This window comes from Podarcis raffonei, chromosome 13 (genome assembly GCF_027172205.1).
Source record: "Podarcis raffonei isolate rPodRaf1 chromosome 13, rPodRaf1.pri, whole genome shotgun sequence".
NCBI classification, from domain to species: Eukaryota; Metazoa; Chordata; class Lepidosauria; order Squamata; family Lacertidae; genus Podarcis; species Podarcis raffonei.
Genome location: NC_070614.1, coordinates 40053158 through 40328149, shown reverse-complemented (window position 1 = coordinate 40328149; position 274992 = coordinate 40053158). Strand labels below are relative to the sequence as shown.

The 274992-nt window shown below is 47.0% G+C and overlaps 20 protein-coding genes and 3 long non-coding RNA genes across 68 annotated transcripts in view; 13 read left to right on the top strand and 10 right to left on the bottom strand.

The window, feature by feature from the left end:
* SLC5A2 (solute carrier family 5 member 2) overlaps positions 1-11726 on the top strand; it is a 15979-nt gene extending 4253 nt beyond the window's left edge. The window contains exons 4-15 of the mRNA XM_053363519.1: positions 1-53; positions 1047-1151; positions 1406-1511; positions 3870-3950; positions 4788-5017; positions 6014-6149; positions 7267-7374; positions 7572-7722; positions 8235-8403; positions 9054-9269; positions 9881-10052; positions 10558-11726. The exon at positions 1-53 is cut by the window's left edge and continues 7 nt beyond it. Coding sequence (XP_053219494.1) covers positions 1-53; positions 1047-1151; positions 1406-1511; positions 3870-3950; positions 4788-5017; positions 6014-6149; positions 7267-7374; positions 7572-7722; positions 8235-8403; positions 9054-9269; positions 9881-10052; positions 10558-10784 — 1754 coding nt within the window. The 3' untranslated portion in view covers positions 10785-11726. The remainder of the gene's footprint in view (positions 54-1046; positions 1152-1405; positions 1512-3869; positions 3951-4787; positions 5018-6013; positions 6150-7266; positions 7375-7571; positions 7723-8234; positions 8404-9053; positions 9270-9880; positions 10053-10557) is intronic.
* A 236-nt stretch (positions 11727-11962) lies between these two features.
* Positions 11963-25610, bottom strand: RUSF1 (RUS family member 1). 7 transcript variants are annotated; one of them, XM_053363557.1, is made up of 15 exons: positions 24550-24653; positions 23132-23300; positions 22116-22193; positions 19713-19827; positions 18730-18775; positions 18160-18192; positions 17449-17554; positions 16739-16840; positions 16549-16619; positions 16184-16368; positions 15719-15776; positions 15021-15091; positions 13757-13915; positions 12816-12893; positions 11963-12264 (listed from the first exon to the last, which is right to left on the bottom strand). In XM_053363557.1, exons 2-15 carry the CDS (start codon positions 23279-23281, stop codon positions 12170-12172), a joined length of 1347 nt encoding a protein of 448 aa, XP_053219532.1. In that variant the 5' UTR covers positions 23282-23300; positions 24550-24653; the 3' UTR covers positions 11963-12169. The 7 variants fall into 7 exon arrangements, with proteins under 7 accessions (XP_053219532.1, XP_053219531.1, XP_053219535.1 ...); XM_053363556.1 differs by lacking the exon at positions 24550-24653 and adding an exon at positions 24376-24543; XM_053363560.1 differs by lacking the exon at positions 23132-23300 and having other exon boundaries at positions 16184-16311; positions 24550-25610.
* Positions 25611-27212: 1602 nt separating this feature from the next.
* On the bottom strand, positions 27213-41334 carry RNF40 (ring finger protein 40). Of its 3 annotated transcripts, none has more exons than XM_053363483.1 (20): positions 41240-41334; positions 39786-39982; positions 38071-38238; positions 37597-37732; positions 37265-37501; positions 36130-36251; positions 35867-36013; positions 35682-35756; positions 35437-35556; positions 34027-34206; positions 33346-33481; positions 32917-33038; positions 31974-32482; positions 31259-31376; positions 29940-30089; positions 29213-29425; positions 28964-29089; positions 28312-28452; positions 28007-28108; positions 27213-27902 (listed from the first exon to the last, which is right to left on the bottom strand). In XM_053363483.1, exons 2-20 carry the CDS (start codon positions 39915-39917, stop codon positions 27726-27728), a joined length of 3111 nt encoding a protein of 1036 aa, XP_053219458.1. In that variant the 5' UTR covers positions 39918-39982; positions 41240-41334; the 3' UTR covers positions 27213-27725. The 3 variants fall into 3 exon arrangements, with proteins under 3 accessions (XP_053219458.1, XP_053219457.1, XP_053219459.1); XM_053363482.1 differs by lacking the exon at positions 41240-41334 and adding an exon at positions 41023-41128; XM_053363484.1 differs by lacking the exon at positions 41240-41334 and adding an exon at positions 40347-40365.
* Positions 41335-41578: 244 nt separating this feature from the next.
* CFAP119 (cilia and flagella associated protein 119) lies at positions 41579-46943 on the top strand. Of its 2 annotated transcripts, XM_053363613.1 has the most exons (9): positions 41579-41740; positions 42844-42875; positions 43080-43145; positions 43620-43789; positions 44109-44179; positions 44329-44445; positions 44923-44983; positions 45797-45874; positions 46554-46943. In XM_053363613.1, the coding sequence occupies exons 1-9, from the start codon at positions 41717-41719 to the stop codon at positions 46724-46726; spliced, it is 792 nt and encodes a 263-aa protein (XP_053219588.1). In that variant the 5' UTR covers positions 41579-41716; the 3' UTR covers positions 46727-46943. The 2 variants fall into 2 exon arrangements, with proteins under 2 accessions (XP_053219588.1, XP_053219589.1); XM_053363614.1 differs by lacking the exon at positions 43080-43145.
* Positions 46944-47751: 808 nt separating this feature from the next.
* PHKG2 (phosphorylase kinase catalytic subunit gamma 2) lies at positions 47752-58379 on the bottom strand. 3 transcript variants are annotated; one of them, XM_053363565.1, is made up of 10 exons: positions 58276-58379; positions 56048-56176; positions 55580-55755; positions 54465-54519; positions 53646-53711; positions 53359-53522; positions 52955-53045; positions 52215-52368; positions 49964-50089; positions 47752-48691 (listed from the first exon to the last, which is right to left on the bottom strand). In XM_053363565.1, exons 2-10 carry the CDS (start codon positions 56140-56142, stop codon positions 48407-48409), a joined length of 1212 nt encoding a protein of 403 aa, XP_053219540.1. In that variant the 5' UTR covers positions 56143-56176; positions 58276-58379; the 3' UTR covers positions 47752-48406. The 3 variants fall into 3 exon arrangements, with proteins under 3 accessions (XP_053219540.1, XP_053219541.1, XP_053219542.1); XM_053363566.1 differs by lacking the exon at positions 58276-58379 and adding an exon at positions 58174-58241; XM_053363567.1 differs by lacking the exon at positions 58276-58379 and adding an exon at positions 57997-58116.
* On the top strand, positions 50206-52503 carry LOC128400938 (uncharacterized). The gene is made up of 2 exons (XR_008327397.1): positions 50206-51589; positions 52218-52503. It is a non-coding gene; the product is annotated as an uncharacterized LOC128400938 (long non-coding RNA).
* Positions 58380-61064: 2685 nt separating the features above from the next.
* Positions 61065-64449, bottom strand: TMEM265 (transmembrane protein 265). The gene is made up of 2 exons (XM_053363659.1): positions 63110-64449; positions 61065-61821 (listed from the first exon to the last, which is right to left on the bottom strand). Exons 1-2 carry the CDS (start codon positions 63314-63316, stop codon positions 61660-61662), a joined length of 369 nt encoding a protein of 122 aa, XP_053219634.1. The 5' UTR covers positions 63317-64449; the 3' UTR covers positions 61065-61659.
* Positions 64450-70696: 6247 nt separating this feature from the next.
* SRCAP (Snf2 related CREBBP activator protein) lies at positions 70697-105587 on the bottom strand. 7 transcript variants are annotated; one of them, XM_053363449.1, is made up of 35 exons: positions 100194-100413; positions 99647-99720; positions 98334-98578; positions 97814-98056; positions 97465-97650; positions 97016-97156; positions 96057-96273; positions 95517-95803; positions 95123-95210; positions 94922-95011; positions 94169-94324; positions 93371-93624; positions 93119-93296; positions 92664-92800; positions 89976-90145; positions 89683-89875; positions 89463-89599; positions 89018-89204; positions 88669-88838; positions 87818-88167; positions 87190-87343; positions 86813-87147; positions 86563-86730; positions 85661-85891; positions 84946-85272; positions 84486-84727; positions 83987-84351; positions 80914-81116; positions 80598-80767; positions 79680-79876; positions 77574-77688; positions 77138-77266; positions 76863-77045; positions 76338-76421; positions 70697-75939 (listed from the first exon to the last, which is right to left on the bottom strand). In XM_053363449.1, the coding sequence occupies exons 1-35, from the start codon at positions 100232-100234 to the stop codon at positions 71938-71940; spliced, it is 10449 nt and encodes a 3482-aa protein (XP_053219424.1). In that variant the 5' UTR covers positions 100235-100413; the 3' UTR covers positions 70697-71937. The 7 variants fall into 7 exon arrangements, with proteins under 7 accessions (XP_053219424.1, XP_053219425.1, XP_053219426.1 ...); XM_053363450.1 differs by lacking the exon at positions 100194-100413 and adding an exon at positions 105458-105587 and having other exon boundaries at positions 86813-87343; XM_053363451.1 differs by lacking the exon at positions 100194-100413 and adding an exon at positions 105035-105236 and having other exon boundaries at positions 86813-87343.
* Positions 105588-107485: 1898 nt separating this feature from the next.
* Positions 107486-109452, top strand: LOC128400937 (uncharacterized). Its single transcript, XR_008327396.1, has 2 exons — positions 107486-107545; positions 108170-109452. It is a non-coding gene; the product is annotated as an uncharacterized LOC128400937 (long non-coding RNA).
* Positions 109453-111294: 1842 nt separating this feature from the next.
* FBRS (fibrosin) lies at positions 111295-130766 on the bottom strand. Of its 12 annotated transcripts, none has more exons than XM_053363474.1 (18): positions 128304-130755; positions 124684-124857; positions 122992-123027; positions 122391-122420; positions 121421-121469; positions 120377-120785; positions 119164-119402; positions 118358-118557; positions 118138-118182; positions 117866-117961; positions 117171-117239; positions 117059-117088; positions 116631-116867; positions 116330-116462; positions 115044-115130; positions 114867-114950; positions 113494-113713; positions 111295-112855 (listed from the first exon to the last, which is right to left on the bottom strand). In XM_053363474.1, exons 1-18 carry the CDS (start codon positions 128694-128696, stop codon positions 112111-112113), a joined length of 3276 nt encoding a protein of 1091 aa, XP_053219449.1. In that variant the 5' UTR covers positions 128697-130755; the 3' UTR covers positions 111295-112110. The 12 variants fall into 12 exon arrangements, with proteins under 12 accessions (XP_053219449.1, XP_053219455.1, XP_053219456.1 ...); XM_053363480.1 differs by having other exon boundaries at positions 116796-116867; positions 128304-130751; XM_053363481.1 differs by having other exon boundaries at positions 116796-116867; positions 120377-120782; positions 128304-130748.
* On the top strand, positions 130298-132204 carry LOC128400935 (uncharacterized). Its single transcript, XR_008327393.1, has 2 exons — positions 130298-130395; positions 130891-132204. It is a non-coding gene; the product is annotated as an uncharacterized LOC128400935 (long non-coding RNA).
* Positions 132205-133860: 1656 nt separating this feature from the next.
* On the bottom strand, positions 133861-177169 carry PRR14 (proline rich 14). Of its 6 annotated transcripts, XM_053363517.1 has the most exons (13): positions 176700-177169; positions 161091-161154; positions 142909-143099; positions 142534-142801; positions 141880-142004; positions 141518-141779; positions 141342-141391; positions 140976-141064; positions 139602-140325; positions 138743-138857; positions 138487-138593; positions 137777-137848; positions 133861-135885 (listed from the first exon to the last, which is right to left on the bottom strand). In XM_053363517.1, exons 3-13 carry the CDS (start codon positions 143004-143006, stop codon positions 135630-135632), a joined length of 2166 nt encoding a protein of 721 aa, XP_053219492.1. In that variant the 5' UTR covers positions 143007-143099; positions 161091-161154; positions 176700-177169; the 3' UTR covers positions 133861-135629. The 6 variants fall into 6 exon arrangements, with proteins under 6 accessions (XP_053219492.1, XP_053219491.1, XP_053219489.1 ...); XM_053363516.1 differs by lacking the exons at positions 161091-161154; positions 176700-177169 and adding an exon at positions 146001-146078; XM_053363514.1 differs by lacking the exons at positions 161091-161154; positions 176700-177169 and adding an exon at positions 146001-146077 and having other exon boundaries at positions 142909-143102.
* LOC128400895 (zinc finger protein with KRAB and SCAN domains 7-like) lies at positions 148211-151258 on the top strand. Its single transcript, XM_053363582.1, has 2 exons — positions 148211-148388; positions 149237-151258. The coding sequence occupies exons 1-2, from the start codon at positions 148262-148264 to the stop codon at positions 150130-150132; spliced, it is 1023 nt and encodes a 340-aa protein (XP_053219557.1). The 5' UTR covers positions 148211-148261; the 3' UTR covers positions 150133-151258.
* On the top strand, positions 152689-160742 carry ZNF771 (zinc finger protein 771). 2 transcript variants are annotated; one of them, XM_053363533.1, is made up of 7 exons: positions 152870-153469; positions 153970-154086; positions 154341-154463; positions 155297-155428; positions 157568-157690; positions 157989-158087; positions 159440-160742. In XM_053363533.1, the coding sequence occupies exons 2-7, from the start codon at positions 153994-153996 to the stop codon at positions 160457-160459; spliced, it is 1590 nt and encodes a 529-aa protein (XP_053219508.1). In that variant the 5' UTR covers positions 152870-153469; positions 153970-153993; the 3' UTR covers positions 160460-160742. The 2 variants fall into 2 exon arrangements, with proteins under 2 accessions (XP_053219509.1, XP_053219508.1); XM_053363534.1 differs by lacking the exon at positions 153970-154086 and having other exon boundaries at positions 152689-153469.
* Positions 160844-169595, top strand: LOC128400872 (zinc finger protein OZF-like). Of its 4 annotated transcripts, none has more exons than XM_053363530.1 (4): positions 160844-161296; positions 164924-165033; positions 165442-165571; positions 167295-169595. In XM_053363530.1, exon 4 carries the CDS (start codon positions 167306-167308, stop codon positions 168950-168952), a length of 1647 nt encoding a protein of 548 aa, XP_053219505.1. In that variant the 5' UTR covers positions 160844-161296; positions 164924-165033; positions 165442-165571; positions 167295-167305; the 3' UTR covers positions 168953-169595. The 4 variants fall into 4 exon arrangements, with proteins under 4 accessions (XP_053219505.1, XP_053219506.1, XP_053219507.1 ...); XM_053363531.1 differs by lacking the exon at positions 160844-161296 and adding an exon at positions 164163-164384 and having other exon boundaries at positions 165442-165648; XM_053363528.1 differs by lacking the exon at positions 160844-161296 and adding an exon at positions 164166-164384.
* Positions 170015-173489, top strand: LOC128400917 (BLOC-1-related complex subunit 6-like). The gene has a single exon (XM_053363628.1). The coding sequence runs from the start codon at positions 172642-172644 to the stop codon at positions 173344-173346; it is 705 nt and encodes a 234-aa protein (XP_053219603.1). The 5' UTR covers positions 170015-172641; the 3' UTR covers positions 173347-173489.
* On the top strand, positions 174267-185355 carry LOC128400863 (zinc finger protein ZFP2-like). Of its 4 annotated transcripts, none has more exons than XM_053363507.1 (3): positions 174267-174442; positions 180733-180834; positions 182486-185355. In XM_053363507.1, the coding sequence occupies exons 1-3, from the start codon at positions 174370-174372 to the stop codon at positions 184513-184515; spliced, it is 2205 nt and encodes a 734-aa protein (XP_053219482.1). In that variant the 5' UTR covers positions 174267-174369; the 3' UTR covers positions 184516-185355. The 4 variants fall into 4 exon arrangements, with proteins under 4 accessions (XP_053219482.1, XP_053219480.1, XP_053219483.1 ...); XM_053363505.1 differs by having other exon boundaries at positions 182483-185355; XM_053363508.1 differs by lacking the exon at positions 174267-174442 and adding an exon at positions 179836-180159 and having other exon boundaries at positions 182483-185355.
* A 3626-nt stretch (positions 185356-188981) lies between these two features.
* On the bottom strand, positions 188982-231834 carry ITGAL (integrin subunit alpha L). 2 transcript variants are annotated; one of them, XM_053363459.1, is made up of 30 exons: positions 231461-231831; positions 219165-219282; positions 217482-217576; positions 216830-216894; positions 216019-216133; positions 214957-215087; positions 214355-214500; positions 212973-213117; positions 212370-212520; positions 211214-211281; positions 208439-208571; positions 206979-207127; positions 205651-205788; positions 205338-205541; positions 204360-204490; positions 203669-203829; positions 202106-202257; positions 201771-201899; positions 200349-200422; positions 199279-199414; positions 198253-198357; positions 197289-197368; positions 196857-196940; positions 195857-195932; positions 194741-194851; positions 194435-194503; positions 193892-193996; positions 192873-192968; positions 191766-191873; positions 188983-189339 (listed from the first exon to the last, which is right to left on the bottom strand). In XM_053363459.1, exons 1-30 carry the CDS (start codon positions 231519-231521, stop codon positions 189148-189150), a joined length of 3528 nt encoding a protein of 1175 aa, XP_053219434.1. In that variant the 5' UTR covers positions 231522-231831; the 3' UTR covers positions 188983-189147. The 2 variants fall into 2 exon arrangements, with proteins under 2 accessions (XP_053219435.1, XP_053219434.1); XM_053363460.1 differs by lacking the exon at positions 196857-196940 and having other exon boundaries at positions 188982-189339; positions 231461-231834.
* Positions 231835-236279: 4445 nt separating this feature from the next.
* SEPTIN1 (septin 1) lies at positions 236280-243484 on the top strand. 2 transcript variants are annotated; one of them, XM_053363576.1, is made up of 11 exons: positions 236280-236435; positions 236573-236663; positions 238545-238631; positions 238737-238860; positions 239866-240000; positions 240666-240783; positions 241249-241350; positions 241446-241545; positions 241638-241803; positions 242831-242915; positions 243092-243484. In XM_053363576.1, the coding sequence occupies exons 1-11, from the start codon at positions 236430-236432 to the stop codon at positions 243167-243169; spliced, it is 1092 nt and encodes a 363-aa protein (XP_053219551.1). In that variant the 5' UTR covers positions 236280-236429; the 3' UTR covers positions 243170-243484. The 2 variants fall into 2 exon arrangements, with proteins under 2 accessions (XP_053219551.1, XP_053219552.1); XM_053363577.1 differs by lacking the exon at positions 236280-236435 and having other exon boundaries at positions 242849-242915.
* A 101-nt stretch (positions 243485-243585) lies between these two features.
* DCTPP1 (dCTP pyrophosphatase 1) lies at positions 243586-248875 on the bottom strand. 2 transcript variants are annotated; one of them, XM_053363590.1, is made up of 5 exons: positions 248778-248875; positions 247552-247851; positions 246996-247123; positions 246555-246665; positions 243586-245018 (listed from the first exon to the last, which is right to left on the bottom strand). In XM_053363590.1, exons 2-5 carry the CDS (start codon positions 247837-247839, stop codon positions 244628-244630), a joined length of 918 nt encoding a protein of 305 aa, XP_053219565.1. In that variant the 5' UTR covers positions 247840-247851; positions 248778-248875; the 3' UTR covers positions 243586-244627. The 2 variants fall into 2 exon arrangements, with proteins under 2 accessions (XP_053219565.1, XP_053219567.1); XM_053363592.1 differs by having other exon boundaries at positions 246996-247093.
* Positions 248876-250290: 1415 nt separating this feature from the next.
* Positions 250291-255952, top strand: QPRT (quinolinate phosphoribosyltransferase). Of its 3 annotated transcripts, none has more exons than XM_053363593.1 (5): positions 250319-250388; positions 252513-252551; positions 253069-253625; positions 254599-254730; positions 255628-255952. In XM_053363593.1, the coding sequence occupies exons 3-5, from the start codon at positions 253074-253076 to the stop codon at positions 255847-255849; spliced, it is 906 nt and encodes a 301-aa protein (XP_053219568.1). In that variant the 5' UTR covers positions 250319-250388; positions 252513-252551; positions 253069-253073; the 3' UTR covers positions 255850-255952. The 3 variants fall into 3 exon arrangements, with proteins under 3 accessions (XP_053219570.1, XP_053219568.1, XP_053219569.1); XM_053363594.1 differs by lacking the exon at positions 250319-250388 and adding an exon at positions 251840-251975; XM_053363595.1 differs by lacking the exon at positions 252513-252551 and having other exon boundaries at positions 250291-250388.
* Positions 255953-257789: 1837 nt separating this feature from the next.
* On the bottom strand, positions 257790-266995 carry MYL11 (myosin light chain 11). Its single transcript, XM_053363645.1, has 7 exons — positions 266871-266995; positions 264447-264542; positions 260245-260320; positions 260022-260126; positions 259863-259941; positions 258919-258967; positions 257790-258165 (listed from the first exon to the last, which is right to left on the bottom strand). Exons 1-7 carry the CDS (start codon positions 266871-266873, stop codon positions 258061-258063), a joined length of 513 nt encoding a protein of 170 aa, XP_053219620.1. The 5' UTR covers positions 266874-266995; the 3' UTR covers positions 257790-258060.
* A 5244-nt stretch (positions 266996-272239) lies between these two features.
* The window catches only part of TBC1D10B (TBC1 domain family member 10B), an 18165-nt gene continuing 15412 nt past the window's right edge, over positions 272240-274992 (top strand). The window contains exon 1 of the mRNA XM_053363504.1: positions 272240-273259. Within this exon, the coding sequence (XP_053219479.1) occupies positions 272388-273259 (872 nt within the window). The 5' untranslated portion in view covers positions 272240-272387. The remainder of the gene's footprint in view (positions 273260-274992) is intronic.

Sequence of the window (274992 nt, the reverse complement as noted above, 5' to 3'; positions counted from 1 at the left end):
TCCTTGTCCTCCTCCTAGGATGGCTCTTCGTCCCGGTCTACCTCACAGCTGGGGTAATAAGAACACACATTGCTTGCTTCTTTGTGACATTTTAAATCTCTTCAAGGAACCCAGGGTAACCCCATGGTTCTCCCTGACTCCAATTTTATCCTCATAACTGTACTGGGTGAGGAGGTGGGTTGGGCTGAGAGATGGGGACTGATCTGCAGTCACCCAGCAAGCACAAGCATCATGGCTGTGCAGAAGTTTGAACTCAGGTCTCCCATGTCTAAATCCAGCATTCTTAACTCCTTGGCTATGTCGAACAGCGACTGGTGTGTGAAAACTGAGGGCATGAGAAGAGGAAGATGCTGAGTGGGTCTGGGCGGCAAGAGAAAAGAGGATGGAAAACCAGGATGCTGTGGGACTAGTAGGTTGGGAATGGAAGAGCAGAGCCAAAATATTGGATTCATCCCAGGGAGCATGCTAAGAAGCTCACCCTTGGAACAAGAAGCTCCCCTTTTTCCATATACAGCTCTGTGCCATTAATACCTATTTATTAGACCAGGTGTGGAGAACCTGGGACCTTCCAGATGTTGCTGAACTTCAAGCCATTCAGCCCTGGCAAGCATGGCCATTGGCCAGGGATCATGGGAGTTGTAGTTCAGCAACAATCTGGAGGGCCAAAGGTTCCCCGCACCTCTACTACACCAATAAGCTTCAAATTTAAGCAGAGTATTCATTTTAAATGTGCAATCAAATGTTAACAACAAGTTGAATTTAAATTTATCATCATAATGTGAGCTTTGAAAAAAAATCAACAATCACACACACAAATTACATGTCTAGAAAGGCTTGCCAAAGAAGAATGGCATTTTTAGCAGGCATCTAAAACAGTAGTGCAAAGTTGCCTGTCTAATGTCAATGGGCAGGGAGTTCCAGAGCTTAGGTGTTGCCCCTCTGAAAGATTAATTCCTTGCTAGTGCAGAGCGACCATTATGTGGCTCTTGCTTTAGCACTATAAAAGACAGCAGTGACATCTCCCCTGCTGCTTCCTCCCCCTGCAGGTCATCACGATGCCACAGTACCTGAAGAAGCGCTTTGGAGGCAAACGTATCCGACTCTACCTCTCCATCCTCTCCCTTTTCATGTATATCTTCACCAAGATCTCAGTAGGTCATTTCTCTCGGCATGAAGAACTGAGAGGGTGGGCAAGTGGGTGCAGGATTTCCAACAAGGGTTTGGCTGGTCCACTTCCACCTGAGGAGAGAAGGCCACTTTAATGGTGGACGAAAGCTGCCACACAAAGCCTGTCCCCTCACCCAGCCACCTCTTGGAGAGGGAAGAACCCCTTTCCCATTCTGATCTCTTTGGGGACCATTAGCCATGATCTATGGACTTGGGCTTTCTCCTTCTCACCTGGCAGGTGGACATGTTCTCCGGAGCCGTCTTCATCCAGCAAGCTTTGGGCTGGAATATTTATGTGGCCGTCATAGCCCTCCTGATCATAACCACCATTTACACAGTGACAGGTAACTGGAACATTGAAATGGTTATCGGAACAGGCTGGTGGCAGGGAATACAATAGAGAACCAGGTTGCCAACCGGCCATGAGAGAGAGGCAGTCTGACCTGTTCATGCCCCTTTAACCACAGCAGAAATCAGCTTTTCAGACCGTCAACCTGTTAACTGCTGCAAGTTAACGTGCCTGACAGCTACAGGGGCAAATGACACCTCATCCCCAGAGTCAAGCTATATTATACTAATAGCTTTCTTCTTCTTCTTCTTCTTCTTCTTCTTCTTCTTCTTCTTCTTCTTCTTCAATCACTTGTAGCCAAGTAAGATTGTCTTCGATGAACACGGTTTTAACAGTGAGTCCATGACTGTGGAGACCAATTCTGGATCCACACGTCCTTCCACAGTGGGGACATTGGTTTCCGGGCAGAGTTGATCTCTGTGTGGATTTGCCAAGCGTGCCTTCCTCATAGCACATTTTTCCTTTTTGTCCTAAGTTTGAGCATCTTCAAAGCCCATGATACTAATAGCACCCAGGACTAGTCAAGGGTTTGTTTGTTTGTTTGTTTGTTTGTTTGTTTGTTTGCTTGCTTGCTTGCTTGCTTGCTTGTTTGCTTGCTTGCATCTGAGGCAGAAAATCCCACATGCGCCTCTCCCCATCCCAGGCAGCAAAGAGAAAATAAGAATGAATTAAATAATAAAATATTTGCTGCCATTTTGTGAAACTGCTGGCCTAACGGAAGGACAGGCAGTCATTTCTAGTTCATAAGATGGAAACCTCAGAGAAGTAGATAGGCAGGTCTGTGCGCATATGTGGAAGAGAGAGAGAATGGGAGAGGGAGAAAAGGGAAGCAGTGTGTGAATGTATGTGAGAGGAGAAGAGTGTGTATGTATTACAGTGAGTGACAGACAATATGAGAGTGAGAGAGATTGAGAGGCAAGCTCTCTCTCTCTCTCTCTCTCTCTCTCTCTCTCTCTCTCTCTTATGTGTGTGTGTGACAGAGAAGAAATGCTGTGCCAAGCATGGCCGTTACTCCTTGCATTAACCAAGTTAATTGCATACGATTTCCCAACAAAACATAGGCTAAGGGACCACCCACCAACCCACCCCCTGCTTAGAAATGGACTTTGCACTCTTTGTGTGTTTGAATCACAAAGGAGGGAGCCTCTTCTCACTGCATTATCTCCCCTTCCCTCCATCCCGGCGCGTAGGCAATCTTACCCCTGGGAACATTACGCACATTTTCTGCCCTCAGATCTTCAAGCGCAGCCTTTTCTGAGTAAACTCCAGTTCCCCACCCCCAGCTTCTATTTGCCCCAAGAAGAAGAACTAAGCTCTATTTGGCTCCAAAAACTGCTTCCTGGGCTAATAGGAGCAGCTGAGGAGGAGGAAAGGGTTCAACCCCTTCCTCAAACTGGGGGACCCCACTTCTATGAGTCACTTTTAAAAAATAAGACACAGCAGCAAGGGCTAAGGGCCTAACTCTGACTGAAAATATGCAAAGAAATGTACCTCAGACCGTGGGCAGAATGCCTCAGTAATGCATAACCGCTGCTTACACACCCCACTGAGGTTTGGTGCTCTGGGCATTCAGGTGTTGTTTCCTTGAAGAGTTGAAGAATTCCCTATTTTTCGAAAAATTGGTAACAAACAGGCTAGGCTACCTGAAAATGGCAAACATCAATGGCACGTATAATAAAGCTACTGCTGATCCACAGATTAGGCACCCATTTTTCAAAGCACTGTCATGCTTCCACCTCATGGATGAAGTTGCCGATGTTTCTAGTTTTCTGTCCTGAAATCATTGGCTGCGATTGTTGTTAGAACGCGTTTTGTCATCTATATGTTAACTACTCCTTTGGGAGGGAGGGCAGGATATAAACTGAATGCAAGTACAACTGAAGGGAAAGGCTCCTGGGCCTTTAAATACCTATGCAGCAGGCAGAGCTTCAACAGGCAAAGCTTTGCCTCATCCTGAGGGAGAGTTCACCTGTTGAATTTCTGGCTGACATTAAGGATCCCTGCCAGAAAAAAAGATAAGCAGCCTGACTAATGATGAGCAGGAAGAACAGGTCTGGTTATTCCTTTAATGCCCTTGAGAAACCCCAATCTGTTGCTGGTCTGTGTTATAGTGGTAGCATTTCGACAGAGCCTCTTGTGCACATACGGCTTTACAGAGTTTAAGAGGACAGGTCTTTGCCCTGAGGAGCTTACAGTCTAAAGTGCAGCTGGTGCCAAGTGAAATGGATCCACCAAATGACAAGATGATCCCCAGGATCCCTGTTCCAACTCTGCAGTTCTATGATTCTATGATTTAGTGCAGTAATACGGTTCCCTATGACCTGCGCATGGCCTTCTCCTGTTTTTCCTCCAGGTGGGTTGGCGGCGCTGATGTTCACAGACACAATCCAGTCATTTGTCATGATTGGTGGATCCTGTGTCCTGATGGGGTTTGGTGAGTAGGTCACTTCCCGTGGCAGATATCACACTGAGGCATGGGCACCATATTGGTAACAGAGGCAGTGGGGTGCAATTGTTAGAGTTTTGGACGAGGACCTGGAAGACCAGGGTCCAAGTCCTCACTGGGTGACCTCGGGGCAGTCACTGACTCTTAGCCAAACCTACCTCACAGGATTGTTGTGAAGATAAAATGGGGAGGAGATAGAATCCACCCCTTATGCCACCTTGAGGTCCTTGAAGGTGGGACATTAAACAAATCAACAAACAAGCTTTTAATCAGTGCTAAAATGCTTTCCCCACTGTTTTTCAAAGAAATATATTAGATATTAATGAAATATTTTCTGAACTTAAAACATTGGAAAAAGTGGTGCTTAAATTAAAGTGATAAAGAGAGCTATAAAGCTAAAATGCTTTTTTAAAAAATAAAACTCTGGTCATCACCATTTTAGCAATTTCCTCCATGTTTCCAGTCTACATTTCTGATCCAAAACACTTCTTTTTTTTACCACCACCACTCCACAAAAAACCCATATCCTGAGTTGCGCTGGTGCTAAATAAATATTTTTACTTATTTTTTAACTAGGATTATTATTTTTGATGAGATAACTCAGCTGTGCTTCTTCCACATTTCATCTCGGTATCCCTTGTACGACTCTGGTTTGAAAGTCTTGTTCTAAAAACAATCTTTATTTGTGAATTATTTGTGGTGGAGAATGCCTGGGTTCTTTTGGGGTTGGAAGGAAAAGTCTGGGCAACAGTAGCAGGTGTTTGGGGTGACATTATGAATGGGTGTGCCATTTCCTGTCTTTAAATTGCCTCTATTCCGCTGCAGCCTTCAATGCAGTGGGAGGTTACCAGGCGATGTTCGACAAGTACATGCAGGCCCTTCCCAGGCAGACCCTTTCCCCGAACCCCGCTCTCTACAACATCTCAGCCTCCTGCTACCTGCCCCGCGAAGACTCCTTTCAGATGATGAGAGATGCTGTCGTCAGCGACATGCCCTGGCCGGCTGTTATCCTTGGCCTCTCCATCAATTCTCTCTGGTACTGGTGCACTGACCAGGTAAGGCAAGGGCGAGAGTATCTCTCTCTCTGCCTGGCTGTATCGCAATCTCCTAATGGCTTCTTGCACAAGGTCATACCCTTTTCCTCTGGATTTCAACACCCAGTTTCTGACTCGCCGCCTTTCTAATGTTGTAACTTTTCTGCAACCAGGACTTGATCGTTCTGGTTGCAGTTTCCTGCACCTTTTCCAGCTCTGTGCTATTTGAGTTGCAATGGCCAGAACTGGATATACAGCAGTGGTTCCCAACTGGGGGTCCGCTTAACCCACCCAGGGGGTCCCCATGGCACCATTCACGTAACAAAAACTACCATAGAGATATCACAACTTTCAAAAGCAGGGGATCCGTGGCTTGGCGTTTGAAAAAGAGGGGGTCTGCAGTACTTAGCCAATTGGAAAACACTGGTATTCAGTTTTTCCAAGTGCAGTTGCACCATAGATTTGCACAAAGTGGGCGGGGAACCTCCTGCTAGTCAATTAAAAAAAGAAAAGGCCACTTGTCAATTAGCTGATGTCATCCTGATGGGCAGGGGATGTCAGATGACATGCTGCGGGGTTTGAGTTTGCTCACTTTGACTGTGTGGCACTGTTCCCTGCCCATAAGTGGGGACGTGGAGGTGTTAAATCCTGCAGGGACCTACTGTGCATAGTCAATCCTTGCAAAAATCAGAATTTATGAGCAGCGATTTACATCCTGCTCCACCCCTGTCCGCCAGCTTTGATAGATGAGAGGGGTATAAACATCATCATCATCATTATTATTATTATTATTATTATTATTATTATTATTATTATTATGGTTTTTGCTATAGAAAGGTGGGTGGTTTCACCTGTCTGCCAAGCACCTGACATCATGATGACATTTGTTGAATGACAGGTGAGGGATTCTCAGGGTTGACGGAGTAAGCCACCCCACCCCACCCCTGATGTAAAGGCATTAGCTAAATCATGGAAAAGATGACTGGCAGCAAAAGTTCCTGTTTTCATCCCGCACAGGTGATCGTGCAGAGGTGCCTGGCTGGGAAGAACCTCACCCATGTCAAAGCCGGCTGCATCCTTTGTGGCTACCTCAAGCTGCTGCCCATGTTTCTGATGGTTATGCCCGGCATGATCAGCCGGATCCTGTATCCAGGTAAACAGCTGGGGAGAGCTGGGGAGGCAGGTCGGAACTGGGGGGAGGAGGTCATGTCCTGGTATTCCATGAAGGCAGAAAAAGTTTGGATTGCTTTCCTGATCTCAGGGCATGCCGCTGGTGCTAGACTGCCGACGTACAACGCAACCACAACCTTCAGTCCTGTCACCAGTGGCCTGAATAGAGCTGACGGGCTTTTATTCTCAATATATGCGTTGCCCTCACTAACTACTGCTGTTGCGACTGGGCAGCTGTGCTTATTCTGCATGCATTTAAGATTTAATCAGATAATCTTAGGCCATGGTACATCTGTTAGCCTGCAACCGCCACAAAGCTCTCTCCTGCTTTTGTTGAAAAACACTAACACAGTTACCCTTCTAGAAGCTGAAAAGTGACTTTGGTTCCTCTCAGCAGGTAGAAACTTCCAGCTCTCCAGCTTTTTTCTCCACTTTCGTTGTGCTCTTGGAGACCTCAAGAGATTGCTGGTGGTTTAAGAATTTAGGTTGCATGCACACCATACATTTAAAACAGATTTTCCTGCCAAAGATTCCTGGGAACTCTAGTTTAAGGGTGCAGGGGATTGTGGCTCTGTGGGGGGTAAATTAAAGTTCCATGGTTCTTTGAGGGTGGGACGTAAGCACCTATTTAGACATTGGCTACCTACAACGTAAAAGCCAACGGCTCTGGCCCAGCACCCAGTAAGCGGTGCACACACAAAACATCAGTCCAGAATTGATGGCACCCCTGCAGTCTTCCCATGACACCTGCAGCTACCCCAACAACTCACCGGTCCTTGGGCATGAGGTACCTGTCTTTCCCTTCCTTGAAAAATACGCAGAGCTGAAACAAGGAAGTTGGAAGAGTGCCACGCCTTCCCCTTTCTGCTCTGCGGGCTTTTCCAGGCTCAGAATAAGTCTGCAGAATCAGACTTCCATCCAAATCCTTTGGAAGAGAGAAGTGGGTGTGCACACGATTTCTCACTTCCTGTCTCTCTGCAAGTGGGGAGAAGGGGCGGCCCCCATGACCCTCGTTCAAAGATCCAAATGTACTGACAGGCCGGTGACACCTGCAGTTATTTTAATCCGGGTGTTACATTACGTCCCCTCTGCTTTCTCAGACGAAGTGGCTTGCGTCATCCCAGAGGAATGCAAACGGATCTGTGGCACGGAAGTTGGGTGCTCCAACATTGCGTACCCCAAACTGGTGGTGTCTCTCATGCCGAGTGGTAAGGAACGGTGGTGTTAAGGGGATGGCGGGTTTTGCCTGACTTTCTTGCACGTGAAATCCTGAGTCCTTTGGAACCCACTGCGCTCGCCTTATTATGGATTCTGACCAGCTCCATCTGTGTCACCTGAGAGATGCTGAGCTCCAAGGAAGATGGATGTGCTTCCCTTCCCACTTCATTGTGTCTCCCCTCTGCAGGCCTCCGGGGTCTCATGCTGGCTGTGATGCTGGCGGCATTAATGAGCTCGCTGGCTTCCATCTTCAACAGCAGCGGTACCCTCTTCACCATGGACATCTACAACCGCCTGAGGCCGCAAGCCAGCGACAAGGAGCTCTTGATCGTGGGCAGGTGAGGAAGAGCGCTGGGTTGTGCCACCATAGCTGTAGACGTTTCCCTTTTTTTAAGGGAAATTCCCTTATTCCGAATAGGATTCCTTGCAAGAAAAGGGGAATGTTGACAGCTATGTGCCCCACGCCCATTGAGTACAACTTCATTCGCTAAGATAACTTAATGGAGCCCGGCAGCGGAAATGGGGAGCTCAGGACGGGTTCAGTTTGCCTCCATTCTGCTGTAGGGACATATTCGAAAACCCTAGAAACTGTAACGGAACAAATATACTTTTTACATTAAAAAAACTAGCAACAACCACAGACCAGATACGTTGACTGCCAAGATGGCTTTTGTAAAAATTCTTTTGGAAAACCAAACCAGTTGATGCCACAGCACAAGGCAAGGACTTGCAGAAATCCCTCCCCAACTGCAACCAAGCACTGCTGGCTAAATGCCTTTGGTGGTGCCTCAATTCTCCTGCTCTCCCCAAGGGGGGTGCTGCGTTCTCACCTTGCTGTTGCTCCCCACAGAGTGTGGATCCTGCTCCTTGTGGGAGTGAGCATTGCGTGGATCCCAGTGGTGCAGGCAGCCCAGGGGGGCCAGCTCTTCGACTATATCCAGTCCGTCAGCAGCTACTTGGCCCCGCCAATCGCGGCCATTTTTCTCCTTGGGCTCTTTGTCAAAAGGGTTAATGAGCAGGTGAGTGACATTCGGGAAGGGGCCAGCATGGGAAAGGGACACTCAGCCAGTGGTGAGGAAAGCCAGGTGCCTAAGATAAAGGGAATTTAAGCAATAGGCAGTAGCCATTTTGGGATATGGAATTCAGGTGCTCGGGGGATGGGGAAATACTGGAATAGAAGATACAGTGGTACCTCAGGTTACATACGCTTCAGGTTACATACACTTCAGGTTACAGACTCCGCTAACCCAGAAATAGTGCTTCAGGTTAAGAACTTTGCTTCAGGATAAGAACAGAAATTGTGCTCCGGCGGCGCAGCAGCAGCAGGAGGCCCCATTAGCTAAAGTGGTGCTTCAGGTTAAGAACAGTTTCAGGTTAAGTACGGACCTCCGGAACAAGTACTTAACCTGAGGTACCACTGTACAGAGAAGTCACTGCAAAGAAGCCTAACTCTCCATAAAGCATGTCACAGGTTTATTTTAGGATCCATCCTTGTTCAGGTTCTGCTGCGGACCCTCAATTTTAGGGTGCAGCACAGGAGACCAAAAAGAACAGGACAAGCAAATATTTGGGTTAGAAAGGATGCAAAGCAGCCAGACCTAGCCCAGCGCCTTGGCTCTGTTGTTGTTCATCCTTCTCTTTCACCCTGTTTTTCTCTCTCCCTCTTTAGGGTGCGTTCTGGGGACTGGTGGGTGGGCTAGCCATAGGCATGGCCCGGATGATCCCGGAATTTTTTTACGGGACAGGAAGTTGCCTCTTCCCCAGCACCTGCCCCCGCCTGATCTGTGGAGTCCACTATCTCTACTTTGCTTTCATCCTCTTCTGCCTCACGGCCACCGTTGCGATGGGTGTCTCTCTCTGCACCTCACCTATCCCTGAGAAACACGTAAGTATAGAGGCCGGGTGGGCAGAGGAATCCACGTGAACTTGGCACACAAACCTAAACTGGGGGCTACAGGGTGACAGTGCCTCACTGCCAAGACAATTGAAGGTTGCCACCTCCAAATCTGCAGCCTCGAAAAGCCCAACTCTAGTTTACAGTCTTTAAATGCATGGTGGGGGTGTAGCTCATTTTGGGGAAGGCTGGCCTAGTGGTATGAAAGACGAGCCACAGAAAAGTATATTTAGAGCACACACAAGAATCCTGGGAACTGTTGTTTTCCCCATCACAAAACTATAGTTCTCATCGCATTTAACAAACTACGGTCTAACTACCAACCAGTTGACGGAGTGCCCCCCCCCCTTTGCTCTCTGGCACAGAGCCACTTCCTTTGGTCCCTTATGGCCCATTACCCAGGCTATCGCCTCACTAGGAAGCTAGCCTGGCTACTCCAAGACTTAGAAGGGGGCCCAGGCATACAACCTACCCGTCTGCCAACGCATAACAATACTATATTTGCCCATCCGTTGTCAAGGGAAGGAGAGGAGGGCTTGGGCAGGTGAGCAATGCAACCATGCACCTTGTGTCTAACCAAACCACTCGTCTTGCCACCCTAGCTGCATCGCCTGGTGTTCAGCCTCAGACACAGTAAAGAGGAGCGAGTTGATCTGGACACGGAGGAAGAGGAGGAAGCCAAACAAAGGGAGGCTGCCCGGCAGCGGCGCCGGGAACATGCAGAGATGGAAGCCGCCAGGAACGGGAGGCTGGAGCAGGCGCTGGAGGTGGAGGGTGAGGCAGAGAGGAGGCTTTGTATTGCAAGGGTGGGAAGCCTTTCACACCCCAAGGGCCATATTCCCTCCTGGACAGCTTTCCGAGGGCCACACACAGGGTCAGGTGCAAAAGTGGGAGGAGCAGCAAATGCAAATTTTACTTTTGTAAAGTAGGGCAGATACACACACCCACACACCCGTCTCGATCCCCCATTCAGAGACATGAGTTTGAGGACACATTCCAGCCAGGCAAAAACAACTGAGTTTTGAGGCAAAGCCAGTGAGAGGCAAAGTCCTGGGGAAAGTTCCAAGGGCCAGTGAGAGCGGGTCATGGGGCCACATTCAGCCCTGAACCAGTATCAGGAGATGAGAGGCAGGCCATCCCACTTTTCCCCTCTTAACTATCCCTGCAGGAGGCCCCAAACCACTTATTACTCGGTGGCATCATTTTCCTTCTGAGGTGGCCTCAGCCACGCAGCCTTGTAGGCCCTGACCACCCTCTGTTTCTTCCCCTCTCCGCGCAGATCCCAAAGCAGCGGCCTCCTCTGGCAGGCTGCGCCGGTGCCTCGGCTGGTTCTGTGGGATGGCGGCAGACAGCCAGGAGCAGCCGGAGCCGAGCCCAGAAGAGAAGGCTGAGGAGCTGCGGCGCCTGACAGACATCACTGAGCATCCAACATGGAGGCGCGTCGTCAACATCAACGCCGTCGTTATGATGGCCCTAGCGATATTTTTGTGGGGCTACTATGCCTGAGCGCCACCCAAGACAGCTCTCCATAAACCTCTTGACAGCCTTCCATACACCAACCCCTTCTGGGCATAACTTCAGCCTCTGAGGGACAGTGGCATCAACGAGTTGACAGGGAACGAGCAGTCATCAACCCGCCAGCCAGGATCACCCAAGCCCACCAAAGACCAACCCTTGTAATCCAAGTCAGAGAGGGCATTGTAATGCGACACACGGAAGGAGAAGCTGAGACCTTTCAGGTGTTGTTGGACTCCAGTTCCCATCAGCCCCAACCAGCATGACCAGGGATGATGTGCTTTGTAGTCTAACATCAGGGAAGGGTACTGGCTCCCCATGCGTGTTGTAGCAAGATGCCCCATTTTGAAGGCCCTTCTTAGTTCCTCTGTGCAATGCCACATATACTGCCTCTCTCCAACAGCCCTCACCTCAAAGGTATGAAGCCTATGAGGAAAGACAAACCGCCCAATGTTAGTGGCGTTACAAAAAAATAAAAGAGTGGCACGTTCTTCTTGGGGGCCCCACCGATTTAGCACCTGGTGTCCTCACCCCTTCGAGTCCCTAGAGCAAGACATTCTAGCTTCTTGTCCATGCGTCCACTTTTCTTAGGTCTGGTCATCCAAACCACACACTTTCTCCCAATGCTTTTCACCTTCATCACATTTGTGCGGCCCCTGGAATCCAAGTACCTCTCATGCCGTCATCACCATTTTCACCAAGGTCAGTGTAGCAGAGGTTGTTTAGTTCCTCCAGAGCCACATGGAGGTCATGAGAGTCAGGCACAAGGGTACCTCCCTTATTACTTGGTTTGAGGTAGGCAATGCTGGCCTGCCCATTCCCCCCCCCCCCAGTAGGCCGCACATCTGACAGCATCAGCAGCATCCAGACCCAGCCTGTTTTGGAAAACAAAGAGGCCAAAGAACGGGGGAATAAATGTGACTGTGAAAATGACCAATGTGCTTTTGTATGTTCTAGGCTGGAGGCAAATGGGGAACCTGAAGGAAGGCAAGTTCCCACTGCAACTTATTCTGTCAGGAATGGAGATGTGTCTGCCTGAATGTTTAATTTGACAAATACAGGCCTCAAAAATGCACAAGGAAGTTATCGGTCCTGCAAAACTACTACATGCACATATATAAAATTTTCATACATACAATGCAAAAGAAGAAACACTTTTAAACTTCACATTTATAAAAAAGGTTTATTTTTGTGTTTTCCTCTCACCCTCAAAAAATCAGGGAGGGAGCAGGTACCCTGCGCTCCCCTCCATTTTGGCATTAAAAACTCTGACAACCCCATGTGAGGCAGAGACAGCACCTCTGGCATCACTATGGCAACTGAGAACCACTCTTTCCAAGGCTTTAGCAAGTCACCATGTTAAATGTCTCTTGGAGTTAAAGGGTTTTCTTTTCAGGGATGGTCCAATCCATGCGCCACTCATCAGGGCCCAGAAGGTTCCGGTCTGTTACCCATCCTGCTGCTGTCAATCCTTGGAAGACACGGGTGGGCCCAAAGTGAAAGGAAGGGAGTCTTGTTTAGCTATAGCTATACATTCAATTAATTCTCAACCTACACTTTCCTACTCTCTGATACAGGACAATGCAGAAGGGTGAAATATAAGCAGGACTGAATGGTTTTTTGGGGGTAGGAGTGAGGATTCTTGCAAGGAGAAACAGCATGAGAAATCATAAAAACTTCTGCAGTCTTTTTAAAGGACAGCAAGTTTCCACTCCTTAGGATTAAGTTGAAAATCTGTGATGGGCAAAGCCTGATAAAAGTTCTGAAATCAGAGCAGGGGTTCTAACAGGGGTGAGGTGATTCCCTTTCCCCAGATCTAATTAATATGCTATTATAATAATCTTATTATTATGTACAGCTAAACAAGCAGCTAGATGCAAATCTATTAAATTTTCATAGCTTACCTAATTTTCATAACTTACACAGGTCATGGAAATGTAGATTTGCTCGGTGCTGCATTCAGAATATTTATTTTTTATTTTTTAAGTAAAGGTCAGCATCTATATCACGACCCCACTGTACCTGCCAGGAATCTGGGAAATATTTTGTCCAACAGCTGATGTGTTTCAGAAATCGCAGTGCTGTCCTTATTCTCAGGTTCTGAATGATCCAAAAAAGAAAAAAAGGAAGGAAGTCAGAGCATCCTCCCTGGGCAGGGCTACACCAAGAAAAGAGCACAGCATATTAAAATGGGTACATTGTTCGCACTTGAGCTCTAAGTATACGGTGGGCTATAAATGCAAATAAAATAAACTATCAAGGAGCAGCCCAATAGGAAGGGGGAAATCTCTCTCTAAAAAAAACACCACACAACGGAAAATAAGGACGGAAGCGGCTGTCTTTATGCTGCCTGACAACCCAGCGTCATCCATTTTGACTGGTGGTACAACGTCAGAGAGAAAGATCACCTTCCCAACCCTTTAAGTCATATCCTTTAAGCCTCGGGTGGACAGCTGTTTTAATTTCATTTTATTAATATATTTCTATCTCTCCCCCCCCCCCTTTCTTCCAAGAAGCATGTGGTCGTGTACAAAGTTCTCCTCCTCCTCAGTTCATCCTCATCCACAACCCTCCGAGAGAAGAACTGACCCACAGTAGCCCAGTCAGCTTCCTTGCTGAGTGAGGACTTGAACCCTGCTCCCCCAGGTCCAGCACTCTAACCACTACACTACACCACCATGTACCCCTCTGCCTGATTTCACACAGTCCTCAACCTGATTTCATGCAGGTGGCCCAAAAGGCAGAAATGGGGAGGGGGAGGGGGAGGAAGTGGGCCGTGGAAAAAGAGACACAAGAAGGATGTCCTGCCCACTTTTGGCTCTGGGCCCACCTGCCACTCTCCACAGGAGCGGAGGGTAAGATTCTTCACCCGTGGAGATGCCAGAAATTGAAGGGGAAATCTGTGTGCCCCACCCCACTGAGCTGTCCTTGCTCCCCACTCCCCTTCCTTCCTGGTTCATCACCTTCACGAAGCCTACGCTGCAGATTCAGGAGAGACTCTTCCTCCAAGGCAGACGTTGTCACATCTTGGTACAGCAGGACTTCCAGGAGGAAGGCGTGAGTGCAGGCCTTAATTACATCCACGCTGCCTGCCAGTCGGTGTAGGAGAATGGAGACAGTCCCTGGGGATGGAGGGAGAGAGATGGGGCAAGGTCATCGTCATCATTTTGTTTGTATGCCGCCTTTCCATAGTTAAAACCAGTGCTTTTTGGGGGGGGGCACAGGGGTACGCATACCCCTAAACGTTTTGTGAATCTTTGTACTTCTGTCCATTTACTGTATTTATTTTTCCTTATTTGAACTATCAAATGGTGATTTTCTTGAGTCAAAATGAGAGTACCCCTAAACGTTTTTTTAGGGGGGGAAAGCACTGGTTAAAACTGTGCTCAAGGTGGCTTACAACGTGACGCGATTTACATCATTGCAAACCTAACAAAAGTAATAAACAATAAATAAAACACATTAAAAAGTACACAACCAAATAGAAACAATTTCTACATAAATAATAAGATCGAAAAATAAAGATGCAGAAATCAATACCATTAACTTACCAAAAAAAAACCCCCAACTTAAACAATACCACAGCCTAGGAGTGTGTTCAGCAGTTTTTGTAGCTGGAGTCAGTCCTGTAAGGCCTGTAAGGCAAGCAGCAGGTTTTCCAGGACTCACAGCGAAGATGGTGCTCAGTATCTCACATGCTGACACATCTTTCTACTAGGACCCCAAATCTGCCGCCAGAGGTTGCATCCAGACCAGCCTTTACTCTGGCAGAGAGTGAAGCCATCAACTGGGATTGGGAATTCAGGACCAATTTAAAAAACAGGCAACTTTAGTTCATGGTCCAAACTTTGCTGCCCCTTGAAATATCCATCTCTATTGTTACTGCTTCTGCTACTCCAGTTTACACCCCACCTTTCTACATTAATATATGCTTTGCAGCAGACTGTAATAAAAATACAACAATCTAATAATTAGGAGGGGGGGAATACAAAATAAAAAATGTGATGAAAAAAGGATATATGTATGAGATTAAAAAACAACAACCCAAACTCATTTGCAACCTCTCTCTTTTTCATGCCACATTGCTAGGAAACTTCACACATGCCTCAGGCTGCAATCCTAACCCCATTTACTTGGGAGTAAGCCCGACTGAATTCAATCTACAAGATTAGTATTGCGCTCTTAATAGCCAGACACTTCATATATGCAACTTTCTCACCGACCCACCTGCTGCTCGGCTGACGAAGATTAAGTGATTTGTGGCATTCCCTTCAAGGGCTTTCTGGAAATCTGCAACTCTGGTTGGAGTTGGAAGAGAAATTCATGAATGCCAAAAAGTGATGCAGGTGTACCGTGGCCAGGATGGGAAATTCAATCTGAAAGACAAACCTCTGGGACTCCTCTGCACCCAGGAAGAATAAGTTTAGGCCCTGGGACCAAAGGCTGCATCTAGAAGCCTGCCTTTCAGTAAAATAAATGCATGGGGTTTTTTTTACTTTTGAAATACATTACTTTTAAAATTCCTATAGACACCTTTTCCAGGTTATATTTACACATTGTCACTTGGCAACAATGCGGAAGTGATCGCCTCCCACCCTCTGGAATGCCCTCCCCTCAAGAAATTTGTGACACTTTCAAAAGTCCACTTATCCAAGCCTGTCCTGGACTCTTACATGTTTAATTCTCTGTTCTGTACACTGCTCAGTTTTATTCCTGATATGTACTTTTTTGTTTTTAAACCAGTTTTCTAGGAAATCTTATTCGATTGTTATTGCTATTGCTTTCATCATTTTTAAGTCATGCACTTGGACATTTTTAGTTATAATAAGTGGGCTGAAAAACTTCACGAAGAAACGGCAAGCTTAGGAACAAATTATCTTCCAGAGAATGGAGGGTTAAAGGGGCACCTGATAGTTCTTACTCACCTGGAGGCCACAGTGTGGAGTGGTGTCCCAAGGTTCACCCTGAGCTGCTGCTGAAACCCTAGACATGGGGGTGAAAAACCTCTGGGTTTTTAAGGATGCAATCCTGAGGGCCTTTTGCTGAAGTCCCACCATGTTGGCGAAACCAAGGTAGGTCACCACTGTGACAGACACGATGGCAAAACCTCCCCTGACCTTGTGCCCTTCAGATGTTTTAGACTATGGCTCTTATCTACAACCGGAGATGTCACTGAGGAGAGCTGAGTGAGCCATACAGAGAGACCTGGAGGGCTGCGTTTGGCTCCCCATCTCTGACCTGGGGCATAATGTGACTGTCAGTTCTATGGTCTCCCTCTCCCACCAAAGGATGGGGTAGGGGAGAAGAAGAAGAGACGGATGGCATGAGCATGGCCAAAGCTCTCAGGCGGCACCACTCCTCCTTCCCCCTACACACAAGCCCTTTGTTACCTGGCACCAGAGGCTCCTGAGGGTTGGCGAGAGCAGGTCCCAGCACTTTACCCCGTTGCAAAAAATGCCGCAAGACCAGGCGGAGCCGGGCACGGTTGAGGGTCTCCATGCAGATGGATCGTACCGCCCTATAATTGGCGTAGAGGTGCAAGGCAGTGAAGAGGCCGTAGAGGGAATAAGTGAGGCTGAACGGAAAGGAAGCAGACAAATCAGAGAAAAGACTCACCTAAGAAAGGACTTTCTTCTGTCCTCAGTGGCCCCTGCCAAACACTTCCATGCCTTCTATCCTTGTAAAACCTGGCTCTTCCACAGCCCACCTCCCTATCTACCACACGGAGAGATAGAGGCAGCATCCTTCCACTCACCGGAGATTGTCTGCTACAAGAGGAATGAGGAGAAGACTGAAGAAGAGGCCAGCTAGGTTCACCAGGGTCTCCTGGGTAAGCAAGAGAGGAGGTCACCAGAAGGCAAATGGTAGGCCTCAGGCCTTGCACAGCCCTAACAAGAGTTGGCCAACGCATGCCTCATCCCATCCACACCCCCTAGCACTCTCACCTGGCTTCCATCTTTGGCCGAAACATCGGCCATGTTGTCCCGCCGGGCCTGGTGCATGGTGAGGGCTGCCCGAGTGGCCCCTCCAGCAACTCCCACAATGCACTGAATCAGAGAGAAAATGGAGGTGGAGGGAGAACAGAAAGCTTTGTGGGTCACACACAGACACAACTACATACTCCTCCCAAACAAACGACAGAACATGACACCATGACCTCCTCAGCCCCCCAGGGTATCCACAACCCATCAGGAAAATCAGGATGAAAACGGACACCAAGCTTTGTCCCAATACTGGCTCACAGAAGCCTTAGGCCACATTTGCACCATACATTTAAAGCACTATAATACCAGGTGAAACAGTGGCTTCCCCCAAGGAGTTCTAGGAGCTGTAGCTTGTTAAGGGTTTGGAGAGTTCTTTAAACACCCCTGATTTTCCTCCCAGAGTAGAATTCCCAGGGTGGTTTAACAGCCAATCCCCAGTGAACTCTGGGAATTGTAGTTCTGTGAGGGTAAACTACAGGTCCCAGAATCCTTTGGAGGAAGCCACAATTGTTTAAAGTGGCACCATAGTCCTTTTAACATATTGTGTGAACGTGACCTTACAATAAATGTCTCACCCATTATACCCGCCAAGTTCCACTCCAGTTGCGCATCTCAATTATCCCAGCATCTCACCAAGCCAACTCCCATCCCTCCTCATTATTTATTTTTACCTTGAAGAAGCCACTGATGCACACAATGAGAGTGAAGCATGCTGGGAATGCTGGGGCCAGAATCTCCATTAAGATGGCCATGTCATTCAGGACATCAGCAAAGAGCCTAAGAGGTGTGGGTTTTTTTGGGGGGAGGGGATATTAAATGTCAATCAAAGAGAAAACACTGACCCATCAAGTGTCTGTCTAAGCACAAACCCACAAGAAGGTAATTAACAACAACCTGTGGGACTGGTGTCATAAAATCATTTTATATCACAAGTATAAACAATTACAAACATGGCCTAAAATCACTCAACTCAGTAAAATAAACTCAAACACATTTCGCCCTTATTGTATTCCCCAGTAGTCAATAATATTAATACATACATATGTACACACAGAGAAAGAGAGGCATATATTTCAATATATTTCAAACAGTTGGAGCCATCAGTGAAATTAATAAGTAAAGGCACACCAAATAAGGCTCCTACTGGTCTTGTTTTTTATCATACTACAGATGGCCACATGTATGTGCCTGTAAACCAAAACTAGCACTCAAGCAAAGCCATAAACAGTCCTTCCAACTGGAACATATGTCTAAAAGTGTCCTAGCTAATGAACCAACAGAAAGTACAGTTGGTGATGAAGTACTGGATTTGTACCTAATTTTAGACATGCAGTTAGAGAGGAGGACACCTATGAAGTTGGGGTCAAAACACCCCTCTTTACCTCCATTGCTTCGCATCACAGTCCAGTTTGCTCCTGGAAGATAAAAAGGAAATGGGATAATGTGGGAAGGAGGAGGACAGGGCCCCACAGAGATCAAACTCGGAAAACAGCTGGTGGTCAGAATGTCAGATTAGGATTGGGCAGAAGACCAAGGTTCAGACCCCCACTCAGCCACGAAGGCCCCGCCTTGCAGCCTAGCCTACCTCATAAGATTGTTGCAGGGATAAAACTGGGGCAGGGGGTGTAAAATCATGCATGCCACCTTGAAGGAAAGGTGGGATAGCAATGGCTTCTAGCCATGATAGTTCTTTTCCATGTCTCTGTGTACCAGTTCATGGGGGGTAGAAAATCTCAAGTGGGGAAAACCCTTTGTTGCCCTCAGGTCCTCCTTTTGGGCTCCCTATAGGAATCTGGTTGGGCACTGCATGAGAAGGGGGTGGGACTAGATGGGGCTTAGGCCTGATCCAGCAATGCACTGGAATAAATAAAACATGAACAGTCCCACCCTTGCACATTTCCTCCTCCCCATCCCCCACTAGCATCAACAACATAGGGCGGAAGAGGACTCACCCCTTACTCCAGGCAAAGACAATTCGGCCCAGCATCCCAGTCCCATCTGAGGAAGAAGGGATAGAGAGCACACATCAGTGGTTGCCACAAAGGGGCAACTGGTCCACGTGAGATTGGAGGTTACAGGAAGCTGGCTCGCAACACAGTTTGAATCTGCAAGTTACAGGAGCTTCTTTTTGGAGTGGGGTAGAGACTATATTGCTGGCAAGATGAGGAATGAACTGGAAAAGGGAGAACAGTGCTGAGGGGGCCCACCTTAACCTGAGTAGTTCTGGGTTCAAATCAAGATGAACAGAGTTGGGGAAAGGCTCTGAGGGAGCAGTTTTACATGGCACATCCCGCCCCCCCCCGCTTGCCGGAACTTAGGCCACATTCAGCCATGGGCTCTATTGCATTAGTTGTACTGTTTATACTGTTATCCCTTCTGTTTCTGATGTTCCTAAATGTTGTGGGGCAGTAAAGAGGGTTTGATTTTGTGGGCACCAGTAAATTAAGTGTTGTTTAAACGCTTAAAGGTAAAGGTAAAGGGACCCCTGACTATTAGGTCCAGTCGTGACCGACTCTGGGGTTGTGGCGCTCATCTTGCTTTATTGGCCGAGGGAGCCGGCGTACAGCTTCCAGGTCATGTGGCCAGCATGACTAAGCCGCTTCTGGCGAACCAGAGCAGCGCACGGAAACGCTGTTTACCTTCCTGCCGGTATCTTCCCTATTTATCTACTTGCACTTTGACGTGCTTTTGAACTGCTAGGTTGGCAGGAGCAGGGACTGAGCAATGGGAGCTCACCCCGTCGCAGGGATTCGAACCACCGACCTTCTGATCAGCAAGCCCTAGGCTCTGTGGTTTAACCCACAGCGCCACCCACGTCCCAAGCTTACTAAGCATTTATTTAAAGTTCCAAGCAAGCACCTTGAGCTACTTTTAACCGTGGGAAAGGATCAGAAGAGGAAAAGTCACAGAGGATTAACAGAAGGGCAAGTCCCACCTTTCAGGATCCAGGTGACAGTAGCAGCCGTGACGGTTGAAGCCTCATCCCCGACTCCCACCCCTTTCAGCACAGCCTGGGTGGCCAGAGTCCCTGTGATGCTACTGGCAAAGGCCTGGGTTGGGGCAGGGAAAAGAGAGGGGGGCAGTTAGGGCAGAACAGAGGAGGGTTTTTGCCCCACTTAACCACCAGTCTGAGACCTTCCCTTGGGCCTTCGATATCCTATCCTGCCTCAAACCACACACAGCTTCATCCGAGCCAAAATACTTCCTTTAAAAAATACCCTCCACAGACCTGATGCCCTCACTTTTTCCAGCCTCTGATAATGAAGAGGATGAGCAGGATGTTGGAAACCAATCACCCCACCGAAAAGCAGACCACGCCCGCAGATGATTTGGTACTTACGTTACAAGAGCCAGAATCTAGTACCAAAAGGGTTTTAGAACTAATTCAAGAGTTTGGCCAAGTAGCAGGATTTAAACTGAACAAATCTAAAACTAAGGTATTGGAGAAAAATTTAACACCTATGGAAAAGGAGAGGTTTCAGAATGAGACAGGTTTAACTGTGGTTAAGAAAGTGAAATACTTGGGGATTAATATGACAGCTAAAATTGTGAATTTATTTAAAGATAATTATGAAAAATGCTGGACAGAAGTAAAAAAAGATTTAGAAATTTGGTCAAACTTGAAGCTTTCCTTGTTGGGTCGAATTGCAGCTATAAAGATGAATGTTTTGCCTAGAATGTTGTTTTTGTTTCAAACATTGCAGATTGTGGACAAGATGGATCGTTTCAAGAAGTGGCAGAAAGATATTTCTAGATTTGTCTGGCAGGGCAAGAAGCCCAGAATAAAATTTAAGATATTAACTGAGGCAAAGGAAAGAGGCGGATTTGCCCTGCCAGACTTTAAACTTTACTATGAATCAGCAGCATTCTGCTGGTTGAAAGATTGGCTGCTTCTTGAGAACACAGATATTTTGGACCTAGAAGGGTTTAATAATACTTTTGGGTGGCATGCATACTTGTGGTACGACAAGGTTAAAGCTCATAAAGCTTTTAAAAACCATATTGTCAGGAAAGCATTGTATAATGTCTGGATCAGGTATAAAGATTTGCTGGAAAATAAAACTCCTAGGTGGTTGTCACCAATGGAGGCAAAGGCTGTGAAAAAAATTAATATGGAGTCCAAATGGCCGAAATATTGGGAAATTTTGGAACAAGAAGGGGATATATTGAAATTGCAGAGTTATGAGAAATTGAAAGATAAAGTGCGAGACTGGCTTCATTATTATCAAATAATGGAGGTTTTTAAGTTAGACAGGAAAATTGGTTTCCAGGTGGAAAAATCAAAACTGGACACAGAATTGTTAGAATCCAAAACTAAGAACTTGTCAAAAATGTATAACTTGCTGTTGAAATGGAATACACAGGATGAAACAGTTAAATCAGCTATGATCAAGTGGGCACAAGATATTGGTCATAACATTATGTTTGAGGACTGGGAACGGTTGTGGACCACTGGTATAAAATTTACGGCATGTAATGCCTTAAAAGAAAATATTATGAAAATGACTTATAGGTGGTACATGACCCCAGTCAAGCTCGCAAAAATTTACCACTTGCCTGATAATAAGTGTTGGAAATGTAAAGAGACTGAAGGTACATTCTTTCACCTTTGGTGGACATGCCCAAGGATTAAGGCTTTCTGGGAAGTGATTTATAATGAAATGAAAAAGGTATTTAAATATACCTTCCTGAAGAAACCAGAGGCCTTTCTCCTGGGTATGGTCGGCCAATTGGTGTCAAAGAAGGACAGAACATTTTTTATGTATGCTACAACAGCAGCAAGAATACTCATCGCAAAGTATTGGAAGACACAAGATCTACCCACCGTGGAAGAATGGCAGATGAAGGTAATAGATTATATGGGACTGGCAGAAATGACCGGCAGAATCCGAGACCAGGGAAAAGAGACGGCGGAAGAAGATTGGAAGAAATTTAAGGACTATCTTAAGAAACATTGTAAAATTATTGAATGTTAGAACGATGTTGATTTTGAAATTAAGGGATTTTTAGCTGTAATGATTATGTAATTAAGAAAAGAAAGGTCAAAAACTATATAGAAATTAGGGGAAGGATTTGCTGAATTGAACTAATTAGAGATTGGAATACAGAGAGGGGAGGTATGAGGAGGTCGGGAAAGTAAGTTTTATGAATATAGGGGATTGAAATTATATTTGTTGTTGTATGTGTTTTGTATGTATTTTTGTTGTTTCTGTTTGTTCTTTTGTTTTTTCTATTTTATATAAATCTTTAAAACTTTAATAAATATCTTATAATAAAAAAAAAAGAAAAGCAGACCACGCCCCCCCTGCCCCACCAGGATGGAGAATAGAGCCTTCACCTGCACCGTGTCCCAAATCTGGTAGGCCAGGTAGTCTGAACTCACACTTTCCGGATAACCCTGGGGTAGGAAGACCAACTGCAGGAAGGAGAATAGAGGTTGTTGTCATTGTTTTTAAATTCACGACCACTGAGACACATCTGTTTTGACTGTTGGAGTACTTTGGACTTGTTGCCACATGTTTCCCCTCTCATCCCCATCCCAAGAGAAAAGGGTGCCTGTAGGCTCAGCAGTCCCTCTTCGATTTTTTTTTAAGAGCATTGTTTTTGCATCCCAGAGATACGTTGCCTTTCATGCCCACACCTAAGGCCACACGATATGTTTCAAGCGGTATGATACCCCTTTAACTGTCATGGCTTCCCCCAAGAATCCTATCCTGGGAACTGTAGTTTATTAGTGGTGCTGAGAGCTGCTACAAGACGCCTATTCCCCTCCCAGAGCTACAATAACCAGAGGTCGCTGGGAAGAGGGTTTGTTTGCTGAGCATTTTGAAAACATCTTTTAAGGGTCAGGGATGCTTTTCCTCTTCACCCTCCTTCTTGCCAAGACACAACCTGGCATAATACGCAGCACTGGCTCCCATTGACAGATAACACATCACACCCAAGTTCTGTCCTACATCTGTTCCCAACCAATTTCCCTTCTTCAAAAACACAAATCATGCAGCATGCATGATGCATCTGGTATCACTTATCCCTTTCTGCTCCCACACCTGACACACACACACACACACACACAAACCAATACACACCAAGGCTTCCTTCTTCCCATCACTATCTTCTTCCTAAACCACTATCATCAAACAGTCCTTCCATCCACTCTGCTAAATCTGTCCTGCAAAAACACAAATGGACAATGGACGTTTGTGTGTGTGTCCATATACAAACACACACTCTCTCTCATATACACACACACACACACAGAGAGAGAGAGAAATTTAATAAATAATAATAATTCGCATATACAACATTCAGGAGCCCTTTGGAAACACAAACCAACAGAAGCTGTTTTCTCACCATGAAGATCTCCCGTAGTGAACGGAATCCTTGATTTTGAGGTCCGTCTGGAATGCAGGCTAGCCTCCCATCAGGCAAGGCCCGGTAGTGCTGAGCACTGCGAGAGCCATAACTTTCCATACAAAGTGGCTGAACCCCCAAATTGGTCATATCTCAAGCAGCTCCTAAGCTGTTAAGGACACACAGTATTATTAATCAATTGTTAATTTTGCATTTGAGAAACAGAGTATGTGAACAGGAATGCATAGGTTAGGTCATGAGAACCTCAGGTCCAAGGACTAGATGTGGCCCTCTAAGCCTTTCTACCTGGCCCTTGGGATTCTCCTCAGGGCAGCCATGTCTTCTCCTGACCGGGATGTGTTCTTAAACTCTGATAAGGGCTTCCCCTGCACTGTACATTTAAAGTAGCAGCATACCACGTTGAACAGTCATGGCTTCCCCAAAGGAATCCTAGTAACTGTAGTTTGCTAAGCATCCTGAGAGTAGTTAGGAGACCCCTTTTCCCCTCACAGAGTTGCAATTCCCAGAATTTCCTGGAAATTCCCAGTATTCTCTTTTGGCCTCTGCTTAAAACATTTTCGTTTAGGCAAGCCTACCAGACAACATGCAGACATTGATGTGCTCTAATCTTTTCCTGCTGATTTTAATTATATTATAAATCTTACAGTTACAGTGGTACCTCAGGTTAAGTACTTAATTCGTTCCGGAGGTCTGTTCTTAACCTGAAGCACCACTTTAGCTAATGGGGCCTCCTGCTGCCACTGCACCGCCAGAGCACGATTTCTGTTCTTATCCTGAAGCAAAGTTCTTAACCTGAGGTACTATTTCTGGGTTAGCGGAGTCTGTATCCTGAAGCGTATGTAACCTGAAGCGTATGTAACCCGAGGTACCACTGTATTTGCTTTCTTGCTGGCCTTATTGATAATGTTAATATTTCTTGTAAACCGCTTAAAGGTCGTATCACAATCAAGCGGCATATAAATTTTGCTAAATAAAACCAATAAATTACACTCCTTTCACAAAGTACTCTAGACAGCTTGCCACTTTACCGACACAACTGATCTATCCCAAAAGCCCCAGCTAAGTCATTTTCAGATGCTGCCTGCTTTAAAAACAAAACAAAACAAAAACCTTCCACATTTAAAGGCGTGTGCATCCTAGAACATTATAAACAGAGGGAATCCCCAAGTATTCAGCACAGGCAACCCAACCCCCTTTTGCACCTAGCTCCTGGGCATACATACAGATATTGTCACTTAAGCTCTAAGAATGTACGGGGGACGCATCCGAAAACCAGCTTTTCCCAGCAGTGATTGTTGACTGGCAGCTCTCACAGAAGCGCGCACGCCAATGCCTGCTGGCTCCCGGATCTCTCTCCGGGGGTTGGCATGGCACCGCCACCCCGAGCCCAGCCTAACCTTTGCAAGCCGCCGTCCGGGCGCCACCCGCTCAGCGCCCAGATCTATTTCGCCAAGTGGCAGGTCTCGGTTGCTCCAATCTGGGGAGGTTAGGACTGCGGAGGATGCCGGGGGATAGTTGCAAGGGACTATGGGGGCTGTAGTTTTGGGTGGCATTGAGGCCTCTTCCTCTCCCTAACCTGTGCCTTCCTTCATTATTAAGATACAGTAGAGTGTTTGCTTCTTAGGGAAGAAAAAGAAATCCGGAGGGGTGGCCATATTAATCTGTTGCACCAGCAACAGCGGCGCAGGATCTTGCAGGTTGTGGAAACTCTTTTATCAAATGTATTACGGCGTAAGGTTTTGTGGACTAGGCTTACGATGCCAGCTGGCAAATTATATAGATTAAAAGTTATACCGTAATTAATGCGCTCAGTAGCACAAGACTACTGTTAAATAAATAATAAAAGCCTTTTTTGGGGGGGTAAATGCATATTTACACGCACTCCGAATACCCTATCTCCAGGTTCTTAAGTGAAGTCTTATCCGCGAAGGTATCGCTGCTTAAAACGCTTGCAGAGTTACACAGATTTGGCAGCAGCTTTTCCCAGCGTGGACTTGGAGAAAGCTCTGCAGGTGGAATTGCTGCCTGGCATGCAGCCGCCGAAGGCACAGGGGCTTTATGGGGGAGAGAGAGAAAGGGGGCGCCTTCCGTTCTGTTGCGGGGCTGGAGCTGCTTCGTTCCCAGCTGACGCCGCAGTTCTTTACTGCGCGGGATTTAGCTGGAGAGAAACGGGGCGCAAAGGGGTGAAAACTCCACGCGAAAGGGAACCATTTCCCCCTTTACGAAATAGGCAGCCACGTCCTCCGGGAAACACCTCCAGCAATCCATAAACGCCGAGGATCCAGGAGGAACGACGGGAGGAGTTGCAACCCCGGTTCCAAGGAGCTCTGGGAAATGTGGTCCTCCATCGTTGCAGTTGCTGTCATGACTGTCCATAAGAATTTCTGCTTCTCTCCGAGTTTATTGAATCCCTTTTAAAGCCATCTAAGTCCACAGCCATCACCACCCCATGCCGTGGCAATAAATTCCACAATTATTAATTTTTTTAAAAAGTGGAGAACGTTTATGCATACAATCTGCTGATCTCCATCTGAATTAGCAAGGTGCAATGGGGGATAACCGTTGGACAGTGTTCTTGAAGCTACTAACATGAGTTTGACCAATTTGCAGGAAACAGTGGAAGACAGGAGTGCCTGGCATGCTCTAGTCCATGGGGTCACGAAGAGTCAGACAAGACTAAACGACTAAACAACGAGCTACTTGATTTGTACCTGCCTTGCACATCACATCACATCAAGAAGTCTTTCTTACCAAAATGGAGCCAGAGAATAATATTGAGAGGGGGAGCTGTATTTTCAATAGATGCAACTTGCTCTTGTCACTGAAGGTTGTATTATCTCTGGCAAGCAGGGTTGGGATAGGTAAAGGCACAGGGGAAACCAATATCCTAAAGTGATCCAGCTCTACACTTGAAACCAAGAAAAGTGACAGCTGGGAACTACTTTCATTTTTGCATTATCTGAGTTTGACTTTGCTTAGCACACACATGGAAAATTTAAGATTTGTATATATAAGAAGTTGTTTTTGTGGATGGGATCTTAGAAACAGGATTCTCCAGGGACCAGAAAGTTGTGGTATCTAAAAAGCAACAACACAGCTCTGAGCTGCTTTGTGCTTTTGGCTAACATGTGACTTCAGCAGAAACTGCTGGCCCTCATCAGGGCCCCAGCACTCGACTTTGTTTTAACCTCTTCTTGATATATGAGGGGGCTGTGTGAGTTATACAACAACAAAAAAAGGCAGCATAGAAATGCTGTAAAATAAATACATACAAAGAATTCCTAAAGCCCTTCCATATTTGTACAATACTTGTAGCTACATACAGAATTTGAGATGGAGGCAAGCTTTCACTTTAAAAAGTTACTCTTCTTATTTTCCAGTGCTAGTAAAAGCAACTGGTCCTTTTTTCCTGCAGCTCAACTGGCCTAGTGAACTGCTAGGGAACAACCCATTCTTTCCCTGCACTGCTGATTCCTCTAGCCACTTGCACTGTGCTTTTCTTCTTTGGTGACAGTTCACATTACAGCTCTAAAATGTGTACCATTTGTTCCTGAGCCATGTCTGCTCAGTCCTGGTTAGACCCAGATCCTATTTATTTCCCCCCCTAATCTTCACAACACTTTCCACTCAGCTCTCCTTCCTCAAGAGTGAGTCTGTTACTGCATTGGTCTTCAAACTGCTACATAAGGACCAGCTACTGGGTTGCAGCTTCATCTAAGGTGCGTCACAACCACAGCAGCACAACCACCATACAAATATTATTACTCCTCAAACAAAGGTTTGTGTTAAAAGTGAGTCTGAAAATGGAAAGGTTAAAGTCTACTGTGACTACGTTAACATGCACAGCCAGTCCATGGGGTTCATGCGTGATTCCTTGTGTATCTCTGTCTCCTCAAACCCTCCTCACCCTACAAAGCTAAGCTTTGCTCTGGTGGGGCTCAATGCAACCTCCAGGAATTACCCATAGCAAAAGCCTCCCCCCCCCCCGCCCCCACAACCTCCAATCCTGCCCAGAACTCATCTCCAGAAAGCGGAACACAAGGTTCTAAGAACACAGGGATCTCGCAGGAGCAGATCATCTCCAACTTTTACTTCCAAAACACGGAAAACAATTATTAAAATAACTGAAGAATAGGAATGCACCTCTCCGACAGGAAGCGTTTGATCTGCATGACTGCTGCCTGCAGACAGTGGTTGTCGTAAAAGTTTTCAAAATGGTAGAAGAAGAAAAAGATCCAAAGGCAATTTGGAGGGAGACCATTTGGGAAATGTCAAGAGGAGGAGCAGCAGCAGCAGCAGAGAGGATTCCTCAGATCTAAGGAGGGGATCCAGTGAAACAGACCCAGGAAGTATACGGGCAAGGGGAGAGAAGAGAAAGTAAACCACTGAAAAGGAAACTCTGCAAAATATTTTAAATGCTTGGGAAGGGGTCCATGGAGCAGAGCCAGAAAACTGGTGTGGGGGAGGAATGAGTCTTATGCGGACCCGAGGCAGGTTTTTGCTAGGTGAGCCACAGGATCCAGGCACCGTCTGTGAAAGGGACCCCCTTGGGCAGGAAATTGGACCCAGGTGTTCAGCTGATATAGATGCGGTGGAAGTCATTGGCGCCAAAGGCCGCGTTGCACTTGGGGCACTTCCGCTGGCGGGTGTCGTAGCGTGTCTTGACACAGTCAAAACAGAAGACGTGGAAGCATTTGGTGAGGACAGCATCCTTCTTGCGGGTATTGCAGCAGGGGCAGGTCAGCTTGGCCTGGAGATACGGGACAGATAATTCGGGTAAGATCCTTGACTTGGCTCTCCCCAACAAGGCTTGCCCTGGGTTGCCAACCAAGCAACCTGCTCCTCTCTCCTCACCTTGTACTCCTTGATCTCCTCCTGCAAAATCTCATCAGCATCCGCATACACCTCCACTTTGCGCTGTTTCTCCAGCTTGCGCCGCAAGCGTGATATGTCCTCCTGAGGAAGGGATGCAAGTCAATGAATCCCAAAGGTGGTTAGCAAGACGGAAGGTAACACTGGCATACCGAGAAATATTTATCAGCAGCCATGAGGGCTAGTAACTTGCTTTTTAAAAAATATAACATTTTCAACCAAAAGGAGCATTAGAGCAGCTGACACACTTGCAGAAGAGAACAGGTTATCCTCCTTTCTCCTAGTACCTGGGCTCTTTTGAGGTTGAAAGATTCCTTCTCCTTGGCTGCCCGGTTCTCGGCCATACAGGTCTGGATCTCCTTCAGCTTACACTGCACGTGCTCCAGCTGCACCTTCAAGTCCTCTGCCAGCTGGGCAGCCTCCACTGCCTGCCAGAAGAAAAGCAGCAGAAGCCACCACCTCAGAATCTCCCAAGGACAATCAGACGCAAGCAGCCCCAACAAAGGCACCCCATTCCTGGGGCTGTTAATACCTAGCGCAATTGCACTGTGCACACCCAAAAACTAGCAATGGGAAGAGAACGCAGTAGCTTGGGAACCTCTGCTTCTAGTTTCTAGCCCCCTAAGGCCATGGAGACCAACTGAGAGGGGATGGGCAATGCCTGGGGAAACTTCATAAGCAGAAGGGCTGGGGAGAGAGACGGAACAGGATTTCCAGGTCTTGGGCTTGCAATTGCCCCCAACCCCAATTACTGACAAGAGCAGAATATGTTATCTAAAACACAGGCAGAAAATATAACAAAGTTTCAAGATTGAAGAACTGAGCTTGTAAAAAGACTCACTGACCTAGAAAATAATTTTGCTTTTTGGAGCACAAGTACCCACGGCCCTGATTGTCTCTCAGTTCAGCCCATGGCTCCTCCCAGCTCCCTCTCCTCACCTTCCTCTTGTTGAGTTCCAGGGCCTGGCTGCGCAAAGTGAGCTCCTTCTCCACTGTGCCCAGATTCCCCTGCAGAACGCGCTCCTTCTCCTCCAGCTTCTGCACCACCAACAGCTGGGTGTCCACCTAGGCATGGAAACCAAAGCCACAGCCTTCAGGACATGGGGCAGGAGCCTCCCCTCAAGACCCGCCCCCCTTGTCTCAGGCTCCACAACTGTGTGAGGAGTAGGGGGACGGGCTCTGCCTTACCTGGGACTTGAGGGCCAGCACCTGCTCAGCCAACTCGTCCTTCTCCTCCCGCAGCAGCTTGTGGATCTGATTGGACTTGATGCGCTCCGACATCAGCTTGAAGTTGGCGTCATCCTTCTCGCGCAGCTGCTGGTTCAGCCGCATGTTCTGCTCTTGCATGTCCTCAAAAGCCTGGCCCGTCACGTCCATTTCGGACAGGAGAGCCTCCTCCTCCTGCCCCAGCAGAGCAGACATAAGGAAGGGAACGAGATTGCTCAAGTTCTCCCTCCTTGCCCTTGCAGCTTCCCTTATTACTACACACACACACACACACACACACACACACCCCTGGTAATTTTTTGGGGGTGCCTGTCAATCCCCTGGTGGCATCAGGACATCAGGCGATTGAAAGGTGGGTGGTCCTGCTCACCTGCCAAAGTTGCACTGCAGCTGTGCAGGGAAGTGGTGGCCAAGGAGCCTTGAATCCTGCACCCATCAGCAAGGAGAACTCATGCACATACTGCTGCTCCCTACAGAAAGCAGGAATGAACCCCCTGCTCATCAGCTGACATGGCTGACAGGTGAAAGTGATTTTGGAAAAATGGCCTCGCAGGCCAAACCCTGGTGAGCCGCTGAGCCAGAATCTCCCCAACCCTGGTCTACAGATGGCTATAGATGGACTGAACCAATGGGAAGGCTTCCACCCTGCAGGGCAACTTACACCTTGGCTCCTCCCACAGCCAAATACCTGCTTGGTGGCAGCCAGCTTCTTCTGCAGGTGCTCAATTTGCTCCTCGGCCAGTTTGATCTTGCGCAAGGCATCCTCGTCTGCCATTTTCTTGCTCTCTTTCTTCTCTTTCTCCTCCAACTCGCGGATCCTCACCCGCAGCTCCTCCACCTACCAAGGGGACCGAGTAAAAGGGAACAGGGGTGACTCCTTATCCCTAGTCCCTCAACACAGTGCTGCCAAATCCATCACCCAGCACTAAGGCAGGACAAGCCAAATTGCAAGCATCACAATGTTATTCGCCCTCATTTTAAAAGCACAACCAACCAACCAACCCCAAGCTCCTTTTTGGGGAACTATGATAGCTACTGTCCAGATGCATCATTCACATCAACTTGCCCAAAATTAGCATGCCAATATGCTATACTGTCAGGGACGCGGGTGGCGCTGTGGGTTAAACCACAGAGCCTAGGGCTTGCCGATCAGAAGGTCGGCAGTTCGAATCCCTGCAGCGGGGTGAGCGCCCGTTGCTCGGTCCCTGCTCCTGCCAACCTAGCATTTCGAAAGCACCTCAAAGTGCAAGTAGATAAATAGGTACTGCTCCGGCGGGAAGGTAAACGGCACTTCTGTGCGCTGCTCTGGCTCACCAGAAGCGGCTTAGTCATGCTGGCTACATGACCCGGAAGCTGTACGCCGGCTCCCTCGGCCAATAAAGCGAGATGAGCGCTGCAACCCCAGATTCGGCCACGACTGAACCTAATGATCAGGGGTTCCTTTAACTTTATGCTATACTGTCACTCAGATATCCACTATTGGGGGGGGGGGCTTTGGGTTATGCATTTTGTGTTTTGATACAGTGATCTTCGGATGAAGGGCGGCATATAAATTGAATAATAATAAAAACCCTAGAGAGGACTCTCACTCACGCATACTTAAGTGTGAACTAGCAGAAGGGGCCAATGGGACAGTGCCTAATGCTCATGTTCAGAGTGCCAGCCAGCCCTACCCTTTCCCAGGACACAACTTTCCACATCCCTCCAGACCACCCTGCATTCTGCTCCTACCCAGCATGCCCTGTCCTTGTCGGGCTCTTTGGGGATAGAGGGACTATTTTTGTACTTTCCGCCAAACTTTGGGGTTCCTCCCTCGTCCAGCTTGCTGCTATTTCCCAGCTCTGCATGGATAGCGTCTCTTTAACTACAGAAGGATCCACGCTTGAGGGAATTAAGATTGAGAGTAGCGCATTTGACCGAAGCAAAGAAGAGCTGGAATAAAGGGGGGGCAGAGGAAGTGCAATGTTCAGATGGCAGCAGGCATCCGTGTACAGGTGGGCCTCTCACCTCTGCCTTGGTCTTCTTCTCAGCAGCCATGAGCTGCACTTTGTCCCGCTGCTCTTTGGGTGCTGACTTATACATGTCCAAGAGTAGCTTCATCTCCTTCTGACTCTCCTGAGCCTTCCTGGGGAAGGAAACAAGGTCAGCATGAAGTGGGGGGGGGGGAGAGACCTTGCACCCCATGGTGCCAAGGTTTTCCCCAGACATCAACCATGAGGTGGCAAGCTTTTAAGCCGGGGTTATTGCTTTGAGACCTATGAGAAACTATGGGGGTGCAAAGGGAGGGTTCAAACTGTCTTATAAGGAACCTCTCAGTTGGGGGGTAACTATTTCAGCAAAGTTCTAGCTTACAGGGATCTTTCTTACCTCCCCCTGGGCCCAAACACCAGAGTGAGAGCCTACCACCAAGGCTTGCCTCCTGAAACCCTAAAATCTTGGCAAAGCGTTTTCTGGGCCTCCAGCTCTTCAGCTGCAATAAAGCCCTCCAGAGCCCCATCTCCCTCTCTGCTGAGTGCAGAGGTGCAGCTTCTCCCAGGAGCCAAAGCACTGGCACAGATCCTCCAGGTTCACGGCTTTTCCTGAGGCCATCGTGCCCTCCCCTACCCAGTGCTATCCCCCTCAAAAAATCCTTTGCATTTGTCTAGCCTTCTCTCTGCACAAGATTGCTCTCCCCACTTCCCCACCCCCATTTTGAAACAGCGCCATCTTCCACCTCCCTCACTTGAGTTCAGTCCGCAGCTGCTTGAGCAGATCGGAATCCTTTTTCTTGGGATCCTCAGAGCCTCCGCCACCCTTCTGCTTCTCCCGATCCCGCGAGGAAGAGGACGAGGAGGAAGACGAAGAGGAGGAGGCCTCTTTGTCCCGGTCCCGGGATCTCTCGCGATCCCCGCTCCGTTCCCCGCCGCCGCGCCCCTTGGACCGCTCAGGCTCCTTGGCGCGGGGGGGTGGGGGCGGCTGTGGGGCGAGGGGCTGTGGGGCAGGCGGCTCCTCTTCCTCCTTTTTCGCCCCTTCATGGATCCCGAGAGGCTGGGGGGCAGCAGCCTCCTCCTTGGGCTCCTTCTTCACTTGCACCTCCTTGGGCTCTTTTTTCACCTCGGGAGGCGCTGCTCCCTCTTCCTCTTTCATGGTGGCAGCCCCTGGGGGCCCCAGCAGCCCTGCGGGGTCCTCAGCCCCTGGCGTAGGGGGCGCTGCCGTGGAGCTGGAGGAATAGCCGCTTTGCTGCAGCCGAACCTGAGCAAAGAACAAACGGACATGAGCTGCAGGGTAAGGTGGCCATCACAGCACCTGGAATTATGGAGCTCAAAGCAGGGGTCAAAGGCCACTTGCAGTCCCCAGCCCACTGTCATACAGGTAGAAGGAGGAGAAATACAAAGAGAAGTGCCATAGCTGAGTGGTAGAGCATCTATTTTGCACACGGGAGCTCCCAGGTTCCCCAGCATCTCCAGGTAGAGCTGAAAATGTTTCCTTTCTGAAAACAGGAAGGACGATATTCAGCAAGATGGACAAATGGATTGGGCTCAGGGAAAGGCATCGTCCTCCGTTCCTGCGAGAGAAGGAGCGTCCTGGCCACTTGGGGCTCTGGCCCCATCCACCGCCAGCATGCAGCCCCCGAGAGATTCCTTTGGGGGGTCATTCCCTGAAACCTCCCCCTCCTGTAGCCCCACCTTGTTGATCTCCGCCTGCACTTCCCGGAGCTTCCGCTTGTACCGCTGCACGTCGCCCTTCAGCTGGTGGTTATGGTTCTGGAGGCTGCTGATCAGGTGGCGCATCTCTCGGTTAATGGGACCTCGGGTTCAAACGGAGGGAGAGGGGAAGAGAAGAGTGAGAATGAACAATTTGGTAGGCAGATGACTGGAAGAGGAGATAGACTTCTGCACAGGGCAGACCTTAGAGCAGGGTTTCCCAAACTGTTTTTGGACTACAATTTCCATCATCCCTGACCACTGGCCCTGCTAGTTTGGGATGATGTTCTTGTAGTCCAAGAACAGCTGGATACCCAAGTTCTGGGAAACCTGCCTTAGAGTATTAAAGGGAGAAAAATATTCATTTGGGGCCAAACCACGAATGCTCAATGGGAAGGAATGCAGCCTCACCTGCTTGCTCGTTGGCGGCCAAGTTCTGCTCAAATTCAATGCGCAGCATCTCATATTCTTTGCGCACCTGGGCCAGGGTGTCCTCCAGCTGGATCACCTCCGTCCGCAACTTCTTCTGCAGATTCAGCTCATCACTCTGTTGCCGAGGAAGATGGGGAGGGGAGGGGCAAGTAATATCAGCCGGGGGGGAGGGGGAGAACAGGGTGCAAGACCACTCTTTCTCCTTGGTAACTTTCGCAGTCTGACAAACAGTGGGGGCGTAAGCTCTTCCCACTGAAATGAACCTAAATCAAGGGTGCCCACTGATTTCAATGGCTAATTTTGGATGCCACCCAGGGCTTCGTGAGATTATGCTATCAGGGCCTAAAAGGAAGGCCACCAGCGGCCACTAGCCATGACGGCTCTGTCTTCCTCTACTGTTGGATGCCTCCGAGTGCCAGTTTCTTGGCATTGTGGAGAGAGTAGGGCTCTTGGCATTCAGGTTCTGCTTGTGGGTTTCCCAGGGGCATCTGGTTGATCCAGCAGGGCCCTTGTGCTCTTCTATGAAACTGCAAAACTGCTTTCCTTACCATTCTATCTAATGCTACAAAGCAAAGAGGTACAGGAAAAGCTTAAGCACGCCTGCTGACTACCCTTTCAGGGGTTAGAGAGCAGGCGCACACACTTCATGGGCTCCCTCACCTCCATGTGCTCGATGTGACGCAGGTGGCTGTTCTTGGTGGTGAGCAGAAGGGCCCGGGCCTCGTCCAGCTGCGTTTTCACCTGCAGGCTCTCATTGTACAGCAGCGAGAACTGAGACTGCAGCACTTTGTACTCCAGCGTCTCTTTCACTGCCTCCTCGGGCAGGCTCCGCAGCGCCACCTGCAGGGGAAGGGCAGAGAACAGGTGCCTGGGGGAGGAGAGCCACGGTAGCTCTCCACGTCAACTGCCCCACGTCATCACCCCTAGGAGTGGTCTTGGTGGCTCTTTTAAAAGAAACATGTCCCATCCTGCATGTTCGGGTGTATTAAGTGTAATAGCAAGTGTACAAAAAACCTACCAGTAGCAAATGGGTCAAAGGCTCAAGATACTCAGCCTGAGGCTTGTGCCTTTCTGCCTGATTGCTGAAAGGCTTCGGATGCTGCACGCACGAGTGTACATAAAGGAAGCATCTGAAGTTGTTTGGACTGGTTTAGTTCTATTGAGAAATGTTGGAGGAGGGGGAGTCATGGGAACATAGGAATCTGTCAAGAGCATTGGTCAATTTAGGTCTGCACTTTTGATTGACAGCGAACATTTCCAGCCTTAGCTGGAGATGGCAGGGATTGAACACGTGACCTTCTGAGCTACGAGCCTTCCCCAAAGTCAATCTGGAATTCTTTTGCCAGGAAGCAAAGAACACACAGGTCCTGCTTTCTGAACACAATGCATTCTCAGAAAATCGTTCATTAGGCAAGCGGGCATATAACAAGTTAATGGTTTTCATTATTTCCTATAGGAACATTTCTAATCCATGCTTTCTCACTCCATGCTTTCTGCCTGAAACTGCTGCAGCCAATCAGCAAAGGTAAAACAAAGGAAAAATAGATTTGTCCAATCTCTCTTGTTCCCCAATCTCTCTCTTGTTCCCCAATTTGTCCAATCGCTCTCATTTCCCGCCATGGTTTCGGCCTGAAACAGCAGCTGCTGACCAGCAAAACACAAACAAGTAAAGAACTGGACAAACTACAGCTGTCTGGACATCTGAGTCAGCCATATGTGAATAATTCTTTGTGTTCAGATAAGTGAGATTTTGGATAACAAGTATTCCGATAGCAGGACCTGCGTGTAATGGACTGAGGTGCCAAGAAGAAGAATATGAAACACTGAAGCACTACAGCTACACAGATGGAGAGAACTTGGAAATGCACAGAAACAGAGCTCTTCAGAGACACCGCCTCCTCCCATCACAAGGACTAGAAACATAAATAACATCCCTCTGTACCTGCACCTGCAAAAGTGGCTCTAAAGCAGATTGTCCAGAACCATCATTCCTGGTCATACTAGCATATTTTCAGCCTACCACTAGAGGGCATTCTGCTTCCCCAAATTCCGCAGGAGGCTCTTCCTTACCTTGAGCTTCTCATTGGTCCTCACAGCCTGCTGCATTTCATGCTGCAGTTTCTCCAGCTCTGCCATGCGGCTGTTGGCAAGCTCTTGGTGCTCCTCCAGCTCCGCATTCAGCATCTCAAACTGCAAAAGCCCAGGCACAAAACTGAAGCAGGAAGATTCCGCAAAGGGAAGCACTTGGACCTGCAAGACTCGCATCCCAGCGCCACTGACACCCCCTTCCCCCCGGTTGTTTTTCTCCCGCTTACCTTCTGCATGCTAAGTGTGATCTGCCCACCCTGGAAGCCGCCGGAACTGCCCGATGCGTAGTAGCCCGAGTTTAGCTGCCAAAGGAGTTAGAGAACAAAGTTCAGTGCCTTGTATGCTACAATGACCCATACTGGCCCATGGGTTGGGCAGGGGGAACAGGGGGCCCCTGAAGGTCTTCGCTTGCCTGTTCCAGGGCCTCAGCCAGGTGCTTGTTCAGCTTCTGCTCCCGCTTGCGCAGCTTCTCGATATCCCACTGCAGGTCCTCGATGGTCGTCTCCATCTCCAGCACTTTGGTCTCAGAGGAGGTCACCTTGTCCTGCAGTTCCGTGTACTAAGCAAGCCAGAGGAGAAAAAGATGCAGACACGCCGGGCTTCAGAATGATTCTCTCCCACAAGCAGCATTGGCTATGGGACCCGCGCTTTGCTGGCATCTGACAAGGAACCTACCTCCAAGGAGATCTTATGGTGCTTCTCTTGCAGCTGGGTGGTCAGGTCCTGCAAGTGCCGATTCTCCCTCATCAGGTCCTTGTTGAGAGACTTCACTGCTTCTTCCAGTTGGTCAAACTCCACTGGGGAAAGAAATAGGCCCCTGAGAACCCAGGACACCAACTCCCAGCCCCCGCTCCCAGCAACTTCCTCAGCTGGCTGCTATAGGCTATTTACAAGTTTGCATTAAAACGTCTTACGATTCCTTCACCGCACAGGCATGACAAGAACAGAAAACACCGTGCTGCTTCCAACACCTCGCTCCTCAAGGGACCAGAATTCTGCATCTCAACAATCTCCCTTTTCCATTAATTTAGAAAGTTATCTGGTTTCTCCACAGGTCCTATTTACCTCATGCAACACTTACGCCGCCATTTCTAACAAACCTTTTCTACTATCTATTCCACATGAATTCCAAATCATATTAGGGCTTTTCAGAAATGCCCCCTCTGCCCCCAACATAAACTGAAGAAATCAAACGATACCAAATAGAACATATCTTGGTTTGCTTTGCCCTTAAAGCAAGAGAACTGTTTAGGTCAGCATCTCGGACACAGTTAGGAACCAAACCTTTTTATACCAGGCTTTTACCATCTCAACAGGTTAATAATAATAATAATAATAATAATAATAATAATAATAATAATAGAAGCATTCATGTCGGCATCAACAAAAGATCCCATGAGGTGACCCAACTAAACTCCAAAAGGACCTTTCCCCCCAAACGCTGCCAAAGTAGACAACTTTATCCATAACTCTTGCTTTTGCTTTGTTACTTTTGCTGCTTTTGCTAGCTCATTTCTATGGATTCTTTTTTTCTGTATTTTTGAAAATGTAATTTAAAATGTCATTTTTTAAAAAAACCTCACTTTTCTAACTGATGCCTGGAGATAAAAGTAAAGGATCCTGAGAATGCTGCCAAACTCGACCTCATAGGGTTGTTGTGGGGATTAAATGATATAGGGCAGAACCATGGAGCTCCTTAGAGGAAAATGCGGGAAATAAATGTGATAAGTAAAATAGTTATAATTATAATAGTAGTAACGCTTCGAAAGGTGCCTGCTCAGCCCAGCTCTGCCATGGGGCCTGGTCTCACCCCGGGCGTGGATCTTCTGGCAGAGTTCCTCGGTGCGCCGGTGGATCTTGTCAGAGAACTCCACAATGCGGGAGACAGCGGCTTTGGAGAACTCCATGCGCTCCTGGAGCTGCAGCTCAATCTCTTCGCTGCTGCTGCTGGCCAAGGTGGCCAAGAAGGAGAGGGCTGACTCGTTCAGCACAAGCCCCGTTCCGGCTTTCCACGGGGCGGGGGGAGTAACGGGGGACAGGACTGCCTCTGTGGGGGACCAGAAGAACAGCAATGGTTACTGGCTCCGAGGATGGGAGCTGCATCTCCTCCCAGCATCCTGTATCAGAGAGAGCTGGGCTCACCTCTCCTCTCCAGCCCCTCCTGCCCCAGGAGAGCGGCATCCAACTCGGCTCCCGTCATCTCCAACTTGGGCTCCTCGAGAGGCTGGCCGCATTCTCCGTCACATCGCCTCAGCAGCACTTGCACGGTCTCATCTAGCTGTAGAAATTGGGGGGGGGGGGAGAAACGGCTTGAGAAGGACACAGGGAGAGAGAGGACCTAGGGGGTGCCACAGGCAGGGCTGGGTGAATACCAAAACTATCCAGCTTCCAAACCATGCCAGTTATCTCCATTTGGCTTGTGCTTGTCACAAGGAAGGTGACACAGGAGCAACACGAGAAAATATCACTCCCCAACCACTTAGAAGCTCTGCTTAATGCCCTGCTGGTTTCCTAACGCTTCCACCAGCTGCTGAATTGATCATCAACCTCATCTTGTCAACCTTAAGGACTAGAAACTTAAGAAAAGGAAACGAGTGGCCAGGAAGGCGCCCTGACCTGCTTCCAGTAGCGGTTGACAATCAGGAGAGTGGCATCGTCAGTGGCCTGCCTCTTCTCCAGCTTTTCTATGCGCTCACGCAGCTCGTCCTCAAAGGCCTGCCGCTGCTCCAGGCGCTCGGCTAATTTCTTGTTCTTGAACTGGAGCACCTTGAGGTCCATCTCCTCCTGAAATAAAACAGAACATCAGAATGTGAATCACAGAATGATCCTCGGCCGTTTCCATCCACAACCCCAAGTTCTGGTGGTATTTCTATTAGATAGATAGATGATAGATAGATATGAGAGAGAGAGAGAGAGAGAGAGAGAGAGATACACACACACATCAACAGCACCCTAAAGAAAAATATGGTCCATCATCATTTACCCTAATGAGGCACAAAACTAAAACTAGAATGAATTCCTCCCCCCCCCTTTTTAAAATTGACCATTAATTCTAAAAGGGTCAGATCAGTGGCAGAACACATGCTTTATTTGCAAAGGTCTCAGATTTGAACCCCAACATCTCCATGGAGGATTAGGAAGGACTCCCTGCTGAAAGCTGGTGCCAACAATACCAATCAACAGTCTGAGTCAGTATAAGGCAGTTTTCTATTCTTTTAGTTAAAGATAGATAAACGTATTGCTGTGCATACACTGACAGATAGCATATAGACAGTAAAAGTAAGCGTGAAGAGGATGTTGGGTGGAAGGATGTTATAAAGGAGTCAGTATGCCTATTAAAGAGTGAGAAGGAATTTGCTGGCACTGATAGGTGAACCTATGGCCTTGCTCTTCATCAAGCCCCTGCCTATGATGTAACTTTTGCTCTCCCAATAAGATTGTTGCTTAGTTGCCCAACTGCAATTCTCCTTGATACGGTACTTAATTTCTACTCATGTGCAAAGCTAAGGTGAGGGAAGGCCCCTATATAAACCTGAGTCATTTATAGGCCACAACTCTACTTTTCTGAGTTCCCAGCAGCTGCTGCTGTTCTGACCACAAGTAAAAACTGCCTTTGAAATCACAACTGGTGTTGTTAAAAGACAAAAATCTGCCACAGGGGCCCATGCCCCTGCTGAAAAGGTTCACATCAGGAAGCAAACCTGGAAGCTGCTGCTTAACATTTTCCTCTAAAAGTGATGGGGGAAGGTATTTCTAACTCCTAAATCTTAGCATCTAATTTTATGCCACCAGTTCTGCAGAGATATTTCAGATACCCAGCTACCAACATCCAGTTTCTAGGCAAAAGTATAGGCATGGATTGTTTTTTTCTGGTCCCGGCCTATATAATATTCTTTATTACAGAGTTGCCTATTTAAAAAGCCTGATCTGGAACATACTTGCGCCCCCAAATTCCCAACATTTATTTCCAGAAGGGGTTTTTTTATTTTAAAAAATCAAAACAAATAATTGCCATGTAGGAAGAGTTCTCTTCTCACAGTGCCCAGCCAGATGCCCACGAGAAGCTCACAAGCAGGACCTGAGGGAAACAGTACTGTCAAGCTCAGGTTCCCCAGCAGTTGGTATTCAGTGCAAGCTGCCTCTGACAGTTGAGGCAGAACGCAGTCATAACTAGTGGCTGCTGACAGCCTTATCCTTCATGAATCTGTCCAACCCCCTTTCAAAGCTATCCAATTTGGCAGCCATCATGGCACCTTGCAGAAGCGAATTTCAGACTTTTACCACCACCGCCGAGTACTTCTCCACCCTGCACTCAATCCCCTGGTCCTCACCGTGGAAGAGATGCCCCCCAGGCGGATGGGCTCAATCAGGGTAGTGGTAGTCTTCTCCTCCCTGTTGGATTTCTTCTCAGGGGGCCCAGAGCCTCCATCCCCGGCTGCCCGCTTGCTCGCAAGTCCCGACATGGTGACTCTGAGCAGCAGGCGAGAGCAGAGGAATCAGGCAGTCAGCCAAGGGGGCAGCGCTTCAGCTACAAAGGGAAAGGAAAAAAGAGAGGGTGAGTTGCAGTTGCCCATGAGTAGACTAGTGTGACATTAATCCTCCCATAGTCAAGACCAGGTACTGCTTCCCATATCTGGTCAGAGATGCAGAAAGAAGGGGATCAGCTATGCTAAGCAAAACACAGAGGGCAAAAGGGGTGTGTGGTAGGTAAGGAAATGCAGTGACATTATCAAGGAATCATGGAAATTTTTATAAGAGGGCACAAAGGGGAACCAAAGTTGCAGATATGGCTGCTAACTCCCCCTCCCCCGTGTGCTCTTTAAAAGTTATATACCAGGCCAAAAACCAACAAGTGTCCCCTGGCACAGAGACAGTTAATGAGGAACAGGCACCTGCTGAACCACTGATGTCTATCTTGGTGCTGTACCAAGAGCTCTGCTGGGCGGAGAGGTGTTGACAAGCAGATAAAAAGAAAGCAAAGGCTTGGAGAAGAGGTAAGACATAGTGCAAAAAAAAAAGAGGAAGTCAAGTACACTATGGATAAATATCCTTAAATTAACAAACCAAAATAAGGAGTGAAATAAGAGGGGGGAGCTGCGGGGGGGGGTAAAAATGAGAAGGAGGCAAACACTTCACGCCCTATTTTTAAAGACGCACTGAAGTCCCCTCCTTCGCCCTAGCTCCTTCCCTCTGGCATGTTTTTCAGGTGCGCGGGGTGGGCGTCCCGTGTCCCTCCACCAGACGCTGCGGGACTCCGACTCCCCTCAGACCCTCAGTCGTGGGGAGACCCTGGGGGTCGCAGTCCCAAGAGCCTCTGCAGGGCCAGAGGTTCCCCACCCGACCCCGCCAGGACCCCCTCACAGCCCTGACAATTCAAGGAAAGGATGAGGCCACCTTTCAAAGGGCAGCATCGGAATACCCGCCAAGGCGGGCGAGGCTTGTTCTGGGGAAAGTTCAGTTAGGAACAATCCACACAGGCAAGGCGGGGGAGAGCGGGGCGGGGAGACGTGCAGGGAGCGTGCTGTGAGGGGGGGGTCTGGTGTCGGGGGGGTCTCCTCTCACACTCACCTGCCTGAGGCCCCCCCCCGGATGCGGCTTCCTCGTCCTTCTCCCCCCGCCCCCCATGCGTTACTCCGGCCGAGAAACACCAGCGCGCCTACTGCGCATGCTCGCCCGCAACCATTCTCAAGGCCCAACCTTCGCCTCTTTGCGGATTGCGCATGCGCAAGACCAACCTCAAGCTATTGGGCAAAGCGCGAACCAGGGCTGCGCAGGTTAACCTCACCGAGACGCCTTAACGGAAGCGCGCTCTGCGATTGGCTCTTCCTTTATTGTAGACTTCCCACAGTTAGAGTGATGCGCGCCGCAGTAGACCCTTGAATTGGAGATTTCGATCCAACATGTCAACTTGTGCTTCAGGCCCTTAACTTAAAATGCAAATTTTAATCCAGTAAGATTCTACTCGGCGCCCAACTCTGAGGTCCTTAGAGGAATAAAAGAGCTTTTCTAGCTCTATGGCGTCCGAACAAAATTCACATATGTTATGATGTCGCTCCAAGTATTCTATCTCTACTGATACTCTCTCTTTCCCCCCCCACCGCCGGAACACTTCAAAGAGAACCTCTACAATTGGCTAAGCGCTTCGCCCTCAAGTGTTTCTCGTTCTTATTGGACGAATTTCGACGGAATTCCAATTGGCTGAAGCAAAGATTGCTATGGCAACGCGTGATTCCCCCAACCTTCTACACTCCGACAGCCAGAGATGGGGTTGGAGGGCTTCCAGCAGGTGAAAGGGGCGGGGGTGGGAATTCAGTAATATTCACGTGCAGGCCAATATTTTCCATTTTTACTTCGAACATATTGCTGGGGAAAGGGGGGGGGGCGACACGAGGCAGAAACTCAACTGGGACAGCTTTTGGCGCAGTAGAAATGGTGGAAGGAAACGCTTCGCCTGCCAAGTGCCTGCCTGTCGTGCAGCTGTTGAAATCACAGGGGTGTCTGTCAGGATTGGGAAGCAATCCTAAAACCAAAAATTGTCAACGTTTCATAGTAAATAATAGTTATCTAGCAGTGGTAAGAATAATAATCCATGCGGAAGTATAAATTGTGATGATAAAATTAATAAAAATACTGGTATTAGAATAAAGTGCTAGGCCTAGGAGACTGGGTTCAAAGTTTTACTTAACCAGTAACTAAGCAGATAACCTTGTGCAAGTCTCTCCTCACAGAGTAGTTGTGTGGATAAAATGAGGGTAAAACCCCATTGCAATACCTACCCCAAACATTGTAGAAGGTGGGTGGAATGCATGCACATGTGAAAAACTGCAACTAAAATACATAATTCAACTGAAATGCAGAGGCACAGAACTGCACAGTGTGGATTTCTTAGGAGGAGTCGTGTTTTCTCCTACCAGTCAGAGAAACTTGGACTATCTGCCATCTGTCCTCACATTTTGCATAAACCACAAAAATAAATGAAAATTGATTATGGTAAATAAAAATTTTCTGTTTGACAGGGGGAAATGATCTTATTTGAAATTATAGCAATATGGCTTTCAGCTTTAAATTGTGTAACCAACACTATTCAAAGCACACTCCAGCCAAGTAGAATTTGTTCCCATTGTGGCAAGATAATCTGCCATCAAATCTCATAACCAGTAGTAATAATAGTAGTACTAGTAAAACATGCCTCTCCTGTATCAGCCTCTACAGGCACTGTAACTCTCCAGTGGCTTGACTTCACCCCCAAAGGCACATTCTTCTATTGTCTCTTGAAACAGACAGATGCCAGCAATAGTAGTATACAATTTGGTCATATAACTGTGTAAGAAAAAATATTTGTAAATTGATCCCTAACACTCCTACTCAAAAATTATTTCTGTCTTTCAGCCTCAGCCTCATAAGGCAAAGATATGCATGTGGTGAGTAACTGCTTATGTGTATTAATTTAGAAGAAGCATTAATTGCCACATCCTACCCCAGAATCACCTGTATTTTGGTGCATGGCCTGAAAATCCTTGAATTTTGGCATTGCTGCGTGTTTGATGCCCATTATACCTAAGGCTGCTTGTGTACATTAAGAACATTTTCAGATTACTTGCTTTCCTTTGTTCTTCCTGTTCCAGGAAATATCTAGATGTTCACTCTATGGATTTAATCAACAAGGCTGGAACCACTGATGAACTGAAGAGGTGATGAAACTTTAAGACTAAGAAACATTAGCCATGTCAGTCTCTTACCAAAACAAACATCTAAGTAAGAGTTACTGCTGAATAAACACATAGAGAATAGGGCTGCATTCAGGATGTTCCAGATAAAGGAACACATTCTAAATGCAGAGTTACAGAGGGTAAAGTCCTCTAAATTTTAAAGAACCAGCATTGGCTACTATAAGTACATATTTAACCAGACACTGTTTAAAGAGGTTACTAAGAATAGGTGGCTGGATATATCCAAGTCTGAAGAATCAAACTAGCAGTGAAATTTAAAAAACCTTGATCTACTCCCTCACTGTTCTCAGGTGCAGAGTCATCTTATTGCAGATAGCTGTGCAAAATAAAGGCAGACTCCTACCAGTTAAAGGAAATAGTGATGATGGAAGAATTTTGTCATTCTCCCATCGAACAGGATTGTCTATACCTCCCTATTTCCCTTCTTCTCTGCAGCCTCCTCTCCAGACTCTTGGATTTGCAAGATTTCGAAACAAACCCACGCTCCACTATCTTATTAGATCTGTACTTCTACACCATCCAGTTCTGCCGGGAGCAGGGCTTCAACAGGGAACAGACCTCAGCCTTCTTCTCAATTGTGAAGGATGTACACGAGGCCTGTGTAGGTAAGCAAATAGATGTCAGAAGAGAGAAGGGAGTTTTGTGAATGGAAAAGAAGAATGAGGGGGATGTGGGAAAATGTGACCGCAGAAGCCTCATTGGGAGCAACGTGGCATTATAAAGAGTAGGATACTGTCTTAAGTACACAGTTCCTTTAGGTTATTGTGAATGCCTGTTAGTGCTATAGTGATGCTGCCTTATCGTAAGGCAAAGAGGTGAGAGTAACACCCAGAGCCGGTCCTGTTGGCTGCCAGTTGGGGAACTGGGCTGTAGAAAAAGGGCTTGAGAAGAAGAACATGATGCTTCCACCTTCTTCTCCTGTAGAAACACCACTGCCCAATGTGGAGGAATGCTACAACTACTTCTCTGAACTTGTTTTTTGCCACTCCATCCGGGTGAGTGTGTCCAGACAGGGCAAAAATGATAACACAACCGAGATGTCATCCCTCCCCAATATTCCTCTTTTCAGCACTGCGTATGTGGAAGGGAATGGCACCCCCACACACACACACACAATCTTACCTATTTTTTCTTACTTCTTTAGAGACCCCCCTTCAGCATTGATCTCTTCAATCAGAACCAGCTGGTGCGCCTAACAGACTACATGATCAACACCTACTTCCGCCACTACAAACTTTACAAATACGCTTTCACTCCACAGGTAAAAATTTGTCAGGGTTTGGGTGGATGGGAAGGAGCTCTCATGTCACCTTCCCATGCCCTGGGAGGAAAGGGTTTGCAGGATCCTGGATGATTTATGTGTAGCACAAGGGATTCCATGGATTTCGGGGTGGGATCCAACATTGCCACTCAGCTTTCATCAGCGGAACAGGAAAGGAAGCAATTTCCAGCTATTCCAAAGGAGCAGCACAAGAGCTTCTGCTCTGGAGGATCCCCCAACCCTCTGGAGAAGGTATAGGGGGAGAAAATTGCTGAAGTTTGCTTCCTTCAAGTCTTACCCTCAAGCTGAGCAACACTGCTGGATATGACCCTTTATTTTTAAGAGCAAGGTACTTTGTGGATGCAGTGAAAAGCATCAAAATGTGACCAGAAACTAGCCAGCCAGTGAAATCAGTGGATCACTCCTCAGCAGCCACATGCTCATACATACCAGTCCCAAATCCCCTTTCTTCCCTAGGTGCGATTGGACATATCATTCACTTATATTGGGATGCCTGAACCAGAGCCCAAATATGAAGGTAAGTGTGGGCAGGCCCAGATCCCCCTCCCTCTGAGCACAACAGTGTAAGCTGGCTGTCATTCACCTGTATTGACAAGGATGTTAAAGGGGTGAAAAAGAAATTGGCCAGTCCTTCTAAATGAGGACATCTCCTGGAATAGAACAAGGGGAAGACAAAAGCTGCATATAAATCTGTGGCAGAAGGTGGCTTTAAAGCAAGCATAGGCAAACTTGGCCCTCCAGATGTTTTGGGACTACAATTCCCATCATCCCTGACAACTGGCCCTGTTAGCTCATGGGAGTTGTAGTCCCAAAACATCTGGAGGGCCGAGTTTGCCTATGCCTGCTTTAAAGTAACACACAGACCTAGTTATATAAGAAGCCATCTAAAAAATATGTGTTTATTATAGGAAGGCATCCTCTGCCAGATTAAATTGTCGGTCCAGTGTTTAGCCCAGTGTTTTTTCTGACTGGGGATCTCAGGCAAAGCTACATCTTGCCCAGCTCTATGATCTTGAGAGCCTTTTAACTGGAAATAACGAAGGATTGAACCTGGGTTATATTCTGTGCGAACAGCACACGTTTCACCCCTGAGAGATGAGTCTTCCCTCTTTGGGGCCATGGTGCTCTTGCTTTGAATCAGGACTTGGTCCTCAAATGCTAAAATGTCACAATAGCCCCCCGTGTCTTGGGTTAGGTTGAAGTTTTTACAACTACCAAGAGGGTCCTACAGGCCCAAGAGAGTCTGTAGGAAAGGATACAATATCAAGAGTTGTTGCCCCCAATCCAACCCTTTCTCCCAAAGGGCTTTTAACATCTCTTTCTTCTACAGAAGCAGCAACTGAGGACTCAGAGGCAGCTTTGTCACCTCTGCAGGAGGATATGGACGAGACAGCTATTGCTGAAGAAAGTAAGAGAGGGTGGCTCAGTGGCTGGGGCTAGTGTGTAGTATCCAGGGTGAGCTAAAAAGTCCCCCAGCTCAGATTTCATCTTAGTCATGAGGTCTTGGGTGAACCTCCCTCACTCTGCCCTTGGTTCCTCATCTGCAATCTGGGGATAGTAATATTGCCCTACCTTACAGGCTTGTTGTAAAATCTACTGAGATTATGACCTTGCCTATGCATTGCACTAAGCCAAACTGTGCTGTAGAGTAAACACGTGGTTCCCAGGGAGGAGCTTGCAGCCAGTTTGCTCCTCCCCAGCCATGTTTTCACTGCCACACCACACTGAACTAAGCCAGTTTGGAGTGGCATGGCATCCAAAACCAGGCTTGTGGTTGAGCTCTCGTCAGGCTATCCACAAGCTTTAACCAAGAACAAACTCATGGTTTGTCTGAAAAGAGCTTAACCAGAAACCTGGGTTTAGACAACATGCTAAGCCAGACATTGGCTTAGCTCAACACAGTATTGAAAGAGGTTGAGGCAGAGCGATGCGGCCCAGGCCAGTATGCGGTAAGTGCTTCAAATGCTGCAAAAGTGCTATTTAAACGGTAAGTAGTGTATTCTTTTTTGGCGTGGGGGATACTCCTGAACCCCAAAGTGGTAGCCTAGAGGTGAGTGCTCTCTCCCACTTATTCTGCCTCCTCCTAGGTCCCACCGCTGTGCTGCGAGAGTACATTGCAAACCAGCTCACCCAGGAGCTGACCATGCTGCGCCTTTCAGTAGATCAGCGCTTGAAGGCAACGGAGGACCAGTTTAATGCCAAGCTGCTCCAGCTGGAGAAGGGCCCGGGCAAGGGGGGTGCCAAGGGCAAGAAAAAATAAGCAGGTTGGGAGGCAAGAGAATTAACTTTTTAGATTAGAATGTTGAGAGGTTATCAGGGCCCACCCATAAAGTATCTCATTCCTCAGAAATGAATAATAGTTAAATGGGGGGTGGCCAGATAGACCACACTTTTAAATGCCTTTTAGAAACCTGTTTTTCAAAAACTTTCTACAGAGAAACCGGTGATGTTAAGACATTAAAGAGCTTTCCAAACAATCAGTACCACTGTTGCACATCTTCTGTGTGTAGGATCCAGGCTGTATCTCCTCTCTCTCAGCCTGCTGCATTCCCCATCCAAAGCACTCAAACCATTGTATAGAGTAGGTCTCCTCACACCCTACTAGCAGAGCTGCTACACTTTGGGGGCGCTGTCTGAATTGGGGATGTGCGACTATTGCAGGCATCATGCGTCCATGCCATCTCCCTCACTGGACCGGTTGCTGGAGTGAAACTGACACACTGCCTTTCTTCAGATTTTCTCTTGAGTCCCTTTGATTCCCACTCAGTCCCACTCTTCTCAAGCTGAACTCTTTTCCCAGTGTGGTGTAGTGGTTAAGAGTGGTAGTCTCGTAATCTGGGGAACCGGGTTCGCGTCTCCGCTCCTCCACATGCAGCTGCTGGGCGACCTTGGGCCAGTCACACTTCTTTGAAGTCTCTCAGCCCCACTCACCTCACAGAGTGTTTGTTGTGGTGGAGGAAGGGAAAGGAGAATGTTAGCCGCTTTGAGACTCCTGAAGGGGAGTGAAAGGCGGGATATCAAATCCAAACTCCTCCTCCTCCTCCTCCTCCTCCTCCTCCTCCTCCTCCTCCTCCTCCTCCTTCTTCTTCTTCTTCTTCTTCTTCTTCTTCTTCTTCTTCTTCTTCCCGCACTCCCCTTCCAGCAGCAACAGGATACCCCCACCCCACCCCCAAAACATTGAACACCCCTTGGATTTTTCGCAGGAGAAATTCAACTCTGTGCCCTCTCCCAACTGAAAGGATATGGCCGCTTCTTAGGAAGCAAAGAAAGCCAAAGTCCGGCATTAGTTTTGGTCACATTCCATTTTATTCTAATTGTGACATCACGGATGTGGAAAGATGGCACAACCAGGTGGAAAATAAAATACAATATCATCTACAGAGAAGGGTGGAGCCCAATTCCTGCTAGTAGGGAAAGGGAACTCTGCAATTTCCAATCCCAATCCACCCCCTTCCTCCCTGGACCACCCATACTGGCTATATGCAAGGATTGATCCCTCAGCAATAGTGAAGTTGGCTGCTTTGAGGGGCAAGAGGTAGCAGGTCTCCTTACTGTGGGAAGAGATGCAAGGACAAAAAGTCCTTCTTCTGGCAACACACAGATAAGCCTCCCTAATCCAGACACATCTAACAATTCAGATGCTCTGTATTCTTGCCCTACTCAGATCTCAGGGCCCTTCCAAGGTATGTTAGGGGACCCTTAGTTTCCGACAGCCACAAACTCAGGAATTCTTTCCAGAAGGCAAAGAAGTCCTTGTTCCCCAGGAAATTGGACCCCTCTTCGCATGCAAGGATGAGGATGCCTCCCCACAGGAGGTACTTGCCGTTCCCCCAAGAAGAGATGGAAGGTGGTGGGACAGTTCTTGAAGTGGCTCCTGCCTCCTTTCTTCGTTCAGGGACCCAGTGATTCCACAGTTGCACAGGGTGCAGCAACCGGGTGTTTAGTTGGGAGGGTCGTCCACCGCAGACGCAGGGGCTTCCTCCCCCTCTGTGCTGAGCAAGACAAGCTGGATGGCCTTGGGGACGTTTTCAAAGAGGGCGGCCCGGTTCTGCTGCTCACCTTTCTTGACCCAGTGCCCATAGATGCGGAAGGCGCATGCGTCAATCAACTTGCGCACCCCCTTGAGCACATAGGGGTCGCACATGAGCATCTCCTTTGTGACCGGCCGCACCCGCCGGTAGTTGGAGACAATGCGGATAGAGGCCCGCACAGTCCATGCAAGAACCTATCGCAGGAAAGAGACGGGAATAGTGTCAATATGGGAAGTGAGACCTAGAAGGTTAGCAGGAGAGAACATCAGCACTTGCTGCGCCAGACTAAGACCCACCTGGTCCAGCATTCTTTTTTATCAATTCACTTATTTAAATTATTGTAGTCCACACTTTCATAAAATATATCAAGGTGGCTTACAATGGACAGAGTATAATAAAATCAGTGTAGAAGTATCAGTAAAGCATCAGTAGATACTGGTTGGTTTACAAAAAAAGTTCCTATTGTGAAGAGTGGTCTAAACAGTAGTTTTCAGCAGACTGAAATAAGGCATTTTCCTGCCAAACCTCTTCCGGATAAGGAGTTCAGCAGGGCAGGGCAGGGCCTAAAGGCACAGCCTCCAGTTAAGGCCAAATGAAACTCAGGGGCCTGGGCAACCTCCAGATGTGTCCTGTTTGAGCAGAGCTTTCCAAACCGTGCATCACGAGTCACAACATGTTGGTTTGTCAGCTGCAGTGTGTAGGTGTGTCGCACAAGCACTCCCCACACTCCTCCCGGGGATGGAAAGGGGTTAGTTTAACCTCCGGTTTGCTAGTAAAGCTGAATTACTGTCACAACATGATGCATATCTTAAAAGTGTATCACCAACATGAAATGTTTGGAAAACGCTGTTAAAGAGGATCTCCGTGATCAAGGGGGAGTATAATGCATGAGACCATCCTGAATGTACTTTGCACCCAAGTTGTTTAGGGCTTTGTGAATTAACACAAGGACCGTGAACCTGGCCTGGTAGCAAATCAACCACTTCTTCAGTGTGGCTTCTGGGAAGTCAACAAATGGGACATAAATGCAACAGCCCTCTCTCCTTCTCCTGCTCCTCAGCAAGTGGTATTGAGAGACATGCAGCTACCTCTGATCCCATATCATAAAGCAATCATGACCACTACCTATTGATAGACACCCTCCATTAATCAGTGACAAAGGACTACGGAAGAAACACGTGGAAAGACTCACAAAGTTTACCAGAAAGCTATAAAGCACCAGCGTTGATAGGAGATGATCAAATTGCGAAGGGGGATGCACACAACCTGACTAAGAAGCCCTAATTGATCCATCATACTGGTTTTGGTCAATTCACTGATTACATTGGGGGGGGGGAATGGTATGAAGGAAAAAAACACATTGTTTTTAGAAAACGCTTGCACATGTTGCAGCAGGAACCACCTTAGAATAAATGTTTCCTCCTGTGTGGGAAACATTTGCATGGCAGGAGGATCAAGAGACTTGCCCTGAATGCATGGTGCGGATTGAAGAGCCGGCGTTTACGGCCGCCGTACTGCTGGAAGAAGGGGTGCTGCAGGGCCTGCTGAGCTGTCAACCGTTCTTCTGGATCCACCTGCAGCAGTCGTGAGATCTGCCAAACACACACACAGAGTTGGACAAGAGACATTTGGGTGAGAGGGGCATATATTTGGCGCCCAATATAGAAGGCTGAGCAATTCAGGGGCAAATAATAATAATAACAACAACAACAACAACAATAATAATAATAATCTGTTTTCATCCCACCCTTCCTGCAAGAAGCTCAATACAGCATGAACGGTTCTCACACTGCAAGCTAAGTTAGGCTGGGAGATAGAGTCAAAGTCTTCCAATGAGTTTCGTGGCTAAATGGATATTTGAACCAGGATCTCCTCCGGTCCTACTCTGATATTCTCTAACCAATACTTTATCACTTAGTTGTGAGTTTTTCCACAGACTCTCACTTCTCCAGCTCCCTCTGTCAGTCTACTTTGCCAAACACTTCATGTCACTAGCTGCCAATCAGGGCCTTCGTTCCTGCAATGGAATCTTGTTTTTTAAACCTGCCAATTGGGGCAGAGGTGAAAGTACTGGAAGCCTCAGGCGATCATCTATTATCATGGGCAACAATCGCTGGGATCTCTTCTATCCCACTGTCACCACAATTCAAGACATGAATCTTAAAGCTGAGAAAAGCAGAAAAAGAATGATCAATCCTGAGAATATTGGTTCTCTTTCTAAAGGGAAAAACAAGTTTTTAGTTCTCAAGGTCTAGAAGTTACACTTTGAAACTATAGAAGCTGCTGAAATATGTGACGCTTGAACTGGGAAACAAATAGGATTTTATGAGGTAAAGGGCAGGGATCCCTGTGTTACTCTTTGGTCCTCCCCATAACAAGCAAAAACAGAATACTGTAAAATATACAAAGAGGCTTGAATTGTGTAACACAGGTGTAAAGATACTGGATTTTTTTAAAGCAGAGATTAAATGTAAGAAGGTTGTTACAATAAAAGTATTTGATATAAAAATGGTTAATTGTGTGAAGAAGCAGGGAAACCCAGCATTTTGCTTCTGGCTGAAGTCAGAAAATATATAATGTATGTGGGTTCAGCTGGCAGTCTTGCCAGGAAGGAGCTAGTTTCAAAATACCAGATTTGGCTCCATACTTGCTAGGTTTACAGTTAATGGCAGTTAGCTGTGGACTCTACCTTTTATTAGGGTCAAGTGAATTGAAAAAGTCAAATGGTGATAGGTCCTTTCGTGGACATTCCGTTCGAATGATTGGTCCAATGAGGACTCGGAACTCCAGGAAGAACCCAATGATTGGCCAGAGGGAGTAAATATAAGGGCAGACACAGCATTCTTTGGGAGCAGTTGGTCAGGAGACTAGAGAGAGTCGGTAGGTGAGCTTAGAACCGCAGGAGACAGGGGCTGAGGGAGGCCAGCCAGGAGAGGTGTTTTCCAGGATGGTGTCTGACCAGAGTTGCCAGCAGCTGACAGTGGGCCTCAGGAAGGAGAAAGACTTCAGAGGCAGCACCATCATGGCTGAGTCTTCAAGCACCAGACCAGAAGAGAGATTTCTGAAGAAAACTGAATCAAGCCGATCAGGGGGTGAGCAGGAGTCTCAAGAGATGGGAGTTCAGTCTGACTAACAGTTGAGACACCTTTAACTACCTTGTGCTCTTTCAGTAATACCCTGACCAGAGCAGCGGAAAAATGGAGATCTGGCTATCAGGTCGACATAGGGATGAGAACTAGGACAATTATGTAGCAACCTCTTTTGAGCCAACGCCAGATTTAAAGTACAAGTAACATATTTTAGCAATCATCAAACTATGTTGTTTAATAAATACCTGCATTAAAGCTATGATTTTATATTAAATAAGCTTTAATGCCTATTTGTTTAACACAAGCCTCCAGCTCCATTTGTGCCATGCCTCTAATCCGCTACTCCATGTAGTAAAAGGTGAAAGCAACCAGCTGGAACTAAATAGTGGCAGCTATGAAGTAAGAAGTAGGTACACTGTATATAAACTGTATAAGACAGGGATCCTATAGGATTTAATAAGAAATTGGTGAGAAGGCAAATCCCAGTTGGGCCCAGCCGGTAAGATCCTTCACAATACCACATTGCAGAACTCTCTTTTTTCTGGGCACAGATGTTTCCTAAAAGGAGATGTTGAATGTACATGTAGCTCGAGTTGTGTTACAAGAGTTGGGATTTTCACCATCTTACCAGATCTTTGACTGTGTCGGACCGGTCATCCCACTCAGGGGAGCCAAACTGGTATCGCCCTTCCATGATCATCCGAAGCATCAGCATCTGCTTACGGTGCCAGAAAGGAGGAGAGCCAGCCAAGAGGGTGAAAAAGATGACTCCACAGGCCCAACTTCAGGGAAAGGAGGAGAGAGCTTTATTTCCTGCACCCTTTTCCCAAATACCAAAATTGGAGAACAGCAAAGCAGAAAAACTAAGGAATATTGGCCAAGGAAGCACCCTATACAATTAGTGCAGCTTTTTGGAATCTTGAAATTATTAATTAATTATTTATTTTAAATTACCGTGCTTCATCCATGGGAAACTCTCAAAATATTGTTCCCCTTCAAAACAACAACAACACAAAACCGTCCATATTTTGCCTCCAGACTCAAGTATGTAAGCGCATGCAAAATCTTGTCAATGGGTGTAGCTGTTCTGCCAACTATAGGATATCATGGTAGAGTTCCAAGCTATTTTCAATAGTGACTGTGTGGTGAGTAACAAGCGGACAGAGGGACAGAACATGGGGAGAGAACAACTGATTCCCCCCCTCCCATTTCCTCGGGCAGAAGAACAGGGAGTAGACACCTCTTTCTCAAAACAGGTATAAAGACCCAGCTGAGCTTTGGCTCTTGTCATGGAAAATCCTTCACCCTTCCTTCCCAAAAAACTATGCCTCCGCCAAGGGGGACAGGTGTTAGCTAGCTGTCACTTACAGGTCCACTTCCTTTCCATAACCAGGGTGGGTCTCGTCCATGGAGCATTTCAGGATCTCTGGGGCCAGGTAGCCAGGGGTCCCACACAGCTCTAAGAGGAAGGAGTTGGAAATTACAGAGATGCATAAGGTTTGATGCCCAAGAATCTCAAATCAGGAGTCACTGCTGGCAGGAGCTGTGTAAGTCAGAACAGCCACCCTGCTCACAGCAGAATCACAGAGTCTGTAGTGTTGGAAGGGGCCACAAGAGTCATCTAGTCCAACCCCTGTAATGCAGGAATATTTTGCCCAACGAGGGGCTTGAACCCATGACCTAGGGATTAAGAATCTCATGCTCTACTGACTGAGCTATCAATGAGCTGGTCTGCCCTACAGAGACCTGTACTCAGACTGGCCCATGCCCACCTCGCAGCTTCTCCCCTGGCTTCAAGTGGCAGGAAAAGCCAAAATCTGAGAGTTTGATGTTCAGCTGGTCATCCATGAGGATATTCTCGGGCTTGAGATCTCGATGGATGATATTATTGGCGTGAAGGTAGCTCACGGCGTCCAAGAGGGCTCGCATGATACACCTGAAAGAAGAGAGACACAAGCTGAAGGAGCCGCCACTCATCAGATCATCGCAGAAAAACAGCTGGAGCCGGGCCAAGAGAGCTTCTGCCTCCCCAGGTCCAACAGAGGGGACGGCACATTACCTGGTCTCCTTCTCGCTGAGGGTCACCTTCTCCGTAAGGTAGTCAAAGAGCTCCCCGCGTCTCATCCTGTCAGGGGAATGTGAGATGGGGTAAATCCACATGCAATGGGGGTGGCATGGAGAAGAAGAAGAAGAAGAGTTTGGATTTGATATCCCGCTTTTTCACTATCCGAAGGAGTCTCAAAGCGGCTAACATTCTCCTTTCCCTTCCTCCCCCCCAACAAACACTCTGTGGGGTGAGTGGGGCTGAGAGGCTTCAGAGAAGTGTGACTAGCCCAAGGTCACCCAGCAGCTGCATGTGGAGGAGCGGGGAAGTGAACCCGGTTCACCAGATTACGAGTCTACCGCTCTTAACCACTACACCACACTGGCTCTCCCCATCTCCCCTTCCTACGCACTTACAATGTCTCACTAAAATACCTCTACTTATCTACACTGAAGAGGAATTTCAGAGGCACAGCGGCAAGCACACAGGCATTGTGGGTTTGAAAGCAACACCACTTCAGCCCGCAAGGGCCTGGAAGCCTAGCAGCAGAAATCCACTGCCTCTGTCAACTTCCCTTTTCAACAACTATTATGGCTCTTCCTCCCACCCAGCTGCCTCTCTGAGGGTGGCTTCACACATGACTTCTCAAAACCAGACTGATCGCCATCTTGGAAGAAGAGGGCCTGTAACATGCAATGGGAAAGTACGTCTCTCTATTTTTCCTTTTAATCCCTCTTGGGAGGGACAAGACCCACAACAACTACAAGGGCGTTTCCCATCTTGGTGAGAACAGGGTGGGTCAGCAGCTCCTCTTTTCAATAGCTTGTTACTTACAAGTCAAACACCAGGAACATGAAGGCAGATGACTCATAGGAATCTATCAGAGTAACTAGAGAGGGAGAGAGAGAGAAGGAGGGGGAAAAGGGGGATTGGATTATACAGTTTGAGAGCTGATTGCTTCACCAACATAAGATGGCAGGAAACAGCTCCAGCTCAGTGCCTAGAGACAGGCAGCTACAATGAAAGAGAGCGTGGCCACAGTCTTATTGTGCTAACAGTGCTGTGTAGCTTTAGGAATGGGGGAATCTACTGCCCTCCAGCATAGCCAATGGTAACAAATTATGAGAGCTAGAGTCCCACAGCTTAAGGGAGGCGGTCACAGGTTAGACACTGCTGAAGTAGGCAGTGGGGGGGGGGTGTATTCATCCCTTTCAGCAGTAGGGTAGGAGAGCTGGGGGGAAATCACATTTGGCAACCAATGCGCCCCTTTGGTTTCAGATGGTACATGGCTAGGTGAGTCTAAAAAACCCAGGACACAAATTTTCATGACCCTCTGTTGACTGTGGTGACTCATTTACCAGAAGTAATGTATTTACTGTTAACTGTGGAATGTATACTCTATTCTGACCAAACTAAGACTCCTGATGTATATTTTGCTCCAAATTGCCACTCCCCAACAGACCTCCCTTGCTCCTTTCAACTCCCCCCTCCCACTTTGCTACATTCCACACTCCCAGCAATCTGCTGCTCCCCACCCCAATGCAAACCCTAAACATGGTTTCCTCCATTCGGACAACAATTAAGGGCAGGGCAATTCTCATTATCAGTCCGCATAGCCAGCAGTCAAGGATGATGGAATTGGCAGCCCAGCAACATCCAGAGTGTCACAGGTTCCCCACCCCTGATTTAGGAGTGTGCAGGATGAGACCACACAATGATTAAGGAAGCAGAGATGGGCACAGATGTCAACATGGAGGTGTTGCTGTGAATGTTGAGGTCATCAATATGGTGGAAGGCCTAGATGCTGTGGGGGGGGCAGGGTTCATTTGGGGGCAACTATACAATATAAAATTACATTTGAGAAAATACTAGGGTTTCAGAAGGAGGCCCAAATATTGGGATGCACATTTGGGTTACAGAGATGCTGGTTTGGGTGGGTAGTCACTCACTGATGTAGGGGTGTCCGGAGACCTGGCGCAGGATTTCAATCTCTTTGCCTGTCGATAAGCGCACTTCCTCGAGCTGCTGTGGGGTCATGCGTTCCGGAGTAACCTCAATAATCTTCACTGCATACTCCTGGCCTGTTTGCTTGTGTATGCAGCGCCGGACCACACTGCTGACACCCCTGCAGAGGAGCAGAGATGAACAAACAGCAAGAGAGGTGTCAAGTTTCTAAAAAATATTGGCTCCACGGTGGGGAAGAAATGTAGGACATAGGTTGGAAAGCCATAACTCCTCCAGATGTTCTGGACTACAATTCCCATCATCCCTTATTATTGGCCATGCTGGCTGCTGGGAGCTGAAGTCCAACAATATGTGGAGGGAAACAGTTTATCCACTTGTGGTGTAATAGGTACCCATCCAAGCACATTATTCAATCCATGATTACCCACCCCCTATCCTGACCCACTCCTCACCTGCCAATTACATCCTTAGGGTCATATTTCTGGTAGAACTCTTTGGCTCCAGCCCAGTCCGGAAGCTCATCTTCTAGACCCACGTCCCGGGTCATCCTATTGTAGATGTGGAATGCTCTGGATCAAGAGCTGAAAAGCAAAGGGTGATGGCAGCAGTGATATTTAGACAGCTGAATACTTCAAGCCCCAGCTACCCAATAAAAGACCTTTTGAAAGGTCAACATGGAAGGTGGAATGCAAGGAATGCAACACAGCAGTTGGAGAGCTAAGAAGGGCAGTAAACATAAGAGGCAAAGGATGTCTGATGTCAGGGGGGGCAGGTAGAGACATGCCAATTACCATGCCACTTTCAGGGGAGTTGTGGAAGAGATAAAGGAGAATGACCCAGTCTTGGTCATCACTGGGCAGTAACCATTGGTAGGGCATAGCTGACAATTTCATCAGACACATTTCAGTTATCAAGGCCTCCGACACAAATCATCATCAAACTAGTCAAAATCAACAAGTTGGAGGACTGCAATGTGGCTGCATCAGATTTCCCCAAATAGGGAAGAAAAAGACCAAAAAGCCTGAATCAGCGCTCTGGCACAACCACAATGACAGGTTTATTGCTGCCTTGACCATATAACTACAGCAAGACTGCAGGGGGGAGTAGATTGCAGAACTGATCTAAGGGAGATTGCTCTTCAAATGTCAGGCATGAATGGTGCAGCTTATATCCTTTGTTTTCCATCTTCATACTGCAACAATTTTGATATTTGTTCCTCCAAGCAACTTGGACCAACATTTCAGCTGCCTTATAACCCTGTGTGGTTAAGCTATGCTAAACCCCACAGAGATTATGAACTCAGATCTCTCTGCAATACGGCTGCCATCCAAAATATCCTGACTGCCACTGTAGAGTTTCATTTCAAACAAATATGCATAGGATTGCACTGTGTGTTCAATAGCCATCTACTACATCCCCATGACTCTCATATTTCTTTAGTCCTTCAAAATAGATCCTTACAACCGTGAGTTTGAAACAATACACTGCAATTACATCTCCTGGGTATCAATACAAATTAGGAAAATAAAAAGAGCCTTCTGGGTTGGACCAATGATCTGGCCATCATCCTGTTCTCATAGTGGCCAGCCGTATGCCTATGAGAAGGCCGCAAGCAGGACCTGAGCACATCCTGTGGTTTATAGCAGCTGATTATCAGGATCTCACCACTTCTGATCATGGAAGCAGAGTATAGCCAAATAAGAACAGTTGAAGGGAACCTTTTTTCAGCCACATTCCCTTCTAGACAAGCTTCTGGGGGCTACATGCCCCATGCAGGGCTGGACAGGGGCAAACACAAAAGTGGGAGGGGCAACAAGTGTCAATATAACCTTTGAACATTAGGCTACTTCCTACACACACTCACACACCCCTCTCTACCCTCCGTTCAGGGAAGCAAAGAGTTCTAGGACACATTCCAGCCAGGCAAAACCATTCAAGGAGTGTGCAAAGCAGGGCCCATAAGGGGTGTGGCTGGGGAGAGTGCTGAGAGCCAGACAGAGAGGTTGGGAGGGCTAAAAGACCACATTCGGCCCCTGAGCATGAGGTTTCCCACCCCTGAATCACAATAAACATTCACTGACAACAGGCTTGGCAGGATAGATTTTATGATCCAGATTGTGCACAGGAGTATATCACAATCCCTATTAAACAATTACATCCCTACTAAACAATCCCTATTACATTATCTGGAGTGTACAACCCCTTCTGCAAGATCTCCAAACCCATAATACCCCTCATTCTTTCCCCATCCCAGGATTTCCCCTTCTAAAAACATCTGCAATACTGGACGACCTTGAAGTACTGGTGTAAGGATTACTAAGACAGTCCTTCGTACATTCTATAAATAACCAACGTTTAAACTATTATACTATAATCTTTGCAGCGGCTGAAAAAAAGATACCCATGCTGTTTATCCTGGAAGTCCCCTTCTCAAGTCTCAATTCAGAACCACGCAGAGGTGGAAAATGCACTCTGTTTATACTCAGACGCACTCTGTCCGTAGATTTCAGAACCGTGGCCTAGCACTGTCAACAGGTTCCGGGGCTCATGAGAGTCCCAGGGTGAAATGAAGCCTTGCCTATCGGTCCAGCCCTTCCGAGTCGCCTCCGCCTCCTCTCTCCAGAGGGATTCCACACACGGTCCCGCTCGCGCACGCGGAGGGACTCCCCGAGAGCCTCACCCGGCAGCGCCGTTGCTGGATGCGAGTGAATGACCCCCACCTGCAGCCGGCGACTCCCAGGCTCCGCCTCCTCTTCTTTCTGATTGGTCCGTCGCGTTCCAGAGGCGCGGCCGGGCAGTAGCACCAATCGGCGAAAGGAGAAAACAGGGTGTGTCGAGACGGACGAAGGCCGGCATCCAGTGAGTGGACGGATGGAGAGGGAGCGCTGTCAGCGGCAGTAACCAATCAGCGCTAAGGTGAAGAAATATGAGGCGGGGATTAAAAGAGGAAGCGGCTGTTTCCGAACGGCAGCAGGGGAGGGGAGAATGCTCAGCCAAAGAGCAAAGCCACGGAAGGGCGGGCAAAGGAAGCGCGTTATTGACAGGCGAGTTGACCCATCGGCTGCTCGTTTTGAGAAACAGCGCTGAGGGGAGGAGCTCAGAATCCGAAGGCTGGGGAAGACAGCGGCCAATCGCGATCGGAAGTGGGCGGGAGCAGAACATTGGGGTTATTCAGGGTTTCATAATCGCGATACTAAAGGTCAGGATGAGGTCATAGCTACTACTTTCCCTCCTTCGGTTATTTGTTATGCAATTACACAATAAACACCCCCCAAAACGAAAAATACACTAGGGTCTCTCTAGGGAGCAGGAGGGAATTTGTGCATGTTATTTCTATCTCCATAAACTGCTGCCTCTTGTCTCCTGGGTGGTCCTTTCGTGTCTTTCAGTTTGGGGCAAATCAGGAGTTTGGCTGTGAACAAAATAAGATGATAATGATGATGATTCCATCTTTCCTCCAAGGAGCTCGAGGCAGCACATATTTCCTGCCTACCTCCTCTTCCGAGCTTCACAACAGTCTTGTGAAGTGAGTTCTGGCTGACAGATAATGAGCCGCCCAGGGTCACTCATCGCTCATCATGGATGAATAAGCATTTGTACCTGTGTCTCCCTGACCCATCATTTTAACCTCAACTTCACAGTTGGTCTTCAGGTTTCCTGCACCGGATAAATTGCTCCATCCCATGACATCCATAGGGGAAGAAAATCCCTCCAGTAGGACACCCAGTCACCCAGAGGCAGCTACACAAAGTGTAAAAGGATGCCTTGGGCCAAAAGGCTTTCCCTCTCCTGCATATGCGAAATCAAGCTACATGGCTTCTCCTCCACCCCAAATCTTGCCATGACAAAGATGTGATCTCGTAACATGCAGTAAGAATCGCTCACTCTCTTCTTAAGGTGGGAGGGAGGGGGTTATTGGTTGGTTTGTTTTTTCTTGTTTTTACCATGTATTTTTAGGTTGTGAACCAACCTGAGATCTGTGGATGAAGAGCGGTATACAAATTTAATATAAACAAATAAATAAATAACACATGCCAGGTACAGTTATATCCGTTGTCTGACCAGCATCTGCCAGTAGTGGTTATACAAGTGTTGTTATTAATGCTTTTTCATTAAGCATTAATGGAAGTGTAACTTCAGAACAGCATCAAGCATTGCAAGGCAACATAGGCTTGTGTGCAACACCATACAGACAAACAACATGACTGCCCCGCAAGAATCCTGAGAACTGTACTTTGTGAAGGGTGCTGGGCACTATGAGGGGTAAATTACAATTTCCAGGATTCTTGGGGGGGAAACTAACTGGTTAAAATGTATGGCATGTATGAAGCTGAAGTCTGCAATACAACTCATACAGCTGTTGTATATGTATCATGTAGAAAGCTGCCACACTGCGGCCCTCAACTCTGTGCCACACCACAGAGTAACTTCATCACACAACTGCCCTCAAATACTTCTAATTCCAGATGCTAACCAGCAGCCTCTCCCTTGGAGCCTGCATGTAACAAGAAATCAGTGATTAAAACAGTTGTGAATGTTAACACCTTTCATCTTAGCTAAGGATGCTAAGCCTGACTGACCCCCCCCCCAACCATTCTCGCCTCCAATTACAAATGGTTGAAGGCCCTTCTCTGCATATTGTATGTTGCATTAATTTACCTTTCTAATTGTCTGCCCTGCTCCGTAACAAGAAAACAACAAAGAGTATTGGAGTGGCACCTTAAAGACTTGGATTTCTCATAAATCTGCTGGTTTTTACAGCGTCACAAGGTGCTGCAGTTGTTACCTCGGTTTGAAGCAGGGTGGGTTCATAAACTGACAAAGGCAATTTCGCTTCCTTTTAAGTTAATGTTTAAAGGAATGTTTACTCTCACAATGGGCTTGCCTGCACTTGGAGAATAGCTGCATCTTAAACATGCTCAGCATCATCATGTTTCTGAGCGGGTCATTACCGGTCAGCGGATGTGAGTAAAGGAAATAGGCATTGACATGATGGGGCAGACCCACACATTTAGAGCACATGTGGCTCTGTCCCACAACGTCAATGCATTTTTAAATCAGATGACTTCCCGCAACGAACCATGGAAGCCATAGCTTGTTAAGGGTGCTGGGAATTTGTAACCACCTCCAACCACCGAGGCCAGTCAGAGGCAGCAGCTGGAAGAAAATAAGTGGTGGTGCAGTGGCAGGATCTCCTGCACTCTGTGGAGCTTGCTAGAAGTGGGTCGCTTCAGGTCACCTCATTGTTGCGCCGGCCATGGGACTACAACTCCTATCATCCCTGACCAATGGCCATCCCGACTGGGGCTGATGATAGTTGGAGTTCAACCACATCTGGCAGAGGGCACAACTATTCCTGCCACTAGACCCCAAGTCCAATGTTTTATCTGTTTCTTCCAGCCCTACTCCTGTAATGGCCACCCAAGAGACAAGTGGAACAAAAAAAACCAACCCACCCCCATGAAATCGCTGTAGTGCAACTGTTTATTTGTATTTTAGCATATAAGTGATGGGCAGAATAAAAATGCTTATTGAAAATAAATTAAATAAATAAAAGATTGAAGCAAGAAACACAGCACAGTGCAGAAACTATGTTCCTGTGTTTCCAATATCCTTTGATTCCAAGGGAGTGGATCCTAGCATCTACACACAGGAGCAAAACCTGAATTGGGACAGAGCAGATACTTTGCCTCAAGAAGAACTCAGGTACATCCCAGCTACGCTAGAGCTTAAAGAGGAGGCGCCTCCCAGCTCCGAGCAAAGGCCCCTCTAGTCCAGCATCCTGTATTCCACTGTAGCCAATCAGGTAAATGTTTTCTCCTGGTGAGTCCATAGAAGCAGGCCACGGAGATCTGATGTCTGCAGCAGAAGCTCTTCCATTTCTACAGCCTCTCTTCTAGGACCTCCGCAAAACAGGCTTTGACAAGAGTACACCAGACCAGGGTGCACATAACAAAGACCCACATAATACCCATTTCTGCTAAATCCAGCTGGGCAAGTATGTGGGAACCAGAGGAGAAGATGATCCTGGAAGTACCAAGTCACATGTTCTTCAGGGTCATCATCATTCAGCTTGAGTTAAGAGGTAGGAAATTAGGTACACTGACACGGGCGCCAGAATGATGAGGGACACCCAGACACTGATACTTAGGACAGACAATCTCCGGGACCTCCGAGCCCAGTCAGCCGCTGATACCTGGGAACCAGCCTTTTGCTTCTCTCTAGCCTGGATGGGACAAAACCAAGAGAGAGAACCTCATTATTGATGTCACTTATTTTAAAGAAACATCCTTACATTTTAGGTCTCCTCCTCTGGACTTACCTTTCTCAGTGTATCTTGATGATATGTGTCATTTTCTTGCAACGTTTGATCTTAGTAGCCTTGACCCAGATTAAGGCTATATAATTCTAAGCTTGTTGTATAATCTTAGAAGGGTCGTACGAACGTGAAGGGGCATGGCTGCGACTCTCATTAAGGGACCCAGCACTTCTGGATTTGACTCCAAAGGGCCAACCTCCAAGGAACACCTGGCCTATGCCACAGAATGCCTGCCTTGCTGGGGAACTAGGGCTCCTTTCACAGTCCAGGTGGGGTGGCTCAGCTGTCAGAGGGATGGCATGGCCCAGAACACCCCCCAACATCCCTTTCTGGCCGCACATTGCAGGGGAAGAAGATCAGTAGTGGTGGCAAGCCCTCTCAGGGAATCTCGTCCACCATCTCCGGCCTTGTTGAGGAACCCCAAGGGTTCTCTGGAGCAGACTCTCATTGCCAGATGGAACGCGATGATTGCCATGCCTTGGTCTCGGATTGCACATCTCCACAGAGCATTTGCTGCAGTTTCACCATGTGACAAGAATGTGTGGGAGCTTCAAAGGCAGTAAATATTGGTCTGGGTGGGGCAGTGAGGTGGCTCCTGCCCACAACTGCAATACTGTGCTCAGGAAACATCTCTCTCTCACACACCCCATTTATTATGTGGATCTATCACTTTGTTTCATTGACATGACAACCCTGGATATACTACATCACTGGTTCTCAGTCACTTTTTACATCGCCTATCATAATATAACTTTGGCATGCCTTGAATTTTTGAGCTGCCCATTTGTCCTGTAACTGCCCATCCAGTGGGTCCAGCTGCCCATTTTTTGTTTAAAAACCACACTTGCAAGGACACAGGAGGCACAGCTATAGTTATTTATCTAGAAAGGAAGGCAAGAGAATGGCAGAAGCTGTTAAGATCCCAGGGGGTTTTAATCTGATCAGTAAATACATTTGTAAAGGCTCAAGGTTTTCTCTAAGCAAAGTGTACTCAAAGTGGACCTAGTGAACTTAATGGATCCAAGTTTGCTGTGTTCACTATTTTAAATGGCTCTGTTCTGAGTATGATCAATATCAAACCCGCTTCCCCTCCCTAAGCCTCCAGGAATTCTTCCCCTAGAAACTGGTTCAAATACTGCACTGCATCCCTTGTCCCACCTACCCGCATCCCTTGTCAAAGCAGCAGATAACTCACCTTGGTTGCATAGATCAGTGCTAGGACTCCGATGCAAGAGCAGCCACAGATGATGCTAAATATGGCCAGACTGCGCAGTCTGTGCTTATGAAAAGAAGGGGGCTTGGCAGGCATGTCCTTCTCCTGGATGTCTGCTGGGATCATCACAATGGTCTCTGCAGCATCTTGCTGAAGGGTCCCATTTTTGAGCTCCTGCTCTCCTTCCATAGCAACTGGAAAGTTGCTGAAGTGTGCTGCTGACAAGCCTGCTCTTTTCTCTCTGCTGTTTCAATTATCGCCACAATCCATGATGATCTGAGTCCACATTTGTGCTTCTAAATTCCAAGCCAGGAGCTTGAAATAGCTAGTGGAGAGTTCGATCTTAAGAGGGTCAGGTTCAAACCCCACCTCTTCTGTTAATTCTCTGTACAGCACTGAGAAAGTGACTTTCGCTCTTGGCCTCAAGTTTCCTTTGTGTAAAATACCTGGGCGTATTATCGCCCTACCTCACCGCTGCGAAAGGAAACATGGAATTTAAAGAAACATCTTTCACAAGTTGAGTGTTATAGAAATGATAAGGTAGCAACGCCCGAGAATTAATTCACCTGAAGCCAAAAGGGTGTGATCCTCTTTATGCCTAAATAAGTCCCAGTTCCCAGTCTTCAGTACAGCTCCTCTGAAGGAAGAAATATTGAGAATAATCCAACATCCGCAGGCTGGGAGCTCACCTCTCAGAAACACTTTTATACACACCTGGCAGCTCCCAGTCTGTTTGGTTACACCTTTTCTGGGCTGGGTCCCAGACTCTTTATTGGGTGAGGTCACAGTTGTTGGACCTGACTCAGGTATGCAGGTTACACATTCCTCCTGAGATCATACTTTCCTCCCCTCTTTGTCTACAGGCTAGTGCTTCAGCTTAACTGGGTTGCGGTTCAGGGAAACTTAAGAGCAGGAATTTCAATTAATGCAGGCAATCTGGGGGTGGTCTCCTCAGCTGCTGAAGGGAGATCAGGCTGAAATGGCAAGGTAGGCAAAATTACCTGCTGGGAGCCGCCCAGAGTGGCTGGAGAAACCCAGCCAGATGGGCAGGGTATAAATAAATTTATGATGATGATGATCCACAGTCTCTGGGAAAGGGAGGGATGTAGTGGCACGAGTTAGCACTGTGGGTTCCTTCGCCCCTAACTTTTACACCTATCACAACTAGATTTTTATGACTTTTAAGTGCTTCCAAAAAAAGAAGAGAGGGGGCGATACAATATTGCATCCACATATTGGTTGTCTAGCCCCATTGACTTCAATTTTAGAGCTACATAGTGTGGGACACATTTACTGCAGCCTTCACATGTGTTTTTTTGCCCCCCCCCACTTTTATCCTTTTTTTTAAATAAAATTTTTATTGATTTTCCAACATATATTATAACACATTACAAATAACAATACAAAAACAAACAAACATATAAACATGTATAATTTCATAACCTTTTTTCCTTATACCCAATTTCGACGACTTCCCCATGCCTCCCTTTTCTGCATCCCTGTTTTAAACTTTTTCAGCAACCCCTGATCTAAATTACTTATAATTCCCTTTCTTTAACCTTTTTCTCTTACCCAATTATTTATCGCTGCAAATCTGCTTTACCTTACCCATGACACTTTAACACTCAATAATTTTACAACAGTTCTTAAGATAAAATTTAAATTTATTCCAATCTTCTTCCACCGTCTCTTTCCCTTGGTCACGGATTCTGCCCGTCATCTCAGCCAGTCCCATATAGTCAATCACCTTCGTCTGCCACTCTTCCAGCGTGGGTACCCCCCCTTTTATCCTAACAGAGATAGCAAAGCTGAATGCAGTGCCTCAGTAGCAAAATGGACTCTTTTTCAACTCTCCTTTCCCAGTCCTTCAGATGCCTCAGGCCTGAGGCCTAGCACACCATGCTGAGGCTCAAGCGAGCTCAGCCTCCAGTTCTGCTCTCATGTAACTATGGCTAAGAACCAAACTGCAGAACTCTAGAATGGTTGCACCTGCTGGTTTACACATGTAGGTTTTGAAATAACACAGGAATCTCATTTCACCGTAACTGAGAACTTTGCATTAACTTCCAAGTACAGGTTTAACTCTTGGATTCTGCAAGATTTCACATTTTGATCCCCTGATGGCACTTTTTAGAAGGCAAAAGGGGCATAAGGAAAGGCTGACCCATCCAGGCCTCTCACTACCCACTGCCAAAAGAACAAATGTTTCCTTTAAAAGTTGTTGTCCTGTAATTACAATTAAGCAACTGTAGCACAGAGGAACTACAGTGGAACCTAGGTTTTCAAACTTAATCCGTTCCAGAAGACTGTTCAGCTTCTGAAAAGTTCAAAAACCGAGGATCAATGGGCTGGCTGCAGTCAAGGGGGGGAAAATGAAAAATGTGGATCAGAAGCTGTTTGGCTTCCAAAAATAGCCTCAAAATATTATAGATCTTTGAAGGATTGGTTAATTCAGCCACTAAAGGAGGTCTGTAATGAAATTTTGGAGGGGGGAAAAGCGCCAGAGTAGTGGAAGGAAGCTTATATTACACTTATACCGAAAACTGAGTCGGAAAAGACACAACTTAAGAACTACCGCCCCATATCCCTGCTCAATGTGGATTATAAAATATTTGCTGATATTTTGGCTAATAGATTAAAAAAAGTATTAGTGGAAGAGATACATAAGGACCAAGCTGGCTTTCTCCCAGGTAGGCACTTGTCTGACAACACGAGGAGCATAATTAACATTTTGGAGAAGTTGCAAGTGAATATTAATACTAAAGCAGTTTTAATTTTCATAGATGCGGAGAAAGCCTTTGATAATATTTCTTGGAATTTTATGAAGAAAAATCTCCAGGGGGTGGGGGTGGGTTAAGGGTTTGAAAATGATATAAGTGCAATTTACTCAGATCAAAAGGCTAAGCTAATAGTCAATAATGTGAAGACAGATGAATTTAAGATAGAGAAAGGTACACGACAAGGCTGCCCAATTCCCCCATTGCTTTTTATTTCGGTCCTGGAGGTTTTGCTAAATATGATTAGAAGGGACCGTCTGATTAAAGGTATCCAGGTCGGAGCCAAACAATACAAATTGAAAGCTTTTGCAGATGACCTAGTTTTGACGTTACAGGAGCCAGAATCTAGTACGAAAAGAGTATTAGAACTGATTCAAGAATTTGGTCATGTTGAACAGGATTTAAGTTGAACAAGTCAAGGTTTCAGAAGGAGACAGGTTTATCATTAGTTAAGAAAGTAAAATATCTGGGGGTTAATATGACTGCTAAGAACTTAAATTTATTTAAAGATAACTATGAGAAATGTTGGACAGAAGTGAAAAAATATTTAGAAATATGGTCAAATTTGAAGCTTTCCTTGTTGGGTCGAATTGCAGCTATCAAGATGAATGTATTGCCAAAAATGTTATTTCTGTTTCAATCATTGCAAATTTTGGACAAGATGGACTGTTTCAAGAAGTGGCAGAGAGACATTTCTAGATTTGTCTGGCAGGGCAAGAAGCCTAGAATAAAATTTAAAATATTAACTGATGCAAAGGAAAGAGGCGGATTTGCCCTGCCAGACCTTAAACTTTACTATGAATCAGCAGCATTCTGCTGGTTGAAAGACTGGCTGCTTCTTGAGAACACAGACATTTTGGATTTGGAAGGTTTTAATAATGTTTTTGGGTGGCATGCATATTTGTGGTACGACAAGGTTAAAGCACATAAAGCATTTAAAAACCATATTGTCAGAAAAGCATTGTTTAATGTCTGGATAAGATACCAAGACTTATTGGAAAATAACACCCCAAGGTGGCTGTCACCAATGGAAGCGAAGGCTCAGAAAAAGCTCAATATGGAGGCCAAATGGCCGAAATATTGGGAAATATTGGAACAAGGAGAGAAATTAAAATTGCAGAGTTTTGAGAAATTAAAAGATAAAGTGCGAGACTGGCTTCATTATTATCAAATAAGAGAGGCCTATAATTTGGACAAAAAAATTGGCTTCCAGGTGGAAAAATCAAAATTGGAAACAGAACTGTTAGATCCCAAAACTAAGATACTTTCAAGAATGTATAACTTGCTGTTAAAAGGGAACACGCAGGATGAAACGGTTAAATCTGCAATGATTAAATGGGCACAAGATATTGGTTATAACATTATGTTTGCTGACTGGGAACAGTTGTGGACCACCGGTATGAAATTTACGGCATGTAATGCCTTAAGAGAGAATATTATGAAAATGATATATAGGTGATACATGACACCAGTCAAGCTTGCAAAAATATATCACTTGCCTGATAACAAATGTTGGAAATGTAAAGAAAATGAAGGTACATTCTTTCACCTTTGGTGGACGTGCCCAAAGATTAAGGCTTTCTGGGAGATGATCTATAATGAAATGAAAAAGGTATTTAAATATACCTTCCTGAAGAAACCAGAGGCCCTTCTCCTGGGCATAGTCGGCCAGTTGGTGCCAAAGAAGGACAGAACTTTCTTTATGTACGCAACAACAGCAGCAAGAATACTGATTGCAAAGTATTGGAAGACACAAGATTTACCCACCCTGGAAGAGTGGCAGATGAAGGTGATGGACTATATGGAACTGGCAGAAATGACTGGCAGAATCCGAGACCAGGGAGAAGAGTTGGTGGAAGAAGATTGGAAGAAATTTAAAGACTATCTACAGAAACACTGTAAAATTTATGAATGTTAAAATGATGATTGGATTGAATAGGGGGTACTAGCAACAAAGTTAATAAGAATATGCAAAAATGGATTGATAACGGATGAAAATATAGAGTTATAATATGTTAAGATAAATGAAAGAGGGTATTTGCTGATTTGATTATGTAAATGGGAATAAAAAAGGGGAGGTGTGAGGAGGTCAAGGAAACAAGCTAATGAGTTTAAAGATACAAAAAAATGGATTTGTTTTTATTTTTTCTTACCTATTTGCTTTTTGCATTTTGTATTTTATTTTTTATGTATTTTTGTATGTTTTTTCTTATCTCTTTCTTTCTATATGTTCTCTTTTTATTCTGTAAACTTTTGTTTTTTGTAAAATCTCAATAAATATTTTATAAAAAACAAAACAAAAATAGTTTGAAAACCAGAGCAGTTACTTTCGTGTTTCGGCATTTGGGAGCCAAAACGTTCCAAAACGGAGGCATTTGGGAACTGTGGTTTGACTGTATCTCTTTAAATTAAGGACTTGTTTCCTAGCATTACCTGTACCCATTTGGCCACTGCCCGGGTGGTTCTCATTTCTACAGCCACTCATATATTAGCCCCAAAGTGGGCTGTGTGTTTCAGAGGAATGCAGCCACTTGATTTTTCACAAAACACTGTTGTATGGAAAAGGTATAGATCAGAAGGCTGTTGTGAGAGGAATATGCCAAAAATGAATCAAAAGGTCTAAAAAGTGTTAACGGGAAGTCATATATCAACTGACTCATTGTTTACTCTTGGTTACTGTTGGCTTCGGAAGGTGTCATTCCTGATGCTGGCTACAAAAATGTGACCAAACTGGTCCCTCGTTGTTTGTGGCATTGCCTGGCAGTGGGAACTTTTGTGCAATTGCCCCGTGCCTCAGCTGAGGCGTGCCCTTGTTTAGACTTGCCTGGGCCCATTTCTGGCTCCTTCTTGCTCATGGTACTTTCCAGATTATTAGATAAAAAACCTAGATATTGCAATAGCAAGGAACTAGCTCTTCTCCACCAACATGTGGCGGTAATACAGGCCTCCCTATTAATCCCCGCTCCCTGAAAGGTATAAAACCAAGAGGGAGCGACTTCTCTCCCCCAGCGATCAAGAGACATTAAGAGTCAGAGGATACACTCCAGCCAGTCAGAGACTTAGGGGGTGCAAAGCAGAGTCAATGAGGGGTAAAGTCCAAGGATTGTTCCACAGGCTTGGCAAGTGGTTTGGAAGGACTGCATTTGGTCCCTATGCCTAAGTTTCCTCACCCCTATCAACACTGTTAGAGCCCAAAAAACATTCCTTTTGGTACGAATGCTCTTGCATCAGAGGATGCCTCACCCAGAGTACAAAATAAATAAGGATGGATGCCCTGTGAGGGGCGCGGGTGGTGCTGTGGTCTAAACCACCAAGCCTCTTGGGCTTGTCGAGCAGAAGGTTGGCAGTCTGAATCTGCCCAACAGGGTGAGCTCCCGTTGCTCTGTCCCAGCTTCTGCCAACCTAGCATTTTGAAAGCACAACAGAGCAAGAAAGAACCCCTGCAGCAGGAAGGTAAACAGTGTTTCCGTGCACTCTGGTTTACGTCACGGTGTTCCATTGTGCCAGAGGTTTAGTCATGCAGGCCACATGACCCAGAAAGCTGTATGTGTACAAATACCAGCTCCATAGCTGTCAACCTTCCCCTTTTTTGTGGGAAATTCCCTTATTCCAGCAGAGTTTCCCGCTGCTATCCCGGATTGTTAGATATCCTGTAGACTGTCCCCGGGGCAGGTGAGGCTGCTGATCCCTTATTTTTGAGGCTGTTGATCCCTTATTTTCAAATCTGAAAATTGACAGCAATGGCCAGCTCCCTTGGCTTGAAGCAAGATGAGCACACACCCGTCATCCTTGACTGGATCTAACCGTCCAGGGGTCCTTTAACTTTACCATACCTGCCCCTGTGGGTCATTGAACTTCTGCATATATGGATTGTAGAAAATGGTGTGCCCCACCTTGTCATCACTTGACAGTGGAGGAAGACTGGAGAGCTCTCACAGAGCTGAAAGAGGCCATCTAGAAGACCGTGCTGCTTTTAGCAGCCAACCTGCTCAGTGTGATTTTTCCTACCCTGGAAAATTTTTTAGTCCTGAGCCTCAGTGTATAAAAGCAGGGATGTAGCCCTCCTAATGCTGTTACTATTAATTATATTTGTTGTATGTGTTGCTTGCCTCTAGCTCCTGTCAGCCTCTGCAAGCATGGCCAAGAGTCACACCTGACAGAGGCCATAATCTCTGAAAGACCACAGGTCCCCCATCCCTGAGGTAAAAGACAATCCCGTCCTCTCAAAAGCCAGTCATGGCACACAAGCTGGTTTTAGACTAAATGGGAAGTTATCTTTTTGAATATAAGAGTGTGGGCAGAGGGAGGGGCTGTGAGAGCCTGAGGCTTGCACATGCAACACAATGCAATGGTCTAATATTGTGCATGAACCAAGCGTTGGATCTTCTAAGGCAGAACTTTCCAAACTTTTCATGTTGGTGACGCACTTTTTAGACATGCATTATTTTGCTACACAGTAATTCAGTTTTATTAGCAAACCGGAGGTTAAACTAACCCCTTTCCAGCCCCAGAAGCATTCAGCCGACACACCTGCACACTGCAGCTGACACACTAATGTGTTGCGACACAGTGTTTGGAAAGCTCTGTTCTAGGGCACTGGTGGGGCACCAGAAGTTCCTGGACTCCAGCTCCTATCAGCCCTAGTCAGGATGCTCAAGGGTCAGGGATGATGGAAACTGTACAGACATTGGGAGGTCCACAGGTACCCCATCCCTGCTCCAAGAAGACTGAAACAATCAGAAAAGGAAGCATGAAGTGTCTTCTTTTTTTGAAAAAAGACACTACAGACCCATTTGGTGTGCTGTTGGTTTTTCTTTTTTTAACACTTTATTCATAGCATTATTCTGAAGAAAGATTACATCGGTCTTCTGTACAAGTTCTGAACATGCTTCAGTAGGAAAGACAGCTCCATGGGAACACCTCCCCCTCCACCCCAACTGCACCCCCTTCCCCCAAACCAGAGAACTACTGCCACCCCTCAATCCCACTGCGGTGGGGGAGGGGAGGGAACGTTGTGCTCCCCTATACAAAATAACCTTTGCATAGATTATGTTCAAAAGAACCTATTTTACAATGAGAGCTGTACACAGAGAGGCAGGGAAGGGAAGAGGGATTTGATCCAACTCAGAAGCCCACAGAGTCCTCGGAGCAGTGAGGCTGCAATATACATCATTAAAAATAAGACCATCTCTCCTGGTGGCAACGCAAAACGTGAGGGCACAACCTTCCCCTTTTCACGGAGTCAACTCTGCTACCTCCTTGTGCCTCAAGAGGGCCCTAAGCTGTGAACGGAATAAACAGGGCGACAATCAAAAGGGAAAGCCAGAGAAGGGGACCCAGCATTTGGTCACTGTCATTTAAAAACCAACCCAGAGGCATTAAAAAAGTAAGAGCTAATTGTGTTATAAATCAGGAGGGCATCCCCTGCGGGTTTCTTGAGGGGAAGGGGCCGAGGGAAAGGATGAAGAGCCCCAAAATGTGATTTTCATTTTAAAAAGAATGCAAGTGCCTAACGAAAGGCTGAACGGAGGCTTCCCAAAGTGGTACTGAACTTTGCGGGGGCCATTCAGTGGCAGCGGGAGCCCTGAAGCGTCACTCAGGGGGCCACACCTCTATGGGGCTGCTCCCCCACCCACTCCATGATCAACAAGTAGCAGAATTAATTGGGAACAGTGCTGGCTCTGTCACTTCCCCCGCGAGGGAGCAGCTGAGCTACACATCCAGAGCTAGCCAACTTCTGCAGGAGTGTCCCTCGCCCTGCTCTGAGACAAAGCATCCGGGAGGGAGCAGCCACGCCTGCTGCCCTCCCCCCCCCTCCTCCTTCAAGTAGGACTCTTAACAGTCAAGTCTGGAATGCAGGGAGCTGTGTGGGGACAGGTGAGCCCCATCGGCTGCCCTCCATGATAACGGGAGGATCGAGAGCAAGGGGTGGGTCGGGGCAGGGGGCTAAAACTGCTTACAGTATGTGCGAGGAAGAGCTGGCCATTGCCCACCCCCCACAGAGAATTGACGGCAGAACTTCTCGCGCTGTGGTCACGTCTTGGGCTTGCGGCCTCTGTTACTTAGTGAAGAGGTAACCGGGGCGGCCGGAGAAGGAGCGCAGGAGGGAGATAGCACCCCAGAGCCTCCCCCCGCTGAGGTGGGCACGGAAGCAGGGCCCGTTTTCCTGGTGGGGATGGGGGAGGAGGCCGGCCGGGTGCCGTCACTGGGCTTGGCTGCGCTACGGAGAATCCGGTCAGCCGGGCTCCCAGTGCGCCAACCCCGCCCCCGCCCCCTGCCCCGCCCACCGCCCGACTCATAGCACTGGCGCTTGGGCTGCTGGGAGCACTTGTTGCTGCTGGACTCTGAGGAGGACCTCAGGGAGGACTCGGACTCCCCACCCTCTTGCTCCGAGGTGGCCTGGGGAGCGGGTGACCGGCTGCTGTTGCTCACCCGGCTGCCCTTCAGGAAGCAGCGGCGTTTCCGTCGCTGAGTCTCGCGCTCCAGTGGTGGGACGAGGCTGCCGGGCCGCAGGCGGGTGGAGCGGGCGGGGGTGTCCCCAGAAGGCTGCTCCCAAGCGCTGCTCTCTGCAGACGAAGCGCCCTCGGGGAGCGCCTGCTTTGGGGAGGGCTGGGCTAAGCCCTCGCCACAAGACTCTGGCTTTTCCTCGCGCTTGAGCAGAGCCAGCCTGGTGAGCGGCCGGGAATCCTCGCCCTCCGAGGAGCTCTGACCGACGCCCAGCAACGACGGACCCAGTTCATCCTTTCTCCTCCTCCGTCGCCGCTTGCGGACAGGGGGAGCTGGGGTCTCCTTCTTCTCGGTGGAGATCTCGTGGTCAGAGGGTGAGGTGGGAGGTGGCGCGGCCTCCACACGAGGGGAAGGTGGGTTCTTTGGGGGCCGACCCCTCTTCCGTTTGGGCGGAGACTCGGAAGTTGTGGAACTGAGGGCAGCTTGGGGCGAGGGGCGGGGTGGTTGGGGCAGAGAAGGCAGTGCTTGAATCTCTGGGGAGCCCTCTGCTGCAGAGACAGCTCTAGGGGGAGTAGGAAGGGGCTCACACGCTCCTGCGGAGAATTTGGAAACAGGCTTGGGGGGAGCGGCCAACAGTTCTCGTGCCTTAGGAGCTGGTTTAGAAATGGAGGAGGGTTTGGGATGCACAGACATTCGGTTCCGCGCCTTGGGGGATACTTTTGAGATAGACGTTGTATTGGGATTGGGATGCAAGTCCAGCGATTCGTGAATCTTAGGTATTGCTTCTGCCACAGGGGTGGGCCTAGGGGACTTGTCCCGCTGCTCCTGCACGTTAGGGAGTAGCTCTGTGACCAGAGGATTTGCAGAGGAGGCTGGCAGAACTTCAGAATGAGAAGGCTTTGGAGACACAGTGGGGGCCTCCCGTATCTTGGGGGGGCGGCCACGCCGTCGCTTTTCCACAGGAGAGTTGTTCTCACTACTCTCCGTTTTACCCTTGGGAGACTTGGTCTTGGGTGAGGTTGTCTGGGGCACCTTCTTGTTTAGCATCTTACTTTTGAGCTGGGTCTTGGGCACCTTCTTCTCAGAGGTCTTGCTTTGGGACTGGGTCTCGGGCACCTTCTTCTCAGAGGTCTTGCTTTGGGACTGGGTCTCGGGCACCTTCTTCTCAGAGGTCTTGCTTTGGGACTGGGTCTCGGGCACCTTCTTCTCGGAGGTCTTGCTTTGGGGCTGGGTCTCGGGCACCTTCTTCTCAGAGGTCTTGCTTTGCGGCTGGGTCTCGGGCACCTTCTTCTCTGCGGTCTGACTCTGGGGGGTGGTCTCCTGGACAGGCTCCGGGAGGGGCCGGAGCAGCCCTGGACTCTGCTGCTCAGAGGACTTGTTCTTGGGGGGACGCCCTCGCTTGCGTTTCATAGGCTCAGCAGAAGGGCTAGCGTGCGCCTCTCCTCTTAGGCCACCATCTCTCTCCTTAGCTGCTGCCCGGCTCTCCAGCTCGATTCTCCGACGGGCAGGCAAGTCTCGCAGCAATGGCAACTCTTTGCCAGAAGGGGAGGAGGGCTCTGGCTCTGACATGCTCTGAGCTGAGCTGTTGCTGGGACTCACCACGGTGCTGTTGGCAGTATCCAACTTGCGCACACGATTACGGCGACGCCGAATCAGCTCTTTCTCCTCCACCACTGTGACCAGCCGCCCTGGCAGCTTGCGCAAAACTTTGGCGGCAGGGCCATCTTGGTCCTGACAGCTCTGCCGGATTTGCACGTCCGCACTGGTTCGACGGCGAGGGGTTTTAATCGGTGACAGACTCTCATCTGCAGATGGCGTTCCTGAGCAGACAGCAGTATCTGATGGACTCGCCTGTGAGGAGACAGCTGGCAGGCACGTGGCCTGAATTTCAGCCTCTTTGTTTTGGTGCTCCTCCTCATGAAGCTTCTTCCCAACAACCCCTTGATCCTGCTTGTGTGACTCCTTGGGGCTCTTGCTTTCACTGCTTGAGACCTCTGGTGTTGGCAATACAGTCTCTCCAGGTGCAATCTCAGACTCTGGCTCATCTAGGAGGCTTGAAGTGGGACATGGCAAGTCCTCTGCTCTGGGAACCTGCTCCAAACCATTTGGCTCCTTGACACAGGGCGGAGCTTCCAGTTGAACAAGGGAGCCAGCAGCTGGCATGGAGTGGTCCAGGGAAGGAAGAACAGGCACCTCAATCTTAGGGGTCTCACTGTCCAACCTGGATGATGCACTAACTGTGGACTCCAGGGGGGTGGCCTCTGAGCTTCTAGAGGTGAATGTCTTAGATGCTGTTCTGTCAGGACCGTCGGAAGGTGCTGCCCCTTGAACAACCTCAGGCCTGCGTGCCTCAAATACAGAGTTCAGTGACTCTTGGACCGCAGTACTGCAAGAGGTGCTCATGTCTGCTTCTTCCTCTGACTTTGGCAGGCTCTCCTTTTGCTCCCTCAATGGTAGGTCTACCTCACAAGCAGCCTCGGGTTGTTTCTCATTAGGTAGTTCCACACTGGCAAGGAGACTCACTGTGCTTGGTGCCTTCTCTTTAGTTGCTGGAACCTCAAGGACAGCCTTCTCAGGGCCAGGTGGTGACTGTGTACTCAACAACTTCTCATCAGCCACTAGCACATCTTGTGCCTGGAAGACTGGTACTTCTACATTTGGGACATTCTTGGAAACATGGGGTTCAGGGGCTGATGGATTGAGCTGGGCACTTTCTTTCTCTTCCTGCTCTTTTAAAACTGTTTTTAAACTGGCCACCTCTCCATCAAGTGCCCGAGGAGGAAGCTGGAGGAGTTGGGCCTCATTGATTGGTATTTCTAACCTAGGAGGGTTGGATGGGAGTTTATCCAACTCACAGGGTTTCTCAGGCTTCTGCAGGCCTGGTCTCACCTCCTTATCCAAGCCAGTATCTATTCTCTGGGGGCCACTTCGCGGCAACTTATCACCAGCAGGCTGGGTTTCTGTCCTTGGAGAGGTTCCTTTTAGCATCCTGTCACCTGCAGCCCCTGAATCTGCCTTCTGTGGAGTAATTGGTAGCAACTTCTCCGCAGCAGACAAGGTCTCTGTCCTGTGGGGATTATTTCTCAAAACCCTGTCACCAGAAGCAGAAGCCTCAGTCCTGTGGGGAGCTGTTTTCGGCACCCTCTCCCCAGTCACTGGGGCCTTAGTCCAGGGCTCCTCTCGGCGGGCCAAAGTTCTGCGGGAGTGCAGGGCAGCCTGGACAGGCTTCTCCTCCCGCACCAACTCCCTGCGCACAGCAGCCCCTCGCGTGTGTTGAGCTACTTGGGGCAGGCTATCGTCTTCCTCATCCGTCACCATGTGGGAATGCCGGAGATTGGGTAGTCTTGCCTGGGGGGATTCCCCATCTCCACTCTCCCCATCCCGCAGCAGGAGGCGGGTGCTACGCAGCCTTTCACTCATGCGGGTGCCTGTCCTCTCTGAGGCTGTGCGGCTTGAACCCTTGGACTTCTTACTCTTCTTGCTGGTGCCTTCCTCAACGAGATAGCTCTCATCCTCATCCTCTGGCAGCTTGAAGACTACCTCATCCTTTGCCTGGTCAATATCTTTGCGGGCAGCTTCTACTTGTTCCTAAGGACAACAGAGAAGGGAGCTTAATAGACAGCCAAAGGGGAACTACTACTGATTTAACAAGTGATGCCAACCAGGCTTGGTCCGTTCAGTGGCACCAGAGAGAGTAGTACTCTTAAGAGGCCTGAGCCATCTTCTTCCCCGATAAGACTGAGTACGCAACACCATAACTTCTAATAACAACTCACAGAAGCTCCTCCTACAAGTTTCTGAGCCTTGGTGTCATGAACATGAAAGACTGCAGTGCCTTTGTCTTTAAAAAGTTGCCATCTGACTGAGGAGCTCACCAACTTCAAACTGGCAGATGCAACCAATCAGTCACAGATCATCCCTCCAGCTGTGCTTGCCTGACAAGATACTATGCTGGGGGTGCTTCCAGTCAGGGGTGGGAAATTTACCTCTGCCTGCTTCAGCTCCTCCCGACTGATGTCCTCTAGAGATGCCTCCAGGAAGTTCATGGCGTAACGTTCAATAGGGGTGAGCTGCAAAGGGAAAAGGAACTTCAGAGGGGTATCTGAGGGAAACTGCAGGCCAAGTCAGTCAGAATAGGGGAAAACGTGGAGAGCCAGGTTATCAGGGCGGCTGCAGAAGAGGGGTGGGAGGGAGATGGAATAGGAACTGAAGCTTCTAGAATGATTTTGGCTACCAAGTGTCTTGGAAAAGGAGGGCCTATAGTTCAATGGTAGAGTACGTGTTCTTCATGACTCAAATTCCATCATCTTCAGTTTAAAAAAATCTCTGCTTGAGATTTTGGAGAATTGCTGCCAATCAGAGTAGACAGCACTAGTAGACAGTCTGATTAAGGAAGCCTCAAACATGCACATACCATGGAGGAACAGAACCACCATTCCATCCCCATCTAATTTAGTCTAAAAGTTGATAAGCACTTCCACTTTCTAAAGGGGCACCAAGAAACTGTGTACCTGTTCCACCAGTGAGGCAATCTCCTGTTCAGCTTTAGACATCTCCTCTTCTTCTTCCCTGCTGGGCCGATCTTCTGTGTCCAAAGGGATGTTCTCATTGAACTCTGCCAGCTCAGCCACTTGCTCTGCTTTAGCCTGGGTAGCTGCCCGGATGTCTTCAGGGTCTTCTGCCTTGCACAGTGCCTGTGAGTCAGAGATAGCCACAGATGTAAACAAGGACTCTCTTTGTTGGAGGGCCACCACTCTTATTTTCAATATGAAAGCTGAAAGCTTACCTGCTCCAGAATCTGTGTCTGCTTGGTGGCCATGGGGTCCTCTTCATCCTCCTGTGCTACGGCTGAGGCCTCCCCTTCTTTCTTGGCTGGCTCATCTAGGGGCATGTCAAACAGCTCACGAATTGTTTGCTGAGGAGCACAGAAATAAACACATTACAAACAGACCTTGCAGAAGTGAGCTCCTCATTCTCAGCATACACGTCAGAAACCCAGTTGCAGCAAACTAATTTGTCTGTAAAATGCCATGAGATTCTTGTTTTGCCGTTCTTGCAGCAGACCAACACGGCTACTCCCAAGGATGTCTCAGGATAATACAAGTGTTAAGGAACTCTACATGAGGCTCAGCATCAAAACAGTGGCACTGCAAAGCCAACTGTCCGAAAGGCTATACAGAGCAGATTTCTGCCGGCAGGTCTTGACAGATCTGTGTGGTCACCTGTTTGAAATAGGCTGTCGTGAAGTTGCCGCCCTCAATAGCCATATCTCCAAGCATCCTCTTCTGATTGGCCTTCTTTAGGATATTTTCCTCCACTGTCCTTTCACTGATCAACCTGTACAAAGCACCAGAGAGTCAACATTCAAGTTACTGCTAGCGTGTACAGCTTCTATATGTTACTGTGCCACCCTATTACAAGTCTCTTTCAAGAAGTGTGTCCTGCAGTCTCTGCAATGGCTAAATAACAACAATTGTACCCTGCCCATCTGACTGGGTTGCCCTAGCCACTCAGGGCAACTTCCAACAAATATCAAGAACTTCCCTATAAAGGGCTGCCTTCAGGTGTCTTCTAAAAGCAGTATAGATGTCTATCACTTCCTAAAGAACACATTTCATATGCAAAAAAGGTCCAAGGTTTGGTCCCTGCTATCTCAGGGTAAGGCTGGGAAATATCTCTGGGAAACCCTGAAGAACCAGAGCTAGTCAGTGAAGATAATACTGAGCTAGTCTAGACTGACTGGGCATAATATTATTACAATAATTTTATTATTTATACCCCACACATCTGGCTGGGTTTCCATAGCCACTCTGGGCTGCTTACTACATATCTAAAAACATCAGTCCTTAAAAACTTCCCTAAACAGGGCTGCCTTTGGATGTCTTTAAAAGTCAGATAGTTGTTTATTTCCTTGACATCTGATGGGAGGGTGTTCCACAGGGAGGGTGCCACTACTGAGAAGGTCCTTGGCCTGGTTCCCTGTAACCTCACTTCTCTCAGGGAACCAGCAAAAGACCTTCGGAGGACCTCAGTGTCCAGGTTGAGCAATGGGGGTGGAGACGCTCCTTCAGGTATACTGGGCTGAGGCTGTTTAGGGCTTTAAAGGTCAGCACCAACACTTTGAATTGTGCTCGGAAATATACTGGGAGCCAGTAAAGATCCTTTAAGACCGATATTATACGGTCCTAGTGGCCACTCCCAGTCACCAGTCTAGCTGTCGCATTCTGGATTAGTTGTAGTTTCCAAGTCACCTTCAAAGGTAGCCCCATGTAGAGAGCATTGCAGTAGTCCAAGCAGGAGGTAACTAGAGCATGCACAATTCTGGCAAGACAGTCTGTGGGCAGGTAGGGTCTCAGCCTATATACCAGATGGAGCTGGTAGACAGCGGCCTTGGACACAGAATTGACCTGTGCCTCCATGGACAGCTATAAGGCTGCACACTTGGGTCTTTTAGGAGCAGTGTTAGATCCGCTGTGCCCCAAGAACAGTACTTCTGTCTTGTCAGGATTCAACCTCAATCTGTTAGTCGCCATCCATCTGCTAACTGCCTACAGACACTCACACAGGACCTTCACTGCCCTCACTGGTTCTGATATGAAGGAAAGGTAGAGCTGGGTATCATCTTCATACTGGGACACCCAGCTCAAACCCCCTGATGATCTCCCCCAGTGGCTTCATGTAGATGTTAAAAAGCATGAGGGAGAGGACCGATTCCTGAGGTACCCCACAAGTGAGAGCCAGGGGTCCGAACACTCATCCTCCAACACCACTTTCTGGATACAGCCCAGGAGGAAGGAGCGGAACCACTGCGTAACAGTGCTCCCAGCTCCTCTAGACGGTCCCGAAGGATGTCATGCTTGATGGTATCAAAGGCCGCTGAGAGATTCAGCAGAACTAGGAAACAGTTTTCACCTCTATCCCTAAACCCACCGGAGATCATTGACCAGTACAACCAAGGCAGTTTCAGTCCCATGATGAGGCTTGAACCTCGATTGGAAGGAATCCAAATGGTCTACATCCTCCATGCGTGCTTGGAGTTGTTAGCAACCACCCGCTCAATCACCTTGCCCAAGAATGGAAGATTTGAGACTGGGCAATAGTTGGCCATACTGGCTGGGTTCAAAGATGAAGCGCCTCTTTCAGAGGCTCTGGGAAAGCTCCCTCACAGAGGGAAGCATTCATCACCCAGCACAGCCCATCACCCAGCCCTTCCCGCTCGTTTTTATAAGCCATGATGGGCAAGGATCAAGGAGACAGGTGGTCGGTTTCACAAGTCCAAGCAGCCCGTCCACATCCTTGGAGGCAGTGGCACAAGGAGCCCAGCTAACCTGTAGATGTGAACATCACGCGTCTGCCCGATACGGTGGCAGCGATCTTGGGCCTGGGCATCCATGGTGGGGTTCCAGTCACTGTCATAGAACACCACAGTGTCAGCACCCGTCAGGTTCACTCCCACACCACCACTGCGCGTTGACAAGATGAAACAGAAGATGCGCTTGTCTGCATTGAAGCGCTCCATCAGTGCCTGCCAGGATTAGAGAAAAATCTGGAGCCAAAGAGGAAAGAAATCCAAGACCCAAACTCCTGGTTTTACTTTTGAGCTTTGGGAAGTGTACATAGTTTACAAGCCAGAACCGTAAGGAAGCCAGACCAGTACACAATAATTCCCTTAATTCTGCAATCATAAAAACCAGCTTCTATTTCCCAGATTACTCAAAAAGACACTACATAAAGAAGATGGAGATTCCTTGACTTGCATGACTTTCTTGTCTCATGCCATCCTGTCCCTGCTCTCTCTATAATCCATATTTGCCAAGGCACTTCCTCCTGCCATCACATTGCTCCTTGCCAATAATGGCATAATTCTGGGGCAAAATGTAGACAGCAGTACCCAAATCTGGCAATTTCAGGTTTGAACCTTTGCAATCTTTGTACAATCCCCCCCTCCGATTTCTTTTATCCACCTTTTGATATAATCATCATTACGGCAGCTTACAAACTAAAATACTAAAAAACAAAAACACACACACAAAACGAACTCAGCAGCCCCTTCGTTCTCTATCGGATGGCAAAAGGCCATGAATGAGCTTCCTTTCATTTGCCCCAAATGCAGACTAGCATTCTCCTGGAGTTTCATGTTTTGATTTTTTTGGATGCACACCTTGACAGACCCATTTGCCAAAGCAGCCTGGACCTCAGGAGTTCTCTGAGCACTTTGTAAGTGCCCACAGGCTGTTACTGCCTACCTGCCGCTGCTCCACACGGGTGCTACCATCCAGCCGCAGGTAGATATGTCCATGATAATTGAGAAACTGCTCCAGCACATCCAACATGCGAGTCATCTGAGTGAAGATAAGGACCCGGTGGGCACCAGCCTTGAGCTGCCGCAGCAGAACATCCAAAGTCTGCAGTTTCCCTGGAGGGGGAAAAGGGGCCAGAAAGAAAAACTGAGCAAAGGGAGGATAACTGAACACAGTTCACCCTAGCAGCTTTAATGCACAGCACTCCACAATGCCCTGGCTCCTAATTGGAAGCATGCAGGCCCTACCCGGCTACACGTACCACAGTCATATTGGATGAGGCGGAGGTCTGGGAACTGAGTCCGCATGTTGCAGACAATATGGTGCAGGCCGCTTGCACGCGGCGAGAGCTCCTGTCTCAGGGTCTCCTTGAAAACAGCCTGCTGGAGCAGGAGTGATGGGGGCGGGTGAGAGGTATGCATGGTGATAGCAGGAGCCTCCACAGGAGGCATAACAAAGATGAACCTGCAGAGAGAGAAGGGAAAGCTGAGGACAACAAGGGGGATACCATGGCACCTCTGGAGAGCAGGGAGCAGGACTCTTGGGTTCCCTCGTAGCCTTCAAGCTGCAGCTCCCAGGAACACTTTTTAAAAAAAGGTTTTATATGCTTTACTGAAATTGATTTAATAACAAAACATTCTTATATATGGTATATCCAAGTACAAATAAAAATCTGTTCAATCTTATACAGTCCCTTTCACCATAGCTTCTTACTAAGATACTTAAGACTTTCCGTCACTCCACAGTGTAGTTAACAATTCTGCTATCAGTTGTACTTATAGTTATTACTTTGTTCTTTTTATGTTATCTTATAGTTTATTTCACCTTTTTGTACCCATTCTCGTTATTTGTTGTTATTTTACATGGAAATCATTCAAACACTGCCATAGATGCCACACCACTATTTTATTTTTCTAAATGTTTCTTGAACGTGTCCCATTTTGGAATAAAGCTCTGCTTTGTATCGCCTCTCTTTGTCATTTGTGCCATTTCGGCAGATTCTAGTAATTTATTCTGCCAATCTAGTTTTGTTGGAACCTTCTCCCACTTCCAGTTCATTGCAATCAACATTCTTGCAGCAGCAGTTGCGTACAGGAAAATTTATTTTACATTTTTTACGTTTTCACACCCTCTATTTTTTGCTGCCACCCCCCCCCAAGTTTTACCTCCCCACAAAAAGATGCTACCTCTCGGACTTCCGGGTTAGCGCCATCGACTAATGGCGGATTCCCTCCGAGCTCCGGAGGGAATCGGCTCCGCAGGATTTGGGTCTTGCCGCTGCGGCGACGCGGGGACCCTCAGAAATCACAGGCGCTGAAGCCTGTGAACCTGGTGGCTCGGCGGGCACCATTTGCACCCCCCGACCCGCGAAGGAGCCTTTTTAAAGGCTTCGGAACGGGGGACGGGGCGAGCGGCGCGGTGCTGAGAGTCGACTGCTTCTCCTGCGGAGTGAAGCCGCATGCCATGGTTGGAGAGCGCTGACTTCTTCTTGTGAACAATTGGACTTTAAAAGCAACAACCCGTGAGTAGTACGGAAATTGGATTTGCAAAGAAAAAAATTTTTTTTAATTAGGCACGATTGGGGAAGGCGCAAACAGGAAGTCCGTCTCCCCGTTTGTAAATAATTTAAAGCAAGGACTAGTTAACTAAGGTCGAGAGAACTTCTTCTTCTTTATTGGGTAAAAGACATTAATTTCATGATTTGGCAGTATAAGTAATTTTACTGGAGGATAAGAGCTAATTTTGAGAGCTGAAGTGCCACCCCCCCAGACCCGGGAGTGATCCGCGAGAGAGCCTGTTGAGATATAGAAGAGTTTGACAGCTGTCAAATTAGCTGTCAAGAAGGAAAAAGAGAAGTTTGTTTCTGCTGTCTCTGCTGGATATATTTGTTACAATTTGGTTATATTTTGTTGAAAACAAGGAAGAACTGATACAAACTAACTTGATTTTTGGATTTGAACTGGAAGGAAGATTAAGTAACCAAAATCCCTCTAGAGGGGGTTTTGGGACATTACAAGAATGGCTGAAGGAGGAAAAATTCAAGCTAAATTGGACAGAGTTTTTCTTCTCTTGGGAAAGTTAAAAGGCCAAATTGATGTTTTGGCTACCAATGTTGCAACTCTGGACTTAACAGTAAACAAATTCATTGAATTTGATAAGGATTTGACTCAGGAAGTTCATGCAGCTGGACAAGAAGAGAAACTTGAGAGATTTGAGAGTGTGGAGAAAGAGATATATGTTGTTTCTGAGGAAAAGGAAGGAAGAGATGTAATGTTGCAGATGACAAAGGAGAGCCAGAGGCCTGACATGATGGTTACAAAGGAAAATAAGTACTGGATGATGAAAATCTGGTCTGAATTGGAGATTGAAGAATGGAGAGATCTCCTTATGTGGAGATCTGAAGACCTATGGATTACAAATCTGATTAAGGTGGAAGTTGGAGCTTTCGGGACATTTGGACTTAAAAGGAGTAAGAAACAAGATTCGGGCTCTACTTTTAAGTATGGAGGTCTGGCTGGAAGAAACATGGACCCTATTGGGACAGAGCTTCTCCAAGATCTGGTGTTTAATACTAAGGACTACCAAAAAAACCAGAAGAGGAATTGAGAGAGAATTAAGAGCCTCGGACGTGAGGTCTCCAGGCTGATAGTAGACTAAGACTGATGGACATTTGTTGGGGATCGAAACCGGGAAAGGGTGGGGTGGGGTTTGGGAATCCAAGGGTGTACAATTATAATCTTTTTTTTTTATTTTGTTTTGTTATTAGTATGAAAATTGGAGAATTCGTGGAAGGGAATTTGGGTTGACTCTAGAAAAAAGTTTTAAGAATGAGCACTGATGTACAAATATTGATGTTTATATATTTTTTTTATTAAGGATTTTCTTGTTTTACAGAAGTGTAGTGCCTCGTATTTTTTCTTCTTCTTCCATGTAACATTTTTACAAATCCGTTTCATTTGTTGAGGCATTAGGGGGAGAAGAAAAAAGAAAAAAAGAAGAAAGGTGGGGTGGAGAGAGGGAAGATGGATGGGGGTGGGGTCGGGTGGCGGTGTTTCTATTATGTTTAATGTATGTAAATGTTGATGTTTATAAGTTAAAATTGGTTTTTCTAAAATGAATTAAATATGAAAAGGTCAAAAATTGGGGATAAGAACTTGTTGAACTAACAATTTGAATTGGAATATAAGAAGGGGAGGTGTGGGGAAGTCAGGGAAATATGTTATTGAAAATACGGATTGTAAACTTTATGTGTTTTTAACTTTTTTGTTTTTTGATTTTTTAATGTATTAAGGTGGAAAATCTCAATAAATATCTTTAAAAAAAAAAGATGCTACCTCTCAATAATGTCTGTCAGTTCCTCAATTCGCTGCTGTGGCTTCAAGATAGCCTGGGCCAAGGTGTCTGCCCGCTGCCAATGAGCCTCGAGGCGATGGGGGTCCTTTTGCACTTGTGCTGCATAACAGTGTGCATAGCTAGCCCCTCTGTAGCCCTTGGGCTCTACTTCCTGGGCTGGTGCTGCTGCTGGCTCCTCTTCCTCCTCCTCCTCCCTCCAGCGAGGGGGAGCAGGGGGGAAAAGAGTACAAAAGTGTAGCACCTCAGTGCCGTAAATTGGCACAAGGTTGCAGTGTTGCTCATTGAGGCGGAAGAGACGGTCGAGGCGCTCTTCCTTCTGCTTCTTCCGCTTCTCTTCAAGTGATTCCTGCAGGCCAGAGAGAGTGAAGCCAGTCAGGGAGAACAGAGGCCAGGTCCCTTCCCCCAAGCAGCGATAACAGCCTCTAGGCCACCCTGCTCCTCAATTCCCCGCAGAGCCGAAGGCCTCCGGCAGGAACTCACCAGATAGAAGGGTGAGCGAGGTGGGGGAGGCGGCTGCCGCCTTGGCCGTGGGGCCAGGACGGAAGGGGGCGGTGGCGGCGTTGGGGTAGTGGAGCGCAGCGTTAACATCTCTGGCTCCTCCTTGGGCACTGTGCTTGAGGCTGTCTGGGAAGTCATAGCTGGGGAAGTGTTGGCGGCAACAGTGACGGTGGCCGCTGGAGTGACCGCAAACGGAGCCGCTATCGGGGGTGTGGCAGCTGCAACTGAAAAAAGAGGGGACAGAAAGGGAATCAGACGGGCTGCTGGGGAAAAGAGAAGAAACTAAACTCTACTAGAAGATGGTGCTTTGGCATTTCACATTATCGTTTCCACCAATATCCAGAGCTGATGCTGACTCCCAAGATGGTGAGGAACTCTTCCCAACCCCACAGCCATCTAAGATGTACAAATCGCTACGCAAGGTGCTGGGAAACATACTTACCCAGCTGTTGCTCCAGGCTGGGGCTTGGGGCCTGTACCATTCGCAGCATGGGTCTCACAAGGCCCTGCAAGGGAGCTGGTGTGGGCGCCCTAACTGGCACCAGTGGCTGAGCAGGCAACCTGACAGGCGGCACAGGAGTCATGGGGAGCGGGGCTCGTTGGGCCATGAGGGCCGCTGGGAGACCAGGCAGTGTGGCAGCAGTTGTTGCTGTAGCAGGGCGCAGAGATGGCTGCTGCGGGCCAGGGGACGGGGTCAGCAGGCCATCTCGAGGAGCCTGACGCACAACGATCTTCACCACACCGGAGCTGTTCACTGCTGATGAGGGCACTGTGGGGGCAACAGCAAAGAGAGAGGCTGCACTCCGGCTCTCCAACAGAGCGGTGTCATTTCTAATTATTCCTACCAAACATTTATTTTATGCCAGTGCTGAAGGAGAAGCCTCAATATAGGACCAGGCCATGGCAATTCAGAGAAGGCTTGGGTGGTGGAGGGTTGGACCAATGTAGGGAGCAGGGCAGAAGGAAAGGGAAGTGGAAGGCAGCCAGGGTGGAGCAACAGATGCCATACGAGGGAGGATGAGAACAATATGCTGTTGGGGACACAGAAGGAAGGTTTACTGACCCAAAGGCAAAGTCACCCAGGCCCTCAACCCACAAAACCACATTGCCTTCCAAGAGCGGGAGGGCAACCCCCAGGAATCCAGATACTGACTAACCTTGGGTGGCAGCAATGGGGAGGCTGATAGTTGCTGTGGAAGCCACAGCTGCAGCAGCTGTGCTGGTAGCTGGGACAGGCAGGATGGTGGGAGGCTGGTGGCCTGGCACAGCCTGCACCCCAACTGGGGCCTGCCCAGTCTGCTGAGACATGGCCTGGATCAAAGCAACCTGTGCTGGCTGGCTGATGATGTGGTGCTGCCCCCCGGCCGACACCAGGTGAACTACATTCCCTAGATGGGACAGGAGGGAGAGACCATTAACTACACAGCTACCTGCCTTGCCTGCAGATGGTGGCCAAACTTCCCAGTGCATGTGTAAGCCCTCCTGCAGAGATCCCACCATAGAAACAGTGGGCCACTATGTCAGGAAAGGCTCTGGAGTTTCCTGTATCCCTCGGGTCACCGGATGCCCCACAAAGAGGCATCAGGAGCTTAGAGGGACCGCTCTGATAAAAGTATTTCTTCCACTGTACCCATTTCCTACCAATTCTGGTATTACTACTTCTCTGCATATTCACATTGCAAGGTTTTTATTTTGCATCCAGATCTACGAGGAACATTTTTCAGCACCGTTTCAAAGGAGGACTCAGGCAATGGGAGTGGAACAGATTATCTGCTGCAGGAGCAAGCTGTGCCAGAGGGCAAGTGGAAAGCTCTCCCATGGAGACCCCGGCACATGGAAAACAAGCCAGTCAAGAGAGCAGAACCCTCCCCCAAAGACAATCATTAGGGAAGGCTCAATGAAGTCGTACCGGGGCCTGCCCACCCTACCAACTATTTCCAGTAGCACAGTAGTCTAGCAACCGACACACTGTGCAGAGCTGCCCATCAGGTTCTGACAGGACACAGAGGAGAAAAGTGAGTTTGGGATAGTGGGATGCTGGGGGGGGGGGGTTACCTACTTGGCAGCTGTCGGGCTGGCTGAGGCATAGTGACCTGCCGGACCTGTGTACCCGTCAAGGTAAGCTTGTTGCCTTGGATTTGGAAGGTGAGGGGTTTGCTCCCTGGAGCACTCTGCAGGGGCCGGGTGGCCAGTGAGGCAAGCTGCCCAATGCTTACCACTTCGCCCGCTGCAGTGAAAGAAGATACTGGTTAGGCTTGGGAGATGATCAAACTGTGCTGCCTCCTTCCCAGCGGTCTCTCCATACTTACAGGGCAACCGTGCCTGCATATCCGGGGACAGCAGAAGCCTTTGCTGAAGGGCTCCAGCAGTTGCAAAGTTGTAGCCTGGCAAGGTGGGCACAGCGGAATGGATGTTCACGGGCTTCATCATGCCTCCTATGGCGCCTGTGCCCATGGTGCTGGTTGACTGCTGGGCTGTAGCAGCTGGACCCAAAGTGTTGGTGGGTGGCAGCTGCTGTCCAATGGGGGAAACACCCACGGTGCTGATGGGCGGTGGCGGCTGCCCCACAGAGGACACACCCAAGGTGCTGATGGGCAGAGGTGGCTGCCCCATGGGAGGGACACCCAAGGGGCTGATGGGCTGGGTGTTGATGGGCTGCTGCTGCCCCAAGGACGTGATGGCTAAGGTGTTGATGGGCTGCTGCTGCCCCACAGGGGCTGGCAGTGCACCAGGTTTCAGCGAGGAAGATGCTGTGGTGGCGGTGGGAAGAGGAGATGGCTGGAGGAGGGGTCGGGGAGCATTTGGGACCAGCTGAGCTGCAGTCATCGCCACAGGCAGGACTGTGGAGAAATGGGAAAAGATTACAGATTTGTAGTGTCTCCTAGTCTAGCCCTGGTCTCATTTAAAAAGAAGAAAAGAAAGGAAGAAGCCATTGTTTTGTTCCCAGTGGCATAAAAGAAAACTTTTCTCACTATATCTCTGCCTTTACTAACCCTTCCAAGCAATACCCTCTTCTCTCTCATTCAGATGCAGGATTGAAATTGTTCCAACACACAAAATCGGCACATTTCCCCCCTGCAACTTGCAAGGGCTACTAGCTTAAAAACCCCTTTTTTTGATAGCGAGAGATTTGACACCCCAATACAGAATACTTGTATGCCAGAAAGGTAGATACGTTTCAGGCAGTAAAAATTCTTAGTACATCACTGTAGAGAAGAACTTGAGATGCCAGGGCTCAATTGAGAAAGTGAATTAGCTCCCAGCCCCTTTTCTTCCCTCCCCGTTACCACTGCTTTGGGACCTCTGAATCTTACCCTGTGGAGTAGAGGCCTGGCCTTGCAGCAGAGCAGCAGCTGTGTTGTTCTGGCTCAGCGTAGGCACTAGAGTCTGGGTCTGTGGTCTGATGGAAGGCGGCACTGGTATTGACATGGTCACTGGTGAGGAGGGCAAAGGGATGGGCATGGGGAGAGAGACCGCAACAGGGAGTGTGGGGGGCTGCACTGGTCCTGGCAAGACTGGGCCCGGGTGTTGGATGGGGGCCAGAGCAGGCGTCAGTGTCTCTGGAAGGACAGGGGCAATGGGCTTTTGCAGAGGGGTTGTGGGACGAGGGCTGTTCACCAGCACCACAGTTCGGTTCTCCGGCTTGGGCACTGGCTGCAGCATCCTGTGGGTAGGGAGACCGATTTAGAACTAACACAATGGAAATCCTCTTCTCACAAAATCTGTGTTCTCTACAGCGAAACTCCTATTAGGCAAATCTCAAGCACAACTACTTTACTTTCTCTGCCTTAGCCAAAGGAATATTCTGAGTCAGGATCCTGGGAAGTCACTAAGGTGAGGGCTTTGTGATTAGTCTGTGTTCTGCCATGCAGCTGGCAAGAGGCAAAACCTGATGTCAGCCTCTTCTCTGTGCTAGAAGGCTTCCTGCATTCTCCAGCAACGACCAATCCAAGGACAAGATAAAACGCTTAATGCTGCTTTTCTAATACTAGCAGCAACATTATGGGGTGTGCAGACTTTGGGCAGCAAAGAACAAAGACTGTTTTAATGTTTGATGTTTTGCTGTAGTTTTATAATTTATTGGAAGCAGCACAGAGTGGCTGGAGCAACATTAAACCACTGCTGGAAGCTGCCCACTATTGAGAATGAGAAGGATCACAGGTACCTGTTAACTTTCATCTTGACCGGCTTGGGTCTGGGAGGAGGGTCTGGGGACTCAGCAATCTCTTCAATCAGTTTCCTTGTCACCTTCCACTTGGGCAGGAAGGTGTCTGTCTCATAACGGGACACACGACCCTCCAAGTTGATCAGATCGAAAATGCCCAAGTCCGCATGCTGTAAGGAGCAAGGCCCATATGCAGGAAATAAGCACAGTCCCAATTATAGGGTCTGGTCACCCTAGGTACTTACACATACCCCTTCTTGCCCCAAAGACAAATGATCTCTTGCCCAACCTGGAGCATCTAGATGGAGCATTTCCCTCTCCTACTAGACCAGAGAGAGAACAAACTTGCCTTGAAAGGGTCGTTATCAAGGGCATGGAGGATGAGGGAAGCTGTGTTGAAGCAGATGCCTTCTGTGATAAATGGCGAGTGGATTGGCCGTGGGTCAAAGAGGTTGGGGTGGTTGCAGACTTTGCGGAGCTGCATCAGGATGTTGATGACGCTCATGAAGTGCCCCGTTGCCAATGTCTCCTTGGTGCTAAAAGAGAAACCAGCCACAGGGTGAGCCAGACTCAGAGGTGCCAAGCATCAGAATAACAGCTGCTGATGTTAAAGAGGAATGGCATAAAGGATGGCTTGTCCAGGGCTGAATAACCAAAGCCAGAGAATAAAACACTAGGCTCATCCTCCAGAGCGCCTGCCCACCAGCCCTCTAAGATCCAGGCCACTGAGAGCCAAGCAAGCCCTAGTGCAGCACCCCATCCCGCCCTCCCCTCAACTAGCTTTCTGTACTTACGTAGCCTGGGCCATGAAGTCATCGTAGAGATAACGCTGGCGCTTGGAAAGCCGACACTTGATGACATGTTCGTATTTCTTTGGCATTTGCTTCTCTACATCCACTTTCACCCTCCGCAGCAGGAAGGGCCGCAGCACCTGGGGAGGTGGAGATAATCAATTCCCATTCGCCTTCCAACCATGCCAGCTGCTCTCTGTACCCTCACCCCCACCCCGCTCACCTTGTGTAGCCTTTTCACCAGGTTCTCATTGTACTCCTGGCTGCCCTCAATCATGCCCGTCAGTGGGTTGGAAAACCACTCCTTAAACTCGCGGTGGGACTGGAAGACATGGGGCATCAGGAAGTGCATGAGGGACCACAACTCCATCAGGCTGTTCTGGAGAGGAGTTCCGGTCAGAAGAAGCCGCCTCTGGCTGGAACAGGAATATGACAGGACAGTGAGAACCTCTGAGAGGGAGGCGTTCCCCACCCTGCGCCCCATCACCTCAAGCCCATCACCGCACACACCCTTACCTGTTGAAGTTTAGCAGAGACTGCCAACGCTGAGACTTGAAGTTCTTAATGTTCTGAGCCTCGTCCAAGATCAGATACTTCCAATTCTTGCGTCGAAAGGCCTGGTGGTCCTGCAGTACCAGCTTGTATGAGGTGATGCAGATATGAAAGGCATTGGGCTTGGTCCAACCCTGAGTACAGACAGTGAAGGCTTACAATTGTGACCAATAATGCCAGAGGCACCTAGCTCAACAGCTGTAGACCTGAGGCAGGGAACTTCCAGCCCTCTCTGAGTTTCTTATTTTGATAGTTATTTAACAAAATTTATATACCACTTGATTGTTAAAAAACAACAACTTCTAAGCATTTCACAAAGATAAAAAACACATTAAAAATATTGATAGAAAGCACTTAGAAACATATGTTTAAAAACATTCAAAAGAGATATAACACATGAAACATTCTACATGTCTGAATTGGCTTGGGTAAACAAAAATGATTTAAGCAGGTGCCAAAGAGTGTATAGAGGAGGGTCCTGCACTACTTATTTAAGAACGATACCGATCTAAGAACCCCTTATTTCAGCCTTAAATCCATTCCAGACTATTATCAAGTAATTTGGAGACTAAAAATAACTAAAATTCTTTAATATCTCTACTTAGGGTTTCCCTACCTTATGTTTCCTGGAGTACCAAAGAATTGAGCCACCATGTCTTATTCAGAGAATCATAGAAAAGTAGAGCTGGAAGGGACCACAAGGATCATCTAGTCCAACTCCTTGCAGGGCAGGAATCTTTTCCCCAACATGGGGCTCGAACCCATGACCCTAAGGTTAGGAGTCTCCTGTTCTACCAACTGAGCTATAGAGGTGGGCTTCATATTCCTTTGTCGTGTGCCAGCAAAGAAATACGATAGCATGATTTGCCCATGTTTCACCAACTGGTTCCCCCCCCCTCCCCAAAATGAATAGACACACAAATATAGTTACATACAATACAAATCAATTCTGGAGTACAACTTGTGCCTCTTTTTACAATATGAGGTTATCTCTATCCCCTGGACTCATATGACACATACTATTTCAATACTTTCTTTCTGTGCTTTTGGGAAATTATGCTAGCTATATGTCTTCTACTGCGAGCCACATACGGATCAGAGACTGCATTACAATTACCCACAAACATCATCTCAGTTTCCTTAAAACAGATCTCTTATTAGCACAGCGTGACCACCAAACCTACCGTATTTTTCGCTCGATAACACGCACCTGACCATAACACGCACATAGTTTTTAGAGGAGGAAAACAAGAAAAAAAAATCTGAATGAAACAGTGGATGTATCATTTTTGTGCTTCATGCTGCAGCCACAGACATGTGATTTGACGGTGAGTTTGGGGTAGCCCAGTGCAAAGATCCTGAGGATCCATGTGGATCCATGCTTTGTAACCACGTTTTTGCACCATTGCAGCCCCAGGCAACAGTGGGTGCGTGATTTTTTTGGTGCAGGCTGTAGCCATGGACATGCTATGTGATCTGATGGTGAATTTGGGGTGACCCAATGCAAAGATCCTGAGGATCCATGTGGATCCATGCTTTGTAACCATGTTTTTGTACCATTGCAGCCCCAGGCAACAGTGGGTGCGTGATTTTTTTGGTGCAGGCTGTAGCCATGGACATGCTATGTGATCTGATGGTGAATTTGGGGTGACCCAATGCAAAGATCCTGAGGATCCATGTGGATCCGTGCTTTGTAACCATGTTTTTGCACCATTGCAGCCCTGTTTTTGCATCAGATCATTGCTATGTGATCTGATGGTGAATTTGGGGTGACTCAATGCAAAGATCCTGAGGATCCATGTGGATCCGTGATTGGAACCACGTTTTAAGTAGGGAGGGAAGGAAAAACATAGAAAGGATAAGGAGCGCCGAAAGGGGTGTGCAGAGAGGCAGCTGGCTAAGAATGCAGGAGAGGGGTTTTACCGGAGGGAGGAAAGGAAGGCAAAAGTCCCCCCCCCCCACAAGCCAGCCAGCTCTCTCTCTCTCCCCCCCCCCAACCTGCATGTTGCCTTCGAGTCCCAGACGCACGGAGAGGAATTAGAAGGAAGGACTCTGCTTTCCACTCTGCTTGCCTGGAGGGGAGGGGTTTTCTCTGCTCTTTGTTCCGTTTGAGCAAACACAGTAAGGAAACAGAAGCGGGTGGGCAGTAAGACCCTGAGGCAGAATGCAGGAAAGCAGCAGCTTCCTTCTTTCCTCCCTTCTCCGGACGATTTGATATTTGCCTGATTTTTGCCTTCACTCGCGCTTGTTAGCTCCAGGGACCACACATTCGCTCAATAACACGCACAGACATTTCCCCTTACTTTTTAGGAGAAAAAATCTGCGTGTAATAGAGGGGAAAATACGGTAATTTAGCACCATACAGTACATACTACCCAAAATAATGCTAATAGTATAGTTTCCCACTTTGTAGACTAGCCACCCTTTTTGATTTACTTAGAAACAGATGGTGGGGGAGGGAAATCTTTTAAATATTTTATCAAAGGACCCATAGAAGTAAGAATGTTTCCCAGAGGAAAACAATACCCAACATTACATTTTTTCAACCACAAAGACCCCCCTTTTTTTGCTTATCTGGAGGTATAAAACCATTTACATTGTGAGACACAAAACCCATCTCTGGTCCCAGCTGCAAAGCCTGAGTTCTCTCACCTGCCGTTTTAGCTTACGCTCCTTCTGTGCCCCGTAGTAGGTGAGGATCTTGAAACTGGGGCACCAGCGCTTGATCTCCATCTCCCAGTTCAGTATCACGCTGGTGGGAACGATGATCAGGTGGGGGCCCCAGCTGCCTACAGGAGCACACAAGCACAGCAGAGAAGCTTCCATGACTCTGGAGACCAAGGCTGCCTCTGTGCCTCACTCCTCAGCCACATGCCCTCCCCTGAGCAAATCCAGCTCTCTCCCCTCCAGAGCTTGCTCTCCATAGCCCATTTGTCCCCAGAATGGAGCTGTTAAAGCCAAGCTGCCAAAGGGAACAGTGACCACTAAAAGCACCGAGAGCATGAATTTTGTTACTCCACATCTTAGGAGGTTTAAGATGTCATCTACTGCTTCTAGCAAGGAGCCCATCCTCACCCTCCGTTCTCTTCTCAAAGTTCCTGACCCACCCTTTTCGCAGGCCAGATGCGCCAGCAGCGAGATCGTCTGGATTGTTTTGCCAAGCCCCATCTCATCCGCCAGAATACCATTGAGTTTCTTCTCATACATGGTGACCAACCAGTCCAGACCAATGTGTTGGTATTCTCGCAGTGTCCCACGCAACAGATAGGGAATAGGCGTCTTAACCTACATGGGAGAAGGGCAATATAATTTGCCTGCTTTATTCCAGTGCAATCCCCTGCAGATTCCCTCTGACTCACCTGCGTAGTATCCAAGGTATAACCTTTGGGTTGCAGGCTTTCCGCTGCGGCTGCTATGTCTGTGATCTCCTTCTTGGGCCCTGGGGCTGGAGTCGAGTCATTGTCTCCCTCGCCACCACGATCCTCATCCTGCTTCAGAAGATACGCAACACCAAAGTCCTCCTCCTGGCTCACAGAGGCTTCTTCTTCCCCGCCTTCCATGGCATCCTCTTCTTCACTTTCATCCTGCTCACTCTCCACCTCTTCCGTGGAATCTGAAAGAACTAGCAATGTCAGGACAAAAAGCAGCTGGCAATTTATTGCTATCATCTTTAAATCAGTGCCTTACAAACTACACTGCTCTATTCAAGAAATCATTTGTTATGTGCCACAAACTCCATCAAGACAAATGCAGCATGTTAAGTTGTTTTGGGGACAAACATTTCTTCAAAAACGACGTCTGATCCCAAGACTGAGGCAAATACTTGAGGACACCTGCTAAGAATACCTTCGGCTATAAAGGGAAGATAATACAGTGGTACCTTGGTTTTCGAACAGCTTAGTTCATGAACTTGGAACCAGAATGCTGCAAAACTGGAAGTAGGTGTTCCAGTTTTCCAAAAGTTGTTTTTAAAAGTCTGGAACGGATTAATCTGTTTTACGTTACTTTCTATGGGAAAACGCGCCTTGGTTTTGAAAGCTTTGGTTTTGGAACAGACTTCCACAACAGATTAAGTTTGAGAATCAAGGTACCACTGTAATTACGTTTAAGATTCAATTACTTTCCAAAGTTACAAGACCCATTCCCTTCCTTTATACCTGACTGGCTACTGCTGTCTTCTTCCTCTGACTCTTCCTCATACTCAGAAGTGCTGGGCTCCGAGGCCTCGGATGACGTGTCCGACTCCTCCATCTCAAAGTCTGAGGTATAGGCGCCAGCGTATTTCTGCAGCAACTCATCCATGGGCAGCTCACCTGCCAAAGCGAAAGAAAGCACAAGATTATGCCCAAACACTAAGATAGATAGTTCTCTTCTCTGATCCCTGATCATATCCTGTTGAAGTGGCCCTCTGGTTCTGTAACTAGCTACAAATTACAACAGAGGGTTCCATCTTGGAAACCCCAGCCTAGGTTTTGGGTTCAATGACTTGTCATCATTTCTGAGCTCACCAAATCTTGTCCATCAGTTCAAATCAGTCCCCTTTTAGACTTATGTTGGCAAAACTGCTTTATCTTCCCATGGTTGTGGAAAAAAATGGAAATAGACATAGTGCAACCAATATAGGCCCAACTCAGTTCACCAACAAGTAAGGTTGGTCTACCAAGTCAGATTACAGGTTCTAGGGCAACTGGAAACACTTGGGGGTAGGGCAAGAAATACAATACTGAGTTGGGGCAGGTGCTTACCCTGGCCCTACGTCCCTTTAAGAGCAGAAATTCTGGGAACGATGGTTCACAGACCTAGCAGACATTCGGAAACACAATTTAGTAATAAAGCGAATAGTGTTCAGGGCCCAGGGAATGAAAGTCCTGACCCCCATTTGCCACCCCAGCCACCATCTGCTTCCGAACCTTCCTTGGCCAGCTCATCCAGCTCCTGGCTGTGATCCACATCTCCTTCCAGCTTTTCTTCTGCATCTATTGTTTCCTCTTCATCTTCAGCTACAAGAGGAAGGATGCCCTGTGTTACTGAATGATAGGATTCCAACGCTGGTCCCTGCCTCAAGTTTCCAACATGCTCAGTCAACCGCAGACCCAAAATAACAGGCTCACCTTCCTCCTCATTGGCAGTGAACTCCTCATCCTCTTCATCGGGCTTCCAGGGTTTTTTATTCCTCTGAGTAACGGGCTTTGGCTTCTCCTGCCAAGTATGAGAAAGGGCTTTCAGACCAAGATGGGAGGCCTTTAGCAGTGCATGTTACAGAAAGCAGGACAGAAATCTGGCAACAACTATTCTCAACTAACTTAATCTTTCCTGCTATCTACAGCTAGGCCCTTGCCTGTCCAGGCCCAGCCTGATCCATTGCCTGACTGTGTCCCTTTCCTACCTGCTGGTGATGCCCATTGAAGTGTGACTGAACAATGGTCAGAATTCTGTAGCTGCATATTCTAAGTAGAGTTCCCTACGCATCTGAACCCAAGACTTGCCCATAAACCAGCAGCACACCTTTAACTTCTTGGAAGTCTGTTTTTCGTCCTGCTCCTCTTCCTCTTCACTGTCACCCTCCTCCTCTTCATCATTTTCAGAACTAGAGGCACAAGGGGGAACGCTGAAGGAGTTCTCCAAAATTTGGGGTGGCAGTGACTGCAGCAGCTCTTCCAGGGGCAGTTCACTCTCCTGCTTAAGCAACTCAATCTCCCGTTGCTGAGTCTCTGAATCATTCCCTTCCTGCTGCTCTTCTACTTCGATAGTCTCCTCATCATCCGACTCGTCATGGGGTTGAAAATCCCCATCTGCCAGAGAAGGAAGAGGGGAGTGGTCAGACACAACTCCTTGGGGCTTACACAGTCTCTCCTCAAAAGAAGCACACATTACAATTCTACCATGTTTGGTTGGGCAGGAGGAGGGAATGGGCATGGAAGTTTCCCTCCTGCAATTACATTCATAGGATGTAAGCCATATAGGGGTACCTGTGTTGAGCTAGCCCTGGATGGGCTGGGGCTGGGCAGTTTCAGAGAAAAGGGTTGAGACTTTTAAGTTTCTGACCTTCATCCTCAGTGAGGTGACTGGGGTGCGGTGGGCTAGAGGCAGTAGAGCCCGCATGGGAGCCGCCGGTCTTGCTGGGAACGGGAAAGGTCTCATTGAGGCTCTGGGTCAGTAGGTCCGAGTATTTCTCTGTCTGGCCCACTATGAAGTCTAGCTGCAGGTCCAAGGCTTTTTTCCGTTTCTCCTCCAGACGTGATTGCTGCTTGAATTGCACAACCTGAGGAAAAAAGAGTTAGGGGAGAAGTCTCCAAGTTCATTCCTGCAGAATGTGCTGTGCTAGAACTTGCTCTTGAGTTAAAGGCAACATGGGCAAAGAGCTACTATCTTCTCTAAGTCTTCAGTAGCCCTGTGCACACAGTGCCACTCTTTTCTCTGCAACCTTAACCTTGCAAATTTTTCAAAGCTATTAAAAAAGCACTTTGTTACTCATGTAAAAGCAAAAAAACCCAATTCAGTTATTTGGAACAGTAACTCCAATTACAAGCAATAAAAGCAACTGATGTTTTGAGACAGAGCAGAACAATTCATTTCCCTGCTGTAGGAGAATAAACAAGAGCATAATTTGCCTCACCTTTTTAATATGAATGCAGAAGTGAAGAATGAATGAGAGTGGACATAAATATACAACAGACAAAACCTCCAACTAACTGCATGCTTTATGTGTTTGAAATTCTGCTTTGTTATACTTTATGTATTTTGTCTAAATGAAGTCATTCATATATGTGTGTATGCATGTATGTATATGTGTATGTATACGCATATATTAATTAGAGAAATTCCACCAACAAACTATGAAGGCAAGAGATTCAATCAACCCTTCTATGGATGAATCCACAGTATTTTTGATTAGGCAGAGTAGAGGCAACCAGCTCCAGACACCTGGCTCAAGGTGTGGCTCCTGTATTCAGGAGCAAGGCCTGCATGCTGCTTTTATGATGCCAGACAGGTTCCTCACGTACCTTCTCTACGTTGCTCCAGAATTGCTTGACCTCTTTGGCGATGGACGAGGCAATACGGCGCAGCTTGGCCTGCTCCTCCCGTTTGGCTCGCTCTTCTTTTTGCTTCTGCTCTTCGTGGTGTCTGATCACCATGCGCACCACCTGCAAGCAACAAAGGAGAGAAGGATCATGTTAATAATCACAAGTCTTCACAGATTTCCACGGCTCTAAACAGTCCTTCCTAAATGTGGGTCGTAGCTAGCTCCACTTCACTAAAGTGGATGGAAACCCTAGGGACACACATATTATATTGCTTTTCTACAACAGCACAAGCCACAAGCCTGAGGTGTTACAAAAGTGCACGATTACGAAATGCCCTTAAACCCAGAGATTGGAATGCATGAGTGAAAACTGACTGAAAGAGATGGGTTAAATGTTTGGAGATTGGCAGCTGTTTCCGTCAAACTCACCTTCCTCGCAACACCCCTCTTCCATCGGCGCTCCTGGGCAAAGTCAGCAGACAGCCACTGCATCTCCTCGCAAAGATAATCCCAGTGCACTTTGGGCCGGACTGGCTCAGGCACCTTCGACAGCCGTTTCATGGACCAGAACCCTTCCTTCTTCATTTCTGCGATGCGGTTTTCAATCTCTGCCTCCTGGAATACATCCCCCAAGTCAGTTAGCCCAAAACACTATATCCCTGTGAACTGCAGCTTGGAAGGACAAACTAAACAGAATGTTAACTTAGATTGTGTATGTTCATGCCCAACTCAAGAGGGCAGAAGGGGCCAAATGATCCCTGGACCCTGCGTGGCTTACATGCTTGGCCTGCTCAGCAATCTCCGCGTGTGTCTTGTCCCACATGCTTGCAGGGTCCGGGGAGGTGTACATCCCGGGCGACACAAGGGCTCTGTTCTGTGTCTTGGGAACATCAAAACCTGGGTGACTGTCCAGCGAGGAGTCGTGGGTGAGATGTGGTGGTGAGATGCTGCCAGTTGAGGCAGGTGAGCCCGAGGAGGCTGGTGACACTGGGTTACTGCCTGTCATTCTGTCCGATGCAGTCTGAGATGAACAAGAGGAGACAAACGAGGGTAGAAAATTATTATAGCAGCCTTAAAGGAACCCAACAGCTCTGGGGAGCTTGTCTAGGTAGAGCATCAGAGAAGAGCATCCCTTGTTCTGACTCTCACAGATGCTCTTTGTAGTACAATCATCCACATACTTCACTAAAGCAGTCAAAATTCATTCTGAAGACCCCTAATGAACTACAGTGCTTTGAAAAACTGTAATCCAGTAAGCGGCCTCAAAACACAGGGCCTTACACTGGGATTCCCCTCACCTCCAACTCTACCTGTGGTTGCAGCGCATGTTGCTGTTGGGGAGGACTGCTCTGCATTTTAGTTCTCTCTTGCTCTTTGCCTCTCGTCCCAACAGCTTCGTTTGCGGTTGTAGTGCTGGCTTCCTGCTCCAGTGCATGCTCGGAACCGGCCTCATTCTGGTCAGCCAGCCACTGGGACGAGCCGTCCAGCTCCTGGGTTCCTTGGCAGCCCAGCCTGCGCTCGGGACTGCCTGTCTCAGAATTATCTAGAGATTCATGAAGAGGAATCAGTCGCATTGTGATCAGAGCCAGACTGAAAAGAACTGAAAGACACCCACTCAAGAACAAGCTAAAGGAAGATTTTCAGAGGAAGTGAAATTAAACGTCAAAATGACATTAGCATGCCCTCTGCCTACAATTTTACTTTCCTTTAACACAAAGTAAAGCACTAAAAATTAAAGAAGGAAAATAATGCACCTGAAAAGCAGCTATTAAAGATCATAAATGTAAACCAAACAGTTCCCAGCTGATCAAATCTCATTTCTCACTAGGTTTTTTTCAAAAAAGAAGCTGTGAGTATAAATATGATTTGATTAATGATTACAGTGAAGGGAGGAGGGGTTCTTTTTTCCTTTTTTGTTGCTGTTGCCAAAATCAGGGGAGCCCCAGAAAAATTTGCTTGGGAGCCGGATCAGGCCCCCCCAAACTGGGGGTTAGCCTCTCCCAATTACGATATACAAGAGATCTGGTGGCAGAACCAAGTAGAAAATTAACATATCCAACACAGTAGCTATCAAAAACACAACAGCATTAGAAAATCTCCGTTGCTAAGTTTGTACACACAAGCAAACATTTTCTGTTACAAAATAAATGTTTGGGTAATGTGAAAAAATGTTTTCTCTCAAAGTTTGCATTTAAAACTTTAATATTTAGACACAAAAGCTGTAAACCCTGCCTACAAGTAGAGGATTCCCCTATCTTCCTCCACTGGATACATATTCTCCTGTTTAGTACTAAATGCCTAGACTTCCCAAAAATTTCCAGGGGAGCTATGAACAGATACTGTAAATTTTATTTCATTCCTTTGAGCTGCTTTTTATATCCCTCCATCATATCTCAACGAGCAAATTAAGTTTAGTTGTGGCCAAGCCAGATTCCAGTACATAATAAATTCTGGCCCATCAATATAGATGTTGGTGACAGAAAAAGCATTTTGAAAAGAAAATAAATCCCAACACTGAGCTCAGAAAAACAGCCAAAGATTTAGATTTGCTTGATGTTCCTGCTTAAAACCCTGTTGCCAATTCCCCAATGGTATTCAGTTTCACCTGTACCTGCGTGAGCTGCGAACTCCTCTTGCTTGTCAGGCTGAACTTCCAGGGTTTCGCTTTCCTGGGGAATACTACACCTGAAAAAAGATGGAACCGTTAGTCCAGAGAACATTTTGTGTGTGCACGCGTGTGGTAGATGCACAGCAACCTATTCCTTTAGGTAAGGATCATTCAAACTTGCTCTTGGGACCCTGAACGACTCTGCTAAAGGGTAGATCAAACCCTGTCTCTCTTTTATTGTTACGCAGACAGCATGGGAATAGCCGGCCCACGGGTTGCGGTGGAGAGTTTTACTGTACGCACCAGCTACCAAATTCAAGCCTATGAAAAGAGGCAGGAACCTGTTTGGGGTGCGGTTTGGTGAACCACTAGAATTATCTCACTTTCCCATCCACTTTACGGATTCTGAGTTGTCTAGCAGTGTCCTTTTCACTCACTCCCATGCCTAGGTATCCAGAGCCCAAAATCTTCTCAGTATCTGGGGACGACCCGGCTAGATGAGTGGAGTATAAATAATAAATTATTTTTATTTTGCTTCCTATGTACCCACCTTTGCTTCAGAAGCGTCAATATTCTGCACGTCACCCTCATATCATTATCCCAGGGAAGTTTACTTCCCTTCTTGGCTTCATTCTTTTGAGAGAGATCTACAACCCATTCATCCTGCAAGCTGAGATTTTGCAACTCAACTCTATTGCTATAGCGTCCTATTAACTCTCTGCTTCTATAGCTCAATTTTGTCCCTAGCTCATAAATAACCCACTATCTCCCAAACCTTTTGTTCCTTCCCTCTCACTCCACACTTAACCCAGTTACCTTGTAATTCTACCTCCCTGGCCTGACCCTGCTGGCTCCATATCCTGCTTCAGCCTCTCAGCCAGCCCCTGACCTTCTACTTCCAATCCTGACACAGCCTCACCCTCCACATGCTGTGCCAGCCTGAGCGCCCTCTGTTCAACCTGACCCAGAATGGAACTAGTCTTAACAGAACCCAATGGAATAGTATCAATGGGACTTTCAGCCACCTTCACTCCCTTCACATGCAAACCAGCTGGGCCTTCGCCCCACATTGCCCGCCTCATGGCATTGTACCTTTTAATTGCAATTCCCATTACCCCATCCCGCCAATCTTTCAACTCTTGCTTTCCTGTTAACAGGCCTGGACTTCGTCTCTCTGCCATAGAGTCAGGACTGTCTGCTTTTGAGCCACGAACTGTTACAGAGAGTCGAGACACTGTCTGCTTAGATCCCAACACGTCCTTCAGCCAGTGTACGTTGGCTGATTGGCTTGTAAGCCCATACACCCTTCTTCCCATCCCAGACACTGGTGGCTCAGGACTTGGTCCTGCTGACTTTACTGCTCCCTGACCTGTCACCATCATGTTTATTCGTTCTTTTATTCCAGCCCGCAATGGCCCTAAAGCAAGTCCATGCCCGGACCCAAGGCCTGCAGTCCAACCAGAACCTGGTCGTATTGTCGAATAATCTTGTGTCAGTGGCCTACCAAGCCATGGCAAGTACATTCCTTCTGGATGTTGCCTTGCTCTGTCATCAACATCCTTGGCCAGTATCTCCAACTCCTTAACTATCTGTTCCTGCCTCGGTGGTTCTGCTGGGGTCTGATCAGATTCCTTTCCTGCCTCCTCCATCACAGGAACCTGCTGAAAGCTCTCTATCCTGTTATCTGCCTCAGAGAAACATGACATCCCTTCCCGTCCAATTCTATACCCCATCATAACCACCGGCTCACCTACTTTAACCCTAATTGCACGAGACCTCAATTCAGCTGATCGTGTCTCCCTCTGATCTAATTCACCCTTTCCCAGTTGCGTACGAGCCTCCTTAATCATTCCCCTTTGCTGAGCCATTGCTGTTAAACTGGTAACAATCAACCCTGGAGCCCTGTGGTCCAGCACTCCACGACGGAATCCACATGAGCGTGTTGCCCCTTGATGTGGTACCAGTATTGGCCCTTGCCGTAATCCTGCCAACCCTGAAATTATTTTCCCCTTCAACTTGCGACGTTCCTCTTGACTTCCTATGGCAGTGCGCTGTGACAAATGTGATGACAGCACTGAGGAACCTGATTTATTCAATTCAGCCACCTTCAGGCTTGGTTCCACTTGACCTTGGGCCAGGTTCGTATCAGATGCCAACCAGGTGACTCTGGTATCTTCTTCACTTGGTTTCGCCCTTTGACTCAATATCCCCTCCCTGGAAGGCACGCCTGCCATCTCCTGAGTTGGTCCTCCCAACTGTTCTTCTAATTCTGGGCTCCAAACTAGTGTCTTCTCCTGAGAGGGTACCTTTCTTCCCATAGTACCTTGATGCTGCTCAGTCAACGCAATCTCACCTACACTTGTAACCTCCACTACTGGTCCCTGAAATGGTTCCACCAGCACCTTAGTATCACTCTGATCCCTGAATAATGCCTCTCTTATTTCTCGAGATTCCTCCCTAGTAACCCTCTCAGTTGAACCCAACTGCTTGGCTTCTCCCTGATCAAGTCCTACTTGCTCTTTTGTCTCCCTTTGTTCTGGTTCTGCTAGCTCTCCAACTTTCTCCTGACTAGTTCCTAGTTTCACCTCTTCTCCAGGCCCCATCTCCTGACTTTGCACAAGTTCTTCCTCCAGGCCTCCAGTTTCTTCTTGTGCTCCAGCTACTCTCACTGGTGCTCCCACCGCCTCCTCCCTTCCTTCTTCCTGACCCACTGCACTCATCTTTTCTGTTTCCCTCTGAGCTGCTCCTATCACTTGCTCAGCCACATCAAGAGCCACGTGTATCATATCCTCCTTGACAGTCACCTCCTCAGTCTCTACCTGACTTGTCACTACTAAACCCTCCCCCTCAATAAATGCTACATCTCTCTTTGAAGTTGCCACCTCTGCCTCCCTCTTATCTTCCCCTTCCTCCACTGTGGCTACCATACTGCCAATCTCATCCTGACTTATCCCAGCCAAATCCTCAACTTGCTTTTGATCTTCTACTGATTCCACATCTTTCTCTGCAGCCACCTCTTCTGCCTGCTTTTCATCTATTCTTGGTGATCCCTGATCCAGTGTTGATGCCATACTTTCTTTTTCAGTCTTACCCTCAACTTCTCCCTGACTTGCCACCACCAAATGCTCAGCCTTCTCCTCAGCTGCACCTGCCTCTCCCTCAGCAATCACCAACTCTGACCCCCTCAGATCTTCTTGTAGGACTTCAGCTTTAACTTGATCCATTGATGGTGCCACCTCCTCTGCTTCTCCCCTGCTTGACTTCACCAAGTCTTCAACTTCCCCCCAACCCTCTGATGATGCCAAATCTCCTTCCACAATCATGCTTTCAGCCTCTCTCTGATCTACTCCAGATACCCTGTCTTCCCTTTCAATTTCCTCACCAAGTCCCTCCTCACCTGGTCCAACTGTCATCTCCGCCTCCCTCTTACCCAAAACTGGTTCCTCCTCTCCAGTCAACACCTCAATTTCCCCCTGACCTAGTCCTACCAACTCCTCCTCACCCCTTGCTAATATTGCATCTTCCTCTGCAGTCACTTCCTCTAGCTCTCTCTCATTTACATCTGGCACCTTCTCAGTTTCCTCATAGTCAATTGCAGGTGCCACATCCTCTTCCTTTCCAGTGACCTCTAGGATCTCCCCTTGACCCAGTCCTGACAACTCCATTTCTCCATGATTATCTGTTGATTCGCCTTCTTTGTCACTCTCTCCCACCTCCACCGACTCTGGCATCTTTTCAGCCTCCCCCACTGCCTCATCTTCCCTGACAGTTGCCTCAGCTTCCCTCTCTTCCAGTTCCATCAACTTTTCCTGTTCATCTCCCTTTTCAACCCTCTCTCCAGAATCTACACGGTCCTCTTCTACCAAATCCTCTTCTTTCCCGTGGTCCGGCCCTGCCAACTCAGTCCAATTTCCCCCCATTTCTAGAACCATTTCACCCTCTCCAAGCAGTGTTTCTTCCTCATGAATAAATTCCTGAGTCTCCTGCTGATCCATTCCTTTTCCAGTCTTCCCCTCAGCTTCCCTCTCATCTGGGCTCCCAAAAACACTGGTTTCCTCCTGATTTGGTTCTCTTGACTCTTCAACTTCTTCTTTCTCTCTATTACTCTTAAGCTGAAGTTCATCAAGAATCACTGTCTCCAACTCTTCTGCTTTTCTCAGATCTGGTTCAATAATTTCCTCAGCCTCTTCCCCAGACATTCCTAATGCCACTTCTCTTTTCAGTGCATCCTCAGCCACCCCCCTATCCAGTTCTGCTAAGGGTCCAAATGTATCCTGGTCTGGTTCCATCAACTCTCCAGTAGTTGGTGCTTCATGTTCTTTTTCAGCCTCCTCTTCTGCCTCTGAGTCTTTAGCCTCTCCCTGTCCCACACCTGTCTCTGGAAGCAATCCAGTTATCTTTCTCTCTGCCTCATTGGGAGGTCCTTCTACTGTGGTCTCTTCATTCACTACAGCCTCCTTTCCCTTCCTATCATCCTGAGCTTTAGCCTGCCCCTCCTCAGGCTCCATGACCACATTAACCTTTCACTTATTTCTGGTCTGGTTTCTTGCAAAACTTTGATGGTGCTAAGTAACTGCAACCCCCTCCCAACTTTTCAAGTATTATCACTAGCCACTCAAACCCTAGAGCAGTGCAACTGCTCAAGTCCCAGATGATACCCTAATACACTTTGAACTTGCCACCCTTTCTCAGAACCCTTGCGCCCCGCTAAAAATCAATCCTTGTATCCGCAATCCTGTATTTATTCATTCATTGCACCCTAATCGCAAGCGATTCCCCCTCTGACGCCTAGTTTCTTTCTTTTTCAGCACAAGTTCGATTTCCCCCACCCTTTAACCCCTTTGTCACCCTTTCCCTCCCACCTTTTCCCTTTGACCCCTTGACCCCGCCCCGGTTTCCCCCAAAACCCTCCCTCCCTCCCTCGCCCTCCCTCCCTAGTCCCCCGAGAATCCCCGCTCGCCCCTCCCCCATCCGCTGAGGAGTAAGCGGCCGTTGGTTGGTCGGTTTCGCGGCGCGCGAGGAAACGAGGTGACGGGGGGGGGGGGAGGAGGGCGATAGGTGAAGTAATAATAGGCCAGCATTGAGAGCGGCCGTTGGCTGGGTAAGCGCGTGCGGCTCCCACATTGGCTCCTTTCTCTTATTTCCCGCCCCGCCACACTCCATTAGTGCGCCCTCTATAGGCAGGGGAGGGAAATGACCGACGGGAGAGAGGAAGGGACGGGGGAGGTAAAAGGCCGCGCGCGCACGCGCGACCACCGGCAACCAGGCACACACGCGCGCTCTTATCTGTTTCCTCACTTTTCCCTCCCGACTCGAAGCAGAGACTTGCACCCTTCCAGGGAGGTGGGTGTGAGCGAGAGGAGTAGAGCCCCGGCCGGTCCGCCATCTTACCTGGGTGGGAGGGGGGAGGAGTGAGGAGGGAGGGGAGGCGCCTCCTGCCCCGCCTCCTCCTGCCGCCGCCTCAGCCCCAGCGCCGCCGCCTCGGCCGGAGAGAATCCGCCGCCATCCGCGGCCCCCAAGCCTCTCCCGCGCGACTTCTCCCTTTGCGCGGCCTTCGCCGGTGCTCCTCGGCACGTCGCCCACCCCTCCCACCCGGATGCTGATCCCTAACCAGGCCCTGCCGAGCCAGACCCGACCCGCCGCGGCAAAATGGCGGCCGCCACCACCAAGCGCCAGGGCCAGCCCCTCCCTCCTCCCACCGCTCCCTCCACCCGCCGGCCTCGGCGGCTAAGTCTCGCGAGAGCTCGGGTAACGCGAAGGAGGGTGTGCGTGCGTGGAGAAAGAGAAAAGAAACTCAAACCCAAAGTGTCTCACAGGCGCGTCGCGCGGGAGGACGGCGTCCCGGCGAGAGGCCGCGGGCCAGAAGAATTGCGGAAGACGGCGCTCTTCTCCCTCACAATCAGATAGAGCGGGATGTGGGACTGCGAGCCCGCGGGGCGAGGGAAAGGCCATCGCGAGTGAAGGGCATGCTGGGAAATGGAGTCCTGGGGGATGCTGGGGGTTGGAGTTTCCCTCTCTCTTTCGGACGGAGGGAGGGAGGACTCGATTTGTCTTTCCTCAAAAATTCTTCCAATTGTTCGCTGGGCGGGCTGGCGCGGCTATTCGAAGGTGCTCAAAACAAGATGCACATCGCGCTTATGAATGGGAAGAGGCAGCTTTGGCTCGTGAAAACATGCACTTCCCCTAGGACTCGCAGATACTTCGGACGCGACTTTGAAAGTCAGGAAAGTTTCAATGAATATTGTTTACATGGGAGGGTGCTCGCACCGTCGCGCGAAACGAGGTTGACAAGACGTAGTTGACAACATTTCGAGCTCATTTCAAAACTTCTAGTGCGCTGATTTTACAGGTGATAAATCTGCATTGGGAACTCCAGAGCTTCAATGAGTTTTGAGTTTGAAATCATGATTTCTACAAAGGGAACAAATTCCAAATTTTGACGTTAATGCAAAAGTGGGCCTGGCTAACTTGGCAAAGGAAGGGGAAAAAACTCATTGGCATTTAAAGCAAATATGAAAGTTATTTCAAAACCAGTATTTTCATTTTAGATGTAGTATAGACCTTTTCATGTTCATGTGGTCGAGGCTATATTCCTACACACACAGTTGGCAGTTGTTGTTGTTGTTTAGTCGTTTAGTCGTGTCCGACTCTTCGTGACCCCATGGACCAGAGCACGCCAGGCACCTCTGTCCTCCACTACCTCCCGCAGTTTGGTCAGACTCGTGTTTGTGGCTTCGAGAACACTATCCAACCATCTCATCCTCTGTCGCCCCCTTCTCCTTGTGCCCTCCATCTTTCCCAGCATCAGTGTCTTCTCCAGGGAGTCTTCTCTTCTCATGAGGTGGCCAAAGTACTGGAGCCTCAGCTTCACGATCTGTCCTTCCAGTGAGCACTCAGGGCTGATTTCATTAAGAATGGATGCGTTTGATCTTCTTGCAGTCCATGGGACTCTCAAGAGTCTTCTCCAGCACCATAATTCAAAAGCATCAATTCTTCGGCGATCAGCCTTCTTTATGGTCCAGCTCTCACTTCCATACATCACTACTGGGAAAACCATGGCTTTAACTATACGGACCTTTGTTGGCAAGGTGACGTCTCTACTTTTACAGTTGGCAGTAAACCCTATTGAACTTAATGGATGTTACTTTTGAATAAGCATTTTAGGTTCATGCTAAAGCCTTCAGCTACCTGCTTATAAACTCATTTTTACCTGTTCTTAATTATGTTTTTTATTACCGTATTTATTGCTTTGATAACTATAAGTCATAGTTAATTTCTAAATAAAATAAGGGGATGACACTTACAAATATTTGCTCTTCTTCACTTCCATTCTAGATAGATGGTTCAGGGTTGGGCCTGTCCAACAGACATAAAACAATGGGGACAGAGACAGACTATATAATGCAATGTCTACTTGACTTAATATGCGAGAGGCCTATATTCCAGTCCTACCTCTGCCATTGACTAATTGGCTGCAGTGGAAAAAACAAATACTAACGGCTAGCTAGGACACCCTCCCACTTATTCTGAGGATAAACCAAGTTAATGCTGCAGTCCTAAACACACAGGATTTTTAGCAAAATTGTAGCTATATTGAGTACTAGCATCTTTGATCAAGCCAATTTGTTATTGTGAATATATGGCAACTTTTAATTTATTTAAACCACTATTCTGTGTAGCAGGAATAGCTAACCTGCAGCCCAAGATTCCTCTGTATTTGTCATTTTTAAATTGTAAAAAAAATTTTTTTGTTAACTGCTTCCATAGGTCCCACTGTCAGAAGCGATGACAAGGGAGAGAAAATGTGTCCATCTGTCCGTCGTCCCCCCCCCCCCGATATTCCATGAACCCATGGAAGTTTTGGACTTCTGGATTGGAGTGCAGCTTGGTAAGTTTGTGTGTGTGTGCTATTTTAAAAAAACCAGTTAAATCTAAACTGATAACCATACAATGTTGCCTTACATTTAAGTCAAACTATAGGTCTAGCATGAGGGAAGTGGGTGGCGCTGTGGGTTAAACCACAGAGCCTAGGACTTGCTGATCAGAAGGTCGGTGGTTCGAATCCCCGCGACAGGGGAGCTCCTGTTGCTCGGTCCCTGCTCCTGCCCACCTAGCAGTTCGAAAGCACATCAAAGTGCAAGTAGATAAATAGGTACCACTCCTGAGGGAAGGTAAACGGCGTTTCCGTGCGCTGCTCTGGTTTGCCAGAAGCGGCTTAGTTATGCTGGCCACATGACCCGGAAGCTGTACGCCGGCTCCCTCAGCCAATAAAGCGAGATGAGCGTCGCAACCCCAGTCGGCCACGACTGGATCTAATGGTCAGGGGTCCCTTTACCTTTATAGGTCTAGCATGACCTAAAGCATTAGTTCTCTATCACTGCTGTACGTAGCTCTGCTTGTTGCAGACACAAATGCAAGCTTTGGTGATTGTGTTCTGGAACTAGCTTCTGTTCTTAAAACAATTCATTAAAATGCCTTCATCTGTGACATGTTTCTTTCAGATAACTTTTATTTTCATCATAAAAGGGAAAAAGCCACACATTCCATGAATGACATCCAGTTCTGAAGGAACAAATGGAAACATATGTAGAAGAACTCCTGAGGATGTATTATGAGGACAACACCTCAGAAGGTTTTTACCAAGGGTTTATAAATTCATTTTCACTATACAATAAATTGTCATAGGATGGTATCCAATTTTAGTCACACATAGAACAAGGTCAGTTAAATCAATAGACCTAACTTGGGACTAGGTTGAAATCTGTGTTGGGAGGTCTAGAAATCTCAGTGGATATTCAACCCAGAAATAATGTTTATCTTTTGTTATCAACACCACTGAGTTTAAAGAGGATGTACAGTTTAAGATGCAATACTTACTTGGGAGTAAGTCCCATTGAATTAGGACTGTAGTATTAGCAGCTTCGGGATGTTTGCATGGCTATTAAAAAACCCCGCAGCATTCCTATATGCGATAACTACTTTCCAATGACAGCTATCATTTGGAAACCTCTTGCTGTAACTTTTTTCACAAGTATTACTTTTGAGACCAGAAATTATGTTATTGGGAATATTTTGGCAACATACTATAAAAGCATCAATATTTACTAAATAATCTACGTGTTACAGTGCATATTCTGATTACAAAATATGGGAAGAGTCAGTTTGCCTACTCTGAAGGACTGGCTCCCATTTGACAAAGGTCAGTTAACAGTAAAAATCACTTGCTATAAACTACTACAGGGATTCTGTTTTTTGGACAATTGGGAACCTTTATTGATCTACCAGTTTTTTAAAAAAAATCATACGAAACAGCTCATCAAGAAGATTGGACATTAGAGATCCATCTCAGTCTTCTGGGTAATTCTGTACCACCCCAAAGAGATCATGTATCTTTGTGTGTTAAAAATATAAAAATAAAACCATTTTAAAAAGCTGGGAGACACAATCCCAAATTAGATTGAAAACTGCAGGATTCCTGATTTCCTAAAAGCTTTTGCCACCCAATTCAATTTGTGAATTTGTAGACTGTGGAGTATAAAAGGCAAGAGTAAGGACTACTACACTTTTCCAATACTTCATATTCCAGACCTGAGCCTCAGTCCAAACTGAACCAGGCATGTAGGTAGGTTTTTTTGTTTGTTTTTATGTATAAAAAATAAAAGTAACCTAGGATATAGCATTTGGCTAGTTGCACTCATTTCTGCAAAACTGATCCCTGCATCATCTCCAAGAACATGATAAAATCTCTAAATTTGTGGCCTGGCAGTGGAAAGAAAAGTTCATTCTTATTAAAGTGGTTTTAAAAGAGATTTTGGATTCTAGTCATTGTCACTCCAGATTCTTTGCTCCCTTCTGGTTGGAAAGAGACAGCACCAAACATTTAGACTACTAGGAAGCAGAAAAGTAAAAAGCAAACTTCACAGACAATAAACTTTCAATTTTACCTACCTCTTCCGTCCTATTCTTATCACAGAGATTAAAAAATTGCTGCAATGGAGAACTTTTGTGAAAATACAAGGAGTATAAACCAAATAATATATATGTCACTTAGGTAATCATGGCCATTCAGTATTTAGTGAGATTTCCAAGGGATTGCAATGAACAAGATGTGGCTTTTGAAGTGAGAATGGAGAAAAATAAGGGTGCAGCCTGGTACTAGTCCCGGCCTGGCTCGTTTTTGGCTGTAATGCCACATCTTTTATCACTTTTCCCCAGATTCTACCAAAGCCCAAACAGCCTATGGCGTTAAGGTAGGGTTACCAGATGTTCCCGTTTCCCGGGGACAGTCCCCGGATTTGCAAATCAGCCCCCCTACAAAATCCATTGAAGATGAAAAGTGTCTCCAGATTCATTGGAAAAAACCTGGTAACCTTACGTTAAGGAGTTGGAAGGGATGTGAAACAAAACTCCAGAATCAGAGATCTCAGGCTGGTGATAGCCAGGGGATTTCCCCAATGACAACAATTCCACACTGCCAATCTAGTTTTATAATATACCAGGACGGTACAGGATTTGGAGATGTCTGCCCCTTCTGTGTACTTTCTCAACATTAGGAAGTGTTTGTGGTAGAGGTGTCGAAGACTGACAACTACTGGTTTGAAAGCGGATTATGGACGGGTCCCTTGCCATAAGCAACCAGGCTACAAGCAGCACCAATGGCCTACTTCCTCCTCCACTCTCATTTGGCATGATTTATCATACTAGGGCAACTCATAATAATGAGAATCCAGACTTTAGGGTGAAAAGAGAAATCCTTAGGGCTTTTAGTGCTGCTTAGAGCAACAATCAAATCTAGCTCAGTGTTCAATAGTGGCTAGCAAAGTGAAATACCACACTTGGGTGGGGAAACCTCTGGGTATGACTGGTAGGGGTTACCTGTAGACCTGCCCAAATTTACCTTAGTGTCTTGGCATGGCTTATAGCAATGCAAAGTGAGAGGCACCAAAACATACTTTGTCCCAACTTCAAAGGAGTTACGAAGTCTGTCATGTAGGTATCTTGGACCATTTGATTTTGCCCAACTCCCTGGCAGGTGTTAGCTTTTAAATGGGCATTTCTTAAGTTGCTCTCTGGGGTGTGGGATCATGCTTTGGAGAAAGGGCTTTTGTCTGCTGGGCTCTAAGTCTAGGACTTGTGCAGGAAGGATTAACGGTGGAGGCAGGAAAATGGAAAACCCACTTTCAATTTCAGGCAGCCACTTGCACTGGTTTATCACTCTTGTCCCTAAAGCAAAAGGGTGAGGGAAGAGGGAGATGAAAATGAGGCTTTCATTTCTCTTCCAAAGCAAAAACACTGTTGATGCCAAAGTGTTTCACCTCCTGTAAAACCAGTGTCCTACTTCCATACCGTCACAATTGCTCTGGAGATGTGATGCTTTTGGGGGAATCTTGATCAAACAGTGTACAGTTTGGCTCCAAGTCTTGTTCCCTTTCATCTTTTAAAGGGCTACAAAAATTAAACTCGTCCAGGGTGCCAGCCTCCCTTTCCCAGAGCTCCAGTTTTAATCAAATAGTGTCCTGCTTGCAACAGATGGGGCTAAACACCCAGGATTCAAGTGAGAAAGATTGTAGAGGTCCTGTGCCTTCCCCTCCTCTTCCTCCTGCCCTCCTCCCCACCAGCCATCCAAAGACACACACGCACACACCGAGGAATCCAGAAGCACCAGTTTGGGGTTTAATTAACCAACCTGGGGAAGAAAAGGGGCACTGGACAAGTGCATTGCACCCTCCTCACTGCACCTTTCCGATCAGTTACAGAAGGAGGAAAGGGACCGGGAGGTGGAGAGGGTGCGGATACAGGTATAGAAAAGAGCAGTACAGTAAAAACAAGGGGAGCCGTGGGGGGAGGACAGGAGAAGAGGGAGAAGTCACTTTTAAAATCACAATCTCAAACCTTTTATAAATGTACAAAAAAACCTTTTCCCCCACCTGCTTGGGGCAGAATATATAAATATTTACACTGCCTGGCAGGGGGAGGTGCCCCAAGATACAGCCCTCCCCCTTCCCCTGAAAGCAGCTTTCCCATCAGTCCATTGAGGGAGAAGAACACGCCCCAGAGCCATTTCAGCCCAGCAGGAATACTGGAAGCAGACACAAAACCTGTTAGGAAGAGGGATCTGGGAAGAAACCGGGACCCCAAACCAGGGGCACACCAGCCCCTCGACTCCTGCCCTCCCTCCGCGACAAACACCTCTAAAACAGAGACATCACACCCCGTATCTCTTAAGCCCCAACCTGAGCTTGGAAGAGGTTCCAACTATTCATAGCTGAAGGAGGCGAAAGTCCTTCTGGGAGGGGTGGCTGGGTGCTCCTCAGGTTAAGGCAGCAGGAAGCTGCACTCTTATCCCTGCCTGACAGGAAGGGGATGGGGGGCTCGGTTTCTCTGCCCAGGGCTCACGCTGACCCCACCAGTCCACTGGAGACAAGGGAAGCTGCTTGATACAGGTGCACACATGTTCCAGAGCACCATTATCTGGAGTCCCGGTCCTTGTAGGCTGCCAGTTCCCGGATGTCAGGAGCACGGCGGGGGGAGCAGGGCCGAGCATTCGAAGCAGGGATGAGAGGCGGGGGAGCGCTCAGCAGTCCTACAGCGGCAGCAGCCGCGGCGGCAGCCGCAGCAGGGGTGGCTTTTGCCAGTAGCCCGTTTGGGTGGCGGGGATAGGCCATGAGGCTGGGGTGGGGTGGGGGCGCCAGACCATATAACCGGGCCCGTTCGTAGTCCTCGGCGGCAGTGGCGGCAGGCGACGGGGTCTCCAGGTAGCGGGGCAGGCGCTGTAGCGGGTGCAGCTCCAGCCCCCGGTGATAGGGCTCACGCCAGGCTTCGAGCGCAGCATAGGAGGCAGCTGAGGGCGGGGCAGCAACCAGGTATGGGGAGACGCTTCCGCCAGTTCCAGCCTGGGGTCTCTCAAACACAGCCAGCGTCCCCAGGGGATGGGAAACATGCAGGGTGCTGTGGAAGGGAGGCCCCGTGCGCAGCGCCCCCTCGAAGCCCGTCAACTCAGGCTCCTCCTTGACCTTCACTTCCTTCTTCAGAGGCAGCTCTGGGTAAGGGGAGCGGGAGGCGTGGCCTGAACCTGCCGGGCTTCCGTAGCGATGCTCACGCTCTGTTGGGATGTGTGACCGGCCTGGGGGCTCCTCGTGAGCCAATGCTAGGTTCTTTGGGGTGGGAGTAGCTGGAGAGGCACGCAGTGGATGGCGCGAGAAGAGGGCATCTCTGAAACACATACACAGGCAAAAGAAAGTTTGTGTTGGGGGGAGGAAAAAGTCACTCTCCACAACCTGGTACTGTCACCCAGCCCTATGCAGACCCCTTATTTGTCACACTGGGCTGGCCCAACTGCCTCTTACTCCACCCATACCTAAAGATCCCAAAGAGTGGCAACTGCCCTCCCTCTCCTGAATACGGTGGAACCTCTGTTTTCGAGCATCTCAGAAGCAGAACGATTCAGAACCTGAACACCAAAAACCTGGAAGTAATTGCTTCCATTTTTGAATGCGCATCGGAAGTCGAACGGCTTCCACTGCATGTTTTTAGGGAAGCTTTTAATGTTTGATGTATTATAGTATTTTAATATTTTTGGAAGCCGCCCAGAGTGGCTGGGGAAGCCCAGCCAGATGGGCGGGGTAGAAATAATAAATTATTATTATTAATTATTATTATTATTATTCCATGTTTTCAATGGGTTTTGCAGACTGCCCATTGATCCTTGGTTTTCGTACTTTTCAGAAGTCAAACTGTCTTCTGGAACGGATTACATTCAAAAACAGAGGTTCCAATGTATCGAACTCCATTCACTCTTCATCCAGGAATAGCCTTGACCCCCTTGTCATCACCTGTGTCCCACCTCTTACCTGTCCTTTTCATCCTTGATCACTGGCCCTTCTGGCTTCTCGCTCTCCTTCTCGTGCTGGGTCCCTCCACGCTCAGCCCCATCTCCAGCCCCACCTTTGGGCCAGGCTGGGGCGGTGGGAAAGGAAGGGGGTGTGCGGTGTAAGCGGTTCCATGCCTCATGGGGGCTAGGGAAGGCTGGAGCTCCGGGACTGTCCTTCTGCCCAAAGACAGCACTCGAGTCTGGGAGGGGAAAGAAGAAAGATTGGAACTGGCACGTTAGAAAACACTGCTGTCCCCATGGCCCATGTGCAGCAGAGTCCTCAAAAGCCCCAGGCAGCTGGGCTCACCCAGGTAAGAAGTGTGGGGGCAACTAGGTCCCCAAGTTGGAATAAGAATATAAAAAGAGCCTGCTGGATCAAGCCAATGGCAAACCTAGTCCAGCATCCTGTTCTCACACTGGCCAACCAGACGCCTGTGGGAAACCAGCAAGCAGGAAGTGAGAACAAGACTACTCTCCCTTCTGTGGCTTCTAGCAACTGGTATTTAGAAGCATTGCTGCCTCCGACCCTGGAGGTAGAGCTTAGCCATCATGTCTAGAGCACTGATGAACACTGCACCATGGTGAAAAGAGTATAAATAAGAGCTCGTGCATGCAATCATTCAGAAATAGCCCCCTCCCAAATGCTGTAGTGAACTGAGGGCGAGGAAATGCACCACACGTTTGAATGATTTCTCACAACAAAAACTTCCTGCATGAAGGAAGCCAGCATACCAAGGACACAGGTTCTAACTTGGGCTTCTCCTAATATGTGAATTTCCTAAAGGCAGAATTTGTCTCTCTATTCCACTCCTGCCCCAACCCAGTTATTGCCCCATTTGCTTTTCTGAAAGTTTAGATCAGTCCTAACAGCCTCAAGTTTGCAAGGAGGAGGCATAAAGTCTTAGCCTTGAAATGACAGCCAGGTGGTAGGAGCACCACAAACGGAGGCAAAGGGAGGAACTTCAAAAGCTTTGGCTCAATGGAAAAAGTCCTGAAACTTAGCCTCTGAGAGGGGACACAGAAATTGGCAGAAGGAGGAGGGTGGGATCCATAGCTCCTGGGTTTTCCTTCCAGCTCTGAGAGGGAAACAAGGGAATGTGGGTGAAACAAGGGGAGAGCAAAAAAAGCCCAAAACTTAGAACCCAGGATTTTCTGCCTCCAGTTCTTCATAATGGGGCTGCAAGGGCTGGGACGGAAAACCAAGTTTCCTGGGTTACTTCTCCAGCTGTAAGAGTAGAGGGTGGAGTAAGAGGAAAGGAAAGAGTCCTGTGTTCAAATCCCCATCTGTAGAGAACACCATTCTGGCCCCATTAATTACAGATTTTATGCCCCTAACCCCCAAACAATACTCACTGAAAGATGGGTTGCCCAGGCCCCCAAAAGCCCCATTGGAGAGCGCCCCGAGGGAGGCAAAACTGGGGGGCCTGCCAAAGGGATCTGGAAAAGAGGCGAGCAGAGGAGTGAACAATCGTATGGAAGATGCTGGGTCCTGCCCCACCGGCCCTGGCATTCTGGTGCGCCAGCTCTTACCAATGTGGGGGCTGGGGCTGAGGAAGGAGCCATGAGGGGTGCCGGCAGGACCAAATGATGTGCCACTGCCTGGGTGGTGGATGGCACCTGCAGGACAGAAACAGGAAGAAAAGTTAATGTTCGAGATGCTGGGATTGACAGAAGGGGGTGCACCTCATGGTTAGTGACATGATTTAACATATTTATAGCCTGCCTTTTCCCCAAGTTGGGATCAAGGCAGCTTCAAACATTAAAAAATATCATTACAACATACTAAGTAGTAAAAACAAACTAGTTAAAAACAATAGTGAAAATCCATTAGAACCCATTTCAAACCAGCAGTTAAAATGCAGTTTGCCCTGACAGTGGCAAAGTGATCAGCATTGACTGCACCTTAGCCTGTCTGAATGGAAACATCTTCGCCTGCTGGCAGAAGGATACAAAGAAGGAACCAAGCTAACCTCTCTTGGGAGGGAATTCCACAATATAGGAGCAGCCAAAGAAAAGGCTCTCTCTCACATCACTACCAACTGTGCTTCTGATGTTGATGGGACTGAGAAGGTGCTCCCCTGAGGATATCAGCATCTGGGCTGGTTAATACAAGGAGATACTATCTTTCAGGTAGAGGATGCTGGGCTCCCAAAAACATGAGCAGGAATAAGAGTCCCTTGTCACTACCAATAATCTAAGCAGCACGTAATCTTTTTTTAGTTTCGTTTTTAGCTGCCTTGACACAACCATATAAATGGCAAGGCACACCAGTTCACATTTCACAGGCAGGGCTACCTGGGGGGGAAAACTAGCCTTGAAATCCTGCACACTGGGTCCCTCAAAAAGCTCACTATCATCACTGGCATAGTTCTAGGGGAGCCTCCAAGTACCATAGAAGGGAAAGAGTGTACACAGAGTTTGCAGGAGGCCCAGAAATCTGGCAGGCTGGGTTATAGAGTGCCCTCAGCCTTTTAAGAATCAAGTGCCGAGGGCCTTCTGGCGGTTCCCTCACTGCGAGAAGCCAAGTTACAGGGAACCAGACAGAGGGCCTTCTCAGTAGTGGCACCCGCCCTGTGGAATGCCCTCCCACCAGATATCAAAGAGAAAAACAACTACCAGACTTTTAGAAGACATCTGACGGCAGCTCTGTTCAGGGAAGCTTTTAATGTTTAACAGACCATTGTATTTTAATATTTTGTTGGAAGCCACCCAGAGTGGCTGGGGAAACCCAGCCAGATGGGCGGGGTATAAATAATAAATAATAAGTTTACATTATTATTATTATTAAACTGCAGGATGGGGAGTAAGGCACTGACCTGAGGCTGTGAAGAGAGTGGCTGGGCGTGCCAGCTCCTGGCTGTGAGGCAGGCTGCCAAAGGCTCCCGTCCCAGGCAAACCGGTGAGAAGGTCGTTCCGGAAGTCCAATTTCTGGGGGTCACCTTGCACCAACTGAGAGGAAATAAAGGGTACAGAGGCCCCCCTTGAGCAACCAGGCCTGGCATGCTATTCACAGCAGCCTCCGCAGCCCACTCTTTGGCAGGGACACCTCCTGCTCCTGCCCAGCCACAGGCTCTGGTCTTGGGGTTCCCGTTTACCCGCCTCCTATCCCAGACTCACAGACCCCGCCTTGCATCCAGGGTCCAGCACAGACATCAGAAGAGCAGAATGGGAGAGGCTTCTCCCGTTGCTTGCAGCGACCCTCTGGCGGCTACCAGCAGGAGCTGCGCCACACCCCATCACTGTACGCAGGTGGAGGGGGGAGGTGGCGCAGGCCCACCCTACCTTCATCTTCTCCTGGTGCCGCAGGATCATATATGCTACACGGACGTGCATGGCGCACCACTTCCCGGGCTTCTACGAGAGAGGGGGGAACCATCAGCTCTGTACGTTATGTCCCTGCTGGGCCAGGCACAAGCTGCCCTACACCCTGACTTGAGCCCCTCTCCCCACCGCCGCCCCCTGTGGGGTGAGCCATCGCTAGTCCTTGCTACCCCGAGCAGCCACCCCACTGCACCGTGTCCAGGAGGGGTCCCAGGGTTACTCACTCTTAGCGTCGGCCTGAAGGGATCGGTGAGCTGAAAGGAGACAGAAAAGCCAAGTGGGGGGTTAGTCATCCTTTCCACACTGCCCCGCCCCCTATACAGATGGCACACTCACCTGAGTGCCTTTCTGGGACAAGGTAGGTGGGACAGTCCCCAGCCGGGATGGCAGGTCAGGGTTAGTGCTCTGGGGGAAAAACAGTGGGTCAGCAGGAGACAGGCTGCTGAGGAGAACTCTCCTCTCTCCACATTCAGAACCCTCTCCCAAGCACACAGAGAATCGTGCAATCCTCTTGGCAGAGGTCAGAAATCCATTCTTGCACTCCGCCTTCTCTGTTTTCCACATAGAATCCTGGCTCTCCAACCCAGCTATTGAGGAGCTCTGGCTCCCAGCCTCCCTGTCCACCTCAGGACGAGGGGAGAATGCCACTCCATGCAGGCCATGCAGGACACACACACACACACACACACACACAGGCATGCTCTCCAAATCACGAGGGATGCTCCCCTTGGCCCCACTTCTTTCCCAGAGCCAGCAGATGAACCCAAGAGTCCAAGCACCTGCTCTTCATGCTCAAAAGCTTTGGGGCTCCACTTCTCCCCAGTAACCCTGGCTCCCCGCATCCCCATACTCTGCTCCCCCCCACTCTTCACATAGATTCCCCAGGAGTCCTGGCCCTCCGCCCTCCCTGCTAAAAATCCACCAGGAGGTTGGGGAGGGGGAACCCAGGAGCCCTGAATTCTAGAACTTCCCCCCTTCCAAGATAAAAAGAACAGAAAAGCCCATTTGTCTACTATGTCTGGAGGCTTCACCTTAGGTTGGAACGCCCCCTGCAGGGAGCCAAAAGTCACAGCGGGAGGCAGGACCGGGGAGATCCCCGACACGGTTGGGGGGAAGGCGGCATAAAACTGGAAGAAGAAGAGAAAGCAATGGAAGCGCCACCCAGAGAAAACCAAGGCGGGAAGGGAAAGAAGGGGGGTGTTTGCTCCTTCCTCAGGACACACAACTCTCAGAGCTTCCTTGGGTCCCCCTGCCAACAGGTCAACCCCCTGGGCACTCCCTACTCCAAGAAGGCCGCACTTACATTGTGCCGGAGGAGCCCATCCATCTTGCCTGGGTATTTCTCATACTGCAAGAGAGAGGCACAAGCGAGAAGTGAGAAAACTCTGAGGGGAGAATCCCATAATGCACATCATCTCAGCTCTCACCGACAAACTCAGCCCTACACTAGGGAGGGGATGCAGCCATGGTTCCCAATGCCCACCCTCCCTTTCTCCCAGCAATCTCACCAGGATTACACTCACCATGGCTGGACTGGCTGTGGGCACCATGCCTGGTGGGAAAGGGGTGAAGTGCTGGTGGGTGTGCTGGTGGGTGTGCTGGTGCTGGTGGTTGTGTTGGTGGAACTGGAAGGCCAGCGGGCGGATGGCAGCAGCCCCCATGTCGGCGCCACCTTGGGCCGTGAGGAAGCGCGAACTCAGGTCTTGGCGGATTAGTTCTTGTTCTGGGGAGGTAGAAGAACAAGTCACCCAACAGCAAATTGATTGGGGTGTGGAGCCAGCAAGGAAAGGAAGCAAGCGTGGAAAAGATTCGACACCCACCCCAATCACCTCACCCATACAACTCACTAGAGCCACAGAGCCCTGCCCTACAGAAACTCCCAGTTTTTCTGGAAGTGCTTCTCTAGGCTAGACTCCAGATTTTTCCTCTTCTTGCCAAGGCTTTCTGCCAATAAGCATTACACCTTCAAAGCCAGCACTGCTACACACAAATAAAACCCTTCGTATATCTGCCCTGGCAGTTATTTTCCTCCTCCCCTGCCCCAACTTCCATCCTTTCCTTTCTGCTTCATGTTGCCCTTGTATATCCACACATTTCTTTCTCCCCAGCCCCAAATGCCGCCACCACGAGGGCTACAAAAATTTTTTTTACACAGAGTTCTCTGGATTCTATAGTTATCATAAAACATGAAATATATGACAGTAACCTTCTATTTTCTTAGCCTAGGCCCCACTTTCTCACCCCTTCTCATTTCTACATCGCCCCTGACCATCTTCCCCAAGACCGCAGATCACACTCAGCCACACCCCTCCCGCCAAGTCCCTCTTACCAGATATGGCAGCGGCTGCAGCTGGGTGCCCGGCAACTTGAAGCAGCGGGGGTGGCGGTGGGAGGCCAGGCGAGGGGGTGAACATGCCTGGGTGGTGGTGGGAAGGGGGCCGAAGGGTGGGCGGAAAGGCGTGGGGAGGCAGGGCCAGCGAGGGGGTGGAGGGCCGGTGAGGGAGCTGAGAGGAAGAGGGGGAGCATGGAGGGAGAATGGGCTTGGGGTGAGCTGCGCCGCGGCTGCACCTGAAAAAGGGAGAGAAAAATAAATTTGGAGTGGGGAAGTCAGGAGGAGACAGAGTAACGATGGAAGCCAGAAGAGCACAGAAGCACTGAAGAGAGCACTGAACTTGGACCCAGGAGGCTTGGGTTCAAATCTCAACTCAGCAATGGATTCAATGGGGGGGGGGGAGTAGGGGGGCTTGAATACAAGGTTTGCCCAACCAGAAGTCCCTAGTCAGCAAAAAGGAAACAACAACAACAGGCCTCACTGGGCTGTTGCAAAGACAAGCCAGAGACAGAGGGTCTTCTATTCGAAGTAATCCTACATAAAAGATTACTCATTATGGGTGTTTAGGCTGCCAAGTTAAGCTGGGACACATCTGCACTTTAATATTGCCAAATCGATTATCTTCCAAGTGAGTGCAGTAATGTCAGTTGCAAAGAAAGAATAAAACATTTTCTGTAATAAAAAATGAGGATAAATGGCAACACTCAAGGAGAAAAAAAATGAGTAAGAGAAGGAGAGAAAATGTGGGGGGGGGAGGTGAGTGCAGCCAACATGCACTGAGTAGTCACAAAATGGGGCCCAGCAAGTCCCAGTTCAAATCTTGCCTCTGCCAGAGGTGGCCTTCGGCAAGCATCTCTCTCTCCCCCATCAGCTCCAGTCAACCCAGTTGCAATATGCAATATAGGTATGAATATAAGGATGCCAATAGTGACCTACTTTATAGAGATGTAAATAGTGATTGGAAAATAAAAAAACCCTTATGAGTGCTCTACAAAGTATTATTATTAAGACACAAAGGATAGAAGGGAAACTGCTTGAAGGGGACAAGGAGGAGGATGACGAGTGACGGGTCAAAGGCAGGAGGAAGCAAAGGGAGAGGGGACAAAAAAAGGAGAGGAAGACAAGTAAGAGGGACATGAGAAAGCTTGAAATAGAGGGAAGAGGGAAAGCGAGAATGAGAAACACAGAGAGAAAGTGCACTGGGACTCACCCTCCGGTGCTGAGATCCAGCCCTACAGCGTATGGCGCTTGCGTCTGACTGGCAAAGGGCGGTACCTTCATGTGCAGCTGGCTCTGGGTGAGGTTGTGGGGGATGGCTCCCCCCTGAGGCATCGGAGGCAGCTGGCCTTTGGGTTGGGGTGTCCCACGAACAGCATTAGGCGTCTGAGCCCTTGTCCTGGTGGGAGGTGGGGCAGGAGGACTGGGGGGCAAGGCCTGAGCTGGAGCAGGGGCTGCGGCTGCCTGAGAAGGGGGCTCCTTGGGCAGGAAAGGCACTAGCAGGGGGTCCCGGTCGGCCTCATAATTACGCTCCTGGCTCCGCTCCAGGCCAGAGACTTTAGGGATCACAGAGAGTTTGGCTTCACAGCTCCCATTTAATGCACCAATGGGTCCCGAGGCTGCTGGGGGCAGAAACAGAAAGAAAAAACAGAGGTTGAGAGTACCAGGTGAGTAGACTTTGAACTGGTGGTTCAATCCTTGCTGAGCCATAGACTCCCTGGCTCGGCAAATCAGCCACATGTCCTGTTGAGCAGGAGAGGGGCTATGTCACAATCTATTTCAAAGAATCCTTTTGGGGGTGGAGGAAGGAACTATTCTTAAGCAATTGGACCCTAAAAACTCTAGGAAACAGCAAACACAAAGGGAGCAGAAAACACACCTGGAGAGGAGGCCCACCTGGTCACAGTACTTCAAGCACTTAGCATGAATAGATATTAGGTGTTGCTGTTACTCAAAAAGCTTACATTAGCTTTCAAAAACAGAAACAATCCAGTGCAGCTTATCTGCTCCCAGCACACCACAGGAAATGTGATGAGGCAGAGGAAAGGAAACTCAGTGCAAGTGACTCCTACCAGAATACCATGCTGTCTATTAAGAGTCTTTCTGGCACCTTGGTGTTTGGACAAGAGCACAGTCTCAGTGATGCTAATAGGAATATGGTTGTGAATATACATTAAAGGAAGCTAGACTATTGGTCCATCTAGGCCAGTATTTTCTACTCTGACCAGCAGCCCCCACCCTGTGCACTCAAACCCACCTTTGCTGGTTGAGACAGTGAATGACTGTTCGAGGTCATCAACGGAGGCCTACAGAGACAAGAAAAACAGGCCACTCATTATTTAGTCAAGAGAAGAGAATTCGGCACAAAATAAGCACCATCTCAAATGGTTTTGAGGCCAACCTGAAAAGCAGTCAGGAAGCTTCTGAAGGACACAAATGCTATTTCTTTCTGAAGCAAGCAATGGAAGTAGCTTGTCATGCAAATAAGGACAGATTTGCTACTTCTAGCCACTACTTCTATGGTTGGTGCAGAACACGGTTGCTTTCCTTCCAAAAGGAACAGGCCTCTGGGAAATTATTATGCTAGCGTTGACAAATGCTGGCCTCCTACACCCTCCCAGGTAAATTCAAGGTGCTCATTTTGACCTGCTGCCCTTGTCACTGTATTCTGCAAAAGTGTCCCCTTGAAGTCCCTAACATATCAGAAGCTTGCTCCATGGTAACTCTCAGAGAGATATGGCAGCTGCTCACTATTTGTACTTTCTGGAAAGCAATTTATGACATTTGTTTTGACAAGCTTTTCCAGCCAGGTGAAAAGGTAATTATTCCATATTGGTTTTAAACATACCTTTTGTTGTTTTGTGTACAGGTTTCAAAGCTATTTTTAGTTGTTTTTATGTAAATTGTCTTGAGACTCATGTGGAAGACAAATCATTAATAAAATAAGATAAATAAAGGCCCAATGTCTGCACATTTTCCACAGCACCTTAACACCACATGTGGTTCAAGTATTCACAACACCAACATTTGCGTGGGATGAGAAATATGGAGAATTGGATCCCATGTGGCTCAGCATGCAGAGAAATGGGACCTTGGTGTTTTTCAAATTGCTGGGTCCATTTTGCAATATCTGCCCTGCCCCAAAACTCCCATACAAGTGTCAAGTGATGTGGCAGTCACAAGTGAAGCCTGGCAAATTACAGGACCAGGGTGAGGTCAATGCCTACCTGCTCCTCTGGGTCACTTTCTGTATCACACTGCAAAAGGAGAATGAAAGAAAGAAGGAAGTCCATCAGTACAGCCAATTGGAAATGCTCCTCAGTGGCACACACACACCCCACCACAATGCTGGTCAGCAGCAGGCTCTGCAGAAGACTTAAGGTAGTATTTTATGGCACATGGAAAGACTGATATTCTGATACCCCAAACCCATGGCCCACCCAAGGCCTCAGAGGGGAACAGAATCAAATGCAAATAAATCATGCAGGCAGGCATCATTGCAAAGAAGCACGGCTGAATCCATCAGAGATTAAGGAAGAAGGCTTGGTGCCTTCTCACTCTCCAAGGGACCAGCATCTCCCATGGTTTAGCACCGAGTGGAGAGGATTAGTTACACATCTCCTGGAGGCGATTTACACAACACACACACACACACACACCCTTGCTCCAGTTCACAGGTGGGAAAGGATGCCAAGGAAATAATTTTTGGGAAGCTAAAACAGTGCCCTGTGAAGCTGTGTGCAGCCAGGACTCACTACTAATGAAAACTAAAGCCCAAACCAAGAGAACAGGGGTGTGGGAGAGAATGCTTATACATTGCCCACTTACTATATATCCAGTTTCCAGGTAGGATTGGAGAGAAGGCTGGAAAAAGAAAATAAAGGTTGGCCGGGGGTGGGGGCAGAGAGAGGAAAATAAAGAAAGATAGATTAGACTCAGAAGGATAGGAGGCTGTTAATCCCAAAGTTTAAAAAAAATAAATCCCAAAGATAAAAAATTAAGAGAAAGCATCCTTGTTTTGTCAGGAGAGTAGTAAGATTTTAAGAGCAATACTGAAAATAAAAGAAAAACGTGTCCTCCTTAGAATCACATGCTGAGTATTCCACAAAGATGAGGAGATTCTGGCTGGCATGCTACACACAGACACAAATTGGCTGCATTCAGATGATCATCTCAGCTTAAAAAGCTGAGATATGAACGAGTCTCTTTCCTCCTCATGCAGTCACTTCACTCCTCCCTTTGTGCAAATGAACAAGACAGGAAGATCAGTTAACTATAATATCCCATGATGGCCAAACCAGGAAATTATAGTTAATAACTTCCAAAACAACTCAAGTATTCAACCAACTTTAAACCCTGGTTTCATAGCCTAGATTTTTCAGAAGCCATTGACCAGCATTTCCTAGTTCAGATGCAACGTGAAACTATAGTTAGCCAATACTTCCTGGCTTGTTTTCCAGCTTGAGCAAAGGAAGAAGCCAGGCACCTGAATGCAGATGCACAGGACTCATTCATATCTCAGTTTATATGATTGTCCAAACACGCCCACTGCTCCACTATTTGCTCTAAATTTATTAGGCATTTTGAGGATGCCAAGAGCAATTTTGCTGGGCTGGGATTTGTCTCCCTCCTCAAATCAAATTATTAGTAATATTTCCAACCCTGTCGATGCAGCGTCATTGCTGATGTCACCAAAACTCATCTGCCATTTGGAGATTCAACAACACAACAGAAAGCCCTCTAATAAATAAACCACAAGCCATCCTGTGGAGGGAGTCCCACTTTCTGAGGGCAACTTTGCTCCCGCTCTGTTGCTGTCAGCTAGCAGGAGTGCTGAGATTCAATCTGTCTCAGGGCAATACACTAGTACTTGGAATCCTTTATTTTTAATTCTTTTCTACAGAAAAAATATGGTAATTTAACAGCAAAGGAAAGCTATGCTGCACAAGCTCAAAGAAACTCTGTTTTACAGATTCAGTGGCTTGACCCAGGCAGGATGCTATGTTCTGGTTCACATTAAGCTCTCTGTTTCCCTTATGTCCTGAATTCGCAATTAGCCTTAGTATTCAAGATCTGAAGAACGTTTTCATGTAATCTTATTGAATTCTAGCAGCTTTTCATTTTGCCTCTTGCTCAACCCATATTTTTAACATAATGTCATACTCAGAAAGAGAAGAAAATTCACCAGACATACAGCACTATAGGCCAAGTTATTCAGCACTATAGAGTTTAGTTGCTGCTATAGGCCTGCCTTTTTGCACAACAAAACCTAGCAAATTTCAAGCATGTGTATTAAAAAAGAAGTTATTTGATAACAGAATCCTGTTGGTAACAATGTCCTAGACCAGCCACAACCGATACTAATTGACGTCCATTCTCCCCCAACCCAACAAGTCACCCAATTAACTGCCCAAGAGATTTAAACTTAAGCCTGCAAAATGGGGGGAGCATATAAAAGCAGGCTTGACAGCAGGCAACACAATAAAAAGCAGTTTCCAACCCCTTAGCCACGGGTCTCACCTCTTTGTGCCGCTTCTTGGTACGCTTCCTCACTGCTCTCTCCCGGCTGCGACCCTTCTCTGAGCTCCCATCCTCATCCTCAGGCTCAGAGTTGTTCCCCTCTCCCCGTTTTCTCTTTCCAGAATGCTTCATCCGAAGCTCCAGCCGCTCCGGGGTCTTCAAGGTAGCATCCTTCTGTGGGAAGGTGACAAGGCAGGTGTGCATTAAAACTATATTGAGCACAGAAAAGCTCAGGAATCCCTAAGCTAACCCCAAAGGGATGTTGGGATGTATTTCAGCTCCTAGAGACAACTATAATATAATAATAATAATAATAATAATAATAATAATAATAATAATAGTAGTAGTAATAATAATAAATGGGAAGGTGGGAATAATTATGTGTGTTAATTACTTGATCATCTGTACCAGGCTGACTGGACTCAGAAATAACATACACCCCTTCTTACATTAGTGTGCGGATATGGTAGAAATTTACATTTCTACACAAACCATGGAAAATGAAGAGATCAAAGTGTATATCCAGTATGGGAGAGTTGGTGTGGTGTATACTGGGCTTTGATCAAGAAGAGCTGAACTCCCATTTCTGCTCAGCTTTGGGTCAAGTCACTGCCTCTCACCCTTGTAACTGTATGAGAAGGATTAATGGGGAGCTATGTACATCACCCTGAGTTCTTTGAAAGAAGGATGGGATAAAAATGTGACAAATTATAACCTTATGCTAAGCATTATGAGAATAGAGCCAGACAAAGGGCCAGCATGGTGTAGTGGCAGAGTGTTGAACCAGCACAGAGGGTCTCAGTTTAAATTTCTGCTCAGCTATAAAGCCTCACTGGTTGACCTTGGGCCCATCTCTCATTTAAATTTTTATTTAAAATATTTCCAGTCCACATTTAATCAAAGGTCAACCAGAACAGCAGGCAATGCAAAGATACAATATCTCAACACCTACACCAAGCACTGCTACCCTAAAAATGATTGCATAAATAAATGTGTCTGCAGCTGATGATGAAACCCAAAAAGAGACAGTGGCACCCATCAGTGAGAAGGAAGGGTATTCCACCAAGTGAGAGTCACTGCAGACAAGGTCTTCTCCCATCTTGCTTCATAAGAAGACTGCCCTTAAAGGCAACCCAGAAACTTCAAACACAGTGGGCAGATTACTGGCTGGAGTTCCATTTAGATCTCGCACAATCCCTGTCTGAAAGCAGCTGCACTGGTTGCCAGTTCATTTTCGGAACCAATTCACGGTGCTCACGTTAATATTTAAAATCCTTAACTTAAGCCCCAAATATTGGAAAGACTGCCTCCTTCTCTACAGAATCTCTCAGATGTTAAGGTCAGGAGAGGGACCATCTTGGTAGTTCTACTACCCTCAGAAACTGGTGGTGGTGGTCCAGGAGAGAGCAACTTTTGAACTCTGGAATTTCTTCCCTACAAAGGTGCATCTGGCAACTTCATTATATAGTTTTTGTCATAAACTGAAGATGCACCTCTTTACCCTGACCTTTAATACAGTTTCAAATGTTGTATTTTAAATTGCTGTGACCCATCCTGAGACTTCAGAGTGAAGGTTGGGGGATATATCAAAATAATAACTGACTATGCCTGGCAACACACAACAACAAGGGTGTCCCTGAGGATCTTAGCCTGACCAGATGTGCAGGGTTAGGGTTAAATTAGATTATCTAATCTAATCAAATCTTATCTATCTATTTATCTAAACAATTTATACACTGCTTAACTACAATAGTCTCTAAGGGGGTTACATAGATATCACTACAAAACATAAAAATCAGATAAAACTATAAAGTGAAACATCATTTAAAATAGTGTAGGGGGGTAGAACCAAGTATACCATGGGTTCCTTGGAGAAATGGTGAGATAAAAATGTAATTTAGTCAATCTTCTAAATCCAAACAAAATGAAGCTAGCCATACCACACACCACTGTAACCAGCAGCAATTGATTAAATTTTCTGAAAAGCTCAGCAAACACACAACACTTGCCTCGCCTGGTCAGTTGCATCTGGAATGCTGCATTTGCACAGCACAATCAAAGAAGTCTGTCTTGTCAACAGACATTCACCTGGCCACTACGGGAAATGAAAGTCCCCTTCAGTGCATTGGGGAGAGCTGATAACTTAGGGAAGATCGGCTTAGCTCAAGAGAGATGCCAACAAACAGGAAAGGCCTCAGAGGAAGATAAGAAGTTTGGGACTTTATCCAGAGAAAACAGCCAGTCTCTGGGTGGCAGAGTGTCAGACCAAGGCATGCTCTTCCACCCGTGATTTTCTGTGGCTGTGGAGTGAATAGTTCTTAGCAATGCACTGGATTCCTTTGGAGTTTGGCAAAGGCACCTGTGTTCACGCCCAGCTCCTCACCCAGTCCTGTCAAGCTGGAAAGGCAGGTGAAGCCAGTCCAGCCTGGAGCATTCCTGTGTTTAGCAGAGCCTCCTTTGCTGCTTCAGCAAGTGAAGCAGCTATGTTTTGCATGTCACCTGAGAGATACACATCAGCACCTACGGAAGTCACATAATCCCACACCTACCAAAGTATGCAGAGTTTATTAGACCACATCCCAATCCTAGAAATATTCATGAAAAAGGGACCATAACTTCAATACACTAAGAAACTCACAGCAAAACCACACTGATTGGAGCTTACTAAAGCCTCCTTTGCTTTATGTCTCATACTAGACCTTCGCATATGTAAGGGGCACTTTATACTGAGGCAGACAATGGGTTCATTTAGCCAGTACTACTAGGGATTTAACTCAAGTTTTTATATACAAATTACCAGCTTTGAGCTATGGTTGCTCCCTTTAGTCAATAACCATTTTATCTAATTACAAGTGCTGAAGACTCCTCTGACAGCAGCTCATCTCCCCCTCTTACTTCCTCCTCCAGTCTCTCACAAAAGAGTATTTCTTCTCACAACAATTTACCAGAAAACAGACCTGTCCCCACCCCCTTTCTCCCACATGCCAATCAGTTTAATTTGACGGATCCATGTGGTTCCCTATCTGAGATGATTGACAAGGCAGGAGACCATCTTACCATGGTCTTGCTCCCTTTTATATCAACACTGGCTTCTGCTTCTAGAGCAAACTGAAGTTCAAACAACCGATCTGCCTTTGTCCTGTGCTAGATGGCTTGAACACTACCAATCATAGCTTTAAGTTCTTCTGCTCTTATAAGGGACTTCTAGGGATCTACCATCCAAGAGACCAATCAGGGACCCACATCTGTTTAATTTCACCAATTATCTGAGAGCAACTCAGACTGTCCACTAGATCCATCACTGTCTCTTGACAAAAGGGAGAGGAGGGAGGGGAACAAAAACCTGCTGCACTTAAAATATACTAGTATTTACATATGTTTTTACTCCTATTCTCCAGCACACCCCACCCTAGCTGACTTCTTCCCGTGGAAGAAGCAGAAGCCAGTGTCTTTTCTGAGTTATGGGGACAAGAGAATCCAAGGTTCTCCCTCTTTCTTCTTCCTTTCTGTATCACAGATCTGAGGGGCCTGCAGAACTAAAATCACTCCCAGCCAACCTCAGCACCCAGACTGTACAAAGGCCCGTGAGACCCCACAGATAGATTGGGACACCTCCTCACCTCAAGTGCCTCAAGGCTGACAAAGCTGGCAATGGCAAAGCCATCAATGAGATCTTCCTCCTCCTCTTCCTCCTCCTCATCGCGGCTGCAGGACGATCCAGAGGGTCTCTTCCGCCGCCGGAGGGGCCGCCGCCTTCGACGCTGCTGCTGCTGCAGGGAGCGGCCTTTTCCAGGTGCCACAGGAGCAGGTGGGGAGGGGCCTTCACTGTCCGATCCTGAAGATGAAGACGACAAGAGGCCACGACGAGACCCATCCCCAGGACGGCCTCCCCGGCGGCGAGTGCAGCGGCTCTCACGGTCCCGCCGTGAGCAACGCCGCTGCCTCCGTGTTCGGCTACTGCTGCCTCCTCCCCCACTCCAGCATGGGGCAGGAGCTGCCGCTGTTCCTTCCATGGTTCCCCCCTTGAGGTACAAAGAATGTGTCGTGTTGTGTCCTGTGGATACTGCAGACACGCAAGGAGGTGGGGGGGACACTCTTCACCCTTCCCCAGCCAGTTGCATTGCAGCTGCTCTCAACTGAGCCCTTGTTCTTCCACAGATGCCACTTGGAAAAGCAAGAACGAAACTCCTCTCTTCTTTTCCGTAAAAAAGGGGGTTTTGTATTTCGTGGCCAAAACAAAAAATCCTTGGCCTTTACACCTTACAGTTGTCAGCAACCTTTCCTTGATTTACATTTAGAGAGCCCACTCAACACAAGTGGATCCTTTTTGCTCTGGGAAAGTCAAAACAACTCTCCTTTCATTCAAGTTTAATTCCCTCTCAAGTGACAGGGATGGCAGCTTCTGGTTTTTTTCTGCTTGTTTTTGGTCTTTGTCTTAAAGGCAAGACCATTAAATTAAAAAGAATTAAATACTTTCAACATAGAACTCTAAGAAGCGGAAGGTGATCCAATAACTTTTTCTTCCTTTACATAAAATCAGCCCCTGCCAGCGCACAGAGATCTCTCTCTAACATGGAGCCTCCTGTTTGGGTGGGGAAGGAAATCTGTCAAAACACCCTCGCCTTGGACAAGGGTTTTACATCCCTCCAACTGCGACACAGTGTGCCTTTAAATATATATATATATATTTGTTTGTTTGTAAAACCCAATTTTAAAACAAACCCCAGCGCATGGCAACTTTCTTGCAGGTTGAAGGAAGCCTTTGCTTTAAGTGCCTATCTGTGTGGTTTTTTTCCTCCGAAGATGAACCGCGAAACTGTCACTTTCGACTTTCCCTCAGGGGAATTGGGGGTTCGCCCCCGACAGAGCTGCCAGCCTGGGCAGCCTCCCCTTTAAGACTGCGGAGGTGGCTCCTGCCAACAATGGCAAGCGGCTTCCGCCCAGAGGGCAACTCACTTCCTCCGCTCGGCCGAGGGCTCCCCGCGAGGAAAGCGGCTCCGCGGGGCCATCTCTTCTTCCTCTTCTGCTTTCCCGGGAAGCGACACCTTCCTCCTCCTCCTCCTCGCGAACCTCCGTCCGTGCAGAAGAGGCCTCCCGGATTCCTCCCACAGGGTGTGACCTTGCCTTTAAGGGTCCGGATCTCTGTGTCTCAATTTCCCCTTTAAGAGTGTTCGATTTTGAGTCCGCCACACATTTCCTGCCAAAGCATGGCCTCCCCTTTAAGAATGTGGATTTAAAGTTCTCCCTTGTCAGACACCGACTCTCCCAACGACCGGAATGAAAAGCTCTCCAAGCATTTCTCTTTCCTCCTTGTCAGCTTGCGCTGCCCTTTAAGGATCCAGCGTTCAAGGTCCTCCGGAGAAACCCGAATTTCACCTTTAAGGGCCACCCCTCCCTCTCAGCCACAATGAGGCCCGAGAAGAACTCCCCTTTAAGAGGGCCGAGCTCCCTTTAAATCCATTGACAGGCGCTGGCGGTTGGAGGGGGGGTTGTTGTCCTCCGGCGGAAAGTGCCCCCTCTTCTCGCGCCCCCCCAAGCTGTCCCTTTAAGAGCGCCGGCCGTTGAGGGGGCTTTTCAACTCACCCCACCTTTTCGCCTCCGTCCAGGCTCGCGGCAAGCGGCCCCGCGAGCCCCTGGCGCTGATTGGCTGCGAGGCTGGTACCCTCCGCTATCGTCGCGGCCCCCCCACAGCTGATTGGCCGAAGCGGTGAGGTGAGTAAGGATGGGGGAGGGGTGGCTGGCTGGCTGGCAGGGTCCGGCTGCAGGGAGGGAGGCCGGCAGGCGGGCTGGCGTGGCGCTCCCGTCCCCCTCGCGCCTGGGTGGGGGGCCCCTTCGGCTCGCCGTCCTTTGCCCCCTCCCCGCTCCGTCTCCGCGGCTGCCCCCCGACTCTCCCTCTCCCTCTAGCAGCCTCTGCCGGATCCCCTTCGTCTCTGCGCACGGCACGCAACTCCTCCCACAGCGTCATATCCCTCCGCCCTCTGCGTTGATGGAACCATTTAAAAAATCCCTCCGCTGGAAAAAGAAAAGGAAATAGTCCCTTCGGTTAGCCTCTGTTTCCGCCCACCCGCCCCTTGGAGACTGTTCGAGGTGGAGGGTGTTCCCTTAAACCAACACCCCCGCCTTCAGAGTCACTTCCGTCCTCCGCAGGGTGACGTCATGGTTTCACGGAGACAAACGTGATGCGATGATGTCATACTTTCTTCGCAGCAACCTCGCACGGTGATGCTATAACGCCAGCGCGTGATGTCATAGGGCTCGGCGCCACACGCCTCTGCTGTAGCAGCCCGTTGAGGACGAAGGAGAACTTGATGACGTCACAACACTACCATATGATGCCATCCTCCCGCAATGGAACTGTTACTTTCCAAGCTCCCGCATAAAGTAGTACTTTTGAACCCTCCATTCAGTAGAGGACTGTCTGCGTTGCCTGGCAGAACTGCTCTGGGATTTTTTACAGGGGTATCTCTCAGCCTTGATACTATTCCATTAGCAATAGCCCTGCACTGAATTTCAAAAGCATTTGTTTGAAAAAATTGTTATAGACTTTGGTCAGATGAAAGTAGCTGAAACTATGATGAATCAGATATGATCAATCCTTCTGCATTGTTGTTAACTTTGACAGAAGTTTATATTGCACTGTGACTGTAGAGAATTAGAAATGGGGGGGGGGGCATTATCAACAACCTGATTTAGAGTTTAATTAAAAACTGGAGCTTGCTCAGAGGAAGACCTCCAGTACAGTGAGGGGGAAGGAAATCAAGTCCAATTAGAAAATTTAAGAAGAAATAGAGCAGCAACTTTTGAATTTTTGAATTGCTATTACATAGCACAAATTCATTTCGTGTCATTCAGGGTAGATCCAAACTAACAGCTTCAAATTACAAGGGGATTTCAATTAAACATTATAAAGAACTTACTGATGATATGAGCTGTTTTAACCACAGTGGATGGAGCAGTCACAGATTTTGTATATCAGCTGACTAAATGTATTTTGAGGTCCCTTCTATTATTCTAGATGCATACTTGTGTTTAGATAACCTAATTCTTTGTGGTCCTTTTGCTTTATACCTTGAAGACAAAGTCGCTGAACTCTGGAAGGACATCGTTGTTGCAGTCTGTTGAGGTGCCCAATGCCATGCATGTCTAAACTGGTGTTGTAGGATCAATTTCAGCTGATGTGGCCTGACGATGTGGGCAGGGTGCTTGCAGCAATGAGTCTAACTACCGTATGTGCTCTCTTGCTCCTTGCCCTCATTTGCTAATAAAAACTAGCAGAAAATATGTGAGTGGGCGGGTTCACAATGTAGTTAATGCATGTCTGTTTAAGAGGGTGGTCTCCAGTGTTCTCAACAAGGCAAGGGCACCCTGGACCCTCTGATGCAGAGTAACTACCAACCAGTTGTGTATTATTAGTAAGGTGCCTAGAGAAGGTTGTAGCATAACAACTGCAGGCATTCCTCTCCCCAACACTAGAACTTGTGGATATCCAAAGAAGCTGAATATTAAAACTTTATTCTCAGACCCTGCAGTCACTGAAGCCCTTATTTGTATGTCTTCTGCACAAGAGGTCCAGAGGGTGGCAACACAAGAAGGGGCCTTTTTTACAGTGGTTCCCCATTTGTGGAATGCTCTCCTCAGGGAGACTTGCTTGGCACCTTCATTACATATCTTTAGGCAACAGGAAAAATCTTTCCTCTATAACCAGGCCTTTGGCCTTTTAACTATTTGTGGCCTTTTAGAAGTGGATGGGGTGTTTTTAATGTATTCTCTTTTCCTCTTGGTTTTAATGTATGTATGTAGGGTCTTCTGTCTGTTTGGTTGTAAGTTGCTTTGAGTTGCCCTGGGCAAGATAAAGCAATTAACAAAGTCACCAAACAATGATGATGATAGACAAATGGAAATACTTCTTCACACAGCACATAAACTATGGAAATCGCTCCCATAAGAGGAATTCAGTTTCCCATTATGAGACTGAATCAGCCTTGGTGGCCCCGATGGAGGACTTCTACTGAGAGCAAGGCACAGGGAGTATAACCATTCTCCTCCTTCTGAAGCTTTTGGTGGCTTTTTATATAATTAACCATGGCATTCTCCTGGACCAACTCTTGTGAGCTGGGTATTGGAGGCACTGCACTGCAGTGGTTCTGATCCTATCTGCAGGTTTAGGTCCAGAGAGTAGCAGTTGAAAAGATACTCATTGGTGCCACAGTGGTTTTACATTATGCTGCACCACAAGGCACCACTTTATCACCAATGTCTTTTTACCATACATATAAAGTTGCTAGGAATTTTGGGACAGGATGTCATCAGTATGCCAACATTCCGCTCTACTTCTTTTATACATCTGATTCAGGTTAGGCTGTACACACCCTGGACCAGTGGGCTGAATAATCACAGTAAGACCAAGGACTATGGTTGAGTGGTTCCCAAGTCCAGGAGGCAACTTGTCTGTTCCAGACTCTCCCTTGGGTGGTTTGCATCTTGAAGGTGCTCCTGGATCCGTGTAGTCTCAATGGCCAGGAACTCCATCTGTAAACCTTTGTCTGGGAGGACAATTCCTGTATTGGGATAGCTTGGCCACTGTGTGTCAGATGTTTGTAAGCTCAACATGATACAATACAGTGATGCATCCTAGGCTTTGATTGGGTTTGGTCCAGCAGCTGGGACTACTAAGGGTGCCACATTCTGCTTGCCTTGTTTCTTCTACAAGAGGGCATTTAATGTGTCTGCACCTAGGTTCTGTAACTCCCTATTACCATGAAGCAAACACCACAAGTACTTTGTTTCAGATGCCCGCTTAAGCCTCTTCTGCTTGCTTTTCCAATGCGTTGTTCAGCCAATAATTTATTGCATATCACCATCCAGATGTTGGCATAAGTTTTGTGTGCTCTTTTATGGGTATGTTCACAGCCCAGGTCCTTTGTATACTGTGCAATATTAAAACCTGTAAATTAATAAAAGCAGGCCGGACTAAGAGGAAGAGAAGTCTGAGATACACAGCGGAGCAAGGTTAGCGAAAAATGCAACCATCCCCACCCAGCAAAGCACCTGACGGCAAGGCCTGCCAGATGACCCTGTAGCAAAGGTAATAATAAAATACTGAACAGAAGCAAAAGTACAGAATGAATGTAGCCAACCTAAGCCTTGAAGAAAGAGTTTGTTTCACCCACAACAGTATGGAGGGAAGGTGTACCATGTTTATTTAACAAGTTTTATATAGCATCAAAACCTCTAAGCAGTTTACATAACTATAGACAGGGGGACCTTTCTCCTGATGCACATGTGGAGCAGCAGAACTTTTGTCAGGGCTTCAGAGTCTTGCAAACTTTGACCAGAGCCTACTGTACTGGGATAAAAGCTGCTCAATAAATCCTAAGTAGTTAACTAACAAGAAAACGCATTTTCCAGTAGACAAACGGACCAAAGAAAGGCCTGCGAGAGTGAATAGGATGGAAATGTCTCCACTCCCACGCAAAACCTGTTAATTTGATAAAATGAAATGTTACTGTTGCAATACTAACCATGAGGAATCAATCAGACACACTGTCTTTTCCTGTAACGAATGACGGAGTAAATTTCACCAATGTCAACTCTAGACTATGGTAGTTTTGAAGGTGAACGTACCACCTCAAAACAGATTTTAAACTGGGCATAGCTACTGAATTTGCACAAAATGCACAGCAGACTACACAAATCCACATATTTTGTTATTTGTTGTAGCCTCTTACACATGTACAATTTTAGTACAACCGGGTGCAGTTCGCTTGACTTCTTTCTTGCCATTTGATCCCCCATCACAGCAATTTTGCTTTTTGCCATAGCCAGTGCACCTACCACCATTCCTGGTAGACGGCAACATTGGCTGGGGAAATTAATTTAGTGTGGCAATGATACATGATCCACTGCTTGCTATGGATTTTCATTTTGTGGTCACTATGCCCTTGTTCCAAGGCAAAATTATCTATTGCGGTCTCCCTTAAAGCTGCATTCAGGGTCCCACCAAGGCCAGTTAAGGAGCAACTGGCAATATGTGGTTTTTTCCTCCCCCCAAGATACAAAGTTTATTAGAAATATAGATTAATAAAAAATGAAAACCAAAAACACATCATTCCTAACAAAACGGTTGATCCAAGCTAGGAACACCCAGAGGCCTTGATCCAGAGATGCAAAGGCATTCTCTCAGGATTCCCAGCCGCCCATCCACTGTCTGTGCTTAAACAGGTGGACACGTCCCCATTGCCCAGCCTATTGCTACATCGTCTCTTCTGCCACATCATCCCGTGTCATAAAAAAAACCTGCTCCTGCTGATTCTTTCACACAGTCCCTTTTTTCTTTCTCCTTCCCATCCAACAGGCACGTCGGTTCTGCATTCCTATTTGGTTTGATGGCAGTGGCCGCTCCAGAAAAGGCAACTAGGCCCTCACTTGGCTAGGCCCATCCCTTGCTGGCCTAAGTCTCTCACAGAAGGCACAACAGCGCTGGGCACTAGGTGCTCCTCCCATGCGCAGCACTGGTGGTCTGACTGGGCACAGGAGGAAGAGTGCAGAGGGCGGGCAACTCTGGGGCACAACAAACATTCTTCCCCTTCCACTTGCGAGCCAAAGAGCCAAGCAAATGGGGACTCGTGCGGTGCCAGAGCAGGCAGCATGTTGGCTGGGCCAGGTGGCACAGATAGGCACCCAGGCACTATTTTCAAAGCAGCAGAGCTTGTGGCTCGGAGACTGATCAAGGGAGGAGGAGGAGGCAACAGGCACAGAAGGCTGGTTTGATGGGGAACTGGAGAATAAACAGCACCACAGGAGAAACTTGGAGTGGTATTGGTGACTTTGGTAGTTTTTTTAAAAACAACAGCAACATCACCAGCAGCCTCTTTTGCTAGTTAAACAGAGGAAGTGGTCTTGGGCTCCTCGGGGTGCTGCCCTTCCCTCTAGCCTCTGCTCAGATCTCAGCATTCTTCTCCCTCAAACAGGGCATCCAGTTCAGCCAGCCGCTGCTGCAGCTTCTCCTCCAGCTCTGGACTCTGGGGCTTCTTTACCCTCCGCCCTCCTGCTGCCCTGCGACTCCTTCGGGAGTGGGCTTTGCGCTGCTTGCGAGGGAGGCCTCCCTCCTGGAATTCCATGGCCCGCTTCAGCTTGCGCTGGCTGGTGAAAATGAGCGCTCCGTTGCGTTCCAGAGGCACCTCAAAGATGGTCTCAAATGACCTGCAGGGGTAGAAAGGAAGAGGTGAGACACCAGGAAAAAAGGAGACAACCTCTCAGACTCCACTAACCAAGCCTAGCAGTATAAAAAGCATAAACAAATGCAGACTAACTACAAAACTGCTGACATTTTGTAGCTGGAACGAACAATGCAACGGTTAAGGTCACCATGCTCTGCTATTATGCAGTCTGGTTTTAAGGCATGGGTCGAAATTGGGGTGTTTAGGCAACATGTGGCACACAAAAAAAGCACCAAAGAGGTTTGGAGGGTGGAAGGAATGAGAAGTCACAGAACATGTCCTGGCACCTTCGTAGAGAACTCAAGACAGCTCCCAGCCCAAGGTCCCCTTTGCATTCAGAGCTTTCGGCATTCACTGCTCATGTCAAGTATTTGCTTCATCCATCTTAAGAACTTGAAACTTCTAAATTAAAAGCAGCACTTCTCAGGAAAGTAGATAAAATTCTGAGGGCTGCAACAAGTATTAACAGGAGCAGAAAGATGGTGCAGCAGTGACCATGAAGTACAGCACAGGGACTGAGAGATTTATCAATTCCAAGGGCCATTGACAAAACATATCATAAGGTAGAGGACCACAGTTCATCCACTTATTTGCATATTGCTTTCAGGATACGGGGCAGATGTTAAAACTGTAAGTGGTTGGCATTTCACTTGTGTTCTATTTACCGCTGGTCCAGTCAGGCTACAAAAGAACAAGAGTTTGCAGTGAAATCCAGAGTGCTCTTTTGCTTGTTCCAATAGCACCAGTTTCTCTTGAAACTGCATTTCCCCCGTTTCAACTGAGGTTTTAAGGCAAACCACTTGGTGCTACAGGACCAGCAGGGCCATTTCATTTCATTTCTTAAGTTTGTACACCACCCTTCATCTCAGGGCGATCCACAACAAAAGTGGACCTTGACAGCTAGATGGGACAGCCTGCCTACCAATCACTTGACATGGTGACGGACAGGCAGGTTGTCCCACCTGCCTGTTAAATATGGCCCATCAGTTGCCGTCAAGTTAGGATCTGGCCCACTAGGTGAAAAAGGTTCTCTGACCCTGGTTTAGGTGCAGTGATGGTCACCAAATGGGAGATCTTTAAAAGGGGATTATGAAGTTCATGGGTGATAAGGCTTATCAATGACTAGTAGGATCTCTAGGGACAGAGATAATATGCCTCTGACTACCAGCTGCCCAAGAATAGTGTTTACTTTGGGGATTGCCTTTCTCCATATCTGCCCACTCAACCACTTCAAGAAGAGGAACTTGCAGCAGCACCTACACATTGGAACCCCCTGCCTATTGACATCACACAGGTGCCTTGGCTGCACTTTTTCTGGCCCCTGCTTAAAGCATTTTTGTTTAGGCAAGCCTATCTAGACCTATAGAAGCTACACGTGTTTACATTTGCCTTTGTTGAGCTACACGTGTTTACATTTGCCTTTGTTGATTTCAGTCAGTTTTGAATGTTTTTAAAACACCTGTGTTTAAGTGTCTTTTATTGATCATGTGTAATTTAATTCATTTCCTTGCAGGCTTTCCCGAAGGCAGCAGGTTAGACTAGATGAACCCTCAGTCTGGCCCAGCAGGGCTCTTATATTCCTATATGTCAAAGGCTCAGAAAATAGGGAGAGCTTGTACACTACTGCTCTATGACCCCGTCACCACCACTGCCCCATAACTATCCTCATCCCATTTTTGGGGGAGCGAACTATGCATGTTCACAAATATATTCAGACTGCAGGAGGTAGTGCTTATCGCTTGTGGATGCTGAAGTCAGAATCTGGGGTTGCTGGCTTGAAATGACTGAGGGGAAAGAGAGAGAAGGGTGTGTGCACACAAAAGTAATGAATGCTGGTGTTTTAGAAAAGGACAGATGCCAGCAGACTTCCTCACCTCTTCTCTGTGGGTGTGCGGTAGTTCTTGTTGGTGTAGATCTCCTCCAGGCTGAACTCTTTCTTGTTCAACCTGACACAGGAAAGAAGATAATAGAATTAATCACCCAGAAATGGCCTTGGCCTACGATAAAATATGTGTGCGTGCGTGTAGATATAGATATAAATATACAGGAATACTCACTTAGCCCTGCTGGGCACCAGATTGCTTTCCCTGCTACCCCGCTTTGCTTCCATGCTCTGCCAGAAACTACCAGCTGATCTCTTAAGCTTGCAATTCAATCTGAATCAGGCCCAATGGTTTAGCCCACTGGGTTTTTATTGCTTTTATTGCCCAAGAGTACCAGAGTCAGCACACTCTCCACCACTCAAGTGGTCCCTGTCAGAGAGGCTCTGCATTTGTTTCAGTTGAAAGACAGATGATCAACTAACAAATCTTTAACATTGGTGGACAGCGCTAATTCTTGACTGGCAGGTTCAACTCAGCTAGCACTTTTAATTAAAAAAAAACAAAACCATTTACACCTTTCCTTAGGTGAGCCCCCTCTCATACAGCACTCATCTGCCCCCAGGCTATAGAAGACCACATCCGCCTCCTTTCCAAGCACTGTGGAATCTGAATCCAGAGTTCCTAAACCACTGTCAGGCAGATTCACAAGCTACTCATCTCCATTTGCAGAAAGGCGCCCCCCATTCCACTCTAGCCCTCACCTGACAGGCCGGGGAAGCCCCATGGGAGTGAGATTTGCTTGCTGCTTGGACGGTGTCTTGCGGATCCTTATGGAGGACACCTTCCCTACGGTGTTGTCTTGGGATCCCTGCAGGTTTTAGGGGGGGTAAGAAGGATTTTGAAAGGCCACAATGGCAAAGCAAAATGGCCCTCAGACTGAGAGCAGGTACCACAGACCCCCATTCTTCACGGTGCAGCACCTCCTAATTGAGAAGCTTGAGTCAAACAGCAACTGACCTTCATCTCAACTTCTGAAAGCATCATCTGCTCCGACGTGAGCAACTCTGAGTCGACCACGTCCAAGCCAATCCCAGACGCCCTCCGTCCATGATCGGGCGAGTGAGAGAGCTCCCTGCGGAGGACAGAGGAGAAACCAAGCATCGTGTATTAGCGTTAGACGTCATGTTTCCCAGCTGACAGTTCTCCCTCTTTAGTGGAGGGGACTTTAAAAGAGGAAGGCAAACCAGTAAAGCAATGCCACACAGCACCGAGGGTGCAAAGCATCATGGGAGTTCTGAAGCCATGTGGGGAAAATGGAGTCTTTCTGCCTGTGAGCAGAACCAAAGGGGGAAGAGGCTCAGCCCATTTGCCTCCAGCACTAGTCAATGAATGGAAATGCCTTATGGAGAATCAGACCTCCAGTGCTTCTGGTCTGACATCATCTCCACTGCCTGGTTTTCAGGAAAGGGGCTTTTCCAAAACTGCCACTCAAGCTGTTGCCTGGAGGTGCAGGGGATAGAACAATTGATCTCTGATGTGCAAAGGATGTGCTTCAGCACTAGGACACAACTCCTCCACATACACACTAGATATTTCCTCTTTCAAATAGACCCCTTGAAGTAAATGAAATTAACTTGGATCCATTAACTTCAATAAGTCCACTTCAAGGAGGATTCAGCCTCTGAGGTTTTTAAACAACCACCCTAGAATGGCACAAACAACCCCACAGTGCTTGCTTCTTTCTCCCTCTTGGTTTTGAATGGGAAAGGAGCAAACACTTACCTAACATGTCATCTGTGCCCTTTTATGGTGTTCAAAGGAACAGCTGTTAGACTCTTGCGGGGGAAACAGCTTGCGGGGAGGAGAATATTTTTACCTGGAATGGACGGTGTCTGGTTCACGGCAGCAGGAAGGCACATGGGAGGCATAGGGGGAGCCATCACAGTGGGGAATGTGCATGGAGGGACCCAGCAAGAAGTGTGCGGGGGGTGTGCTGAAAGGATACACCTCCTTGCGCAGGCAGGGCGGGGTGGGGCGGCCCAGCTCCCGGGACACTTCCAGGCTGCAGACGGTGTGGCGACGCTGTCGCAGCTGTGCAGAGAGCGGAAGGGCCACGGGGGAGGCTTGCCACAAGCGGGCACCAGGGACGTCAGGGCAGGAGTAGCTGCGTCCAAGGCGGGGCTGAGGGGCCGGGTCCCCTTCGTTCAGGCGCCACTGGCGGATAGGGGGCCGCCCGCTCACCACCGCGTCACCCATCTCCTCTTCTTCTTCCTCCTCCTCGTGGTGGTAGCTCCTCTTCCGGGGGCGTGGTTCTGAAATGGCGATTTTCACCTCGATGTTGACTCTTTGGCGGGGTGTTCTCGGCTGGGCTGCCTCCTGCTCCTCATTCCCTGGCGGGCAAGGGGGCAGGGACGGGGGCCCCTCGGTGGACTGCACGGCTGGCTTGGACGGGGTCAGGAAGATGTCAGCAAAGGCCTCCAGCTTGGACCGCACGCTCTGGAAGACGGGGACCAGACCCCAGTGCCGGAAACGGGAGGCAGATGATGGACGCAAGAGAGCAGATGCTGAAGGCAGCCAGGATGGAGCTTCAGTGGACACATCTGGCAGGAAGGGAAAGGAACAACATTGTCACAAGAGGGCCAAAGGGAGCCTTCCCCAAACTGGGGTCATCCAGGCCTATGGGACTACAATTCCCATCATCCTTGCCCATTGGCCACACTTGCTGGGGCTGGTGGGAGATGTCGTTCAGCAACATCTGAAGGGTCAAAGGTTTCCAGTCTCTGACTTAGAGTCAAGAGTTGTCATCCCCCAACACACCGACACACACTTTGTGAAGGATACAGACATCTTCCTCTTCTGTTTACACCTGAGAATCTTCCTCTAGCTGCTTAGCTGTTGCCTTTCTTAGATTATTAACTGGTCTCAAGATTTCTGGAGAGTACTCTGGCCGGCTGATATTCAGCCCAGCTTGACTCTTGGCACTCCCATCTGGATGCCTGAGTCTGTGCCCGCTTCATCCAGCCCCACGAACACCTTGCCATGGGTGGGAGATGACTGATCATCCGGCCTGGATTCAGTCCAACATGGGAATTTTTCCTGCATTACCAAAGGGGTTTTCAGACTCCACGGAACCAGGGATGTTCCAGTGAAGTTACACACACACACAAAATACTTGCACACCCGAGATGCCACTTTGCAATGAAGGACAGACTTAACAGCACACAACACCTGAATCAAGAGTTTTCCCTACCTGTTTGATGACACTGGTCTTGTGGGACTCGAGGGGTTTGGGTGTCCCCATTTGGAGATGATTGGCGAGGCAGCATCAGCTGATCACTCCTGATTAACCAGAGAAACACAGTGGGGCAGTGATAAAGCAGTCTCCTTAGCCCCTCTCCTCCCGGTGCTTTGAGACACACCCAGGGGGTCAAAGTTAGCATTTCTCCCAAAAGGAAAGAGACCATCACTTTACCCTCCAAGGGAGTTTGGGATGGCACAATAGGCACCAACTGTAACCCTTGAAGTGGATCAGTTCTCTTGCTGGGTGACTGGCACTGTCTTTAAAGGATGGGGGAGGCACAAGCAGTTCTGTGCCTTTGTTTAGGGGGGCACTCACCCACAGCGGGCTGAGGAGGTCTCCGGCTGCTCCTTGCCAGTGCCGGCAACCTGCCAGCAAGAAAAGACAGCTGAATAAAAATGTGGACTGAGCCACCACCCTCCAACTCCTTCAACAGGATTCTCCCTGTCCCTCCCAGCACTATCTGGTGAGGCTGCTTCCCAACCTTAACTAACCAGAGCTTGGCTCAAGGAACCAGCCTCCAAACTGGTGGCGAGGATTTGCTGATGAGCCACTTCCAGCAGGGAGGTCTTTGTCCCCTCGCTCCCCTTTGCAAGGGAAACCCCCTTCTGAAGGTGCTGCCTCTTTGCGTACAGGCGCTCTGAAGCGCGACACCGTGCGAGGGACACCCTCTTGTCCCACAGTTGCCGGCGGGCGTGGTCCAACTTCTCTTGAGGCTCTCGATGGGATGGAGGGTAGCCCTTAGGGGGAGACGATCTGAGGGTAGGAAGGGTAAAAAAAAGGCAGAATGTTTTAAATCAAGTGCTCGATCCCAAAGCTGTTCCACTCCTTCCGCCTCCCTGGGGCCTCTCCTCACCTGCACACTGGACTACTTTGTGTCTTTGTTGACCAGGAAACTCTGTCTTCATTCACAGCTGCTGACTGGGGGGGATTTGCACAGGGAGATGTGGCAGATCTTTGGGGATCCCCTTGTGGATCATTCTGGGCAAAGAGAGGCGCACACGAAGTTTCAAAGAGCTTAAGGATAATGAGGGACAGGGGCCTCCTTTCCCCTTTTTCCCCACCTTCCATGTGTATGTTTACTCAGGAATCAACTCATGGGGACAAGGCATCCTTCAGGGTCCTTAATCCAGGTGGCTTGACTCCTCCATCACAATGCAAGAGGTACACTATAGGTCACAATTCTCCTGGTCTGGTAGTGCAAAGCACCCTGGGAGCTGCAGTGCACAGTGGGAAAACCAGTGCTTTTTTTTAGGAGGTTCTCAAGGGTATGCAGTACCAGAAACTCTTTTTTGTTGTTTTTTAAAAGTGTGGCAATTACTGTAACAACTTTATGGTGAGTACCGGCACCTATTTCTCTAGAGAGAGAAAAGCACTGGGGGAAACTATGGATCTGGGGCCTTGAGACCTGTTCAACGGGTTCTCCCACCTCAGAACCAGATTTCATACAGCCCATTAGGAATCCTCTCATGCCCCCTGCAACCCAGCCCCCACACTGTGGCATCCTCACAAGCATTTGGGCTGTTGAAAAGTCCTCCAGGTTGACAGCCAGCATCTTCCGCTGCTGCTTCTCCATGGGAGAGGCCACCCGCCACAAGGTCTCTCCCGCCGCGCCGCAAACTTCCCCGTTCTGCTCTGCCGTTCGGAGTGGCCCTTGCTGAAGTCGCTGCCTCTTGCTGGGTGACAGCTCGGCATCGCCACATGGAAGGGGGCATGCCCCCCCTGTCTCGAGGGGCTTCTGGAGCAGGGCTGAGGATTCCTGCTCCTCAGAGGAAGGCCTGGAAACATGGAAGGATACAAAGAGAACGTCACAGCGGTGACACAATTTCTGTCTCGCCTCTCCCACTCAGGACTTTGACAGGGAGGAGAGTCACTCTTCTCTCACCTGTAGATGAGGATTTTTCGCCGTCTGATCTGCCTCTCCAAGTGTGACATTGGCTGAGGGTTCCCCTCAGATGTTCGTTCAAGGAGGGGCCACTCCATGGCCTGTCTCAGAAGGGAGATACCCCACCCCTTCCTGGCATCAGGAAGGTGGCCGCCCCAGAACAGCCCACAGGGTCTTCATTTCTCACTTCTCTGCTTCAGAAAAGGAGAAAACAAGAATTAAAATGACTGCATTCCCATGGTCCCCAGATATAGTTCTGCTTTTTAAAGCCAAATGCTACTTTAATCTGGATTAACCTGGAATGTGTAACACCACACCCAGATTGTCAAAACTTACTGCACGGATGACAAATCACAATTCTCTTTACTAGCTGGAGAAAACTTCACATTTACTACTGAACTAAGCAAAGGATGGTTAAGAGGACACTCCTGTTCTTGTCTACTCAAAAGTAGACTTCTCTCCCCTGGGTTCAATAGGACTTCCTCCCAGCTAAGTGTGTGTAAGCATTGAACCCCATGTGGGTCAGGGGGATACACAGCCTGACTAAAAAACCCTAGCAATGCCACCCCCTCCTTTCTGAAGGACCAGCAGGCTCAAACATGCATCCTCCAATGACACAGAGGCCAGCATAAGAGCTTATTAGGTTTCCCCTTAGAGAAGGTAATTATAAATCATTAGGAGGCATGCAAATAGCACCTTAGCAACAACCAAAAAAACGCCCTTCCTTCACAGAGATTCTCCAGGGCTACAAGACTAGAAGCTCAGGTAGGAAGGGAAAACTTCTCAGTGGGAGTGGCAGATCCCTCCACCCAGGGAGATGGGTAAAACCAAGCAGGCACTTGCCAAATGGGGGACAGCAAATTAAAGGTGGGGGCTAGAAACAGAAGCACCACAAAGGCATGTACTACAGCAAGCAAGGCAGAAGGAAATCCAAGCTGGAAAACACACTCCACGGCTTTTAAAAGGGCTCAACAGAACAGAAAGAGGGAACCTGTTGCCCTGCACTGGTGTTGGTCTACAGTACTGTACACAGAATTGTAATTGGAAGGGACCACAGGCGTCACATAGTCTAACCCCCGTGATGGAGGAATCTTTTTGCCCAACGTGGGGCTCAAACCCACAACCCTGAGATGAAGAGTCTCCTACTCTACCAACTGCCCTTGCTGGCAAGAGCTAATGGCAGTTGGGAGTCCAACATCATGTTCAGGGACATGGGTTGCCCAACTCTGCAACACAGATACACACTAAAGGCAGACCAACGTTTTAGTGGATTTACATTTCCGCACATGACAGGAGCCTTGCTCAGACATTTGTCTTGTCTGTGACCTTCCTCACATTTGACATCTCATTAGAGATTATTCTCAAAAGTTACCCCTGGCAAGAAGAGACCCAGGAAGACTGTGGGAGGAAGGGTAGGAAATGCCGAGTAATGCCGGGTGATAAAACTCAAGCCAACAAAAGCGTCTCAAGTCATGGCAAGATGAAACAAATAAGAGGCAAGCAGCCAAGTAAGCAGAGGGTGGGTGATTTTGCTGGGGCTACTGCCAGTGGCAATATTAGGCTGTCTCAGACCATATTTTCTCAGTAGAGTCCTGGACTTGGAACAGCTGCTCCCTTCAGCAAAGACACTGTGATCTCTGCCATCCAAATATTTTCCTCCCAGGAGTCGGTATTTTAATATTTTTAGGTATTAGCAGCATTTATGGGGGTTTTAAAAATCCACTTATCCAATTTCCTGTTTTGCAGCTTAATTATTCCCTGGGTTTCCTTAACTATGGAAGAAGATTGGTGGGGGTGATGCCACTGACAAAGATGGCAGGCAAAGATGGGAGTTCTGTCCCTAGGAGCATCGAAAAAGTATAAAACAATGCAGCTACATAAGAATATGAATCATTGCCAAAATGTAATATTGTCCTTCACTCTTCCTGCCATACTTGCCATCCTCTCACGTCACACCCTTTGATAACCACACACACAAACACACACACATGCATATTAAAAACCTATGGAAGTAGAGACATCATCCCATCTGCTCCTGCCTCTCACCATCCCTGGCGATGGACCCTTGGTGTGTACAAAAGGTGAGCATGTGGGGCATGTGGAAAAAGGGAAACCATAACCCAGGGCTGCAACTGACCCAATGATCCCTCCCAGAACTGGATTTCAGTGGCAATTCTAGGATGCTGGAGGAAAGGGGTCTGCCGTCTATTCAGGATCCCTTTCTCTCACCCCCCCCCGTCCTGCTTCGCAGCCTAGGCTCACCCCACACACAGGTAAGCACGGGCACCGTCAGGCCCCTCTTTCTCTTGGGGGTCGCCTCCTAACTATCCCCACCGCCTCAAGATCCGTCCCCTTTAGCTTTCCCGCCGATTCCTCCCTCACTGACCTAAAAGGGCCAGCTCCAGAGGAGGAAGCGGTGTGGGGAGGAAGAGCTTGCCTCCGATTACCTGTCGGCTCCTCATCCAGCCCCACCCCCACCCCCCGCGCCCGGTGCTCTGCCCTAGGCAGGATCAGCACCGCTCCCTGGCGGGAGGAAAGGCAAGGCGAGTAGAGGCGGAGGCTGCTCCTCTTTCCTCCGAGGGAGAGCGGCAGCACCAGGCAGAGGAGGCGCCGGGTGGACAGTCCCTCCGCGCACCCCCGACAGCCGGGTGAGGTGTGGGGCTGGACGGTGCCCACCTCCGACTCCTCAGCCGCCTCCTCCAGATCCTTCCGCCCTTCTCCTCCCCACCCCACAAAAAACATCCAACTTCATGGGGGTCCCCCCGCCCCAAATATCTGCCCCCCACATGGTGGCCTTTTGCTCCTTCCACCCCCTCTCGATCCTCCCCACAAGTTGCCCCCTCCCCGCCGCCCCGCAATCCGCCAGGCGCGCCCGACCCGACACCGGCCGGCCACCCCACCCGGGAGCGGCGCCCCCCTCGCCCGCCCCATCCAGGGCTCACCTCCGCCGCCTCCCTCCCTTCCTCGGGCTTCTCGCCTGCCTCAGGCAAACAAACTGATAAGCACCCGCATCTCAATTTGAAAAAAATAAAATAAATAAAACTACTCCGCACGCTCGACCCCGCCTTTACCGCCTCCTCTCTCCAACTCACCAGCTCGCCCTCTTCCTCCTCCCCTCGCCCTTCTCCAAGCAGCCGCTGGACAGTGCCCGAGCCCACATGCAGCCCACCCAATGGCCATGCGTCTTGTTAATGGTCCCAACCAATAGGCGCGCGGTTTCTTTACCGGCGTCTGGTAGCTACAGCGCCGCCATCGCTGTTCAGGGCAACAACAAAAAAAGTTGGTCGCAGACTTTTTTGAGTTTGTGTTGCAAAAGGAAGCGGTGCGACCGCCTTCTTCGCTAAAAGGCGTCTGCGCCGTTGAAGTCAGCAGGCCCGCCATCTCAAGAAAGGGCAGGGAATGAGAAGAAAATAGGAAGGAAAACGTACAGGGCGGTAGCCATTTTGGGTGAGGGCAGAGTCTGGTTGGCGCCGTTTAAGACGCCGCCATTTGAGGGGAAGACCAGAAATTCAGGCTTTAAAGAAGCCGTGTTTCCATTTTCCAGTTGGATGCGATGGAATAAAGAATAGTAGTTTCCTTGGTTCCTTCCTTTAGGGAGGTCGTTTCGTCATACGCCGTTTTTGAGGGAGATTAATCTGTATTAAGTTAGAATTATAGAATTATAGAGCTGGAAGGGACCCCCAAGGGTCATCCAGTCCAACCCCCTGCAATGCAGGAATAAGTTCGTTGTAAGGCAGTGCAAAACAGCACACACACATAAAGACTAGTTTAATATGTCATTATTATTATTATTTATTATTTATTAAATTTCTATACCACCCTTCATCCGATGATCACATGGTGGTTTACAACATAAAAACACAAAAATACATAACATAGTAACAAACAAAATAATACTGCCTCCAACACACACAGTTTAAAGGGCTATATATTGTTTAATTAGCCAAAGGCCTAGAAGAGGAATATCCGCCTGGAGGAAAAACATTTGTGTTCATATTTTTTAAAAAATGTTGAGGTATGAAGTGCTCACCATCTTGCCAGTTCATTCCCTCCACACTCCTAGGCATGTCTGCTCAGAAGCAGGCTTCTGCGTCAAAGGAGGCCTCCAAGACAGAATGATCTTAGCCAAGGAATCAGACCGACCAGGATCTATGCATATTCCCCCTCATCTCTCTCTGAAAGTAGTAGTGATGAGTAAAGGTGCACTCCTTAACCCCATTTACCACATGGAATTCACCTAGACCTATTTCTGAGTAGACATGGTAGGGATTGCCAGTTTAGCTTGGGTTAGTAAACTCAGGGGGAGGAAACTGATTTTCTTGATCCATTTCAACCTGGGTTTCAGCCAGGTTTCGGCACAGACAGAAACTGCTTCCAACAGAAGCAGTTTCCAGGCCCCATTCAAAGTACTGGTTTTGACCTATAAAGCCTTAAATGGCTCCTGACCACAACACCTCAAGGACTGGCTCTCCCCATATGAACCACCCAGCAGCACCCTGCAATCATCCTCCAAAGCCCTTCTGCGTGTGCCTCCTCCAGGAGGTGGTAATATGAGAATGGGCCCTGTCTACAGTTGCTCTGTGTTTGTGGTGTGCTCTCCCCAAGGAGGTTCGATTGGCACCTTCATTATATACACCTTTAGGTGCCAGGCGAAGGCAACCAGGCCTTGCACTGATTAATATCCTATACCCTTTTAAATGTGTTTGTGGGGGGGAGGAGGGGAGTTATTAGTTTGTGGTCTTCTTGTCGTTTTTGTAAAACATTTTGTGCTTCATCTTCCATTTTTATGCTTTGAACCACCCTGAGATTAAAGGATGAAGGGCGGTATACAAATTTCATAACTAAATAAGAATAATGATATCCCTTAGCAAATCTCTGCCCTACACTTGCCCATTTCTTGGTCGAAGCCTTGCCCGAATGAAGGTACCATTCATTTCCCCATGTGACCACTTCCCAGACGTTGTTGGACTGCAATTCCCATCATCCCTTGCCATTGGCTATGATGGCTGAAGCTGATGGGAGTTGGAGTCTATCAGCATCTGGCGCGCACCGCGTTGGCTATACCGCTTTACCGGTTCTAAATGATAGCTGCCTCCGCCCTCCTTCATCTCTAGGATTCGCCTGTCCTCTGCTCTCAGGATCAATGGGTTTTATTTCTACCCAGACCTTTTCTTTTAAGTGTCACTCGCTTGGGGAGACTACGCCTCCCAGGATGCCGCGCAGAGCCAGCCCTCTTCCTCACCGCGCCTCGCGCTGCGTCGGCTGAGTGGGAAAGTGCGCGACAAGCGTGGCGCTTGTCCAGGCTGGCCCTCGCGCGCCTTGCGCCGCCCTCGGCCCGCTTGCTGCCCCTGCTATGGCGGCAGGGGCTCCCTCGGCTGTTCCTGCCCGCAGCCCCCCTCGGTGGCTCGGAGGCCCTGCTGACGGCTCCGTGTACCTCCTCCTGCCCGTCCCTGCTGGAAGAGCCCTGGTGCTAACACCAGGTGAGCATGGGGGGGGAGGGGGTACGGACGGAGGGTTTGCTCGGAAACCGGGGCTAAACCTGACCCAGGGATCTGCCCTAGAATAGCATTTTTAGCCAGGTCTAAAGTCTGGATCTTGAAATGTCTGCCTATGTGTTAGAAAGTGGGAGATGGACTCGTGTTTGTGTGCGTGCAAGGGATAGATGAAACTGCAGCAGTAGGTTTCCTGAGTAACACTGCAAGCATAACCCCATTTACCCGAAAGTAAGCACCACTGAATTCCATAGGCCTTAATTCTTGGGTAGGCATGGTTAGGAGACTACGTACTGCAAACCCCACGAAAACCCTTAACACTGTTTTTCTCTTCATATGGATGCAGCCTACATATTTCTTAACCCAGGAGCTTCTTGGTTCTTGTGGTAGATATCACACTGTCTTCCTGTGCATTTTTTCTTCCCAAGATGTTTTTCAGAGGGATTCCTCATCTTGCAGCGCTTAACCCAGGGATGGGGAAACCTGTGTCCCGCCAAATGTTATTGGACTCCGATCAGCCCAGCCAACATGGCCAATGGTCAAGGATAGTGGATGTTGTGGTCCAGTAGCATCTGGCGGGCCAAAAGCTTCTCCATTCCTGCCTTATTCTGCCTCACACTACCTAAGAGTCAGAGAAGAGTCAGTGCACAAGCAGAACCATGGTGGAGAGAGGGTGCAAAATTGTGCCCGGGTTGACACCTGCCCCCCCATCCGGCCACTGAATGTGTGTGGATTAGGTTCTGTTTCAAAACCAAGTGCTTAATTTGGTGATCAAGCCTCTTTTCTGTCTGCAGCAGATGGAGCAAATTCTGCCTGGATTCTGTCTCTCCCTGCAGAGAGCAAGAACAAAGTGGAAAACCCACAGGAAGGTGGTGCACAGCCACGTCCCATTTCCTCAAGTAGCTCCAGCGGGAGTGGAAATAAGGCGCTACAGAAAGGAGGCTCTGCGAAAGACCAGCTGACTTTTTGTAAAGGGGACTTGAAGGACCCTATGTGGGCCTTGTGTGGCAAAACAAAATCCTACAAATGCCCCGACTGCGGGAAAAATTACCGCAGGAGCACAGACCTCTTGAGGCACCAGAGGACCCACACGGGAGAAAGGCCTTATCTGTGCCTGGACTGTGGGAAGAGCTTCAGTCGGAGTTCAATCCTCCTGGAGCACCAGAGAATCCATACAGGTGAGAAGCCATACAAATGCAGCCACTGTGGGCAAGGATTTAGCCAGAGCTCCAACTGTAAGCAGCATGAGAGAACTCATGGGAAGGAGAAAAGGAGCGACCCAATACACTGGGGATCACCTTGGCAAAGGACAGAGGTTCAGAGGCGTGGGCCTAAAAGCCTGAAAAGAATTGATGAAGGTGCGAGAGCTGAGCTTGGACTTGGATCTCAGTCTCCAGGGGGAAGTTCCTCATGGAGCTCAAAGATGGTGATGAAGTATCAGAAAGGCCATAGGATGGAGAAGCCCTACAGGTGCCCTGAGTGCGGGAAATGCTTTGCACGCAGCACGGATTTCATCCGGCACCACATTACCCACACAGGAGAAAAGCCCTATACGTGTGTGAAATGTGGCAAGAGTTTTACGCGCAGCTCGGTCCTCATTGAGCACCAGCGAATCCACACGGGAGAGAGGCCCTACAAGTGTCGGCTGTGCGGAAAGGGCTTCAGTCAGAACTCTAACCGTAACCAGCACGAGACAATCCATCAGGCTAAGAAATCTCCTGACACTTCCTGAGTGGCAATGGAACTTGTTACTGGGGTGTGGGACTCACTAGAATCCACTTGGCTGGGGAGAGGGCCTGAAGCGCAAGTCCAAGCGGGTGCAGATGTCCCAAGGCAAATTTGAAGCTACTGTTAGAATCCAAATGGAAAGTCCAAGGCTGCAAGTTTATGCCCACTTACTTGGGGGTAAGCCCCACTGAATTAAATGGGACTTACTTATGAGTAGACATGGGTATGATTGCAGCACTCAAGTGGTATAGGGGCTTATTTTTATATGAGGTGATTTGCTGCAGAAATCATGAGGAAAACACATGTATCTATGAAAAACCTTATTATTGACACTGAGAGGAAATAAATTAATTTTGTTACAAATTATAATATTCTTGTTAATTGTTCTGTGCACCCCAAATGTAAATTCCACTATGTTCAGTGGAATGAGTGCCAGATTTAGGGTGGTACAGGTGGGTCCCACACAGGGTGCCAAGCCAAGGGGGAGAAAAATTGAGAATATCCATAATTGAGAAGAATCATTTGGGGGTACCAAATTTTGGGGGTGGCCATATTACAAAGATTACCAAAATCCACCTCGGTGGAACTTACTTCTTCCATTCAGAAGTAAGTTACACCAGGTAAGTGGGCACAGGAGAGCTGCTTGTTAGAAAACCATTATAATTTAAATAAAAGAAAGAATACGGAAAAGGAAATAGTACCAGCAGGTGATATTTTTCTTTCCCATATAGTGATCATTACTAATGACTGCTGGTACTTAACTCTATTCTAAAAGATACTGAGAGTGTACAGCCTGATCATATTTCATACAATCTACAGAAAACTGCAAGAAAGTAGCTTGGGTTTCATCACTTCATGGTGGTTGTTTTTAGATTAGAGTAGTAGAAACATTTGCTTGATTAGTTTGGACAAAACTTGTCTTGCATTATACCATTTCCTGGCCAAACACACAATCACTGCAGCATTTTCTTTTCTTTTCCCATCAGTGAATTTGTTCTGTTATATTTGTACCCTCTTTCACTATATATGTCTTGCTATTTTTTTCTTATTTTTTTTTAACAAAAGCTAAATCTGCTTATCCCATGGTCCTGAAAATAAAAGTGCCTTTGAGGATGTGCATGCCACCCCAATCTCGGGGCAGTGTGAAATTACAGGGGTTCCAGGCATTTCCTTCGGGAATGAGGCACAGTGGGGACTGTGGTGTCTTTATGACATATGGTTTATTTACACATATATACGACCAGAGCCTATGATGGAGGGGTGCACAGCATTAAAGCCCCAAGGAGGTCCTGCTTCTCCCACAGCCCACAGCCTTGGATTCCAGCATAAATCAGGCCTGGCTCTCGCTCTCTCTGCCCTTGCAGCCTGCAGTTTTTGCCTGCAGCTTCTAGCTCATATCCCTCAACTCTCAACTCTGGCCTTTTGTATTTCTAAGGAACAGACAGTTGAGGGAGGGAGGCAGGCCCACAATTTTTAGCGGGCCATCACCAGGCTGGCCTGGCTATTCCATGCTGGGTCCAGGCATTAGGAGGAGGTCCAAGCATTCAGACCACCCCCTCTCCTACCAAACTCCTAACACTACAAATATGAGGGTCACATCTGTTGCTCTCCCCACTTTTACCTCTTGCTGTGCCTACTTTTTGCCTCTGGCCCTGCCCATCATTGATATGTCGCCCCTACAAGGTTGCCCATGAAGTAATGCCATCAGTCCTCAGACTCATGGAAGTTCCCCACCCTGGTCTAGGTGGGGATAGGTTCAGATCCCCACCCTCATATGAAGCTGACTGGGTTACCCTGAGTCAGTCACTCAGCCTATTCCAACAGCTCATAGGGCTGGTGAAGGATAAAATGGGCAGGGGGGTGGGGAGAATCTTCTATGCGTCCAGCCATTCCTGCATCCTCTCCTGCTAAGAGTTCCAGCTTCTATCACAAAGGGTACGGTAGTTGCCGCCAACCCCTTTTCTGACGACAGGCTTTTGTGCCATTTTAACAGCAGCACAACAGGTAGAAATCCAGCAGGTGCTATTTTACCTCTTACTTCAGCCTATTATTATTATTATTATTATTATTATTATTATTTGGGGGAAATACACACAATTTCTGTTGTTGAAGAGGGCTGTGTGTTGTGCACCTTGCCCCCCAAGCCCCTTTGTGACTACCCTGCTGATCTCCCTCCGGGCAGTGGAGTGTCCCGCTGTCCTTGCCCTCAGGCAGCGAAATGTCTTGGGCCGACCTTTGCTCCCAGGCACGTTCCCATGCACTACTCCCGTGTTAACGGTGCACCTTCCGGATTCGAACGGACGAGAGGCGATCGTTACTCTGCACATTCTCGGAAGCAGCATTCTCTCCCCGCCTCCCCCGTCCCTATTCCACGGCGCGGTTTCTGCAAGAGCTCACTTGCCACGAGGAAACACGTTCCTCCGGGGTGGCCTCTAGTAGAAGCTCCGGATCAGAGGCTCCGAGCTTCTCTCTCTTCCTCCTCGCCCCCGCCCCTATTTCAAAACCCGAATACTCGTCGCTTGCGGGGCTGGAGAAGGGTGGGAGGGAGGGAGGGAGGGAGGAGGACTCCTGGGTCCACCCCCTACTCGCGTCTGGCAGGAACAGGCGCCGCTGCTGCAGTTGCCACTCTCCCTGTCTTGCAGACCTCTCCACCAATGAGCGAGAACGAGGGAAGGCAACGTTGGCGAATCTGCGAGGCGCACCGCCCCTCCGCCACCCTCCTCTCGACGTCTAACATTCTCCCCGTCCCCCCCCCCCACGGCCCTCGGAGCTCCCCCTCCCCACTCAGCGGGGTCTCTTCTCGGGGAGGGAAGAGGCGCAAAAGCGCAGCCGGAGCCGATTCCGCCGCCCATCTCGAGGCGCTTGCCAAAGGGCGAGGAGCCTCCGGATCCCGTTGATCGGCTCTGCTAGCCACCTCTGCGCCCTCCTCCGCATCATCATCATCTTCATCATCACCCTCGGCAGCCCCACCATTCCTCCCCTGCTCCACAGAGGCCCGGGTGAGTGGGGAGGGGAGCCAGCCTGGGTCGCAGGAAGCAGTCACTCCTTGGCTCAACTTCCTTCCCGGACTTGGTACTGGCCCCGGGTAGGGAATCCGTCTCCCCTTCCTTACCCAGCCCCTTATCCTGCTGCCAGTTACCCTAACTCTCCATAGGGACGTGGCGGAGAAAAAAGGGTGTCTACCACGTGGGTTGCCAGAAGCAGCTGTTGCTTGGAATAGAGAGAGGTGTGCATCACAACACAACCCCCCCCCCCCGGATTTCTAAGACGTAATTAGGCTAAACTTACGAAGCTAGTGATATTAGCGAGCAGACACACGCCAAGACTGAGAGACAAAAGAGGTAAGTTTTAAGAGCTAGAGAGTCCTGGGGGTTGCGGGGAAGGGTGGGTCTTATTTGAGGCCATGGCCTGCACAGGGATCCCTCTGCAGTTGTGATACCTACACATTAGTGCTGTGTGCTTCTGAGCATGTGAAGGGTGCATAAATAAGCCAGTCGTTCTCTATGAAGACAGCACTTTGCATCAGGGATTAGTGACAGGATTTCCAAACAGACTTGAGTCATACCATGGCCTCATCCATCTTCCCATACTATATTCAAACCAAGTGGACTCATCCATGTTCATTGGGGGCTGGGGGCAATAGGAAAATAGATCTAAATATCTCCTGAATCTAAGCTAGGTGGCTGGCCTCACAGGCTAGTTGTGAGTCAAAAAAGCTGCACTGACTTGTAGGGGGTTTGATGGTCTACAAATAAGAGTTGTTTAAAGAGGACTTAATTTTCTAATAACTATGCTTAGGGTGGAGAGCCTTGGTCACTTACCTTTGTTTCTCCCTCAAAAGCCACTCACTTCCGCACTTAAATTAATGATGGATGAGGACAAGGAGGACATGAAAGAAGAGAAGTCAGAGGGGATCCCTATATCTGGCACACCAACCGAGGTCAAAGATGGGGGTGTGGTAAGTAACAGAGGCGCTTTGACACTGAATGTTTCCCCAGATGCCTCTGGGTTTAAAAGAAAGACTCCTTTGTGGAAAACAGACCAAACCATCATGTCCGTTTCTGCTCAGACTGATATGACTAAAGCAATCTCATGCTGGGTGAACAGCACCATGAGAAGATCTGGTGCCTTAAATATGTAAGGACCTAATTTGGTCACCTAATGGATTTGTTTGTTTGTGTATGTATTTGTTTTCCCATTCTGTACCTTCAGAAATTGGATGCAGACAGGCCATTGATGAAGAATGCGGGAACATCTCGGGGATCCTCAGAGATACGGCGGAAAGGGCTGCTGACTAGAGTAAAGAAGGAAAGGGAAAGCGCACAGGAGAGCAAGGTGTGGCTATACAAGATCTCCAGGGACAGACCTATGAGATTTTTTTGTTCGGAAGGAGGGTGGTGAGGTGGAAGGAAGGAAAAATCAGGACTAGAGGTATGTGTGTCTGTCCTGGGTGTAATTTGCTTCCTACTAAATAATTCTGGGACAGAAAAGGCCCCATAAAAGACTGAGCCACACACAGATTTGAGGGAATAGGTTGGAAAAACCAGGATTCTGAGATCCAATGGGATGGACCAGGACTTCTTGGTTTGCAGGGAGTGTTTATTGATTGCCTTTCTATCCCATCCTTCAAGGAGCTCAGGGTGATGAACATGTTCCCTTTGCCCCCTCCCCATTTTATCCTCACAACAACCTTGTAAGGTCTGTTAGGCCAAGGGGTAGTGACAGCCTAAGAGCACCCAGCAAGTTTCATGGCCATGTGAGAATTGGAGCCCAGGCTTCCCTGATCCTAGTGTAGCATTCTGACCACTATGCTATGCTGGCTACTTGTGTTCTGCCCTGTCCAGATTACACAGGGTTGGTTGGTGTATTATTGTGCCTGACTTAATAGAAAAACAATATAGTGTAGGGTTATAGTGTTGGATTAAGGGGTGGGAAGAGCAGGATCAGATATTCAAGCTTGATGCTGATCCGTGACCTTGGACCATATTTCATTCTCTCACACATTCTCTCTCAAGCTAGCCTGTCTCACAGGGTTATTGTGAGGATAATGTGGGTGAGGGCTAGAACAGCTTATACTGCCTTGAGTTCCTTGGAAAAATATGGAATAGAAATCTAATGAATAAAAATAACGTAAAATCTGCTCCCAGCTACTTTACCTCTTCTTTCAGCCTCTGCCACCTTCTCCAAGGAAATGGACACGGCTTGCCACTTCATGCAAAACAGAAAAGGTGGCAACAGAGAAGGAGGAAGAGTCTCCAATTGTGGTGAAGATGCTTGAGATCCCAGTGGGTGACAACATGGTGAGTAATGAAAGCAAACCAATGACTAGATCTCAGGGCTACATCTATGCAATGGTACCTCTGGTTACAAACTTAATTCATTCCGGAAGTCCGTTCTTAACCTGAAACTGTTCTTAACCTGAAGCACCACTTTAGCTAATGGGGCCTCCTACTACCGGTGTGCCGCCAGCACACTATTTCTGTTCTCATCCTGAGATAAAGTTCTTAACCCAAGGTACTACTTCCAGGTTAGCGGAGTCTGTAACCTGAAGTGTTTGTAACTCGAGGTGTTTATAACCCAAGGTACCACTGTATAGCAGAAAAGGATACACTGTATAAAGTGCTCCTGTTTACATCCGCACCCCTTTCTAACGTATAATATTCTTCATTAGCATTGCCAGCCTTCCAACCAGCCTTTTTAAAAAGCAGCTTGATTTGGATTTTTATGGAGAAAATATGTCATTCGTCTCCTTACTTAAAGATTGCTGCCGCCACCGTCCTTCAGTTGATATTAGAACTGAATACAGATTGACAGATTGATAAAGCACTGTAGGGAATAGTGTTTTTCTAACAACTGTCAGCACCGTTAACAAACTACAGCTCCCAGGATTCTTTGGGGGAAGGCATGGCTATTTAAAGTGGCATGGTACCACTTTAAATGTATGGTGTGAATGTGGCATAAATAACTTGCAGAAAACAGTCTTAAAAAGAGGTTGCATAACTTACTTACAAACTGCATAGTTGTCCCAAGGAGGATTATAAACATGACGGATAGGTGACAAATTTCAGTTCAGCACCATCTTTGCTACTATACAAGATAATGGGGTTGGCAGAGAGAAGAGAATCCATCAATCAGGAGTTGCCATAGCACGCTGGATAAGATTTTCTTATGTACTCTGGAACATAACACACCAGCATGTACACTGAAGTGATTGGCCTGGTTATATTTTGTCCACAACTTGGAAAAGGGAATTTTAGAGGCGTGAATGTGAGTCTTCTCTACTCCTGGTAGGTGGAAACCATTTGGGTATCCAAGACTTGGAACATGACAGAAATGGATGTTAAACAGTTTTGCCAGATACAAGCACTCTTTGCTCCAACTTTTCATCACAGTGATTTTTATCTATATCTATATCCCATGGAAAGTGTTGTCTGCTAATTTCTGAAGAATGAGCCACCGCTAAATGAATAAGAGAATCCATTAGAGATAAAAACAAGATCTTGCCTGCAAGAGTACTGTTCTTCAACTTTTAAAGGCAAAATCTGAATTATTTTGCTCTTTTCTCTTATTAAGAAACTAAGAATTGGAGAGCTGGAAAGGAACAAAGAGCAGTTGTGGCACACTATGGAATGGGCTACGTACTCACATTGTTGTTTTTTGCTAGTACAGTGGATAGTGTGAGAAAACTGTCACACAGGAAGCTCAGTGGCCTACCTATAAGCAAAAAAACCCACACATTCTGCATGCTGAGTGCTACATATATGGTTATCATTTTCAGTATTCTTCTATAAGTTGCTTTCCTTTGGCAAAAGTCAGCACCGGTGGTGATTTCGATACTTTAAAAATGGCTGTTTGAGTTGGCTGCAGAGAACCCATCCTGTGAGGAGAAATTGACAAAGTGGTGTCTCCCCTGGCAACCATTTCTTACCTCCTTAGCCTTAGGCATGCACAACATTTGACTTGTTAGCCGTCTGTGATGACCCTTGGTGACCTCCTGGGACAGTAAAACACAGTAGGGCTGTCCAGGATCATATAGGTCACACTATACTGTTGATGAGATGTACTTGGTTTAGTGCAGGGGTCACCAGTGCAGCAGCTGCCAGTGTACCCACAGTACCTCCTATGGTGCCCACAAAAGGTCTCAGTAAATATCCCCTCAAAATCCACAGTGTATGAGACTGTTTGATCTTCCTGCTCAGTACCTCTTTGCATTTGTTCATCCTCTTCTGCACAACCCCAAAACAGCCATTTTGTGATGGACACCAATGGTACTTCTGCAGGATTCCAAATGTGCTCACTGCCTCCAAAAGGCTGGTAACCTCTGGTTCACGTGGGCTTAAGGCCATCTAGGCCTGTCTCAGCATTTGAGAACTATTTGACTCTAGAGGAATAAGATACGTGTAAAAATGCTCACTTTTTGCTGTTTTTGCCTTTTCTAGCCAGAGTGTTCATTCTCCCAGAATAGGTTAATAATGGAAGATGGCAGTGAGAAAGAACTGATAATTAGAAGAAGAGTGAAGAAGGAAAAAGACGAGGAAGAGAATCTGGAATTTGAAGTGGAGGTGAGGAGGGGTTCCGCAGGTGGGAAACCAGTGAGTGGAGATGAAGATGGGAAGGTGAGATGTTTTATTTGGGTGAGGGGAAAGAAGGACCAGCTTTCAGAAAAAGAAAGGACTGCTTAACTCAGCCTTTGAAACACTGGACCCTCAAATGTTTTAGACTACAGCTCCCATCAGCCCTAGCCAGCACAGCTGGTTTGGAATTGTAGTCAAAAACATGTGGAGGGCACCACGCTTGCAACGGCTAGTGAAATCATTGTCTTGGCCAAACTTGCTCCATCTTGGTTCTACTGCCTTGCAGGACTTGTCACCTGAGGAAGAGAAGAAGGCTGAGGTGGAGGAGCAGAAGGCTCAAGAATTCGAGCTGCAAAAAGTCACCATCCCGATAGATGGGATTTTGGTGAGTACTGGGGGTAGCATAGCCGAGGGAATGTCAGGAGAGCTTGGAGGAGAGACTTGTGGTAGATGGAGGTGGGGGGCGAGGTGGTTCTATTGTACTGTTTCCATGATCTTTGGGAATGTTGGGTTTCTCCTGTCAGAGGCCTGATCTGCACTATACATTTAAAGCAGTATTGTACCACTTTAAACAGTCATGTTTTCCCTCAAAGAATCCTGGGAACTGGAATTTGCTATGAGTGCTGAGAGTTCCTAGGAGACCCCTGTTCCCTCACAAAGCTATAAATCTCAGAGCCATTCCCTCTTCCCAAGGAAATATAGGAATTGTAGCTGTATGATGGGAATATGGGTCTCCTAACAACTCTGGACACCCTTAACAATTTTCAGGATTCTTTGGCAGAAGCCATGTCTGTTTAAAGTGGTACGATACTGCTTTAAATATATGGCACTGATGGGGCCAGACTGCCAAGGCTGCATCCTGATGTTAGCCTTTTTTTGGTGAGTCTTGGCAGCTGTATGGCAGGGGGGACGATGATGAAAGAAGTGGTATTTGGCAATTCTTCTGGCATTGTACAGGACAACATCTTACTAATGTTAGGACCTTGTAAGTCACTGAAACTCAAGAGTGCAATGAAGGAATAGTAAAGAAAAAAATGTCTACATGCTGAATCCAAGATTCACAAAAAAGGCTTGGCGTCAAGATGAAGCCTTAACAATATGGCCAGAGAACCAGCAAGGGAAAATTTGGCCACATGCCTCTTTTCTTATCACGCTGCTGTAGCATTGGGGCCACCACTAGTAGGGACCCTCTTTGTTGTTGTTGTTTAGTCGTGTCCGACTCTTCATGACCCCATGGACCAGAGCACGCCAGGCACTCCTGTCTTCCACTGCCTCCCGCAGTTTGGTCACACTCATGCTGGTAGCTTCGAGAACACTGTCCAACCATCTCATCCTCTGTCGTCCCCTTCTCCTTGTGCCCTCCATCTTTCCCAAGGGACCCTCTTTAGCCTTGTCTAATCTCCTGCCATCCCCACTTCACTTGCACACAATATACACTCCCTTTACAAGTAGGTCAGGTTATATCATTGGCAGCTTGTTAAGCCAAAAGAGAGGCTTGCCAAGCATGTATTAACTTTGACCTCTGGTTTTGACCAACTCTTAATACACTTTAGTTCCTGCTCTTATCAAAAGATGATTTCTAAAACTATGATACAGTACAAAGATGGACTCCTTCTTTAAAAAAAGAATGACTTGTTTATGTGGCAGTTTCCAGGCTAGCACGCCTCATATCTGTTCCCAGAGTGCCTTTTTTTACAGCAGGCTAAGCTGTCCTAATCATTTCCTCCATTCCTGTAGGTGCCCTCCTCCTCCTCACACCCCAATACCTGTAGCGTTTGTGGCAAGAGTTTTAGCCGTCGCTCAAACTTGGCCAAGCATCAGATCATCCACACGGGTGAGAAGCCTTACCGCTGCAATGACTGTGGCCGCAGCTTCAACCAGAGCTCAGCCCTCACCAAGCACCAGCGGACACACACTGGGGAGCGCCCTTACGTCTGCGGAGACTGTGGCAAGGCCTTCACGGCCAGCTCAAACCTCCTCCAGCACCGCCGTTTTCACACAGGAGAGCGGCCCTATCGGTGTGAGCTGTGTGGCAAGGCCTTCTCCCAGAGCTCCAACTACAACCTGCACCGCCGCAGCCACACAGGAGTCACGCCTTATCAGTGCAATGTGTGTGGCAAACGCTTTACCGGGAGTTCCTGCCTTACTCGCCACCAGAGGACCCACACAGGGGAGAAGCCATACCAGTGCCAGGAATGTGGCAAACGCTTTTCTGGCAGCTCCACTCTGGCCAACCACCGGCGCACCCACACAGGTGAGAAGCCTTACGGCTGTGCTGAGTGTGGCAAGAGGTTCACCCACCACTCCAACCTAGTGGACCACTGGCGGGTGCACACAGGAGAGAAACCGTATGTTTGCACCGAGTGCGGGAAGAGCTTTCGGCTTAGCTCCCACATCATTCGCCACCGCCGCACTCATGCCAATGCCCGCGGTGCTAGCCTGGCATATGACATCCTTGGCAGCGTCGATACAGCTGGCAATGACGCCAGCATTAGTGCCCATCACGTCAGCCTCCTCTATGAAAACGCCAGCAGCACTGACGGTGGCAGCCCTCATGGGTCTGGTCACAATGCCCTGTGTGCCAATAGCAGCATCTCCAATGGCAACAATGATACCGATGGGGAAGAGGGCAGCCGGCTTCTCATCTGCAGCCAGTGTGGTAAAGGTTTCCGCCTGGAGTCCGGCCTTCAAGAAGACTCCGTGCTGGGTGAGGGACCCTATACTTGTACTGAGTGTGGCACCAGCTGTTGGACGTAGCCGGACAGTGGTGTAGCTGAACAGCAAATCTTCCGTAGCCCTCCAGGATCTCTGGCTGGATCAGAAAGCAAAGCCCGAGTACAGGAGAGAGATTTATCTGTGACTAAATCAATAATGGACCAGAATGGAGAGGTGTATTTTGATCTCCATTTTTTTAATGGGTTTGGGGAAATGCTTGTATTGAACTAAGATTGGATCTGCTTCCATAGAATACTATGTTCACCTCCAAAGATCTGTTCCTGCTCTTGCTGTGAAGGAAAGGAGTAAATAATATTGCAGAGTATGTGCATGTGCACGCATGTTTGTTTGTGGTGGCAATCTTGATTTCTAGGACAGAATGGGTTTCTAGTGCAGGGATGGGTAACCTTTGGCCCTCCAGATGTCACTGGACAACAGCTCCCATCATCCCTGACCACCGGCTGTGTTGATTGGAGCTGGTGGGAACTGGAGTCTTAACAACTGGAGGGTCAAAAGTTACCCATTCCTGCTATGGTGCCACAGGATGGCATTAGGAAGATACTAAGAACATACAAGGCTTGCTGGAACAGGCCTGTGACTTATCAAGTCCAGCATCCTGTTCGCACTTGCCTATGGGAAGCCCACAAGCAGGATGTGAGCTCATTAGACTTACCCTCCATATTCTGTATTCCCTCTAGCTTTCTCACCCAGTACTTTTGTTCTCTCATCGCCTCTGCCTTGGAAAAAAGAAAATAGAAAATCACTTGTTGTCTTCTCTTTTAAAATGCTACTATTCAAAAGAATCAATTCCAGGATGCACCAAGAGCTTGAATAGATTTTCTTAACCCTATGTAATAAAGTTAAGGAAAATAATATCAGGTCAGCAGTCAAGGCTCTGATTGAAGAAAGGAAATCATTAACACTGGTGCAAGTAGCAGTACAGTAGACACAAAAGCTTTGGATTTGTGTCACTAGCTCCCCCTTCTGGCAGGAAAAGAGACACTTGAAGGAATGAGGATGTATCCATTGTGGGAATGGATGCATAGAAGATGGCCTTCTGTTTTTTGTTTTTCTAAGGCAGAGGGTATGTATGTGGAAAAACGTATATGTCATATATATATATATATGTTTAAGATCATTAGACTTCATAGACTCTTACTAGTATTTGTAGAACATCTAAACCAAAATTTGGCCCCTACATAGACCTGGTCACTCCTGATTACTAGGAAAGGTTATGAGGACACTTTTTACACACCTGTGTCTTGAAACATAGAAGCTTACAGAGCAAGGCAAGCCACATACTTCAAGCAGCCTCAGACTGACAAAGCAAGTGTTCACAGTGAACTTCATTTGTGCATATGAAATTTCTGCTTGGCCATTAATAGTGCATGGACAATCTTCAGGCTAATATTCAGCTTTGTAGGAGAGAGCAGTATCCCAGGAAAACACACACACTACTACCTTAATCAGTCTCTTAACAGTGAGAAATATATTACCATCTTCCATGGTCTAGGGACTTAGGGTCTGGGCTGTATATGTTCTGTGCTAAAAGAAAAACTTTTCACCCAAAAAAACACACACTAACCTGAAATAAATCATGTTAAATGGAAGTGTAATCTTTTATCAATCTTAGAAGCAAGCCCCATTCAGTTCAATGGTGTTTTCTCCCAAGTGAGTGTAGGGCTAGAGCCTAAGCAACGTAGGAAATTGTCTCATAGCTTGCTCAGTATTGATGATATTGGTAGCGGTTTCCCATAGTTTCAGATTGAGGTCTGCCAGCCCTACCTGAAGATGTTGGATTGAATCTGGGATCTTCTGCATGCCAAGCATGTGCTCAACCACTGAACTATAGCCTTTTCCAAATCGCATAGAGCTTTGTAAAATTATTTATTCTGCTTCCCCCAAACCCACGAGCTACATGTAAGCATCTATTAGTACTGAAGTGCTAGCCTATGACCAGTGAAAGTTCTGATCAAGCCCAAATCTAGTTTCTGATCCCACCAGGCAGTGATCCTATGTCTTCCAAATTTCTCTTTGCTGCCATGAGGGCTAGAAATGGATTGGTTTTCATGCTTTAAAGGAAATGTCAGCACCCTAAGAGTCTTTCAGTTCTGCAATATGAAGAGTGGAAAAACATACTTCTTTTATTTCCCCCCTAAGATTATTGCTGACACACATGGCAGACAAAGGCATTGTGATGGAGTGACTTAGGAACACAACTTATTTATTTATTTGTTGTGTGGGGGGGTTGGTTACATTTCTAACCTGTAGTCTTCAGTAAATAATGTTCTTGGGATGGCTTGGGAAAAAATATTTCAGCCAGAGCTGAAAAACCAGTAATTGATGACGCATAAAAAATAATCAAGAGGGGAAGAATGGGTAAGAAATTTCACCATGGCTTAAAATACTTGGATTGTTGTTTGTTTGGGTTTTTTTAAAAAAAAAAATAAACCTGGGACAAGAAAAAGGTATTTATTTGCCTGGTGCTGAACTGATAAACAACATAGGTGCTAGGTGAGCTTTCCAGATGAAGGGGTTTCAACGCCTGTGCCACCACCAAACAGGCACTCTCCCTGGGCATGATATATTTTATGTTGGACCGGGGGTAAACCCAGTAGAGAAGCTCAGAGGACAGCCTCAGTCTATTTGTGGACTGATCCAGGTGAAGATAGTCTAACAGGTATCTGTCTACTGAGCCATGTAGGGCTTTAAAGGTAAGTACCAATGCTTTTGACTAGACTCAGAAATAGACCATGAATCAGTGATTTCCCCCCCAACATAAATTAAATATAAACCCTGCAACACAAGGGGTACCCTGGCAACTGTGTTTTGAACAGCCTTTTCCAACTCTTCAAGTGCAATGCCACGTACAAATAAGCTCTCTCATCCTAATTGTGCCTTTACTCGCTTCTAGCTTTATTACGACAATGCCAACAAAGGTGCCCAGCCTATTTCTGTGAATTTAACCCTTTAGAATGGAAAATCTAGGCAATTCTTGGGAGGAGGCGTTTCTGCTTTCGGTGGCTGCTGGGAAACATTGTGTGTTAAAGCATGCAGTGCAATGAATTAAAAACACCACCACAAAACTGCAGTTTAGTTTGAACAAAAACACAAAAGCATCACAGAATCTATGTTCAGGGTCCAACCTCTACCAAGTTCAAATTGTTATTGATCATAAAAGGTCACTGGGTGATTTTTGGTGTGTCACTGTCTCATGGCATAACCTACCTCACAAGGTTTTTCTGATGTTAAATGGAGGGAAAGAGCTGCTTAGAGGAAGGGAAGGATAAAAATCTAAATAAAAAAATTAAAATGTAAAGGCTTGGGGCTAAAATCCCATATTCAATTATCAGAGGCTTATTTCTGTGTCCACAAATATTGGATTGCACTGATAATTATTGCAGGGTTATAAATTGTATGTTAAGGATACTAACGCTTAAAAACTGACCCTTCATCCTTTGGCTTCAATAACAGCCTGATGGACCAAATTTAAGAAGTCAACATTTTTTTCCACCACCTTAGAAGGAGGCTGAAAAAGAGAAATGCCAGAGAAACTTCCCCATTTTGGTATATTTTCCTACGCTTGGAATGGAGAGATACAGAAAATTTAGAAGCAAATTTAGCAGAATCAGGATTAGGTATTTCATTGCTTAAATCAAAAATATGAAAGAAAAATCGCTGAATTCTCACATAAAAACTAAATACATAATGTATTTAGTATAATATATTTTATTAGCTGATCAATGTATTGTACATACATTGTAAAGATAGAAATTTGGGCAATCTTAGGGGTTAATACCAGCGAGATTTTTATATGCTAGACGAGACATGGAAGTAGCAGTAAGGGGGAAGGTGGTGCTAAGTGTACCTTCCTGTGCAGCATCCCCCCTCCCTGTTTGCCCCAAGCCGACAACAAAGCTTAGCTATGGGATCACAAAGTGCAAGAGCTGTCAACATGCATAGCCTGGTGAGTGATGGGAAGTCCAGAGCTGGGGTTATTCTATTTATTATTTGTAACATTTTTACTTTTCAAGTCTGTGAGTTTTGGGGCATCAGCAAAGCTGGGATATTGGGAGGTTGGGATTATTGGATATGAGATTTTGTCTGCTAGAAATAAAACATTAGAAGTTTGCAAGCTGGAATAGCTGCAGGTTGGGTAGTTTCCTAGATGATGGTGGTGATTGCCGCTTCTCCTGGGAGAAATGTGGCCTCACAAAGGGATGTTGCTTTGCTGTATGTAGTGAAGGAAGAAGGCTGCTGGTATAACTTGCCTTTCCCATAGCCTGACCCAGGTAAGCTGTCCATCTTAGTTGCTGGAAGTGTAGGATATGAAAAAGGATGAAAGCCCTTTCTGAGGCTGTAGGCTAGTAGCATGAGCTAAATGGGAAATACTGGACTAGTACTAGAGTTGTTTTCTCGTGTTGTGGCAGAAGACCAGGGAGGGTCATGAGAATCTTTCACGTTAGACATGTCTCCCAGCCACAAGGTCTTTATTTGTTGTTTTAGAGTCTGCTAGGACCTGTCCCTTTCAGCCAAGGAAAAGCACACCATGTTACAGTTTAGGAATGTAGTTATAGAGACACCGAGAAGAGAATTAATAGACTCCTTTTCTCAAGGTAAGGGTTCTTTTCTTCTGTTAAGTACATCCTCCAGGTATCTGATGCCTGTATTCTTTAGCCTAAGCAGGACTGCCTTCTGATTGGGCGGTATGGCCTATAGTAATTGAGGGGGGGGGAATAGTAGCCAACATAACGCTTTTGCAGGGTTTTGTTGGGAAGATGATGTTTTCAGCTGGTCTTCATTTATTTATTTTTTTTGCAAACGAAGGAGGATAAAGTAATTTCTAGCTTTCACAATTCTGGAAGCAAGCTTGAAAATGTTACAGTAATTACGAGCTAATGACGTGGAACCTAAAAATACCCTGAGAACTGCTTTTAGTTTATCCATGAGGAAATAGTTGTTAAGAATAAGTCATCTTGAGTCCCAATAAACTCTTACTCTTATTTTTTCTTTCCTTTGAACAGGGCATTTCTATCCGCAAACCTCTTGTAACTCCTGAGATGGATTGAGGGAAGGAACATAACAAAACAGGCTCTGAGGCAAGGAATAGCCTTCTAGCTTCAAGGAACTACAGAACAGCTCCAAGATCACTTGGTAAAATGGAGAAAGTGAGGTCTGGTGGGAGGGGTAGCACACAGTGATTAAAACATCAGAAGTAGGTAACTGATATGGTAAGATCACTATCAATACAGTAGGCTCAGGTCTTGACTGTCTCCCTTTAAAAAACATATTATTAATTTGTTGGTTCTCAGAGGATGTAGCACTCCACACTGGTGTGGTAGGAGAGGATGGAAGTGTGGCAAGAAGATTCAAGGACAATCAAAGAAATATTTAAACATTTCAGTATAGTATAGTATAGTATAGTATAGTATAGTATAGTATTAGTATCAAAATATTTTGAGGGGGATGTACAACCAGAAACATTATCCATGCCTCTCTTCAAGAGCATGGCTATTCTTCTGAACTTCTCCATGGCATACAACAGGGATTTTCAACTCTGGCAAATATGAAAGTTCAGAAAAGGGAAAGGCTTCTTTGTGTTGATGAGATGAGAGTTCATTTATCTCAGACTAGACCTAAGAGAAATGAAATTACCTGGCAAAAGTGAGCTCACGCTTCTCACTGAGTTTGTATACAAATTTAAGGTACATATGTAAGTAAGAGGCTCATTTATAATTGTATTTTGAGAATGATTCATGTTCTTATGTAGCTGCATTTTAAAAAACGTTTTGGATGCCCCATGATCCTATTATAAAGTCGTCGTGTTCTATGCTATAAATCAAGCACTGACAGGAGTTGTTTCCTTTTGTTTTCCAATGTATTTCTAAGCAATTAAAAAAAAAATTGGCATGAGCAAATTTTTGTTTTAAAAGTGTGGCCCTGAGAAAACAAGTTAAAGAAGCACTATATTAATTATTATTAATAATCACCATCTCAACAGTTAAGACACTGCACAGTAACTATTATTAAAAGGAGCACCCCCAAGTTCAAGATGCTAGTTTTAACACTAGAGTCAGGAACAGGAAACTAGAAACCTGTGCTGCTTCCAGCACTCTTGAGGGTCTTCTGTACTTTTATCTCCCAAACCACATCCTAAGCACAGCTGCCAGCAGTGAAGGAGTATCAAGGATGAGTGGCTAGGAAGATGGAATAATATGGGCAAGAGGTGGTAGCAGGATAAAAAGACGTGGGAATGATGAGTTAGTCCAGGCATAGGCAAACTCTGGCCCTCCAGATGTTTGGGACTACAGTTCCCATCATCCCTGACCACTGGTCCTGTTAGCTAGGGATGATGGGAATTGTAGTCCCAAACATCTGGAGGGCCGGAGTTTGCCTGTGGCTGAGTTAGTCCATAAATACAACTCAAGCATATTGTGCTGAGAATGAGACCCTGTGGAAGGGCCATATTTATTCAGAAGTGGGCCAGTTCAGGAGTCTTGTCTTACTGGCCTGCAGCAACTTTCATAATAGCTGTCATGGAGAGGCTTATCTAGCTCATCATACACTTTCTAGGTTGGAAACCACAATGAGGTGAGAAAATAAATTCACTGTGGTTGAAAAAGGCTCTTTACATATGCACTGGCCTAAGCTGCAGTAGTGCCCACATTCAGGACCCAAGGCCAATGCAGAAAGAACAGAGAGGAAGGAAGAAGATGAGAACTTGGTAAAAAATATATCTAAAGACTAACTGGCAGCAAATGATGCAGAATAGATGGAACTATGGTGGTTAAAAGACTTGTGGAAGCAGAATGTGAGGATTGATGGTCGTTGGGGATTGATGGTAGATGAATCAATGTGAATTTCTTCTTTCTACTAGGAAACAGAAAGATGGATACAGCTGAAAAACCTGCAAGCAAAAGGGAAGATGTAGTATCAGGAATAAAATCTCAGAGAAGTTTAGCAACCCCAGTAGCAAAGCATCGGCGAGTAGGCAGGGTAATCTGCGGTGTTTGTGGAAAGAGCTTTGTCAAGACCTGTGAACTGTTTGCCCACCAGCGGACCCACACAGGGGAGAAGCCATACGAGTGCTCAGATTGTGGCCGTTGCTTCTCTGTCCAGTCCGCATTGGCCAGTCACCAGAGTATCCACACAGGAGAGAAGCCTTACAGATGTCAGGAGTGTGGCAAGAACTTCCGGCTGAAGAGCAACTTGACCCGCCACCAACGAGTTCATGATGGCATAAGACCATTCCGATGTGAATACTGCGGGACCACCTACAGCACCAAAGCTCACCTGGTCTGGCACCTGAACACCCATACAGGTGAGAAGCCATACAAATGTACTGAGTGCTGGAAGCGTTTTGGAGAGATCTCCTTGCTTGTAGAGCATCTTCTTTCACACCAGGTTGATGGTAGTGGTGGAAAAAATGGAACTGCCTCTGCAGGACGTTTAGGTAGTGGGAACCTTCACCGCTGCGACGATTGCGGCAAGAACTTCTGCCGGAGCACCACGTTAGCTGAACACCGTCGCATTCACACTGGTGAGCGTCCTTTTGCCTGTGAGGAGTGTGGCAAGCGGTTCATGCGACGGGCTCTCTACAACGAACATGTCCGCACTCACTCTGAAGAGGGCCCACCCAACCTGTGTGTAGCCTGTGGTAAATCTTTCACCAAGCGCTATTCCCTTCTCCAGCATCAGAGGTCACACACAGGAGAAAAGCCCTACCAGTGCCCTGATTGTCCAAAAAGCTTCATTGCCAGCTCTGCCTTGACACAGCACCGGCGGATACACACTGGAGAGACACCCTACCCATGTCCAGATTGTGGGCGCAGTTTTAGCCAGAAATCAGTGCTCACAACTCATCGGAGACTTCACACAGGCGAGAGGCCATACAAATGCCAGGAGTGTGGGAAAGGCTTTAGTCAGAGTTCAGCGCTGACTCAGCATCTCCGGACTCACACTGGTGAGTCCCCGTACAGCTGCCAAGAGTGTGGGAAAAGTTTTAGTGGTATGTCAGCTCTCAAGCGACACCACCTCACCCATACAGGGGAACGCCCCTTTCGCTGCGATGAATGTGGCAAAGGGTTCAAGCAGAGCTCCACGCTGGTCCAGCACCAGAGGATTCACACTCACGAGAAGCCTTATGCCTGTCTCCAGTGCAACAAAAACTACAGCCAACGGGCTGCTCTTGCCAAGCACCTGAGGACTCACACCAAGGAAGCCTTGCTTTCTGGCACATGCAGTGAGCCAATGGACATCAGGGTTTACAAAGAGCCTTTTGTCCAACCCCAAGAAGAGGAGAACAATACAGAGAATGACATGGAGGGAGAAGCTGATGAGGTAGTGGTGCTCCCTCCAGGGACATGGGATGCTGAGGTAAAAGAAGAGTCAGAGATTCAGTGGGAGAATGACATACCATTTGCAGAAACGGGGTCACTCTCATGGGTGAAAAAGGAAGAGTCAGATGAGGCCCAGGTAGAAAGGAGAGAACTATCAACAGTTTCTCTGCACATCAAAGAGGAACCAGATGACTGAAAGAATTGTGGGCACGATGTCAGGCTTTGTGGTTTTTTCAAACAAATGTGCCAGGGCTGTCCCAGAAACTCCCACATGTGACAAGGGGTTCTGTCTTGAGGGAGAAAGATAAATCTAAACTTGGAGCACTGTAAGGATAGACCTCTGAAAAGAGTGCTATTGGAACTGAAACCTGCCTTGAACCATGTTTATCAACCCTCAAATCCTACAGTCTAATACCAGAATTGTATAGCTTGGTTATGAATACTCAGTGGTGAGGAAAATGAATTCAGTATATCCTGAACAGCATTCTTCATTACCTGGGTTCATGCAGTGTCCCCTTGGCAGGGAGCAGATTCAGAAGAGGTTCCAGAGCAGAGCCTTAACTCAAAGAAATTATTGGCTGATCATATTCTGTGGGTCAGCTTTGGGAGTTTGTGGTCTTGAAAACCCACTTTAAAAAGAAAAAAAGTGTTTGGGTGCTCCAAAGTTGCACATGCAATTTGGAAGGTATAAAACTAGAATTGCAGGCAGCACTTGTAGTGGCCATGTAACCAATTAATATGAGGGGTAGATGGCATGGAGGGGAATGAGTATTCCCAGGAGGTGATTGTGCTAAAATGTCTCTCTGCATTCACAATGTATTAAAGGCATGATGACAACAGTGGTGCTGCAGTCAATATTTTCCAGTAGCAATGTTAATACACTATGCCTCAATCTTTGCCCTAGGGCAGGATTAGCAACCTGCGGTGTCTCTAATGTTGTTGGACTACTCTCCCAGATCATTGGCTGTGCTGCCTGGGGCTGATGAGAGTTGATCCAACAACATCTGGAAGGCCACAGGTTCTCTATCCCTACCGTTGGGCCAGGTTACAAACACCCCCTCCATGAATTGTGCTAGTTCATAGAGGAATAGTGCCATGTCACCTTGGAAATGGCTTGGGCAGTGTTCACATTGTCTGTTTTCTGACAGGACCCTTATCGATTATAGGATTAAATAAAGTTTACCGAAAGTTAACAAATAAATGCTGAAGAACTCTGGGCAATCCTACGGCAGAAAAAGCTCAACAACTCTGGGCAATCTACCCACCTCACGCATGCTCCTCCTCCCTCCAATGACAATGGGTAGATCACTGCCAGGTTTTTTTATACTGTGAGTAGATCGCAGTTGGACATGCCTGACATAAGCTATCAGTTGTAGTCCCACAGCAGAAAGTTGGCTTTTGCTTTGTTTTTTTGTTGCCACAGGGAAGAGATACAGGAAACATTTCTTCATAGTGGTGTTAAAACCCTTGAAACATTGTTTGCACTCTTTTTACAAAACAGGAATTCTTTACCACTCATTTTGCTCTTTCTTGGGCTCAAGTTATGGCTCCTCCTCCACACATTTCTAATGGATGATGAAAGTGAGGTGGGTATCTTACAGAGTTTTCTGGAGGCTAGAAGGAGTTGCGGCTCTGAATTTAAGCAACATATATTATCTTCTGCTGAACTGGTCTGTCCTTGTCATACAGGAGGCAGCTCTTTAAAAGAAAATATATGTAGCATTATTTTATTAAAACCACCCTCAGGCCATGATTTCATTTACAACTTCACTGGCTTCTCTGACAGAAAGGTATCACTTATGCTTGAATTAATTTTTAAAGACCAAAAAAAAAAACTCAAGAGAACTTAACTTAGTCCTTTTAGAAACGCATTTATGGAAGAGTGCTTCCAATAGCAAGAGCCAATTTCATGGGGGGGGGAATAGGGATAATGAACAATGAACCTAGATAACCTTGGTTCAACTCTTCACTCAATTGTAGACTCACTAGAGGCACAGTTTTTACAATCTTTCCATTTCAATTCCTCAGTCCGCAAGATGGGATCACTGATTGCCTACCCTACAGGGTTGTTGTGAGGACAACACTAACATTTGCAAAGAAAATTATGAACAGCAAGTTACTTTTCCTTTTTTTTTAACATCTGAAAGCTAGAACTGTATTTGCATAACAGTGCAATAACTCAAGACCACAATTTAGTGATGTTTACATAAGCAGTTACTTCACTTAAACAACAAATGAACAACTTTCCAAAGTATCTAGTAGATACACTGCAAAGGAAAGTGGATGGGAAAAAAGGAACTGTGTATCAGGATTAACAGATTCAATTCTCAAGGCTAGGAACTATTCTTTAAGCATTGTTTTCTTACACACACCTCCTTATCTACAGTCCTCATCAGCACCTGCCTAGGAAATGTAGCAATACGATATGCTATTAAATCGTCCTGTTTTGAAGGAAAATAACATCTTCCAGTTTCCCAAGTTACTTTCACCTTCCTTGGGGGAAATCTCATGAAAAGGCATCCCCCGCCTACTTACATCTGACCGATTATGTATTTAGTGTTTCTATCCAATTTTTCAGATAATTAATGAGTTGCAGTCAAAGCTAGTCCGTTAATAGACCCATTGCACTAAGAAACATGATGATTAGGTTCATTCATTTCGATGGGTCTACTCTGAATAGAACTTAGTTGGATAAAACCCATTGTCTCACATAGTGACTTGCATCAGTTAAGAGTAAGAGAGGTGTCCTGCCATCAGGCTTGCAATCTAAAAAGACAAAGGACACACAAAGAAGGGAGCAGGAGGGAAAGGAGGGAAAGCAGTTTTTCAAAGACAAAACAAAGTGGTGAGCTAAAAGCAAGTCCTTTTGTCAAGCTTAGGTCAGGCTGGTCTTCTCTGCCGTTCTACTTGGAATAGGAGTGGATGGCTCTTGTTCCTTTGGTCCTATTAAGAACACAATGGGACAAATGTGGGGACAATTTGCAGATCAGAAAGGAGGTGGTGTACTTATTTGGATAATGGTCCTGAGGTTCCAAGTTACTGTTTTAGAGTATTTATTCGTCCTGAAAATGACAGCTCCACATATAGTTCAGGGGAAGTTTGTTTTCATACCTTCTGTCCTTCAACACAAAGAAGAACTGGTGTACAGACACTTCAAAATTTGTCGGTGGGGTCCAATTTTGTAAAAAAAACACGAACCCATAAAAATCCCGCCAGGAGTAAGAACACACGCCTAACCACGTCAACTCTGAAGTAAATTGTATTGAATTCAATGGGGTTTACTCCCAGCTAATTTGAGATTAGGATTGCAGCCTACGTCAGTAAATTAAAAATACATATTGCCTTTGGAAATGCAGGTTTTGTTATCTCTAAGCTTCAGTTTTGAAAATACTGGCATTTCGGTCTGACAAGCCGCTACAACAGAGTAGGATGACATTTACCGCCCTGCGGGAGCCTTTAACACTTCCCAATTTTTTGACTGGTGAATCTTGATACCAACCTTCCTTTCCCCTGGCAAATCGAGAACGCTATCTTGCGTCAGACTTCTTCCGGCAGAAGAGCTTGACCGAGCATAGAGCGCCCGATATACGCCTCTTGCTTCACGTTGACTGGCTATTCCTCTTAAAGAACGTGAGACGCACCAATGAGAATCTCCCATTTGTTCTCCCTAGCGAACCTACTCTCATCTTCCGCCTCTTCCTTGAGGATTCTCCGCCCATTAGAGGCGCCGACCGGTCACCTGGTGGTCAGATGCAGGAAATGGGCAACTTGAATCCCTCTTGCGCGTTGTCTCTGGTGTCTTTTTTTGTCTCCTCCGAAGCTTCTCCTTCAGCGTCTGCATCTTGATTTATACTTGTCGCATCCTAGTTCTTGCTATATTGCATAATGGAGGGACAGCATATAATGGCTCAGGTGCATATACAGACCCCAACGTCCTCGTCGTCGTCATCTGTGGCTGGGGAAGAATCCAGGAGGCTGAGGGTGGCAGCCCGCGAAAGGATGGCTGGAGGCCGTTTGTTGGACAGTCATAGCCTGGATGGGATAAGCCAAGTGTATGGAGCATCCAAGGCTCAGGAAGGTAGGAGGGCTACCATATCCAGCGCTTTGGAGCTAGAAGGGACAGTGAGCCATGACGGGGACCTGACACACTTTGTGGCCAACAACCTGCAGATGAAGATCAAGATGAGCTCCAGGGGCAGTCTGGATGACACAGAACCCACCTCCTCATCATCAGTGTCGTCGCAGTTGTCTGTTAGGGGCAAAACTGCAGATATACCTCCCATTGACCCGCAGGTGATTAGGGATCTGGAAAGGCTCACTAGGGATGTGGCACAGAAGGTGGACCAGATGCTAAGAGCCTTGAACAGCGCTATCCAGAACATGACAGCCCTCAGCGTTGGGTACATCCAGACTTACCGGGATGCTGTAGACAGCTTGGGTGAATCTGTGGACATGAGCATCAAAGGGATGTACACTCTGATGGCAAGGTGCGAGGAGTTGGACCGCTCCATGCAACCTGTCCATACCCTCGCTAAACAAATCCGGGAGATTAAGAGGACTCTGGAAATCTTTGAGGCGCTTTGCAAGTAGTGCCTCTTTCAAAAAAACTAATTAACTTGTTCACTGGTGGGGCATGGAGCGGGCTGATACCTGATCTACTGTGATTCATACTCAAAAAGGGAAAACTATGTGGATGTGTTCTTGCACTATAATAAATGAAGTATGGCAGTGTTTCTCAAACTTTATAAAATATTGTCCCTAGATAATGTTACTAGATCAAACTCTAGAAACCTCATTAGGGCCTGCCTATGCTTCTTTAAACAATCATTGAGACCCTCTTTCCTCACCCACCGAGATTCCAACATCCACCTGTGCTGATTCAAGCCCATATAAGACCCTAACACCTCCTCTCCTAGTGCTGCTTTCTTTTCAGCCTAAGGTATTTAATGGGACCTGCAACCCTGATTCTCTCATCAGTCCCAGAGGAGTGACGACCCACACACTGGAAAAACAGACTGAACTATGTGTGGGCCAGCTACTAGTGGGTACACAGCTTTTTTGCAGCTAAAAAACAGGAAATTATGTTCATGTGTCATTCAAGCTGACTTCATTGATGTTGGGTTTCAAAAACTTCTGTTTCAAAAAGCTCAAGTTGTTGGACCTGAATTTCCACAAAATGTGTTTTATAGAATTTGTGTCTCATCTATACAGGGCAATAGTAGAGGGTCTTGACTTGCTAATGCATCTTGGATTGAGGGCATGGTTGTGATTTTAAGGAAGCTGTGAACCCCATACTTGTTACCATTGTTTCTTATTATATTCTTAAATGTTCATCTATGTAAGCTTCCCAGATAATGATCAACAAACCTGAAAGAATGTTCCATGTTGTCTCAAATGCAGGTTCTAGCATTTAATAAGCCAGGGGTGGGAAATCTTTTTTCTATCCAGGGCCAATGACCCACAGGGGAAAAAATTCAGGGGACATACACAATCATTAATTGTGCAATGAATACAATAAATGAATAAGTATATTGAAACACTCAAAAAGTTAGTGTTTGGGTGTTGCCATCTCCTGAAACTCCTGGCTACGTAGGTTGAGATCTACTTACTAACATGAATAATACTATAACTGAAAATACTATAAATGCTTTCTTCTTGCAGGGATTCTTCCAGTGGAACAAGAAAGGTAGGTGGGACAAGGCTTTTAAACTACCTTTGCAAGATACTAGCAGCATAACTAGCCGTTCTTCACGCCACCTTTCTCTTTGTAAAGGAGAGGGTGTTGTGCACTGCTGTTAGATTATGCTTGGAGCACCGGCTGTTAACAGTGCCCAAGTGACTACTTTCCTTGCTGACCCATCGGGGAGATGGTGGTGGGTAGCAGTAAAGAGCCTACTGGTAAAGCCCAGGGACTGGATGAAATTAAAAGGTGGCATCTGCACTTGACAAACCATAGATAAGCCGTTATACTAGCAGAAGAAAGATGGAAACAGTGCCACATAAGACTTCTGACTTGTTTCAAAATTTTTGAACAAGAGACTCCAAAGACAAAAAATAAATAAATAAGTGATCATTAGCATCAACGCCATCAGTCAAAACAGGACATCCTGCCCACCAACAGTGATAGAGTGGTTTAGTTAATTCTGCCTTGTGGGCTATTTCAGTCTGGGCAGTGTCAAGGAAGACGTTGTATCTCACCTCAAAATCTTTGGGAGGCCCCCTGTCACACATCCATAACGTAGCAACTACATAGTTTTCCTTGCTGACAAGCTATATTTGCACATGGACAAAACTGTCCCCACTGAGACTGATTTTAAACATACATACAGTGGTACCTCAGGTTACAGACGCTTCAGGTTACAGACTCCACTAACCCAGAAATAGTACCTTGTGTTAAGAACTTTGCTTCAGGATGAGAACAGAAATCAGGCGGCGGTGGCACAGCAGCAGTGGGGGGCCCCATTAGCTAAAGTGGTACCTCAGGTTAAGAACAGTTTCAGGTTAAGAATGGACCTCCAGAACAAATTAAGTTCTTAACCCGAAGTACCACTGTACTTGGTAAAGATCTGGTTTAGACAGTGATTAGGCGATGCAAGTTTGCTCAGGAACAAATATTGTTGCCTAGCTACCAGTGAGCTGAATAATTTATTTGGTGATCTAGTTTTGTCTTTGTAAACACTTTTAATTAAACCCAATTTCTGAACCCTCATAAAGTATACTATCAAAAAATTAGTATTCTAATGATACAGAGAAAGAAGAGATGTTTCACCAAGTGAGAGTCTAGCAGAATACAAGAAACTGGTGCTGTCCATTGCTGGATATGACAAGGGAGCACCAACTGCTCTCATCTCTATCATCCGGCTGCTTGAAGGCTAATATCTGCTTACCTTCTACAACCCTGCACTATAATCAGGAAGGGCTTCTTCTCTGGGCAATGCAGTGTTTTATTTGTTTATTTGACTAATTTGTAAATTATCCTTCATCAGTTAAGATATCAGCAATTCCCAAACTACATTCAATAAAACTATTTTTAAACATTAATTGCTACTTTAAAATAATATTCAAACCATCACCACTATAGCAGAAAGCAGCATCCTTGCCTCTGACCTAAAACCCACCATTATTTCCCAAAGGCCTGAGTGAAAACAGATCTATGTGTCTCAAGATGGCATTGGAAACTTAGGAATGAAAGTGACAACACAATCTCTAAGGCAGGGATAAGAATCTGTGACTCTCCAGATGTTGCTGGACTCCACTCATGCCATCCCCAACTATCTACCAAGCTAGCTGGGGCTGATGGGAGTTAGAGTCTAATGACATCTGGAGGGCCACAAGCTCATTGTCCCTACCCTCAGGGAGGGCATTTTGCAGGGTGCCACCACTGGAAAGGCCCTGTCACCAGATGACGGTTGGCTTACCTGTCAATGGGAGAGACCGCAAGCAGCATCTCCCCAGCAGATCTCAAAGCCCAGACCAGTGGATATAGGAAGAGGTGCTCTTACACCTCTTTGGGACCTAAGTCACTCAGGGCTTTATATGTTTGCATTCAAACCTTGAATCTGACCTAGTAAGCATGTTGGTAGTGCATTTTGTGTAAAATCAGTTTTATATGATTCCAGCCGGATACACTGATCACAAATCAGTTGGCTGTGTTCTGCACCAGCTGCAACTTCTAAACTGACTCAAAAGCACAGTCCCATGTGGATTACAGTAATCTGTTTGCAAGTGTACTAGAATTTGGAGTGTTGCGGCAAAGCTATCACAGTACAGTAGCTGGAAACAAGCCTTGCTGACCACTGAAGTCACTTGGGCCTCTAGTGACACTATTGGATTCAGGAGGACTCCCAAACAAGCTATGGATCTGCTCCTTCAGCTGGAGACTGAAGTGCAACACCATCTAGAACATACAGTCTCCCCAATACCCGAACATGGGAACCACTCACCAACACCTCTGTCCGCCTCATCAGGATTCAGCTTCAGTTGACTGGGCCTCATCCACCAGCCCATTAGTCTCCAGACATTGGTCCAGCACTTGCACAACCTCATTTGGTTCCGATGATGTGGAAGATGGTGAAGATGATCTTCCTTGGGAGGGATCTGGTTGGGTTTTTGAATCACTGACTTGTTATTGGTATGGCTTGCATGGTATACATTGATGAGTAGCAAATTAAATTATTTCTACTCCATTGTGGATATTTTGGTATGAAGAGTGCTGCGAGCATGTTCTCATCTTCAGTATTGAATCTTAATAAAGGAGATAGTTAAACATGCAAAGCGCATCAGATCTTGGTCGCACATCCTAAGATACTTTGGGAGATGGTATGCAGACTACACCCACAAAATCCTTTTAAGATGTGTAGGCTACATGGAATAAGCCACATAATTGTAAAAAGTGAGATTCACTTCCAGCTAAACAGAGGTTAAGATATAACTACATTCAGGGTGTTAACACAGTGAGTGGATTTCCACTAGCACCCTTTTTTTGTGTGCATTGAACCAGACAGGGCTTTATTTGAGAAGGGGTTGAGCCCCAAAATCTGTTTTGAGAAGGGCTCAGGCAGCAGCGAAACATACAGTACCTTTAACGAGAGTGAATCTGAGCCCAGCGCATTTCTTCCTCATTCCAGAGGAAAATATCTATGTTCCAGCAAATACGAGTTTTGTGGCCACCTTAAAAGACTTGACAGGTTTATTGCTGTGACTTTTTTTCCATGGACGATGACGATGATTCACCAGAACAACCTATTCACGCAGAACTGGGATTTCTGAGCCATTTCTGTGTTTAAAAATGAAGCACGGGAGGCGGGAGGGTGACAGTTGCTCCAGATTAGCTACTTTGGAGTACAACTGGGGACGTGAGCCAGTGGCGTAGCGTGGGTTGTCAGCACCCGGGGCAAGGCAAGTAATTTGCGCCCCCTAACCCGTGGATTTGAGCCCCCTAACCCTAACCCCCAGATGTTGCGCCCGGTGCGGCCGGCCCCCCCTGCACCCCCCACGCTACGCCACTGCGTGAGCCCGTTAAACGTGGAACATATACGTTCAACCGTCAACCCAGATCAAGTGTCAAGAAGCGAGACGCTCACAAGAAGCGAGAGAAAGTACCCTCCGTTAAGAATGAGGTAATAATAACTGGTCGTTTAAAACAGTACGGTCAACCGCCTCGAGCAGGCAGCGCGCGACACCCGCACTGACAGTTTGCTTTAAGGCGGGAAAATCAACCAAACTGCCTGAATAGGGGGCGGAGTTAATCCGGGCGGGCGGAGCGCCCGCTGCAGCCGTTGAGGGGGCGGGGTGGGTGTGAGGCGAGATGCTGCTGCTCCCCCCCCCCCCGTTTCTCGTTCTTCCCCGCTCCACTTTTTCTTCTCAAACATTAAAGTGGGCGAGGTGGAAAGGCGCACTGTGTGCGCGCGCGGGGGTGGGGTGAGGATTGTTCTCTAGCAACCAAAGTATTCTCCGGCTTTACCAAAACCGATAGAAGTTCATACATATATGTGGGATTAAAATGCATTAGATATCAATATATAGAGAGCTATATAATGCATTTTAATCCCACACTTAATCCCCCAAAGGCTGGAGCTTCCAAATTCCAGTTATGATTTTTGCAGAGCCGTGCTGGGGTCTCTCTCAACAGTCCCTGGCCCTCAGCTGATGGTCTCAAAGACACGACACCAAAGGAAATGAGTTTTTGGAGGGAGGAGGGGGAAAAAATAGTTCAATGGCCTGCAAAGTAAAAACATTCCTGGAAATGGAAGGGAACTTTCAGTCGCCTTTAGTGGTGGCGACAATAATTTTATTATTGTTGTCATTATCTTATTATTCAAGTCACACGTTCAGTCCTTGGCACCTCCAGGTAGAATTGGAAGAGATGTCTGAAAACCTGGAGAGATGCTGCCAGCCAGTGTTGACGATGCTGAGCTGGATGGAGCAAGGGTGGAAGGCAACTTCCTATGTACATCTCAACGCTCGTAACAGTTTAGCTTCATTATGCAAGGAAGAATATGGCTCAGTTTCCCGTGGGGTGCAGAGACAGTTTTCATGGGACACATGACATTGACAGAGGACACAGCGTGTTCAGCATGTAGAACAAATTCCACGCTGACTTAGAATTGGATGTGGCATATGCCAGGATATGCAGAGCAGATTTTACAGGAACAGTTTAGGGCACTTGTTATATCTCACAAGGATTGTCATAAACCTTTTGTTGGTCCCAGAACACCACTCCACCCCCACCCCACACCCCCACCCGTTTTTGCGCTTGGAATTGCATTGCTATTGGCATCTTTTAAAACCTTAGCTTCTGTAAATGAGATATTGTACCAGATTTGGGGGAGAATAGATGGACAGAGAGTTAACATTTGTTGGATGTGTAGTGATGTATAACAGTAGTAGCGGGACTCGGGAACGTAAGTATGGGGATTGGCATGCACTTCCATCTTCTACCCTAAGTGTTCAGGTCAGTTTCCCCTCTTACAGTTTTAACACTTTTTACACGAATCGTCTTAGAATCATAAAATCATGGAATGTTAGAGTTGGAAGGGGTCCCGGGGGTCATCCAGTCCAACCCCCTGCAATGCAGGAATCTCAGCTAAAGCATCTATGACAGATCCATGACCATCCAACCTCTCCTTAACAACCTCCAAGGAAGGAAAGTCCACCACTTCTCCTGGGAGTCTGTTCCACTGCTGAACAGCTCTTACGGTCAGAAAGTTTTCCGAATGTTTAGTCGGAATCTCCTTTCTTGCAACTTGAAACCATTGGTTCGAGTCCTACCCTCCAGTGCAGGAGAAAACAAGCATGCTCCTCCTTCACGTGACAGTCCTTAAGATATCTGAAGATGACTATCTCCTTCCAGCCGCCTCTTTTCCAGGCTAAACACACCTAACCCCTTCAAGCGCTCCTCATAAGGCTTAGTTTCCAGACCCTTGATCCTCTTGCTTTCCCTCCTCTGCACACGTTGCAGCTGTCATGCCAGGAAAGTGGAGTTCAGAAGGGGAATCTGGATTGACTATGCAAAAGCAAGCAGTTGCTTAGCGTATGTGGGAAGCAACGGGATTTACTCAAAATCTCAAAAGCAGAAATCAGTTCCTAAACTTTGGTCTCGTATAAAGGGCATGTATTATAATCCGATTGGGCTGCCACGTACTCTAGCCGTTTGCTTAAACGAGGGTCGTATGACAGCTCTAACTTCGGGAAGTGACTGAGTTAAAACCGTAGAGCTTCTACTGTCTCCGACGCCTAGAAAGGACTCAGAAGGAAGTACCGTTGTTGAGGGGGCTTAATCATGAAGGGACCTTCCTGTTGCAAGCGGATCTCCATAGCTAGACATCTAGCAGCATCCCCATGCCCACTAATGAAAACAAAGCCTGCAGGGGACCCATAAGGGAGACAACGCCAAAGAACAAGGTTCGATGTGGCTGCAATTGCAGCATCTCGCTGGATCGTACGAGCAGATGATGAAGGGAAAGGGGCTGGGGAAGGGGTGGGAGTGAAAACAGCAATGGAGTCAGGAAACTCTCATGGTGACAGGAATGCAAGAACTGGGCTGGGGAAAGTTAAGGAGAAACGACCCCCCCCCCGCTTCCAACTCAGCTTTGGCAGCTTTCCTTTAATTGTGCAAAATATCCTTAAATTTTAGAGGAATATTTCTGATGTGAGAGGTGTTGGGCGGGTTTGGTTTTCCTTTTCCTTTTTAAATAACTGTCATATGGGGAACTTACGACTGTTCTAGTAGGCTCCATAGAAAGAAGGGCATAGATGTCTCTACTGATATGGACTTGTGGGGAATGTCTGTTCTGTAATATGCTAGGGAATTTGTGTTATAGGATGATCTAAAATATGTGTACAGGGGTTGCTCTTTTATGAGCCTCAATAGGGAACTGGGGCATGGTTACACATGTGAGCATTGCATGTCTTAATGGTGTAGACATCTTTGCATGCTCTCACCCTATACAAATTTATTTCTTTCCCCGCAATCAGAATTCCCCAGTACTAACGCTGCTGTGACTTCCCTTATGGAACGTGAAAAAGAAACATGTATCCTGGATCTCCAGGACTCCAGTGAAGAAGAGACACTAAGAGGTGAGGAATGAATGGAAGATCTGCAGCGTAATGACTTAATGAATTAGGAAATCTCCCCTCCCCTTTCCACAAAGTTATAGGGATGTTTTTAGACAAGCCATCACCTCTTAACAGCTTTCTTTAAACATATAAACGGAAAAGAAAAAAAATAGAGATTTCCAGGTTTACCAGAAGGAACCTTGAAATTAAACTTGATTTGGATGATTGTAATGAGATGTCTTACCTCCTTATTTAGAACCCTGCTTTCCTGTTACTGTTTTCTTGATCCACTACCAAAATTACGCAAGAGTCATTTTCATCCCTTATCATTTTGCTGAGGTTTCAAAGATATGCCATCAATCTTCTCTCTCAATTTGTGGGAGAGTTTTCAGTTGCTACTTGTCAGTTATATGGATCTATTTTAACATTTTTGTTAAAACTATGCAGGCAATGAAATTAGTTTTGCAATCTGCTTTAGTCTAATCACCCACAAGGGTGGGACTGGTGCTGATGGAGCACAAGACTAACAGGAGGCAGGTGTTCAGTCAAGACATGGTAAACTGTGATTAGCTTCAAAAAATGTTGAATAGCTGCAGAAAGTAAAACCCTATGCAGCAAACTCCCCATAGCTTTTATGTGATCACCTTTGAAAGTTGAGCTAATTCATCCCACATACTACAGAAATACATCAAGGTTTTAACAAAAATTCATATATTTCTATATAATAAGAAAATCTATTACGTTCTCTTTCAATGCTCTAATTTTACCTACAATTCTGTCATTTCCTTGTGATGAGAGAATTGTGAGTAAATAAGTTTCTTTGATTTCCAAAATAGCCTCCATGATTGACTTTTTTTTTTTTGCAAGCTTTGTGGCAGTTTAAAAGCAGGAGGGGATTTGTATCAATTTCCTTTGTGTTAGGGCTGGGCATTATCAGCTTTTCAACACTGCAGTGCATCGGCAGCCAAACAGCGTGGTTTGGTGACATACTGCGAAGTTGAAAAAACAAGATGCATTGGCCTCTGCTTGTGAGACACTGGGTGAAACTGCCCCAGCTCTCACCTCTGAGAGCTGAGGCAGTTTCACCCAGGCTCACAGGCTGGGACAATGCAGCTTGTTTGTACCGCTCAGCCCCGGTGCAAGCAGGCAGAGCACCAGGGCTCCTTTAACTGCTCGCTGTGGGGAACGGCAACCATGCTCCCCTCAGCTGAGCAGTTTCACAGAGTCCCCACCCCACCACAGCTTGCAGGAGCCAGTACCGGGCTGGGGGCTCCTTTAACTGCTTGACTGAGGCAAGGGCAACTGCACATTCCTCAGTCAAGCAGTTTAAAGATGCAGAGGGAGGAGCCGATACAGCTTGTTTCTCCCTTTGCGTCATATGAGGGCAGAGTGGGATGGCCGTTTCACTCAGCAATATATTCTTGGTGAAACCACCACCACTCCTGAGTCCCTCTGCTAGCAGTGCCCACTGGAGGAAGGAACTCTTGACTCCCTTCAGTGGATGCTGCTAGCAGGGGGACCCAGGAGCGGTGGCGGTTTCGTTTGTCATTGTTATTTATTTTAAAATGTATAGTGTGCTTTCCCAAGGTTCAAAGCAGTGTACAAAATGAAGTTAAGAGTTCAGCTGCCAACAGTGAGGTAAAAATCTTTGGTATGATTATTCCGACAGAAGACATTGAGATAATAAATGAAAATAAGGAAGAGGAAGCAGAACAACAGAGCATACAGAAAGAAGACAAATGGATTCATGACAAGGCAAAGAGCCAGCAAGAAATCTTCCAGGAAAAAAGAATCACAGCACAAGGCCATCTAATGGAAACTACCCAGCATGTGGCCAGTAATGGTGAATCTGTCATATCTGTGGAACAAGAATCTACGGACATTTTTTCTGACAACGACAAGGTGCCCAAAGCCACCATCTGCCCTGACTGTGGGAAGAGCTTCAGTAACAGCTCCCACCTAGTCCGGCATCGTCGTGTACATACAGGAGAGAAACCCTACAAATGCCCCCACTGTGACAAGAGCTACCGCCAAGACTCCCACCTGGTCCAGCACATGCGTTCTCACACAGGGGAGAAGCCATACCGCTGTACTCACTGTGGCAAGGGCTTCTCCCAGAGCTCCAACCTTATCATCCACCAGCGGACTCATACGGGCGAGCGGCCCTTCACCTGTCCCGAGTGTGGGCGGAGCTTCAGCCACAGCTCCGATCTCATCCAGCACAAGCGGATCCACACGGGCGAGAAGCCCTACGTCTGCTCCATCTGCGGGAAGTGCTTCTCGCAGAGCTCCAAGGTCACCCAGCACAAGCGCTTCCACTCGGGGGAACGGCCGTTTTCCTGCGGGGAATGCACCAAGACGTTTCGTCTCCGCGCTGACTTGGTCCGCCACCTCCGTGCCCACACCGGCGAGCGGCCCTTTGGGTGCCCAGAATGCGGGAAGCACTTCGCCGAGAGCTCCCACCTTATCCGACACCAAAGGATCCACATGAGCGAACGGCCCTTTCGCTGCCCAGACTGTGGGAAAGGGTTCAACCAGAGCTCCAACCTGCAGCAGCACCAGCGTGTGCACCGAGGCCAGAAACCCTTCAAATGCGATGAGTGCGGGAAAGGTTTCGGCGTAAGCTCAGCACTGCTGCAGCACCAGCGCACGCACACGGGTGAACGGCCCTACTGCTGCAGCCAGTGTGGGAAGAGCTTCAGCGTCAGCTCCACTTATCACATACACCAGCGTATCCATGCTGGTCAAAAGCCCTACTCGTGCGCCAATTGCGGGAAAGGCTTTGTGCGCAGCTCCGCTCTCCTTCAGCACCAAGCCACCCACACTGGCGAAAAGCCCTTCCGCTGCCCATACTGCGGGAGAGGCTTTGGACAGAAGTCGGCACTCTCCCAGCACCGGCGAGCCCACGTGAGGAGAGGAGAGACGTTGGCTTTGGTGGAGGGCTGGGATGCTGCTGGGATGGAAGGTGTTGGGGACCAGGGGGTGGAAGGAGGAGTGGACAGCCTGTGGCAAGGCAACGGGATAGGGATTATGGAGCAGGAGTGGCAGAGCGAAGGGGACGAGAGCATGAGGCGGGAATGGGAGGACGACGGGGATGAGACCATGCGGGTGGAGTGGCAGGACGACGCAGACGAGAGCGTGGTGCAGCGGTTGCAGGAAGACGGCAGAGAGAGCATGAGGCAGGAGTGGAAGGATGGTGTGGATGACGAAACAGAGAGGACAGAGTGGCAGGATGACGAGGACGTGTGTGTGGAGCCGGGGTCGCAGGACGACTGCACTGAAAGCATGAGGCTAGAATGCCAGGACGACCCCGACGACGAGGCCGACGAGAGGGTGGCGGTGGGGTTGCAGGATGATGGGGACGAGAGCATGAGGCTGGAATGTCAGGATGACGAAAGCGAGGAGGAGGATTTCCAAGACCATGAGGATCAAAGACTGAGGGGGAAGTGTCTGGATGAGATTGTGGAGCCAGATTGGCAGGATGACAGAGAGGAGAGCCTAAGGGAGGAGTGGGAGAATGCCGTAGGTGAGAACTTCAGGCAGAAGCACAGCAGCGAGGGACAGGAGTGGCACGGCAGTGAGGATGGTAGCGAGAGGCAAAGCTGGCTGGGAGAAGGGGAGGATAGCTTGGAGGGGGAAGGCGAGGAGATTGGAAGGCAGAGTTGCCAGGATGAAAATGAGGAGATTGTGGTATTAAAGTGATTGGTTGGGATGCAGCGGACAAAAGAATGGGAGTGGGATGCTTGGGGAACTCATTCCATAGCCCAACCAGCAAGCCATCAATATGTAGTGGACAGAAATGGCAGGACTATCCATTGGTGCAAAGTGGTCTTGTTCACCTGCAGCAAATATGGCCGTGTTTGTGTTGTGTGGGAGATTCTGCTTGGGCTGCTCTCCACTTGAAAAATGTTCCTCACCCTCAGTACCTGCATGCCTGTACTAGATATCTCCACATGGCTGCCTCATGGTCAAGCTGTATGATGATCCAGCTCCCTGTGTTTTCCCAAGTCTTGTGCCATTTGCTGGTCAAATTAATTCCAAATCGGGTGATTTTATTCAATCAGCTTTTAAATCTTACCCTACATCTGTACATGGTGTGCCACACTTCTCAAAGTGAACTATGTAATGTTAAAAACCCATAAAGCTACCCGAGGCAGGTGCCTTTTCATAAAGAGGTGGGTGACTGTGCCTTTCCTTACTGCTGTAAGCAATTCTTGCTACACTCCTTGAATCAGTTTGGTAGGAAGGACACCTCACCTCAGTCTGGAAGCTTTGAAATCATTGGCTTAAAAAGGTACTGTGTGAGCAACAAAAATCCCCGATTAACTTTGTTGTTTTATTTTCACTGGTATTATTTAGGAGCCCAGGCAAATCTGGGAACATGTAAGACTCCAGTATTTAACTAGAACAGCTTTTTAAACTCTTATTGCATGCTCCAGACCCTTTACCCTTCCTAACTGAAGTTATTTTTGTAATGTTTTGATTTCTGCTATTATCCATGTCTCCCTCTTATGAACTAATAAATGCTCTTTTTAATTCCCACTCAAGTACCCTGAATTCTTTTAACTTTGACGCCAGGGCTAATAATCAAGCTAAACATTTTTTCAAATCCATTTCAAGACAATTGATTTTACATAACCTATGCATTTTGGATACTCTGATCTTTGTCTATTCTTTGGAAGCAGAATGCATTTACACTTACAATTGCCAAATCTAGACAGCTGAGCTGATCAAAACTTGCTGGCCTTGATCCAGAGAACAGAAGGAGTTATTCTGCATACCTAAGTGTGGTTTGAATTTGTGTTTCTCAAACAGCCACATAGCAAACCATTTGAAGCTGATGGGAGTTTCATTAGCAGTTTGGGATATGGTATGGGGCTTAGCCCTTCCAAGAGAAAATGTGCACAGGGGGTACTCCAAGAATTAATTCCCTTTTAATGTCATTAAAAAGATCTCTGACTTCCAGCAAGACAAGATGGCAAGAGCCACGGCTGCATGGTGCTCCTGAGAACTGTCAGCACCAACTGTGCTGCCTGACTGGTCCCCATGCCGCCGCCACCGTCACGATCGGAGGGGGGAACTAGGGGTGCCCAACGTAACAAGCAGAAACAAACAGAGCACCCCATCGACAGCCCAGCGAAGTTCCTAGGCCTGGAGGTCTCCGGAGCCGAACAGAAAGCAAAAAGGACCCCACCCAGCCAAGCACCAGCTTGCCACTGCCACCGCCACCAAGGGAGAGAGACAGGAGGGTACTGGGAGGGCCAGGGAGGCCATGAGAAATCATGCGGCCTAGCCCAGGTCTGACCCTGAGCCTACCTCCCCGGCAACTAGTGTGAAAAGAGCAGTTTGGGAGCCGGGGTGGGACCATGTGCCGGAGACCACCCCAGGGAAAAACAAACGCAGCACAGGACATCCCCTTCTGGAAAGTTGTTGTTTGTTGTTTATTTTTTTAGTATGCTATTATTATTATTAATTATTATTATTATTATTATTATTATTATTATTATTATTATTATTATTATCATCATCATCATCTTTGGATAACTGTAATGGCATCCATGCAGGAGGCCTGAACCATTGAAGGCTGCTCCCTGGGACTGCCGAAGTGGCAGAAAAGACTACACTTCTTTATTTTCTCACACAAAAAGTCAAGAATAAGCCCCAAATACCTGCACCTCCCCTCCTCAGAAGGAGGATGGGGAATCCCCAACATAGAATCATATTACATCGCCAACCAAGTATGCCACATAATCCACATATATTCTAGAAGACGAGACGAAACAATGGGTCCACTTGGAGAGAGACACCATTGAAAACATCCCCACAACAGCATACCCATTTCTCCAAAACAAACTAAAGAAAATCCCCACAACACTGAACAGGTTCACACAATCCATGCTTAAGGCATGGAAGGGAAAAGTAGACATACTATCCCCATCCCCAACCCCACTAACCCCCCTGGCCTATATCCCACTATTCCAACACGCAGCACAAAACCTCCAGATAAAAACCTGGCAAGCCAAAGGCCTACACTGTCTAAAAGACTTATTCAAAAACAACAAACCCATACCAACACAAGAAATACTAGGGAACACACAAATACTACACAATCCAGCAGTAAAATCAGCCCTTGACTACCTTCGAAAATCTCCTGACAGCAGAGGGACACGGCAAAGGGAGGGTATCCACAGTATACAAAATACTGCTCCAGAATATCACAAACCCCCTTGACACTGAAACCCACCTACAGGTGGTACTTAACACCACGGAAACTGGTGCTGAGGAACCTCACCAAGAGGTTGGAAAGGTTGCACCTCCACAGGCACATACCTCCACATGTGGTGGGAATGCCCTAAAATCCAACCCTTCTGGACAGTAGTCCTACAAGAGATATGCAAAATAACTAAACAGGTATAAGAACTCACCCCAGAACTGGCCCTACTGAACATCTTCCTAGATCATAACGGCCACTCACATTATACAGAGCTTATAACCCACCTACTCTCAGCAACCAGAAGCCTCAAAGCCAGACACTGAAGAGACCTGTCAGGAGTAAACATGGTCCAATGGTATCAAATTGTATGGGAAACGGCCTTAATATAAAAGCTAATCAAGAAACTGAAACTGACACGAGGACAAATAGAAGAGGACGCCCTCACCCCAGTATGTCTCCAATTTTTCACATACACAGCCCAACAAGACAAGAAGAAGAATCCACCAACATCATATGAATCAATCTGGCTTACCTGACCCAACAAACCCTCATTCCCTCACAAATTCAAACAAACCCCACTGCAGCCAACTACAGACAACCAACCACACCCTGCCCCCAATACCTCTCACTACCAAGGAAATGTACTAAAAGAATAGAAAGAGAACCTACCTAGTTGACGCTGACGCAAAAACCCACATGTACACTATACAAAAGAATATACCGGTAAGCTTCACCACCCCTCCTCTCCCCCAACATTATGCTGTACTCAACACTAATATCTCACAACAAATGTAACTGATTTGTAAGAAAGACTGTACAACCTGAAAAAAGAAACAAGGCATGTACTTTTGTAAACCAAGAAAATATTTAATAAAAATATTTTAAAAAAAGAATATCTCTGACAGCTTTGTATTCTGGCCCATTTACTTTAAAGCTGCCTAACTAACTTACCGGTAGTTGAATTTCATCTTTCCACACTGCCTTTTGCTGTATAGATCTTCTAAAAATAGTTACACTGTGGCAGACACGATTACATTGTTAAAAGTTGTTAAGGTTTTCTTTTTTAAAAAAATTAGTTTTTATTAATAATTTCAACATAACAAATTATCACAACCTATCATCTTCATCATTTCCCCCCAATTTTCCCCCCTCCCCTCCCCTCCCCCAAAAGAACTCTCCCTCCCGCCCCCACAAGACTTCACTCAGTTCCTCTCTCTGATTTTCAACACATATTCTCTGCATATTATAAAATTATAAAGATCCTTATATTATCTATCTATTATGTTAACAGTCATAATAAAAGTTGTTAAGGTTTTTTAAAAGGCCCTTTGGGTTGTATCTTGCAATATAGGAAGATGTGGTGAATAACTTAAGGAGGAAAAGGGAGGAAGATAAATGACTAATAGTTTTAATTTAAACACAATTTGTCAAAATTGGTTAATGTGAGTACAAAAGTAACCTGTTGACAAACCTAGAGTATCACAGAGGTTGAAGGAATTAGGTGCCACATAAACAATCCATCATTTCTTGTAAACTGAATTCTGACTTCTGGACTTCTTAAAACCTTTGGCTGCAATCCTGTGTATACTTACTTGGGAATAAGAGCCATGAAACACAGTGGGATTTACTTCTGAGTAAACAAGCATAGGTATACATTATTTCTAAAAATGGAGGAAAACCTAAGTTGATTTGAACAGTTGCCACTTCATAGAGTCTCTGTTAAAAGTCTGGAAAAGGCCAGTGTCTGTCCCTTTTCATTAAGGGGCATTAGGGAAGTACAATAATGCAATTCCTGCTTTCAACTCCTTTTCTCTGGCCACTTCATCATATACACCTGTGATCAGCGGCACCAATGCATACAGATGACGACGAGTATCATTCCAAGGAGACACAGTTCTATTTCCCAAAACAGGACTTTTGCAAACAGTTTGACTTCACCCCCCAGAGGTGAATGCCATTGTCTCTTGAGACTTGGATGCCAACACACACAAAAAACACATATGCAAATTTTAAGAAGGTGAGTATAAGTCCTTGTTGGCAACAGACAAGTCACTCTTTCCTTCCCTGTACATTTAGACCAGTTATCTTGACTGCAGTTTGTGGGGATGAAAATGATCTATTCATTTGGTATCAGCTTCTCCATTCAACAGGTCTGTTTTTTCTTTGGCTTCTTTTTCACTGTCGCTCCCTTCACTGCCGTTTGATTTGGCTTCTTTCTCTGCATCACCTCCCGGATTGTCTTCTAAATCTACTGCATTATTATTTTCTTGAAGGTCCATCATTTCTTTATAATTACGTTTGAAGAATCCACACTATAAACAAAAGGGAGGGGAAAACTGTTAGCAGTAGCTTGAGTAAGATGCTTGATCTGGATATGGGAGACCTAACTTCAAAACCCAATGTAAAGTTTTTGTGATGGCCATCCCAGTGGTCTTCAACTTTGGGAGGGCGAACCCCCCAAAATCTACCACCTTTCTAAATATCAACCTTTATCCCTCTATTTCCCCCAGTTTCTTCTCATCAGGTATCTTGAATGAGCAAACATTTTTTTTAAATGGGGGTGGGGTTTTTTTGCCATTGATGTGATTCAGTTTAGTCCAGGCCCTAACCCAGTTAAATATATTTATTTTATTATTATTATTAAATATTTAAAACATCTCTAACCAGCACACAGAAAATTTAAGCAAAAACAGACAACTTAAACAAAATATTATAAAAACACCCAGTTACATATAAAAATGTTACATTAATACTGTACAAAGTCACTAATATATAAAAATCAATATCATTTTCCTTCTGACACCCCCTCAGCCTCCATGTTCTTGCTCAGGATCCAAACAAACTCACAGCTCACCCACAAAAGTCTTACATTCAGAAGAGTTCCTGGAAACAGCGGACATCAGCCTAGTCTCTCACTCTAGAATTGCTTTTTATGGTTTCTCTCTCCTGCATGGATTTTCTTATGTGAGGTTAGCCTGGTCATGTGATTGAAGCTTGTTCCACATTCCAAGCATTTAAAATGACCTAGTATGCCCCACAGGGTTGTTGTAAAGTACTTAGTACACTTACAAATGAGATGTGGCAATAATAGCACAATCTAGCTCATGTTAAGTTTACGGTAATAGATTGGAAGGATCAGTTAAGCACTCTCTGCCATTCATATCTATGGAGCATAAAAATGGCTTAACTTTGGCTGGACCACATGGATGATCATTTTAAAAAGGAGGTGGTTGTTCAACAGCCATGATCCAATACAGTCTCTTCAGGCTGAATAGGTATGGAATCTATGTTCTGGAAGCAGAAAAGCCCAAACCATGATATCAAAATGTATTATGCCAATTTATTTACTCAAGCCCCAGAAGGCATAAAGTTAAGTTTATTCTGCCACGGGATTTATTTATTTATTTAGAATTGAGCTGCCAAAGCTCACTGTGAAAATATCCATGGATTTTTTTATCCTTCCTTTCCCGTAAGAAGTCTTGTGATAAGAAGTCTAAAGACAACCAAAGCAGGCACATATAACACATACATCAGTTAGAAAATGTGTGCTAGTCTACCTAATAAAACTGTTTCCAAAACATTACAATAATTTTTTTTTTAAACACCTGAATAGATTGATAACACTTTTAAAAACTGGACCACAGAGTTGTTGGTATGTTCTGAGCCGCTCCCTGGACCACTATCCCCATGACTGGAGATGGCCAGGACTTCATGCATGACATTCTAGGACCACCAGCAAAATGGCTGTGCTGCCAAATACAGCAGTTCTTTCCAAGGATATCAGGACAAAAGAATGAGAAGGTGGAAGGGGAACCAAAATCAGTTTTATTAACAAATAAACAGCAGGCATGCAAAGCATAAAATAAAACATACCAGACAGGGGCTACCCAATCTCCCCTTCAGCTGCCCGGAGCTCCAGGTAGAGCAGCAGGAGAAAGACCCTGACCTTAGGTCTCCCAGCATCAGGTCCTTTGATCTGGGTAGAAGCTCCCCAGGCCCCTCCCACCTATGGCTTTTATAGCCTGCCTTGATGTAATCAAGTGCACCTGACATTACTCATGATTAGCCCAGGACCCTGAGGTGGGATTAATACAGAGAGGCTGAGAGTCTCCCACTACCTGCAGCTGGGCACTTGCAACACAGAAGAACCCAAGAAACGCCCAACAGGTGTGTGAAACACAAGTATCCAGCAGACCTCAAACTGGGGATGTTAAAGGGAAAGGGACATGCCACCTAACTCCTCAAAATACAATTGTGTTCCACATTTCCACTACAATGGCACTAGAATTCTGTGTAACTTACCAAATCCTACAGGAATCTAACTTGGTATAAGAATGGTATAAATGCAGAATCTGATTCCCACCCCCATGCTGAGGACAACTATCCAAGTTTTAATAGAGCCAAATTTAGAAAACAACCATTGCTCAGAGAGAGCACATGCTTTACATACAGAATGTCCCAGATTCAAACCCTTCCATCTCCAGGCAGCACAGATAAAATGTCCTGGGGTGGTGGGGGGTCACTGCCGGCCAACATAGGCACCACTTAGCTAAAAACGGACCAGCAGTCTGACATGATAGAAGACAGCTTTGCTGTGACTTCAAGATGAACATGTGGATCTCAACAGAAGCAGATTTAAACTACTGATAAAACTGATGCTGCTAAATTGCCTAAAAAATGAGCTGAGCTCTCAGCTACTCCTACTAAGCCAGGATTCCCGATGTACATTGAGTCTTACCTTGTAAAGTGATACAATGATGAGAATTAGCAAGAACAAGCCTCCGACAGCACTGCCTATTATAACAGGGAGATAGTTCATCACATGAATCATCTCCACCTCAGCAACCTGGGGAGCAGGGAGAGAGAGAGAAAAAAAACCACACAGATCATGACTGGTTGCAATGGGTCTGAGACAGCCTAGTTCTGAAGGAGCCAAATCAGCAGGGGAAAGGTCTTCACTCAAGACTGGCATGCCAGGCCAGTCCTGTATTTTCTCTAGCAAAGGCCTCTCTCTTGCCCAGAATATACCAGATAACGTTTGCTGCTTCTAAAATAGAAGTCCAGCTATTACACAGTCAAGGTTAAGAACAAAGGCAACTAAAGCAAGATGCCCTGATACAGCAAAGGCGAAATGAAGCTGTATCTGTGAAGCTAGCTAGTGATCATTGCACACCTGCAATCTTTTCAAAAGGGTATCATACACAGTAGCTAAAGAAGATTTAGGCAGGGAAAGAGGTAGCTCAAGATGAACAGATGCTTCAACACTCTAGAAAGCATTTTGTTCTCAAAATTGGATTGACCTAAGGATTGGTTAAAAGAAAAAGGATAGAATATACACTTAAGGTGACTTAACAAATTTGACTGTTCAAATTTATGGGGATCCTCTCCAGTTTGATTAATTAAAAAAATTAAAAGTGGGTTAAATATTCTCAGAAACATATGCAATAAGAAAAATCTACTTTTTATAGTCATGTTTTGGGAGCTTCTAGACATCCCTCCTGGTATGCTTGCAGAGAGGTGATACAGTAAAGCCAGCATTGGGTTGGTTGCTCACACTTTCCAGTGCAATTTAGAAAAGTGACAAGATAATTACACTAGAAAGTGTGGGTTACTGATCAAATTTTTGTGAATAAGCAGCCTGTCTGAAAGTGCCTATAATACTTCCAGAGGACAAAAAGGCTTTTAATTATGAAATAATATAGGGTAAGGGAGCAATCTTGTAAACAGTTCTGTAAGGAAATCACTTGGACAGAGAAGGTAGAAGTAATGCTATGAAATCCTGCAAACAATACAGGTAAATCTGCAGAAAGGGAGGAAAAGACGCAATTCCTGCAGCATGCAGTACCTGAAATTGGGCAAATTCAGTCGGGTAGAAATTTGTGTATCTTGTAGTATCAAAGGTAAACCACAAGGCTGTGCAAAACTTGAACTGAGATGTCTTCTGCAAGGTAAGAGAAACGGACAATTCGTTTTAGACCACACTGGGCAGGATCATTCACATGCAGAAAATCCCAAAGAACGAATCATATTTTCAAGCACTTATTGCTGCACCAACTAAATTGAAGTCATATTATCTTAGGAAGTGACTTGGGAGGTATAAGGAGGCCACTCAAAAGATTTCCACGTGTGCCATGGTAACAATAAATCCATAATAAGAACACCACAGCAGGAATGCAACATGTCTGTCTGGAAGGAATGGATGTCATGCCGTTTGCATGATGTTAAATTTAATTGAAAATAAAAGTACAGAGGGGCTGGTGGAGCTCAGTGACTGAGCACATAGTCTGCAGGCAGGCAGTCCCATGTTCAAGACCCTTCATCTCTAGACAGGGCTGAGAAAATACCTCTATCCAAACCCCTGGAGGGTGGCTGCTAATCACTGACGCCAATACTGAGCTTAGAGTGGCTAGATGTAAAAAGAGGACAGAGCTCCTGCACCTTTAATTGCCGAGTCGCTGGTACACACTGCAGAAGACAAAAAGGAGAACCAGCTCCAGTGCTCACTGGTGCAAAACTTACTGTAGCTTAATACATTTCAGAGCAGAAGCACCCCTACAAGAGCTTGAAAAACTTGAGAATTCTTAAAATTCAAAAGCACCCTGTAGCAGTGCAAATAATAATAATTATTATTCTCATAATGGGCTCATTATGTCTTTCCTTCACCATCACTGTGTTGACTGTATTGCCCCCAACCCAGCGTCAATATTAGTACTTTGAATAAACTGGAATGAGGGACTCACTAGACAGGGAAAGGATCCCATTCTCTTACCTTCCACCTCTAAAAACCCATGCCCCAGGTCCCAATGTGGATAGGAGTTGACATTTGCTGCAAGTAACCCTTTACGAACCATTCCAAGCCTTTACCTCAATTTTGCTTTGGGTATACATCAAGCCAGTGATATGGATTATGGAGGAATTGATCTGTCCAAGATCACACTTGTAGGTGAGATAAGTGCCAGTCACACATTGCTAGGAAGAAAGCAGAGGAGAGATTTAAAAAGTGCCCATCCACACTTAAGAAACCTTAGTTTTCAGGAGTAGCTACATCTCTAGAAGTGAACAGTACCACATTATTCTCCTAATATACAATTCCATGCAGAATTTCTTGCAAAACAATGATTCCTAATATAAAGCATTTTTATAAGTTGTCACTAAAATATATGCATTCCTATACACTTTACCCCAGTGTGTGCATTTTTGTAGACATCACTGGGTCAGAAAACTGCACGGCAAAATTCGGAGAAGTGCAAATGGCCGTGTTTCAGTTTGCTTATTGTTTCGGAAGTGCAAATTAGGCAAGTTTTCCTTTAAATGTGAACTGAACTGAATCCACCACCCCCCCGCCACACTTGCAGCAGGCTTTGAGACATAATCCTTCGTAAGTGCTCTTGTGCGGAGACAATCTACCTCAGTCAACTTGACTTGGACCTTTGTGCTTTTCTCCATTTCCATGGGTTGGCACACTGCAGAGGGTACCTAGGAATTGGAGGAAAATCTGTGTTTGTTACCATTGGAAAAAATATGGAAGTTTAAAGTTACTGGACCCGTCTTTTCAATGCATTGCTTGATCATCCTTCACTTGCCCAATGGTGAATTATGTGGGCGACCCCCACCCATTGCTTAGCCACCCAAAAGCTAGCACTAGGGGGTGCTGAGCTTCCACCTTTTACACCCGCTAGCTGCCCTTGCCCTGTTGTTTTATATTGTACTTACTGTTCGGATGTTATCCACCTCCCAGGTCAGCCCGGCAGGTAAGGCAGTCGGCACCTTCACGATCACTGACAGTGCAGGAGGTGCGAAAGCACCCAAGGGCCGGTTTGTTAGCTGCGGGAAGGGGAGAGGGAAAAAGGAGAGAGTGACTAAGGCAAGGAGACTCAACAAATTAAACTTCAGGGAATCATGGATCATTGCATTGCAGTGTTGGAAGGGAGCCTGAGGATCCTCTAGCCAGTGGTTCCCAACTGGTGGGGTCCCTCGCACCATTCACATTAACAAAAACCACCATAGAGATATCAAAAATTTCAAAAGTAGGGGGCCCCCAGTACTTAGCTAATTGGGAGCCACTGTTCTAATCCAAACCCCTGCAATTTAGGAATATGCAGCTGTCCCATACAGGGATCAAACCTGCAACCTTGGCATTATCAGCACCTGTTCTGATCAATTGAGCTATCCAGGCCCAGTGAGCTGGAGTGGTGATTGCTGGCAATAAGGATACAGAAGGGAGCAGTGGTGAATGCAGTATAAGGCAGCTCCTTCTATCCAAGTCAGACTAAGAGACCCTCTAGATCAGCACCGTCTATTTCAATTAGCAGATTCAGTTTAGGGAAGCGTCATACGTAGCTCAGTGGTAGAGCATCTTCCTTGCAGGCAGGTCTAATCGCCAGCATCTCCGTGTAGTGCTGAGACTGAACGCTGTCTGAAACCCTGGAGAGCTGTTGCCAGTCAGTGCAGACAATATCAAGTAAGATGGGCCAGTGGTCTGATTCAGTAAAAGGCAGAATCCCATGCTCCTGTGTTCCAGAGACCCTCTAGGTCCCAGCAGGGCTGCCCAGGTGAGGGCCAGATAGCCAAGTTAGTCTCTTGCAGCAAAAACGACATCTGTCTGTACATTGTACATTTAAAGCACATGGCTTCCGTGCAAAGAATCCCGTGAACTGCAGTTCGTTAAGAGTGCTGCGAACTGTAGCTTAGTGAGGGGTAAACCACAGTTCCCAGGATTCTTTGGGGAAGCCACAACCTTTAAGTGTATTGTGTGTACCCACTCACAAATGTCTTATGGCATGAGCTTTTGTGAACTCTTTTTTGTGTAGTTAGTAGTCTCTTACTCACTTCATACGAGTGTGTCACCGTCTTATTTTCTTGACGTTGGGAAGTGAAGTTCACATAGTGGCTGGATGTTTCTGACCTGCATGGGAGAAAAAGTAGAGATGAGGGAGGTGAAGAACGGAGGCAGGGAGCCCAACCCCAAGGAGCACAATTGCTGCAGCCAGTGACCCTACAATGGTGGCAGCGAACTCAGCAATGTGCCACCGGGTGTTTCTCATTGTTACCACAACCCCTCTGTGCCCACATTGCTGCCCCCACAAAAGTCTCAGTCCAGCTACTAGCTAGGGGGCAGAAAAGGAGCCTGATCTTCTTGTTACCAAGAAGAGATGTTTTATCTTCAGCTGTCGTAGTGGCCAGACACGGTGAGAATGCAGTTTAATGTACATATTTTTGTGACGTAAATCACAGCTGTGTGAGCAGCCCTGGAAGCGGTGGGGGAACTTAAATATGGAGAAATAAACAAACTGAGGGAGTAGATGAAATTATTTTGATTGGGAAGATGGTGTGGGAGAAAAGAGCTAAAATAACTCTTTCCTCTAAACACACGTACATAGTCATCTGAAAAATCTTGGGAGTCTCCTGTGGCTTCATTTAAAATTGCCAGTTCTATTCATAGATTCCTTGTGTATTGTGTACTTTACCTCTTAGACCTTGCATTCACAGAGGCAGCAAAGGATGTAATACTTAAGTGTCTGGGCCAGCACCACCAAATCCCCCCACATAAAAAAGCTTATGATGTCAGGGAGGAAGAAGGCCAAGCCTTCTACAAAGCACAGTTTTCTATGTGGAGGGATTTCCCCCCTCCCATATAGAAACACAGACGCACCCCACACACAAAGCTGGAATGTTCAGGATGCTGGATTTGGCACCCAGTACCAAATTCTAGGCTTGCCCACCACTGACATAGAATCACAGCATACCCCCAGCCCTGGTTACAATTCTCAAGCTCTACCCTCAGCCTGAGCAGTCAGATGAGAAGGGAAAACAACTACTTGTCTCTTACTCCTTGACAATGATGTTGATGGGGTACAGGACCGGGATGGTGTGACTGGCCCCGGTGTCAAGAGTCTCATTCACGTTGTTGTCGCTACAAGACAGAGACAGACATCAAGAAAATGCAAAATATCCCTTCACCTGCCACCCCAGAAATGGCCCTGACTTCTGCACCCATACTCAGGCAGGAAATTCTGTAACAAAAACTTGCAAATAACTATTCATCTAGACACCTATGGGTTGCATTCAAGTATAAATAACTTAGGTGCATTAATTTTAGTGGGTCTACTCTGAGAAAAAAGTGAGTGGACAGGGCACCTACGCCTTTAACAGTTAGGTAGCAGAGGAGAAAGCAGCAGAAGTATTTTGCATGACATGCTCGCCCTGCTGAAATCCCTTCTTCTACACATCTATTAAAAAGTAGAAGGGAGGATACACCTACCTTGTGACATTTGCCTTCATCTCCAAGTAATCTCCCCAGGAGCTGTTGCTGAGGATGCTAAACCTGAGCTGAATTAAAGCCTGCAATGGAGGAGGGAGGAGATCAAAAGTGAGACAATTCATGGCACTTGCTGCCTGCCTGCCTGCCTGGCTCCCTCCCTCCCTCTAGAGTGCTGACCCCATCCCCTTTCGTCCCCCTCATGCAGAACAAAGGATCCTCATGGCATTTTGAAATGAAAACTCTAGCAAGAATCAACAGCTTTCTTTTCTTTTCAATCCTATGCTGGTGGATGTCTTAAAGGGGCAGTTTGTTGACAAAATGCAGCCGTGAAAGAGAAAACTGCAAAAATTGTGAAGAAAGGAAGATAAAAAATGTGCTTCCTTTCTGATCGGAAGCCACTGCCTGTGCCTTCTCAGCTTTCCCCTTCCCTACCTTTGTTGCAAATGATCTCCCTGAAGCACTCACACATGGGGCATCTGCTGCAGCCAGCATCTCCCGCTCTCAAAGTCTCCCCCTTTCCTCCTGCTGTCCTGGCAGGATCCCCCTGAACTCACCGTGCTTCTGCTTGTTATCCTGAGCCCCCATCCCCACACATGCCAGAAAGGTTCAAGTTTCTAAAAAGTCATATATATATCCATCAAGGCACAACAGAAAACTAATTACACTTCTTAAAACTGACAATAAACTACCAACGATATCTTCTTTTCTCGCTTTTTATTAAGCAAACAAAAAACTTCTCATTGTATTTTCTCTAGTTATTGCTTAATTATTTGTTAAGCCAATTCATTGTTCCTAAACTTCATTCTTTACTGAAAAAGCTATCTAGAGAGCGTATGTTAACCCTCTTTCCACCACCCTTTTAGGTCGGTTAGACTGAGAGACTGTGACTGGCCCAAGGTCGCCCAGGGAGTTTCATGGCTGATCAGGGAAGGAGTGCCAGCTGCCAGTGTCACCACATGCTCACCTTAGTATTGCTCTTGAAGACAGGATGGCTGATGTTGCAAGAGAGACCCTTGAGGTGCTGGCTATCCAGTAGCCCATCGCAGCTCATGACAAGCAGAGTGTTGGACTGCGAGAAGAGAAAGGGTGGAGCAAGTTCAGGGTTGATGTCAACACCTGGCAGCCTTGTGTTGCTAACACCTGGCCTAGTTAGCATCCCTTTTGTTGTTGTTGTTGAAAAAATGGCCCAGCATGCTGAGCCCAGTATCATGTTAATTTCTCAACATAGTGTCATTCCAGGGGCTTGTGATAAGTCAAAGCTAGCCTTAGCCACCAGGTGCTGCTTGTAGCAGAGCTCAGAGTACTGCTGCCTGTGAAGTCCAAGCGGGGGGACACCAGAGGACTCTTTGCCTCCAGTGGGGCAGGCTAAGCTCTTTTAGTCTGTGGCCCTCAATGCCTTTTTGGGTGGCTCTCTGCAACATTTGAAACCCCCAAGCCCTTGCACTGCCTTCCCAAAGCGGGTAAGCAAGGGTAAGGGTCCGCCCTCCTTCCCAAAGCCTAGTTAGTGCTTTGTCAGCTTTGGAAGGAGTTGGGAGGGCTCTAAGAACCTGCCAGAGCCTCACACCTCCTTCCCAAAACCTGGCGCCTTGGTTAGGTGGCTTTGGGAAGGCAGCGCAAAGGCGGGGTCTGTGTGTGTGTCAATTTTTGGCTTTGCTCCTCTCCCCGCATGTGCAACAAGGCAATGTGTGGTCTGTGGGTTCCATTTTGAAGTTCTCTTGCAGCTTGCTTGGTGTGAAAGTTGAGGACTCCCCTTGGGAGGGAGCTAAGTGCATTTCCATTAAGGTCCTGGGCTGGGAAGAGAACGATTTAAGCATCTGTGCCCACCATAGCACCGCATCTTCTTGTTTCATTCTTTTCATCACTGCTGCCAAAAATGTGGGGGAAAGGGTTTGGGTGTGTGATCAGACCAGGCTCTAGGAAGCCTTCAAACCTGAAGCCAGCCCCAATCCAGTTCCAGTGCCCCTTTTGCAGAGGGAATACCGGTACCTACCACCCAAGCTTTGCGAAAGGAGAGGCCTGGTATGTGAGGCACGTGGAGGGTCACGGAGTAGGCATCCTCTTTGCGGTTCTCCAGCTCCAAGCTCATGTCCAAGTCTCTTCCAGGGAACACAACCAGCTCCTGAGACCTGATCAAGAGGATGTTGGGTAGACAAGCTGATTAACAAGCCTCGGTTCCTGGGTCTGGGGGGTAGGACTGTTGAATGCACTAGGAAACTGATGTAGCCTTTGAGTCTCAGTTCCGCCCAAAACTCACAACAGAGTCGCCATCCAGCTGCCCACTAAACAGTTACAGTCGAAAGCATTGAGAGGAAGCTGGGTTGGTGAAGGCTGCCATAGGGCATACCTACATAAAGCTGACTCAAAACAGGGAATCATGGGAGGTGTAATACTATGATGGGGAAAAGCCTAAAGATTTCCGAAAGACCATTCTTAGCAGCCTCACCAAATTAAGTCCCAGCATTCTTTGGCAGAAGCCACAGTATTAATGTAGCATAAAATCAAGGTAAGCTTTATATTTACTGCCGTAAGCTTTGTAAAATAATATTGTTGGAAACTAAAGCAGGGGGCAAAGTTCACAGAACACCATGCAAGTCTTGCTACAGTTTAACTCAAAATGGCCACTGCTCTAGATTTAAATGGTGTTCTCCAGAATGGCTTCCCTCCCCGCAACACAGTCAGGGAATACTTTGGTTCCCAGAGACATTACAATTTTGTAGTTTAGCTATACCAAGCACAGTACGCTCTCAACCTCAGCCCCTATCTACAATCCTTCAAAGCAGAAGTGACCAATCTGTTGCCCTCCAAGTGTTGTTGGACTCCTATTCCCACCAGTCCCCAGCTAGGACAGCCAATGCTCAATGCTGACAGGAGAACCACTATTGGAAGGATTGCTGTTATAATGTATATGAATTTAAAACTCTCGGCATTTAAAATATGCTGGCATATATGCTAAGACTTATTATTGCAAAAATTCAGACCTGTCCTCCCTCTACCACTTTTAATTTGTTTTCCTACACTAAAAGCATCAGTGACTGTTAGCATCAAGGATGTTCAACATACCCTGAATTGTGAAAGGAGAGTTTCAGGTCAGCGTGACACACCTGATCTTCCCCGCAGTGCTTGTCAAAAGGAATCTAACATGTGAGCCAAGAATATTAGAACAGTTAATATGCAACATCTTCTGAACAAGCTATCTCTTCCTGCTGAAAACAGCTAGGCTGTGCCCCGTTCCCAGATCTCTTGCCTGCTCGCTCCAAACCATGGGATCCCATACATTCCCCTCCCCCTTTAGCTCTAGCTACTGGGAACAGATAAAGCTGTTTTCATGCGTGTTCTTATGCAGAAGAGTTTGTACTTCATTCTGCACATCCCAAAAGACAGCCTCCACTGCATGCTGCAGGCATCAATCTCAGTTTTGCTTTATGTGCCCAGTTCCTTTGCCCAAACCCATTAAATCCCATTTCCTTCCCTGAGAATCTGGGGTCAAGACAAGACTTGCCCACCCCACCCCCTGGTCTATTGGTCCTTTCACACTGGTTTTTTGTTTCGTTTCATCACCAACATGTCATTGGTTGTGTGCAGCCAGCTTAAAATGAAGCTACGGCTGTGTACACACACCACCATTGGCTTTGGCTCCTGTGCACTCTCACTACAGATGTCTGAAGCTGAGTGCCCATGACATTAGCCACAATCCCTCTGTATCCTGTAGCTTCTTGGGAAATACTGCTGCTTGGTGCATGTTCCCCTCAAGCCAGCTCCCATCCAATTTGAAAACTGTAAGCAGTGGTTAGGCTGGGGCATGAGCACTTCAGACAGCTGTTGCACATGTGACAACACATGCGCAGGTGGCACTTCGTTGGATTGGAGCCAGGAGGCTGCAGGCATAGCGAAAGCCATCAGCTAATGTGCATCAGGTAAAGACATCACTTTCCCCTGTTTGCTGTACACAGCAGCATAAAAATAGGGACTTGAAGCACTGTGGGTGGGGGGAAATGGCTCCACCGTGTTTCAAGCAGCGAATGCGTACACAGCCTAAGTTGTTCTTTTTCCCAATTTGGATCTAAGTATCCATGATGGATGGCCACAAAACCTCCCGAGGGAGTCCGTCCCACTGTCAAACAGCTCTTACACACCATTCCACTTTATTAAGTTTTCTGCAATGCTTCCCGAATGGAATTGCATTATTGCCATTTGGAGGGGCACTCTTGCACTATAGTGTAACAGAAGCAGGACAATGACGACAACAACAACACCCTGGAAACATTTGCGGCAAAGAAAGTTACAGGATTTCAGCTGGAATCCACAGGACATGCACTGACTGGAAATGAAAAAGCGATCCCAATTTTTTTTGTAGGTGCAAACCAGGATGATGTCTAACCGCCCCATTACGATCATGACCACGAATCATTGTGAATGCAGACTAAAAAGGCCACCTGGATGGTCCCTGTAATCCTACTTTCAAAGTATCAGGAGTCCTCTCACCTCCACCGTCACTGCGTTACTTAGGGGGCTCAGAACAGGTCTAGGGTGCCCATTGCTAGGGTTGTTGTCACGCCCAAGAGAGAAGTTCATAAAGAGCTTGATAGGTGATATGTAATCCTCAATGCAGCTCTGAAAGGGAATGGAGGCAGCTGGCAGATAACTTCACGCACCACCCTTACAGATATTGAAGCCAGAACTCTCGTAAGAGGGGTTCTTGGGCACCCACCCCAGAAGCAGCCACATCTTCAGCAAGACGCAATAGATACCTGTGTAGACAGCTGCCATATCTCACCCCAGGTGAAGCTTCATGGAAATGAGGGCAACCCTCCGTTTACCTTGAAGAGAATGCTCTCCTGTATGCACACTTCTCCCAGAGAGAGTTCCTTCACCCCATCTGTGACTTTCGTGCCATTCTTAAACACTCCTCGGTGCCTCATCCTGTTCCGGTCGATCTCGAAGCGGAAGGAGAGCTTGGGAGAGAGGGGTCCTGGGGGGAAAGCGGGAGAGAGATTATGCATATAAAGGGATGATGCACTGATGACAAAAGACAGCCAACACTCTTGAGTGGAAGGGTAGCAGGATGAAGACCGCCTGGAGGAAATATTGGGGGAGATGGGGTAGGGTGCTATTTTATGCCAAGATCCTTGTTTTGTCAGAAGTAATTCCTGTCCAGCAAGAACCCACCACAATGTTAATTAGTAGCTGCCTCCTTACCGCTGTTGCCTCTTTCTGTTTCTTGTTTGGTACAGTAGCATCATTGCTTATTAATTGACCTTTGATTGTTTTGTAATAATTCAGTTCCTGATCCAAATAGTGTGGTTCCCCCACCCCCAATTCCCTTCATATTTTTCTTATTTTCATTTTTCTTTCAGAGGGAAATAGTGCTATTTCAAAAATAAATACAATCAGTGTACCAGTATTTGAAGACCCCTGCTGAAAGAAACTGCAAGTCCAGTTATGGGGCTATTCATCAAGAATGCTCCCGTTGCACTAAACAGAAAGCACTGAAAAGAGCACAAGCAGTGAAGAGGATGCTTTGAAAACAAGGCACAGCAGTTCTTAAAGGCCTTGCAGAGCAAACTGGTCCTTTTTTTTTTTTGTTAGCACCTGTCTGCCTCAAGATACAATTGAGTGGGTCTCCAGGGATGAAGTCAAACCATTGCATTAACAGCATCAAAGTGACCTCCCTGGAGCATAAGTCTGGGCAGTATGTATGGAGGTCCTGGGCTGCCCAGACAACAAGATCCCCTCTTGGACTCTGATGTGGTCCAAAGGAAAGCACAGCAAGATGTTTGGCACCAGCTTGGCTGCAGGAGTTGCCAGAAGGAGGTATACAAGGTGCTGTCTGTTTTAGGGACTCCACTCTGGATTTGTGTAGGGTTTACTCCTTAGCCTTAGGCTCAGTGTTTTCCTTCTTCTAATTGGGCTACCTTCCCAGGTTGATGAGTCCCATCTGCCCCTCACTTCCCTCCACAGCACATGCAGAAACCGGCTTCCTGACAACAGGACCCACTGTTAGCCTCATCCTCTCCATCCGCTGGAGCCTGTCTTTGCATGCAAGGGAAGTAAACTGGTACTGCAGTTGCAAATTTTAAGTGGAACAATAATCACTACCAATTGGTCTGGAAAAAATGAGAGGACAACACAGAAAACGCTGGGATGCAATGGCTTGGTGAGGCCGTTGTCTGAATTTTGGATAAAAGGTGAGCGAGGTGAACAAAAGGTTCCAATTTCAGACAGAACAGCTAGTGTGGAATATGTGGGCTACTTTTTGGGGAAAGGGAGCTACTGTGGGAACAGGTTATGCCTCAGCCCCCAGGTCAGTCCTCTATGCTGCAGATGTGGGTGACAGCAGGATTAGGCTCAAGGCAAGGTCCACGATTCCCTGGTAACCCTACCTTGGTAGTGCTTGGTGGCCAAGCTAGTGCTGAAGCAGATGCTGAGGTCGACCACCAGATTCTTCCAGGTGCTGGCATCACCCAGACACTCCACATCTTCCCGTGGGATTTCCTTGGGCGAGGAGTGCACCTTTGTCACCACGGTAATGATGGGTCTGGAGCTGCAGAAACCGGAGATGGCAACTTGGGTTGTTGTTTTATTTAAAAGAAATGTTTATGTCCTGGCTTTGGGGCCCCCAAGGTGAGGACAGTCATTAGATTTGGAGCAAGGGGTCACCAGCATGCTGATGATGAACCCCCGCCAGCTCTGCAACATCTGAATCAGGGTAGATGGTGCATGTCCTAAACTGGTACCTGGATGGGGGTAAATAAACTGCAAATGAATTCAATGGGGACTGAGCCCTATTTTCCTCATAGAGCAACAATTCCCAGAGTGGTTTTAACAATCAATTCCTCTTCCAAGGGAACTCTGATAATTGTAGCTTTGTGAGGGGAATAGGAGTCTCCTAACAAATCTCAGAACCCTTAACAAACTACATTTCCCAGGCTTCTCTGGCTCTGACATGGTGTTAGATTGAAGGCAACAGGTTGCCTCTGACAGAAAATGAAAAAGCTGAACTGATTACTGATTGGACTCCTCAGCTGCTCTCTGGGAGAGCGCAAGAGTCTTGGTTCTCGCAGAGCCACTCACCGAAGCACCACAACCTTCCCCAGAGCTCCCACTGCAATGTCGGTGAGGCCATCTCCATTGAGGTCTCTCTTTCCATGGATAGACTGTCCAAAGAAGACCAAGCCAGGAGAAATTCTGGCTCCTGAAATTCTCTGTGGGAGAGAAATGCTACTGGCTAGAATGATGCAAAGTGGCAATGTGACCATTCAGGAGGACAAACAGATCAAATACAAGCCAAAAGAAACTTAATGACTGGTGCTAATTTGTATGAGTTTTTGGCGTCAGCTAAAGCAGGGCTGGGAGAACTTGGACCTCCCACACCCTGCACAGCTGATGTTTGACAGTTCAATAACCTGGCATTGCAATATGTCAAATGACATACAGTGGTACCTCGGGTTACATACGCTTCAGGTTACAGACACCGCTAACCCAGAAATAGCACCTCGGGTTAAGAACTTTGCTTCAGGATGAGAACAGAAATCTGCTCCAGCAGCACAGTGGCAGCGGGAGGCCCCATTAGCTAAAGTGGTGCTTCAGGTTAAGAACAGTTTCAGGTTATGAACAGACCTCCAGAACGAATAAAGTACTTAACCTGAGGTATCACTGTACTGTGATCAACAGGTGGGCAAACTCAAAGAGGCTCCCCAACCCCGATCTTGAGTGCAGCAGGCTTCCCTACCCTAACTCTGAAGGCTCCCAAGATTCCGCACTCTTTCCCCTCCCAATTAAAACCAAGGACACACATTGCCGTTGTGTGCGCGCGCACACACCCTCCCCCCAAAGTTTATTTTTAGAACATGAACCTTTAAGAATTACCCCACCTCCATGGTTCTGTGCGAGTCCCTGTTCTGAGCAAGAGCATGTAGTGAAAGTAGGAGGAAGGCTCCTTGGTAGGTAGAAGAGCATTTCATTACTAACATTCCTTCATTTCCTGTGGCGGTTCTCTCACCCTCACGGCACATGGGCATGCCAGTTAGTGCTGTAGCCCTATATTGTTACCTGGCTGTACTGCATCTGCAGGGTCTTCTCGTGTCCATTGTAGATGTAGACAGCTCCTCTCTCTTCATCTTCCGAGGGGGCTCCGACGGCCACATCCATCAGTCCATCCCCACTGATATCTGACAGGTCTGTGATGGCAGCTCCAAACCTGCCCAAGGGGTATCCTGGATCCCCAGTCAGCTCCCCCTGGTGAACAAGTGTACCCTGGAAAGAGAGGTGCCCTTGAAAGGCTGCTGTCTTTCAAAACCACTGATTCTGTGAGACAACGCAGGATTCCTGCACAGGTGCACAGGACACACACAGCTCTGCTCACCTGCTTCCAGGTGTACACGTAAACCCGGCCCCCTCTCATCTCTGTGAAATACTGAGGGGCTCCAACAAGGAGGAGGTCTGTTTCCTTATCGCCATCTACGTCCACAGAGCAGAGCACTGCCCCAAAATATGATCCGATCTGCAAAAGAAATATTTAAACAGCCAGGGTGAAAGGGGTGGCCCTTGCACAAAGGTTGCCTCAAGATGTGCTTTATAATACTTAAGATTTATACAGCCCGCTCAAAGCACTTTATTTGCATTATCTAGCTGCAATCCTTTCAACAACCCTGTAAGGGAAGTCAGTATTATCATCCTCAAACATACACACATATTGCACATCAGGGGCCTCAGAGCCTGAGCCTGAGCGCTGCTTGCCTAAGCCAACTAGTGACCTTGGTGGCTCTCCCCATATGACCCAACCCAGACCATGTGATCATCACCTGAGGCCCTTCTGTGTTTGTGTCCTCCACGAGAGGTCTGGAGGGTGGCAACATGAGACTGGGCCTTTTCTGCAGCAGCACCCTATTTGTAGATTGCTCTCCCCAGGGATGTTCGTCTGGCACCTTCATTATACATCTTAAGATGTTCCTCTTCAACCAGGCGTATGGTTGATTAATATTCTACAGGCTTTTAATTGTGTTCGTGGGAGGGGGAGGAGTTATTATTTTGTTTTGTTTAAACTATTTATTTTGTGCATTTATCCTATATTTTTATCCTGTGAACTGCCCTAAGATCTTTGGATGAAGGGCAGCATAAATTTCATTTTTATAACAACAACAACAGAAATGCACTTGCTGCCACTTAGCTGACATACAAGGGACAAGGCGCTGCTATTTGGTGTACAAAGCCCTATGCAGCTTGGAACCAAAATATTATTGGAACTAAAATATTCTCTCCCCCCCCCCCAATTTCCAATCATTGTGTATTGCAGGATGGGGTATCCTGCAAATACCATTCAGCCTTTAGTGTGGCAGCTGCTACCCTTTGGCTCTTGCTGCCGCTGGGGCTGTGAACACACTACTGGCTTAAAACATAACCAAGTTGTTCTTTTTCTCAATTCAGGCTGAGGTTGTTATGGGAATTATGCATTGAAATGTATTATTTCATAAGAAACAACAAGATAGATGGCTAACGCATGTACCAGTATACCAGTGGTAGAAGCACAAGGGGCGCAGGGTGTGTGTACGCAGCCTCACCAGCTCTGCAAAATGAGGGGACTCTTTTGGTCCTACTGGGGGGGGGCATAATCATCCTTTTGTCTCATTCCTGGCATCAAAGTTGACCAGAATGTCCAGACCCTCCCAGCTCTAGGAGCCCTGTTTTCTTCACCTGCTGCCCTGGAATGTCCTGCTTTAATGTCCAATTGGTTGTGCTGGAGTTGACTTCAAATATGAGGACTCTTCCCACATGTTGATATCGAGGGGCACCAGCAGCATAGAGCTCTCTCTGTTGATGCTGTAGAAATTTCAGTGCATACCCTGAAAAGAAAAGAAAAGAAAAGAACCATCAGGTGGAGATACCAAAAGAAAAGAAGGTGTAGACTAGGGGCATTTCTACACAACACACACTTTGCCCTGTGTTTTGCAACACAGAGATTTAGAAACTTGCTAAGAGCTCTCAGAAACTTAAGTTCAGAGTAAGCCCAGCATCTCTAACCACCCCAGCTCTGGATGGTCAAGTCTTGCTTTCAACGTGCAAAAAAGCAATGAAGCTTTCTCCCCTATCAGATCCATGAATCTTGTGGAAGATGGGAGAAAGTGAGCTTCTTTAGGCCCCCTGTGATCAGTGGGGGCCAAGAGCCTCAGAGGAAAAGGAACTTGTTGTCAAAAGGCACTTCCCCCCCAGCTGAGGCCAAAAGGTGCTCAAAGTCTGTCCCACCCACCCCACTTCCTCACAACAAAACAATTATGTATTCCTTCCTCCCTTCCTCCTCCATTTGCCCAAGATCCCCTTGGCTTTTCGTTAATTTGAGATTAACCCTTAGGTATGGTAAAAGCCCGAGGCATCCTACTATTATAAGTTGGGGTGGGGTGGGGTCAGTCTGCGGCAATTTCAGTGGGAGAGTTACTGCTGTGAGCCCCTCCACCCTTCCTTCAAGTTGTATATACATGTAAATAAAGTCATATATCTTAAAGACACCACAGTCTCTACTGACCTTCATTCCAAGGAGACCAAACCCTGGGTAAATTCTGGTAACCTCTGGAGTCTCTCACTGCTTGGCGATTGGGGTGGTGCGTAACACTGCACAGGCGTGCTAGTTACGCTGTCACTGTTGTAACTGCATTTCGCGTTTCTGGTCTTAATTGATAATTTTATAAATACCAAAACCCACAATTGTCTACAACAGGGAGGGGAAATCTCTGGCCCCCACAGACTTAATTAGGCCTGGCAGGAGCCCTAATTTGGCCCGTGCGGCAGTTCCCACACCCCAACCCCTGCTCTCCTGCCCTGCTCCATCACATGTGATATCAGCCGGGAGGCAGGTGAAGGCGTGGCCTTCACTTTCATGTGTGTTTCAATAAGAAATGCACTTAGAAGGCACTGCTAGAAGGTTGGTGGCCTTCTCTTTCCCCCACCGCTGGACTACCTTGGAGGAAGGTCAGGTTGGCTGCCAACTCTATGTAGGAAAAATAACTGTCCATAGGAAAGATAGCTATATACAGCCCTGTTCAGATAAACAAACAAAAAACTCCACACAACACATATGTGCTCCGTACTGAAAAATAAAGGCCCAGTTAATGGGGGAGATGGTGCAGAGGCCCAGAGAAAGGAAGGCCTTCTCTACTCACCCAAGTAGGCGCCTTCCATCTCCTTCCTGACTGAGGGAGTCGTGATGAACTTTTCACCGGCCAAACCCTTCTGCTGTTCTAGCAGGCCCCCTGCCCAGTTGTCAGCACCCACAGCACCCAAGACCACCCGGCCCTGCCATAGGGGAGAGAAAAAGGAAGAAAGAAACAATTTCAAAATCAATGCTTAGGAGACACATTTTCAGCAACACTTCTAAGCAGAGATTTTTTATCCCATTCATCATCCGTACTGGATTTAGCATATGCTGCTGTTTTTAATTATTAATATATAAGAAACTGTTTTATTTTATGCTTTTTAACATATTGCAAAATGGCTTTGAGATGCTTTGCAGGAAGCCATTCAGAAATGGAAATGGAAATAAATAACGGCACCGGACTGTTGTGTATTGAGTCAAAGGATTTTATATCTGTATTATTATTGTCTGTATTTGCATTAGGGTAAAGTAACTGCCTTTTGGTTCCAGAGGGTACAGCTACTATTGGTTCATTTAAGCTGCTGTATTTGGATCCTCTGTCTTATTGGTTTCCTCCAAAAGGCAGGACTGTGATTGCCTGATATTGTTCCCTCCAAAATGTATCCTTTCTAGCTAGTTCCCTGTCCCTATAAATGTAGCTCTCCCCTCCTCAGTTCTAAGTCTTGTTTGCTTTAATAAAGAAGTGTTACTACAGAACTGTCTCCAGCATATTACCGTATTTTTCGCTCCATAGGACGCTCCTGACCAAAAGACGCACCAAGTTTTTAGAGCAGGAAAACAAGGGGGGGGGGAATCTGACTCAAATGTTGTACTAAACTATTTAAAACAGCAAAGTGTGTGGCTCCTGTCCACTTTGCTGCTTTAAAGCGAGCCACGGTATATACTGATGAGAATGGAAAAAGGACACATTCCATTATAATGAAGCTGTTTTCATTATCACTGGGAAGTCAGTATTGGCAGCAGTCACAAAAACTAAAATTTGAGCATTTTACTGTTATTAATCAAGAATATTAATAGTCAGGGAGAGAAACCAGGGCTGTGCAAATGAGAAGTGCTTGGAGTATGGAGGAACAGCAAAGAGATCAAATGATTGTGCTCCAGTTCCTAAATCTCTGAAGTTTTCTCAAAACAGGCATGGTTGTTTTGAAAGAAAGATTCAAAATGGAGTGACTGAGCAAAGAACAGAGGAGGAAAAGAGGACAGATAAATAGCTTCCATTCAATACCAAGAGAACACAATGTTTTTGGTTTAGTATAGGTGGACTGTACTTTTAAGATTTGTATAATGAATTATAGAGTTGGAGTGGAATATCAGAGCCTCTTTTCAGCAGTAAAGATTAGCTACTAGGAACATGGTCCACACACACACAGGATGTCTGGTTATAGCTGTGCAGTTTAAACTGTTCCTGAACCAGATACCTGCTCAGTTTTAGCTGAAATTACTATTACTGGTTTGTGGAGATGCTTTGCATGTATTTATGACTATTTCCGCAAAACTGCTACTTGAAGAAATCCCCAAACTTACTATTTTTAAACTTCAAATGGAGCTCAGAATCCAGTTAGGCAATCCTTTGCAGTTGAATTAGGAGGCACTGAGAGACAGCAATTTGCTGCTCCCCACCCCCACCCTCCACCCCAGGAGCACACAGCCTTCCCTCTGCTTGCAAACCTTGCCGGGACTTCAGGGGAAAGCAAAGGCTGTAGGCAGAGGAGTGTGGCTCCCCACCCCCAAAAAGCACCCCAGCAGCACACAGTCTTCCCTCTGCTTGCAAACCTTGCAAACCTTGTCGGGACTTCAGGGAAAGCAAAGTCTGTAGGCAGAGCAGTGTGGCTCCCCACCCCCCCACCCCCAAAAAGCACCCCAGCAGCACACAGCCTTCCCTCTGCTTGCAAACCTTGTCGGGACTTCAGGGAAAGCAAAGTCTGTAGGCAGAGCAGTGTGGCTCCCCACCCCCCACCCCCAAAAAGCACCCCAGCAGCACACAGCCTTCCCTCTGCTTGCAAACCTTGTCGGGACTTCAGGGGAAAGCAAAGTCTGTAGGCAGAGCAGTGTGGCTCCCCACCCCCCACCTCCAAAAAGCACCCCAGCAGCACACAGCCTTCCCTCTGCTTGCAAACCTTGTCGGGACTTCAGGGGAAAGCAAAGTCTGTAGGCAGAGCAGTGTGGCTCCCCACCCCCCACCTCCAAAAAGCACCCCAGCAGCACACAGCCTTCCCTCTGCTTGCAAACCTTGCAAACCTTGTCCGGGCTTCAGGGGAAAGCAGAGACTGCTGGCAGAGCCGCGTGGCTCCTCCCCCCACCCCCAAAGAGCAGCCCGGGAGCGCACAGCCTTCCCGCTGCTTGCAAACATTGCCGGGGCTTCAGGGGAAAGCGGAGGCTGCCGGCAGAGCACCGTGGCTCCTCCCCCCACCCCCAAAGAGCAGCCCAGGAGCACAGGACAACAGCGATTTGGCTCCAGGGACCACACATTCGCTCCATAAGACGCACAGACTTTTCCCCTTACTTTTTAGGAGGGAAAAAGTGCGTCCTATGGAGCGAAAAATACGGTATGTCAAGAGAGCTGAAATCACAAACCCCACGTCACAACACGGACATTACCCTGCAGGCTGCAATCCCTACATGCGTTTGCCAGGGAGTGATCTCCCAATGAGCTCAGTAGGACCTACTGCTGAGCAGGTACCTACAAAAAGATTTCTTTTAATTTATTTGTTCCAGAAGTTTTCGCTCCGCTTTTCAAAGCAGATTGCACCAAGAGGCATTGTGTTTCACAGTTCTGGCTCACCTGGGATATGTCAGCACTGAGTCCACTCGATGACAACTCCAGGTGGAATGAGCCAGTATCACTGGTACCTGTAATGTACACAGATTGGGTGGGGTAGGTGGGGGAGAGAGAGAGATGTATTTGTATAAACCTCCCACCGCAGATGGGGCTGAGATTCAGCTGCTTCAACTGAGGTTCTGCAAACAATTCTGCTTTTCCCATTCTTTCTAAGAACAGGTTTTTCCTTTCCCTCCCTGCTTCCCCCCATAAAACCCAGTCTTTAGTGCTAAATCAGTACAAACAGCAATCTGCCAAAAAACCCACCAATGGCCACTTGTTCCAATTCAGCACTAGACTGTGGGTTTTCCTTGGGGAAAGTGGCAGGGTAAATGGAAGTGTGGATGAGCCCTGAGAAAGTACAACTATGGAGTACAGGAAACAGAGTGGTGGAATTGTGAACAAGTGACCGAATTTAGTAGATAATGACTGAACTTTACCACCACTGCATGCAGATGGTGAGTGTGGCCCTCTGAGCATGGTCAGAGTACACTCACCTCACTGCCAGGTTACCCCAGCAAGTGCGCAAGCAAAATGAGTGAACAGGGTGGCTTCCAGTTCAGAAGGTCCATCTGTCTTTTGGACAGGTTGGTGGCCTGCAACCTCACTTCCCAAAATTAATCTCTGCCACCAGGTGATGCCCACAGGATCTTTTCCACAGATATGCCCATATGGTTCATGGGACCACCTGAACCAATCCCGTAGGGTTTTTGCTGGACAGCTGTACCACAGGGGGCGGCCCCAAGAGACAGCGCCAGGTTTACATACAAGCAAAGTAAATTACAGTTCAGGGTCTCAGATATGTGGCCTCCAAATACCAAAAGAAAAAACAAAATAATCTGCATCTCAAGTTGTACATAATTGGTTAAAAATAAAAGAACAAAACCCATTTCATTTTGGTAATGTTATAGAGCCTTTTAAACATGATACAGGGCTGCAGCGTGTCTTAATCTGGTCTTGCCGACAAAAGTTCCAGATTGACCAGTACTTTGCTGGTGAGCTTTGGGTGCTTGTTAAGATATTGTTTTGAAAGACAGGGTTCCCTACCATTCCCTTTTCTCCATCCCATCCAACCCAACCCAACCAAACCAGTGACTAATCCATGAACCCAAATAAATACCTTCAATCGCATAGATCTTAGACTGGAGGTCGTTGAAACTGCCTCTGAGCTCCTCAAAAGTGGCCAGCACCTTCACAAACTGGTCTGTGGGTTCTGAGGCAATTTCCCGGAGCTTATCCTGAGCTTCTTCGGTGTTAAAATAATGCCCAATCTGGAGAGACAAGGAAGGACCAGATGAGGCAGGCTAAGGTAGGACTTGGCAGTGGGGTGTCTATACAGGTGTCCGCCCCACCCCCCACTTACGCGTGATTGACTCGCATGTGGCCGCATACACGTGCAGCGCTAGGAATTAAATAATTCAATTCAAATGCGGAAATGGCGGGAATGTGATGGAGAGTCCTTGTGACTGGTGAGGAGACCCTCCCTGGAGCCTGAACAGGATGTCAGTGAGGGCGGAGGAAGCCCCAAATAGACTGGAGGCACAGCAAGGCTCTGTTTGCACTGCACAGCCTCCCCACCTAACAGCTGATGTGTGAGGTAGCGCAGCCGCCACAGCCGCTTTCCTGCACCTCCTCCAGCCTCCTGCCGGCTGTTTTCTGTTTGGGCCTTGGAGAACTTAAGCACTATCCCGCAAGGCTGAGACACAACTCCTAGGTACTTTACCCCAATGGCAAGGCGCAAGATGCCTTTTTTCTTGGCAGAGGCTATGACCCCATTGTCACTATCTGAGGCAACTCCATCGGTGATTATGATTATCACTTTGTTAGATCCTTTCCGCATGCCGCGCTCGGGAATGAAAACTTGATCCCTGCCATCAGTAAACAAGGGAATAGTTATTTTCTGGACCAAGACAAATCCTTTGAAAACATGGATTCCCAAACTGTGGTCTGTAAGGTTCACCCAGGTGGTCCATGGCATGTCCACATTAAGTATTCATATTGATTTTTAACTGAGTTGTTGTTGCTGCTTTTATTTATCATATAAGGAATTTTTACTGATTTTCAACAAAGTATAAGCAAAACACAGAGTTCCCCCTGCTTCCCTCCAACTCCCTCCAGAACAGAAGATTAATTTCTCAAATTTTGCCACAAGCTTTCTTGTGGGTGCCAGTCATCAGAATATTCATTTGAGTGTCTTATAAGGCTCCTTTTATTTCTCACGCTGCACTGTATTGTACTACAATTTGAATCTTATGGAATCAGAATGCAGGATAAGGTGGGCATATTGGGTGACTTACACCCAGGCCTCTTTTTATAAAAGTCAAAAGTGGTCCCCACCCTCCAAACCCAAGACAGTGTTCTGAGAACACACTGTAAACACCAAGAACATAAAACAGGGATAAGCCCTGAGAATGCAAATAGACAGAATTTAAAATATTTGTTTAGTTTAAAATTTCCCTTAATGATTAGCACTACTATAAGTCAGGACTCTCCTGAGTTTTGTTTTGTTTTTTTGCCGCTAGTGCAAATAAAGCTACCCTAGAGCTGAACGACTTAATCCAGCAGCCATCTTGTCTTATAATCCTATGGCTGTCCTTGTAAGGAGGCCTGAAGGGGAAGAATACACTTAATCCTTGGTGAATTATATAAAGGACAGTATAAAATATAGTGCACGGCATCTTCTGCTGGGCCTGTTCTGCATTTGCAAAAATGTTCCTTTACTTGCCTACTATAAAGTCTACCAGTCAAATATTCAATAGACATGGTCTGAAATCTAAGATGGGTAAAAGCATGCCCTGCAGCAGGAATAAGGTCGGTTCCTGTATGCATTTTATGTTTATGGCTACAAAGAACAATAAAATCTGAACCTGAAACTTCCTATAGTTAGTGGCGGCACTTCTCTGCTACTGCTATGCCTTATGATGGTACTCTACAACCGATGGTATCTGCTCACTGTCATGATAGATTTGGGGGGCTATGCTCCAAGACAGGTTCTTAGTTTATGTATCTCTGACACATAATCCCACGATCTGTTAGAGCCCACTCCCTCCTTCCCAAAAGGCCCCATTCCCGACTTTGCCACCCACTGAAAGCAATGCTACTCACACCACACATCTGATGGCCTTGAAAGTGTTCGTAATGCTTTTCATATGTGTCACTCCTTTCAAGAGTGCTCGAGGGTTGGGATTTCTTGTATAATCATTGAAATCAAACTCAATTTTGGGTGAGCTCGAAAACTGCACAGCAGCAAACTGGAAGGGGAGAGCAGAAAGAGTGCATCATTGTGGCAAAACAGTAACGCAAAACAAGCTAACCCTTTTTGCCCAGGCTGAAGGATGAAAGTGTACTACTAAGGACCACAGACATCGACCTGGTTCACAAGTAACACTAAACCATGGTTAGCTTAAGACAGCCTTTCTCAACCTGTGGGTCCCTAGATATTGTTGAATTACAACTCCCATCACCCCTAGCTAGCAAGCCCAGAGCTCAGGGATGATGGGAGTTGTAGTCCAATAACATCTGGGGACCCACAGGTTGAGAACCACTGGCTTAAGACATTGCTTGTTTAACAAACCACAAATTAATTGTGAGTTGTCCCACAGTCGATCAAACAAAACTATGGCTCACTTCTCCAAAGTTTGCTTTGTTTTTCCAGCTGCTCAAAGCCCTGGGCTGTGACCCTCTAGTGTCCGACAAGTATATCTTACATGTACAGTGCTGTTGTGTAGTCCGTCCATCACACCAATCATAAATTCCGTAATGTTGCTGAAATCCCTATTTTTCATGCTTTCTGACCCGTCAAAGAGAAACACCAGGTCCACATTCCCTTTCAAGCACTCTGTGGGACGAATGGGGAGATTGGTTATAGTCTAGATGTAAATATGAGCAGGGAAGGAATGGTTTATTAAACTATGGGAACTGCCAACTTTGAGTAAAATTACCTGGATGCTTTGGGTTCAACCAGAGAAAAAGAAAATAAATTGATTTCAAGCAAGAATGGGCAATGTTTAAAGAACTACTGTTCCAAAGTTGGTTGGTTGCAATTTTATAATATATGAATTTGATTCTTCATAAACAGAATATTATAAATATATAAATAAAATGACCCGGTTAATACCTTCTCCTTATTAGCTATATTAAATACATGAAGTAAGTTCGTTTTCCTTTTTCTCTCTATTGTTTATGCATTGGTACTCCGGAATTATAGTATTTAAAATTTACTCATAACCTCATGGTATTTGTAAAGAGTGTAATTGTTTGTTTGTTTGTGTCCATTTCAATACTTGCATTTTCAATGTATTGGGCTATGCATATCTATATACAAGCAAACAACCAAGCAAATAAACAAGAGGGAAGTTGCAAATAAGTGTTGGGACTCTGGCTTGCCTGGCAAGAGAACTGGCAATTGGGTGAGGAGATTTCCTGGGTCCAAACAGGAATACTGTATTAAGAAACAAGAAACTGTTTCTTAACAGTCCATCAAGGAAAGGCTAGGAAGAGGTTGAGGTATTGTTTCACCTTTTAACCTAGCTCTTCTCTGGAAGGAACTTTGCAAGTTGCATTCCTAAGAAACAGTGCTCCCATTAAAGATGGAACCAATGACTGAAGAACTAAAGATGGAACTATTTTATTTAAAAATAAAATAATAGAAGCTTCTTCCGAGTTTCCAACCTTTGCTTAACCTGAGAATTTTCTGGGTGAAGGTTTCATAGGCTGCACCCTCCCCCACTGTGAGATCTGCTCAGGGTGAAGGGACATTTTCTCCTTACTTTGGTATCCGGTCTTTATGCTCTCTGGGTTGCGCAGTTTGGCATCAAACAAATAGCAGATCCCGCTCAGGTAAAGATTTTTGTCACAATGCTCTGCGAGTCCCGGCCCACATGCCTGCAGGGGAGGAAGTTTCAAGTAACGGGTGAAAAATAAATATTAAAAAGAGTAAGCGATTAGATGGCATTAGATAGGGACAAGGAAAGTTCTGGAACAAGGGAAGTCCACAGCCGGATGAATAGAGAAGGGGGGTTCTGGAACTCTCCGGAAGTAACCGAACAGAGCAGAACTCTGTGGCTACCAAAGATAAATAGCGCAACCAAAAGTGAAGGGGTTTCCCAGGTGAAAGATTATGGACAGCAGAGCTGAAGTCTGAGCTGATTCCCAGAGTAATTCTCCTACACAGGATTTAAGTGACACAAACAGGAGTTGCATAAAAGCACTTCCAATTGCAATTTGGAGTTTGCGCCTAAGGCACCAAAATGTCTCTGGGGGCAACCCTGGTCTCCTTTGGGAGGGAAGTAAATTTAATAAACAGTAAGGATTCTTGAGACTCTCATCATAAGAGTCAAATGAATCTTGGAAACACAGGGCTGTACTCAACTAAAATTTTTCCTCAGAGCAGGCTCACTACAATGAATTGTCATGACTAGCTTGGGTCGATTAATTTTAACGGGCCATGACTAGCTTGGGTCAATTAATTTTAAAGGGCCGACTCTGAATAAAAGTGAGTTGAATACGACCCAAAGACTCTGTGTCCAGTTTATGTTGCTCAAATTCACCCCCCTCCAAGCAATTCCAGCCCAGACTCACAATCATCTTCGACCCTCGAACATCACTTGCCAGGGTCATGCCAAGGTGGGACACCCCAGAGCCCCCTGCAAAGAGACATCGAGGTCAGATGGATCTGTGCCAAATGAGACACACTCAATGTAGACCCTGCAGGCCTGTAGCCATTCCCCCTAATCATAGATAGCTGCACAGGCCTAAAAGCCAGTCAGGCCCCACCACACCAAGGCAAAATGGCCGCCATTTGAACAGGCCACCAGGGACAGTTAGGGAATCTCCCTAGAACCACCTCTGACATGGAGATTCTGGAGCGCTTCCTCAATTCTTGTGGCATAATTCTTGTCAAGTTGTGGAAGCTCACTGAGGACTATCTATTCGGGGTCTGCAACAATGGTGGGGAAACCTCATGGTTGGGTGCCAAATGTAGCCCCCCAAGCTACTCTTTCTGACCCTCAGGAACACTCCCCTCAGGCCACAACCGCTCCTCAGGCACACCTCCTACTGGCCCTGCTCCACATCCGACTTGAGCTTTTTTGCCTGGCTGGAATAATGCCCTTCAACTCTGACCTGGCCTCATGCTTGCCTGTATGGTGGATCAAGAGAGGAGGTAAAATGCACATTAATCACTCTGGAAAGTTGCCTAAATGAGCCTGCATCCTAGTGTCCCACAACTCACCGTCAAGCGGGACGTTTTCACATGTGTCGCTCTGCATGTTACACTGGTATACTTTGCCTGTGGAGTTCTGCTCGCCGGGGGCTCCCACAATGATCCTGACAACAATTAATAGCACGTGTTATGTAAATATTTAAGCTTTAAGCTGCAGTTCCCAAAGTATGCCTTTAACAGCATAATGACAGGCAGAAATCAGGCAGACAAACTGGGTTTTTTTCTGAAGTGGCAATGAAACAATGCAGGGAAGCTGCACCTTCTGAATTTCTGCCTGCCGCACAGCTCTTAGGGAGGTTCCTATCCATTAAAAAAGGGACCAGCCCTTCCCTTCCCTCCCCTCCTCTTCTCTCCCACCCCCTGCTACAACTTTTCATTCTCACTTCTTGAAAACACTGTGCAAAAGATAACACAAAGTTCAAAAAAAGGGGAACAGGTTGGGAGTGCCCCCTCTCAAAAAAAACCCCAATGAAACCAAACAGGGTGTGAACTTTCCACTCAGTCACAGAATATAAATCCGGAATAGTGAAAGTCGAAGTCACGTGTATGGGATTCCTCTTTTCCCAGGCAAAAATGTTGTAGTGTGCTTTGTGCCGTGCTGTCAGTGGGGGTTTCTCACTTTGGGCAACTAAGGCACCACCCTAGATGAATCCTGTGCCCCCTTGGTCCTCCACAATGCTTCCACGTTCAGTTGCAGAGAGTGGAGGCTTCACTCTCCAGCTTTTCCCCATAAATATTCTCAAATCAGCCAATCCGCTCTTTTAAATTCCTAGCCAAAAGGAAACTATCACTATAGCTGGGGTCCCACCTACTGTCTGCGTGGAAGAAACAGAGCAAATGCATCAGTAAAATATGTGGTATTCTACCATTTTGCTAGGACATCTGGTCCCCAAGAACTTGAAAGTTTTGCCTCCCCACCCTATTTTCCCAGTTTAGGTAGTTGTGACACTTGACTATACATAGGGAAGCAGTTCAAATTGACAGAGGAGACAGGGCAACGGCAACCCATAGCCAATCACAATGCTTTAAAATTCCTTCCCTTCAATAAAAAAGGATTCACACGAGGGTGTCATAAAGTGTGGAATGCCTTTCGCTAAGAGACCAGCTAAGGCCACAACTGAAATTGCCAATTGTGTGGACATAGACTGTGTCACTATATAATTTAGTTACCAGGGGACACCAGACTTAGTTGCATCTGGGTGGTACGAGGAGTTTCTTGCTACTGTTTTGTACTTATCACAGATAGACAATTAAGTTTTTGTTCGGCTTCCTGACTGATTCCTCCCTTTAAGCAAGTGTTCTACAACCTTAGGTCCCCAGATGTTTATTACGACTACAACTCCCATAATCCCCAGCCAGCTTAGTCAATGGTCAGGGATGATGGGAGTTGTAGTCCAACAACAGACAGAGGCCACAGGGTTGAATAATGCTTCTGCAAGCACCAGCTTTCTTTTGCCTTTCACAACAGCTTGATATTTGGACATTTAGCAGATGGAGCTTCCTGATGTTGGGATTTTTGTCTGGCAGGTGTTTAAAGCATTAAAAAAAACTATGGGGGGGGGACACCAACTGTAACCACTCATTTCCCACAGTTAGGAGAAACCCAACACAAAAATCATTTCCCACAGTTAGGAGAAACCCAATACAAAAATATTTCACACACATCCCCTGGCATGTGGACTGGGGGATTACCTAGTATCAGGGCCTTCTCCAAACTGCAGGACCTGATATCCAAACTGCTTGCTGACGTTGGAGGAGAACAGGGCTACTGGAGAGGTGTCAATATTGTCTCCCAGCGATGGTGATGGACCTGTGGAAAGAGGAGGTGCCATGTTTATTCAGAGTGGATGGAGTAAGAAGAAGCAGACCAGAAGTCATCTTCTTGTCATTTCCTACTGCACCTAAGTTTGCCAGCTAGTCAGGGGGAAAAGAGACCTAGATTGTTCCTGTGCCATAGATAGCAGTTGGATTTGAATATCAGAAGGCAAAGTATTTCATGGCATGGAGATAAACATTGTTACCTATCAGCAGGTCATGCTCCTGTTGAATGCACAAGAGCAGAGCAGAGTTGGTCAACTGACAACCCTAAACCACAGTTCAATTTCCTCCACAGGTCTGTGGGAAGAAGAGGTTGCACAGTTGAAGTGGGTTTGGTGCTCTCATACAACCCGTGGAAACAAATCTGAATGCTCAATAAACAGCAATTCTCCATGCAAATTTTGTGCAAATAAATCAAGACAAATGCTTAAAAAAACAACAGGTTAGCTGGAAGATGGAGTCAATTCTAAGCTTGACAACCTGACTGAGTCCATCAGACAGCAGCTGAATACACTGCAAGAAAAAGCTAGACCCCTTCTGCACTATACATTTAAAGCTGTATTGTACCACTTTAAAGAGTTAGGGCTACCCCCAAAGAACCCTGGGAACTGTGATCTGTTAAGGGTACTGAGGAGATCCCTGTTCCCCTCACAGAATTCCCTTGGGAGAGAGATTGATGGTTAAACCACTCTGAGACTTACAGTTCTGCGATGGGAGAATAGAACCTCCCAGAACCCTTAACAAACTACAGTTCCCAGGATTCTTAGGGGGGGCACCATGACTATTTAAAGCAGTATGATACTGCTTTAACTGCATAGTGCAGATGGGGCCCCAGATACAACAGGGCAGCCGCAAGGACTTAGGTACATTTAATTCCTTTCCATTCCCATTCGTTTCCCATTTCTGCTCCATTCACAAACTGAGAGGGAAGTGGTGGCCTATTTTTATCTGAAATGGAATGTGTCTGAGAAAGGTGGAAGCTCAATGGTGGAGCATTTGCTTTGCATGTACAAGGTCCCAGGCATCATCAGATAAGACTGAGAGAGACTCCCTACCTGAAACCTTGGGAAACTGCTGCCAGTCAGTATAATTAATACAGTGGTACCTCTGGTTAAGAACTTAATTAGTTCTGGAGGTCTGTTCTTAACCTGAAACTGTTCTTAACCTGAGATACCACTTTAGCTAATGGGGCCTCCCGCCGCTGCCGTGCTGCTGCCACTGCTCAATTTCTCTTTTCATCCTGAAGTAAAGTTCTTAACCCGAGGTACTATTTCTGGGTTAGCGGAGTCTGTAACCTGAAGCGTCTGTAACCCAAGGTACCACTATACTGAGATAGGTGGACCAATGGTCTGGCTGTGTGTATAGCAGTGCTGTGTGTGTGTGGCCAAATCCTGCCCTCCCCTCCACACTGCTTTTTGTGTTGTTGTTTTTTAATGCACCCCACTTGGGTTGTGCCTTCATTTTAAAAACACAGCTCCCTTGTTACATTCATTTTGATTATAAAACCAAACGGAACTTCAAATGAATGAATTCATTTACTTCGCAACCAGGCCACTCATTTCTCACTCCTTTCTTTTGAGATGAAAAGCTGAAACAGCCTGTACCAGGTCGCAGAAAGGTTACGGGTGTTGGAGTTGGTATATGCAAATATATCTGGTTAGCCTTTATCTTTTCTGTCGAAAGTTAGGCAAAACCAAACCTTTTGGAAATGCAATAGAATGTGTGAAAATGTCACACTATTTGGATGGAAAACACAGAAGTTACAAGCAGGAGAAGAGCGGTCCTTTCACTGACAGCAATGAGAAGGAGGGTGTTTTAAAATTGCCTTTGTGGCAAGGGATCTTTCTAATCCACCTGGAAGCTGGCATGTGATGTCTGGTGTCTTGAAGTAGCTGTAGACTACCCAAAATGTTGCACTGTTTGCATGGAAATGGCCGAAGCCACAGGGCACTGAAATAATCTTTGTTGCTGGGGCTTCCCCGCAAACGTGAAGGGCTCCCATGTGGAAATTGCCCCTACATACTGGCTAAGTCACCTTGTGAATCTGAAGGAGGGGGTAGCCCCAGCAAAGGAATGAGAACATACCGCGTTTATGCTCTCATGAAGAAACCAAGATTCCCAACCACAACTATGGGTGCATCATAAAACCACAATATGAATTGAAACTAGAGATTGGTGCTTGCCCTTTTGTGGGGGCTGGTTCAATTCAAATGTGCCAAAATGTTACAGTGCAGGCAGCAGCTAATTGTAGTACATACTGGAGATCATGCAAAGGTTGGCTGCATGCGACAAAGGAACTTGAGCCGGCCTTACCATGAGACACAGTAAGGCAACTGCCTCAGGCAGCAGCAGTGGGAACAGCAGCCCTCCAGCCGTTCGCCCTGAGGACCCTAGCTGATCCCTTCCACTGGAGGACAGAGCTGTGTGTGCCCCCTACACTAGGCTTCTGCCTTTAGGTGCAGTGGGGGAAGCTAACGTCACCAGTGTTGAAGCAAGATTAAACTCTCAGTCCAGTGGGTTTCTGTACATGGATTGGGGATGGAGAACATGCAGGTGGAACGCACCATCTTATCCTCTGCCTCAGGCAGCAAAATGTCTTGGACCAGCCCTAACAAGGAAAAAAAAATTATCTGGGCTTTGAAACAGCAGCTGATCCTTGAACATAAGTAGATGCAAACTAATGTGGAAATGTAGAGAAGTGAACTTAAAAATGAGAGGCCAGGAGAAGAAACAATTGACACTTCCGCCTGTGACCTTCTTCCAACAAGGGAACCAGACTGCACCCTTGGGAATTCTCCCCACTTGGAGCATTGGGGCCCCCGTAAAAAAAAATATCTGTTTGGCAACAATGTCTTTCTAGCATAATCTAACAGAGAAGTGGGCAGGAGGAAGATCATCATGGAGGATAGGCTTCCGCGGAGTAAATGAAACGTGCAGACGAGAGACCCTTTTAGATGTGCATCTGTGTGCACATGGTTTCCCCTGGGTGAACAGCCCAGCACATGTTTGGCATCATAGGCACTGGATCCTAGAGGCCAAAGCATTTTTGGGGTGTGGGGGGGTTCATTTTTGAGGAGGCTGGGCCCACTCAAAGTTTGAGGACGTTCAGCTCTGTCCCCTGGCTCCTCCCAACATTGGTCACGCAACACCAGGACCCCCTTAATCATGCTAAGAAGCTGATGCCTCTGTTTTGCATACAGAGAATTCAAGGTCCAGACTCTATCTTCTCCAACTAAAAGGATCTTGGGTAGCAGAACTAGGAAAGACCTCTGGCCGAAGCAATGGGGAGCAGCTTGTATTGGGCTAGGTGGATCAACAGGTCAGCTTCCTATATCCCAAAGTCACCACACCTCTTTGAAGAGCTCAGTCCAAAGCCTTGGTCCCACTGCAAAGAAGGCCCCGCTCTGTAGCTTCCGAGCCTTCTGTTTGAAGGTTTTAAGAGGCGGTGTGCAGGAAGAAGCGCTCTCTGATCTTATCTCTCCATCTTTCGCACGGAAATTAATAGGAACTCACACTTCTTTAAAAAGACATAGCTATTTCACACTCTTTTTAATTATAAGCGAACAGCATTATGTGAGTCCTACAAAGGTTTCACACTCAAATATCCTTACCCTGTGGGGGGATTTATATTTTTGAAACCCCTCTCAGATAGGCCTCTCTTTTTCTGTTTACTTATCAATACATTTCCCTTCGTCCCAAAGTAATTGTGCAGAGGATTACAGCCTCAGAACTCCTTTAATCACACAACAGTCCAAATTTGGGGGTGGTTTTTTCGCATGCTAACAAAAAAACCTGCTGCTTTCTTTGTTTACCAGCTGACTGGAATCAGAAGATATATAATGAAAGAGGAAGGATTGCCTTCTGTGTTGAAATATTTGCAGATAAACAAAAGTGCAAAGGCTGCAGTCTGCCAGGAATGAGGGCTTTAACATCAGGATGGATCAGATTTCAGTATTTCCCCTTCCCACAGAGTTGCCAACTTTTAAATACTAGCCCTGCTCCTGTGTGGCCTAATTTAGCAATCTGTGGTTTACCTTTGATGGAGATGATCTGACAGGAAAATCTTCCTGTGCTACTGTTTTGGCATATCTGGCTGCAGTAGTGGCCCCCAGGTTCTGGAATGAGCAGAGCCAGTGAGAAAGTTGGCGTCAAATGTTCTTCAAACAAGAAGAACCAATAGAGTCAATTCCAAAAACATTAGAAGAGATTTTAAAAAATGGTGAAATAGCAGATCTTAAAATTAACAAAGATAAAACCAAACTCCTGGTAAAAAATATGACTGATGAGAGTAAAAATAAATTACAAAATATATCAGGTCTAAAGATCGAAAAGAAGGTTAAGTATTTAGGTATATGGTTAACAGCAAATAATATGAATCTATATAAATATAACTATTTGAAAACCTTGACAACAAAGGTCCGTATAGTTAAAGCCATGGTTTTCCCAGTAGTGATGTATGGAAGTGAGAGCTGGACCATAAAGAAGGCTGATCGCCGAAGAATTGATGCTTTTGAATTATGGTGCTGGAGAAGACTCTTGAGAGTCCCATGGACTGCAAGAAGATCAAACGCATCCATTCTTAATGAAATCAGCCCTGAGTGCTCACTGGAAGGACAGATCGTGAAGCTGAGGCTCCAGTACTTTGGCCACCTCATGAGAAGAGAAGACTCCCTGGAGAAGACACTGATGCTGGGAAAGATGGAGGGCACAAGGAGAAGGGGGCGACAGAGGATGAGATGGTTGGATAGTGTTCTCGAAGCCACAAACATGACTCTGACCAAACTGCGGGAGGTAGTGGAGGACAGAGGTGCCTGGCGTGCTCTGGTCCATGGGGTCACGAAGAGTCGGACACGACTAAACGACTAAACAACAACATTTGAAAACCTGGGGGGATATTTGCAAATATGGGGTAGAATGAAACTATCATTGCTGGGCAGAGTGTCAACCACAAAGATGAATGTATTAAAAAAATATTTATAAATATATCTGGCAAGGGGGGGGGAAACCAATAATAAAATATAAAATACCAATAGACACGAAAGATAGAGGATGTTTCTCCCTGCCTGATATGAGATTATATTATGAAGCATCTTGTCTGTGCTGTTTGAAGGAATGGTTGCTATTGAAGAATCCACATATTTTACATTTGGAAGGTCACAATAATATTTTTGGTTGGCACGCTTATCATCTGTGGTATGAAAAGGTGAAACCATATAATTAGGGGGGAAATGTATAGAATATGGGACAAATATTTTTTTTAAAAATGGAAACTAAAACACCACTTTGGCTTTCACCTTTGGAAACAATAGCGGTGAAAAAGAAAACTATGATGGGAAGTTGGGCGACTTATAGAAATTTATTAAGAGAGGAGGGTGGAGAATTTAAATTAAAAGTTTAAGGATTTACCAGGAATGCTGACAACATGGTTACAATATCATCAACAACAGCTCTCCAGGATTTCAGTCTGGGGACAATCCCTCGAGCTGCCAGGAACTGAACCTGCAAAAGATGCTTTGCCACTCAGCTCTGACCCTTTCCCAAATATAGCTGCTCGGAGTGCTCCTGGTCAGGATTCCAGCTGCTCCATTTCCCCCCACCACCCTATTTTATGACCCACCATCATAGTCAGGCAGCATGCCAGTAAAGGGTTGGGTTTCTGGAAGACGCCTGTGCGTGAATTTGTTTTATGTGTGTAGATCAGTGCACACTGACCAACGCACAGTCTTCACAGTAGGGCTCTGTTCTGATAGCATGAAGTAGTCACCACAAACCGGTAGATTCCTATCTGCTGCAGCCTTCATCCGCCTTCACAGCCATTGTAACATCCCACTTGTTATCATCCGCCTGTTCTGCTGTTGAGGACTTCTTGGATCATTCTTTGTCTGGCCCCTTCCCTTTGACCTTACCACCTTGGGTGACCCTGCTGGGAGTACGAGATTCCCGACGGCTTCGCTCACAAGGGTCATAGGAACATGCAAGCCCACTCACCACAACAAGGTGATGATCCAGCAAGTAGAACAGCAATGTAAAATCACACAAAAGCCAATGAAAGTGAACAAAGCAAAAAAAAATCCAGGGGATTCAAGCATAAAACAAGGTCCAATATTATGGGCTAGAGAAAGTCTGGCGAAACGATCAAGCTTATCACAAGAGAACTGATGTAATGGACGGTTGCTGCTTCAGGTATGGCAGAAGGAAGGGCATTGCACAGAACAGGGGAAAACAGAAAATGCCCATTTTCAGGTCACTACTCAGGGATCATATTCTTCAGGGTGTGGGGCCATGGGTAGAATTTGCCCAGACGATCTAAGTTAGTGAGGGCCAAACTTGGCCCTCCAGCTGTTTTGGGACTACAACTCCCATCATCCCTGGCTAACAGGACCAGTGGTCAGGGATGATGGGAATTGTAGTCCCAAAGCAGCTGGAGGGCCAAGTTTGGCCCTCACTGATCTAAGTGATCTTACAGTACTCTTTCAGATCACCTCCTCCTGAGTTGTTCAGGGCTGATCAGCAGCCAGTGCAGTTTCCCCAGCACAGGTATGATATGCTCCACTCTGCAATCTGGCCTGCTGCGTTGATTCTGCCCCAGCTGCAGGTGTGCAAGCCTTCCTTTGCTTTGGCAACACCACAGCCAGCAAATGTCAGGAGGTGCCCTGTGCATTCAGCTGAGTGGAAGCCCCCTGGGCATTTGCCCCAAAGTCCTGCCCTGATGATGCCACTGCCACCCAGGAAGAGAGCCAGCAGCCTTTCTGCCTTGGTAACAGAAGTCACTCACCTATCAGGCTGCATACAAACTGTGCATTTTTAAACCACTCCTCCCTACTGCCACCACCAGAGAATCCTGGAAACTGCAGTTTGTTAAGGGTCCTGGGAAGTGTAGGGCTGCAAGAGGCATATGATGGTCCCCAGTATTATTATGGGGGGGTATATATGGTGTTTATACAGCCTCAGAGAGAAATCTACACACACACACATCATTCTGGTAAGAGGGCTAGTTGCAACATTTCCTCATTCTGACCCCCTCTTTCTCCCCAGCCACAGATGAAGGGCGTACCCCTGCATTCTCACACCCTGAGGGTTGCCAGCTTCTCAAGTGGTCGCTGTAGCTGCCTCTGCCTTTAATGATGACACCCTGCTGTACAAACAGTCGCAAAATGGTTCTCAAAGGGTGTGGCGGGCCACACGGTGTGGAAGGAGAGGATGGCAAGTGTGGCAAGAAGATTCAATACACATTTAAAGATTTCAGTATAGTATAGTATAGTATAGTATAGTATAGTATAGTATAGTATAGTATAGTACAGTACAGTATAGTATAGCTTGTGTGTATACACACAACCACAACAACCACCACCACAACAACAACACCAGAAACAGCATCCATGCCTCTCTTCAAGAGCATTGGCTATTCTTCTAAACTTCTCCACAACGTATTGTTATCAACAGGGTTTTTCAACTTTGCCCAATATGAAAGGTCAGAAAAGTGAAGCTTCTTTGAGTTAATGAGATGAAAGTTTGCTTGTCTCAAATTAGACCGAATATAAATGAAATTTCCTGGCAAAAGCAAGCTCACACCTCTCATTCAGTTTGTATACATGCTTAAGGTACATAAAGCTTCTGTAAAATTAAATTTGGGGGAAGATTCACGTTCTTACGTAGCTGCCTTGTTTTATACTTTATGGATGTCCCGTGATCATATTATAAAGTAGTTGTGTCGTGTGTTATAAATCAAGCACTGTTGGGAGTTGTTTTCCATTGTATTTCTTATCAATGAAAAATTTGGTGCAGCACGAGCACATTTTTATTCTGAAGTGTGGCCCAGAGAAACTTTTCTGAGAACCACTACACTAACTGAAAATGTTTTATTTCCATAATTCAAACTTTTGACTGCCAGTTCCTCCATATATTAAGGCTGGTGGGACTTTCTGTGTGGCAAGCAAGCACTCTGCTTGTGGCTCTTTTGCACAATAAGCTGTTAGAAGCACAGGAGCGGGGGGGGTGCACACGCATGACTTGAGTCAGCTGGAAGCCATTCTTCTTAACCAGGGAGATTCTGGGTGAGAGGTTGGAATGGAAGGATCTCTCAGTTTTGTTCCTCTGAGGTTTCTCATTTTTCTAGTCAGAAATTCAGTTCTCCACATTTTGCAGCAATCTACTTTTTAAAAAATTCCTATGAAAATTCACCTGCATTTTAATACGGCTTTCTTCTCAGAATCAGGTGTTGTTGTTTTTTTGCAGTTTTGACTAATGCACTCATTTATGGACGTGATTCTCCACAATATTATGCATTTTTGCATGTTATTTTCACAAACGTCTTAATTTGTACGCACGCTTTCTCCTAATATATGCGTTTTTGCTTGGAGAAGCGCATCACAACATCCAGAGAGGTGTGCACTGTGAAGGATAGATGCACTTCAGTTCTCCTACTGTTCTGGAATGTGAGAATCTGATAGGTTCGGTTTTAAATGTGAACCGAATCGAATTTCTCCACCCTTGCTGGGAGATGGTGAAGCAGTGACTAGTCAGTTTAAATTTATAGTACCATAAACTCACAAACAGGATTTGAGCTATGAGAAACAGAAGTAATTAGATTATAATATCGTTATGATTTAATAGAAGACAGGGTGCAGCAGAAGGGGAGAAACAACATGGAAAAGAAGGTGCAAAAATAAAAGACAAAATTGTGTTTTGATTGTACATGTTAAAAATGTTGAAACTTAATAAAACAAAATTGGAAAAAAAGAAGAAAGGCAGAAGCAAATCAATCTCTCTCTCTCTCTCTCTCTCTCTGCCTCTCCAAAACATTGATGACAAGTTTTGCAGGCAACATTCCTGTGCTCTGGGCTGTTGCTAACACAACAGCAGCACCTCTAAAGTATCTGGCAGCTCTTAAGCTGCTGACAGTGGCAGATCACACCAAGATACCGACAGAATGACTTGATGTGCGTTCAGCCGACTTCCTCCCTGTGGCAGCAGCCCAGGCTTTTAAGACCCACACTGGTTTGCCTGAAAGTAGGCTTGCGGCTTTGTTACCGCCACCACCAACACTGCTGTGAGAGTGGTTCTCACACTCTTGCTGAAGAAGCAGAAGTGGAGTAGGGACAGCTGAAAAATGACTGTAGGCCAGTGGCAGGGCATCTGCTTGGCATGCAGATGTTGCCAGGTTCGATTCCTGGCATCTCCCGGTAGGGCCGGGAGAAGCCTCTGCCTGGAAGCCTGGAGAGTTTCCTATACCTTGGTTATCAAACGCATTGGTACTCAAACAACTTGCAACCCAAACACTGCAAACCTGGAAGTAAGTGTTCCGGTTTGCGAACATTTTTCAGAAGCCGAATGTGCCCCGATTTGAGTGCCACAATTACATTTTGAGTGTTACGCTGATGTCTGTCTGCTTTTGCTACTTATTTTCTGTTTTAGTGGCTCTTTTTTTGTGTGTGACTGTGTGGAACTCAGTTCAGCTACTGATTGATTGATTGATTGATTGATTGTGTGACTGCAGTACAGTGGTACCTCGGGTTAAGTACTTAATTCGTTCCGGAGGTCCGTTCTTAACCTGAAACTGTTCTTAACCTGAAGCACCACTTTAGCTAATGGGGCCTCCTGCTGCTGCTGCGCCGCCGGAGCACGATTTCTGTTCTTATCCTGAAGCAAAGTTCTTAATCCGAGGTATTATTTCTGGGTTAGTGGAGTCTGTAACCTGAAGCGTATGTAACCCGAGGTACCACTGTACATTATTTATTGCTTTCATTTTCAATGGTCTCGTTAGATAGTAAAATTCATTTAAATTGCTATTTTAGGGGTTGTTTTTAAAAGTCTGGAACGGATTAATCCATTCTGCATTACTTTCTATGGGAAAGCGTGCCTTCGTTTTGGAGCGCTTAGGTTTTGGAACAGACTTCCAGAACGGATTAAGTTTGAGAACCAAGGTACCACTGTATTTCTATGAAAGATGATGTGATGATGGCAATGAAGACAGCTAGGGGATAGTGTAGGTTATTGTGTGTGTTGGTGTGTTGTTGTGGTGTGATATAAATGAGGATGATCTTAGTCGCGAGGCAAAACCTTGGTTTTACCAAAACATTAACCCTATTTCTACAGGGTTGCTTTGGCTGTTTTCCTGGTTATCATTCAATCGCTCACTGCTGTTGCTGTTGTTGTTTTGCATTTTGGACATGTATCATTCTCTCATTTTGTGGTTTTGTAAGATGTGGTTAAGGGACATGGGTGGCGCTGTGGGTTAAGCCACAGAGCCTAGGACTTGCCGTTCAGAAGGTCGGTGGTTCGAATCCCCGCGACAGGGTGAGCTCCCCTTGCTCAGTCCCTGCTCCTGCCAACCTAGCAGTTTGAAAGCACCTCAAGTACAAGTAGATAAATAGGTACCGCTCCGGCAGGAAGGTAAACGGTGTTTCCGTGAGCTGCTCTGGTTCACCAGAAGCAGCTTAGTTCATGCTGGCCACATGACCCGGAAGCTGTACGCCGGCTCCCTCAGCCAATAAAGCGAGATGAGCACTGCAACCCCAGAGTCGGCCACGACTGGACCTAATGGTCAGGGGTCCCTTTACCTTTACCTTTAAGATGAAGCTATGTTTTACATTTTGTCTTTTAACTTTTCTCCTTAAGCGCCCAGAGTTTATAAAGAAAAGCAGCACACAATTTTTTCAACATCCATGAGATGAGAGCATCTAGATGGCGGGGTGAGTGAATTGGCCGGAGCTTCGTTGCACAGCTGGGATCTGAACTTGCATTTCTCACTGAAACGCTCTTCAGGCCAATCTGCATGTGATGTTAAACGTGCGTTTTAACATTGTGTAGATCTTTTAAAAAATGAAACAAAAAGTTGCAAATGTAACAGAAAGACAAAAGTAAGAACGTTGGCTCACAATAATAAGAATAATCCATCAAATCTAATTTAAGCATACATATTAATATAAGCCATCCATTTGTCCAAAAAAATATATCCAAATAAAACCAATGATAACAAAATTCTGTATATGTTCAAATGTAGAAAGGACAGTAAAGGTATTCAGACCACTGAATAATGGACACAGAGCATCCTTCTGATATTCACTCCATGCATTTAAATCCTGCTTGTAGCACTTTAACAGTCATGGCAGTCCTCCAAAGAGTCCTGGGAACTGTAGTTTGTTAAGAGTGCTCAAAGTCGTTAAGAGACCCTTCACTGAGATACAATTCCCAGCCGTCCCCCTGGCCCTTGCCAGAAATTGACAGCTCTGCTACAGATCAGAGTAGGATGGGAACACGCGGTAACCCCATCTGGGGGTTCTCCACACCTCTGAAGGTAAGTGGAAGCAAACCTCAGGGAACAAGTAACTCCAGAAAAAACCCAGCCTCTCCAAATGCATACTGTCAAGAAATAGATACCGCTAAAAGCAGGAAGTCTCAATGGGCATTCTGGCTAATCTGTAACTTGCACAATTATTAAAGTTGGCTGCTAATTTGGTTAGCAGAAGGAGGAACTAGGAAATCAAGACTATTAGGCCATCTAGCTAAGTATTGTCAGTACCTCAGGGGCAGGGAGCCTGTAGCTCTCCGGAGGCCCTTGGTCTAAATTTCCATCATCCACCCTCATTATTGAACAAGGCGCCTGGGCCAAGGGGCACTGCAGTCCTAGCAGGACTACAAATTAACTGCCTGTAGCTTAACATGGATTAGCAGCAGAGCTCCAGAATTTCAGACAGGTGTCTCCCCAAGTCCTTCCCAAAGATGCCAGAGATTGGATCTGGAAGCAAAGCGTGAGCTCTGCCCCTGAGCAAGCCTGACGAAGCACTAGATCACCTGTCTCCTTTAAAACCTTTGTGCCTCCTTTTTATTTCTTCTCTTACATTCACATCCTGCCTTTCTTCTGTCAAGGAACCCAGAGCATTGCCCATGTGGTTCCTAGGCGGTCTCCCATTCAGGCACTGACCAGAGCTAAACCTGCTTAGCTTTTCCAAGGTAGCAGCCTCATGTAACTACACACCATGCCCTGGAACTCTCCAATAAAACTCTCTCACACACACATGCAACATGCAGCAAGCAATTCACTCCAGCAATTCCCAAACCTGCAAAGGTCCAATCTGCCTATCCTACCTAAACATGGTATCTGTGCCAGCAGACTTTCTCTCCAGTCTCAGTCAAGACAGAGAATTCCGCTTGAATCAATTCCGACCTACCTTGAAGAGCCAAGCTGATCAGCAGTGTCAGAAAGTAGACTGGAAGGTGTAGGCCAGGCATCCTGGGTCGTGGCAGCGGCAGCAGCAGCAGCAGCGGCTTAAACGGTTCAAGAGCTTATTTTCTGGAGGACATGACTGGCAGGAAGGCACCAGATGAATAGTTTGATCAAGCCAAGAGACAGATTCAAGAGGAGCAAGCGGCTATGGCAGGAGATGAAGGAGAATGGGGAAGAGGGGAGACTCTTAAGCTTCCAAATCTCAAAACCGTACTGCTACTTTCGCTCCCCCACGTGGTACAAAAAGCAAAGGGTATGATGTGGGCAGGAGAGGAAACGTGGGTGATGAAAGACTCTGAATATGCATATGCACGAGGGGTGGCACCTGCGCAATGAGGGAAGGAATTACACCAATGCAACTACACACACACACACACACACACACACACACACAGAGCTGTGACTTTGGCATTTGATCACACTGTGAATGGACCTGTAAGACTGGCCAGATAGGCATCATGGACTTGAGCAAAGAACTCCCAAATGTTTAATGTTCATTTCAAGGCTATAGATGCTTCCTGAATGACAAATCATCTACAGAGACAAGTCTTACAACAGTGCTACACACTGCTGTGTGTGTGTGTGAGAGAGAGAGAGAGAGAGAGAGAGCGCATTGGGGAAACGGAAGTTGGCAATTTGTTTCAAAAATACATGTAAGAGTGAGTGGAGGAAAAGGCAATGTGGTTGTGGGTGGAAGACTTTTCAGCAGAAAAACTGCCAGAGGGGGACAGGGTTGAAAGTTCCTCCTCCTATAAAAGTCTTCTGAGGTTGAGTGCAGCCTCTGTGGCCGTAATGTGTTAAAAAACAAAAATAAAACACATTAGGGGGAAATAAGAACTTATGGGAATTGCGATCAGGTGGCAAACGGGTCAGGGTCTTTGCAGTCATGGTTCACTCGAGTAAAGGAAATAATGTTCTCCGAATGTTTGACTCAGCACAGCAGAGTGCTAAAAGGGCAAAGAAATACAAATTTCTGCGTATATGGTCTTTGATTCTTGAGTATATAAACAAAATCAGTATCTTTATCACAGCCACGTTTCACTATGGAGAGATCAACTTCGAGAACAAACTTTGTTTTTGTGTGTGTACTTTTATGATGCTAACTGTGTTTGATGAACTGTACTCCAAGTTTTTTGTGTTCATTATTCTTCTGCAAAAATCAATGAAATACCTATTTCAAAACAAGGAAACAGGCTTGCAATTGTCTCAAGCAATAGGCATGGAGGATAGCGGACTGGTGCCCCTCCCTCAAGAAAACCCCACCAACTCACTTGCTCCTTTGCCTCATGTCAAGGCAGCCCCACTCACCTGCCAAAGCCACTGGTAAGTTTACATCCCTGGCAGGGGCTTATGGGTGTAGCTGGGCGGAGGGCAATAATATCCACAAATATTATTGAAAAGCACTGAAATTACTCAATATTCTGAGGTTCTAACCCCCCAGCCAAAGCCTGCCTCTCCCAGTAGAAGCCTGCCCCCCGTAATGTCATCTTCATGGGATGATTTCCTAAAAGCTAAACAACTTTGGCTGCCCCTCCAAACAAAATTCCTGGCTACGTGTCCATGCATAGGCTGATGAGAGTGGTTTGTGTATAGTACGTATGCCCTGCCCCTTTAGCCAAAATAGTTTTCGGAGCAGTTTGCAATACAGTGGTACCTCGGGTTAAGTACTTAATTCGTTCCGGAGGTCCGTACTTAACCTGAAACTGTTCTTAACCTGAAGCACCACTTTAGCTAACGGGGCCTCTTACTGCTGCCATGCCGCCGGAGCACGATTTCTGTTCTCATCCTGAAACAAAGTTCTTAACCTGAAGCACTATTTCTGGGTTAGCGGAGTCTGTAACCTGAAGCGTATGTAACCTGAGGTACCACTGTAATTGGATCTAAGAGAGTTTTGGCTCTGAGGCTCCCCCCCCCAGTTTAAACTTCAGAATGAGAAGACTGTGTTACCAATAATGGCCCAAGGATGAAGGCACATGTTATTAAAGATCTGGTGAATACATTGTCCTAACAAAATAAAAATAAAAAATTCCTTCCAGTAGCACCTTAGAGACCAACTAAGTTAGTTATTGGTGCTACTGGAAGGAATTTTTATTTTATTTTGTTTCGACTATGGCAGACCAACATGGCTACCTACCTGTAACTAGAACATTGTCCTAAGTTTCATGACAGAAGAAAGGACAACAGAGATGGAAGAAAATAAACAAATGAAATTACAGGTACAGTATTTCGGGTGCAGGAGTGCCCTGTTTACTGAGCGTTCATCCTGATCCGTTTGTAGGGAGCTCAGGCGACGCTGCATCCAAGAAAGGGCTTTCCAACCCTTCCCAATGCACTTTTCCATCACTTTCCTTATCGCAGAAAATCTGATCTTTTGGGTTTGCTGTGCAAAACTCCCCAAGCAAACTATAATGGCAAGACCTGAACTTAAGGTAAAGGGGCCCCTGACCATTAGGTCCAGTCGTAGCCGACTCTGGGGTTGCGGCGCTCATCTCGCTTTATTGGCCGAGGGAGCCGGCGTACAGCTTCCGGGTCATGTGGCCAGCATGACTACGCCGCTTCTGGCGAACCAAAAGCAGTGCACAGAAATGCCGTTTACCTTCCCGCCGGAGCGGTACCTATTTATCTACTTGTACTTGAGGTGCTTTCAAACTGCTAGGTTTGCAGGAGCAGGGACCGAGCAATGGGAGCTCACCCCATCGCGGGGATTTGAACCACCGACCTTCTGATCGGCAAGTCCTAGGCTCTGTGGTTTAACCCGTAACCTGCATCCCGTAAACTGGCACATTAACTTGAGTCCTGCCTGGAAATCGCAACAGTCTGGAAGGCCCCATTTACACGTGCTTTAGTTTCATCCAGAGCTGAATAGTGGCAGACACTCTGCGTGGTGGGTCTGCCTTCAAAAAATAAAAAATAAAATGTGGGGTGGGGGAGCAGCAGAAATTCAGCTGGAGCAAAATCTGTGGATTCCACCAATCACACACAGACACAGCAGATACATGGCTTGCTTGCCTGTTTCCTGTGTTCTGCATTAGTACAGGGAGAGCAGGAGCCCCCTAGAGGCTGGGTAGGGAACAGACACAATACAGAAGTAAGCTGCGAGAGAGCCAATGCAGAGGCTCAAAGGCTTTCTTTTTTCTTTTCTGGGCCACACTTTCAGAATCAAAATTGCTCACAACACACAGGTTTATTTTAATCGATAAGAAATATATTGGAAAACAAAAAGAATCGCCTCCTAGCAGGGCTTGATTTATAGCACAGAAAGAGCTGCTTTATAATATGATCGTGGCAGGGCCGGATTTAGGTTTGATGAGATCCTAAACTACTGAAGGGGTAATGGGGCCCTTTATACGTCCAGCTGTCCTTGGTCAACAACAAATTGTCGCTGTTTTTTATGTTGAATATACGCTATATGGTAATTTATCGATGTACTAGGTATCTAAAGCCATTTGCACATAATAAAATATGTATTTTACCAGTGATGTTTTAAGGAGTAGGCTCACAGGCGGGGCCCATTACTTACATCATAGCAGCCTACACAACACAAAACACTGTTGTTGTATGTAGGTGTTGTTGTTTTATATTTTGGAAATGTACATCCAGTTGTTTTTTCCTTTTAAATTTTTTGGGGCCCCCAAGAGTGTGGGGCCCTAAGCTGTGGCTTATTTACCTTATACGTAAATCCAGCACTAGATCACGGGACATCCAGAAAGTATAAAAGAACACATAAGAACATGAATCATGTTGTGTATTGAGTCAAAGGATTTTAAATCTGTATTATTATTGTCTGTATTTGCATTAGGGTAAAGTAACTGCCTTTTGGTTCCAGAGGGTACAGCTACTATTGGTTCATTTAAGCTGCTGTATTTGGATCCTCTGTCTTATTGGTTTCCTCCAAAAGGCAGGACTGTGATTGCCTGATATTGTTCCCTCCAAAATGTATCCTTTCTAGCTAGTTCCCTGTCCCTATAAATGTAGCTCTCCCCTCCTCAGTTCTAAGTCTTGTTTGCTTTAATAAAGAAGTGTTACTACAGAACTGTCTCCAGCATATTATGTCAAGAGAGCTGAAATCACAAACCCCACGTCACAATAAATCATTCCCAAAATATAATTATAAACGAGCCTCTTACATGTGTACCTTAAGTAAGTATACAAACTCTGAGAGGTGTGAGCTTGCTTTCGCCGGGTAATCTTTATATTATGTCTAACTCTCCTCATCCACACAAAAAAGTCGTTCTCTTGTCTGATCTTGATTTGATTATGATTTCAATAATGATTTTATTTTTTTGTGAAATGAAGCATGTGCATGCATGCTCATTGCGCATGTGTGATGCCTGTCTCAAATGCCCACACCATTTTTAAGTACAAATTAAATGTGGCTTAAGTTTTCTAGTTGGACTGAAGCTGGTTAGAAGGGAAAACACACCAAACAGCAGTATTTGCCAAAGTCTGATACGGCTTGTGGCTAAACGCCATGCAAATGCAGCTTCAAAAACCGGCACAGAGTAAGTGGCAATGTGAATGTACCCAAAGCCTCTCTTCTGTGTGTGCTTGTTTCATAAGCCCCCTTGAGCACTGTCTTTTTGTGAGGAAATGGGTCGCAGCAAGGGGGCGAGAAGTGACCTCAGTCACCATTTACAAGCTTGTCCCATGAGCATAAGAGCTGAGGAAAAGGCAGTGCGTCAGTCAGCTCCCACACAACCTTCCAAGCAGTGATATTTTAACTTGAAATGTGTGCTACCCACAGGTGGAAGGAAAGGAGGGAAACGAAAATAGGCCAGCCAATGGGAGATGACGATGCTCTGATACGGGTGCAGATCTGGCTTCCTGTTTCACTGCCACAGGAAGTTGGTGTTTGAGCCAACAAGGTGCACACTGACATCCCTGCAGCGTCTCCTCCGTACAACTAGAGACCAATGATGGTAAGAAACTCGTAAGAGGGACTCTCTTTTGCCTTTCTTCCTTTGAGTTGTTTTCTTTTGAGTCTCTCTCTGAACACCTTGGAAGGACCAGACAGTGGGACGCCTCCTCCTGACGCTATCTTTCTTGTCTGCCTCAGGACAAAGATTACGTTGGATTTGCAACTCTGCCCACCCAAGTCCACAGAAAGTCCGTAAAGAAGGGGTTCGATTTCACTCTGATGGTTGCAGGTAACGTGTTGAAAAGACCCACTTTCTCCATCCTCACCAGCTCCAACACCCCTGAATGCACCCAGACACACTCCCTGCGGCTCTCTTTCCTTTCCATGCTATTGCAGACCTGCTGTTTTGTCTTGGAAAATGAAGAGGTGCCCTTAAGTGTTGCATTTTGCATGGTTCAGACCAGGTTGTGGAAGAGACTCTGGCTTGCGCACCAAGTGCAGCCATTCAGGCCTCTCTGCCTGGTCCTCAGGGCACTGTGTAGGGCACAACCCTCTCCTCCCCGTCCCCGACTGGGCTTTCAACACTACACATTCGTTTTATGTCCAATGTGTATTTGACCAGAGGTGGATTTAGGGGAGCACGACTGGTTCCCCCACACTGGGTGCCGAGCTGAGAGGGTGCTGCAGGGCGCTCTGCAACAATGACAAACAACGGCAGGCGAGTTGGGGGGGGAGGGCACTGAAATTTGGCGTCGCACAAGGCGCTGCTGAAGTTTTTTTTTTTAATTAATTTTCAAAAATTCAAAACAAACACACATACAGACAAACAAACATACATACATACATCCTGTTTAAATCTTGGTAACATTATTAAGTGACTTCCTCAAATCCCCTTGGTTGAATTTCATTATATATAATTTTAACAGTTTTCCAAAATCGATTTTCTCAAAAAATTTACTTGATCACTTAACCTCTTTCATTCTTTCTAATTTAGCTTTAAACATCTTAAGTCTTATCCTTACATATTTAAATCCTAAGCCTATCTATTATTTGCAAGCTTTTCCAATTAAGTTATCTTAACATATTTATCTAAATAGTCTTTAAATTTCATCCATTCTTCCTGATACTCCTCCTCCTTCTGGTGGGGCTGCTGAAATTTTAAAGCCCAAGGTCTGCCATTGCTTTGACCTGTGATCGAGCCTTTTGGCTGTCTGGATAGAGAAGAGTGGGTGAGTGTGCTTGTGTAGAAGCTAAGCTACTATACAGTGGTAACATTCACATGAATGGCTCGGCCCACTTTTGTCTCTGACCTGCCCACAATTGGCTGGTGGACCCTGAAAGCGTGACCAGAAGGGATTGCCCTGAAAAAACATGCCCAACCCCCTGGTCAAAACACTGATGGCGACTGATCAGTGGGCAGTTTGGCTGCCTTTTGTGCCAAGCCACACTAGAATGTATCTTGAGACGCATCCACTTCTTAGGTGTCATAGGAGAGCCGAGTCTCTCAGGCCTGCTCCTCGAATCCACTAGGACAGGCTTCCTCAACCTCAGCCCTCCAGATGTTTTTGGCCTACAACTCCAATGATCCCTAGCTAGCAGGACCAGTGGTCAAGTATGCTGGGAATTGTAGTCTCAAAACATCTGGAGGGCCGAGGTTGAGGAAGCCTGCACTAGGATATATTCTGCTTCCAGAAGTAGGGACAGAAATCAGAATCCTGACTAGGGCTGGACAGACCAGTCTGTTTCCAGGCCGTGTTAAATTACTATGTTTATTCATAAATTCATTTTTGTACCAAGTCTGCATTAATCTACATTTAAAAAAACAAAAAACCACCCATATGATAATTAGTTTAAATGATAAGTAAATGTGTACTTTATCTCACTGTAAGCATTTCTAAGCTGTCTTATTTTTTAAAAATATGCATTTTCATGTTGGTGCATTTTTTGAGCCAAGGACTGTATTGCAAAATTTGGAGACATAACTGAAAGATGATCAGTACAGGAGGCATCCGTTGAGGTCAGGTTTGCATCAGAATTCATAGAAATAAAATCCCTCATGCATCTCCAGACCTGAGAACCAGAAAACTAGTCTCTCAGGCTTATTCCTGTCTTAATCAAGTTCCTCCAATTTCAAGGATCATCAGCTGATACCTTCATGTTCATCCAATAGGAGAATCTGGGCTGGGAAAATCCACTCTTGTCAATAGCCTCTTCTTGACAGATCTATACAAGGACCGGATACTCCCGGATGCGCAAGGTAAGGACTGATGGCAGCTCCAGTCTGCAGTGTTTTTGGATGGGGTGGGGAGAGCTGAGAAAGTGACCCCATTGCTATTACTGCCCTGCCTCCCCCACTTCGCAGGCAGGATCCCCCAGACTTTGGAAATTGTCAAGCATGCGGTAGACATTGAAGAAAGGGGGGTGAAAGTGAAATTGACGGTGATCGATACCCCAGGATTTGGAGATGCAGTGGACAACACTGAGTGGTAAGAGGCCAGCTGGATGTATTCCTGTGCCCCAGTTCTGAAGAAGCAGAAGGATGAAAAAGTGCTATAGCAGGGAAGGTGGGATCTGGGATCCAGATCTGGGGAAATCAAGGATTCATGGGTGGGAAGTGGGTCCAAATTTAGGGGTGCTGAAAGCCAATATTTATTGGGTCTTTGAGAGTAAAGCGAAGAAAGCATATCTTGTCTACTTTTGAAAGCCCAAAGGATGGAGGATGAGGAAAGAGTTCATACATGCATGTTCAGCACCCAATTATAACATCTAGTGCAGAAGTGGGCAGGTGTCAGGAGGGGGGAAAAGCAGTATATGAAAGAGAAATAAGAGGAGGGCAGTGAGGAAAAGACAGGTCCCACCCACTTCTTGTATATAATTCTTGGCAAGATTATCCAGGAGGACATGTGGTCGTTGGCTGAAAAAAGGATTGCCCACCCTATTCCAATGACTGGTTTTCACTGTAGAGCAAGCACCACAGATGGTTGGTTTGCACTGAGACCACAAACCATGGCTTATGTTAACTGTTTCAGATGTTACAAGCAAATAACAGTGTGCGCCTCTACTTTCTTCCCCTCCTTATCTTGAGGACCCCCAGATTCTGTTGCAAGCAGTGGCCTTTGAGAGCGAAGCAATGGACCAAACCATAGCTTACTGATTCAGACATGATGCCAACCAAACTGGGCTTAAGATCCTGGTTTGGTGGACAAACTAGCTCACATGCCACAGGAAACCATGGTTTGTTGTTATGTCTCAGATAGAACTTTGATGCCCTATGACATTCCCTCAGACAACAGGCAAGTGATGTGTGTCTATGTGGAAGTAGCTGATCTTCCTCCTGGCCTTTAAAGATCAATCCAGGCTCTAGTCCCCCTCATTACGTAAATGTAGCTAAGGAAACTAGGATTTGGTGGGGTGTGTGTATGATTCTGACTAGCAATGGGGCCTTCTTACCACCTCATCCCCTTTCTTCTCCTACCTGGTTTTTACTGCAGCTGGAAGCCAATTGCCCACTACATTGATTCCCAGTTTGAGCAGTACTTTCGAGATGAGAGTGGCTTGGACCGCAAGAACATTCAGGATGGGCGTGTCCACTGCTGTCTCTATGTCCTGTCACCCTTTGGACACGGGTAAGATGTGTGGAGCTTTAGGGTGTGGCCATAGGGAATCAGGATCATGTCTTTCAGTGCTTGAAAGGATAGCAGCTCTCCATGGTTTTCATTTCCAGCACCTAGTTCATTGCTGAGAGCCAGTGTGGCGTAGTGGTTAAGAGCGGTAGACTCGTAATCTGGGGAACCAGGTTCGCGTCTCCGCTCCTCCACATGCAGCTGCTGGGTGACCTTGGGCTAGTCACACTTATCTGAAGTCTCTCGGCCCCACTCACCTCACAGAGTGTTTGTTGTGGGGGAGGAAGGGAAAGGAGAATGTTAGCCACTTTGAGACTCCTTTGGGTAGTGATAAAGCGGGATATCAAATCCAAACTCTTCTTCTTCTGGGATGAGTGGCAGCATAATAAAGTGCCACTGAGCATGTGCCAACTTCCTTTAGTGCTGACGGCCCAGCTTATCAGCACAAACCTGGCAGCTAGATCTTAAGTGGGCTGGAATGCTGATTGTTTTTTAATGTTTTTATTAAAAAATGAAATGAATGGTGAGAGGGGGCAATCACAATTCAACACAAATTGTGCAAACAAGCCCAGCTTCGAGACTCCAGGGGTTAGTGGGGGTAGGAGGCAGAACTGCTAGGGGCTCTGAAAAGAGGGGTCAAGGATTTTGATCCCGCCCCTCTGCCACAGGCTCCGCCCCCTGGACATTGTATTCCTCCGAGCCATCCACGACAAAGTCAATATTGTGCCGGTGATTGGAAAGGCAGACAGCTTGACTCCAACAGAGGTGAAACGCAAGAAAGAGAAGGTGAGAAAGGGGAAGGGCCACCATAGCTCAGCTGGAAGAACATCTGCTTTGCATGCAGAAGGTCCCAGGTTCAATCCCTGGCCTCTCCAGGTAGACTCTCTACCTGAAACCCTGGAGAGCCTCTGTCAATCAATGTAGACGATACTGAGCTGGATGGACCAATGGCCTGACACCATGTGGGGCAGCCCCCTATGTTCCTGTGGGAGGCTTCTTAAAGGGATGTTGAAGGGAAAACTCATATATGCTGGGTTGGAACAGATGCATGCAGCAAGTAGCACACTTGTCTGAAGTAAACACCTTACTGTAAGGATATGGAGCCTCCAGCACACTCTACAGGAAATCTCATTGCAATACCTGCACCTCTGGAGCCAATTTCTTCACACACCCCACTGCTAGTCCTGTCCTCTGCACCGCTACATTTCATGGGTATTTTAGCTCCACATTTTGATTCCTTTGGACATACAGATCCGGCAGGAGTTAGAGGAAAACGGGATCAATATCTATGAGTTTCCTGACTGTGACTCAGATGAAGACGAAGAGTTCAAAGCTCAGGATGCGGAGATGAAGGTGAGGAGCTCTGGTCTGGTCTTTGTGGGGGAGAAGTGTCGGGTGGGATGGAAAAGGTGGAGCAATAATAGGCCTCATTGGCGTTCTTCCTGCAGCAAAGCATCCCCTTTGCTGTAATTGGATCCAGTCAGGTGGTCAAGGAGTCGAAGGACAAAGTGTTCCGGGGACGGCAATATCCTTGGGGGACAGTGGAAGGTAAGTTGCCTTAAGAGGGCACTCAGCAGAGGGCGCTGTGTCAAAGGAAGTTACTGATCTCGACTTCCTATTTCCCCCACCCCACCCCCTAGTGGAAAACGCGGCTCACTGCGACTTCCTCAAACTTCGGAACATGCTGATTCAAACCCATATGCAGGACTTAAAGGATGTGACCCACGAAGTCCATTACGAAAACTACCGAGCGCAGTGCATTCAGAGTCTGACCAGACCTGGGGCACGAGACCGCAGCAGCCGCGCGTAAGCAGATTCTGTTTTCTGTAAGGGAAGAGGATTTGGACAGGCCAGGGCAGAGGGGTCAGTTGTGAGATGGAGGCTGGAGGGAGTCTGGTTAATTTAAGACAAGAAAATGATCATAAAACGGAACTGCGCACACTCCACACTGATATATCCTTTAAAAAGATGAAGTTTTATCCAGCAAATACCAAGGAGTAAGTTGGCAGTTCCCAGTTCCTTAACTCCCTACTGGCAATTTAACAAATTGCTTTTAAGGCAGATGTGGGGAACCTTTGCCCATCCAGATGTTGCTGAACTACAGCTCCTGTCATCCCAGGTCCTACCATGCTAGGCTTGATGGGAGTCTTAGTTCAGCAACATCTGGAGGGCCAAAGGTTCCCCACATCCTGGCTTAAGGACTGGGGGAAAGAGCTGCGAGGGGACGTGTTAGTTATGCTTCAGGTAGGGGTACGTATGTAGCCCACTCCCTGCTTGCAGGCAGGGCGGAATGTGCTGCATGCACTAGCTTGCTGTTTGTTCATAGTTAACCAGGAATCCTGCCTTACACCCATTATCTTCCTGCCATGCTACACTCACTCTTTGCCGCTATGCTGCACTGCTTTATTGGTATGATCCAGTGAACATAGCAAGCTGCCTTGCGCAGAGTCCAGCCATTTGTCCGACTAGCTCAGCAATGCCCTGCACCCATTGTTCTTCAGCCTGGGGTCCCCAGATATTGTTGGACTGCAACTCCCATCGCTCCCAGTCAGCTTAGCCAGTGGTCAGGGCTGATGGGAATTGTTGTCCAGCTATGACTGGGCACCCCAGGTTGAAGAACGCTGGTCTACACTGCCTGGGAGCAGCTTTCCAGAGTTTCAGGCAGGGTTCTCCACCAGCTTTACCTGGAGACGCCAGGGATTGAACCCGGGACCTTCCACATGCAAGGCAGGTGTGCTCTACCCCTAGGCTACAGCCTTCCCCCAGAGCTAATGTACAAGCAGGAGCCAGGATCTTCCCGTGCTCTATCACCAACTCTCTTTCGCCTCCCTAGGAAACTGTCACGTCAAAGTGCCACTGAGCTGCCACTCCTGCCTCTGGCAGAGACGGAGAAATTAATTCGCGAGAAAGACGAGGAGGTGAGTCTTTGCACGTTTTAAGGCTTTGTGTTTGTGTTTTCCCTTGGAGCCAGCAGCTGCTGACCCTGTCCGATGTTAGATCTGAGTCCAGCAGCTGCATTTTAGCACTCGGCAAGCGATACAAAAAAGGTGGCAAGTGCAACCTCAGCATCTCTCTCTCGTCTCTCTTTGTCCAGCTCCGTCGGATGCAGGAAATGCTGCAGAAGATGCAGGCACAGATGCTGCAGAGCAAAGGGGAGCAGTGTGACCTCTGAAAGGCAGCAGAGCTCCTTTCCCACAGTGCTATGAGAATCCCAATGGAAAGAGACTTAATTCTGCAACTATGTGGCCAAATCAGGGGGCCACACTGGTAATGGAAATGGAAGAGTTAAGTATTGGTGGGTATGCTATGTATTTGAGAGAGAAAACCCCTGTGGACTTCCAGATGTTACTGGACTACAACTCCCAACATCCCTGATCTTTGCCCATGCTAGTTTAGGCTGATGGGAGTTGGAGTCCCCACAATATGCAGAGGGCCACAGGTCCCCCAACCCTGGCTTAAGAAATTATCACACTGTCTATCATATATATGTGTATATATATCCCTTCTTTCTCCAACCCCCCAGCCCTCACCCCACCATTGTCCACTGACTGTTTTAGTATCTTTCAATAAGACGCAATGACTGACTGCTCAATGGAAATAAAATGTATTTTACACGGCTGAAGACTGGCTTCGTAACAGATCTCCAAATCATTTGTATGCATCTACTTTCCCACAAACTATCATGCACAAAATATGTATCTCCAAAGAAGCCTGTCATCAAACAGATGCTCCTCTACGGATTCCTATTTTCACTTCCACTTGATCTATTTATTCAGGATTATTTCTCCAGAGAAATTTAACTGTGACAGACAGAAGTACTCAGCAACAAAAGTGCTGCACTATTATTTGAAATGAGGGTCATGAGGTCACATGGATAGCTGAAAAACTGGGCAGCGGATGAGGCCTCAAGGAGACAATACTAAAATAAGTCATTTTTTTCAGAATAGAAAAATTGTAACTCTTAAGCTCTCAATGTAATGCTGTAACCAAGAAAGCCAATATGGTTGTTGATTGGACATACGACGACGCAGCCTGAAAAAGATATAGTCTCTCAGGAGCTGAAGGCCATGTACGTATTAAAATGAAAACAGCCACAGGAGACTGCCAGTTTGAGCAGAGGAAGGACCCTGGCGAGGGTCCCCGCTCCAACCATTTCCCTGCTTAAAGGGGCTTCTCAAGCTGCTCTTACACCCATGGGGGAAATGCATCTCTTCCACACACACCAGTGGATAGTGGGGAAAAAGCTTGAGGAAAAATTCAGATGCAAAGCAGCCCTAACCTCCCATTAGTCAGTTCAAACAGGCAGCTTCCCACAGCTTCTTTTCTTAAAAAACAAAATCTAAGATGGAGGCATCTAACTGGGCCCTAGTCAGGAGGCCAAGTGTGTAGAAGGCCCTTGTCAGTTTCACATCTGAGGTAAAGTCATAATGCCTGCGTAGAGTGAAGGGCCTTCCCCCACAGACTAGTCACTTTCAATTCCCCTGTCAGATAGGGCTCCTTTCCTCACTGGAGTGAGCATAGTCTAAACCTTCAAAAACATAAAAGGAGAGGGAGGAAATAATGGCAGCACCCTTCCCTCCCCACATTGCTCCCTTTGCATTAGCGCTTTCTAGACTCCTCTCACAAAAGACTACGACGAAGTAGAGGCCTGTTTTGAGGCGCTGCCCTGCCTGAGCCCTGAAGCCCCAGCGCCATTTGAGTTCCCGCAGCTTGTGTCCAGAGGACGGGAGCCTCCCAAAGCCACACAAAAGTTTTCTCCCCTTGCTGCTCCGGAAGCAGCAGCATCGCCCTGTTGCTTCTCATATTCGGTGTATTTCTTGGACGACCCGTAAACTCGCTCAGCCGGGTATTTGAGGCGGTTCTTCCCTATCTTGCGGAGGGCGGCCGAGGGAAGGTCCACGCGGCACTTGTCCGCCAGAGCCACCAGGTAGATGAGGACATCGCTGAGCTCATCAGAGAGGGCTTCACGCTCAGGTGCCGTCCAGCCCGGGAGGCCTTCAGGGGCTTCTTCCCGCCACTGGCTAAAGGGCAACAGGGGAGAAACGATGGCGTGAGGAGGGAAAGGAGCTAAGAAGGGATTTGAAGCTTCCAAAGGGAAGTCATGGTGGTTTGTTGCAGCAAAGGCTCTTGGGACACCTTAAAGCAGGAGAGAGGCACCTGAGGGCTGACTGCGCCCACTAGGCCTCTCTGCCTCGCTCTTGGAACTCTGCTTAGGACTCACCCTCTTCCCCCAGCCTCCTTGAGAGGTTTTGCCTGGCTCAAATGTGTCCTTGAAGGGCAGAGAAAGATGCGTGTAGACATTAACCTACCTTACGAAGATAAAATTTAATAATAATAATAATAATAATTTTTTATTTATACCCTGCCCTTCCCGGTTCAAAAACCGGGCTCAGGGCGGCTAACAAAAAAAAGTAAAACACTTAATTATAAAAGCAGCATAAAATACAGTATAAAAACATGAACAACAATAAAATTCAAAAATCAAAAATCAATTTAGGGGAAATAAGCATTAGATAATCCCCAGGGCTAGCTGGCTGAATTGGTCTTATTTGGGCCAGCGAGGAGGCCAGGGGAGAATTAGCTGTGGGGTCTCAGAGCAGGTGATCTTCATAAAAGGGGAGGGGGAGGGAAGAGAAGGGAAATAAAAGATCAGGCTGAATTCAAATTAAAGGCCAGGCGGAATAGCTCTTTCCTACAGGCCCAATGGAAGGTTAAATTCCTTTAGACTGATTGCTCTGCCCACTTTTGTCTCCGGGAAAGGGGAATGCGGCTCTAGGGCTGAAAAGGGGTCCACCCCGTCACCATCTTAAAGGCTAACAACTTTATTGTGGCGTGAGCTTTCGTCAACTGTAGACCACTCCATCAGATGCATGAAGTGTTACCCTGAGTGCCCAGTTCTGGGCAATGCCACTTAAGAATGAAACTAACAATCTGGAACGTGTGCAGAGGACAACCAAGGGTCTGGCAACCAAGCCTTGTGAGGAACAGTTGAAGGAGCTGGGTATGTTTAGCCTGAAAAAGAATCATAGAACTGAGGGTCATCTAGTTCAATGCAGGAATCTCAGCTAAAGAATCCATGACAGAGGGCCACCCAACCTCTGCTTAAAAGCCTCCAAGGAAGGAGAGTCCACAACCTCCAGAGGGAAACCGTTCCATTGAGACTGAGAGGAGATATGATAGCCATCTTCAAATATCTCCAGGGCTGTCCCATGGAAGACAGAGCAAATTTGTTCTCTCCTGCTCTGGAGGACAGGCCTCGAACCAACAGATTCTAGTTACAAGAAAGATTCCGACTAAACATCAGGAAGAACTTTCTGACAGTAAGAGCTGTTTGAGAGTGGAACAGAGTACCTCAGGAGGTGGTGCCAGCTGATGGGAGTTGTAGTCCAACAACCTCTGGAGGCCACCAGATTGGCAAAGGCTGGATCGGATGATCGCCAAGGACCCTTCTGATTCTATGAAAGCACCTTTAGGCCTACATCCTCTCCTTCCCTTCCCTCCCCAAAATACTGCCCGTGGAGGGAGGCCTACTCTGCAATCCCGTCACCCGTACTCACAAGAGCTCCGCCAACTCCCCAACCTCCCCAACGAGGGCAAGCAGCAGATTCCGAGGTTGGTGGTACTTCCCCCAGCCACGCTCGGCTGTGAAACCAGACTGGAGTCTTCGGCTGTGGGAGAGACAGAGAGGTGAAAAGAGGTTGATGATGTGTTCAGCAGAGGCTGGTCCATTAGGGCGAAGGGGGCACTGCCACAGCAGCTTCAGACTTGCTCTTGGCTAGTCTCCACTTCCCTGCCACTTACAACCAGCCAGGGGATGGCTCCGCCTACAGTGGCTCTGGCGCCACCTACTGTTAGTCTCCCCACCTTCTGCCCTACCAGTCCCAAACGGCACCAATGACCCCTGTACATTGGTCCAGATTTGGGGGTGGGAAGGAGGAGAGGGTGAACCATAAATGTGGGGCCTGTGAGGTGGGAAGAGAGAAAGAAAGGTGTCTCACATGTCTTCCAAGGTAGGCTCACCGCTGAACTGAAATGCCTCTGCTGAATTTCCGTTCCTGTTCCTCACCAACACCTCATCCATTTCTTCCTCTTTTGCCTTTGGTGAACTGGCCAATGGGAACAATGCCTGGCAAAGGAAGTCACGGTAACTGTGCGCCTTCATTCCAACCAACTAGTAAGGATTTTTCCCCCATCAGTTTGCTATTGGCAGTTTAAAATTGTTGAGATTGGGCGTTGCAAGCTAAACCTGGCAGCTATTTTAGGTCAAGCACTAATCTGTTCCCTGCTGGCCCAAAGCCCCACTTGTCCCCCAAAAGTATAGGCTAAATAAATAAATATAATAATAATAATAGAATATGCTATACTGTACTTATATACTTCTATGCATACCCACAGGATATTTCTATCCACAGGATATTCTGGAGGTACATATATACACAATACTGATAAGATATTCTGGATATGCTTCCAGAAACCCTGGAATTACAACTCACATAACACCTTTCTGCTCACACATAGACACAACCCTCTCATAGGACATCTCCTGTTTGTTACCTCTGTCCTCCTAGGCATGGTGGCTCCAGTACCAGAATGCTTCAGGTCACCAAGCCCATCCTCAGCCGAAGGCACAGAACAGCCTGGAGGCAAATGCTTCTGATGCTCAGCCGTGGCCATGTGCAGCCGAAGGTCAGAGTAGCCAGCAGGCATCGTACCCTTGCAGAACCTGCAGGCTGCTTTGCCATTGTCTCCTGCCACAGGGCAAAGCCAGACCTTCAAATCCTCCTCTTCCTCCCAGTCTCTGCAATACTTTCCCTCACTGGCAGCCCTCTTCGATGATGCCATGATTGACCAGGCCTGAAAGAGATGCAGGGAGAGAAGCTCGCTGAACAAAGTGGTTGTTAGCAGTAAAGGATAAAGAATTTAGCTGAAGCTTCATTCACACCATACATTTAAAGCCTTGTGATACCACTTTAAGCAGTCATGGCTTCCCCTAAAGAATTATGGGAGCTGTAGTTTGTTAAGGGTGCTGAGAGTGGTTAGGAGACCCCTATTCCCCTCCAAGTGTTACAATTTCCAGGGTAGTTTAAAGACCAATCCCTCTTCACAGGGAACTCTGAGAATGGCAACTCCTGTGCCTTTTCCAACATGTGAACACTGTCTGCAGGTTGTATCCAACCAAGTTATACTCAGAGTAGACCCAATGAAATTAATGGACCTAAGTCAGTTATGTCTATTCATTTCAATGGGTCTTCCCAGAATATGACTGATGTTGGCTAAATCTCTGGCTGCATTATGCACCGTACATGTAAAACACTTCCCTCCAAAGAGTCCTGGGAACTTGTAGCGTAATCCTCGCTGAGCAACAATTCCATGCACCCTTAACAAACTACACTTCCCAGGATGATTTGGGAGAAGTCACGTGCTTCAAACTTATGCCACCTACACAGGACTCTGTGGCTTCTCTGCTGCAGGCACATAGGGAGTTGTAGGTGCATCACATCTGTGTGCGCCCCCCACCCAGAATTAGATTTTTTTCTAAGCCAATACTCTCCAGTGCTGAGCTGCATAAAGTCTGCTTTCAGTACCACGGCTCACGCCCTGAAAAAACAGAAGTGAGCGCACATCACTTGAGCATGTGCAGAAGGCTCTTTCCCTCGCCCTTAAGAAACCACAGGAAACCCCCCGGCACGCGCGCGCGCGCACACACACCTCTCCCTGAGTATTCTCTGCAACTCTCATGTCTGGCTCTCAACGAAAGCAAAGCAACATACACAACCTACCTGGGCTACAAAGGACAACAGAGGAGGCAGGACCCGTCCCCTCCTAACAAACCACGCGCGTTTTCCCGGGTTCAGGGCAGGAAAGCCAACCCACCATCGCCACTCTGGTAGTGTACAAAGGGTGTGACGAACGCAGCTGCGGCCCAATCAAAGGTGGCTGATGGAAGGCGAGCGGATCACTGCAACCAATCAAAACGAGCAGAGGGTCGCGCCCAATCGGAGGAGAGGCAGCAAATAGCGAGTACAGTATAGAAGGAAGAGGCGCCGGGATAGAGTCTTAAATATGCAAAGAAGCGGCCGGCTCAAGGAGTTACAGGAAAAGAAAAATCCGGATTGACTTTATATATATCTCCTATATATAGACCACAACAATATCATAAAATATCATAAACTAATACTAAATAAGCGAATAAAAATAATATAAATATAAGAAATATAATAGGTTCAATATTGTACACAAAATACAGGCATATATATGGGAGGAAACTGCGTGAAAGGCGCGGTTTCTTCTCGCAGGGATTCCTCAGTCAGGAAGATGCAAAAATCCATAAAACTTTCAGCTGGTCCTTTCTTGCGCATTCTCTCAAATCTGCGTTTTCATTTTAAGAGTTGTTGCGCTGGCCTTATCCCTAGTAAAATAGAAGTTCCAGCAATTTAAGGTGCTTCCAGTTGAGAGTTTTTTTCTGCACAGTTCATGTGAGCTGTCTGGATTTTTACAAGGAGCACGAATGATGACCAGGGACGGATTTACTGAAGGTAACGGGGCCCTTTATATGCCCAGCTGTCCTTGGTCAACAAAAAATTGTCGCTGTTTTTTGTGTTGAATATATGCTGTATGGTAATTTATGGACCTAATAGGTATCTAAAGCCATTTGCACATAACAAAATATGTATTTTATCATAGTAATTGTTGAACTGAAATACAATTAAGAAGAAAGAGAGAGAAATGAGCAAACCAGTGATATTTTAGGGAGCAGGCTAGCAGGCAGGGCCCATTACTTACATCATAGGAGGCTGCACAACACAAAACACTGTTGCTATATGTAGGTTTTATTTTATTTGTTTTTTTATCTTATATTTTGGAAATGTACATCCAGGTTTTTCCCCCCTTTAAGTTTTTTGGGGCCCCGCAATAGAGTGGGGCCCTAAACTATTGCTTGTTTAGCTTATACGTAAATCCAGCACGGATGATGACGATGATGCACCTATCATCCTGTACGGCTCCCATAACTACCCCCTCCCTATTCTGTTTTCTTTTTAACAAATGCTGGAAATAGTATTTTAATGAAAAGACCGTCACCATTGTTGCCAGTGGTGCAGATGTTCTGTTGCATTATTTTCCAATACTTCTAAAAGGCTGCTGATGCAATTGCTGATCCTTTGGATAGAGCTTTGCCTACTTTGGCCCTGATACGGTACAGCTGTGCAGGAGAAGTTATTTATACAAGGGAAAAACAAGGGTCCAAAGTGCCAAAAGCAATCATCGTGGTCCTAATCCCACCCCTCATTGTACAGCCTCCCACCCCTCAGGAATTCAGGAAATTTCTCTTGTGCAACCAGTTAGACAAGAGAAAAAGTTGCAGAGAGACATTTTGGAGCCTGGATAGTCAGGTAAGCAACCAACGTTGCCTCTTTTAAACTAGCTACATCTGGGATGCCCACAGAACTTTAGAGGTGGAAGGGGGAATCCTAGAACTGCCTTGTCTGGTCTAGTTACTGTGGCTTAACAGTTGGTTTTTTTCTTTATTGGTTCACATTTTGTTGGGTTTGGGGAGAAATGTATTGCTTTAATATGTTGCTTTTTTAAAGGCTCCCTTTTTATGCTCTTGGTTTTAAATGCTGGACTCTCACCCTCCCCTTCTCTCTCTCTCTCTCTCTCTCTCTCTCTCTCTCACACACACACACACACACACACACACACCTCTAGTACTAACAGCAGGTAAAAGTTAGAATAAATAACTACATCCAGTGCTTTTTTTCTTTAAAAAACGTTTAGGGGCACTCTCATTTTCCTACTCATATTGAAATACTGCCCCTCAATGAGGCCAAACTTAGATTCACAAAATATTTAGGGGTATGTGTACCCCTTCATCCTCCCGAAAAAAAGCACTGACCACATCTATTAAAAAATAAGTGAGCCTAATGAGGAAAAGTTGGGTTTTAACCTCTGTTCCGCAGGGCTTTTTGCTTAGGCAGTCCAGTTTTTTTTCTCCCCACACCCATCTCTCTCTCTCACCCACAGCCATACCCACACCCACACACCCCTGCCCTAGTACACAGTACTTTTTATTTTTATTTTTTAAAAAATATTTATTAAGATTTTCCATTGTAATACATTAAAAAATCAAAAAACAAAAAACAAAAAAGTTTAAAAACACATAGAATTCACAATCCTTATTTTCAATAACATATTTCCCTGACTTCCCCACACCTCCCCCTCTTGTATTCCAATTCAAATTGTTGGTTCAACAAGTTCTTATCCCTAATTTTTCACCTTTTTATATTTAGTTCATTTTAAAAAACCAATTTTGCCTTATAAACATCAATAATAATACATCAGTGCTTATTCTTAAAACCTTTTTCTAAAGTCGGCCTAAATTCCCTTCCACGATTTCCTCGATTCTCAAACAGATAACAAAAGTAAAAACAAAACAAATTATAATTATACACCCTTTGGATTCCCAAACTCCACCCCCCCCCTTTCCCAGTTTAGTACACAGTACTTTTTAGAGGTAACCTCAGCTGGGACTTTGGGCAAAGTGATGCAACCACTTTGAGTGCCTCAAGGCTGTTGTCAGTATTTTGCAGGAAGGATTCACACAACAAATTGACTTTAATAGTAATAAAGAAAAACCTGGGCTGCTTGAGGTTTGGAAAGTAATGGGGAAATGTGTTGCAAAAAGTAGGCTGAATAAATGATTACCAGAAAGAAATGGAAATACCCTGCAAATAACTTTGAGGTGAATGTAGATGAATGGTCCTTGTCAGAGAACGTCTGCATAGTAAACAAATCAGAACAGATGCCCACAAAAGATTGGCCATAGTTTAACCACTGTGTAAACTTTGTGTACAGATCAGCAGGAGAGCCGGACTGGTTGTAAGTAAGAAAGAAGGCTGGCAGGTGGGGGCTGGCAGTGTCCCACTCCCCCTGAAAAACCAGGGCAGGGGTGCCAACTTGAATAAAATATTGGCGAGCAGGTAAGCCCTGACCCATATAATCAGTCACAAGAAGCAGCTTACACACATCATTTGAATGGCAATTCCCATTAACTTTTGGGCAGCTGGCCCCCTCAAATATTCTATTTTGGGGCCCCTAGGAGTTGGCTGCTATGAACCAGGGTGAGCCTCGCTTCCTTTCCTTTTACTAACAGCATACCATGAGTAAAAAAACAAGGGGGTGAGTATAACAATCCCAAAAAACAGTTCAATGAGAACTGAATATGCTTGGCAGCCTCAGAATGTTGGGAAACTTTTGCAAGTTTGGGACAGAATGCTGGTTGGGGGGCAGCGCAGAGAATACACTGACATATCCTGCAAAAGGGTGTTGCTGGCTAGCACCCTGTACAAGAGGACTCTACCCTGAAGGTCCCATTAGCATTTCTTCCTTTTTTTAAACAGGGTTTTTAAATTGAACCCATTATATTTCTATACTAACATAAAAAAATGAAAAGGGGTGGAGAAAATAAAAATTGTCCACTTTACTGATGTGATATTATTGTTTTTTCTGGTGTAGAGGGGAGAAATTGGGGCGCAGAAGCTGGAGCTAGCTTATAGGTGAATCCCACTTCAAATAATCTGAAAAGCTCCTATATATAGAACATGGTCAGCTGTCAGACTGTGGCCCCTTTAACCAAGTAGAGAGATGGTCATTTGCAGTCACCAGCATCACAGGGACCCAAACATTATCACATTCCAGATTTTCTGAGTTTTTAGTTACAGATAGGTAGCCGTGTTGGTCTGCCATAGTCAAAACAAAAAAAATTTTTTCCTTCCAGTAGCACCTTAAAGACCAACTAAGTGCATGCACACGAAAGCTCATACCAAGAACTAACTTAGTTGGTCTTTAAGGTGCTACTGGAAGGAAAAAAATTTTTTTGTTCTGAGTTTTTAGGTAGTCATAGGAAGATAACCTAATTTAGCATCCTTCTCCTCCCACTAGGAAGAGCTGCCATCAGGCAAAGGGTAGCAATTCCCACCCCTCATTCCTACCCCAAGGTGACACCATTAGTTTATTGGGCTTTGTCTGGTATGCCTTTGCTAATACTGTATCTCTATGGTTTCTTCTTCCTAGTCTTCATGGCCTCCCAGCCAAATCTTTCACACCTTCTGCCCGCTGCCCGTTTGCGTCAACTGGCCCGTGACTGGCTGCGGGAAGATGCTCCTGCCTTCGACTACGGTGGCTATGCTGTCGGTGACCGTCAGGAATGTGCCGTGCTCCTCTGCAAGTCCCCAGGAGTCTTAGCCGGCTTCCCTTTCTTTGAGGCCATCTTTGCTGAAGTTGGCTGCTCTGTGGAGTGGCTCCAGTCGGAGGGAGCGTGGGCAGAACCAATCAGCCGGGTGGCGGAAGTGCGTGGGCCAGCCAAAGATATCTTGCTGGGCGAACGGGTGGCCCTGAACTGTATCGGGCGATGCAGTGGTATTGCTACGTCAGCAGCCAAGGCGTGTCAAGCGGCGCGGGAATCTGGCTGGCATGGAGAGGTGGCTGGGACGAGGAAGACCACGCCAGGCTTCCGCCTGCCTGAGAAATATGCTCTCCTGGTGGGAGGGGCTTCTTGCCACCGCTACGACCTGGGGAGCCTCATCATGCTGAAAGACAACCATGTGTGGGCATCAGGCGGCGTCACACAGGTGAGTGTTGCTTTGCCAGTCTCTCTCCTTTCCTCCATCACCGTGCGACACATATGGTGGTAGAACAAGGCCACATCTGAACCTTGCATCATAAGAAACATGGATTGCCCCAAAGACTCATGGGAACTGTGGTTTGCTAAAGGCGCCAAGAGTTATTAGCAAACGATTCCCCTCACTAGGACTGGGCGATACCTGGTTTTCAAGATCGCAATAGAGCACCAGCTAAACATCACAAAATATACCAATATATCACGATGTCTGAAATAAGCAGTTCCAGCCCCTCTGTGGTGAGTTCTGGCACCTCTTTGGAGGCAGCAGGCAATCTGGGCAGAGCACAATTTTGGCGCTCCCTTAAAAAAAGCTCAACCACTTGTCCGTCTCAAAAAGGTGGGAGTTCCTGCACCTATTTTTCTAGGGGGGGAAAGCACTGGAAACGAGGATGGAGTTAAGTAGAGGCACTGGCTGGCTTCACGGTTTTTCCCCACATTGTGATTTATGCATAGCACACACACATCTTAATTTGTGATCTATTTATTGCCAAGTCAAAAATTATGAAACTGAGAGCATGATATGGACTTCAAACCGGTTTTGGACGATATATCGCCAAGCTCTACCCCTCACAAGGTAACAATTCCCAGGGTGGTTTAACGATCAATCCCTCTTCCTGGGGAACTCTGGGAATTGTAGTCGTGCGAGGGCAGTAGAGGTCTTCTAACAATTCTTCCTAGGATGCTTAAAGTGACAAATGCTGCTTTAAATATACAGAACAGAAGAGGCTAAAGTCTCACTGTTACGGTAAAGGTGAATAAGTAGGATTCTTCAAATTGTTTTTATTACATTTTGAACTCTACAATAACCAGGAATAGGTTTTTTTAAAAAACCAAAAAAACCAAAACACACCCTAAACCTTGCCTTTTCTGCACTGTGCATTAGCTTGCTTCATACCTGTTTTTCAAATGTTACCATCCCACAGGCTATCCGGAGTGCCCGGCGCGTTGGAGGCTTCGCCCTGAAGGTGGAGGTTGAGTGCCGTTCATTGGAAGAGGCTCTTGAGGCAGGAGAATGTGGTGCAGATATTATCATGTTGGATAACTTTGCTCCGCAGGTATACTTAGCTGGGCCAAGATGGGGACATGTTCTGAAGCTGAAATTGCTGTCAGTGTCTTTTTATTGCTTTGTAAACGGCTTGACTTTTGAATTTTTGGAACTATGAACTGAAAGCACCATAATCTTTAAAGGTGCTGTCAAACTGCGTTGCGTTAATGGCATCCAGTCCCTTCAGGAATTGATCCATTTTTATTTTTACTGCTGTTGTCCCCCATTCCTCATCTGACTCCAGCATGGATTTGTGCCTTCACCTCACTCAGCCTTGGGCAGGCTTTAGTGTTTGTTAAAAAACACACAACTCTACCACCCCAAGCACTGTGTCCTTTTTGTACTGTGTAACTAGCCTACCGTACAAAAGTAAAATTGACATTAGTTGCCCTACTGACTTTTCCCTCTGGCTCCACCTACCAGCTTGTGGCCCTTGAAAGTTGCCTAAGAAGGCAATGTGGCCCTCTCTGGGTGAGAACTATGCACCAGTTTCAACAGCAACTATCCTTCAAAGGCAATCTGAGAATTAGGCCTCAGTTGTGACACTGAGGGCTTACCCACACCTACCTTTCCTCCGCTCTTTCCAGACATGGTACATGCTTTAAACCTCCAAGTGCCCTTTCTTTCTGCATTCCACATGAAAACCCACTCTTTAAAGCTGAATCGGAGCAAACCCAAATTGATGTTTGCTCCAATTGAGCACTAAAGAGCAGGTTTCTGTGGGGAAAGCTGAGGGGCAGAAAAACAAAAAACAAATCCAACCCACCATTCTCGGACATGGAGCTTGAAACATGCACCTGTGCCTGGAAAGAGCGAGGCAACAAAGTGTGAATAAGCCCTGAGATTTTTGAGTGGACTCTGCCTCTGTTCCCGTTAACCTCCACTCCCCAATTCTCCTCCTACACAGGACCTGCACCCCACAGCCAGTACGGTGAAGGCCTCTTTCCCTCGGGCGACAGTGGAAGCCAGCGGAGGGATCACTGAGGATAACGTGGCCCAGTTTGTGGGGCCCAACGTTGACGTGGTCTCCCTCGGTTGCCTCACCCAGTCAGCAAGAGCTGTGGATTTCTCTCTCAAGATCTGCCGGGATCCGGCCTCTAAGCCGCCACTGCGGAATTTTGTCTTCTGAGTCCTTAGGATGGGAGACCCAGACAAGCGGCCTTGCCAGGTGGCGGGAGGTTTGGTGTTGGTGGGGATGTGGTAGAGGGTGGGAAGCACCAATTGTGTACAGTGGTACCTCAGGTTAAGAACTTCGTTCTGGAGGTCTGTTCTTAACCTGAAACTGTTCTTAACCTGAAGCACCACTTTAGCTAATGGGGCCTCCTGCTGCCACCGCACTGCCGAAGCACGATTTCTGTTCTGATCCTGAAGCAAAGTTCTTAACCCGAGGTAATATTTCTGGGTTAGCAGAGTCTGTAAGCTGAAGCGTATGTAACCTGAGGTACCACTGTACAAGGTTTGCCAGCTACAAACCTGTGCCATATCTGCACTTTTGGAAGGTCCAAAATTACAGGCACAGGGTGTTTTGTTCCAATGTGTTGAGCACAGTGGCTGCATCTGCTCTTGCAGAAGGATCCCAGGAGGTGATCTCTAGGAGTTCTGCTGTGACACTCCCTAAAAAAATAATGGGTGGGATCTTTTCCTATTGTGTTTGCTCAGCTCCTGCTGCAGGCCGTTTTGGTAAGCTAGCAAGTAAACGCTCATCTTTTTTTAAAGCCAGGGTGTGGAAGCCTGAGGCCTTCCAGGTGATGTTAGGACTCAAACTCCCATCACCCCTGATCATTTGCCATACTGGCTGGGGTTGATGGGATTTGGAGTCCAAGAACAGCTGCAGGGCCACAGGTTCCCCAACACCTTCAATATTTCTGTTCCTTGAATGTCTTCAGGATGCTCCCGCCCCGCAAGCAGCACCACATCTATTGCAAGAGACCATTCCCCCCTCCAAACTCTCTGCCTCTTGAGTCGAAGTAAAGGCATCTGAATGACTTTTAGTTGATTTAATCAATGGATTTAAATTTGTCTATGGGTGAAAGGCATTGCCCTGAAGCAAAAAGCAGACCTTTATTGGCTTAAAATCATTTGTGTGTGGATTCGTGTAGTGTAGCTACGGGTGGACTTCTCCTTCCCCCACCCTCTTAGCTAAGGAGGAAAGTTCAATTTTAAGGCAATGTTGGCCACCTGCAGTTTTTATACATTAAGAGATGAGGAAATGGCAGTTGTATCTGTTGGATGCCTTCTCTTCCCTTGAGGCCTTGATTCAACTTGACACCTGCACAGCCCCTCCCCAACCAAAAAGCCTCGTTTGAATAGCTGCTGCCTCTTCCCACATTCCATCTTTTAAGATTCTTCCCAGAGGCAGGCAGCATGGCTGCACCCAGCCTCCCTTGCTTAGCTTACTCCATGAGCCCCAAAGAGTTCTAAGAAACTCAAAAGCTTCCTCTTTGCTTTGTGACATGTTGCTTGACCTATTAATGGTAACCCTCTGCCCCCCTGGTATGGATTCTAGAAAGTATTTAAAAAAATACTGGGCAGTATTCAGCTGAGTGTTGCTCATAATAGACAGCCTCCGAAATTTATAAGCCAGAGGCAGCAATCTTCATCACATTTACCCAGGAATTGGCCCCACTAAATTCAGTAGGACTTACTTCTGAGTAGACCGGGTTAGGAGTTCACTGTTCACTATGTTCATTAAGTCCAGTGGATCTGCTATGAGTAAAATGTCATTGAATACCACCCATTATATTTATATCTGCTGCTCAATTAATTAAGTGGATTTTATTGATTTAGGCCTAATCTGTTATTTTTCATCAAACGTGTTATATAATGTCCACCACTCCTGTTTTTATATTGTGATGGCCTATGGTTAATGCAATAAATATGGAACACATACTTAATAATTTACTTTTTTTAGTGTGTTAATCTAATGGACTGACTAAACCCAGCATCCCTAACATGAGCAGAAATATAAATTGGTTTTTAAAAAAGAAGATGTACCCACTGCATGAATCTATTCCAGGAGTATTTGAATTTCAAACTGAGAGAAGTCAAAGAGACTGTAACAACAGGGGCGTTAGAAACAGAGGTGTCCTCATCTTTATTAAGACATTTTACGGAGGAAGGTCCCGGTTAGGTTAAGACAAGTTGAAGTGGGCACAGCTTTGGTTTTGGGGGGTATAGTTTTCCTCCCCAGATAATAATACTAATAAATAACAGGTTTGACGTGTGTATTGCTGGGTTACAAAAGTGTGTGGATCATCTGGGACCAGTGTAAGGTAAACTCCCCGGCCTGGGGGTGTTTGGGTGGATTCCCCCCACAAAGCAAGGGTGGGAAAACCAGGGCTTATTCCCCTTCCTTGTCCTCTCCGTGTGTGATGACGTAGCAAATGTTCTTGTAGTCAACGTTGCCAGCTACATCTGGAGGGAAGGCGTGCCACATGTTCTTGATCTGAAAGAGGCAGAGAGGCCAAAATGAGAAGTTGCCCGATTCCTGATTCGGTTTCCCTTCCCAGGAAGCTAAAAAAAGGTATACTCCCAAGTCAGTAAATGCATTGGTGTTATTTTCAATACAGATGTCTGAAAAATTGGAGGGGGAGGATGGGCATTCAGAAGCAGAGAAGCTGCTTGATGTCAATAACAGATTCACGATTTTACAAAGTTTTCTGCAGAATTGCAATGGCTGCTTCCATTTCCCCTCTGCCAACCTCACCACCTCACTCTCAACTTAGTTCTGTCCTGCAATGGAATTGTAGCATTTAAACCATTGAATCACGGCACAGGCACACTGTTCTGTCCTAGGAGAGCCAGCATTTAACATTCCAGTGGCTGACTATTTCCCTTCCTATCCAGATGAACATGAAGGCTACGACCCTAAATCCAGAAAGGACAGATAAACAGGAGTCAAGGGCAAGTCTATATAAAAGCTGCACTTTCTGCTAGGCGGTGTGTGGATGTGGGCTGTGAGATTATTTCGCAGTGACAGGAAAACACAATGCAAATTCTCAGAAGCCTTTCATGATGCCTTGATGTATTAACCATTAGCTTGGCAGATGAGTGGAGTGCGCAGAAGTGTACCCTTTTGTGTTTTGGGGGAAAGAGTAGCTCACAGGTGAAGAAAAATTGGTATGAAGGGGACAAGGGGGGAGCATAAAGGTGAGAAAAAGGACTGGATGTTCTGCATGATGCAAGGAAGTTCTCTTACCTCTTCTGGGGTGAACCGGTCGCACTGGGTGGTCAGGAGTTCTTCCAAGCTGCAATGAAACAAAGAGAGTAAGATGTTTGAGAGGGATCCCCAGGTAAGTGTGAGTCCTTTTTTAGGTGGTCTTCAAGCACTCCAGCCTCTTATTATGGAGAAGATCTGCTTCCCTGTCCCCTCCCAGTTTCACATAAGCTGAAAGCCCTCCCTGGTGGAAATATTTTTGCTTGGAAGAATACTTTGTTCCACACACAAACATACATACATACATAGGCAAAAGGCAACTGTTTCATAGGCAACAGAACCCTACATTTGAATTCCATCATTGGAAGAACTTTAACCCTGCAACAGCATGCATTTAAAATTGCTATAACTCTTCCCAGGGCACTGTCATTTTATGAAAAAGGCCATGAAGCACTAAGAAAAATCTCAAAGTCATCAGCAACGGTGGTTTGGTGAGGGTTCTGAATCCTCACAGCCCTTACAGCTGCCAGAATGATTTCTGAAAGGAAGTCATGACTATTAAATTAGTGTAAAATGAATTATATAAGTTTGTAGGATAGACAGCCAACATATCATCATCATCTGAGATGCAGCAGGATGGTTCAGACATAACAGCCTATACATGATGTCAGGAACAAGTCCCAAGAGTGCATACTTCTTCCTCTCCAACCACAACTTGCTTTCAAATCTGAACAGACAAACTATGGTTTGCATTTGCTTTCTAAACCACAATTGGAAATCAAATTAGGAACCACATTCTGAAGTAGATTTGGAGGGCAAACACAAAACTTAAGCAAACTGGGGTTTGTTTGATCAGGTGAGTTGGGAAGGAAATGTGAGTGTGTTGGGGAGCACATGAACCCAGTGACAGCCAAGCAATGGTTTGGTGTTGCATGTTAACCAGCGCAGCACATCTAAGGAAAGTGGTTTGTGGGGCAGATACTCACAACTGCTTCTTGACAGTGCCCTTGCCCTCAGGGTCCAAGATTTTGAAGGCGCCAATGATTACGTCCTCGGGATCAGCACCTGGTGGGAGAAGAGGAGCAACAGTGAGATCTTGTCATCAAGCAGAGAAGAAGGAGAGATAGAACAGGGAAATAACTTACCCTTCAGCTTCTCACCAAACATGGTGAGGAAGACAGTGAAGTTGATGGGGCCGCTGGCCTCCTTGATCATGGCATCCAGCTCCTCATTCTTCACGTTCAGGCGCCCTGCAGAGATGGGAAGGGCAGGATTATCAGCTGGGGGTGGCTTTTGAGAGTTCCATCAACAGCCAAGATTTGCTTTCCTTCCTGCCCACCCTGCCACGCTCTTTCCCTTTTTTCTTACCCATAGCAGCGAATGTATCTCTCAGGTCTTCCTTGTCAATGATGCCATCTCTGTTCTGGTCAATGACAGTGAAGGCCTAGAAAGTGGGAGAGAAGCAAACATTGTGGGATTGCAGGCAATGCACCTCCAGCATTCCACCCTACCTCCCGACAAAAATGAATGTAGGATTTGTAGGGTAACTCTCCTTTGTAACAACTGTTGGATCTCGAATCTGTCTGCTCTCAAAAGGATTTCTAAAATGCGTGAACACACAGATCTGCACTGAAATTTCCAGTTCCAAAACTATATATAATACATACATGTAACTCAGCTTTAATTTAAATGGTGAGATATTGCTGGTCCTCTAAAGACCTGTTGGCACATGCATGTTCAGCACTTGATTCCTGCTACCTCAACTGACAGTTCTGCAGTTCTGAATAAAACACTACAGTTCAACCATCAGAGAAGAAAATGTCGTACCACCTCAGAACCTGAAACACAAAACTTTTCAGGGAGTCGATTCGTAACACTCCGCTGGCAGTGACCATGTCACAAGACATGAACTTGTTTGTGTGACTGGGTTATAAGTTCATCAGTGGATGTGAGTGCAGTAGTTTTTACTGGAACCACAGATTGCTTTGTTGCTACACAATACCTATCCATTAGCAAAAGGAAGATCGCACACACTCATGCCTGTGTTGACAGTACACATTTCAAGACCTTGGTTTCATCATGTAAATGTCCATGGCAAGGTAAACATACACCAGCCTTGAATGAACTTCCTTTGAAGGTTAATTTTGACTTCTGGAAAGACAGTAAGAGCTGTTCGACAGTGGAATTTGCTGCCAAGGAGTGTGGTGGAGTCTCCTTCTTTGGAGGTCTTTAAGCAGAGGCTTGACAACCATATGTCAGGAGTGCTCTGATGGTGTTTCCTGCTTGGCAGGGGGTTGGACTCGATGGCCCTTGTGGTCTATTCCAACTCTATGATTCTTTGATTAAAAGAAGCGTTCTGACTTATGATTTCTGCTTGAATCCAAAGTTGTGGCTATGGGATAAACAAGACCCTCTTGGAGTGTCAGTGCTGTGAACCTCTCCATCGTAGGCTCAGATTATATATATGTGTAAATAAACCATAAATCCTAAAGACACCACCATCTCTGCTGTGCCACATTTCCAAAAGGAAACCTGAACCCTGGGTGCCTGGAACCCCTGGAATCTCACACCACTCCGAGATTGGGGTGGCGTCTAACAAAACGTTGGCTGTGGCTGGTGGGAGTTGTACAACCGATGGGGGGCACAAGGCTACTGGCCAACAGAACAGAATACCGGTATGTTTGTGGCTTCTAACTATCGAAAAAGCTGCTGCAATGCAAGGGAGAATCAAATCCAGTCTTTATTGTTACAATCAATGGCCAGCATTGTTCAAAGAAGAATGAAACATTAACCTGGGGTCATCAAGCATTGGGCAAAAAACAGTAGTTATAGCCGCCCACTATATAATTTACTCAAGGAAGTTGCCAGACGTCTTATCTCTGGAATTTTAATGAGCTGACAGGACGGTTAAAGTTAAAGGAGTTCCAGAAAACGTGACCCAGGTTGGACCCCAAATCTCTTCACCCTCTTCCAGTCGTCTTCTATTGATGCTTATATCTAGCAATGCATTGTGGGATTGGAGAAAGACCAGCTTCCAGCACAGCACGATCCCGTTGGGCCTCTCCTCCCCCTCCTCACTCCTCTGCAGCTGTGCCCTAGAGACACCTGTCACTTGATACCCCTCCGAGTCTCTACCAGGAATGGGAACAATCTTCTTCTGTCTCATATTAAACCCAGGGCCCCTCCCTAAGGGGACAGATGGAACATTCCAGAGGAGCTGTTGATGAGATCTCTGGAGGATAGCAGGGAGGGGAGGGGAGCTCACTCCTTCCTTGGCTCAGTCACTATTATCCTCTGGGGCTGTGTGGCGTGTCTCTTTCCCGTAAAAAAACATGGAACAACCCCCACCCCACCCGAGCTACAGTGAATGCAGAATGGAGAGGCAGAGGAGCTCCCAACACACCCTTCATTTTAAAGGCAATAATTACAATTGTGTGGTGGTAGTAATTGCCTCATCTCAGCACCTCAGCTTTGTCACTTGAGTGCTGGGGGCGAACAATCTTTTTGTATAAAAGCTGAACGTGCAGTCCTCCAAAATGGTACTCACTGAGGGGAGAAACCCTTAGCTACTCTTGGGCAGGTGTGGAGAGAGACAACGTAGCTGCCACTGCCAAGGGACAATGGAACCCAAAAAATACACCATAGCATAAGGCTGGCTATATAATTTCCCCTTATATCAAGTCAGGCCATTGAGCCACCTTAGCCAAGAGTTGCTGTTCCAACTGGAGGTGTTTCCAGACAACCTGTTTATTGAGCATTCACCCCTAATTTGCTTACAGGGAGATTAGAGAAAGCTGGCTACTCAAGAAGCGTTCGTTCTGAATAGTTTGCGGGGAAGTTAGAGGACGGTGAGCCGAAGTAAATGTCACCTCATACTTTCCAGTCCAGTCTCCCATCACAGTTGCAGGGTTCAGTTCTTTTCACCAAATGTATTGATTGAAAGTGGGTTGTCATCAAAAAAGTAAAAAAGCTGAAAATGCTCATTGACCAGGATGGAGGGAAGAGAAAGGAACAAGACTGATGGAACTCCCCAGACAACTGGAATGATAATTATTTTCCTGTTGCTCTTTTGATTTCTTTTCTCCAAATGTGAGATCTAGATGAAGGGTTTTCAGCCTTTGCAATTTTTGCTTTCGTTGAGTCCGGAGCCCCACAGCTCCTCTTTCAGGCCAGTCACCCAGAATCCATCTCCAAAGATTTCCTTGTAAGGAGCTGCCGCCTGCTTCTCTGTCCAAGCGCAGATGTCACCTACCTTCTTGGTCCTCCCTCACCCAAAATAGACACTGCTGCGTCTCAAGGGTCTCAGAAAGGAAACACCGCCATTCTTGGGGTGGGGGTGGGGTGTCAAGGGGCAGCAGCAACGGCTGCGAAAGGGCAAGGGAGATCCTCTTCAAAATGGAGGGGAAGAATCTCATCCATGGGGGAGGGCGAGCTTCACATGGAAAGCTCTCGCCACCACCACCACACCAGCTTCCAAGTGGAATGAACCTGGCTGGCTGCTAGGAGACAGAGGGCTACTTAAATGGTGTGTAGAGGGAGAGGAAGAGGGTAGATCCACCTCAAAAAGGGAGGTGTTGAACACCTTCCAAGGCTGCAACCCTGCGCATGCTTACTTGCTCGCTGTGGGGCTTCCTTCTGAATAAACATGCCTAGGGTTGTACTGCACAACTAACTAGGTGGTGTTTGATAGTTTCAGCTCCTCTGAGGTTCTGTATCCTACAGACACCAAGGAACTTGCTTAGAATAACTTGGCCAAATTATAGCACCCATGGATTCCTTCTCCCATTCTCCCTCCTTTAGGAAACCCTCTAGAACTTGTAGATGTCCGCCATTCTCAACATCTGATGAATCCTGAACAGTGAAAGGGCTAAAGTGAAGCTTGAGAAGGGAAATTAGTGAGGTCTGGGCCTCCATGTGTGAAACTGGGTTGACAGAAACGGCTCCATTTTAAAAGGTTTGATTCTATCCAATCAATCTGCCACAGATGTGTTACTTTTAAATAATCCACAGATGAAAATTCCGGACTCTGTAGATTTCTTACGGTCAGAACATCCTTCCGCATAGCATACTTAGGTTCTTTTCCCAATCGGATGGTCCTCAAAATTAAATTTCTATCCTGTTCCAAGGAGGTGATCTATAGGTTTGAGTCTGTTATTATCAGGATTATTAATAACTTTTGTATCCTTCTGATTTCTGGATGAGACTTACATGCCCACAATAAAGCAGCTTCTCTCCAAACACTGAGTCTGTAATCCCGCTTTACCTTGGAGTTCAGTCCCATTAAACTCTATAGGACTTACTTCTGAGTAGATATTTATAGGATTACACCGTAGCTGTGTACACACCATACATTTAAAGCACATTCAAAGCATGCCCCACCCAATGAATCCTGGGAACTGTAGTCACCTTCATTTCTAGTACCTTGAAAAAAACATCCTTTCTGTCAATGACTTTCTCAAACATCTTCAATGAATAGTTCCAGGTAAGCTTTAAGAGCACCATACATTACATTTCCCAGCAAGCTGCACATTTCCCATTTTCTCCTCTTCCATTTCTTCTTAGTTTCTTACCTCTTTGAACTCCTGGATTTGTGTTTGGTCAAACATGGAGAATACATTGGAGCTTCCTCCTTCGGCTGCTGCCCTTCTCTTTGCCTTTTTGGGTGCCTGTAATGGGTTAAAATGGGAAATCAGACCACTATGTACATGACCACCCGAAATGCTTATTAAGGATAGGGGACAGGGGCTGCACTTTCTGCAGGTTTCTAGAGTGTGAAATGTTGCGAGCTTGCTGAACATAGTTAAGGGGGTGGGGAGAGAAATGAAATAATTTTATACATTTCTGTCCCGGGTAGGAGGGAAATGTCTGGAAGCAGTTTCTGCTCATTTTTAAATAATTTTTTTTTATTACAGAGGGTGGGGGTTATTTTTTCAGATTCAAAACAGGATGCTACCAAACCTTCCTCAGACATGGGGAGCAGGATGAGGGCCCAGGAGATTCCAAAATGCTTGGTTATGGTAGCAAAGGTTTTAAAAACTGGGAGGAGAAGATCCTTTGACTAACAAACTCAGAACTTTAGTGTTTGCGAAATGGCAGGAACAACAAATGCTGCTTCAGGTGGAGGAGCTGTAATATATCATATTCAAGGTATTTCCTCAAAATCTTCAACATATTAGTCTGAGATGCGTTTGTGAGAGTAAGTGACAGAGAGAGAGATGCGTTCAGCAAATGTAAACTAGCCTTGTGTGTCCTGCAGAAATTGCCTACATATTCTAGCTTCCAAAAATGCTTTTTATAGGTTTTGACGACTAAATAAATGAACGCTGATGAGATTCTGGAAGATTCCGCAGATGCGGGAGAAACCGCAAAGGCCCCAATGAAAGAGGGTTCCAGTTATTGGAATGTATCAAAGTTCACAAACTAGGCCTCCTCCTTGGAGGTTGGCTTGGAGCATGAGGTTAAATGGAGCTCTAAGGAGTGTTGGCAAGGCTTACACATTTCCTTCTGAACACTCCTGCAATATATTGGTCTGGCTGATCGGATATGAACAGGGTGCACTTTGGCCTCATAAGAGATAGAAGGCAGCAAAGGAGTTTGAGCAATAGCTCAGCTGGGTGGCAGGGTTGAGTTTACCTAGGTAAGTGTATATGTCAAAGGATTCGGGAAATCTCTCTAACATACCACAGAAGATGGAGCTGACACACACACACACAGACAATTAAGTTGTATCTCTTCGACTGCCACCCTATATACAATTACTTGGGTGTAAGCCCCACTGAAATCACTGGGGCTTACTTCCGAGCAGTCATACATAGGATTTCTCAGCGAGTACCAATAGATGAGCCATTGATGGATTGAACAGCCAAGGGCGGCAATGGGTTATTTTTGCCTGCAATGTGTGTGAGAGGTTGCTTGGCTCGCTTGCGTGAGCAATCTGGAGTGATTCCTTCCTAAGCAGGTTTTGCAGTACACTGGCTCTCTTGTGCTAGTGGCAGCCTGTGATTTGGATCTCAAAATATGAGGGGTGTGTGTGTGTGTATTGGTGAAGTGACAAGCCACACAAGAGACTCTGAGGGCAAAAAGAAGAAAAAGCATACTCCTTGTGCTTCTTTGTTCCAAAACCAAAACTGTTCCACGGTATCCCTTGATTCCAGCTCCTTTGCTTTGGATTTTGTGGCGCCGCCAGGAATATGACTCCTGAAGCTTTTGTCTGCTCAGCAACCGCTCAGCTGCCCTTTGCATACTCTCTCTCTCTCTCTCTCTCTCTCTCTCTCTCTCTCTCTTCAATATGGGGTCCAACTAATTCCCAGCTGAGTAAACTGTTCTACTGCATTATTCAAGAAAAAAGAGCATGATATGGTTATTCAGGGCCTGAAAGGATTCCCGGGTGAATTTTAAGGTGCATAGCTCAGCAAAGGAAATAGGATCTTAAGGAAGGCTAGCCAGAAAGCAAGGAAGGATGTGAAATAATCCTATTTAACATGACATTCTGCATGCGGTTTAGGTTTCACCTTTCCCTTCCCCTCGTCAAAAGCTGTTCTTCCCAGCTGCTATCTGGCATCCCACCTCATTCAACTACCCCCAATCTCTCCTCAATAGCTCCGAGGTATTCCCTGAACACACACATCTCTTCTGCACAGACAATAAAATGTTTAAGTGGAAAGACACTGAAACGGAGAGATGAGACAGAGAAAGAGAGTAGTGAAGAAACCGATGAAAGGAGAAATAGGTAAGAGAAAGACCTGTATAGCACTGTTTTGGCAATTAAATAAAATTTTAAAAAATTGGTAAGGGGATTCCTCTATCCCCCACTCTCCAACACCCAACCTCTTGGGTGTTCAGTTATGTATTTCATCTACATAACCTGAATGATCTCCTAGTCTTCCCCTCCTATTTGAAAGAAAAGAGCTGCAGATTGATCAACCCACGTTCCATTTTTTCCCCATTTTGTACATTTCCACTAGATTGAACCAGGGCACCTGCACCCCACTTACCATTTTGGTTTCTCAGCGGACAGGCAGGTGGGCAAACAGCAGCTGTGGGTGCGGTGGGGATGTCCCAAGGGCCAGAAGGATGAGCAGCCTAGACACAGGCTGTGAATTCCCCTGGGGTTATATAGACTCCCCTGGCAGGAGGCGGGGCAGCTAACTATAGCCACATCTTCAAGTTTGGCTCCAGAGCTGGGGGTGGGGGGTAACCAAAGTCCAGAAATAGACTCCAGAGGAACGCAAATGGGCCAACTCCTTTCTTGGAGAAGGGAAAAAGCATACTGGGGTTTTGACAGTTCCTGCCCCAGAAATCTTGCTATCACAGGGGTTCGTGGTAGTACCCCACCTTCTCCCAGAGTAGGTCCTGCGTCTACCCAGTTTGGTGTCAGGGTGAACCTCTGGCTCTGGCTTAGGGCTCCACTGATCTTTTGCCAGGACTCAAAAGCTTCAACTGGGGTTATTTGTGACTTGCATCATCAATTTGCATTATAAGGTATGAGAGGGCAGGTCACCGCCACGAGGTGTTTACAATCTAAAGTGTGACTCGGGGGAGACAACCGAGGAAATGGAGAGAAGGGGATTGTGGGGGAAGACAAAGAAGAGAACCGTGCATTTATTTCACCTGCACACGGTACGTCGGTATAGTTAAGGTGAAGTTATATATGCCAAAGCCTTTGCAGGAAATGTGTTTTTTTAATTCCTTGTATGAAATTCAGGGATCAGGGGCTAACTATTTTGTCAGACTTGATACACAAGGATGGCCAATGTGGTACCCTCCAGATTATCCCATAATCCCTAGTCACTGGAAATTGTAGTTAAAACATCTGGAAGGCACCACACGCACCCACAGTAAGATTTGCACTATCCCATGGGCCTTGAGCATGGCAGCTACTCTTAACAGCTCAGCCCCACTCCCTAGCCCCGGAGGTTCTCTGTGGGACCTCTGCTGCCTGGCCTCCATCATGGGCTGAGAAAATTTCAGCTCCTCACTCCCACTTCTTTGCCTCAGAGGTCCTCAATATCCGCCTTCTTCCCTTTGGCCCTCTCCCTACCCTTCCTCCCAGCCAAGGGTATCCAATGTCCCTGAGAAAATTTCCTTTTTGGGATTGTGGGACCCAGCTGTCGCTTGCAAGGCACCCAGGCTGGAGTAGAGGCTCCTAAAGATAGCAATCTTGAGCTTCCTCCCGACTCCACTGCGGACAAAGCTACGGGAGGCCCTGTCCATTCATCCCCCTACTTCACCCACTTATTCCTAGTTATTTCCCCTCAAAAGAGCCCCAGTTATAGACCCAGCATGTGCTGTAAGGGCAGAGAGAGGGAGAATGTGAGAGAAGGAAAATGGAAGGGTGAAAGCCGTGAGTACCTGCAACTCTTCAAAGATCAGATTGATTGCTAGAACAGGGACTGGGAACTAGAGATCCCAAGGGCAAAATGCAGACCTTGGCTACCACAGCTGCATATTTAGAGGCAAGGGGTGTGTGAAGAGGGTGCTGTAACCACAGAAACAACTTGGATACAGGTGGTTTTTTTTTAGGAGGGGGGATCCCTTCCTTAGCAGCCCTCCTGTCAACAAATTGGTGACCATGGAGACCTTCTGATTTAAAAGTGGACAGAATAATTGCCCAGATTTCCAACATCAGTAGGGACATAGGCCCATGTAATGTTACCTTCCCACCTCTCACTGCAAACTTGCAGAACACAGCATGAAGTAAGGAAAAGGAACAATAGCAAAGTGATGGAATACAGAGATAGAGCACTAATATCTTCCCAATTCCTGAGAAAGGTGCACATGGATGAGGAAGACAGAGGGCCTCGCCAGATGTCTTTTAAAAGTTGTAAATTCGTGATTATTTCAGCTCACAATGGCAGTGGGGAGGTTCTGCATGATCCCACTTTCAATACTATTTATGCCTGCAAAAGTTTTGGGGGCGGACATGCTACTTTCTTTCCAATCAGTGAGTGTCCTGTAGACCTCTGACGAAAAGGGTAACTTTTCATACCACAAATATTCCAGGGTGGATGGAAGGTTGCTTGCCCCACTTTTTGCACTACAGCACAAGAAAGCCCTCCCAGATGGCAATAATGAGGTCTCTTTCAGGAAGCATTGCAAAACTAATACAGTGGAATAGTGTGCAGACTGTCTAGCAGATTGGGGTATGAATTTGCCACTCTCTTTCGGGACCTTTCCAGACTGGTGGTTTGTTTTTCGCATTCCGAAACATGTCATGTAAACTCCTCGCTAACACACTATTATTGCGTCAATGAGGTGTTTCAGAATGCAACAGACAGGCAGTCTGGAAGGGTCCTGAAAGAGAGAGTGGTAAATGGAGGTGGCGCAAGGGGAGAGACATAAAAACGCGGAAAAACATGGAGAGAAGGAACAAAGACATAAGAAAGAAAAGGAGGTGGCAGCGGGGAAGACAGACCAGTGGGTCAGGTGGGAGGAGGGTGAGAATTGACATTTTTGCTAAGGTGTAGAAAAGCGCAAGAAGGGAAGAGCCCATCAGCTCAGCTCAGGGTAACCTGACCTACTAAGGCCTTTTGCAGCTATCCGTGCTGAGCTGACACATCCTCCTCCTGGACACATACCCAAAATGGAAGGTGATATTCTGTTAACTTGGAGTCATACCTTCTGTATTTCCAACCTGGAAATAAAGCGCAAGGGTCCTGGCACCCTGGGGTGTAAGAAGCTGTCTTATTCCAAGCCAGACTATTGGTCCATCTAGCTCAGGGTCATCCACACTAATTGGCAGCAGCTCTCCAGGGTTTGAGGCAGGAAGTCTTTTCTCAGACTGACTCAAGAGATGCTAGGGATTGAACCTGGGACCTTCTGAATGCAAAGCACATGCTCTACTACTGAGCTACAGCCCTTCCCTTGAGCACACATGCCACCTGAAGACTCCTGTAATTTACAGCGGCAAGGCCTGCCTGCAACTGGTGCAGCTTTTCCTAACAATGTGGAAATTGATACCGTGGCCTGTGGAATTCTTTCCTAGCACACAGCTGTTGAAAGGTAATGAAACTTGCCAGGGAAAAAGGACAAACTTTATAACTGGGTTAATGTAAATCTGTACATATCTAAAATCAGTCTGATTGTATTAAAAATGGTGGGGAGGAGACCAACACTGATCTGTTTTTTTAAAAAATTATCTTGTTCGTCACATAAGGTGCCCATGTGTCTTTCTTTGCAGAGGATAGTCCTCTGTAGGGCTGCCTGCTCAAAATCCAGTTTAAATATAAAAGAAGCCCAAGAAGGGAGAAGAGGGCTCTTGAAGTCATGAACAGTTAGCACCTGAAGAACAAAGCACAGGTCACCTGGTCAGTCTTCCCCACTATGGTGAGATGCATCAGACATGTATTTAAATTATAAAACTTCCTAAATTTGCATCTCTTGCTATAAAGTAGTATATGCAGATTTTAATGTAAATCTTTGCCTTCTTTTCATGGTGCATTTCCTCTTTAAAGTACAGTGGTACCTCAGGTTACATAGGCTTCAGGTTACATAGGCTTCAGGTTAAGTGGTGCTTCAGGTTAAGAACAGTTTCAGGTTAAGTACGGACCTCCGGAACGAATTAAGTATTTAACCTGAGGTATCACTGTAATTTGTAGGTGGCTACTTTATATTCAGCTTAAAAAGGCTCCCAGCACAGATTAAGACCTGGGAATCCTTGCCTCTAGTAAACGGTAAAAAACCCCTGGACAGTTAAGTCCAGTCAAAGGCGACTATGGGGTTGCGGCACTCATCATGCTTTCTGCCCGAGTGAGCCGGCGTTTGTCCACAGACGGCTTTCCAGGTCATGTGGCCAGCATGACTAAACCGCTTCTAGCGCAACGGAACACCATGACGGGAGCCAGAGCTCATGGAAACGCTGTTTACCTTCCCGTCGCGGAAGTATCTATTTATCTACTTGCACTGGCATGCTTTTGAACTGCTAGGTTGGCAGAAGCTGGGACAGAGCGCCCTGCCGTGAGGATTCGAACCGCCAACCTTCTGATCGGCAAGCCCAAGGGGCTCAGTGGTTTAGACCACAGCACCACCCACACTGTCTAGTACATCAGGGGTTGCCAACATTTTCAGACCCCAGGGCACATTTGGACTTTTGATCACTCACTTTGGATTTGGGTGAAAGTCAGATCCACTGTAAAAGCTGAAAGAGAAAGTGGGAAAGGGTGTCTTTCACTTCCAGCTGCCTCCTTCAGCCCAGTGTGCTTTTGCAAGGAATGCAGACTCACCACAGGGGCAACAGTTCTTTTTTTGTAGTCAGCCCAAATCCATAACTATCCTGTCATTTCTTATGCAGTGAGGTATTTCGATGCACTTCCCCTCAAAACCAGCTTCAATCCGAATTAAGATGAATAATGAGTGACCTCGCTGCGTTTCAAGCCGGCACAGCGTGAGTGCAAAGGATGCTGGGACTTTGGTCAAGTTCTTGACAAGGCCGGTCGAGGCAGCATCTCTTGAAATTCTATTCCCGTTAGGACCCCTCCTTGCCTTTCATTTGACAATCTGGGCTCCAATCATAACCCTCGTAGCCCCATCAATCACTCTCTTCCCCGCCCCCACAATTCATTTCGTTCTTGGTCGTTGGCTCTGACTCTCGCCGGTCTAACTCAATTTTTAAATCTGACTGGCCTAGGGAAATGTCAATTAAAAATCGAAACCCCATTCTTATTGGCTATTCTGGTAACACCTCACAAGCCGACGAGAAAGGTCTTTTGCCTTTCGCTGGACTGGGCAACGTCAGAAACGTTCGCGCCCACATTTTCACATCCTGGAGTTCCATTGGTTCAGGATCACGCTACTCAAAAAAGCTGACACCTTCGGCTGCCGCTTTATTTGACGAAAGCCGCCGCTTTTACTTCCCCGTTAGCCGCCTATAAACATCACGTGCGTTCGTCTTTGCAGGGTTAATTTCCGCTCTCGCTGGTGATTGGACAATCCTTGCCGGTTCTTCTTCCTGTTGGCTGGTGGGCTCTTTAAGCACGCCTCTCCCCCGCCCTTTCCTACAAATACCTTAGCCAGCTCTGTCCCGATTGGTTTAGCTTCGCCGGCCTCCCGGCTAAGAAAACGGATTTCTGGTTTTGGGTCTGTGCCTCTGATTGGCAAGTACTCCCCCGCCCTTCCTCATTTTGATCGACATCTCCTACTTCCCTTTAAGGATTGGCTGCGCACCATAGCCCGCTCTATTCGATTGGTTTGCCCTTCGAGGAGCCCCGCCCTCATCTCCAGGCCCTCCCCACCCCTTTCTGTTCCACTTGTGCTCCATTTCAGTGATTGGCTAAAGTCGTTTTCCTCCTTGACTCTCATTGGCTGAACTCCGGCCTAGGCTGTCTGGAGATGCGCGCGCAGCCTGGGGTGGTTGCCTCTCCTACTGCTGCTGCTTCTACCAGGGCAGGGGGGAGCGCGAGGCTCTGTGCTTCCTCCTTCTCCTTCCCCACCCTCCCCTTACCACAGCTCAGGCTTTGGCTGGGTGACTAGGCCGCATTTCCCCCCCTATTGGGGGGGAGGGGGCCATTGTTGTTATGGAGACCGGTTCTGGGGACCCTCCATCACCCCCACCGAGGTATAATGCTCCTCACTCAGTGCTCCATGCCCTCAAGAAGGTGAGCCCGGCTCCTGGGGCTGTAGGGGTGCCTGCAGACAACATGACAGCTTCGCCCCTGGCAACAGACAATGCAGTAACAATGGAAGCCGTGGAAGCAGACCTGCCAACCAGCGCTACAACAGCAGCACCTTGCATTCCTACAGAAGCAACTTTAACCAAGATCACCGTAGAGATGTCTCTCATGGCTGTGGCCAACGATAACGGGACCATGGCCTTTCCTGCACAGGTGGCATCGGATGCCGTAGCTACGGACGTAATTCCGGTGGGCGACAAATCTTCCGCAGAGACGGTACCTGTGACCAATTCGGTGGATCCTGTGCCAGCCGTGGCAACAGTAAATGGAATGTCGGTGACGTCGTCCGATGATGTTGGGATGGTGTCGCCAGCTGTGGCTTTGCCTAAAGAGACCATGGTGAAATCTCTCCCGGTTCCACCAGAATCGCCCACAGTGGTAGTGGTAGCACCTAGCCCCGTGACGCCTCCCGAGAAGACTCCACCGACCACCCCAGAGGGCTTGGCGCCTCACGATCTCTCCACTCCACAACCGCCCCAGGACATGGGTTCCCAGTCCAGTCTCGGAACCCCGGCACCCAGAGCTCCTCCAGCTCCTGACACATTGAGCTACTTGGATTCTGTCAGCCTCATGTCAGGCACCATGGAGTCACTGCCCGGCTCTGGATTCCTTGATGATGCTAGCTCCTTGGGTTCAGATTCCGAGATCAATGGATTGGCATACCGCAGGACCGACAAATATGGCTTCCTAGGGGGCAGCCAATATGTTGGTTCAATGTAAGTATTGGCACCAAGGTGATGAGTTTCCCATGCTGCGGGGAAGGGAGGGAGGGGAGATGTTAGTCTTTTATACAGGACAAACAAGTTCAGCAAGATATCCAGTGATGACCACAATTCCAACTCTGGCTAGGGTGCTGGGAAAAGAATATATGATGTTCTTCCCCTAGGGGGCGCAAGCTGTCATCTTGGAAAAGTTGGGTTGTGGGGAGAATCCTAGGGATGAGAGGGATCCTTGCCCAGATTGGTACCCTGACAGCATAAGTATAACCTAAGGCATCGCCCACAGATGCTCGTCCATCAGACTTTGTGAATGGTATCTCACTAGTTTGGGGAGTGCTTGCTCTAATCTTTGACTTTTGGGGAATATGAGATTTTGGTTTTATTGGTTGACGTTTGGAACAGAATGTGCAGTCATTCCTCTTTAAGAAAAATCCTTATATTTCCCCTCTAAACCTACTTCATCATCCTGTGCTTGGCATACAGCAAAGGAACAAAAAGCACTTGAGTTTTTGCAAAGAGGTGAAATACATTGATTCTCCTCTAGGCAGGAGGACAGTGTGGAGTTCAGAGGCTTCCTGATGCTCTGTAAAACAGTTGTATGAATTGGGGTGGGGGAGCTGCTGATCATGGCTGTTTTGGAACCGCCTTAATTGTCTTCCTAAACCCTAGAGCTGTCTCTTCAGCATGATCCTTCAATTAGATCAAGTGACTCATTTCTCCATCCAAATATGACTGGGATTTAATCTCTGCCCATAACTCTGTTTTTTCTCTTCAGCTTGAATGTTGCCCTCATTTGCCTGAAATTCAAACCATCTCTCTGGATGTGTTGTTTCACTGGAAGGATGCTACATGCTCTTTTGTTTTGTGACTGACCACCTTTCTTTCGTGCATGCCAGTCAGTCTTTGTCCCAAACACGGGAAGTGTTGTTGTAACATTAGTCTCAGTAGTGTGAATTCAGACTATCACGTCTATTTTATTTCAGTTGTGTATTGCTCTATATCCCCCAAATCCTTGGTTTGCCTCTTACTCCAGTTGCCATTGCCTCTTAAATGGCCATTCCATGCATTTGTGGTGTGGTGGGAGACAAAGTTGCTAAGGGAATTCACTGTCCCAGGATGTGAGCAGGTCAAAGGTTAGACATTTTCATATAGGATGTCTACATCTGTAGTTGCTAACTATAGCCAAAGGAAACAATCACCTGCTCACTTGTCAGTCTTCTAAGAGCTGGGAGGGAATGAGATGATGAATTGACTGATTACTCCCCTGTTGCTTTCTGGCAATGTTAGAAATTAGCCAGGCAGGTACCAGGCATGTTTTGCAACTTACATGGGCCCAGTTGCGACCACATGGAGATCTCTGGATGCCAGGTTGGCACTGACATCTCCATCTGGCTGGCCTCTCCACCTTTCTTAAGCAGGTAAGCAGAACAGCTTCTTTAATGCATTTATATCTTGCCTTTTTCTCCAAGGAGTACATGGTTCACTCACCTCCTCAATCAATCCCTATAACAACCCTGTGAGGTAGGTTAAGAGGCTGTGACTGGCCCTAGGTCACCTAGTAAGCTTCATGACTGAGTGGGGTTTTGAACCCTGATCTTCCAGGTCCTAGCCCAACACTCTTAACCACTACACTGCACTGGCTTCCGAGAGTACTTCTGCGATTGGGCAGCTATATAAATAAAATAGGTAAATAAACATGGGGAAAGCAAAATGTCACTTAGAGAAGGATA

What these genes read in the sequence shown, in the direction of transcription:
- QPRT (XM_053363595.1), top strand. Translation starts at nt 253,074, where the DNA reads ATGGCCTCCCAGCCAAATCTTTCACACCTTCTGCCCGCTGCCCGTTTG. An exon ending in CATCAGGCGGCGTCACACAG is followed by an intron (nt 253,626 to 254,598) that starts GTGAGTGTTGCT and finishes ACCATCCCACAG; the next exon opens with GCTATCCGGAGTGCCCGGCG. An exon ending in TGGATAACTTTGCTCCGCAG is followed by an intron (nt 254,731 to 255,627) that starts GTATACTTAGCT and finishes CCTCCTACACAG; the next exon opens with GACCTGCACCCCACAGCCAG.
- ZNF771 (XM_053363533.1), top strand. Translation starts at nt 153,994, where the DNA reads ATGATGGATGAGGACAAGGAGGACATGAAAGAAGAGAAGTCAGAGGGG. An exon ending in TCCCAGTGGGTGACAACATG is followed by an intron (nt 155,429 to 157,567) that starts GTGAGTAATGAA and finishes TGCCTTTTCTAG; the next exon opens with CCAGAGTGTTCATTCTCCCA. An exon ending in TCCCGATAGATGGGATTTTG is followed by an intron (nt 158,088 to 159,439) that starts GTGAGTACTGGG and finishes CCATTCCTGTAG; the next exon opens with GTGCCCTCCTCCTCCTCACA.
- CFAP119 (XM_053363613.1), top strand. Translation starts at nt 41,717, where the DNA reads ATGGGGTTGGAGGGCTTCCAGCAG. An exon ending in AAGGCAAAGATATGCATGTG is followed by an intron (nt 42,876 to 43,079) that starts GTGAGTAACTGC and finishes TTCCTGTTCCAG; the next exon opens with GAAATATCTAGATGTTCACT. An exon ending in AATACGCTTTCACTCCACAG is followed by an intron (nt 44,446 to 44,922) that starts GTAAAAATTTGT and finishes TTTCTTCCCTAG; the next exon opens with GTGCGATTGGACATATCATT.
- MYL11 (XM_053363645.1), bottom strand. An exon ending in AAATCCAGGAGTTCAAAGAG is followed by an intron (nt 260,321 to 264,446) that starts GTAAGAAACTAA and finishes CCCACTTTCTAG; the next exon opens with GCCTTCACTGTCATTGACCA. An exon ending in GTTTGGTGAGAAGCTGAAGG is followed by an intron (nt 259,942 to 260,021) that starts GTAAGTTATTTC and finishes TTCTCCCACCAG; the next exon opens with GTGCTGATCCCGAGGACGTA.
- FBRS (XM_053363469.1), bottom strand. Translation starts at nt 128,696, where the DNA reads ATGGAAGGAACAGCGGCAGCTCCTGCCCCATGCTGGAGTGGGGGAGGA. An exon ending in TCAGCCTTGAGGCACTTGAG is followed by an intron (nt 124,858 to 128,303) that starts GTGAGGAGGTGT and finishes ACCTTCCCACAG; the next exon opens with AAGGATGCTACCTTGAAGAC. An exon ending in CACTCTCTTCACAGCCTCAG is followed by an intron (nt 115,131 to 116,329) that starts GTCAGTGCCTTA and finishes TCTGTCCTGCAG; the next exon opens with GTGCCATCCACCACCCAGGC.
- LOC128400895 (XM_053363582.1), top strand. Translation starts at nt 148,262, where the DNA reads ATGGCGGCAGGGGCTCCCTCGGCTGTTCCTGCCCGCAGCCCCCCTCGG. An exon ending in AGCCCTGGTGCTAACACCAG is followed by an intron (nt 148,389 to 149,236) that starts GTGAGCATGGGG and finishes CTCTCCCTGCAG; the next exon opens with AGAGCAAGAACAAAGTGGAA.
- SEPTIN1 (XM_053363576.1), top strand. An exon ending in TTTCACTCTGATGGTTGCAG is followed by an intron (nt 236,664 to 238,544) that starts GTAACGTGTTGA and finishes TTCATCCAATAG; the next exon opens with GAGAATCTGGGCTGGGAAAA. An exon ending in CTCAGGATGCGGAGATGAAG is followed by an intron (nt 241,351 to 241,445) that starts GTGAGGAGCTCT and finishes TTCTTCCTGCAG; the next exon opens with CAAAGCATCCCCTTTGCTGT.
- LOC128400863 (XM_053363505.1), top strand. Translation starts at nt 174,370, where the DNA reads ATGAATAATACTATAACTGAAAATACTATAAATGCTTTCTTCTTGCAG. An exon ending in CTTCCAGTGGAACAAGAAAG is followed by an intron (nt 174,443 to 180,732) that starts GTAGGTGGGACA and finishes CCCCGCAATCAG; the next exon opens with AATTCCCCAGTACTAACGCT. An exon ending in TGAAGAAGAGACACTAAGAG is followed by an intron (nt 180,835 to 182,482) that starts GTGAGGAATGAA and finishes TTATTCCGACAG; the next exon opens with AAGACATTGAGATAATAAAT.
- ITGAL (XM_053363459.1), bottom strand. Translation starts at nt 231,521, where the DNA reads ATGCCTGGCCTACACCTTCCAGTCTACTTTCTGACACTGCTGATCAGC. An exon ending in AAGGCCATCAGATGTGTGGT is followed by an intron (nt 213,118 to 214,354) that starts GTGAGTAGCATT and finishes TACTGATGGCAG; the next exon opens with GGATCAAGTTTTCATTCCCG. An exon ending in CGGTGACACACTCGTATGAA is followed by an intron (nt 194,852 to 195,856) that starts GTGAGTAAGAGA and finishes CCCTTCCCGCAG; the next exon opens with CTAACAAACCGGCCCTTGGG.
- TMEM265 (XM_053363659.1), bottom strand. Translation starts at nt 63,316, where the DNA reads ATGGAAGGAGAGCAGGAGCTCAAAAATGGGACCCTTCAGCAAGATGCT. An exon ending in CACTGATCTATGCAACCAAG is followed by an intron (nt 61,822 to 63,109) that starts GTGAGTTATCTG and finishes TGTCCCATCCAG; the next exon opens with GCTAGAGAGAAGCAAAAGGC.
- LOC128400872 (XM_053363530.1), top strand. Translation starts at nt 167,306, where the DNA reads ATGGATACAGCTGAAAAACCTGCAAGCAAAAGGGAAGATGTAGTATCA.
- PHKG2 (XM_053363565.1), bottom strand. Translation starts at nt 56,142, where the DNA reads ATGACCCGGGACGTGGGTCTAGAAGATGAGCTTCCGGACTGGGCTGGA. An exon ending in CTCCGGACACCCCTACATCA is followed by an intron (nt 54,520 to 55,579) that starts GTGAGTGACTAC and finishes CTCCCTCTCTAG; the next exon opens with TTACTCTGATAGATTCCTAT. An exon ending in ATGTTCCTGGTGTTTGACTT is followed by an intron (nt 53,712 to 54,464) that starts GTAAGTAACAAG and finishes TTCCCCTGACAG; the next exon opens with GATGAGACGCGGGGAGCTCT.
- SRCAP (XM_053363447.1), bottom strand. Translation starts at nt 100,234, where the DNA reads ATGAGGGTGACGTGCAGAATATTGACGCTTCTGAAGCAAAG. An exon ending in GCCAGCCCGACAGCTGCCAA is followed by an intron (nt 85,892 to 86,562) that starts GTAGGTAACCCC and finishes TGTCCCATCTAG; the next exon opens with GGAATGTAGTTCACCTGGTG. An exon ending in AGACACAGATTCTGGAGCAG is followed by an intron (nt 77,046 to 77,137) that starts GTAAGCTTTCAG and finishes TCTGACTCACAG; the next exon opens with GCACTGTGCAAGGCAGAAGA.
- RNF40 (XM_053363483.1), bottom strand. Translation starts at nt 39,917, where the DNA reads ATGTCGGGACTTGCGAGCAAGCGGGCAGCCGGGGATGGAGGCTCTGGG. An exon ending in TGGGGGGCATCTCTTCCACG is followed by an intron (nt 38,239 to 39,785) that starts GTGAGGACCAGG and finishes GTTTTATTTCAG; the next exon opens with GAGGAGATGGACCTCAAGGT. An exon ending in AGCTGGCTGCCACCAAGCAG is followed by an intron (nt 29,426 to 29,939) that starts GTATTTGGCTGT and finishes CTGCTGGGGCAG; the next exon opens with GAGGAGGAGGCTCTCCTGTC.
- PRR14 (XM_053363517.1), bottom strand. Translation starts at nt 143,006, where the DNA reads ATGGAGTGGCCCCTCCTTGAACGAACATCTGAGGGGAACCCTCAGCCA. An exon ending in CGAAAAATCCTCATCTACAG is followed by an intron (nt 142,802 to 142,908) that starts GTGAGAGAAGAG and finishes CCATGTTTCCAG; the next exon opens with GCCTTCCTCTGAGGAGCAGG. An exon ending in CCAGACACCGTCCATTCCAG is followed by an intron (nt 138,858 to 139,601) that starts GTAAAAATATTC and finishes TGTCCTCCGCAG; the next exon opens with GGAGCTCTCTCACTCGCCCG.
- RUSF1 (XM_053363555.1), bottom strand. Translation starts at nt 24,705, where the DNA reads ATGCCACCCAAAACTACAGCCCCCATAGTCCCTTGCAACTATCCCCCG. An exon ending in CCGGACGGCGGCTTGCAAAG is followed by an intron (nt 22,194 to 24,549) that starts GTTAGGCTGGGC and finishes TCCTTCCTGCAG; the next exon opens with TTGGTCTTCCTACCCCAGGG. An exon ending in TGTGATGCGAAGCAATGGAG is followed by an intron (nt 17,555 to 18,159) that starts GTAAAGAGGGGT and finishes CACACCTCTTAG; the next exon opens with GCTCTTTGCTGATGTCCTGA.
- DCTPP1 (XM_053363590.1), bottom strand. Translation starts at nt 247,839, where the DNA reads ATGGCATCATCGAAGAGGGCTGCCAGTGAGGGAAAGTATTGCAGAGAC. An exon ending in CCATGCCTAGGAGGACAGAG is followed by an intron (nt 247,124 to 247,551) that starts GTAACAAACAGG and finishes TTCCTTTGCCAG; the next exon opens with GCATTGTTCCCATTGGCCAG. An exon ending in GGGGAGTTGGCGGAGCTCTT is followed by an intron (nt 245,019 to 246,554) that starts GTGAGTACGGGT and finishes GTTGCCCTTTAG; the next exon opens with CCAGTGGCGGGAAGAAGCCC.
- LOC128400917 (XM_053363628.1), top strand. Translation starts at nt 172,642, where the DNA reads ATGGAGGGACAGCATATAATGGCTCAGGTGCATATACAGACCCCAACG.